This window comes from Budorcas taxicolor, chromosome 8 (genome assembly GCF_023091745.1).
Source record: "Budorcas taxicolor isolate Tak-1 chromosome 8, Takin1.1, whole genome shotgun sequence".
NCBI lineage: Eukaryota > Metazoa > Chordata > Mammalia > Artiodactyla > Bovidae > Budorcas > Budorcas taxicolor.
In genome coordinates, this window is record NC_068917.1 from 51,278,381 (window position 1) to 51,566,738 (window position 288,358).

A 288,358-nucleotide genomic window follows, 5' to 3' on the forward strand; every position below is an offset into this window, starting at 1 on the left:
CATGTTCATAGCAGCGTCATTCACAATAGCCAAAAGGTGGAGACAGCACAAATGTCTATCAATAGATAAATGCATAAATGAAATGCAGATTATACATGCAATAGAATATTATACTTCAAAGCTGATACAAGACTAGATCTAAAGTGTTCTTACGACAAAAAGAAATGACAGTTATGTGAAGTGATGGAGATGTTAGCCAACACTTCAGCAGTAATCATATTGCAAGATATAAATGTAGAAATCAACACATGGTGTGCTTTAAACTTACACAGTGTTATATGTCAATTATATCTTGATATTTTAAAAAAGCAAAAATTATCCAAATTTAAATTAAATAAATGAAATTCTGATCTATGCTATAATATGGATGAACATTGAAAACATGATGCTAATTGAAATAAGCCAGACACAAAAGAAAAATATTAAATGATTCTACTGATACAAGGTACCTAGAATAGACCAATTCACAGACACAGAAAAAACAGAGGTTCCCACAGAGGGAGAGGAGAAAGGAGAGTTACTGGATTTTGAGTAGAGAGTTTATGTTGGAGATGATGAAACAGAAATGAATAATGGTGCTGGTTGCACAACAGTTTGAATGTACTTAATGCCACTGAATTGTGTACTTAATTGTCAAAGTGGTAAATTCATGTTATGCACTGGGTCTTTGTTGCTGCAGTCAGGCTTTCTCTAGTTGCGGTGCACAGGCTTCTCATTGTAGTGGCTTCTCACTGCAGAGCACAGACTCCAGGCTCATGGGCTTTAGTATTTGTGGCACACAAGCTCAGAAGTCGTGGTACACAGGCTTAGTTGCTCCGGGCATATGGAATCTTCCTGGACCAGGGATCATGCATGAACCAGACACCTACCCATGTCTCCTGCATTGGTAGGCAGATTCCCAATCACTGTGCCACCAAGGAAGTCCTGTTCATTAGCTTTTATTCCCTATTGGTTGTTTCTCATGGAGATGCTCACTCACTGGCCTCTTGTTTGCAAGGCTCCGTGGCCTCTCTTGAGAATCCACAAGGCAGAATTTGGAAAGATCACAGGCATTCTCTTTTGGTGGGACATCATCTGCTTGAGTCTGAGCTTGTGTGGAATCATCCTGTGGCTGGTTAGGGGCCTCAAAAAGTCTCTAGCACAAGTATGTGTTCTTTCTCATAATTCTCTCACACAATTAAAAAAATACAAATAAGGCTATATATTTATATCAATACCCACACATTTGTATTCACTGATATTTTCCATTGCAAATATGAAATCATGCTATTCATGTTATTTGGTGACTTACACTTCTCATAGACATACTTCTAACTTAGAAATTGTAGATGCACCTCAAGTCTTTTAAGCTACTACAGAACATCCACTCTAGGAAGGTATTATAGTTTTTTAACCCAGTGCAATTGTACCCAACATTCATCAATAACAAAATGACTCTTGCCAAAGTCACCAATACTCTTCGGGTCTTTAAGTCCAGTGAGTCTGTTTTTAGTTCTTACGTGACCCTCACTTGATGTTACTGTCTTTGATGTGTTTTTCTTTGATGTTTGTGTTATGATGAGTATATTCTTTGCTTCAAGTCACAGCTATTTCAGACAAGATTTAAGAAGAATTAGCAAATATGATGATAGATTCAAAGTAAAATTGTGATGTAAGATAGAACAGGGTTTGTTTCCTTGCCCCTTTTTAAAAGAAAGTATGTTTTTAAAAGCTGAATTTTCTGCAAGCAAGAAAAAAGTTATCAAAAATGTTTGACTTGATGTTTGAAGAAGATATCTGCTAATTATAGTCTGTGGGCATATGCAACAAAATAACACACATGTGGATTACAGCATTCCGTATTCTTTGCTGACACTGAGTGAAATAGGCTATTATTAGTTGAGAATTACGTGGGCAGGATATAGTTGGGGGGATTTTAGCAATTAAGTTAAAAGACATATTTTCCTTCTTTCAGTGTCAGTACTTTTTATTGTATTTCAAGAGCCAGTCTTATTTAATTGAAATCATTTCAGGAGATTTAGGAGTATTAATTTTGAGCTTCAATTAACTTTTAAAATTTGGATTTGGCACCTGGGACTAAGAGTGCAAAGTATATTTTTATATTTGTTGGAATTCAAAGAATGCTCAAACTACCGCACAATTACATTCATCTCACACGCTAGCAAAGTAATGGTCAAAATTCTCTAAGCCAGGCTTCAACAGTACGTGAACCAAAAACTTCCAGATGTCCAAGCTGGGTTTAGAAAAGGCAGAGGAACCAGAGATTAAATTGCCAACATCCACTGGATCATCAAAAAAGTGAGAGAATTACAGAAAAACATCTATTTCTGCTTTATTGACTATGCCAAAGCCTTTGACTATGTGGATCACAAACAAACTGTGGAAACTTCTGAAAGAGAAGGGAATACCAGACCACCTGACCTGCCTCCTGAGAAATCTGTATGCAGGTCAAGAAGCAACAGTTAGAACTGGACATGGAACAATAAACTTGTTCCAAATAGGAAAAGGAGTACATCAAGGCTGTATATTGTCACCCTGCTTATTTAACTATATGCAGAGTACATCATGAGAAACGCTGGGCTGGAGGAAGCACAAGCTGGAATCAAGATTGCTGGGAGAAATATCAATAACCTCAGATATACAAATGACACCACCCTTATGGCAGAAAGTGAAGAAGAACTAAAGAGCCTCTTGATGAAAGAGGAGAGTGAAAAAGTTGGCTTAAAGGTTAACATTCAGAAAATGAAGATCATGGCATCTGGTCCCATCACTTCATGGCAAATAGATGGGGAAACAATGGAAACAGTGAGAAACTTTATTTTTGGGGGGCTTCAAAATCACTGTAGATGGTGACTGCAGCCATGAAATAAAAGATACTCCTTGGAAGAACAGTTATGACCAACCTAGACAGCATATTAAAAAGCAGAGGCATTACTTTGCCAACAAAGTTCCATCTAGTCAAAGCTATGGTTTTTCCAATAGTCATGTATGGATGTGAGAGTTGGACTATAATGAAAACTGAGCACTGAAGAATTGATACTTTTGAATTATGGTATTGGAGACCACTCTTGAGAGTCCCTTGGACTTCAAGGAGATCCACTCAGTCAATCCTAAAGGTAATCAGTCCCTAATATTCATTGGAAGGACTGATGCTGAAGCTGAAACTCCAATACCTTGGCCACCTGATGCGGAGAACTGACTCATTGGAAAAGACCCTGATGCTGGGAACGATTGAAGGCAGGAAGAGAAAGGGATAACAGAGGATGAAATGGTTGGATGACATCACCAACTCAATGGACATGAGTTTGTGTAAGCTCCAGGAGATGGTGATGGACAGGGAGGCCTGGCATGCTGTAGTCATGGGGTCGCAGAGTTGGACACAACTGAGTGACTAAACTGAACTGAAAGAGCATAAGGGCGAAAAACACAAGCTCAGCCATCCTGAGTGTTTTAGTCAGATTGGGTTGCTATAACAAAGTACCATAGACTGGGTGGCTTAAACAACAGACATTTATTTCTCACATTTCTGAAGGCTGTAAAGTCTGAGATCAGCATGGGCTGGTTTTGGTAAGGTCCATTTTCCTGGCTTGTAGTCATCAACTGGAGAAGGCAATAGCAACTCACTCCAGTACATTTGCCTGGAAAATCCCATGGACGGAAGAGCCTGGTGGGCTACAGTCCATGGGATTGCGAAGAGTCGGACATGACTGAGCAACTTCACTTTCACTTTTCACTTTCATGTATTGGAGAAGGAAATGGCAACCCACTCCAGTATTCTTGCCTGGAGAATCCCAGGGACAGAGGAGCCTGGTGGGCTGACGTCTATGGGGTCGCACAGAGTCGGACATGACTGAAACGACTTAGCAGCAGCAGCAGTCATCAGCCTTCTTGTTATGTTCTCACATGACAGAGGGAGGAAGCTTTGGTGTCTCTCCCTCTTCAAATAAGGGCACTAATCACACCGCGGGAGCTCTGCCTGCATGACTTTATCTAAGCTTAATCTCCTCCCTCAGCTTCTACCTCCTAACACCAATACACCGGGAGTTAGGACGTCAGTATACGAATTTGGGGGTAGGGAAGCACAAACAAGCAGTCCATGATAACGGCATATGTATTTTGGACCCTACTACCTGTGTGACCTTGGTCATGTCACCTAACCTTGGTTTTCTCATCTGTAAGTGAAAATCACATTTCATATTTTCATACAGCTCCTGTGAAAACGAAATCTGACATTTCTGAAGTACTTAATGAAGTGCCTTTTCTTTACCTAGCTATTAGGACTCTTCTATGACTACAAAGTGTCCGTTACTCTTCACAGTCCTTCAATATGATGGTGATCAGTTGTATTGAAGGAGGAGGCTCTTAGTTCGACACAGGGAGCCTGAAACTATTAACTGTGCCAGCAAGGACACCTACTTGGAGAGATGACTCATCAGCCTGGAGTCCATCTATACTTGCTGGATTTTAACAAGGTTTTAGGATGCACTGAAGATTCACAGAATGCTAACTGATCAACAGGTAGGCAAATTCATTACACTCTAACCCCTGCAGGGAACTACAGAAGAGCAAGAGGCCAGTGACCTGATGCAAATGCTTTTAACTTAGGATCCCACCAAGATAGGAGGGAATGGGCGAGCTTCAGATATACTCATGCAAATGGGCTCTAACTGCAGAGAAGCCCAGAGTGTCTTTAAATTCTCTAAGAGCACACCAGTTAAACAAACTTCAAGCCTCTGACCATTAATAAACTTCCAGTGTTTTCCAGAGCATCTTCTCTAACTAAATTTCCTATAGCCCATATTTTTGAATGAAAAACTTGTGTTTAATCCCTAAAAAAAAGATTAAATTCTATTGAGATTCTCAAGATCTAGTATTTTATAAATTAATACATTTTTGAGGGGAATTTTAAATTAAGGAACAGAAAAGAGCTATCTGTAAATTATAAAATAATGAAGTAAAGAGAAGCAGTCATTTCCCTTAATTATAATGTTGCAGGGTAAACTCAATGTCCCCCAATCACCAACCAGTGGGTAAAAATGAGATCTATAGAACATTCAGTTCAGTTCAGTCGCTCAGTCATGTCCGACTCTTTGCGACCCCATGCATTGCAGCATGCCAGGCCTCCCTGTCCATCACCAACTCCTGGAGTTCACTCAGACTCACGTCCATCGAGTCAGTGATGCCATCCAGCCATCTCATCCTCGGTCGTCCCCTTCTCCTCCTGCCCCCAATCCCTCCCAACATCAGAGTCTTTTCCAATGAGTCAACTCTTCACATGAGGTGGCCAAAGTACTGGAGTTTCAGCTTCAGCATCATTCCCTCCAAAGAAATCCCAGGGCTGATCTTCAGAATGGACTGGTTGGATCTCCTTGCAGTCCAAGGGACTCTCAAGAGTCTTCTCCAACACCACAGTTCAAAAGCATCAATTCTTCGGTGCTCAACTTTCTTCACAGTCCAACTCTCACATCCATACATGACCACTGGAAAAACAATAGCCTTGACTAGACGGACCTTTGTTGGCAAAGTAATGTCTCTGCTTTTGAGTATGCTATCTAGGTTTGTCATAACTTTTCTTCCAAGAGTAAGTGTCTTTTAATTTCATGGCTGCAATCACCATCTGCTGTGATTTTGAAGCCCAGAAAAATAAAGTCTGCCACTGTTTCCACTGTTTCCCCATCTATTTCCCATGAAGCGATGGGACTAGATGCCATAATCTTCGTTTTCTGAATGTTGAACTTTAAGCCAACTTTTTCACCCTCCTCTTTCATCAAGAGGCTCTTTAGTTCCTCTTCACTTTCTGCCATAAGGGTGGTGTTATCTGCATATCTGAGGTTATTGATATTTCTCCCTGCAATCTTGATTTCAGCTTGTGCTTCTTCCAGCCCAGCATTTCTCATGATGTACTTTGCATATAAGTTAAATAAGCAGGGTGACAATATACATCCTTGACATACTCCTTTATCCTATTTGGAACCAGTCTGTTCCATGTCCAGTTCTAACTGTTGCTTCCTGACCTGCACACAGGTTTCTCAAGAGGCAGGTGAAGTGGTCTGGTATTCCCATGTCTTTCAGAATTTTCCACAGTTTACTGTGATCCACACAGTCAAAGGCTTTGGCTTAGTCAATAAAGCAGAAATAGATGTTTTTCTGGAACTCTGTTGCTTTTTCCGTGATCCAGCAGATGTTGGCAATTTGATCTCTGGTTCCTCTGCCTTTTCTAAAACCAGCTTGAACATCTGGAAGTTCACGGTTCACGTATTGCTGAAGCCTAGCTTGGAGAATTTTGAGCATTACTTTACTAGCGTGTGAGATGAGTACAATTGTGCTGTAGTTTGAGCATTCTTTGGCATTACCTTTCTTTGGGATTGGATTGAAAACTGACCTTTTCCAGTCCTGTGGCCACTGCTGAGTTTTCCAAAGTTGCTGGCACATTGAATGCAGCACTTTCACAGCATCATCTTTCAGCATTTGAAATAGCAGAACTGGAATTCCATCACCTCCACTAGCTTTGTTCATAGTGATGCTTTCTAAGGCCCACTTGACTTCACATTCCGGGATGTCTGGCTCTAGGTGAGTGATCACACCATCGTGATTATCTTGGTCATGAAGATCTTTTTTGTATAGTTCTTCTATGTATTCTTGCCACCTCTTCTTAATATCTTCTGCTTCTGTTAGGTCCATACCATTTCTGTCCTTTATCGAGCCCATCTTTGTATGAAATATTCCCTTGGTATCTCTAATTTTCTTGAAGAGATCTCTAGTCTTTCCCATTCTGTTTTTTCCTCTATTTCTTTGCATTGATCACTGAAGAAGGCTTTCTTATCTCTTCTTGCTATTCTTTGGAACTCTGCATTCAGATGCTTGTATCTTTCCTTTTCTCCTTTGCTTTTCGCTTCTCTTCTTTTCACAGCTGTTTATAAGGCCTCCTCAGACAGCCATTTTGCTTTTTTGCATTAATAAGGCCCAAATTAGCTTCCTCATAGATTATATGAGCCTCTGACCTCAGCCCACCTCCAATTTTCTGGCAATTTCATGTGTATCTCATTTGAGCTCAGAAAAGATCTGCACGTGTTCTAATTTTGTGTTGCTACTTGTATTGTAGTTCTTTAGCACAGCCACTGTGGCCAGGACCCTCAGTGGGAGTACTGCTTCCTGGCAATCCTGTTCCACAGCTGTCTGAACATTCCTGCCAAATGTCACCCTGTGCAGTGCATAGATTGGGAACATGTTCTTCTATCTAAGTAGCAATTTGGTACCTGGTGCTATTGTGTATGCAGTGTGTCTCATAGGCTTCTCATCATAATGCTTTAGCTTTCACTTATCACCCCAGCTTCCCTACAGGTAGTCCCTGTCAGGTAGAGTGGATAGTAGACATTTTGTTATCCTTCTTTTCTACATCACTCCTTTCTCTGTACCAGATGGCCATGAAAAACATTGCTGCTTTCTTTAGTGTGTGTTTGGGGCAGGGTGGGAGGGGATAAGTTCTAAGTGACAGACAAATAAACCTCGGGGTTAAGGATTTGAGCGAGTTACCAATATATGCTTGTGCTCACCTTAGATACGTCATTAACTTTTAGAATGCTTTGAGCTTCAAGTAAGTTTTTCTAATGTCTTAAACAAAAATGACATTAATATCTTCTGTTCTACAGTGTGCTCTGGATGAATGTCTATTGTAAGATTGTCTGTTTTATTTGCTAGTATATCCTTAAAGCCTAGGACACCTGGCAATAGTAAGTGCCCAGTAAATTTTTTTTTAATGAACACATTAACGTCTGTGCAGTTCTTCTGGCTTTCTTTCACAAGCAGAAGATAGCAGCAGCTGTTCTAAGCATTGTGTTTAACCAAAGGAAGAATAAAAAACACTGGAGGATAAAAGACTCTCTCCACATGTACCTTTTCTAGCAGGCCTTTCCAAGAAGACCTTAGCTGACTTCCTATTTTTCATTGCCTAGAAATAGTTTACAAGCCCACCCTAGACCAATGTAAGAGCAATATGAGATTGTCATAAATGACTTATCAGTCTTGATTCATCTGATGAGACTGAGCACTTTGCAACCTAGACAAAATAGTTGGAAAGGAGAGAATGCCTGTTACATAGCTAACCAAGAGAGTCTGCCATTTTCTTTCCAGTAGTTCTAAGCCCAATTTTTGTATTTGTTTCATTTCCTCACTTGCAGCATATGCTGGTGATTGGAATAAAATAATCAACCATGTCCTCATTTTTAAGAGTCTTCTATTAGGTAGAAGTGGCCAGAGTATCTGGTCTGTGTATTTTCTGAATGAAGGAAAAAACCCCAGCACTCTGGATCTTTATCATCCTTGGAAATTAAAATATAGCAAGTTCCTCCAAGTTGGCCTCTCTGACTCTCACCTCTTTCTGCTTTAATCCATCTGCCTCACAGCCAACAGAGTGATTTTTTAAATCCCAAGCATGATAGTTTAATTTTTCTGCTTAAACATTTTTGATAGCTCTCATTGCTTCTCATCTCATTAGTATCACAAACAGTGCCCTTCACAATGAGTCTTGACTCTTTCTCTCTCTCCGTCATCATCTTCAGCTTCCTTTTCTTACTCTCTTCAGCTTCATTTTGCCATGAAAGTTATTCTCACATATCTGCCTATTACAGTGGTTGTCCCTCTTTCTGGAATATCTTTCTCATTTTGTCTGCCTGGTCATCTCCATTTTATGAGCTTTCCTTGATAGCTCTGGGAGTCACAGATGCAAACACCTGTAGTTGTCAGGTAAATGAGTGAGGTGAGGTAGGTGTAAGGAAGAAAGTGCTTCTGCTCATTGAACTTAGTGTCATAGAGATAATAGGGAGTTGTGGAGATTGGCAAACTGAAGAATATGTGGTAAAGACTGGCTTTCATTACTCACCTTCAGAAAATTGTTGTCATGATGGAACATAGGTCTTCATTTCCAAATATTCCAACCACTCCAGAGAAGCCAGAAATGAGTATTTTATTGGAAATCTTCTACTTTTATGTATTTAGAATTTTAATTTCTCAAAATATTGTAGACTAAAACCAAGCCAGCTAGAGTGGGCCATCGGTTTTTCATCTCTGCCTTGGTTATGTCCTTTTTTGAGCATCCATAATATAGAAAGTTGCTGAGTGACAATTACATAAATTTCAATTTGATGCTTTGATCCTGCTATCAGTGTAGCACGTAATATAGTGAAGATGGTTATTTGAGAATGCCTTGAGCAGTTCCATAAACTTTGGGTACAGGATGTCAGACTTCTTAATTCCTTCCCATGACACACAATTACTGATTTTTAGGGCCTTCATCCCCATCTCTTCCTGTGGTGGAGAACACTCCTAACTTGTACAACTTACAGTATGGGACAAAGCTATGTTGGGGGTTTTTGGGATACTCCCAGTCCCATTTAGAGGCAGGGAGCTCCTCTGCTCTAGGCACATACTCTGTCTGTCCCACTCAGCCTTGGGACATCACTGTGGCTTCCAAGAACATGGTGCTCAGTAAGGAGACATCCATCTTTGGGGTACAGTGTGAGAGCAGAAGCAGGTCCTCGCCAGTGGTGGAACCACACCTTTCTCCTGGTAGTCTGGGGGAACCCACTTCTTCCTGGAGTTGGGCCACTCCTCTTCTTCAAACTCTGGAACATTTTCTTTTTCAGACAATCTAGATTTTTGCATCCCTCTGCCTGGATTTTGAAAAACAAAGACATCTTAAGAAGGAAGAGAAAGCTTAGCCCTTAAGAATAGAAACTTGGGTCCAACTTTTGAGACTTCAAATAAACCATTGCACAATTTAAATGTGCTTATCAACTTATAGCAGTAGGATATCAATAAATCATGATGCTACATTTGTTTACACAAAAACCTCCCTTACATTGTGTAGCTCACACACTTAACAAGGTGCCTGGCACTTTGTAGGTTCCATAACAATTGATCAGTGAATTGACCTAAGTATATCAGGTTTATACTGAGAAAGAAAATGTTGGAGAATTAGAGGGAAAGAGAAAGAGAGTGGAGAGGGAGCTAAAGAAGGAAGATAGACAGGAGGGAGAGGAATGAACAATTATTGAGTACTGTTCATATTTTGGTTCTTTGAAACCAAAGAGCCATTACATTTTATTGCATTTAATCCCAAGAAAAATAGTCATATAAACATTTTTATCCATATTTTACAGGGGAGGACTTGAAAGCTGAGTGAAAGGTCAAGTAATATACCAGGGTAACTGGGTTTCTTAGCAGCTGAGTTGGGATTTAGATTGATCTGTCTCTCATTCCAAAGTCCTACTGATTGCTACCCTTGTATCACTCTCTGTCTGTCCAAGTAGTCCCACCTAAGCTGGTGGTACTTGAGACTCTAGTGGAAGCTGCCTGCATTTAATAAATTTAAGGTAATATAAACCTTGCCTATTATTTGGCCTGGGGTTACCCTGGAGTGAAATGAAGCCAGGCTTGAGAGTTGGTTTCCACTGAGGACACCAGCCCTAAGAGTTGGTTTCCACAGAAGATAAATGTGATTGTAGCACAGCATGGTGTGCTACTGTGTGCCTTCCATTAACCAGTTCTGTGCATTTGACAGGGTCTGAACTCAGTTTTCTAAAGGAAGTATTCCCTTACTACAATCTAAGAACTTTTTCTGATAGGAGGCCTTTTACTAATGTCAGTGGGTTTTCACTGTGAGCTCTTAAGAGGACTCAGCATTGGGTCTCTCATGATGTTCACAAGAAATTATACAGGATTATGCCTCTAGTCGAGGAAGAATGTCTTGTATCCCCAGAATGTTCCAGACAGACAAGAACTCCTCGGTCTTCATCACTCTAGGGGACAGCTCATGCCTTCCTTTTGCACCTTCTTTCTTTTCTATGCTTCCTTGATGTCTCAGTGTCTACAGAAACTAAATTATTATTTGTGCCAGCTAAGATAGCTCTGTATATAAAAGTCTGATTAGTTTCACTCCAATGTTGCTAGAATTTCTTTTCTGTGGTGCCCAGTTTACAGTGTGAACCCAGGTTAAGAGGGAATGAGTTGATCCATTACTGGTATATTAATGGCAATTCAGCACAACACATTCAAGCATCCCCCAAAACGAAGGATTTTTTGAATGAAGGCTTCTGAATTTGCATGATTTATAAACTTGGGCTAGTTATGAGGGAAGTCAGCCAGAATTAAGAAAAATTATGGGTTATAGTTTAATATACTAGAAGGAACATTTGTTATCTTTATTATTTTCCTCTAAGAAATGAAATTAATTTGGTCTAAATACTTCCAAATTAAGATTACCCAAGTCTGTTTTTATATGTAGAAGCTTAGCATTTTTGGCTGTTAGGATCATTAACTTATATTTAACACTACAAAATTGTAAAATATGGACAATTCTCTTAAATAAGCCAAGACCTTCAATATGATAGAATTTTTAAAAAATCAGAGATTTATGCAAATATGAATAACAGCCAGCCTGAATTGCTTGAAAATGGGGGAGAATGCACATGAACAGGTCTTCTTCTGATGACAGTAATGGCTACTATTGTGTGCCAGTGCTCTACCACAGGATAATCCTAAGAGGCAATTATTAGTATTCTAACTTTTCAGCTAAGTTACAGCTTTTGAGGAGGTTAAACGACTGGCCCAAAGCCACACAACTAGTAAATATGAGAACCCTGGTTCAAGCTGAGTGGGCTTGTCACAGACCTTTGTTGCTAATGCCCAGTTTACACTGTTTTCATTTTAAAATGAAATGAAAGATTTTAGAGTTGTGCTAAGTGCTAAAGATTTTAGAGTTGATCTAGTCCATTGCTTCACAAACTGAGTGAACATATTCCTTAAAAAAAATAAAAAAGAAAAAACCTCATGTGGATTCACAGTGTTGACATAAATTATTTTTATTACAAGAAGCTTGAATACAACAAATTATTTTTACTATAAGACACTTAAATACATATAAACTATGTACATTTTGTGCCCATATTTCTTATATAAGACTCAAGTCAAGCCACATTACAAATTAAATATTAATACCAAGAAAATTACGGAACCAATAAAATTTAAATTAATAGCATTAACATGACAGAACGTGCTTTTCTACTGAAACTAAATTCCCAGATTAGCTTTAAAAATATCAAAAGGTATCTGCTAATCACTATGGTAGATAATCAGAGTCTATATCAATGGGTTGTTCATATAAATGTAATGTTTAGAATGTTATTAATAATTTCAAGGCAGTGAGAGATGCTCAGATGCCAATTTTAATGGGGCCAGTTACAACTCTGTATAAATTATCTTAGTTACTTGAAGGTAAGTTTAGCATTCTGCCTTCTGGGAAATCTACATTAAAGAATATTTGATTGGATTATCTCTGGAATGTGAAACTAAAATGTAGTCATTATATATTAACTGCCTTGCAAAATGATTCTTAAACTATTGCAAACTGATCTACAGGGTACCAGAAAGCAGATTTTCTTGGGTTCATCAAATCTGGACTACTGCTATGCAACATGATGGTTTAGTGCTCAGTCTACTTTCTTTTTTCAGAGTTTTGTGTACTAACTAAGGATAGTGTTATCAGCTACAACAGGTAACTGAATGTTGAGTTACTGAACTCAGTAAAAGTTCGCTCCTCACTCACAGTCTGGTCAGGCAGCCTTCTGTATTAGCCTGTCAGGGACGGGTCTCCTTCCATTGTGTGGCTCCACCTGTCTTCTGTCCTCAGTGGTCTTCCTGTTCAGCTGGCAGATAGGGAAAGAGAACAAAGGCTATAAGTGCTAAGGGAGGAAAGTGGGTGTTTATGTGGGTCCAAAGTGTAAACAGCACCTATAATTTCTGCGCAGTCATGCAGCCACACCCAAACACAGCAGAGGCTAATAACCTTCACACATAGCTGTGTGCTGAAAAAGGGAAAGGAAACAATAAATATACAGCTGAATATTTCCTCATTATAAAAAAAGCATAATTTTATTTATTGAACCAGAAGTTCTTAGATGAGTGAGATTATAAACACAAATATGAAAGTAGGTCCCATCATGATGTAATGGTGACTAGATTAATGGCTATCCTGATGATCTACATGTACTTAAGCTAATATTTTAGATTATCTCTGAAGTGAAAACATTAAGTGTAAAAATTGTCTTTGAAAACTCGAAGACTTCTAAGAATATATATATGATCCTCAAGGTCCATACATCCTAATTTTAGAACCATCACTCTTAATGAAATCTCCATTCTAGTCTGGCTAGCATGCTTCGTGATGCCTGTTCATTCACCATAATTATTCCTGGTCCTGGACTCATTTATGCAAGGTACCTGCCTAGAATATTCTACCCATTTCTTTTTAGAAATTTATCAAACTCCTACTGAAACTTGACTTATGACCCTACAACTCTAGGAAGGTTACCCAACTTTCCTGTCATCCAGGATCTCTAATTTGGCAGGACTCTCATTCAGAACCAAACATTTATTCATAATCATTATTTAGTTTATGAATATATGACTTATCTCATCAAGTGATTTCCTAACCAGAGCCTGGAGGAGTTTTTTTACTCCACAAAAAAAAAAAAAAGAGAGAAAATAAAGATAGAATACTATTTTTTAAATTAATTTTTACTGGCATATAGTCAATTTACAGTGTTGTATTTGTTTTTGCTGTACATAAAATAGAATCAGTTACACATATACATATATCCACTATCTTTTAGATTCTACTCCAGAATACTGTTTTTTGTTTTAAAGATTTAATTCAATCTCCAAAAATTTTTCTCCAGAGTACATATTTTCTATTTTTTTTAATGATAAAATGACTTTGCATTTATAAAATGAATAATTTTTGTCTTTTTCTTTGTTTCTCTCTCCTAATGAAGAGGCTAAACTCAGGAGAGGTGAAGTAACATTCTTAAGCTTGCATTGCAGGTTCAGTTCAAAATGTTTCAGTTAGGATATCATGGGCAACAAATAACAGGATACTCAAATGAAACTCAAGTGTTTTAAACAATAAGGAAACATGTGAAGAAGTCCCAAGGAAAAGCTTCAATTCAGGGTTAATTTATTCAGTGGCTCAGTGATGTCATCAAGGGTCCAGATTCTTTTCATGCTTCCTGCTTAGCCATCTGCAACACGGTGGCTTTGATTTCAAGATGGTACTCACGGTTCTAGATGCCATAAGCAGATGCGCCAGTGATTGGCAACATGAGAAGAGATGGTCTTTTTCTGTGTTTTTCTTTCTTTTTCTTTTTTTAGGCTGTGCTGTGTAGCATAAAGGATCTTAGTTTCCCAATCAGGGATCAAACCCATGTTCCCTGAATTAGGAGCATGGAGTCTTAACCACTGGACCACCAGGGAAGTCCCTCTGTGTTTTTCTTTTGTAAAAATGAGGAAAACTTTCACAGAGGTTACCAGCAGACTTCTCCCTCAACTCACTGGCTAAAAATGTGTCACGTGCTGAGACCCAAACCAATGACTGTGGAAAAAGGGATGGGGTAAACGTGATCAGTTAGGCTGTTTAAGGTCATCTTCCCTGGGGAGTAAGGCTTCCCTGGTGGCTCAGACATTAAGAATCTACCTGCAATGCAGGAGACCTGAGTTAGATCCCTGGATTGGGAAGATCTACTGGAGAAGGAAAAGGCTACCCACTCCAGTACTCTGGCCTGGAGAATTCCATGGACAGAGGAGCCTGGCAGGCTACAGTCTGTGGGGTTGCAAAGAGTCTGACACGACTGAGCAACTTTCAGTTTCCCTGAGGAGTAGAAAATGAAACAAAATTGGGTTCTGTGAACTTAAAAGAAGGGGGAGAAATGATTGTCAGCAAACAATCTTTAGGGCCTACTATCCCACACTGATGGAGAAGGCACTGGCACCCCACTCCAGTACTCTTGCCTGGAAAATCCCATGGATGGAGGAGCCTGGTGGGTTGCAGTCCATGGGGTCGCTAAGAGTCGGACACGACTGAGCAACTTCACTTTCACTTTTCACTTTCATGCATTGGAGAAGGAAATGGCAACCCACTCCAGTATTCTTGCCTGGAGAATTCCAGGGACGGGGGAGCCTGGTGGGTTGCCGTCTACGGGGTCGCACAGAGTCGGACACGACTGAAGCGACTTAGCAGCAGCAGCAGCATCCCACACTGATAGACTGATTCTAGGGTTCTACCTACTACACAAAATACTGGTTGAATTAATAGAAGTGAAAATACACTTGTAGGAGAAAGATATTTAGAATGTAAATTAAGGCATTGAGAGAAAGAAAACTGATTTCTCTTTTGTTTCTTTAGTGCTGTTAACTACCTCTATAATTGATCACAATGCACATTTATATGAGCCGTATAGAAACTCATCCTTCAGGCTTTCTTATGGTGCTATAAAGACGAATGAGCTTTGTGAAGTGATACACCATAAACATGCTTTTATTAATTATTACAGCTTCATTTCTAAAGAGCTGGGAAATTTCATGAAAAGAAAAATGAAAGGCTAGGAGATGCATAAAAAACCAAACAATTGCACAGATTTTTAAAGCAGCATTTTCCCCAAAATACATCAGTGCAATATAAAAATATGAAAAATGTTCAGCTTCACTACTAATCAAAGGAATGCAAATTAGCATGAGAAACATTTTCACTCATCAAACCAGGCAGTTTTTTTTCCTAAGCTTGATATTAGAGGTTCAGTTAGTTCAGTTGCTCAGTCATGTCCTACTCTTTGCAACCCTGGATTTCAGCACACCAGGCTTCCCGGTCCATCACCAACTCCCGGAGCCTACTCAAACTCATGTACATTGTGTCGGTGATGCTATTCAACCATCTCATCCTGTCATCCCCTTCCCCTCCTGCCTTCAGTCTTTCCCAGCATCAGGGTCTATTCCAATGAGTTAGTTCTTCGCATCAGGTGGCCAAAGTATTGGACTTTCATCTTTAGCATCAGTCCTTCCAGTGAATATTCAGGACTGTTTTCCTTTAGGATGGACTGGTTGGATCTCCTTGCAGTCCAGGGGACTCTCAAGAGTCTTCTCTAACACCACAGTTCAAAAGCATCAATTCTTTGACACTCAGCTTTCTGTATAGTCCAACTCTCACAGCCATGCATGATCACTGGAAAAACCATAGCTTTGACTAGATGGACCTTTGTTGGCAAAGTAGTCTCTGCTTTTTAATATGCCGTCTAGGTTGGTCATAACTTTCCTTCCAAGGAGCAAGCGTCTTTTAATTTCATGGCTGCAGTCACTATCTGCAGTGATTTTGGAGCCCAGAAAAATAAAGTCAGCCACTGTTTCCATTGTTTCCTCATATATTTGCCATGAAGTAATGGGACCAGATGCCATGATCTTAGTTTTCTGAATGTTGAGTTTTAAGCCAACTTTTTCACTCCCCTTTCACTTTCATCAAGAGTTTCTTTAGTTTTCTTCACTTTCTGCTGTAAGGGCAGTGTCATCTGCATATCTGAGGTTATTGATATTTCTCCTGCCAATCTTGATTCCAGCTTGTGCTTCATCCAGCCTGGCATTTTGCGTGATGTACTCTGCATATAAGTTAAATAAGCAGGGTGACAATATAAAGCCTTGATGTACTCCTCTCCCTATTTGGAACCAGTCTGTTGTTCCATGTCCAGGTCTAACTGTTTCTTCTTGACCTGCATGCAGATTTCTCAGGAGGCAGGTCAGGTGGTCTGGTATTCCTATCTCTTTCGGAATTTTCCAGTTTGTTGTGATCCACACAGTCAAAGGCTTTGGTGTAGTCAATGAAGCGAAAGTATGTGTTTTTGAGAGGTTGGTGGGTATATAAGAAAATAGACATTCTTATATACTGATGGTGATATTGTAACTTGCTGCATCCTTGCTGGTTGTCATTTAAGCAGTGTGTGACAAAGGGTTGTTTATTTTCCATCTTCACTAGACCTTAGCACTATTGAGTAAAGGGACTATATTTGTTTCACTGAATATCCCTGTTGTCTAGACCATTGCCTAATAATTGAATAAATATGTATCTAATATTTATTGAATGGTCACTAAATATTTGCTGCCTTAATATACAGATATTTTAAAAAGTAAGCATAGTATTTAACCTGGCATTAACTTGCTAGGAATTTATATGAAAAAAATAAGAATTACAAACCAAGAATCATCTATGAAGATGTTTTTCCCATTGTAATTTGCGGCTTCAATGAGAAAAAAATGTCAGTGGAGGAATAACATTTAGCATTTGTTGTTCATTGGCTCAGTCATGTCTGACTCTTTGTGACCTCTTGGATACCCCATCCTTCACTATCTCTTGGAGTTTGTTCAAACTCATGACTGCTGAGTTAATGATGCCATCCAACCATCTCATCCCTTTCTGCTCCTGCCCTCAGTTTTTGCTAGCATCAGGGTGTTTTCTAATGAGTCAGCTTTTCCCATCAGGTGGCCAAAATATTGGAGCTCTAGCATCAGTCCTTCCCATGAATAATGAGGGTTGATTTCCTTTAGGATTGACTAGTTTGATCTTCCTGTTGTCCTAGGGACTCTCAAGAGTCTTCTCCAGCACCAAAGTTCAAAAGGAACAATTCTTCGGAGTTCAGCCTTCTTTATGGTCCGACCCTCACATCCATACATGACTACTGGAAAAACCATAGCTTTGACTAGACAGACTTTTGTCAGCAAAGTAATGTCTCTGCTTTTTAATATGCTGTCTAGGTTGATCATAGCTTTTCTTCCAAGGAGCAAGCATCTTTTAATTTCATGGCTGCAGTCACCATCCACAGTGATTTTGGAGCCCAGGAAAGCAAAATCTGTCACTGTATACATTGTTTCCCCATCTATTTGCCATGAAGTGATGGGACCAGAAGCGATGATTTTGGTTTTTCTAATGTTGAGTTTTAAGTCAACTTTTTCACACTTCTCTTTTACTTTCATAAAGATGTTTTCTTAGTTCCTCTTTGCTTTCTGCCATAATGGTGGTGTCATCTGCATATCTGAGGTTATTGATATTTCTCCTGGCAATCTTGATTCCATCTGTACCTCATCCAGCCCGGCATTTCACACGATGTACTCTGCATAGAAATTAAGTAAATAGGTTGACAATATACAGTCTTGCCATACTCCTTTCCCAATTTGATCCAGTCTGTTGTTCCATGTCCGGTTCTAACTGTTGCTTTTTGACCTGCTTCCAGGTTTCTCAGGAGGCAGGTGAGGTGATCTGCTATTCCCATCTATTTAAGAATTTCCCACAGTTTGTTTCGATCCACACAGTCAAACGTTTTAGTGTAGTCAATGAAGCAGATGTTTTTTTCTGGAATTCTCTTGCTTTTTCTATGATCCAGCAAGTATTGGCAGTTGATCTCTGGTTCCTCTGCCTTTTCTAAATCCAGTTTGAACACCTGAAAGTTCTCTGTTCAGGTACTGTTAAAGCCTAGCTTGAATTGAGCACTACCTCACTAGCATGTGAAAAGAGTGCAGTTGTACAGTAGTTTGATCATTCTTTGGCATTGCCCTTCTTTGGGATTGGAATGAAAACTGACTTTTTCCAGTCCTGTGGCCACTACTGAGTTTTCCAAATTTGCTGGTATATTGAGTGTAGCACTTTAACAGCATCAACTTTTAGGATTTGAAATTCCATTACCTCCTCTAGTTTTATTCATAGTAATGCTTCCTAAGGCCCACTGACTTCACACTCCAGTATGTTTGGCTCTAGGTGAGTGATCACACCATAGTGGTTTTCCGGGTCATTAAGACCTTATTTGTATTATTCTTCTGTGTATTCTTGCCACTTCTTCTTAAGCTCTTCTGCTTCTGTTAGGTGCTTGCCATTTCTGTCCTTTATTGTGCCCATCTTTGCATGAAGTATTCCCTTGGTATCTCTAATTGTCTTGAAAAGATCTGTAGTGTTTCCCATTCTGTTGTTTTTCTCTATTTCTTTGCATTGTTCACTTAAGAAGGCTTTCTTGTGTCTCCTTGCTATTCTTTGGAACTGTGCATTCAGATGAATATATCGATCCCTTTCTCCTTTGCATTTCACTTCTCTTCTTATGTTTAAGGGATCAGTATTCTAAAGGTTAGCACACCTAGATGATAACAGCTAATAAAAAACATTGCAGAAGGTTATTTAATAACATTGAAGGAGTTGGTAAAAGTATATTATCAGCTCAAGAAAGGTTTTAAAATAGCTTGATCCCTTTTGTTAAAAAAATATGGTAAAAATGCTAAGAGAAAGTGCTAGAAAAGTATATACAAAAAGTGAACACTAATTATTTAATTATGATGGGAATATGCATGATTCTTTTTTATGTTTTTTATACTTAATGTATATTGTTTTGTAATAGGGAAGGAAGGAAGAAGAATCACTCGTTCGAGTGACTTAAATAAAAAGCAACTTTCTCCATTTGATTACTCCTGATGCTGAAGCTGAAACTCCAATACTTTGGCCACCTCATGCGAAGAGTTGACTCATTGGAAAAGACCGTGATGCTGGGAGGGATTGGGGGCAGGAGGAAAAGGGGACGACAGAGGATAAGATGACTGGATGGCATCACCGACTGAAAGGACATGAGTTTGGGTAAACTCCAGGAGTTGGTGATGGACAGGGAGGCCTGGCATGCTGCGATTCATGGGGTCTCAAAGAGTCGGACATGACTGAGTGACTGAACTGAACTGAATCAAATATTATTTTATTTTTCTAATAATGGCTTGGTAAAGATATATACTTTATCAATCAAACTAAACATAAATAACCATTTTGCAGTATTTTTATGGCAGATTGTGAGATGTTTTCCAACTGTGACTTCTGCAGCAGATTTTTAAATGATATTTTAAAAATTACCAAGAAGAGTCACAAATGTCTGTATAAACTGTGAAATCATATCCTTTAGTTATGACCCTCAAAATTTAATCTATTGTATTTGAAGTTAAGCTTAGACTTTGCATAGCTCATACTCAAGAGCAGAAACTTAATGTTTTAAAAAGCTGCTTTTCTGCTTCTCTCTCTTCGCCAGTGCTATTTAAAGAGCAGTTAAGCATACTTATCAATAGGATGTATGAATCATATCAATAATTATGAGCAACAGCAATGCTTTTTTCAAAGATGTACAGCATTTTTTCTTAAGCTTTAAGCAAAACAGCATCTTTATGCATTTGAATAATGTTAAGGGCTGTTAAGAAGCAGTGGAGTCTTTTCTTGTTTGTTTTGTTGTCAGTCATTGTATATGAAAAGCAAATCAAGTCACCATTAACATAAAACATGACATTTAAAAAAATTTATTTGATTGAAGGATCATTTCTTTACAATATTGAGATGGTTTTTGCCACACATCAACATAAATTGGCCACAGGTATCCATGTATCCTCTCCGTCCTGAACTGCCACTCCACCCCCCTAGTCCTCGCTCCACACTCCATCCCTCCAGGTTGTCATAGAGCACCGGCTTTGGGTGGTCTGCATCACACTTCAAACTCACACTGGTTATCTGTTTTACATGTGGTAATGTACATGTAATTCAATGCTCTTCTTTCAAATCATCCCACCCTCTCCTCCCATTGAGTCCAAAAGTCTGTTTTTTACATCTGTGTCTTCTTTGCTGCCCTGCACACAGGATCGTTGGTACCACCTTTCTAAGTTCCATATATATGTGTTAATATATGGTATTTGTCTTTCTCTTTCTGACTTACTTCACTCTGTATAATAGGCTCTAGGTTCATCCACCTCATTAGAATTGACTCAAAAGCGTTCCTTTTTGTAGCCGAGTAATATTCCATTGTGTATGCATACCACAACTTCTTCATTCATTCATCTGCTGATGGACATATAGATTGCTTCCGTGTCCTAGCTATTATAAATAATGCTGTGGTGAACGTTGGGGTACATGTGTCTTTTAAAATTCTGGTTTCTTCAGGGTATATGCCTAGTAGTAGGATTGCTGGGTCATATAATTTTATTCCTAGTTTTTTAAGGTCTCTCCATACTGTTCTCCATAGTGGTTGTATCAGTTTGCATTTGCACCAAAAGTGTAAGAGGATTAGAGGGTTCCCTTTTTTTCACATCCTTTCCATCATTCTGATCAGTGTGAGATGATACCTCATCGTGGTTTTGATTTGCATTTCTCTAATAATGAGTGATGTTGAATATCTTCTCATGTGTTTATTAGCCATTTGTAAAAACATGACATTTTTAACATGACTCAGTTGATGCACAATATTTATGCCCAGTAACAAGCATGCTGCTGCTGCTAAGTCACTTCAGTCATGTCCGACTCTGTGCGACCCCATAGACTGCAGCCCACCAGGCTCCCCCATCCCTGAGATTCTCCAGGCAAGAACACTGTAGTGGGTTGCCATTTCCTTCTCCAATGCATGAAAGTGAAAAGTGAAAGTGAAGTCGCTCAGTCGTGTTTGACCCTCAGTGACCCCATGGACTACAGCCTTCCAGGCTCCTCAGTCCATGTGATTTTCCAGGCAGGAGTACTGGAGTGGCGTGCCATTGCCTTCTCTGAATAACAAGCATAAATAAACTTATTATCACTAAGACATGATTCACATTCCCTAACATGTGCTTTCAGAGAAGGCAATGGCACCCCACTCCAGTACTCTTGCCTGGAAAATCCCATGGACAGAGGAGCCTGGTAGGCTGCAGTCCATAGGGTCGCTAAGAGTCAGACACGACTGAGCGACTTCACTTTCACATTTCACTTTCATGCATTGGAGAAGGAAATGGCACCCCACTCCAGTGTTCTTGCCTGGAAAATCCCATGGACTGAGGAGCCTGGTGGGCTGCCATCTATGGGGTCGCACAGAGTTGGACATGACTGAAGCAACTTAGCAGCACCAGCAGCAACAGCAGCAACATGTTTTTTGTGGCCTAACTTCATCAACAGCCTCCAGGTAACTCACTGATTCTCCATGATAGATATTTACATTTTTTCTTGTTCTCATCAAGCCTGTGCTTTCACAAACCTGTCCCTTAATACATCTACACTTGCATCAGGCAGAAAATGACTATTTTGTTCCACTGAAACTGCAGATTTATCCTTCTTAGCACCCACCATTCCACTTTCCTTCCTACAGTGAATTCCTTTATCTGTTATTGTATCTCATCTTCCCCTGCCTCCTCAGGACTATACTCCACAAATTAGCTTTCTTTCCTACATCTTCAACTCCGACTTCAACCATAGGCATTTCAATTCACAAGTAGCACATGAATAGCATTAATAAAATGGCAATTCCCAATTTACTCAGCAGTCTGTACTGGGCAGAGAGTTGAATCTATTAGCTTGTTACTTTCAACCTCTTTGTTTTTTTTTTTAAAATTTTTATTTTTACTTTATTTTACTTTACAATACTGTATTGGTTTTGCCATACATTGACATGAATCCAACACGGGTGTACATGCGTTCCCAAACTTGAACCCCCCTCCCACCTCCCTCCCCATAACATCTCTCTGGGTCATCACTGTGCACCAGCCCCAAGCATCCTGTATCCTGCGTGGGACATAGACTGGCGATTCGATTCTTACATGATAGTATACATGTTACAATGCCATTCTCCCAAATCATCCCACCCTCTCCCTCTCCCTCTGAGTCCAAAAGTCCGTTATACACATCTGTGTCTTTTTTGCTGTCTTGCATACAGGGTCGTCATTGCCATCTTTCTAAATTCCATATATATGTGTTAGTATACTGTATTGGTGTTTTTCTTTCTGGCTTACTTCACTCTGTATAATCGGCTCCAGTTTCATCCATCTCATCAGAACTGATTCAAATGAATTCTTTTTAACGGCTGAGTAATACTCCATTGTGTATATGTACCACAGCTTTCTTATCCATTCATCTGCTGATGGACATCTAGGTTGTTTCCATGTCCTGGCTATTATAAACTGTGTTGTGGTGAACATTGGGGTACATGTGTCTCTTTCAATTCTGGTTTCCTCAGTGTGTATGCCCAGCAGGGGGATTGCTGGGTCATAAGGCAGTTCTATTTGCAATTTTTTAAGGAATCTCCACACTGTTCTCCATAGTGGCTGTACTAGTTTGCATTCCCACCAACAGTGTAGGAGGGTTCCCTTTTCTCCACACCCTCTCCAGCATTTATTGCTTACAGATTTTTGGATCGCAGCCATTCTGACTGGTGTAAGTGGTACCTCATTGTGGTTTTGATTTGCATTTCTCTAATAATGAGTGATGTTGAGCATCTTTTCATGTGTTTGTTAGCCATCCGTACGTCTTCTTTGGAGAAATGTCTATTTAGTTCTTTGGCCCATTTTTTGATTGGGTCATTTATTTTTCTGGAATTGAGCTGCATAAGTTGTTTGTATATTTTTGAGATTAGTTGTTTGTCAGTTGCTTCATTTACTATTATTTTCTCCCATTCAGAAGGCTGTCTTTTCACCTTGCTTATAGTTTCCTTTGTTGTGCAGAAGCTTTTAATTTTAATTAGATCCCATTTGTTTATTTTTGCTTTTATTTCCAGAATTCTGGGAGGTGGATCATAGAGGATCCTTCTGTGATTTATGTCGGAGAGTGTTTTGCCTACATTCTCCTCTAGGAGTTTAATAGTTTCTGGTCTTACATTTAGATCTTTAATCCATTTTGAGTTTATTTTTGTGTGCGGTGTTAGAAAGTGATCTAGTTTCATTCTTTTACAAGTGGTTGACCAGTTTTCCCAGCACCGCTTGTTAAAGAGATTGTCTTTACTCCATTGTATATTCTTGCCTCCTTTGTCAAAGATAAGGTGTCCATATGTGTGTGGATTTGTCTCTGGGCTTTCTATTTTGTTCCATTGACCTATATGTCTGTCTTTGTTCCAGTACCATACTGTCTTGATGACTATGGCTTTGTAGTAGAGCCTGAAGTCAGGCAAGTTGATTCCTCCAGTTCCATTCTTCTTTCTCAAGATTGCTTTGGCTATTCGAGGTTTTTTGTATTTCCATACAAATCTTGAAATTATTTGTTCTAGTTCTATGAAAAATACCGCTGGTAGCTTAACAGGGATTGTATTGAATCTGTAGATTGCTTTGAGTAGTATACTCATTTTCACTATATTGATTCTTCCGATCCATGAATATGGTATATTTCTCCATCTATTAGTGTCCTCTTTGATTTCTTTCATCAGTGTTTTATAGTTTTCTATATATAGGTCTTTAGTTTCTTTAGGTAGATATATTCCTAAGTATTTTATTCTTTTCGTTGCAATGGTGAATGGAATTGTTTCCTTTATTTCTTTTTCTACTTTCTCATTATTAGTGTATAGGAATGCAAGGGATTTCTGTGTGTTGATTTTATATCCTGCAACTTTACTATATTAATTGATTAGCTCTAGTAGTTTTCTGGTGGAGTCTTTAGGGTTTTCTATGTAGAGGATCATGTCATCTGCAAACAGTGAAAGTTTTACTTCTTCTTTTCCAATTTGGATTCCTTTTATTTCTTTTTCTGCTCTGATTGCTGTGGCCAAAACTTCCAGAACTATGTTGAATAGTAGCGGTAAAAGTGGGCACCCTTGTCTTGTTCCTGACTTTAGGGGAAATGCTTTCAATTTTTCACCATTGAGGATAATGTTTGCTGTGGGTTTGTCATATATAGCTTTTATTATGTTGAGGTATGTTCCTTCTATTCCTGCTTTCTGGAGAGTTTTTATCATAAATGGATGTTGAATTTTGTCAAAGGCCTTCTCTGCATCTATTTAGATAATCATATGGCTTTTATTTTTCAACTTGTTAATGTGGTGAATTACATTGATTGATTTGCGGATATTGAAGAATCCTTGCATCCCTGGGATAAAGCCCACTTGGTCATGGTGTATGATCTTTTTAATGTGTTGTTGGATTCTGATTGCTAGAATTTTGTTGAGGATTTTTGCATCTATGTTCATCAGTGATATTGGCCTGTAGTTTTCTTTTTTTGTGGCATCTTTGTCAGGTTTTGGTATTAGGGTGATGGTGGCCTCATAGAATGAGTTTGGAAGTTTACCTTCCTCTGCAATTTTCTGGAAGAGTTTGAGTAGGATAGGTGTTAGCTCTTCTCGAAATTTTTGGTAGAATTCAGCTGTTAAGCCGTCTTTCAACCTCTTTGTGTGGTAGATATTGTTTTCCATATTATGCAGATGATGTAACTGAAGTTCAGAAAGGTTAAGTACCAGCTAAGATTATGTAACACACATGTGGTAAAGTTTAGATTCAAACCAAACCCTGTCTGATTACAAGATTATATCTTAATTTTCTGTTATTCTGCCCCTTTTTGTCCCTGAAAAACTCTCTTGGACTCAATTTCTATCGCATTGTAGACAGAAAAACTTGTCCTCACACCTCAACCCACTGCAACTTGGCCTGTGCGTCATTGTCAATAGCATTCTCATAAAGCCTGAAGGTCTTCTGAGTCATCTTCACAACCTGACTTGTAGTAGCTTTTGACTCTGTTGCCAGCTCTCTCCTTGAAGCATCTTCTTCCATATAGACTTTTGACAGCCTGGAGAAAATCTATTTTATTTTAAAAAGAATCTAAAAAGATTTTAGATTTTAAAAAGATTCCTATAGTGATATGGAAGTTTTTCAACGATAGTGATATAGATGTTTCTCATCTGGATATAGTGATATGGATTGTGTAGTGATATAGATGTTTTTCAACTCTTTCAACAGCAAGATTTACCAGCAGGTTCATGGCAGAATTATGACCATTAGTGTTGCTTGGGTGAAGGTGGGAGAGAGATTTCAGGGCAGGGTAATATCTTGAATTCAAAGCACTTAGATTTCTCGGTGTTCTAAGAGTAAATGGGCTCAAGTCTCATTTTTTCTAGACCCTAGAAATGTCTTTGTCCCAATCCTACCCAAAGTCCTAATTCTCAACTATAACTTAAAGGAAAATTATAGATACATAATGGACATGGCTTTTCTGTGAATTAGGAAAGTAAAGAGCAAGTTCAGGAATGTTTTTCAATAAGGGAGGGACCTTTAAAGTATCCTGACTCTGATTTACTTGATTTTGTAAACCCAGCTGAAAGAAGTGGTATTTCTTTTTTCTTTTTTTTAATTTTTATTTTTACTTTATTTTACTTTACAATACTGTATTGGTTTTGCCATACATTGACATGAATCCGCCATGGGTGTACATGAGTTTCAAATCCTGAACCACCCTCCCACCTCCCACCCCATATCATCTCTCTGGATCATCCCCGTGCACCAGCCCCAAGCATCCTATATCCTGTATTGAACAAAGACTGGCGATTCGTTTCTTAAGAAGTGGTATTTCCTCTGAAAGAAAAGAAAGTGAAAGTTGCTCAGTCTTGTCCGACTCTTTGCGACTTCATGGACTATACCGTTCATGAAATTCTCCAGGCCAGAATACTGGAGTGGGTAGCCTTTCCCTTCTCCAGGGGATCTTCCCAATCCAGGGGTTGAACCCAGGTCTCCCGCATTGCAGGAGGATTCTACTGGGCCCCTTAGTACCTAGTTCATTTATCCATCCATCCAGCCAGCCAGCCAGCCAGCCATCCATCTGTCCACCTGTCTGTCTGCCTAGCCATCCAGTCATCTAATAAACTTTTTTTTTGTTTTTTTAAGGAAAATAAATCTGCTATAGTCCAGACACTGTGCTGGGTTGTCTAAGAAATGTTAGTGACTTATAAACTTTCCAAATGTTGTGTAGTGATAGGCCAATGGCATCTCAGCCTTAAGTCTGACCACATCTGCTTGTCCAGTTAGAAGATAGTGAGGAACTCATTAGTTCTTTTACTCCCTGTTTTAAGTTTGTTGTATAACTGCCTGATGTTTTCTAAGAGTATTTGGGTCTCTCTTTGAACAAACTGTTGGCCTGTGATAGGCCAGTTCAAGAAGAGCATACAAAGTCATTCCTAGGAAATTTCCAGAATAAAAAATTCTCTGTGATCCTGATGATTCAAACTGGCCATCTGTCTTGTTCAAAGTCACTGGGAACTATGTTGCATCCTAAATTTTCATTCATTTATTGTCTGACTTAGACTGATCTTTTAAAAACTTCATGGCACTTGTTATCACTTTCTTTCATGTTGGAGTAAAGTACAGTTTATGTCCTTTTTTTTTAAAAAAAAAACAAAAACATTGAACCAGGTGGAATGAAGATTGGTTTTTAAATTTAAACTGGTTGATGGGAAAATAAATCTTTATGAAATGAACACCAAAAAAGATATGAAAGTAAATCTTTCCTAGAAGAATTTACAACATGTCTATAGGTTTAATTGTTCTTTCCTTTTTAGGCTCGTGCTTGGACATTCTCTCAGGTTATCTGCCTACATCAGATCAAATGAAACAATGATGTATGAGGCTGGCCTCTTATGCGCCACCATTCTGTGCAAAAAGAAGGCACTGTCACTGTCAACTTATGGCCTAAGTAGTCATTTCCTTCAAAAAACGTTAGATAATTTTCCTTATTATATATCTGTTTATCTTTTACTTTGGCCTGATTGTTCTTTTTCGAATCTACATGTAACTGCAAACCATTTAGTAGAGAGGACTTTTTGAATCCTGTCTCTCAATTCTAACAACTATCTTTCTTGATGGATTCTCTTGAGACAGAGACTTTCAGATCTTCCTGTTTAACAGTTAACTGGATTTTTGTTATTAGTTACCCACATCTCCACAGAGAAAGAACTTTTGATAGATGGAAAATAACTTTATATCAGAAGTTAATAAATGTAACTGGCTTACAAGTGACTAGGTAAGATAAATGAGAGTGGTATGGCAGCCTCTCTACCTGCCTATTACACCCATATCATCCTTGATGTATTTACAAAGCTATCTCTATGACTAAATGAATGGAAAATGACAAATGTGTTTATTTACCATTCCATGTTCTCCTAAATAAGGGGTTCAAATATTGGAATGGTACACTGTGGCAGGGTAGGCGTGTGTTGGATGGCTTTCTTGCCATTCTGAAAGATCTGCTTTACATGGGCAGTCTCTTTGCTAATTGCAATAGTAATAATGATAGCAATTAAAAACTACTACCATTTTTGGAGCACTTACCATGTGCTAGGCATTTTATGTACATTGTCTTCACAACAACAATGGAAAATAGATGTTATTATTTGCCTTCCAACATAGTTTTGTGTGTGTGTGTGTGTATGTATATATATGTATATATATATATATAGCATGTGATAAGCCTATAATGTTGATATAATTCCCTGGTGGCTGAGGCAGTAAAGATTCTACCTGCAATATTGAAGACCTGGATTCAATCCCTGGGTTGGGAAGATCCCCTGGAGAAGGGAATGGCAACCCATTCCAGGATTCTTGCCTGGGAAATTTCATGGACAGAAGAGCCCAGTGGGCTGCAGTCCATGGGGTCACAAAGAGTCAGACATGACTAACATTTCCATTGGTATAATTAGAGGGATTATTTGCATTAGGATTTTGACAGCTCCTTGTAGGAGTTCTTTATCAGTTGTCAAGCCAGCTCTAAACCCTCATAAAAGTCTTGTGAGACAAGTTGGCAGCCAGCATCTTTATATAGGCAGGGCTTGAGCCCGATTCAGTTTTTTGCCTAGCACCTATGGTCAACAAAAGAGTCCGAAAAGCAGTACAAGGATGCAATCTCAAAAATGATCTTGTTCGTTTCCAAGGCAAACCATTCAATATCACAGTAATCCAAGTCTGTGCCCCAACCAGTAACGCTGAAGAAGCTGAAGTTGAATGGTTCTATGAAGACCTACAAGACCTTTTAAAACTAACACCCAAAAAAAGATGTCCTTTTCATTATAGGGGACTGAAATGCAAAAGTAGGAAGTCAAGAAACACCTAGGGTAACAGGAAAACTTGGCCTTAGAATACAGAATGAAGCAGGGCAAAGGCTAATAGAGTTTTGCCAAGAGAATGCACTGGTCATAGCAAACACCCTCTTCCAACAACACAAGAGAAGACTCTACACACGGACATCACCAGATGGTCAAAACCAAAATCAGATTGATTATATTATTTGCAGCCAAAGATGGAGGAGCTCTATCTCCAAAGTCAGCAAAAGATAGCAAAAGTTAGCAAAAACAAGACTGGGAGCTGACTGTGGCTCAGATCATGAACTCCTTATTACCAAATTCTGACTTAAATTGAAGAAAGTAGGGAAAACCACTACACCATTCAGGTATGACCTAAATCAAATCCCTTATGATTATACAGTGGAAGTCAGAAATAGATTTAAGGGACTAGATCTGATAGATGGAGTGCCTGATGAACTATGGACGGAGGTTCGTGACATTGTATAGGAGACAGGGATCAAGACCATCCCCATGGAAAAGAAATGCAAAAAAGCAAAATGGCTGTCTGAGGAGGCCTTACAAATAGCTGTGAAAAGAAGAGAAGCGAAAAGCAGAGGAGAAAAGGAAAGACATAAGCATCTGAATGCAGAGTTCCAAAGAATAGCAAGAAGAGATAAGAAAGCCTTCCTCAGCGATCAATGCAAAGAAATAGAGGAAAACAACAGAATGGGAAAGACTAGAGATCTCTTCAAGAAAATTAGAGATACCAAGGGAACATTTCATGCAAAGATGGGCTTGATAAAGGACAGAAATGTTATGGACCTAACAGAAGCAGAAGATATTAAGAAGAGGTGGCAAGAATACACAGAACTACACAAAAAAGATCTTCATGATCCAGATAATCATGATTGTGTGATCACTCACCTAGAGCCAGACATCCTGGAATGTGAAGTCAAGTGGGCCTTAGAAAGCATCACTACAAACAAAGCTAGTGGAGGTGATGGAATTCCAGTTCAGCTATTTCACATCCTGGAGATGATGCTGTGAAAGTGCTGCACTCAATATGTCAGCAAATTAGGGAAACTCAGCAGTGGCCACAGGACTGGAAAAGGTCAGTTTTCATCTCAATCCCCAAAAAAGGCAATGCCAAAAATGCTCAAACTACTGAACAATTGCACTCATCTCACACGCTAGTAAAGTAATGCTCAAAATCCTCCAAGCCAGGCTTCAGCAGTACATGAACCATGAACTTCCAGATGTTCAAGGTGGTTTTAGAAAAGGCAGAGGGACCAGAGATCAAATTGCCAACATCTGCTGGATAATCGAAAAAGCAAGAGAGTTCCAGAAAGCCATCTATTTCTGCTTCATTGACTATGCCAAAGCCTTTGACTGTATAGAACACAATAAACTGGAAAATTCTGAAAGAGATGGGAATACCAGACCACCTGACTTGCCTCTTGAGAAACCTGTATGCAGGTCAGGAAGCAGCAGTTAGAACTGGACATGGAACAACAGACTGGTTCCAAATAGGAAAAGGAGTACGTCAAGGCTGTATATTGTCACCCTGCTTATTTAACTTCTATGCAGAGTACATCATGAGAAACGCTGGACTGGAAGAAGCACAAGCTGGAATCAAGATTGCTGGGAGAAATATCAATAACTTCAGATATGCAGATGACACCACCCTTATGGCAGAAAGTGAAGAGGAACTAAAAAGCCTCTTGATAAAAGTAAAAGAGCAGAGTGAAAAAGTTGGCTTAAAGGTCAACATTTAGAAAACGAAGATCATGGCATCTAGTCCCATCACTTCATGAAAAATAGATGGGGAAACAGTGGATACAGTGTCAGACTTTATTTTTTGGGCTCCAGAATCACTGCAGATGGTGATTGCAGCCATAAAATTAAAAGATGCTTACTCCTTGGAAGGAAAGTTATGACCAACCTAGATAGCATATTCAAAAGCGGAGACATTACTTTGCCAACAAAGGTCCGTCTAGTCAATGCTATGGTTTTTCCAATGGTCATGTATGGATGTGAAACTTGGACTGTGAAGAAAGCTGAGTGTTGAAGAATTGATGCTTTTGAAGTGTGGTGTTGGAGAAGACTCTTGAGAGTCCTTTGGACTGCAAGGAGTTCCAACCAGTCCATTCTAAACAAGATCAGTCCTGGGTGTTCTTTGGAAGGACTGATGAAGCTGAAACTCTAGTACTTTGGCCACGTCATGTGAAGTGTTGGCTCACTGGAAAAGACTCTGATGCTGGGAGAGATTGGGGGCAGGAGGAGAAGGGGACGACAGAGGATGAGATGCTGGATGGCATCACTGACTGGATGGACATGAGTTTGGGTGAACTACGGGAGTTGGTAATGGACAGGGGGGCCTGGAGTGCTGCGGTTCATGGGGTCACAAAGAGTTGGACATGACTGAGTGACTGAACTGAACTGAACTAACTCATTTGTAGAATGCAGTACATGGTAATAAAAAATAAAACAGTGAAAAACAATACAACCAGGATAATACAAATTCACTTTTCAGATTAGGTGGGGTCTCACTGGAATTCCTTCTAGGATATCTGAAGTACGTCCTTATCAGGCAGTGAGAAATGAAATAAAATTATAACAAATTTTAGCTTTCTTTTGATTAAAAAATTTTCATACTTTCAGTAGAATAGGCCAGCAGCTTCTCCCCAGGAATAAGTCAGAGAATAAGTCAGGCAGAGCTGGAGTCTTCACTGGTTGCTGCACTTCTCCAGGCATGCTGGTCTCAGGACAGTGAGCTTGTTTTCCACATTCTACCTCCACAGCCATGGGCATCCTCCAGCTTTGCCCACAATCCTCAGGTAGCATTAATCAGCACCTCTCTGCTTCCAGAGCAAGTTAGGACTTGTTGGCACATGGGATGAATTCAGGGAGTCACAGAAGACAAATTACTTCTTGGGATCCATGCGGGACTCATGGCATCCATCACAGTATATTTGTCACCTTCCTGTATTCTGGCCTTCACCCCTATGGCTCTACTGATGTGATATCGCTAGGGGCTTGGAATTTCCCAAGTGTAGGGAAACAGATTAATACTTTACCTAGTTCACAGTGATGCCATTTAAAATCCACTACATTAGGGTATTTAACTGTGAGAAATGTGACTACCAAAGTGAATATCTGTTAGTGAAATCTATATGAGATGCTAAATCTTAATCAGAGAGTTGCTTGGTGAGCATTAAAGTAGGGCAGGGGAATTAGCATAATGAGTTGAATACTCAAAGACCCCAGGTCATGTTAGTCTGACACTAGGACTCTTGTGGCCACCAACATGGGAAATTCTTAAGCCACAGCATTTCTGTCCCTGGAAGTTTCCTGACCTAACATGACTATTGCCTGCCGGAAACTGTTGGGTGATGCTTGAAAGTATTTCCCCTGGGCTCTGGCACCTCTCCAGTGCACTGCACTGATCAGGCACTAAGAAAAAGAGAGTTAAACAAGCCACTATAGTGCATAGGTAAAATTACCTTTAATCCTGTATTCACCTTGGGAAGTGAGCGTATTTCTGAAATAAGATGCAAAGTAGGTTTTTTATTCATCTATTTATAGGATAAAGGTAGTAGTTTAAAATAAGCCAGAAAAAGAAAAGAATAGGAGTAGTTGGGTGTGGTGGGGTTCAAGTCTTTATAGATCTTTTTATTTCATTTAATGGCTTATTTATGTAGATGAGAGCTGTTTAAAAAAAACAAACAGATAATTCTAGAAGGTTTATATCTCCCTAATATTTAAAACTTCAGTTCAGTTTAGTCACTCAGCTGTGTCTCTTTTCAACCCCATGGACTGCAGCACACCAGGCCTCTCTGTCCATCACCAACTCCCAGAGCTTGCTCAAGCTCATGTCCATTGCATCAGTGATGCCATCCAACCATCTCATCCTCTGTCATCCCCTTCTCCTCCTGCCTTCAATCTTTCCCAGCATCAGGGTCTTCTCCAGTGAGTCAGTTCAAAGTATTGGAGTTTCAGCTTCAGCACCGGTCCTTCCAATGAATATTCAGGACTGATTTCCTTTAGGATGGACTGGTTGGATCTCCTTGCAGTCCAAGGGACTCTCAAGAGTCGTCTCCAACACCACAGTTTAAAAGCATCAATTCTTTGGTGCTCAGCTTTCTTTATAGTCCAACTCTCACATCCATACATGACTATTGGAAAAAGTTCATGGTTTACATGCTGTTGAAGCCTGGCTTGGAGAATTTGATGATTTCTTTGCAGGCGTGTGAGATGAGTACAATTGTGTAGTAGTTTGAGCATTCTTTGGCATTGCCTTTCTTTGGGATTGGAATGAAGACTGATCTTTTTCAGACCTGTGGCCACTGCTGAGTTTTCCAATTTGCTGCCATATTAAGTGCAGTGCTTTCACAGCATCATCTTTTAGGATTTGAAATAGCTCAACTGGAATTCCATCACCTCCACTAGCTTTGTTTGTAGTGATACTTCCTAAGGCCCTCTTGACTTCACATTCCAGGATGTCTGGCTCTGGGTGAGTGATCACACCATTGTGGTTACCTGGGTCATGGAGATCTTTTTTGTATAGTTCTTCTGTGTATTCTTGCCACCTCTTCTTAATATTTTCTCCTTTTGTTAGGTCCATACCATTTCTGTCTTTTATTTTACCCATCTTTGCATGCAGTGTTCCCTTCCTAGCTCTAATTTTTTTGAAGAGAGCTCTGATCTTCCCATTCTATTGTTTTCCTCTATTTCTTTGCATTGATCACTAAGAAAGGCTTTCTTATCTCTCCTTGCTATTCTTTGGAACTCTGCATTCAAATGGGTATATCTTTCCTTTTTTCCATATCCTTTAGCTTCTCTTCTTTTCACAGTTATTTGTAAGGCCTTCTTAGATAGCCATTTTACCTTTTTGCATTTTTTTCTTGGTCACGGTCTTGATCCCTGCCTCCTGCACAATGTCACGACCCTCTGTCCATAGTTCTTCAAGCACCCAGTCTATTAGATCTAGTCCTTTAAATCTATTTCTCACTCCCACTGTATAATTATAAGGGATTTGATTGAGGTCATATCTGAATGGTCTAGTGGCTTTCCCTACTTTCTTCAATTTAAGTCTGAATTTGGCAATAAGAAGTTCATGATCTGAGCCACAGTCAGCTCCTGGTCTTGTTTTTGCTGAAAGATGAACTCCCCAGGTCAGTGGGCACCTGGGCACCAAGAGGTTTTCCATCTTTGGTTGCAAAGAATATAATCAGTCTGATTTCAGTATTGACCATCTGGTGATGTCCATGTGTAGAGTCTTGTGTTGTTGGAAGAGGGTGTTTGCTCTGACCAGTTCATTGGCAAAACTGTTAGCTTTTGCCGTGCTTCATTCCGTACTCCAAGGCAAAATTTGCCTGTTCTCAGGTATTTCTTACTTCCTACTTTTGCATTCTAGTCCCCTATAATGAAAAGGACATCTTTTTTTGGATGTTAGTTCTAGAAGGTCTTATAGGTCTTCATAGAACCATTCAACCTCATCTTCTTCAACATTACTGGTCGGGACATAGACATGGGTTACTGCGATATTGAATGGTTTGCCTTGGAAATGAACAGAGATCAATCTGTCATTTTTGAGATTGCTTCCAGGTACTGCATTTTGGACTCTTTTGTTGACTATGATGGCTACTCCATTTCTTCTAAGGGATTTTTGCCCCCAGTAGTAGATACAGTGGTCATCTGAGTTAAATTCACCCATTCCAGTCCATTTTAGTTTGCTGATTCCTAAAATGTCGATGCTCACTCTTGCCATCTCCTGTTTGACCACTTCCAATTTGCCTTGATTCATGAACCTAACATTTCAGGTTCCTATGCAATATTGCTCTTTACAGCATAGGACTTTACTTCCATCGCCAGTCACATCCACAACTGGGTGTTGTTTTTTCTTTGGCTGTCTCTTCATTCTTTCTGGAGTTATTTCTCCACTGATCTCCAGTAGCCTATTGGGTGCCCACTGACCTGGGGAGTTCATCTTTCAGTATCCTGTCTTTTTGCCTTTTCATACTGTTCATGGGGTTTGCAAGGCAAGAATACTGAAGTGGTTTGCTATTCCCTTCTCCAGTGGACCACGTTTTGTCAGAACTCTCCACCATGACCCCTCTGTCTTGGGCGGCCCTACACAGAATGGTTCATAGTTTTATTGAGTTAGACAAGGGTGTGGTTCATGAGATCAGATTAATTAGTTTTCTGTGATTGTGGTTTTCATTCTGTCTGCCCTCTGATGGAGAAGGATAAGAGGCTTATGGAAACTTTCTGATAGGAGAGACTGACTGAGGGGCCAATTGGGTCTTGCTCTGATGGGCCATGCTCAGTAAATCTTTAATCCAATTTTCTGTTGAAGGGCGGGGCTGTGTTCCCTCCCTGTTATTTGACCTGAGGCAAACTATGGTAGAGGTAATGAGGATAATGGCAGCCTCCTTCAAAGTTCCCATGCACACACTATTACACTCAGTGCCCCCAACTCTGAAGCAGGCCACCACCGACCCATGCCTCCGCCAGAGACTTCTGGACACTCACGGGCAAATCTGGGTCAGTCTCTTATGGGGTCACTGCTCCTTTCTCCTGGGTTCTGGTGTGCACAGGGTTCTGTTTGTGCCCTCCAAGAGTCTGTTTCTCCAGTGTGTAAGTTCTGGTGGCTCTATGGTGAGGTTAATTGTGACCTCCTCCAAGATGGCTTATGCCATACCGAAGTCTACTGCTCCTAGAGCCCCTGCCCCTGCAGCAGTCGACTGCTGACCCATACCTCCTCAGGAAACTCTCAAACCCAGTTCTCTCTCAGTCTCTGTGGGGTGTCTGGGTCCTGGTACACAAGGTATGTTTGAGCCCTCTGAGCTTCTCTGGTAGGTATGGGGTTTGATTCTAAACGTGATTTTGCCCCTCCTACAGTCTTGCTGTGGTTTCCCCTTTGTCCTTGGACGTGGGGTAGCTCATCAAAGTTGCTCCAGCACCATGCAGCCACTGCTCCAATACTGTGCAGCTACCGCTCCAGCACCTATGGTCTTTCTGGGGCTTCTCTGCTCTTGGACATGGGGTATCTCCTTACAGTCACTCCAGCACTGCTCAGCTGCTGGATACAGAGAGATCCATAATGGACATCTTCATTTCTGCAATTTTTAAAAGAACTATTCAGTAGCTCTCATGCCAGATTTTGGGTAACCTTTTGCACACGACTGAGCGACTTCACTTCTCACTTTCACTTTGTACTATTACTTCAACTGTTCAGTTCAGTTCACTTCAGTCGCTCATTCATGTCTGACTCTTTGCGACTCCATGAATCGCAGCACGCCAGGCCTCCCAGTTCATCACCATCTCCCGAGGTTCACTCAGACTCACGTCCATCGAGTCTGTAATGCCATCCAGCCATCTGATCCTCGGTCGTCCCCTTCTCCTCCTGCCCCCAATCCCTCCCAGCATCAGAGTCTTTTCCCATGAGTCAACTCTTCACATGAGGTGGCCAAAGTACTGGAGCTTCAGCTTTAGCACCATTCCTTCCAAAGAAATCCGAGGGCTGATCTCCTTCAGAATGGACTGGTTGGATCTCCTTGCAGTCCAAGGGACTCTCAAGAGTCTTCCCCAACACCACAGTTCAAAGCATCAATTCTTCAGTGCTCAGCCTTCTTCACAGTCCAACTCTCACATCCATACATGGCCACTGGAAACACCATAGCCTTGACTAGACGGACCTTAGTCGGCAAAGTAATGTCTCTGCTTTTGAATATGCTATCTAGGTTGCTCATAACTTTTCTTCCAAGGAGTAAGTGTCTATTAATTTCATGGCTGCAATCACCATCTGCACTGATTTTGGAGGCCAAAAAAATAAAGTCTGACACTGTTTCCACTGTTTCCCCATCTATTTCCCATCAAGTGATGGGACCAGGTGCCATGATCTTCGTTTTCTGAATGTTGACCTTTCAGCCAACTTTTTCACTCTCCTATTTCACTTTCATCAAGAGGCTTTTTAGTTCCTCTTCACTTTCTGCCATAAAGGTGGTGTTATCTGCATATCTGAGGATATTGATATTTCTCCTGGCAATCTTGATTCCAGCTTGTGTTTCTTCCAGTCCAGCGTTTCTCATGATGTACTCTGCATAGAAGTTAAATAAGCAGGGTGACAATATACAGCCTTGACGTACTCCTTTTCCTATTTGGAACCAGTCTGTTGTTCCATGTCCAGTTCTAACGGTTGCTTCCTGACCTGCATATAGATTTCTCAAGAGGCAGGTTAGGTGGTCTGGTATTCCCATCTCTTTCAGAAGTTTCCACAGTTGATTGTGATCCACACAGTCAACGGCTTTGGTATAGTCAATGAAGCATAAATAGATGTTTTTCTGGAACTCTCTTGCTTTTTCCATGATCCAGCGGATGTTGGCAATTTGATCTCTGGTTCCTCTGCCTTTTCTAAAACCAGCTTGAACATCAGGGAGTTCATGGTTCACGTATTGCTGAAGCCTGGCTTGGAGAATTTTGAGCATTACTTTACTAGCATGTGAGATGAGTGCAATTGTGCAGTAGTTTGAGCATTCTTTTGCATTGCCTTTCTTTGGAATTGGAATGAAAACTGACCTTTTCCAGTCCTGTGGCCACTGCTGAGTTTTCCAAATTTGCTGGCACATTGAGTGCAGCACTTTCACAGCATCATCTTTCAGGATTTGAAACAGCTCAACTGGGATTCCATCACCTCCACTAGCTTCGTTCGTAGTGATGCTTTCTAAGGCCCACTTGACTTCACTTTCCAAGATGTCTGGCTCTAGATTAGTGATCACATCATCATGATTATCTGGGTCGTGAAGATCTTTTTTGTGTAGTTCTTCCGTGTATTCTTGCCACCTCTTCTTAATATCTTCTGCTTCTGTTAGGTCCATACCATTTCTGTCCTTTATCGAGCCCATCTTTGCATGAAATGTTGCTTTGGTATCTCTAATTTTCTTGAAGAGATCTCTAGTCTTTCCCATTCTGTAGTTTTCCTCTATTTCTTTGCATTGATCGCTGAAGAAGGCTTTCTTATCTCTTCTTGCTATTCTTTGGAACTCTGCATTCAGATGCTTATGTCTTTCCTTTTCTCCTTTGCTTTTCGCCTCTCTTCTTTTCACAGCTATTTGTAAGGCCTCCCCAGACAGCCATTTTGCTATTTTGCATTTCTTTTCCATGGGGATGGTCTTGATCCCTGTCTCCTGTACAGTGTCACGAACCTCCATCCATAGTTCATCGGGCACTCTATCTATCAGATCTAGGCCCTTAAATCTATTTCTGACTTCCACTGAATAATCATAAGGGATTTGATTTAGGTCATACCTGAATGGTGTAGCGGTTTTTCCTACTTTCTTCAATTTAAGTCTGAATTTGGTAATAAGGAGTTCATGATCTGAGCCACAAAACACTCATCTTCAAGTACACGAGGGAAGCAGAGCCACCTAATGATGACACTAAGCCCTGGAGATCCTGGTTAATGGATAACTCATGAGAGTACAGTAAACTCATTTTGTTTCATTCTATATTTATTGAGTACCTGTGCCCAGACATGCACTGAGGGTGCAAAGATAAATAACACATGGCTCCTGCCCCTGAGAGGCCATAGTCCAGGCCAGGACTTTCACCTAAGCACTTGCAGTCCTGTATAATATACCTGAAGTTCTAAAGTTGTGTAAGGCATGATGATAATACAGAGATAGGAGAACATAATTCTACTGGGAGTGGTCAAAAAGGCTTTCCAGAAAAGGTGACCTATTAACTGGGTTTAGAGTAATGAATAGCTTTAACCATGGCCTTAAGCTGTTACCTCTTCCCACCACACCCCTGCTTCATGAACCTTGTGCTATCTACTTTGCCACTCTTAACTAAACCATAGAATTTTCCTTAATTGCAATGCCCTCCCTCTGTCAGTTCAGTTTAGTTCAGTCATTCAATCATGTCTGACTCTTTGCAACCCCATGCACTGCAGCACACCAGGCTTCCCTGTCCATCACTAACTTCCAGAGCTTGCTCAAACTCATGTCCATTGAGTCGGTGGTGCCATCCAACCCTCTCATCTCTGTCATCTCCTTCTCCTTCTTCCTTCAATCTTTCCCAGCATCAGAGTCTTTTAGAATGAGTCCATTCTTCATATCAGGTGGTCAAAGTATTGGAGCTTCAGTTTCATCATCAGTCCCTGCAATGAATATTCAGGACTGATTTCCTTTAGGATGGACTGGTTGGATCTTCTTGCAGTCCAGGAGACTCTTAAGAGTCTTCTCCAACACCACAGTTCAAAAGCATCAATACTTTGGCAGTCAGCTTTCTTTATGGTCCAACTCTTATATCCATACATGCCAAGAAAATGCACTGGTTGTAGCAAACACCCTCTTCCAACAACACAAGAGAAGACTCTACACATGGACATCACCAGATGGTCAACACCGAAATCAGACTGATTATATTCTCTGCAGCAAAAGATGGGGAAGCTCTATACAGTCAACAAAAACAAGACCAGGAGCTGACTGTGGCCCAGGTCATGAACTCCTTATTACCAAATTCAGACTTAAATTGAAGAAAGTAGGAAAAACCACTACACCATTCAGGTATGACCTAAATCAAATCCCTTATGATTATACAGTGGAAGTGAGAAATAGATTTAAGGGCCTAGATCTGATAGATAGAGTGCCTTATGAACTATGGACGGAGGTTAGTGACATTGTACAGGAGACAGGGATCAAGACCATCCCCATGGAAAAGAAATGCAAAAAAGCAAAATGGCTGTCTGGGGAGGCCTTACAAATAGCTGTGAAAAGAAGAGAGGCGAAAAGCAAAGGAGAAAAGGAAGGATATAAGCATCTGAATGCAGAGTTCCAAAGAATAGCAAGAAGAGATAAGAAAGCCTTCTTCAGCGATCAATGCAAAGAAATAGAGGAAAACTACAGAATGGGAAAGACTAGAGATCTCTTCAAGAAAAATAGAGATATCAAGGGAACATTTCATGGAAAGATGGGCTCGATAAAGGACAGAAGTGATATGGACGTAACAGAAGCAGAAGATATTAAGAAGAGGTGGCAAGAATACACGGAAGAACTACACAAAAAAGATCTTCACGACCCAGATAATCATGATGATGTGATCACTAATCTAGAGCCAGACATCTTGGAAAGTGAAGTCAAGTGGGCCTTAGAAAGCATCACTACGAACGAAGCTAGTGGAGGTGATGGAATCCCAGTTGAGCTGTTTCAAATCCTGAAAGATGATGCTGTGAAAGTGCTGCACTCAATGTGCCAGCAAATTTGGAAAACTCAGCAGTGGCCACAGGACTGGAAAAGGTCAGTTTTCATTCCAATTCCAAAGAAAGGCAATGCAAAAGAATGCTCAAACTACCACACAATTGCACTCATCTCACATGCTAGTAAAGTAATGCTCAAAATTCTCCAAGCCAGACTTCAGCAATACGTGAACCGTGAACTCCCCGATGTTCAAGCTGGTTTTAGAAAAGGCAGAGGAACCAGAGATCAAATTGCCAACATCCGCTGGATCATGGAAAAAGCAAGAGAGTTCCAGAAAAACATCTATTTATGCTTCCTTGACTATGCCAAAGCCGTTGACTGTGTGGATCACAATCAACTGTGGAAACTTCTGAAAGAGATGGGAATACCAGACCACCTAACCTGCCTCTTGAGAAATCTATATGCAGGTCAGGAAGCAACAGTTAGAACTGGACATGGAACAACAGACTGGTTCCAAATAGGAAGAGGGGTACGTCAAGGCTGTATGTTGTCACCCTGCTTATTTAACTTCTGTGCAGAGTACATCATGAGAAACGCTGGACTGGAAGAAACACAAGCTGGAATCAAGATTGCCAGGAGAAATATCAATAACCTCAGATATGCAGATGACACCACCTTATGGCAGAAAGTGAAGAGGAACTAAAAAGCCTCTTAAAAGGCTCAAGCTCAAGACTCAGACTAACAAATAGCATGGCATCTGGTCCCATCACTTCATGGGAAATAGATGGGGAAACAGTGGAAACAGTGGCAGACTTTATTTTTTTGGGCTCCAAAATCACTGCAGATGGTGATTGCAGCCATGAAATTAAAAGATGCTTACTCCTTGGAAGAAAAGTTATGAGCAACCTAGATAGTATAATCAAAGGCAGAGACATTACTTTGCCGATTAAGGTCCATCTAGTCAAGGCTATGGTGTTTCCTGTGGTCATGTATGGATGTGAGAGTTGGACTGAGAAGAAGGCTGAGCGCGGAAGAATTGATGCTTTTGAATCGTGGTGTTGGAGAAGACTCTTGAGAGTCCCTTGGACTGCAAGGAGATCCAACCAGTCCATTCTGAAGGAGATCAGCCCTGGGATTTCTTTGGAAGTAATGATGCTAAAGCTGTAACTTCAGTACTTTGGCCACCTCATGTGAAGAGTTGACTCATTGGAAAAGACCCTGATGCTGGGAGGGATTGGGGGCAGGAGAAGGGGACGGCCGAGGGTGAGATGGCTGGATGGCATCACGGACTCGACGGACGTGAGTCTGAGTGAACTCCAGGTGATGAACAGGGAGGCCTGGCGTCCTGCGATTCATGGGGTCGCAAAGAGTCAGACACGACTGATCGGCTGAACTGAACTGAACTGAACTGAACTGACCTTTGTCAGCAAAGTAATGTCTCTGTTTTTTAATATGCTGTCTAGGTAGATCATAGTTTTTCTTCCAAGGAGCAAGTGTCTCTTAATTTCGTGGCTGCAGCCACCATCCACAGTGATTTTGGAGCCCAAGAAAATAAAGTCTGTCACTGTTTCTGTTATTTCCTCATCTATTTGCCATGAAATGATTGGACCAGATGCCATGATCTTCATTTTAAGTTTTAAGTCAAGTTTTTCCACTCTCCTCTTTCATTTTCATAAAGAGGCTCTTTTGTCTATAGCTTAAAAAAAAAAGGAAAAAAAACCTTACTTGTCTTTCAAGGCCTATCTCTAGCATACTCTAAACCAGAGGTCAGATAACTATAGCTTGTGAATCAAATTTGCTCCACTATCAGCTTTTATAAATAAACTTTTATTGGAACACAGTTATATTCATTCATCTATCACATTATAGTCACCTTGGGATTGCAATGGCAGGATTAAGCAGTTGTTTCAGAGAGGGCATGGTCTCTAAAACGATGTGTCCTTGAGATAATTGTTTTTCAACTTTCATGTTTCAATTTCCTTATTAGTCACATGGTAGTAACTATAAAAGCTGCAGCATGTTTTTATAATGATTAAATATATTTTAATCATTATAATGATTAAATAATTTTATAATGATTAAAGGTATGTTTGGTGGATCTGTGATGGGGCACCCTGATCCCTCTTCTGAATGAGGATCTATTTCTTCAGTTGTCAAAAGATAGTCCTTACAACCTTCTGCTGTAGTGGAAGAAAACTTTACCTCAGGACATGACACATTTATGGGGCAGCCCCCATCTAATGACTAATTACCCTGAGAAGTATAGACTTACCCCCCCCTACCTCTCAACTCGGATCTGTACTAGCACCAGAGGGCCCCATGATCTTGGAAATTCAGCCTTTTCCTGAGTTCAATCTGGTTCCTTCCCTAGATTCCTTCCATAGGTGTTGATCTCAAGAGCACTTCTTAAACTCCTTCTCAGGGTCTGCATTCAGTGATTCCCAGCTGTGATAGTAGGTACCAGGATTAGTCCCCCAGTTAGACACTAAGATGGCATTTTGGGGCTGATCACTTTCTCCTGGCTGCCACTGCAGGTGCTGTCGCTGGTGCTGAACACATAGCCCAGACAGCTGTGCCGGTGTTTCACCAGTGGTGGCTTACTAGTGGAAGGGGATGTGCTGGCTGATGCTGTGTGTCAGGCATTTGAGAAATATGAGGGAAATAGTGATCTCAGGAACAGTGGACTGTCTAGTCATTGTCAAGTTCCACTACTGTCTTGGAAATGGGTAATGAAAGAGCTGAGATGGATTTATCAACAATTAAATGCTAAGTGTAAAGACCAGAGGGCCTCACTGGAAACATAAAAAAAGCTCTTACATCTTAAATTGAGGGTAAGAGGTCCAAATATAAGGACCAAGGCCAGGATTTAATGGTAAGAGTAGCTGAGGCAGGTTTGTTATGCCAGGGTTGGGAAAAGTGGGCCTCTGGTACAAGGAATGGCTGTATCTCTGTTGATTCCCCCTCACCTCACCCCCAGGAATCTTTAATCTCCAGGTTATCCTGAACTCCCACTCCCCGAAGCCTGCAAAAATGTCCCACTCAACCTCTGTGTTAAGGGTTAGATACACACCCACAAACACACACACACACATTTGATGCTTAAATTTAATCTTCTGTACTCATTCAAGATCTCCTCCATCTCCTCTCCCAATCACCAGGTCAGTAACTAGGATTAAATCACAAAATACTTCTGCCAAGGACCTACTAGAACTGCTAAGGGAGAAAAAGAACTGTACTCCTATAGTCTTTTATTTCAAGACTAATAAACTGGGGAAATAGGCATGGGACTGGATTCTGAGGGTGCTTGACCAAAGTGGGTGGAAGATAAATTTGGATATAAGAGAGTTTACCAATATGAGAACATTTGCCTGCAATACAGGATGTAATCATATCCTGTAGAAGGAATGTGAGCATGTCGTAGGCTAGTTGCTAGAAACAGGGAAAAAGCATTGCCACATACTGAGATAGAAATGATGGAATTGATGTGCCAGACGGCTTTACATAATACAGAAAGGAAGAGTGTGTTCAACAGCTCTTCTCCCTTGACCAATTTGACAGTAAATGACATGCACAGGAATCCAAGCCTAGTTTTATTATTGTTAAATCATTCTGAAGATCTACAAATCAGTCAAGAGGATGCAGATTTGTGTCAAGAATAGGATGCCAAGAATGACCCATAGGGACACAGTAGTCTAGACACACTGAGAGATTCTCAGACCACTGAGAGTTTTGCTGGATCCAAATAGTTGTAGTTCCTGTAATCCTGTTACCTCCTATCACCACATCCCCAACTAGATATCCCTGTACCTGTCCTAGGTATGTAGATTTGTGGCTCTGGCTTATGAGACCCCATTATGCAGGGCAGCCCTGTATGATTATGCCTGGCTATGAGATAGGGCCCATCATTTCCAAGGACAAAGTGTAACAAGGGAAGAAAAAGAGGAAGCTGGGTGCCCCTTGCGTGATCATCAATTTCAGAACTATTCTTCTCTGATAATAGAAGTAATTTTTGCTTAGGAAGTAGTCTCTGAGCTTTCTCTTTTCTGGACTCCATCTATAGTATCTACCTATTTGCAGATTCCAGCATGTCAGCTTTTTTACATGAATTCTTTTCTGTTTTAAAAATCAGCAATGTATATAGCTTGGACATCCCTACTACCACTGCTAAGTCGCTTCAGTCGTGTCCGACTCTGTGTGACCCCATAGACAGCAGCCCACTAGGCTCCTCTGTCCCTGGGATTCTCCAGGCAAGAATACTGGAGTGGGTTTCCATTTCCTTCTCCAATGCAGGAAAGTGAAAAGTGTTATTTGGAATGTCAAGCTGAGAATGCTTCCTTTTAGATTAGCCAAGTGACCTTAGCCCACAAAGAAATTATTTCCTGTCATTTGTTTTTAAATTCCATGGCCTTCATCATCCTGATTTCCCATGGGCAGAATTCATTTTCATACTGGTCACAATTTAAGGGGGGTTATAAAAGCTCTCTTATTTCCTGTTATATTAACTGACTTCATAGAAATATAGTCCTCAAAAGTGTTTAAATTCCACTAAAATCAACAATGTTGTAACTCTATGAATGGGGTTCAGAGTAGCACTGCATGTTGCAGTGCTGCCTAAATGCGAGGTTCAAGACAAGCCCAGGAGCCTGCTGTGAGAACTGAGTAAGTAAGTGTTAGTCTCTCTGCTGCTGCTGCTAAGTCGCTTCAGTCGTGTCCGACTCTGTGCAACCCCATAGGCGGTAGCCCACCAGGCTCCCCCGTCCCTGGGATTCTCCAGGCAAGAACGCTGGAGTGGGTTGCCATTTCCTTCTCTGATGCATGAAAGTGAAAAGTGAAAGTGAAGTCGCTCAGTCATGTCTGACTCTTAGCGACCCCATAGACTGCAGCCTACCAGGCTCCTCCGTCCATGGAATTTTCCAGGCAAGAGTAATGGAGTGGGTTGCCATTGCCTTCTCAGTCGTGCCTAACTCTTTGCGACCCCATGGACTGCAGCCCATCAGGCTCCTCTGTCCATGAGATTTCCCAGGAAAGAATACTAGAGTGGGTTGGCATTTACTTCTCCAGGGGATCTTCTCAACCCAGGGATCAAACCTGGGTCTCCTGCACTGCAGACAGATTCTTTACCAACTGAGCTACAAGGGAAGCCCTAGCCAGTCTTAAATCCCATTACATTGGAATCTGAGCTGTCAAAGGACTGTGTTACCATCATTTCATTCCATGTTTAGGAAACTAGTCTTTGGCTGCACGTGAAACTCTCCCTGTATTTCTCATTTACCATAGAATAACCAATTAGATTCTCTCTTTACTCCTTGTCTAGAGTGGAAATCATTGTTATAATGGGAAGCAGGAAGTCCATGAAAAAGAGTATAAGAGGAGAGCCAAGGGAAGGGGCTCAGCTAATAAGGATAACACCAGTTTGCAGCTAAAACAGTTTGCTCAAATAAAAGGCCAAATAGAGAGATGGAGAGAATTTAAATTAATTGCCAAAGGTCCTAGGATCTTAGAGAACTAGCGTTCCTCTCACCTCCCTCCCCATCCCATCCCTCTTGAACAGAACATCTAATGTTTGTTTATCTTATTCCCTTCATCTGAAAAATGCAAAGTACAATGCTTGCCTTGCCCATCTCCTTGGCTGATTGTAAAACCCAAATTTACATTTCCAAAGACTGCATTATACATACTGTGCTCTAGGAAGGCACTTGGTTTTTATTATGGGTTTCTGAGTGTGTATAAATCCTGCCTCAGAATCTTTTGGGAAAGAAGTTGGGTATAAAAGTATGTAGAATTGAATTAATATTTATGAGACATATCAAGAATAGAAGAGCTCCTGCTTGACGATTTTGCCTGGTTGCAATACTGGTGCTGTTATTATAGAACTGAAGATGTCCCAGTTGACCAGACTCCACTGGAGGAGCTGTGTTTTTGGTGAAGAATGTGGTTGGTCCAGATCACATCCATCCATGATGTCCAGTAGCTTGGGTTTCTTTTTGGTTACCTCTCAGTTGAGTGAGATTTCTCTGGAATCACATGGTTCTATAGTTTAGGAAAAAACAATGTTAACTAAAAAAGAATTCCTACTCCATTTGTTTTGTTTTTCTACATCAGTATCCAGAGTTAGCTGTTCATTGGCAAGACTGGCCCATTTCTTAAAAATTTTATTGATGTATTTATTATTATTATTTTGGTTGTGCTGGATCTTCATTTCTATGCATGGGCTTTCTCTAGTTGCACAAAGTGGGGCTACTCTCTTCTTGTGGTGCTTGAGCTTCTCATTGTGGTGGCTTCTCTTGTTGTGGAGCACGAACTCTAGGGTGCACAGGCTTCAGTAGTTGCAACTCATGGGCTCTAGAGTGTGGTCTCGGTAGCTGTGGCACATGGCCTTAGTTGCCCCTCAGCATGTGAAATTTTCCTGGACCAGGGATTGTACTTGTATCCCTGTCACTGACAGGTGGATTCTTTGTGTGTGTGTGTGTCTTTTCATACAGGATTCTTTCCTTTTTATTCATAGGGGTTCTTTTAAAAAATTTTTATTTATTTTAATTGGAGGCTAATTACAGTATTGTAGTAGTTTTTGCCATACATTGGCATGAATCAGCCATGGGTGTACATGTGTTCCCCATCCTGAACCACCCCCCACCTCCCTCCCCATCCCATCCCTCTGGGTCATCCCAGTGCACCAGCCATGAGCACCCTGTCTCATGCATCAAACCTGGACTGGCAATCTGTTTCACATATGATAATATACATGCTTCAGTGCTATTCTCTTAAATCATCCCACCCTCACCTTCTCCCACAGAGTCCAAAAGACTGATCTATACATCTGTGTCTCTTTTGCTGTCTTGCATACAGGGTTATTATTACCATCTTTCTAAATTACATATATATGCATTAGTATACTGTATTGGTGTCTTTCTTTCTGACTTACTTCACTCTGCATAATAGGCTCAAATTTCATTCACCTCATTAGAACTGATTCAAATGTATTCTTTTTAATAGCTGACTAATATTCCATTATGTATGTTTACTAATATATTATCCATTCATCTGCTGATGGATATCTAGGTTGCTTCCATGTCCTGGCTATCATAAATAGTGCTGCAATGAACATTGGGGTACACGTATCTCTTTCAATTCTGGTTTCCTTGGTGTGTATGCCCAGCAGGGGGATTGCTGGGTCATATGGCAGTTCTATTTCCAGTTTTTTAAGGAATCTCCACACTGTTCTCCATAGTGGCTGTACTAGTTTGCATTCCCACCAACAGTGTAAGAGGGTTCTCTTTTCTTCACACCTTCTCCAGCATTTATTGTTTGTAGATTTTAGGATAGCAGCCATTCTGACCGGCATGAGATGCTACCTCATTGTTGTTTTGATTTGCATTTCTCTGATAATGAGTGATGTTGAGCATCTTTTCATGTGTTTGTTAGCCATCTGTATGTCTTCTTTAGAGAAATGTCTGTTTAGTTCTTTGGCCCATTTTTTGATTGAATCGTTTATTTTTCTGGAATTGAGCTGCAGGAGCTGCTTGTATATTTTTGAGATTAATTCTTTGTCAATTGCTTAATTTGCTATTATTTTCTCCCATTCCGAAGGCTGTCTTTTCACCTTGGTTATAGTTTCCTTCGTTGTGCAAAAGCTTTTAATTTTAATTAGGTCCAATTTGTTTATTTTTGCTTTTATTTCCAGAATTCTGGGAGGGGGGGTCAAAGAGGATCCTGATGTGATTTATGTCGGAGAGTGTTTTTCCTATGTTCTCCTCTAGGAGTTATATAGTTTCTGGTCTTACATTTAGATCTTTAATCCATTTTGAGTTTATTTTTGTGTATGGTGTTAGAAAGTGTTCTAGTTTCATTCTTTTACATGTGGTTGACCAGTTTACCCAGCACCACTTGTTAAAGAGATTGTCTTTTCTCCACTGTATATTCTTGCCTCCTTTGTCAAAGATAAGATGTCCATAGGTGTGTGGATTTTTCTATGGGCTTTCTATTTTGTTCCATTGATCTACACTTCTGTCTTTGTTCCAGTACCATACTGTCTTGATGACTGTGGCTTTGTAGTAGAGCCTGAAGTCAGGCAGGTTGATTCCTCCAGTTCCATGCTTCTTTCTCAAGATTGCTTTGGCTATTTGAGGTTTTTTGTATTTCCATACAGATTGTGAAATTATTTGTTCTAGTTCTGTGAAAAATACCCTTGTAGCTTGATAGGGATTGCATTGAATCTATAGATTGCTTTGGGTAGTGTACTCATTTTCACTATATTGATTCTTCTGATCCATAAACATGGTATATTTCTCCATCTATTTGTGTCCTCTTTGATTTCTTTCACCAGTGTTTTATAGTTTTCTATATATATATAGGTCTTTTGTTTCTTTAGGTAGATATATTCCTAAGTATTTTATTCTTTTCATTGCAATGATGAATGAAATTGTTTCCTTAATTTCTCAGTCTGTTTTCTCATTGTTAGTGTATAGCAACGCAAGGATTTCTGTGTGTTAATTTTATATCCTGCAACTTTACTATATTCATTGATTAGCTCTAGTAATTTTCTGGTGGAGTTTTTGGGGTTTTCTATGTAGAGGACCATGTCATCTGCAAACAGTGAGAGTTTTACTTCTTCCTCAATCTGGATTCCTTTTATTTCTTTTTCTTCTCTGATTGCTATGGCCAAAACTTCCAAAACTATATTGAAGAGTAGTGGTGAGAGTGGGCACCCTTGTCTTTTTCCTGACTTTAGGGGAAATGCTTTCAATTTTTCACCATTGAGGATAATATTTGCTGTGGGTATGTCATATATAGCTTTTATTATGTTGAGGTATGTTCCTTCTATGCCTGCTTTCTGGAGGATTTTTTATCAACAATGGATGTTGAATTTTGTCAAAGGCTTTCTCTGTATCTATTGAGATAATCATGTGGTTTTTATCTTTGAATTTGTTAATGTGGTGTATTACATTGATTGATTTGCGGATATTGAAGAATCCTTGCATCCCTGGGATAAAGCCCACTTGGTCATGATGTATGATCATTTTAATATGTTGTTGGATTCTGTTTGATAGAATTTTGTTAAGGATTTTTGCATCTATGTTCATCAGTGATATTGGCCTGTAGTTTTCTTTTTTTGTGGCATCTTTGTCTGGTTTTGGTATTAGAGTGATGGTGGCCTCATAGAATGAGTTTGGAAGTCTATCTTCCTTTGCAATTTTTTGGAAGAGTTTGAGTAAGATAGATGTTAGCTCTTTAAATTTTTGGTAAAATTCAGCTGTGAAGCCGTCTGGTCTTAGGTTTTTGTTTGCTGGAAGATTTCTGATTATAGTTTTGATTTCCGTGCTTGTGATGGGTCTGTTAAGAGTTTCTATTTTTTCCTGGTTCAGTTTTCAAAAGTTATAGTTTTCTAAGAATTTGTCCATTTCTTCCAAGTTGTCCATTTTATTGGCATTTAGTTGTGATAGTAGTCTCTTGTGATCCTTTGTATTTCTTTGTTGTCTGTTGTGATTTCCATTTTCATTTCTAATTTTGTTGATTTGATTCTTCACCCTTTGTTTCTTGTTGAGTCTGGCTAATAGTTTGTCAATTTTATTTATCTTCTCAGAGAACCAGCTTTTAGCTTTGTTGATTTTTGCTATGGTCTCTTTTGTCTCTTTTGCATTTATTTCTGCCCTAATTTTTAGGATTTCTTTCCTTCTACTAACCCTGGGGTTCTTTATTTCTTCCTTTTTTGGTTGCTTTAAGTGTAGAGTTAGGTTTTTCATTTGAATTTTTTTTTTTTTGGTTCTTGAGGTAATCCTGTATTGCTATGAACCTTCCCCTTAGCACTGCTTTGACAGTGCCTCATAGGTTTTTTGTTGTTCTGTTTTCATTTTCATTTGTTTCTATGCATTTTTTGATTTCTTCTGTGATTTGTTGGTTATTCAGAAGTGTGTTGTACAGCCTCCATATGTTGGAATTTTTAATAGATTTTTTCCTATAAAGTGCCATTCAGTTCAGTCGCTCAGTCATGTCCAACTCTGTGCAAGCCCATGAATTAATTGCAGCGTGCCAGGCCTCCCTGTCCATCACCAGCTCCCGGAGTCCACCCAAACCCATGTCCATCAAGTCGGTGATGCCATCCAGCCATCTCATCCTCTGTCGTCCCCTTCTCCTCCTGTCCCCCAATCCCTCCCAGCATCAGAGTCTTTTCCAATGAGTCAGCTCTTTGCATGAGATGGCCAAAGTATTGGAGTTTCAACTTTAACATCAGTCCTTTCAATGAACACCCAGGGCTGATCTCCTTTAGAATGGACTGGTTGGATCTCCTTGTAGTCCAAGGGACTCTCAAGAGTCTTCTCCAACACCACAGTTCAAAAGCATCAATTCTTCGGTGCTCAGCTTTCTTCACAGTCCAACTCTCACATCCATACATGACTACTGGAAAAACCATAGCCTTGACTAGACGGACCTTTGTTGGCAAAGCAATGTCTCTGCTTTTGAATATGTTATCTAGGTTGGTCATAACTTTCCTTCCAAGGAGTAAACGTCTTTTAATTTCATGGCTGCAGTCACCATCTTCAGTGATTTTGGAGCCCCCCAAAATAAAGTTAGCCACTGTATCCAGTTTCCCCATCTATTTCCCATGAAGTGATGGGACCAGATGCCATGATCTTCGTTTTCTGAATGTTGAGCTTTAAGCCAACTTTTTCCACTCTCCACTTTCACTTTCATCAATGGGGGTCTTAGTTCCTCTTCACTTTCTGCCATAAGGATGGTGTCATCTGCATATCTGAGGTTATTGATATTTCTCCCAGCAGTCTTGATTCCAGCTTGTGCTTCGTCCAGCCTAGTATTTCTCATGATGTACTCTGCATAGAAGTTAAATAAGCAGGGTGACAATATATAGCCTTGACGTACTCCATTTTTTACTTGGAACCAGTCTGTTGTTCCACGTCCAGTTCTAACTGTTGCTTCCTGACCTGCATATGGGCATGTCAGGTGGTCTGTTATTCCCATCTCTTGAAGAATTTTCCACAGTTTATTGTGATCCACACAGTCAAAGGCTTTGGCATAGTCAATAAAGCAGAAATAGATGTTTTTCTGGGACTTTCTTCCTTTTATGATGATCCAGCAGATGTTGGCAATTTGATCTCTGGTTTCTGTGCCTTTTCTAAAACCAGCTTGAACATCTGGAAGTTCACAATTCACATATTGCTGAAGCCTGGCTTGGAGAATTTTGAACATTACGTTACTAGCGTGTGAGATGAGGGCAATTGTGTGGTAGTTTGCACATTCTTTGGGACTGGAATGAAAACTGACCTTTTCCCTCCTGTGGCCACTGCTGAGTTTTCCAAATTTGCTGGCATATTGAGTACAGCACTTTCACAGCATCATCTTTCAGGGTTTGAAATAGCTCAACTGGAATTCCATCACCTCCACTAGCTTTACTCATAGTGATGCTTTCTAAGGCCCACTTGACTTCACATTCCAGGATGTCTGGCTCTAGGTGAGTGATCATACCATTGTGATTATCTTCGTTATGAAGATCTTTTTTGTACAGTTCTTCTGTGTGTTCTTGCCACCTCTCTTAACTGACATCTAATCTTACTGCATTGTGGTCAGAAAAGATGCTTGGAATGATTTCAATTTTTTTGAATTTACCAAGACTAAATTTATAGCCGAGGATGTGATCTATCCTGGAGAAGGTTTTGTGTGCACTTAGAAAAAGGGGAAATTCATTGTTTTGTGGTGAAATGCCCTATAGATATCAATTAGGTCTAACTGGTCCATTGTATCATTTAAAGTTTGTGTTTCCTTGTTAATTTTCTGTTTAGTTTATCAATCCATAGGTGTGAGTGGGGTATTAAAGTCTCCCACTATTATTGTGTTACTGTTAATTTCCCCTTTCATACTTGTTAGCATTTGCCTTACATATTGCAGTGCTCCTATGTTGGGTGCATATATATTTATAATTGCTATATATTCTTCTTGGATTGATCTTTTGATCATTATGTAGTGTCCTTCTTTGTCTCTTTTCACGGCCTTTATTCTAAAGTCTATTTTATCTGATATGAGTATTGCTACTCCTGCTTTCTTTTGGTCTCCATTTTCGTGAAATATCTTTTTCCAGCCTTTCACTTTCAGTCTGTATGTTTCCTTTGTTTTGAGGTAGGTCTCTTGTAGACAGCATATAGAGGGTCTTGGTTTTGCTTCCATTCAGCCAATCTTTGTCTTTTGGTTGGGACATTCAACCCATTTACATTTAAGGTAATTATTGATAAGTATGATCCCATTGCCATTTACTTTGTTGTTTTGGGTTCAAGTTTATAAACCTTTTCTGTATTTCCTGTCTAGAGAAGATCCTTTAGCATTTGTTGAAGAGATGGTTTGGTGGTGCTGAATTCTCTCAGGTTTTGCTTGACTGTAAAGCTTTTGACTTCTTCTTCATATTTGAATGAGATCCTTGCTGGGTACAGTAATCTGGGTTGTAGGTTTTTCTCTTTCATCACTTTGAGTATGTTCTGCCATTCCCTTCTGGCCTGAAGAGTTTCTATTGAAAGATCAGCTGTTATCCTTATGGGAATCCCTCTTCCGACCATGGGGTTCTCCAGGCAAGAGTACTAGAAAGATTTAAAATCATAGTATGTCTAAATAACAAGATATGTGTGATAATGGAGCAGGTGTAAACTTAGACTGAAATAATAGAAGTGTTCTGTTCAGATCAAGGAAGATAAGTTTCAATGTATTTATTGTTGTATTTTTAAAAAAATATTCTGACAGTTACAGGTGTCTTCCTTGAAATGAGGTATTGACCAGAGGCAACAGACACATTTATTGTGGACCTACTATATACCAGGTTATATGCTTGCTGTCATCCAAATCTCACAACATCTCTGTGAAACACTTTCAAAGAAGACTATAGCAACTGAACCTAGGGAGGTTAATAAGCTGTTTGTGGTAAAGCTGATATTTGATCTCAGATTATTGTTAACTCTAAAACTAATAGCCACACCACCACATCAGGCTCCCAAAGGGCTCTAACTTCTGAAGGGAGTTATCTGGGGGTGGGAATGAATGGATTTAGGTAAGAGTAGAGGAGAAAAAAATTTAACATTTATTAAATGTCTACTGTTTGCTGGACATTTTACATGCATAGTCTCAATTAGTACAATAAATCAACAAAATGTGTATTAATATATCTAAATTTTAATATGAGAAAACTGAGGTTCAAATGGCTAAATATAACCTAGGCATTTTGAATGTATAGAGATAGTGAATCACTAACTGGTGGGCTGCTGTCTATGGGGTTGCATAGAGTCGGACACGACTGAAGCGACTTAGCAGCAGCAGCAGCATGTTATATAACAGGAACCAACATAGTGTTACAGGTTAGTTATACTTCAAAAATAAACAAACCCATAGAAAAGGAGATCAGATTTGTGATTAACAGAGGCTGGGAGTAAGGGCAGGAATTAGAGAAGGCAGTCAAAAGGTACAAATTTCCAGTTATAAGATAAATAAATACTAGGGATATGATGGACATGAGTTTGAACAAACTCCAGGAGATAGTGAAGGACAGGGAAGCCTGATGTGCTGCAGTTCACACAATTGCAAAGAGTCAAACACAATTTAGCAACTGAACAACATCAAGGGACATTAATGCACAACATGATAAATATTATTAACACTGCTGAATGTTATCTATGAAAATTATCAAGTAAAGCCTAAGAATTCTCACTGCAAGGGAAAATACTTTTTTTCTATTTCTTTAACTTTGTATATGTAGAAATAATGGATGTTCACTAAACTTATTTTGGTAACCCTTTCATGATATATGGAAGTCAAATCGCCATATTGTACACCTTAAACTCATACAGTGCTGTATGTCAGTTATATCGAAATAAAACTGGAAGCAAAAAAAATAACTTACCCAAAATCACCTAATAAACAAATGGTAGTAGAGTCAAAACCAGGCTACTCATCCATTCGATTCTGTGTCCATGGTTTGCATTATTTCCCCAACTTTCAGATGTAACATATGGTACCCATATTGATTTTGCCCAGTCTGTAAATCAGTATTGTAATTAACTCATGTTTTTAAGAAAAAAAAATCTCACTTTTAAAAATAAGTGCAATTATTTAACTGGGAAAACCCTATCGCTAAGTCACTTCAGTCATGTCCAACTCTGTGTGACCCCATAGACGGCAGCCCACCAGGCTCCCCATCTCTGGGATTCTCCAGGCAAGAACACTGGAGTGGGTTGCCATTTCCTTCTCCAATGCATGAAAGTGAAATGTGAAAGTGAAGTCGCTCAGTCGTGTCCGACTCTTAGTGACCCCATGGACTGCAGCCTACCAGGCTCCTCCGTCCATGGGATTTTCCAGGCAAGGGTACTGGAGTGGGGTGCCATTGCCTTCTCTGGGGAAAACACTATACAGAGCCATAAATGAGAAACCAGTTGTGCCGCATCTACAAAAGAGAAACTAGCACCCCTTGCCATGAGGAAGAAGAAAGAATAAACATAAGTACATTATAAACAAAAGGATATTGGATGCTAGCTGTTGTTGCGCAGAAAGCTGTAACTCTGAGGTCTCCTTTTCTCTGTTAAAAAGTGAAATTGGCAAGGTTGCTAAGCCTTTTAGAACCAAAATGAGAAGGTCTGCTTGACTTGAGAAGAATTGAAGAATTCAAGTAGAAGTAATTTTCTCATTATAATTATATGTAATTCAATGCTGTTTAACACAGTGTCTGTGAGATAGCTAAAATCATCTTCTGAACCATCTAAAGACATCTTAGATTTCACTGGTTGCTCCACATCCAATATTTTTGAATATACTCTTTACCATTCTTTTTAATTGCCTTGAAGAATACTGGGATGATGAATCTGGTGAGGGAGAAAAAGGCTTAGGACAATCACCACCATTTCAAATTCTGGAGGGCTGACATGTGGGAGATAGTACTTATTTCTTATTTTATCCTCATGAAAGTTGAACAAGGACAAATTGTGTGATGCTTTGAAATACAACTTTCAGTTCAATGTAATATATAATATAAACATTAAAACTAACAAAATGAATGGTTGTTGCTCAAACAACTGAGTTCTTTGCTCATGAATATTGATAGTGGACCATCTTCCAAGATTGATATAAAAGAAATGATTTCTGTTATTAGTATTTGGGGATTGGAGTCAAATTGAACTACGGTGTTGGTGAAGACTCTTGAGAGTCCCTTGAACTGGAAAGAGACCCAACCAGTCAATCCTAAAGGAAATAAGTCCTGGATATTCATTGGAAAGACTGATGCTGAAGCTGAAGCTCCAATACTTTGGCCACCTGATGCAAAGAACCGACTCATTAGAAAAGATCCTGATGCTGGGAAAGTTTGAAGGCAGGAGGAGAAGGGGATGACAGAGGATGAGATAGTTGGATGGCATCGCCGACTCGATGGACATGAGTTTGAACAAGCTCTGGGAGTTGGTGATGGACAGGGAAGCCTGGTGTGCTGCAGTCCCTGGGGTCACAAAGAGTCGAACATGACTGAGCAACTGAATTGAACGGAACTGAGAACTTTAAGATCATTTTCAACTCTCTCATTTTCTGTGACTCCATAATTACTGCTAGTAGCTCAAAGATCATTGGATATTTAAGATACTATAGCTGATGATCTTACTTAGACAAAGGTTTTTGAACCTCAGCACTATTGACATTTTTTGACTAGATAATCCTTTGACCTGTGCATCGTAGGATGTTTATCCGCATCTCTGGCCTCTACCCGCTACATACTACATGCACCCCCCAGTTGTGACAACCAAAATTGTCTTCAGGCATTACCAAATGTCCCCTAGGAAGCAGACCTCTCTTGGTTGAGTATCACTGTTCCAGACCCAGTTCTCTCTGTGCCTATTTGCTCTTCTGAGACAGTAATAAGTAGAAGTTTCTTAAATATTTATGTCTTATGTGTTGTCCATTTGCACTTAATGCACTTAACAAACATCTGCAAATCACCTTGCCAGATGCTGTGTTAAGCACTGAGGCTACAGTGGTAAAGGAGGCAGAGCCAGTCCTTGCAGAGCTCTGTGGTAGATGGTTGGGATTTTAGAAGTTGAGGGAAGAAGATCCAGACCTGAATATGGTTTATCACAGTTAAACTGTGTTCCTGCCGGGTTCCACCATTACTTTGTGAGCTTTGTAAAGGTGAGAAGTTGTCTTTTAAACCTGTGGATTCCCAGGGCTTACCTGAGTGCCTAGAATACAGGAGATTTTCAACAAATGTTTGGTGACTGAATGAGAGGGCAGGGGATTAGGTAAGGGCAGGAAGTGGTAACCTACCTAGCACAGTAAACCATCATAACATAATCACCCATGTTCAGTTGATTGGGGAAGAAGGAAAATTTATATAGTTTTTGTTAGGTCTTGTGGAACATTAATATCATTGCATCTTTCCATAGTTTCATCATATGTTATTTTTATGGGCATTGTCCCTTATCCTAATATATCTAGGAATATTAAAAAAGATGAACCAGGCATGATCTACCACCCCTCTCTCTAGCACTTTACCTTAAGGTTGACAAGTAAAAATTTGACCCAGAAAATGATCAAAGCAGTGCGTTTTGTTGTGCCTCATTTGAATCAGGCATTTTGAAAATTAGTTCAAATTTTTAAGCCAAAGGAGAATATACTGTCTCACATAACCAAAAACATAATCTCACTGGCTTCTAGCAGAGTTTGGTTGCAGGTTCAATGTCTACCGCACACAGTTCTTTCTTTCTCTGTCTCCCCTTCTTCCATCCCTCCTTCACACAGACTCAGTTCTGTGAATTAGGATGAGGCATTTTGGTATATTTGGTTATATGCAGAGTACATCATGAGAGATGCTGGGCTGGAAGAAGCACAAGCTGGAATCAAGATTGCCGGGAGAAATATCAATAACCTCGGATATGCAGATGACACCACCCTTATGGCAGAAAGTGAAGAGGAACTAAAAAGCCTCTTGATCAAAGTGAAAGAGGAGCGTGAAAAAGTTGGCTTAAAGCTCCACTTTCAGAAAACGAAGATCATGGCATCTGGTCCCATCACTTCATGGGAAATAGATGGGGAACAGTGGAAACAGTGTCAGACTATTTTTTGGGGCTCCAGAATCACTGCAGATGGTGACTGCAGTCATGAAATTAATAGATGCTTACTCCTTGGAAGGAAAGTTAGGTCTGACCAACCTAGATAGCATATTAAAAAGCAGAGACATTACTTTGCCAACAAAGGTCCATCTAGTCAAGGCTGTGGTGTTTCCAGTAGTCATGTATGAATGTGAGTTGGACTGTGAAGAAAGTTTAGCACCGAAGAATTGATGCTTTTGAACTGTGGTGTTGGAGAGGACTCTTGACAGTCCCTTGGACTGCAAGGAGACCCAACCAGTCCATTCTGAAGGAAATCAGCCCTGGGTGTTCTTTGGAAGGAATGATGCTAAAGCTGAAACTCCAGTACTTTGGCCACCTCATGCGAAGAGTTGACTCATTGGAAAAGACCCCGATGATGGGAGGGATTGGGGGCAGGAGGAGAAGGGGACAACAGAGGATGAGATGGCTGGATGGCAGCACTGACTCGATGAACATGGGTCTGAGTGAACTCTGGGAGTTGGTGATGGACAGGGAGGCCTGGTGTGCTGCAATTCATGGGGTCACAAATAGTTGGACATGAATGAATGAATGAACTGAACTGAACTGAACTGATATCTCCTCTAGTAATTGGACTGCATATCAGACCATCATCCTAGGTAAGTGTTTTTAAAAAACAAATTATTTCCAGTACCTATGAATCATGAATATGACTGTAATACTGTATGCCACAACATAAATGATTCATTCATTAGTATATAGGCTAACCTATATAATTGATATGTGGAGCAATAGTATTGATTACCATAAAGCAATCATATTACTGCTTCTTTATTATCAATGCATGAATTGTTATACCTGTAGATGAATATGAACTTCTTTTTCATGTTATCATTTCATTTTTGATATCTAGTATCAATAATAACATCTAAAGTATTTTGTATCATAAGATAATTTTTATACAGGTACTGATAGATGATTCATCTAATAAACAGATGATTCAAATTTATGGTATTGATATAGTACAGTACTGTAAATATAGTTTCTCTTCCTTATAATTTTATTAATAACATTTTCTTTTCTTTAGCTTACTTTATTGTAAGAATAAAGTATATACTGCATTAACATATGAAATAGGTGTTAACTGAGTGTTTATGTTAGTAATGCTTCTGGCCAACAGTAGTCTATTAGTAGTTAACTTTTGGGAGAGTCAAAAATTATACACAGATTTTTATTTTTTTATTTCATTTTGATTGATTTATTTTAATTGGAGGCTAATTCTTTACAATATTGTGGTGGTTTTTGCCATACCTTCACATGTATCAGCCATGGGTATACATATGTTCCCCATCCTGAAGCCCCCTCCCACCTCCCTCCCCATCCTATCTCTCAGGGTCATCCCAGTGCACCAGTCCCGAGCACCCTGTCTCATGCATCAAACCTGAACTGGTAATCTGTTTCACATATGATAATATACATGTTTCAATGCTGTTCTCTCAAATCATCCCACCCTCACCTTCTCCCACAGAATCAAAAAGTCTGTTCTTTACATCTGTGTCACTTTTGCTGTCTTGCATACAGGGTCATCGTTACCATCTTTCTAAATTCCATATATATGCGTTAGTAAAGCCTTTGACTGTGTGGATCACAATAAACTGTGGAAAATTCTTCAAGAGATGGGAATAACAGACCACCTGACCTGCCTCTTGAGAAACCTATGTGCAGGTCAGGAAGCAACAGTTAGAACTGGACATGGAACAACAGACTGGTTCCAAATAGGAAAAGGAGTACGTCAAGGCTGTATGTTGTCACCCTGCTTATTTAACTTATATGCAGAGTAAATCATGAGAAACACTGGGCTGGAAGAAGCACAAGCTGAAATCAAGATTTCTGGGAGAAATATCAATAACCTCAGATATGCAGATGACACCACCCTTATGACAGAAAGTGAAGAGGAACTAAAAACTTCTTGATGAAAGTGAAAGAGGAGAGTGAAAAAGTTGGCTTAAAGCTCAACATTCAGAAAATGAAGATCATGGCATCTGGTCCCATCACTTCATGGGAAATAGATGGGGAAACAGTGGAAACAGTGTCAGACTTTATTTTTTTGGGCTCCAGAATCACTGCAGATGGTGACTGCAGTCATTAAATTAATAGATGCTTACTCCTTGGAAGGAAAGTTAGGTCTGACCAACCTAGATAGCATATTGAAAAGCAGAGACATTACTTAGCCAACAAAGTTCCATCTAGTCAAGGCTATGGTGTTTCCAATAGTCATGTATGAATGTGAGAGTTGGACTGTGAAGAAAGTTGAGCACCGAAGAATTGATGCTTTTGAACTGTGGTGTTGGAGAGGACTCTTGAGAGTCCCTTGGACTGCAAGGAGATCCAACCAGTCCATTCTAAAGAAGATCAGTCCTGAGTGTTCTTTGGAAGGAATGATGCTAAAGCTGAAATTCCAGTACTTTGTCCACTTCATGCAAAGAGCTGACTCATTGGAAAAGACTCTGATGCTGGGAGGAATTGGGGGCAGGAGGAGAAGGGGACGACAGAGGATGAGATAGCTGGATCGCATCGCCGACTCGATGGACATGAGTTTGAGTGAACTCTGGGAGTTGGTGATGGACAGGGAGGCCTGGCATGCTGCAATTCATGGGGTCGCAAAGAGTCGGACACAACTGAGCGACTGAACTGAACTGAACTGAACTGATACTGTATTGGTGTTTTTCTTTCTGACTTACTTCACTCTGTATAATAAGCTCCAGTTTAATCCACCTCATGAGAACTGATTTCAAGTGTATTCTTTTTAATAGCTGAGTAATATTCCATTGCATGTATGTACCACAGCTTTCTTATCCTTTTGTCTGCCGATGGACATCTATGTTGCCCCATGTCTTATCTAGGTAAACAGTGCTGCGATGAACTTTGGGGCACACGTGTCTTTTTCAATTCTGATTTCCTTGGTTTATACACAGATTTTTAATATTTGTGGGTTTGCCTCCAACCAACTCCTAAGTTGTTCAAGGCATAACATCTCACATTGACTTCTATCGTGATTGCTGTGGGACTGGACATTGGTCCAACGGGGGCAAACATGGTGAAGAGTAGCTGTTTGGAAGGTTGCTTGGGTTCCCCATAACTTGAATTTAAGAGAGTATGAAGTCTAGAGCTGTTGTTGCCATCTTGTAGCCATAAGGAAAGAGATGCCAGAGAACTGAGTCTGTGTGAAGGAGGTATGGAAGGTTGGGGGTGAGGCGGGAGGAAAGGAGGGAGGGAGAGAGAAAGAACTGGGTGCTGTGGACATTAAACCTGCAATCAAGTTCTGCCAGAAGCCAGTGAAATTATGTTTTTGGTTATGTGAGACAATATACTCTCTGGCTTAAAAATTTGAACTAATTTTCTGCCACTTTCAACTCATAGTCTTTACTTCAGTTTAGTTCAGTTCAGTCATTCAGTCGTGTCTGACTCTTTGCGACCCCATGAGCGGCAGCTCGCCAGGCCTCCCTGTCCATCACCAACTCCCAGAGCCTATCCAAACTCATGTCCATTGAGTCGGTGATGCCATCTAACCATATCATCCTCTGTCGTCCCCTTCTCCTCCTGTCCTCAATCTTTCCCAGCATCAGGGTCTTTTCAAATGAGTCAGCTCTTTGCATCAGGTGGCCAAAGTATGGGAGTTTCAGACCGATCTCCTTTAGGATAGACTGGTTGGATCTCCTTGCAGTCCAAGGGACTCTCAAGAGTCTTCTCCAACATCACAGTTCAAAAGCATCAATTCTTCGGCACTCAGCTTTCTTTATAGTCCAACTCTCACATCCATACATGACCTAAACGCAAGTTACATTTTCTTCTTTTCTTGGCATATTATAGTATTATGTACGCTGTGACAATTTTGATGCTTGGGTGGGGGGTAGGGGGAGGGGATGATGAGAAAGCCTGAATTGGGGTTTTAGTATATATAATAAAACATTAGTTAGTATTTACTGAGTCCCTATTATATTCCATTGCACAAACAATTCTGAAAACACAAATCAAACTTATAAAAGGAAGTAGAAGAATTGCTTCTCTTAGATATTTAAAGATTTTTTCTTTCATTAGGACTAGATTTTTGTTATGGATATAATGAAAGGACTTTTGCATTTCATATGGACCATAAATGGTAAGTTCTTTCATTTATATGTAATATTAAAAATTGTCCCTTTACAAATATGCAGAGGAATTTTTGACATTTAAGTTTAACTTTATACACTCAAATACCACTATAAGACTTCTTTAGAACTTTTCTCTCCTTTAAAAAAATCATTATTGTATCATTTAACTTGAGTTTCAGTTAGCACTTGATATCCATATCTAAAGGAGCTCTAAGGATGTTATGGTAATATTTGGCTTTCTCCTAGGGTAGAGTCCAAATGTTATATGGCTTCTAGAATCATGGGCTCTATAGGCATGCACCAGCTGTTATAGTATATTGACTAGCATATCATTACCTGGGACCAGCATTTTCCTAACTTCAGAACCAAGCTCAAGCCACTTGAGCTGTTCATTGATATTCTTGAGGAAAATCAACTTTTTTCTGTGGTCTTCAGAATTAACACCTAAATAATATTCACTTAATCCTCTTTGTCTCAGTCATTGATGTGGCATAATGAATATGTATAAAATAAACTATTTAGTTCAAGGCAGAACAATTAACAAATAATTCCCCAAAATGTTTGCAGTCATGTCAACGATTCCCTATCCTAGTTTTTTATAAAATTTTTATTTATTTGTTGAGGTATGGTTGATTTGCAATGTTGTATTAATTACTGCTGTATAGCAAAGTGATTCAGTTATATATATACTTACACACATTCTTTTTAAAAACTATTCTTTTCCATAATGGTTTATCAGAGGATATTGAATGTATCAATAGTTCTCAGTGCTATATAGTATGATCTTGTCATTTATCCATTCTATTTATAAAAGCTTACATCTGCAACCCCAACCAGTGCTCTTCCCCTTGGCAACCATCAGGCTTTTCTCCATGTCTATGATTCTATTTCTCTTTAATAGGTAGGTTCATTTGTTGTATTTTAGATTCACATAAGTGATATCATACGGTATTTTTCTTTATCTTTTTTACTTACTATGATGATCTCTAGTTACATTCATGTTGCTGCAAATGGCATTATTTTCTTCTTTTTCATGGCTGAGTAGTATTCCATTGTATATATGTACCATGGCCTCTTTATCCATTCATCTATTGATGGACTGTGAACTTCCAGATGTTCAAGCTGGTTTTAGAAGAGGCAGAGGAACCAGAGATCAAATTGCCAACATCCGCTGGATCATGGAAAAAGCAAGAGAGTTCCAGAAAAACATCTATTTCTGCTTTATTGACTATGCCAAAGCCTTTGACTGTGTGGATCACAATAAACTGTGGAAACTTCTGAAAGATCCAGACCACCTCACCTGCCCATATGCAGGTCAGGAAGCAACAGTTAGAACTGGAAATGGAACAACAGACTGGTTCCAAATAGGAAAAGGAGTACGTCAAGGCTGTGTGTTGTCACCCTGCTTATTTAACTTCTATGCAGAGTACATCATGAGAAACGCTGGGCTGGAAGAAGCACAAGCTGGAATCAAGATTTCTGGGAGAAATATCAATAACCTCAGATATGCAGATGACACCACCCTTATGGCAGAAAATGAAGAGGAACTAAAAAACGTCTTGATGAAAGTGAAAGAGGAGAGTGAAAAAGTTGGCTTAAAGCTCAACATTCAGAAAATGAAGATCATGGCATCTGGTCCCATCGCTTCATGGGAAATAGATGGGGAAACCGTGGAAACAGTGTCAGAATCTATTTTGGGGGGCTCCAAAATCACTGCAGATGGTGAATGCAGCCATGAAATTAAAAGATGCTTACTCCTTGGAGGAAAGTTATGATCAACCTAGATAGCATATTCAAAAGCAGAGACATTACTTTGCCAACAAAGGTCCACCTGGTCAAGGCTATGGTTTTTCCAGTAGTCATGTATGGATGTGAGAGTTGGACTGTGAAGAAAGCTGAGCACTGAAGAATTGATGCTTTTGAACTGTGGTGTTGGAGAAGACTCTTGAGAGTCCCTTGGACTGCAGGGAGATCCAACCAGTCCATTCTAGGAGAGATCAGTCCTGGGTGTTCATTGGAAAGACTGATGGTAAAGCTGAAACTCCAGTACTTTGGCCACCTCATGTGAAGAGTTGACTCATTGGAAAAGTCCCTGATGCTGGGAGGTATTGGGGGCAGGAGGAGAAGGGGATGACAGAGGATGAGATGGCTGGATGGCATCACTGACTCGATGCACATGAGTTTGAGTAAACTCTGGGAGTTGGTGATGGACAGGGAGGCCTGACGTGCTGCTATTCATGGGGTCGCAAACGGTCGGACATGACTGAGTGACTGAACTGAACTGAACTGAATATGGTATATATGACAATATGTAATTTGTCAGTCACACTAGGGAAATATTATGGTAACACTATGAACACAATTAATTCCTACTCCTAGAGGTGATGGAGAAAAAGATTAGTGCAAGTTGCATATGGACAAGACAATGTCTGTTTCATGCATTTGCATGTCCACAGAGCCTAGCAGGTTGCCTATCATAATATAAATTTCTGAAGAAACAAGAAATTAGGAACTAGTACCATATTCTCATAAAAATCAGATAAATAAGGACTGAGTCATGTCTCTGCTGCCAGTAAAAACAGAAGTGAAATATTCATAGACATAACTACTGCCACACAGATAAAGTAATTTTGGGGGATCAAGGGTTCTCTTTTGATGTGTACGCAAAACTCTATTCCCACTTAGAAGTGGAAAAATCGAGATCATTATAATTTGCTATCCATCAAGGCTTCCTACTCAGAAGAACACAGTTTTAAAAGGAGTGCATTTATCCCATCTCAGATTTTCGGTGTATGTGTTTTTTTCCTAAAGCATAACGAGTTTGTCAGAGTTTCCATGGTGAACATGGGGCACCATGGAAACTGATAGATTTAGCTACACAAAAAGAATAAATAAAATAGGCAGGCATTTATTTCACTGTGCAATGACAACTTCTCTCCCAGATAGGAGAGGAAAGTGGCTTTTCATTTAACCTGCCTGCCCCTCAGTCCCTGTGCCTCTTCAAAGTGTGAATTATTCTGACTAAACCATTTTACTGACTGATACAGATTGGATTGTTCTTCTCCTAGAGGTCCATGATTTCTCCTTTGGTTTTTCTTCAGAGTAGATCTGTATGTCACTGGCAACTGTTGAAAAGCCATGTACAAAGTGCAAGTTGTAGATGATAGTCCACAGTGCAGGGACCAAGTGAACCATGGCAAAATTGAATGGAAAATCCTTCACAGTTTACCGTAATGAGACAATGAATGAGGATTATGAGCTAAAACCGAGTTCTATTCTATACTAACTGGATAGTCAAGCCAACCACACTGAACCTTGGTTTCCTCATCTCTGAAATTGTTAAAATACATTCTCTTCCTACTTTATAGGGTTGTTGTGAGGTTCAAATGAGATAGTAAAAGAGAAAGCTTTTTAAAACAGTCAAGTTCCATCTAGCAAGAATGACCAGCTACCAGTATAGTTAGACTGAGAAGATGATCAAAATGTCGTAACTGATCATACTATGTTCCTGTTCTTTTCTTCAGACAATTAGAGTTTCAGTTTTACTGGTCCCATCCAGTTGTTAGTGAGTTTGAAAACACTTGGCTGCATCTGAAGTAGGAGAAATGTGATCTTAAGAAATGAAGCTTTTTAACGTCTCTATACATTTGAAAATTTTCACAATAAAATGTTGGAAAACTAAATAAATAAAATAAAGCTCATTCTTAAGTTCCAGTCTATGAATTGCTCACTATTAGCACGTACCCATGGGCTTCCCTGGTGGCTCAAAGGTTAAAGCGTCTGCCTGCAATGCAGGAGACCTGGATTCAATCCCTGGGTTGGGACGATCCCCTGGAGAAGGAAATGGCAACCCACTCCAGTATTCTTGCCTGGATAATCCCATGGACGGAGGAGCCTGGTGGGCTACAGTCCATGGGGTCACAAAGAGTCGGACGCAACTGAGCAACTTCACTCACTCACTCAGCACATACCCACTATACCGTCTTTTTTTTTTTTAGATTTTTTTTGAATGTGGAACATTTTCTAAAGTCTTTATTGAATTTGTTACAATATTGTTTCTGTTTTCTGTTTTGCTTTTTTGGCCAGGAGGCATGTGGGATCTTAGGTCCCTGATAAGGGATCAAACTGGCACTCCTTGCTTTGGGAAGGAAAGTCTTAACTGCTGGACCACCAGGGAAGTCTCTAGCCCTTTATTTTTTAGCACTAAAATTAGGCAATAGAGTCATCATTTGAAATCCAACTTTTATATCTACTGAGCAGCTCCAATTGGTCAGACACTGTGTTAAGGGGATACAGAAAGAGAAGGGAAGGAAGAAAATGTGGTTCATAAGGAAAATAGCAGTCTTCTCAGGGAGACAGACTGATAAAGGAATACTTAGAGCACCCCCACAAACTCAGAGGAGGAGCATTTAACACCTGAGAAAGAGAGGAGGTGTAAAGATTTCCTGGAAGGGGGTGGGAGTGAGCAATTAAGCTGAAGTATTTAGCCAGGGATTTAGCCAGGGAAGAGTGGGCAGTAAAATAAAGTAGGCACAGTGTAGAGTGGTATCAGGGCACTGCAGGCAGAGAGATCGTGAGCACAGCAGATGTATTATATGTGGCAAACTGGAAGGAAAAGAGCCTGAAGAAGCAGCCAGGGCTTCAGGAAGCATCCATGCCATAGAGAGTCTGTTTTCCCTGGAAGGAAGGAAGTGATATGTGTGGGTAGGGCCCTGAAAGTGCATACCACTGTTGGATTTCCTTTTGATGAATTAAGCTGGTGAGGGTTGACTGACAGTGATCCTAGAAAACAGCAGTGAAATGCACAAAGAGTGATAAACTCTAATACTCTTTCAGTTCTAATATTGCATTAATATTGAATACAGGCTACAGAAAGAGCTTAATAATAGAAAGTGCTATTTCCTTGAAACTTCAGAGGCACAATAAGCATTTGTTGCATACTTAGCCCTGGGCAGAATAATTATATTAAGCAAGTGGCTGGCTTGCAGTATACTTGGGCTGTGTTTCAAAGGTGAATATAAAAGCTCTGTACTCCTTGCTTCTTCCAAACCTCAGTAGCCATGAGAACATTTCCCTAGACATAACAGAATGGGCATCAAAATTGCAAGAGGACTAGCAATTTAAAGGAGTCTCCACATCTGAGGGGAGAGAACAGGCGATAGCTGGGAAGCCACGATTTCCTGATGTGTGGCTGTGCTGAAGGTACTAGATCCTAAGTGACGTGCCTATATCATGGCTGCAAGGAGGTGAAATTGTGCCCTGCTTGGAAAAACTAACACTTACCTGAGAAGTGCTAATGCCAGGTCACCTGGAGACCTATGGCCATATCATCTGTTTAAGAAGATTCAGTTCCGTTCAGTTGCACAGTCATGTCTGACTGCGACCCCATGAATCGCAGCATGCCAGGCCTCCCTGTCCATTACCAACTCCTGGAGTTCACCCAAACTCATGTCCATCGAGTCGGTGATGCCATCCAGCCATCTCATCCTCTGTCATCCCCTTCTCCTCCTGCCCCCAATCCCTCCCAGCATCAGGGTCTTTTCCAATGAGTCAACTCTTCTCATGACGTGGCCAAGTACTGAGTTTCAGCTTCAGCGTCAGTCCTTCCAATGAACACCCAGGACTGATCTCTTTTAGAATGGACTGGTAGGATTTTCTTACAGTCCAAGGGACTCTCAAGAGTCTTCTCCAACACCACAGTTCAAAAGCATCAATTCTTCAGCGCTCAGCTTTCTTCACAGTCCACTTCTTGCATCCATACATGACTACTGGAAAAAGCATAGCCTTGACCAGGTAGACCTTTGCTGACAAAGTAATGTCTCTGCTTTTTAATATGCTATCTAGGTTGGTCATAACTTTCCTTCCAAGGAGTAAGCGTCTTTTAATTTCATGGCTGCAAAAACCATTTGCAGTGATTTTGGAGCCCCCCAAAATAAAGTCATCCACTGTTTCCACTGTTTCCCCATCTATTTCCCATGAAGTGATGGGACCAAACACCATGATCTTTGTTTTCTGAATGTTGAGATTTAAGCCAACTTTTTCACTCTCTTCTTTCACTTTCATCAAAAGGCTGTTAGTTCCTCTTAACTTTCTGCCATAAGGGTGGTGTTATTTCCATATCTGAGGTTATTGATATTTCTCCTGGCAATCTTGATTCTAGCTTGTGCTTCTTCCAGCCCAGTGTTTCTCATGATGTACTCTGCATAGAAGTTAAATAAGCAGGGTGACAATATACAGCCTTGATGTACTCCTTTTCCTATTTGGAACAAGTCTGTTGTTCCATATACAGTTCTAACTGTTGCTTCCTGACCTGCATATGGGCAGGTGAGGTGGTCTGGTATTCCCATCTTTTTCAGAAGTTTCCACAGTTTATTGTGATCCACACAGTCAAAGGCTTTGGCATAGTCAATAAAGCAGAAATAGATGTTTTTCTGGAACTCTCTTCCTTTTATGATGATCCAGCAGATGTTGGCAATTTGATCTCTGGTTCCTCTGCCTTTTCCAAAACCAGCTTGATCATCTGGAAGTTCACGGTTCATGTATTGCTGAAGCCTAGCTTGGAGAATATATATATATATTTTTTTGGCTTGGAGAATTTTGAGCATTACTCTACTAGTGTGTGAGATGAGTGAGTGCAATTTTGCGGTAGTTTCCGCATTCTTTGGCATTGCCTTTCTTTGGGATTGGAATGAAAACTGACCTTTTCCAGTCCTGTGGCCACTGCTGAGTTTTCCAAATTTGCTGGCACATTGAGTGCAGCACCTTCACAGCATCATTTTCAGGATTTGAAATGGCTCAACTGGAATTCCATCACCTCCACTAGCTTTGTTCATAGTGATGTTTTCTAAAGGCTACTTGACTTCACGTTCCAGGATATCTGGCCTGGTGTGATGAGTGATCACACCATCATGATTATCTGGGTAGTGAAGATCTTTTTTGTACAGTTCTTCTGTGTATTCTTGCCACCTCTTAATATCTTCTGCTTCTGTTAGGTCCATACCATTTCTGTCCTTTATCGAGCCCATCTTTGTATGAAATATTCCCTTGGTATCTCTAATTTTCTTAAAGTGATCTCTAGTCTTTCCCATTCTGTTGTTGTCCTCAATTTCTTTGCATTGATCACTGAGGAAGGCTTTCTTATCTCCCCATGCTATTCTTTGGAACTCTGCATTCAGATGCTTATATCTTTCCTTTTTTCCTTTGCTTTTCACTTCTCTTCTTTTCACAGCTATTTGTAAGGCCTCCTCAGACAGCCATTTTGCTTTTTTGGATTTCCTTCCCATGGGGCTGGTCTTGATCCCTGTGTCCTGTACAATGTCATGAACCTCTGTCCATAGTTCATCAGGCACTCTGTCTATATGATCTAGTTCCTTAAATCTATTTCTCACTTCCACTGTATAATCATAAGGGATTTGATTTAGGTCATACCTGAATGGTCTAGTGTTTTCCCCTAGTTTCTTCTATTTAAGTCTGAATTTGGCAATAAGGAGATCATGATATGAGCCACAGTCAGCTCCCAGTCTTGTGTTTGCTAACTGTATAGAGCTTCTCCATCTTTGGCTGCAAAGAATATAATCAATCTGATTTCTTAAGGAGATTAACTTTATTCAAAGCTAGACAGTGATTAGTCATTCTGTCAACCACTTGTAACAATGTCAATAACTATCAAAACACTTTTTCCTAATAATTCCATTACCCCAATGGAATGACTGCCATTGTTTGGCACACCTTTTTAATTCTAGCCATTATGCCCTAGGCATTTCCTGATTTTATCCATAGCATGCTGCTGCTGCTGCTAAGTTGCTTCAGTCATGTCCAACTCTTTGTGACCCAATAGACAGCAGCCCACCAGGCTCCCCTGTCCCTGGGATGCTCCAGGCAAGAACACTGGAATGGGTTGCCATTTCCTTCTCCAATGCATGAAAGTGAAAAGTGAAAGTGAAGTCACTCAGCCGTGTCCAACTCTTCAGGACCCCATGGACTGCAGGCTACCAGGCTCCTCCGCCCATGGGATTTTCCAGGCAAGTACTGGAGTGGGTTGCCATTGCCTTCTCTGAACCATAGCATAAATGCCATTAAAAAAACTTGAGGCAAGAATATACAATAGAGAAAAGACAATCTCTTTAACATGTAAACCACATGTAAAAGAATGAAACTAGAACACTTTCTAACACATACACAAAAATAAACTCAAAATGGATTAAAGATTTAAATGTAAGACCAGAAACTATAAAACTCCTAGAGGAAAACATAGGCAAAACACTCTCTGACACAAATCATAGCAGGATCCTCTGTGACCCACCTCCCAGGGTATTGGAAATAAAAGCAAAAATAAACAAATGGGATCTAATTAAACTTAAAAGCTTTTGCACAACGAAGGAAACTATAAGCAAGGTGAAAAGACAGCTTTCATTATGAGAGAAAATAATAGCAAATTAAGCAACTGACAAAGAATTGTTAGGGGAAGCACACTGACTGAAACCACCCACCCTGGCCAGGCACCATACTAACCATTTGCATCAGTTGTTTTATGACAGGAGATCCTGGTAAGGAACAAGGAACTAATAAGCCACCACCAACCAGAAGGGTTCAGGAAAGGTCGAAAGGAGACACCACATGTCTGACTATCTCCCAGAATCCTCTCTGTTGCATCCATCTTGGCTGAAGAAGGTGTGCACCAGAAGGAAGGACTCTGAGTCAAAATGATTCACTAAAGACAACCCGGAAACTAATCCCATCACCATAAAACCCGAGACTGCAAGCCATGTGGCAGAGCTGTTCTCCTGTGTTCCCTTACCCTACTGCTCTCCACCCCGGTGCCCTTTCCCAATAAAATCCCTGGCTTTGTCAGCAGATGTGTCTCCTCAGACAATTCAATTCCGAGTGTTAGACAAGAGCCCAGTTTCAGGCCCTGGAAGGGGTCCCTCTTCCTGCAACAGAATTAATCTCAAAAATATACAAGCAGCTCAGCAGCTCAATTCCAGAAAAATAAACGACCAATCAAAAAATGGGCCAAAGAACTAAACAGACATTTCTCGAAAGAAGACATACAAATGGCTAACAAACACATGCTCAACACCACTCATTATCAGAGAAATGCAAATCAAAACCCCAGTGAGGTACTATCTCACAGCAGTCAGAATGGCTGCTATCAAAAAGTCTATGAAAAATAAATGTTGGAGAGGGTGTGGAGAAAAGGGAACCCTCTTACACTCTTGGTGGGAATGCAAACTAGTACAGCCATTATGGAGAACAGTGTGGAATTCCTTAAAAAACTGGAAATAGAACTGCCATACAACCCAGCAATCCCACTGCTGGGCATACACACCAAGGAAACCAGAACTGAAAAAGACACATGTACCCCAATGTACTGTACAAAAAAGATCTTTACGACCCAGATAATCACGATGGTGTGATCACTCACCTAGAGCCATCATCCTGGAATGTGAAGTCAAGTGGGCCTTAGAAAGCATCACTATGAACAAGGTTAGTGGAGGTGATGGAATTCCAGTTGAGCTATTTCAAATCCTAAAAAATGATGCTGTGAAAGTGCTGCACTCAATATGCCAGCAAATTTGGAAAACTCACTAGTGGCCACAGGACTGAAAAAGGTCAGTTTTCATTCCAATCCCAAAGAAAGGCAATACCAAAGAATATTCAAACTACTGCACAATTGCACTCATCTCACATGCTAGTAAAGTAATGCTCAAAATTCTCCAAGCCAGGCTTCAGCAATACGTGAACTGTGAACTTCTAGATGTTCAAGCTGGTTTTAGAAAAGGCAGAGGAACCAGAGATCAAATGGCCAACATCCGCTGGATCATGGAAAAAGCAAGAGAGTTCCAGAAAATCATCTATTTCTGCTTTATTGACTATGCCAAAGCCTTTGACTGTGTGGATCACAATAAACTGTGGAAACTTCTGAAAGAGATGGGAATACCCAACCACCTGCCTTGCCTCTTGAGAAACCTATATGCAGGTCAGGAAGCAACAGTTAGAACTGGACATGGAACAATGGACTGGTTCCAAATAGGAAAAGGAGTACATCAAGGCTGTATATTGTCACCTTGCTTATTTAACCTATATGCAGAGTACATCATGAGAAACACTGGGCTGGAAGAAGCACAAGCTAGAATCAAGATTGCCGGGAGAAATATCAATAACCTCAGATATGCAGATGACACCACCCTTATGGCAAAAAGTGAAGGGGAACTAAAAAGCCTCTTGATGAAAGTGAAAGAGGAGAGTGAAAAAGTTGGCTTAAATCTCAACATTCAGAAAACAAAGATCATGGCATCTGGTCCCATCACTTCATGGGAAACAGTGGAAACAGTGGCAAACTATTTTTGGGGGCTCCAAAATCACTGCAGATGGTGAATGCAGCCATGAAATTAAAAGACGCTTATACCTTGGAAGGAAAGTTATGACCAACCGAGATAGCATATTCAAAAGCAGAGACATTACTTTGCCAACAAAGGTCCATCTGGTCAAGGGTGTGGTTTTTCCAGTGGTCATGTATGGATGTGAGAGTTGGACTGTGAAGAAAGCTGAATGCCAAAGAATTGATGCTTTTGAACTGTGGTATTGGAGAAGACTCTTGAAAGTCCCTTGGACTGCAAGGAGATCCAACCAGTCCATCCTAAAGGAGATCAGTACTGGGTGTTCATTGGAAGGACTGATGCTAAAGCTGAAACTCCAAAACTTTGGCCACCTCATGAGAAGAGTTGACTGATTGGAAAAGACTCTGATGCTGGGAGGTATTGAGGGCAGGAGGAGAAGGGGATGACAGAGGATGAGATGGCTGGGTGGCTTCACCAACTCAATGCACATCAGTTTGAGTATATTCCGGGAGTTGGTGATGGACAGGGAGGCCTGGTGTGCTGCGATTCATGGGGTCGTGAAGAGTCAGACATGACTGAGCAACTGAACTGAACTGAACTCCAATGTTCATTGCAGAACTTTCATAATCTCCAGGACATGGAAGCAACCTAGATGTCCATCAGCAGACGAATGGATAAGAAAGCTGTGGTATATATACACAATGGAACAGTGGTTCAGGTGGTAAAGCGTCTGCTTGCAATGTGGGAGACTTGGGTTCGATTCCTAGGTCAGGAAGATCCCCTGGAGAAGGAAATGGCGATCCACTCCAGCACTCTTGCCTGAAAAATCCCATGGACAGAGGAGACTGATAGGCTACAGTCCATGGGGTCGCAAAGAGTCGGGGGGTTCAGGATGGGGAACACATATACACCCATGGCTGATTCATGTAAATGTATGGTAAAAACCACTACAATATTGTAAAGCAATTAGCCTCCAATTAAAATAAATTAATTAAAAAAAACGACATTTTATTACATGAATTCCCACAGGGTTGCATATATCCCCTATTTTTTTTTAAACTTCATAATATTCTACTAAGTAAGTGGATTTTAATTCATTAGACTCAATTGTTGGACATTTCGCTGACTTTCATTAAGTAATAAATTAGTTGTATTTACTTTAGGAAACTAATACATCTTTAAGAAATGTTTAATTGATTCCACTTTTACAGTAACAGCGAGACATTTTATTTTCTTTCTGAGGTTTGTGTGTATGTATTGAGATCAAGAAGATGTTTCAGTATTCTATCTGTTGGGACTGCAAGCAGGGAGTGTGGTCTGCATAATCAGAAGAAAGCAACAGGGAGAAAGGGCTGACGCCTTCCAGAAAGTGAAGTCACTCAGTCGTGTCCGACTCATTGTGACCCCATGGACTATAGTCCACCAGGCTCCTCCATCCATGGGATTCTCCAGGCAAGAATACTGGAGTGGGTTGCCATTTCCTTCTCCAGGGGATCTTCCCAACCCAGGGATCGAACCCAGGTCTCCCGCATATGCAGGCAGATGCTTTAACCTCTGAACCACCAGGGAAACCCAATACTTCCCTGAGGCAAGGGCAAAGCTCTCAGTTTCCTAATCTCAGGGCTTCTTAATCTGAGTTCTTGGCAGGATGCTCACTCAGCTTGGTGTGCCTGGGACTGGCAGTTTCCTGCACTGTGAGACTTTCAGTGCTAAAGTGAAGAAAGTCCTCATGAATTGGTCCTCCTCCACCTTGGTAAGGAGGAGGTGAAGGAATTGAGAAGGGGATGAATCATTTATATAAGCTACCCCTTGGTCATAAAAGCAGAGATTCAGAGAAAGCCTGCTCATACATGGCAATGTGAAACCCTGATACTTTATGAAGGAGCCAAAATAGATATTTATCTCAAGTTACTTCTCTGCTCCCCCCAAAAAACATTCATTCATTTAATATGTAAGAAATACCAGGGACTGTTCTAGGCATAAGACTCCTGGTTTTGTGGTACTTTTATTACTCTGTGTGTCTGTGTTTGTACTGGCGGAAGGGAAGCAGATATAAATAAAAAAGCATAAAATAAATGAAATTAGCTATGATAAATGCAAAAGCAGAAACAAGATAGTTTAATGCAATAGAAACTGTGAGGGATAGGGTTGTGCTATTAGCTTGGCATTGGAGGTAGATTACTCGAGAGAGCTGACATTTGAGGCAAAGCAGTGATGAGAAGGGGCTTCCCTGGTGGCTCAGTGGTAAAGAATTTGCCTGCCAATCCAGGAGACTTGGGTTTGATCCCTTGATCAGGAAGATCCCTGGAGAAAGAAATGACAACCCACTCCAGTGTTCTTGCCTGGGAAATCCCCTGGACAGAGGAGGCTGGTGGGTTACAGTCCATGGGGTAGCAAAAGAGTCATACATGACTTGGTGACTACGAGGAGCCAGTCAGTATCTGCAGGAGGCATTAGGGGCAGAAGGATCCACATGAGCAAATGTCCTGAGTCGAAACAAGTTGTTCTTCCTGGAGGAACTTAGGAGAGGACTTTGTGCACATGCTGTAGGGGAGGACTGCTGACCTAATCTCAGTCTCAGTCTTAGCAACCACCCAGTCCAAGTTCCGTTTTCACAAACAAGGATGATAAGGATGCTGAGGCCCACGTGCATGGACCATAAACTCTTGATTTCTAATCCAGCACTGTTTCCACCAAGCCATGCCACGCTGCCATTTCTAGTAACTTGGCTTGAGTACTTAATTTCCTCCCCCTGTACAACTGGAAGTAAATCAAAGAGATTCATTTATTTTAGGTATGAGAAAAATTGGAGTTGTTTGTGGGTGGACACAAGGGCCAAAACGTTAGCCTCAGGTACAGTAAAGAACTTTGGGGTCAAGATTAACTTCCAGTGGTGGGACCCCAGCAGTTCTGTAGGACATGCTTCCAGAACATCAGGTTAAGACAAATTCTGTAGCCCACAGAAATGAAAATGAAACTGGTTGGTAAGGTGAAAGAAAAGTGAAAGTTGGGTCTGACTCGTTGTGACTCCATGGACTGTAGCCCACCAGGTTCCTCTGTCCATGGAATTCTTCAGGCAAGAATACTGAAGGGGGGTAGCCATTTCCTTCTCCAAGGGATCTTTGCAACCCAGGATTGAATCCAGGTCTCCAGCACTGTAGGCAGATTCTTTACCATCTGAGGCACCAGGGAAGCCTAAGAATACTGGAGTGGGTAGCCATTCCCTTCTCCAGGTAGGCAGCCATAACAGACGTGTCACCCTGGCACTGAACTTGTGCCAGGTAAGACCTTGTGGTTGAAAAGGTCCAGAGTTGGGCCATAGATAGCTAAGAGTTTAAAGGGCAAAGAAAACAGGTAAATGTGACTCTGGGTGTGCCAATTAAAGGCGGAGGAGAAAGCAGATGCAGTGACCAATTAAAGTTACAGGGCTGGAATCCTGAATCCTCCAGCTCCTCCCTTCACCTCCGGCCTCCTGCATGGACGACAGCCACCAAGGGTTAAAAGAATCGCTACATGAGCGGTGATTTTGGAAACTCAAAGAGTTAACTGTATCAAAAACTAAAGCAGGGGAGGAGAGAAAGACTGGAACCAACTCACGGGAGACCAATCCTATTGGCATCGAGGAGGCAGGAACCCAGCCCCTGGGCGCGGCCTGCAGGGGGCAGGCGATCGCGCGGGGAAGCGGGGGCAGGCCAAGGCCTGAGCGGGTGCCGGCTCGGCAGCTGCCCGCAGCCACAGGGAGTCCTCGCCGCGCGTTCGGCCGGTGCGCCCTCCTCCGCCCGCGGACTCCGCGCTGCGCTCCACCGCTAACATGTGTGCCGCCCGGAGGCCGCCCCTGGCGCACATCTTCCGAGGGACGTTCGTCCACTCCACCTGGACCTGCCCCATGGAGGTGCTGCGGGAGCACCTCCTTGGTGTGAGCGACAGTGGCAAAGTAAGCGGCTGCGGGGTCTGGCGCACCCCGACGGGCGGGCGGACAGGTGCGAGGAATCTCGCCCGGGGAGCCACGGACCCCGGAGTTAGCTCGGTGCGGAGTTGAACTTAAGGGTTTGGCTCTTTCCGGGGGAGCCCTGGTGCTGGGTTCGTGGGATGGAATGAAAGTAAAGTGTTCCCAGGTGCTGGGAGATGTAGAGTACGATTGGTTCCACAGCCTTGCAGGCTTCGGTGGAAGAGGGAGCGAGGCTGTGTTCTCTCAAATCTTGAAATCATTGATAAACTAGCACCTGGCTTCATTCATTTTTGTATCTCAGGCTCCTGGCAGAGTGCCTAGCATCGCTTAGGCGCTCCGTAAATTTGATTGAATTTATTGTGAACGAAATAATAGAAGGGTCATTTGATCAGTGTTGTTGAGTCCTTTCAGTGAATTCGAATAAGTTAAGAACTGATTTCATTCATCTGATCATTCAGAAAACAACATATTGATACTAATGATCCAGACTAGACAACTTGTAATACTAGAAAGGATAGTTCGAGAGAAATTTACCGCCTCACCGCCCCCCACCCCCATCCCCCACCCCCAGCCATTTGCATCAAAACAAGCAGTTCCATTTTAAAAGGTTCAAAATGTCTTCTATGAGTGTATCTTTTGCACTTCTGTTTCCAAAAATCAGGATTTCTACAAAGACGTAGGTAACTTGAGTGTTCCATACACACCAGTGGTAATTGTATTGGCAGTGGCCTTGCCAGTTTCAGAGGAAGCATTCCGTTTTTAGGAGAAAAATTAAAGATAGAGATGGGATATTTTTGAGCTTTTCCCCAACTACCGGTTTGGTTAGCAAAAGTACACATATTTGTGACTTGTCAGCTTGAAGATGCTATTCCTGACTAAAGATGCTTCCCAGTCAGTGACAGTTTTGAATCATGACTTTTACATTCGGGGATAACTAAACCCTATTTTCTTATGGTGCTTAAAAATCTATACTGTCTGTATATTCAGGGAGCCTGCTGTTGTGTTTCCAAGGTGATGAGACTCTCAGAGCTCCTCCAATTGGGAAGACTCCAGTAAAGCCCGTGGCTAATGAATTGTTGCCTTGGGTACTTGACCCTCAAGTTTCAGGGACCCCTTAGGCTTGCGGCAAGTCCCCAGAAGCAAAGGAAGAGAGACTGCTAAACTAAGGAAAGATTAGAGGTATTTGCTTAATCACAAAGAATCTGTTCAACAATTAGGTTTCTTTTATGATCTACATTTCCATTTCCAAAATTTGAAATGGTAGGATAGCAGGTGAGAGAATTGGCTAGTGGATTGCCTTTAATCAGTGGTAAGGAGGAAGAAAAGGAAATAATTTATCTAAAAAATTTACCTTTCCTGGGTGTTGTACAGAAGAATAAGAGTGTCCTGAACATGCGATTAGTAGTTGAGTCAGGGAGTCTATTTGTAACTAAGGAGCATACTGAAGTTATAAATTTAGAAAAATGCCATTCCCCCACAAGATAGAATTAACTAGGAATTGCATACAAAGGTAAGTTAATCAAGTGGATTAGATTTACAGTATAAAATGCACTAATTGGCGAACTGGTAACTGTTTATCCCTCTTCTCTAGGTACGAGTAGTTGATTCCTGATTGTAAAAGGTGGACATGTCACATATATTTTAAGGCTTGATTTCCCTCATTTTGAAAGTGGGACTGCCTGGTCTTTAGAGTTGCTGGGATAAATATATCATTCATTAAAAAGTTTTCAAGGTTCTTACAGAAAATTATATCCCCACAAAGTAAATAAATAGGCAGAATCATCTTGATCTTTGCATTTTTACTGATCACCCAAAGCTGTTTCCAAATCTTGGGATGAATCAGAAACATCTAGGGTGTTTGTTAAAATGCCATTTCCTGGGCATCATCTTCCAGAGAATCTGAATCTGTAGATCTGGAGTAAGTCCTCAGAAGTGGCATTCACAAAAGTCCCAGGAGATTTGGGCACGGGTAAGGAAATGGCAACCCACTCAAGTATTCTTGCCTGGAGAATCCCAGGGATAGGGGAGCCTGGTGGACTGCCATCTATGGGGTCGCACAGAGTCGGACACGATTGAAGCGACTTAGCAGCAGCAGTGGATGGGTTTGGAGAAGGAAATGGCAACCCACTCCAGTACTCTTGCCTGGAAAATCCCATGGACAGAAGAGCCTGGTAGGCTGTGGTCCATGGGGTCGCTAAGAGTCAGACTCGACTGAGCGACTTCACTTTCACTTTTCACTTTCCTGCTTTGGAGAAGGAAATGGCAACCCACTCCAGTGTTCTTGCCTGGAGAATCCCAGGGACAGCGGAGCCTGGTGGGCTGCCGTCTCTGGGGTCGCACAGAGTCGGACACAACTGAAGCGACTTAGCAGCAGCCAGCAGCAGCAGTGGATGGGTTGCATATTGGGTAACCTCAGTATATAGGTTGCATGATGGAACTAGTTGTGGGGGGTCTTGGGTGCTCAGTTCTTCATTTCAAGCCCTGGGCTGTGTAGCATCTCAGAGAGAAGGGACACGATTTCCCTTGTCTTCCTTCTCCCTTCTCCACCTAATCTTTCATTTTATTAACTTCATTTAGGCCCAGAGAATGATAATGACTAGCTACTTTTAATTCATCAATTCAAACTCATTCAAAATTAGGTTAATTAAAAAAATTCTCTAGTCAACAATTTAGTATTGGGCATTTAGAATTGAGTTAGTTTTTCTACTTAAGTAGCATGTAGCTTTTTGAAAGAGAAGCTCCAGCATGTGTAATTCATTTGCAGATAGGTAATTGTGAGACACTGTGTGCTCACATATTACTGAATTGTTTAATTCTTCCCACTGGGTCAGGTTGACTTTAAAGACAGGTAAAAGATGTCTTGGGTCTTTAAAGCACATTTACCTGAAAGCAAGAGCAAGGAAGAGAATTGTTTTGGAGGTATTACCTTGGGGTAGCAGGAGCAAATCCTATGCAGACCTGAGTTCAAGTCGGGTCTCTACCACCTGCTATGACCTGTCAGAACTTGAGCTAATCTGAAGGTGGGGTAATCTAAGATCATGGCATCTGGTCCCATCACTTCATGGAAAATAGATGGGGAAATAGTGGATGACTTTATTTTGGGGGCTCCAAAATCACTGCAGATTGTGATTGCAGCCATGAAATTAAAAGACACTTACTCCTTGGAAGGAAAGTTATGACCAACTTAGACAGCATATTAAAAAGCAGAGACATTACTTTGTCCACAAAGGTCCATCTACTCAAGGCTATGGTTTTTCCAGTGGTCATGTATGGATGTGAGAGTTGGAGTGTGAAGAAAGCTGAGTGCAGAAGAAATAATGCTTTTGAACTGTGGTGCTGGAGAAGACTCTTGAGAGTCCCTTGGACTGCAAGGAGATCCAACCAGTCCATCCTAAAGGAAATCAGTCCCGGGTGTTCATTGGAAGGACTGATGTTGAAGCTGAAACTCCAATACTTTGGCCACCTGATGTGAAGAGCTGACTCATTTCAAAAGACCCTGATGCTGGGAAAGACTGAGGGCAGGAGGAGAAGGGGATGACAAAGGATGAGATAGTTGGATGGCATCACCAACTCAATGGACATGGGTTTGGGTGGACTCTGGAAGTTGGTAATGGACAGGGAGGCCTGGTGTGCTGCGGTTCATAGGGTCGCATAGAGTTAGACACGACTGAGCAACTGAACTGAAGGTGGGAAGAAGGCTCTCCTGTGTGTGGAGTGACATTTCAGTGATGTTCTGAAGGATAAGTAGATTTGAATAGGTAAGGAAGGCAAAATTGGAGATAAGGAAGAGCCTTTTAGATAGAGGGATAGCCTGTGAAAAGGCTGTGGGGTAGGAAGCAATGAAAGCATAAAGGTGGTTAGAATCAAAAGTTCTAGGAGAAGGATAACCCAAGGTAAGACTGGAGAGATAGACAGGGCAAAATCTTGGACAGCGTAGAAAGTTTTGGGAGGAATTTACCATGACCAAGTTTTGCATTTTTTAAAGATCATTCTAGCTTTAGGATAAAGACTGCATGGAGAGGAGTTAAGTCCAGGCAAGGAAATTGACAGGATCCTGTTGCAGTAGTTTAGGTGAAATGGGATGTGATTTATAAGAGAGGAAGTGTAATGTATCAATTAAGAAATGATTTCTCGGTAATATCTGTATCACTTATTACCTATGTGAATTTGAACAAGTTACTTAACAATGCTATTTCCAAGTCTCCGCATATATAAAATGATTACTATAATTTATCTCATAGAGTTGTTAAAAAGATTAAATGAATTAATAATTGTAAAGTGTGTAGAATAATGCCTTGCAATGAAGCACATGCCCATTAAACATAAACAGTTATCAGCAATGGAGATGAAAAGAGGTGGACAGAATTGGTAACTATTTCAGGTCAAATCAACTGAATTTGATAACAGAATGAGGAAGATGTCTGTGAATGTATTAAATTGTATGGTGAGCTACAAATTGGTTGGTGATAGGAAAAACTTGATGAAGGAAGCCAAAATTGAACTGGACATTAAAGAACACATAGGATTTGAACATGCAGGAAAGAGTTAAATAGCCATGGTTCAGGGAATGAGTCAATGTTCTTTAATTTCCAGAACTACTCAGAGGAGCAAGAGTTGTATTTCACCGGAGACTGCAACATCTTGCTTTGTTAGAAGTTCTCATAGTCTGAATCACAAATCCTAGTAGTTGTGTATCATCTTTTCCTTTTGCTTAGGCTGGTGAAGATCCATCTTCCAAAAAGCTAAAGACTTCAGAATATCTCATGATCTTGAAGAGGGAATTTAGGATAAGGTATTCCTTCTGAGGCTGCCAGATCAGAGCTTTACTTTCATTAGAAACATGTGTCCATGTCCAAATATCACATTTTCTTCTTGTAAGTTCCCATTTTCTGGAAGGCAGATTGCTTTGTTCAAAATGCTTATGGCAGACACTGTTGGTTACCCACTCAGTAGACATAACCCCTCCTTTCTTATTAACACTTTCTGAATTTGATAACCTGTAATATACTTGGCTCATAGATATATCATGGTGTAAGCCATCCACAGTAATCATAATTCAGCTTGTTGGATACTTATTTCTCTAACATCCTGGTAGCTAAGAGTGGTCAGTGATGGCATTCCAGCATGCAGGAAGTCATCTCAAAGGATTCTGGGAAATATTTTTCTCCCTAAAAATAGACACAGATGTGGAAAGAGAAGTCCTTCCTTTATTAGATGTTTTCATGTAAAGAATGGGGCTGCTGCTGCCACTGCTTGGGTCAATGAGGAAAAAATTAAGAGGTTTCCAGAGGCACCAACCTAGTCCCTCTTTGAATATATAGACGTGAATAACATCATTGAACAGTTAGCTGTCCCTGGGGCTTTCCAAGAAGTCCCTTGACTTCTTCCATGAAATAACAAAGTGTCTTCATTGTCTACTTCTCTGTCAGTTGCAGCTCAAAGCACCTCTAACAATTACACTGCTTTGTCAAAGACTCACATTATTTTTCAAAGAACTGCTAGCTGCTTTGTCCTTTTTTTCATTTCTATCTTCTCCTTATTGGCCAAAAATGTCAGTGTCTCCCCAGGCACCCATATCAGTACTCAGGCCCCCTAACTGGCCCCTGGGATATCTTTGTGCACACCCCTTTCCATTGTCATTGGCCCTGTCCAGCCTTCCAGTCTTTCCTGAAGTATTATAGGAACCTCCTAACAGTTTGCTCTCCCCCCATTCTAATACCTCCTCCTCATTATTGACAGTTTCTTTCTTGAAGGATGGGTTGTGTCATGTATCTTCTCTTTGCTGTATCACAGCAACCACCTGTGACTCTCTGGTGCCTCTAAGATCCAAATACCCCTGGAAGACATTTTAGGCATGACATTTGGCCCCAAGCTGCTTTCCTAATACTTCCTCCTGCTCCATCCTTCTTGCTTACAATTAGCAGTAGGGTTACTATGAGCTCAGGGATATCTACTGCTGCTGCTGCTAAGTCGCTTCAGTCATCCGACTCTCTGTGACCCCATAGATGGCAGCCCACCAGGCTCCCCCATCCTTGGGATTCTCCAGGCAAGAACACTGGAGTGGGTTGCCATTTCCTTCTCCAATGCATGAAAGTGAAAAGTGAAAGTGAAGTCTCTCAGTCGTGTCTGACTCTTCGCGACCCCATAGACTGCAGCCTACCAGGCTCCTCCGTCCCTGGGATTTCCAGGCAAGAGTACTGGAGTGGGGTGCCGTTGCCTTCTCTGTCAGGGATATCTATCTCTGACAATTTCTCACTGTGTCCCAGCACATCCTATTGTTTCACACCTCCACGTTTTTGGTGCGAATCCCTCAGCCTGCAATAGTCCTCCTTGATATAAATCCCTTTTCCACTCTACCTCTATCAAAGTGAAATCTTGCTCTTTCTCCAAGGCCCAGTTCTAATATCTCCTTCTTCCCAAAGGCTTCTTTGACCACCATCCCCCAGTTGAAATAAATTACTTTTCGTTTTTCCATAAAATTTTGCATGTATATTCAAACCAGTGTTTTCCTGGTGGTTAAGTGCATGGCTTCTGGAGTTAGACTATGTGGATTCAAATCTCAGCTCTGCTACTTATTTGGAAAAATTTCCCACCATATTAGAGCCTTGGTACCCTCATTTATAAGATATGGACAACAATAGCACACTGAATGAGAGATGAGGCGGATGAGATGGTATGTGTAAAGTAATTGCTCAACAAATATTGGGCACTGTTATTATTTTTTTCTCACAAAGTGATTATTTCACTTTTGCCTTTAATTATACTTAGCTCTATAGAATATTCTCACTCATTGAGTTGATTTAAAATTCTTTGACAAATGGGAGGTGAACTGGAGAGAAGGTAACATTTATTAAGTCATAATTTGTGTCAGACACTCAGTCAGACTCTTTATACAACAGTCCCAAGATGAGACATCATCATCATCTTTGTCATCTCTATCCTACAAATAAGGAAACGGGGGGTTCAGAGGGTCATCTGGTTTGACTTCAGTCATGGCAAGTGAGTGGCAAGGCCAAGATTCACACCCAAGCCTGTCTGATTTCTAACATACTTTCCAGGGGTTCTGGCTGCCTCCTGTCATGAAGAGGGCTGGCACTCCATTGTCTTTAAGGCTCCTTAACATTGTCTTACTGTTTTTAACACAATGTAGGCAATCAGAAAAGTGTTTTGAAGGGGATATGTAGTGACGTGATGCAGTGGATGATTGTGTGTGGTAATTTAGAAAAAGACATTTCTGATTCCAGAGAGATTTTTAAATAAAGCACAACTTGATTTACTCTTCGAGGCCTTAAAGCAGTGCTGCTGAATGTGACTGGAATTTGCTGTCCTTCCACTTGTATAAAGTTGTCTGTTAATTCCTGAAATGTCTTGGCAGTCTGGTTGATTCATTGCTGTGAGGCAGCATAGGTATTGGTGTATCTTACACATGGCTGACTGCTTGTGAGGTTCTGATGGGTACAGAGGTGGTAGGCAGGATGTCCTGCAGGCCTATGGTATGCCTATTCACTTAATGGGCGTTGATCTGACTTTGTTCAGTTGCTCTGGCGCGTCTGACTCTGCAACCCCATGGACTGCAGCACGCGTCTTCCCTGTCTTTCACCATTTCCCAGAGCTTGCTGAAATTCATGCCCATTGAGTCAGTGATGCTATCCAACCATCTCATCCTCTGTTGTCCTCTTTTCCTCTTGTCTTCAGTCTTTCCCAGCATCAGGGTCTTTTCCAGTGAGTCAGTTCTTTGCAACAGGTGGCCAAAGTGTTGGAGCTTCAGCTTCAGCACCAGTCCTTCCAGTGAATATTCAGGGTTGATTTCCTTTAGGATTGACTGGTTTAATCTCCTTGCTGTCCAAGGGACTCTCAGGAGTCTTTTCCAACACCACAGTCCAAAGGCATCAGTTCTTTGGCACTTAGCCTTTTTTATTGTCCAGCTCTCACATCTGTATATGACTACTGGAAAAACCATAGCTTTGACTATACATACCTTTGTTGGCAAAGTAATGTCTCCTCTTTTTAATATGCTGTCTAAGTTTGTCATAGCTTTTCTTCCAAAGAGCAAGTGTCTTTTAATTTCATAGCTGCAGTAACTGTCCACAGTGATTTTGGAGCCCAAGAAAATAAAGTCTGTCACTGTTCTTATTGTTGATCTGACTATTTAGTATGGATAAAGGGTGGACTTCCCTCACTTGCAGGAAGGAAAATCTAACTGATCATGTGTTTACAATCCCCTTTCTGTAGAAAGGAATTAAGGCAGTTTCAGAGGGCATAGGCAAGTGGTGATGCTTTTATATATGTAAGAGAGAAGAAAAAGTTAGTTATTGACATAAAACAAAACTATAAATTAAGGTGCATTGTGAAATGACTTACATTCTTACTGGCTTCTAACTTTCTTAGGTGCCAGGTATTGAAAGGATATGTTACCTAATTCGCAATTGCTGAAAGCAGTTGCACAAGGGAAACACAACTATTCTTTAAAAAAAAAACAACTTTTAATTTTGTATTGGGATATAGCTGATTCACAATGTTATGATAGTTTCAGGTGAACAGAGAAGGGACTCAGCCATACATGTACATGTTTCCATTCTTTCCCAAACTCCTCTACCATCCAGGTTGCCACATAGAAACGCACCAATTCTTAATCACAGTTTCAGTTCTAGTGCTTGTGATTTGTCTGTTCATATTTTCTGTTTCTTCCTGGTTCAGTCTTGGGTGACTGTACCTTACTAAGAATTTGTCCGTTTCTTCTGGGTTGTCCATTTTATTGGCATACAGTTGTTCATGGTAGCCTCTTGTGATCCTTGGTATGTCTATGGAGTCAGTTGTAAATTTCTTTTGTTTCATTTCTAATTTCTCACTGCTGATTCGATTCTTCTCCTTTTCTTTTCTTGCTAAATCTGCTTAAAGGTTTATCAATCTTGTTTATCTTTTCAAAGAACCAGCTTTTAGTTTCATTGGTCTTTGCAATTGTTTTGTCTCTATTTCATTTATTTCTGCTCTGATCTTTATGATTTCCTTCCCTTTACTAACTTTAGCTTTTGTTTGTTGTTCTTTCTCTAGTTGTTTTAGGGGTGAGGTTAGGTTGTTGATTTGAGACTTCTCTTGTTTCATGAGCCAAGATTGTATTGCTATGAACTTCATTCTTAGAACTGCTTTTGCTGCATCCAATAAGTTTTGGACCTTGATGCTTTCATCTTCATTTGTTACTAGGTGTTTCTTTTTTTCTTTTTCCTTCTTCTTTGATTTCTTCAGTGATCCAGTGGTTGTTTACTAGCATATTGTTTAGCCACCACATGTTTGTGAGAAACACACCTATTCTTGATGCTGGTTCAGATGGGAATTTCTCCTAGGTGGACACTGAGACTTATAATTAAAGTCTTAACAACTTTCCTGTGCAAGGTAGCATTTTGTAGAATTGCCTCTCTTGAGCTGCAGATGTGGCAGGAAGAAGAGGGTTCATAAAACCGTTCTGAAGGGCTGAAGCTGTGAGGAAGGGGCTGTGGGAGGTGTTCCAGGTTCCTAGGTCTTGGATGATCTGAAATTGTCCTAGAGATAGGCTTCAGGCTGTCAGAGGGATGGGCAGGACCGCATGTCTCCCAGGCACTCCTCTTAAAAGTGGTCCTTTTGATGGAGTTATGATGAACACCAAGAGGGAAGAACCTAGTATTAATAGTTATTGGCATAAGCCTGGAGTGAAGGTGGTTTTCTGTGGCCAGTAAAATGCAGAACCACCTGCCTTTACTGATAATCCAGTTTTGTGGATGTTGAGGAGGCTAGTAAGAGACTGTTCAATAATTTTAAATTCATTCGTATTAGTGAGAAATGCTATTCCTAGAAGGTATGCCAGTTTTGAGCCTGCTTATCTTCCATTTCACTTGCATGCAAGCTCATTGTCTAAGGCTCACCTCAAGTACCATCTCCAAAATCTTTTCACTACTTCCCTACCCTCAAAGTGTTCTCTCTGTTTTATAACCATCTCTTTTTAAAAAGTTAATTTTTTATTGAGGTATATTTGCTTTAAAATGTTGTGTTGTTTTCTTCTATACAGCAAAGTAAATCAGCTATATATTTACATACATCCCCTCTTTTTTGAATTTCCTTCCCATTTAGGTCACCACAGAGCTTTGAGTAGAGTTCTCTAGGCCATACAGTACGTTCTCATTAGTTATCTATTTTGCAAATAGTATTAATGGTGTATATGTATCATCTCAATCTCCCAGTTAATCCCACCATTTTCCCCCCTAGTTATCCATATGTCTGCTTTCTATGTCTGTGTCTCTATTTCTGCTTTTCAAATAAGGTCATCTATACCATTTTTCTAGGTACCACATGTCTGTATTAATATACAATGTTTGCTTTTCTCTTTCTGACTTAGTTCACTCTTTTTGACAGTCTCTAGGTCCAATCACATCTCTAAATGACAAGTTGCATTCCTTATAATGTCTGAGTAGTATTCCATTGTGTGTACGTGCCACACCTTTATCTACTCCTCTGATGATGGACGTTCAGGTTGTTCCGTGTCCTGGCTATTGTAAATAGTGCTGCAGTGAATGCTGATGTGCATGTACCTTTTCAAGTTATGGTTTTCTCTGGGTATATGCCCATGAGTGGGATTGCTGGGTCATGATAGTTCTTTTTTAGTTTTCTAAGGAACTGCCATACTGTTCTCCATAGTGGCTATATAAATTTACATTCCGAGCAGTAGTATAAGAGGGTTCCCTTTTCTCCACACCTTCTCCAGCATTTATTGTTAGTGGATTTTTTTGCTGATGGCCATTCTGACTGGTGTGAGTGATACCTCACTGGAGTTTTGATTTGTGTTTCTGTTAATAATCAGTGACGTTTGTGCATCTTAAATAGCCATTTGTCCAAAGAAGACATACAGGCTAACAAACACATGAAAAGATGCTCAGCATCACTAATTACTAATCATCTCTTTTATTGTCTTTTCTTCTTACACAGTATGTATCTACACTTGCTGACCATGTACCTTATTTGTGTATATTTTCACTCAAATTGATTTTAAGTCTAGTCACATGGTGAAAGAAAGTAGAAGAAACCTACCACTTATCAAGCACAGGAATTTGCAAATAATTTAGGTGCTTAATCGATGTTTAATAAATCAATGGATTCTCTGAAGCATTATAAAAAACTGTTGTACAAATTGTCTCAATCTTTATTGAGAATATTTCTAAACTATATTTGTGTGTACTTTAGAAAGTACAATATTGCATATAATTTAATCCTGTCTCTAGTGACTTTTGTTACACAAAATATAAATATTTAGAAGTTAATTCTGTTGATTAAATTTATTCTGGTTTGAGAATGATATTACTTTTAAGAGGTTTTTCTTTTTTGTCAAAACACAGGAATTGGAGATTACTTTTTTTTGTGCTCTAGTACTTACAAATATTTTTACACATATAATCATCCGTTCTATAATATCAAATACCTATTATATGCTATGAAAAGAAGGGAAGTGAAAAGCAAAGGGGAAAAGGAAAGATATACCCATTTGAATGCAGAGTTCCACAGAACAGCAAGGAGAGATAAGAAAGCCTTTCTCAGAGATCAATGCAAAGAAATAGAGGAAAACAATAGAATGGGAAAGACTAGAGATCTCTTCAAGAAAATTAGAGATACCAAGGGAACATTTCATGCAAAGATGGGCTCAATAAAGGACAGAAATGGTCTGGACCTAACAGAAGCAGAAGATATTAAGAAGAGATGGCGAGAATACACAGAAGAACTGTACAAAAAAGACCTTCATGACCCAGATAATCATGATGGTGTGATCACTCAGCTAAAGCCAGACATCCTGGAATGTGAAGTCAAGTGGGCCTTAGAAAGCATCGCGATGAACAAAGCTAGCGGAGGTGATGGAATTCCAGTTGAGCTATTTTAAATGCTAAAAGATGATGCTGTGAAAGTGCTGCAGTCAATATGCCAGCAAATTTGGAAAGCTCAGCAGTGGCCACAGGACTGGAAAAAGTCAGTTTTCATTCCAATCCCAAAGAAAGGCAATACCAAAAAGTACTCTAATTACCACACAATTGCACTCATCTCACATGCTAGTAAAGTAATGCTCAAAATCCTCCAAGCCAGTCTTCAGCAATACGTGAACCATGAACTTCCTGATGTTCAAGCTGGATTTAGAAAAGGCAGAGGAACCAGAGATCAAATGGCCAACATCCGCTGGATCATGGAAAAAGCAAGAGAGTTCCAGAGAAACATCTATTTCTGCTTTATTGACTATGCCAAAGCCTTTGACTGTGTGGAGCACAATAAACTGTGGAAAATTCTGAAAGAGATGGGAATACCAGACCATCTGACCTGCCTCTTGAGAAACCTATATGCAGGTCAGGAAGCAACAGTTAGAACTGGACATGGAACAACAGACTGGTTCCAAATAGGAAAAGGAGTACATCAAGGCTGTATATTGTCACCCTGCTTGTTCAACTTCTATGCAGAGTACATCATGAGAAATACTGGGCTGGAAGAAGCCCAAGCTGGAATCAAGATTGCTGGGAGAAATATCAATAACCTCAGATATGCAGATGACACCACCCTTATGGCAGAAAGTGAAGAGGAACTAAAGAGCCTCTTGATGAAAGTGAAAGAGGAGAGTGAAAAAGTTGGCTTAAAGCTCAACATTCAGAAAACGAAGATCATGGCATATGGTCCCATCACTTCATGGGAAATAGATGGGGAAACAGTGGATGATTTTATTTTGGGGGGCTCCAAAATCACTGGAGATGGTGATTGCAGCCATGAAATTAAAAGGCGCTTACTCCTTGGAAGGAAAGTTATGACCAACCTAGGTAGTATATTCAAAAGCAGAGACATTACTTTGCCAACAAATGTCCATCTAGTCAAGGCTATGGTTTTTAGTGATCATGTATGGATGTGAGAGTTGGACTATAAAGAAAGCTGAGTGCCGAAGAATTGATGCTTTAGAACTGTGGTGTTGGAGAGGACTCTTGAGAGTCCCTTGGGCTGCAAGGAAATCCAACCAGTTCATCCTAAAGAAGAGTCCTGGGTGTTCATTGGAAGGACTGATGCTGAAGCTGAAACTCCAATACTTTGGCCACCTGATGTGAAGAGCTGACTCATTGGAAAAGACCCTGATGTTGGGAAACATTGAAGATGGCAGGAGAAGGGGATGACAGAGGATGAGATGGTTGGATAGCATCACCGACTCAATGAACATAGCTTTGGGTGGATTCCGGGAGTTGGTGATGGACAGGGAGGCCTGGTGTGCTGTGATTCATGGGGTCACAAAGAGTCGGACATGACTGAGCAACTGAACTGAACTGAATTATATGCTATGTGTTTAATATACTTAAAAACTGGATCCTATGGCCAGTGATGAAGCCACAAACAACACATTCCAACCACAGTTCACATGTTTTTCAGGATTTACCACTTAAGATCAAGTCCTCCGTGTTGGCAAGGTAAACAGAGAAACTGTTAGTGACTTACTGAGTGGGATACAGCTAGAAATGAATAGAGCTGGGATTTGAATCTAGATCTGTTTCCTTGATGCTACTGCTGCTAAGTCACTTCAGTCGTGTCCGACTCTGTGTGACCCCAGAGACAGCAGCCCGCCAGGCTCCCCTGTTGCTGGGATTCTCCAGGCAAGAACCCTGGAGTGGGTTGCCATTTCCTTCTCCAATGCAGGAAAGTGAAAAGTGAAAGTGAAGTCTTTCAGTTGTGTCCGACTCTTCGTGACCTCATGGACTGCAGCCTACCAGGCTCCTCCGTCCATGGGATTTTCCAGGCGAGGGTACTGGAGTGGGGTGCCATCGCCATCTCCAGTTTCCTCTCTAGTATTTATTATTTCTCTGGATTTTATTTTAAGTACTCTGGTTATCATTTCAGCCATTTGAGTACTTAACTCTCAGCTTGCCTCCTTCTTTTCTGGGCTTTGACTCATTTACTAACCAAGTCCACGATCTCCTGCTGTGCTCCTTTCTCCCCCTGATTTCTTCTCTGTTGAAACCATGCCACCTCTTTCTTGATCTTTTCCTTCATCCTTGTTTGCTCTGTTCTTGTCAGTAAAACATTCTTCAATTTTCAGTACCCATAAAATCAAAATCTGAAAGTACTCCCAATCCACAGCCTTTCCACAACCAAAACTTCCCCAAACAATGCAAAACTGGTGCTTCTTAATCTAAGGAAGGAGATACTTGTGTTTTACAAAACAGTTGATGGGATTTTTTTTTTTTATAGGCCAACAGAGATGGATTCAAATTGAACCTCAGATTCTTTTCATAATACTTTTCTTTAACGAGTTCATCTATTAACCTCTCACCTTTTCCACAATTGTTTCAATGTCCATATATGCATTTTTCATCAGATCTCAAAAGAGTCAGTGGCTTCTGAATGTCAGAACACCCTCTAGATTCTCTAATCTTGTACCTCAAAGAGGATCATTTCACCTTTTCAACATCTCTGTCTAGGCTTTATTTAAATGCTGTCAATGATTAATATACCTACCCATTTGCGTGCAAATAATGTTACTTTCCCCCTCATTTCTCAAATTTTAAGGGAACCTTAAAATGAGCCCTAGCAACACAGTCATTGGAAAGTCCAATATTAGTAACTTGGAGCCTTTTTCTTTCCGTAACTCTGCAAGGATTCTTGGAGACTTTTATGATCCAAGCAGTCATTCCCTCCCAGATATTGATTAGGTGTGTATTATAATTTCCCAGGTGCTGTTCTTGTTCAGGGTCTATAGCTGTAAGACAAAGCTGCTGCTCTTTTGGAACTTGACTACAGTTTTGAAAAGCGATGTTCCAGACATCTCATTTTTAAATGAGGATAGCCCCTTGTCTCTATATCCACAGTGGCCATGGCTTCCCTTTGTGACCACACGATGCTATATTTGGCTTCTGATCCCAGACATCTAACTGTTATTACTGTTCTGTCCAGGCTGGGAAAGGCTTTCCCTAAGGTCAGCTCAGTGGAAACTCCACACCGCTGAGCTCTGTTTGTTCTAGAACAACTCATGCAGATTGCTGTGGTCACACTGGCTTTCATATTTAAGTTCCCCTCTGGCGAGGAGAACAATATCATTCTTTTCTGGTGTATCCCAGGCACTAAGGAGACAAAATACAAGGTAAATTTTCAGCTTTACAATACTAACTTAAAAAAAAATTATTTATTTTAATTGGAGGCTAATTACTTTATAATATTGTGGTGGTTTTTGTGATACTTTTAAAATGAGTTCCATGGTATATTTAAATTATGATTTAAAAAGTTTGGTCCATAAAAGGTAAGTAGCACATTTCTTATATTAAGTAGTTGTGCATTAAAGTATTATGGCCACCCACTGTGAAGAGCCAACTCATTGGAAAAGACCCTGATGCTGGGAAAGATTAAAAGCAAAAGGAGAAAGGGGTGACAGAGGATTAGATGGTTGGATGGCATCACCGACTCAATGGACATGAGTTTGAGCAAACTCTAGGGGACAGTGAAGGACAGGGAAGCTTGGCCTGCTGCAGTTCATGAGGTTACAAGGAGTTGGACATGACTTAGTGACTGAAAAACAACAAGATGAATATAAAGGAAATACATTTTTAAAATCATCTTAAATTGCATTGGGCTTCTAGCTCATGACACTGGATTATAAACTCATAGACGGAGGTACATTGATGGTGTTAATGCTCATATTAGAAAGTAAAAAGTGCAAGTGTTAGTTGCTTAGTCATGTCTGACTCTTTGTGACCCCATGGACTGTAACCTGCCAGGCTCCTCTGCCCATGGAATTCTCCAGGCAAGAATATTGGAGTGAGTAGCCATTCCCTTCTCCAGGGGATATTCCTGGCCCAGGGATAGAACCCAGGTCTCCTGCATTGCAGGTGGATTCTTTATGGTCTGACCCATGGGGGAAGCCCCACTATAATAATATTGGACATTTATTAGACACTTATTGTATTCTAGGTTCTGTGCTCAGTGTTTTACAAAGCATAATTCTCTTGACCACTTTATGAGATGAAACCGTAACTGATTCCTGGTTAGGTTCTTTCCTTACCTGGTTTTTATTCTCATCGATAAAGAGAAATTTCTTTTTTTAGCAGCAAATAGAAACTTTATTCACTGGCCAAAGAATGGAAAAGGAGGAACTCATGCTCTAAAATCACCTCTCCCCATTACAGGCAAGAAGAGCTTTCTAGAGCAAAAGGCCAAAGAGGTTATGGGGTACAGGGACCTTTTATCATCCTACCTGGTGGAAATAGGTGGCAATTTTTCAGAAAGCAGCTCATGCCTCTTTTTAGCCCTCATGGGGCCCTTCAGTGTTTGGTCAGAAGTGGCTCTAACTAGTATGGTGCAGGCAGGCAGAGATCTTATTACTGTGAGGTGGTAATAAGCTGTAGAGACACCTTTGTCCCAATTTTTAAATTCAGCTAGCTTATGCCATTGCTAGCTGATTAATTAATGTCATTAATTGTCATTAAGCCCTCCTGTTCTAATTACATAAAAACTAGAAGATAAGAGTCAGTTTTGGTTTTCTCAAGTTTGCTATGGGGCCTCCCAAGTGGTTCAGTGGTAAAGAATCTGCCTGCAATTCAGGAGATGCAGGTTCGATCCCTGGGTGGGGAAGATTCCCTGGAAAAGGAAATGGCAACCTATCTCCAGTATTCTTGCCTGGAAAATCCCATGGACAGAGGAGCCTGGTGGGCTGCAGTCCATGGGGTTGCAAAGAGTTGGATATGACTTAGCAACTAAAATAACAACAACAAATAGGGGGTTTACCAGCAGTGGTGGGCTTCTTTGCATGTGTGTGTGATCAGTCATGTCCACCTCTTGTGACCCCATGGACTATAGTCCATCAGGCTCTTCTGTCCATGGAATTCTCCAGGCAAGAATACTGGAATGGGTAGCCATTTCCTACTCCAGGGGATCTTTCTTGACTAAGACAGGTACACTTTTGCTTTACAGAGACAGCTCAGATACAAATTAAGGACCCTTGACTTGCTTCCCTGGGTGACAAAACTTCTCCTTATTTTATTGACAAGGAAGCTGAGACTCAGAGTGTTAATACTAACTCTGAAATAAACATCTAATTACTGTACATTGTGGAGGAGGACATGGCAACCCATTCTAGTATTCTTACCTGGAGAATTCCATGGACGGAGAAGTCTGGCAGGCTACAGTCTATAGGGTTGCAGAGAGTCAGACACAACTGAGCTACTAACACAACATACGGTACACTGGATGACTTCGCTGTCCTAAAGCCACTGTGTAGCCATTTGTTTTCAGATAGTCAAATGGCAAAATTATAGGAGCCTGCTGTACTTTAATTGTTAATACAAGTTTAATCTCTGAGATTAAAGGTGAAAACAGATTCTTCTCTTCTGATGCATTTTTAAAGATTGAACAGTAGGGAGTTCCCTAGCAGTTAGGACTTGACACTTGACTGCCGAGGGCTGGAGACCTAGTTGGGGAACTAAGATCTCCTGTCATGTGATGTGGCAAAAAGAAAAAAGATTGAACAATAGCTGTTGATCATCTCCCCCAAAGCCCCTAACACATTGTTTCCTACCTTCTAAAAAGCCTCACCCTTCTCCTTTATGAAAGCATTATTTCATTGTCTTTATTACACTAACTCATTGACTCTAAAGGATAAATTAAATTTAATTATACTCATTGAGATCTGTCTTTCAAAATTTTTTGACTGTTGAAGTTGGTGCCTCTGCTTGTGACATGCTGACTTGTTTTTTATGAATTAATTATTCAATGTTACCTGAGACCATTTCATAATAAGCACGCTTCATGTTTTCTCATCGTGGTTCTGCTCAGGTTGGCACCAGCATGAGACCTGCTTATATAGGCACAATGCTTTTTCTCTTCTCAGGCTGTTATTGGGTTTTAAAAAATTATTTTGACAGAATGAACTTTTCTTAGTAACCTCTACTTGAAAACTCAGCTATATTGATCTCAATTTATCAACCAGCTATTGATAACGTGGGTTAAAAAAAAAAAACTTTGAAGGCTAAACCATTATAAGGTAATTCTAATTTAGAGTGAGTCCTTTTAGACTTACATATACTGATATGTATAGGGATTTTAAGAACCCAAGATTTCCCAGTAGTAAAATTTAAATGGACTGAAGAAGTGTATCATGTAATCATACAGCACTCTCCACTCACCCACACCCTTGTATATATGCACACAAAACACATTTCTGGAAGGCAATATTAAAATTAAAAACCAAAATAACATTTACTTTGGTAGAGTAGGAGTGGAGAGTTGGGGATGTGAAGGAAAATTTTCATGGTCCACTTTATAACTTTCTGTATTATTAGTTTACTGTGTTTTTTGTTTTACTTTTTATAATTTTCCATAAAATTTACCATTTGACGGGTACAGTTTAGTGTCATTTATTACATTCATTCACAATGTTGTACAACCATCACCACTGTCTAGTTCTGAAATATGTTCATCACTCTAAAGGGAAACCCATTAACTGTGAAGCAGTCACTCCATATTCTTCCCACTCTTTGACCTAAGAAAGTGAAGTCGCTTAGTTATGTTTGACTCTTTGTGACCCCATAGACTGTAACGTACCAGGCTCCTCTGTCCATAGAATGTTCCAGGCAAGAGTCCTGGAGTGGATTGCCATTTCCTTCTCCCGGGGATCTTTCCAACCCAGGGATCGAATCCAGGTCTCCCGCACTGTAGGCAGACGCTTTACCATCTGAGCCACGAGGGAAGCCTAGCAATCCCTAGTTTGCTTTCTATTTCTATAAACTTACCTATTTTGGATATTTTATATAGATGGACACATATAATATGTGACCTTGTGCATGGCTATTTTCACTTAGTTTAATGTTTTCAAGGTTCACCCATATTGTGGCATGTGTTAGAACACCATTCCTTTTTATGGCTGATTAACAATCCATTGTATAGATACAGTATATTATGTTTATTGATTCACTAGCTGATGGACATTTGAATTGTTTCCACCTTTTGCCTATTGTTAACAGTGCTACCATGCATTCATGTGGAAGTTTATATATAAATATATAGATAAATATTCAGTTCAGTTCATTTCAGTCACTCAGTCGTGTTCGACTCTTTGCGACCCATGAACTGCAGCATGCCAGGGCTCCCTGTCCATCACGAACTCCCAGAGTCCACCCAAACCTATGTGCATTGAGTCGGTGATGCCATCCAACCATCTCATCCTCTGTCGTCCCCTTCTCCTCCTGTCCTCAGTCTTTCCCAGCCTCAGGGTCTTTTCAAATGAGTCAGCTCTTCGCATCAGGTGGCCAAAGTTTTGGAGTTTCAGCTTCAACATCAGTCCTTCTAATGAATACCCAGGACTGATCTTTAGAATGGACTGGTTGGATCTCCTTGCATTCCAAGGGACTCTCAAGAGTGTCCTCCAACACCAGAGTTCAAAGCATCAATTCTTCGGCACTCAGCTTTCTTTATAGTCCAACTCTCACATCCATACATGACCACTGGAAAAATCATAGCCTTGACTAGACAGACCTTTGTTGACAAAGTATTGTCTCTGCTTTTTAATATGTTGTCTAGGTGGGTTATAACTTTCCTTCCAAGGAGTAAGCGTCTTTTAATTTCATGGCTGCAGTCACCATCTGCAGTGATTTTGGAGCCCAGAAAAATAAAGTAATCCACTGTTTCCACTGTTTCCCCGTCTGTTTGCCATGACGTGATGGGACTGGATGCCATGATCTTCGTTTTCTGAATGTTGAGCTTTAAACCAACTTTTTCACTCTCCTCTTTCACTTTCATCAAGAGGCTCTTTAGTTCTTCTTCACTTTTTGCCATAAGGGTGGTGTCATCTGCATATCTGAGGTTTTTGATATTTCTCCCAGCAATCTTGATTCCAGCTTGGGCTTCTTCCAGCCTAGCATTCTCATGATGTACTCTGCATATAAGTTGAATAAGCAGGGTGACAATATACAGCCTTGATGTACTCCTTTTCCTATTTGGAATCAGTCTGTTGTTCCATGTCCGGTTCTAACTGTTGCTTCCTGACCTGCATATATATGTATAATTTATTTATCTGGCTGTTCCAGGTCTTGGTTGTGGCATGCTGGATCTTCAGTCTTCATTGCAGCTTCAATCTTCGGGATCATTAGTTGTGACATGTGGGATAATTTTCTTTTTAGTTGCAGCATGAGAACTCTTGCTGTGACATGTGGAATCTAATTCCCTAACCAGACATCAAACCCCTGGCCCACTGCATTGGGAGCATGGAGTCTTAGCCACTGGACCACCAGAGAAGTCCTGGCTCATGTGCAAGTTTTTAAAACCCGTTTATTGTTCAAAGTCATTTCATGGTTCCACATTGTTTAACTGTGGGATAAATCTAGGCCTGGCCTTGCTGACTAACTGACCCACCTTTCATATTCGTTATGCCTTTGTGTCTTTGTTTGTATTTCTTCCTCATCTTCTAACTGCTGGTTGAATATACCTTTGGAAACTAATTTAAATGCTGCTTCCTCAATGAGGGTATTGCCAACATTGCTCCCACCCTTCTGTTTGCAGAAGGCTCCTTTGTGCCTCAGTTTCTGCTTGGCACCTCTTTGTGGCTCTTACTTTATTTTGTGAGTCTCAACCTTAAAGGCAGGGGCCATGACTTGATCACCTTTATATTCATGACTCCTCACAGCACATAGTAGGCACTCAGATGAATATTTGTTAGATAAATAGTGCTTGGATTTTTTTTTTTAACTGCAGGATAACCAAGTTGGGAAAGTTCACTTTAAGATCAGCAAAATGTACAGCCAGCTAAAAATATCTTCCAAATAATTGTTTGAATAAGAACTCTGGGTTTTTCTAATTTGGATGCTTAATACAATGTATTTGGCCACTGGGAGCTATAGTTAGTTTCATGTCCTAGTGAGTAATTAAGAACCCCAAAGAGCAGATTCTAATTGGAACTCTGAGACCTCATAAAGTTCTCTAATGCCTTTAACTTGGACTGTGTTAAGGATCTGGAATAATGTAGATTATATAGGTCTGCTTACTCCCTTTGGTTTTATATTATGGTTTGTTAAGTGTTCTCTTCTTCATAAAATGGTAATTTACTTGAAACATGGCTTGTAGATTGCCGCTTATAATGTACATTCCTGGAACATGGTACAGCCTCCATAAACAATAGCTCTTATTATCCATCTCCTACCCCTTATAGTGGAGAAGGCAATGGCAACCCACTCCAGTACTCTTGCCTGGAAAGTCCCATGGATGGAGGAGCCTGGCGGGCTGCAGTCCATGGGGTCACGAAGAGTCGGACACGACTGAGCGACTTCCCTTTCGCTTTTCACTTTCATGCATTGGAGAAGGAAATGGCAACCCACTCCAGTGTTCTTGCCTGGAGAATCCCAGGGACGGGGAGCCTGGTGGGCTGCCGTCTATGGGGTCGCACAGAGTCGGACACGACTGAAGCAACTTAGCAGCAGCAGCAGCAGTCCCTCGTAGTACTTGATGCTTTAGCCCAAAATCAGCATTCAGTAAATGCTTCTGAGTAAAAGAATGCATAGAATGGGCTGCTATACTCTGTACATTATTCCTTCTGATACCCAGATAGTCCTGGCTGTGTCAACAGGAAATAGTTAATCAGTCTTCTCAGCTGTTTGTAGTCAATGTGTGTGAAGGTGCAACAGAAGAAGTAGTATTGTTAATGCCTTCCAATACTGGGGCACATTTATTACTTTGTGCTCTTTGACCTGGAAGTTGTTTCCCTCCTCACCTGTGGAAGATGGTCTTAAATAAGCCCGTTTTTTTTTTTTTGGAAGTGCAAAACACAGGGAGAAGCCTTTCCAGGTCCCTGGGATATGAACCTCCTGTTCCAGCAGGTGGACTCACTAGCCCTGTGGAGCTAAGTGCACTTGGAGCTTATAATAACTGACAATGGCTGATGAAGAGCAAAGACTTAGAGGGGTTTAGGATAAAATGGTGAGCAAAAGAAATGCTGATACAGCCTTAGTTTTACTCAGAGTCAATAATGAAATGAGCATGGATTCTATAAAGGAAAATGCAGAGTGATATGGAGGTGTGAAGCAAGCTGCTGCTGCTGCTAAGTCACTTCAGTCATGTCCAACTCTGTGCGACCCAATGGACTGCAGCCCACCAGGCTCCTCCATTCATGGAATTCTCCAGGCAAGAGCACCAGAGTGGGTTGACATTGCCTTCTCCAATGCATGAAAGTGAAAAGTGAAAGTGAAGTCGCTCAGTTGTGTCCGACTCTTAGCAACCCCATGGAGTGTAGCCCACCAGGCTCCTCCATCCGTGGGATTTTCCAGGCAAGAAGCAAGAGGACCTAGCTTATTTTGAGGAGGTGCTTCAAGATGCATCTCTAAGGAAGTGACATTTGGTTGAATTTGAAGTCTAAATGAAAATTAAGTAGGCAGAGAAAATGAGGGGAAAGGCCATGCAAAGACCCAGTGGGGTAGAGGAACTAGGAACCTGTAATAGACAATAGAGTGGAAATAGATGAAGCCAGAGAGATAAGTAGGAGCCACGTCAGTTTCTTTGTAGGCCTTTCTGTTTATCCACAGGCAATAGGAAGGCAGTGAAGAGTGTTAGACAGAGGAATATAGATCAGATTTGCATTTTAAAAACATATGAACAATCATACCTGTCAGAATGGCTATCATAAAGACCTCTACAAATGACAAATGTTGGCAAGGGTGTGGAGAAAAGGGAACCCTAGTACCCTGTTGGTAGGAATGTAAATTGGTGCAGCCACTGTGGGAAATAGTATGGAAGTTCCTCAAAAATCTAAAAAAGGAACTACCAGCAGTTCTACCCTTGGGTTATAGCTGAAGAAAACAAAAACAGTAATTCAAATAAAGGCTTGCACCCCAGTGTTCATAGCAGCATTATTTATAATAGCCAAGATATGGAAGCAACCTAAGTGTCCATCAACAGATAAATGAATAAAACAGATATATATGTTGGTATATATAAATGAAAACGAACCATATATGTATGCAGAGTGGAGAACAGACTAGAGCAGGCCAAGATTAGTTGCTGTAGGAGACAAGTTAGAGGGTAATTGCAGTGAGATTCATGTCCATCAAGTCAGTGATGCCATCCAACCATATCATCCTCTGTCGTCCCATTTTCCTCCTGTCCCCAATCCCTCGCAGCATCAGAGTCTTTTCCAGTGAGGCAACTCTTCGCATGAGGTGGCCAAAGTACTAGAGTTTCAGCTTTAGCATCATTCCTTCCAAAGAAATCCCAGGGCTGATCTCCTTCAGAATGGACTGGTTGGATCTCCTTGCAGTCCAAGGGACTCTCAAGTGTCTTCTCCAACACCACAGTTCAAAAGCATCAATTCTTCAGCACTCAGCCTTCTTCACAGTCCAACTCTCACAACCATACATGACTACAGGAAAAACCATAGCCTTGACTATATGGACTTTAGTCGGCAAAGTAATGTCTCTGCTTTTGAATATGCTGTCTAGGTTGCTCATAACTTTTCTTCCAAGGAGTAAGCATCTTTTAATTTCATGGCTGCAATCACCATCTCCAGTGATTTTGGAGCCCCCCAAAATAAAGTCTGCCACTGTTTCCACTGTTTCCCCATCTATTTCCCATGAAGTGATAGGACCGGATGCCATGATCTTCGTTTTCTGAATGTTGAGCTTTAAGCCAACTTTTTCACTCTCCTCTTTCACTTTCATCAAGAGGCTTTTTAGTTCCTCTTCACTTTCTGCCATAAGGTGGTGTCATCTGCATATCTGAGGTTATTGATATTTCTCCCGGCAATCTTGATTCCAGCTTGTGTTTCTTCCAGTCCAGCGTTTCTCATGATGTAGTCTGCATAGAAGTTAAATAAGCAAGGTGACAATATACAGCCTTGATGTACTCCTTTTCCTATTTGGAACCAGTCTGTTGTTCCATGTCCAGTTCTAACTGTTGCTTCCTGACCTGCATACAGATTTCTTACGAGGCAGGTCAGGTGGTCTGGTATTCCCATTTCTCTCAGAATATTCCACAGTTTATTGTGATCCACACAGTCAAAAGCTTTGGCATAGTCAATAAAGCAGAAATAGATATTTTTCTGGAACTCTCTTGCTTTTTCCATGATCCAGCGGATGTTAGCAATTTGATCTCTGGTTCCTCTGCCTTTTCTAAAACGAGCTTGAACATCAGGAAGTTCACGGTTCACGTATTGCTGAAGCCTGGCCTCGAGAATTGTGAGCATTATTTTACTAGCATGTGAGATGAGTGCAATTGTGCGGTAGTTTGAGCATTTTTTGGCCTTGCCTTTCTTTGGGATTGGAATGAAAACTGTCCTTTTCCAGTCCTGTGGCCACTGCTGAGTTTTCCAAATTTGCTGGCATAGTGAGTGCAGCACTTTCACAGCATCATCTTTCAGGATTTGAAACAGCTCCACTGGAATTCCATCACCTCCACTAGCTTTGTTCATAGTGATGCTTTCTAAGGCCCACTTGACTTCACATTCCAGGATGTCTGGCTCTAGATGAGTGATCACACCATCGTGATTATCTGGGTCGTGAAGATCTTTTTTGTACAGTTCTTCTGTGTATTCTTGCCACCTTTTCTTAATATCTTCTGCTTCTGTTAGGTCCATACCATTTCTGTCCTTTATTGAGGCCATCTTTGCATGAAATGTTCCCTTGGTGTCTCTAATTTTCTTGAGATCTCTAGTCTTTCCCATTCTGTTCTTTTCCTCTACTTCTTTGCATTGATCGCTGAAGAAGGCTTTCTTATCTCTTCTTGCTATTCTTTGGAGCTCTGCATTCAGATGCTTATATCTTTCCTTTTCTCCTTTGCTTTCTGAGTGAACTCCAGGAGTTGGTGATGGACAGGGAGGCCTGGTGTGCTGCAATTCATGGGGTCCCAAAGAGTCAGACACGACTGAGTGACTGAACTGAACTGATGAAAGAGACAGGTAGGCAGTAGTAGAGTTGGAGAGACGTGGGTGTGTCTGTGAGACAATAAAGATTCAAAAAACTCAATAAGATTGGGTCACAGGTTAGATATGGATTGTGGGGGACAAGCTTCTCCTAGATTTCAGGCTTATATAACTGGATGGATATGGTGGACATCGCTGAGTTAGGGAACAGAGAAAAGTCAGATCCTGAGGTCTCTTCTGCTCATCCTCTGTTGAGGTGCCCTTGTGACATCTACATGGATATGTTAAGTAGGTACTAACTTGCAAGTCTAGTGCTTGGAAGAGATTTTTGAGTAGGAGATGATGGAGTAAAGATTGAGAACAGGAAGTAGATTTACTTCTGGTTGAGCTGGAGTGAAAGAGAGTGAGTCAGAGAAAAGCACAAGAAGGTAATATCATAGAAGGCAAAGGATGGGGGGTATTTCAAGATGGAGGGGAGTAGAACAAATGTGACATGTTTCTGAGAAGTAGAAATGGGATGATACTGGAAAAATAGTATCATCAATGGATTTAGCAGCCTGAAATTATTGTTGAACTTAGGAAGGCTTATTTTGGTGCAGAGAGAGGGTGGCAAACAGCTTGGTTTGGGTTTTGGAGTGGATAAAAGATAAGGAAATACAGATAGTGATCATAGACAACTCTTTTGAGATAAGAAATATGTAATTCTTTATCATAAAGTGCTTCCAATAGTAATAAAATACTGATACGTTAAACGTGTTTTATTCCTCCAGTTATTTGAGAGCTTCTCTACAAATGTTTGTGCTTATAAAAGGTACATAGGCATTCTTATATTGCCCATGTACAAATAGTAAATTTGAGTGGATGCCAAAGCATTGGCAAACGTATATGTGCCAGAGTTTAGAAGTAGTTGTACTTAGTCGCTCAGTTGTATCTGACTCTTTGTGACCCCATGGACTGTGACCCCATAGAACCCCTGCCAAGTTCTCCTTAGAAGTAGTTACAGCTTTCCTAGTAATCACTTTACAATCTTATTTCAGAAAAGTAATTTGATACCTCAGTGTCACTGGGCCTCTTCATATTTAGTCAGTATTTTTGTTTTAAAGTGTGGGATGTCACTGCTGCTGCGCTGCTGCTGCTGCTGCTGTTGCTGCTGCGTTGCGTCAGTCGTGTCCGACTCTGCGACCCCATAGACGGCAGCCCACCAAGCTCTGCTGACCCTGGGATTCTCCAGGCAAGAGTACTGGAGTGGGTTGCCATTTCCTTCTCCAATGTATGAAAGTGAAAAGTGAAAGTGAAGTTGCTCAGTCGTGTCCAACTCATAGCGACCCCATGGACCGCAGCCTACCAGGCTCCTCCGTCCATGGGATTTTCCAGGCAAGAGTACTGGAGTGGAGTGCCATTGCTTTCTTTGGGGATGCCACTAGAAAAGGCATTTTCATTTTCTTAGGATCAAGCAAGAAGGCATAATTTTTCTATAAATTTAAGATTATTTTGAAGTTAAAGCAAACAAAAGCAGGTGAGACAATAGAAATAGATGTTTCCTGTGTGTAAAATGCACTTTGATCCTTGCGAAGCATTTTTGGACTTCTGCGTTCACTAAGGCAGAAGGTAGCCCTGAGGCACCCTTCTCAGGGGTGGCCTTCTCAGAGGTGGTCCTGATTTGATACCGCTCATCCAAGGTAAAGAGCAGCAGCTGCACTTTGCTGGAGCAGCAGTGAAGAGATACCCCATGCCCAAGGTAAGAGAAACCCAAGTAAGACGGTAGGTGTTGCAAGAGGGCATCAGAAGGCAGACACACTAAAACCATAATCACAGAAAACTAGCCAATCTGATCACATGGACCACAGCCTTGTGTAACTCAATGAAACTAAGCCATACTGTGCGGGGCCACACAAGACAGACGAGTCATGGTGGAGAGGTCTGACAGAATGTGGTCCACTGGAGAAGGGAATGGCAAACCACTTCAGTATTCTTGCCTTGAGAACCCCATGAACAGTAGGAAAAGGCAAAATGATAGGATACTGAAAGAGGAACGCCCCAGGTTGGTAAGTGCCCAATATGCTACTGGAGATCAGTGGAGAAATAACTCCAGAAAGAATGAAGGGATGGAGCCAAAGCAAAAACAATGCCCAGCTGTGAATGTGACTGGTGATAGAAGCAAGGTACGATGCTGTAAAGAGCAATATTGCATAGGAACCTGGAATGTCAGGTCCGTGAATCAAGGCAAATTGGAAGTAGTCAAACAGGAGATGGCAAGAGTGAATGTCAACATTCTAGGAATTAGCAAACTAAGATGGACTGAAATGGGTGAATTTAACTCAGATGACCATTATATCTACTACTGTGGGCAAGAATCCCTTAGAAGAAATGGAGTGACCATCATGGTCAACAAAAGAGTCCAAAATGCAGTACTTGGATGCAATCTCAAAAACGATAGAATGACCTCTGTTCGTTTCCAAGGCAAACCATTCAATATCACACTAATGCAAGTCTATGCCCCAACCAGTAACACTGAAGAAACTGAAGTTGAACGGTTCTATGAAGACCTACAAGACCTTTTAGAACTAACACCCCCAAAAGATGTCCTTTTCATTATGGCTGGAATGCCAAAGTAGGAAGTCAAGAAACACCTGGAGTAACAGGCAAATTTTGCTTTGGAGTACAGAATGAAGCAGGGCAAAGGCTAATAGAGTTTTGCCAAAAGAACGCACTGGTCACAGAAAACACCCTCTTCCAACAACACAAGAGTAGATTCTACACATGGACATCACCATATGGTCAACACTGATTTCAGACTGATTATATTCTTTGCAGCCAAAGATGGAGAAGCTCTACACAGTCAGCAAAAAAAAAGACCGGGAGCTGACTACGGCTCAGATCATGAACTCGTATTGCCAAATTTAGACTTAAATTGAAGAAAGTAGGGAAAACCAACAGACCATTCAGGTATGACCTCAATCAAATCCCTTATGATTATACAGTGGAAGTGAGAAATAGGTTTAAGGGACTAGATCTCAGAGACAGAGTGCCTGATGAACTATGGACGGAGGTTCGTGAAATTGTATAGGAGACATGGATCAAGACCTTCCCCAAGAAAAAGAAATGCAAAAAGCAAAATGGCTATCTGAGGAGGCCTTACAAATAGCTGTGAAAAGAAGAGAAGCAAAAAGCAAAGGAGAAAAGGAAGGATATAAGCATCAGAATGCAGAGTTCCAAAGAATAGCACGGAGAGATAAGAAAGCCTTCCTCAGTGATCAATGCAAAGAAATAGAGGAAAAGAACAGAATGGGAAAGACTAGAGATCTCTTCAAGAAAGTTAGAGATACCAAGGGAATATTTCATGCAAAGATGGGCTCCATAAAGGACAGAAATGGTATGGACCTAACAGAAGGAGAAGATATTAAGAAGAGGTGGAAAGAATACACAGAAGAACTGTACAAAAAAGATCTTCATGACCCGGATAACCACGATGGTGTGATCACTCATCAAGAGCCAGACATCCTGGAATGTGAAGTCAAGTGGGCCTTAGAAAGCATCACTACGAACAAAGCTAGTGGAGGTGATGGAATTCCAGTGGAGCTGTTTCAAATCCTGAATGATGATGCTGTGAAAGTGCTGCACTCACTATGCCAGCAAATTTGGAAAACTCAGCAGTGGCCACAGGACTGGAAAAGGACAGTTTTCATTCCAATCCCAAAGAAAGGCAATGCCAGAGAATGTTCAAACTACTGCACAATTGCACTCATCTCACACGCTAGTAAAATAATGCTCACAATTCTCGAGGCCAGGCTTCAGCAATATGTGAACCGTGAACTTCCTGATGTTCAAGCTGGTTTTAGAAAAGGCAAAGGACCAGAGATCAAATTGCCAACATCCCCTGGATCATGGAAAAAGCAAGAGAGTTCCAGAAAAACATCTATTTCTGCTTTATTGACTATGCCAAAGCCTTTGACTGTGTGGAGCACAATAAACTGTGGAAAATTCTGAAAGAGATGGAAATACCAGACCACCTGACCTGCCTTGTGAGAAGTCTGTATGCAGGTCAGGAAGCAACAGTTAGAACTGGACATGGAACAACAGACTGGTTCCAAATAGGAAAAGGAGTACATCAAGGCTGTATATTGTCACCCTGCTTATTTAACTTCTATGCAGACTACATCATGAGAAATGCTGGGCTGGAAGAAGCACAAGTTGGAGTCAAGATTGCCGAAAGAAATACCAATAACCTCAGATATGCAGATGACACCACTCTTATGGCAGAAAGTGAAGAGGAACAAAAGACCCTCTTGATGAAAGTGAAAGAGGAGAGTGAAAAAGTTGGCCTAAACTCAACATTCAGAAAACGAAGATCATGGCATCCAGTCCCATCACTTCATGGGAAATAGATGGGGAAACAGTGGAAACAGTGGCTGAATTTATTTTGGGGGGCTCCAAAATCACTGCAGATGGTGATTGCAGCCATGAAATTGAAAGGCACTTACTCCTTGGAAGGAAAGTTATGACCAACCTAGATAGCATATTCAAAAGGAGAGACATTACTTTGCCAACAAAGGTCCATCTAGTCAAGGCTATGGTTTTTCCATGGTCATGTATGGATGTGAGAGGTGGACTGGGAAGAAGCTGAGCAACAAAAAATTGATGCTTTTGAACTGTCGTGTTGGAGAAGACTCTTGAGAGTCCCTTGGACTGCAAGGAGATCTAACCAGTCCATTGTAAGGGAGATCAGTCTTGGGTTTTCATTGGAAGGAATGATGCTAAAGCTGACACTCCAATACTTTGGACACCTCATGCGAAGAATTTGACTGATTGGAAAAGACCCTGATGCTCGGAGGTTTTGGGGGTAGGAGGAGAAGTGGATGACAGAGGATGAGAGGGCTGGATGGCATCACCAACTCGATGAACATGAGTTTGAGTAAACTCCAGGAGTTGGTGATGGACAGCGAGGCCTGGTATGCTGCGATTCATGGGGTCACAAAGGGTCAGACACGACTGAGTGACTGAACTGAACTGAACTGAACTGAATGCCTTCTCTAAGGGAATTAAGAAAACCTCATCCCCTCCCTGTCTCCCTGGTGATGACTGTGCAAGGAAGATTTAATCCAGATGAGAAAAACAACATATAAATGGCTCAGCATTTAAAAAACTAAGATCATGGCATCTGGTCCCATCACTCCATGGCAAATAGGTGGGGAAATAATGGCAGACTTTATTTTCTTGGACTCCAGAATCACTGCAGATGGTGACTACAGCCATGAAATTAAAGATGCCTGCTCCTGGAAGAAAAGCTATGACCAACGTAGACAGCATGTTAAAGGCAGAGACATTGCTTTGCTGACAATGGTCTGTCTAGTCAAAGCTATGGTTTTTCCAGTAGTCATGTATGGATGTGAGAGTTGGACTATAAAGAAAGCTGAGTGCCAAAGAATTGATGCTTTTGAACTGTGGTGTTGGAGAAGACTCTTGAGAGTCCCTTGGACTACAAGGAGATCAAACCAGTCTATCCTAAAGGAAATCAGTCCTGAATATTCATTGAAAGGGCTGATGCTGAAGCTGAAACTCTAATACTTTGAATACGTGATGTGAAGAACTGACTCTTTGGAAAAACCCTGATGCTGGGAAAGATTGAAGGCAGGAGGAGAAGGGGTTGACAGAGGGTGAGATGGTTGGATGGCATTACCAACTTGATGAAGTTTGAGCAAGCTCCAGAAGTTGGTGATGGACAGGGAAGCCTGGAGTGCTGCAGTCCATGGGTTTGCAAAGAGTAGGACACAACTGAGGACTGAACTGAACTGAAATGACTAACATTAGTAAGAAAAACTTAAGTGTATGAATGGATGCCTGAATAATCATCCTTTTTTTCTTTCTCTGTCCAGACAATCAAGTAGGAAGAAGAAAAACAAGACTTGTGCTAGATTTTTGGCAACTGAAATTAGAATAAGGAAAACTGTCTGTGTAATCTAGATAGGACTGAATTCTTCAAAAAATGTCAAATCACTGTAGATAGAGAAGACAGGGGAAAATATATGGAAAGGAAATGATGTGATAATTAGGACAATAAAAATACATCAATTTACATTTTTCATGTCTTTGGGCTTCCTCATCTTTCTGTCTACACCCTAAATCCCCCAACTCATAACTTACCCATCACCTCCTCCAAAAAACAACCTGCTGTTTCTTGTTCTTAATGATTTTTCCTTTCTCTGAGTTTTCACAGCTCAGTTTATACTGCTAATTTGGTTCTTAGAAACATGCTTCTGTGCATTGTTCTTAGTTTCTATCTGCACATAAATTTTATTTCCTCAGCCAAAAGATAAACTATTGAAAGGTGAGAATTTTTTCATGTACATTTATCTGAATACTTAACAGTTTGATGGGTATATGATGTACATTTAAGCAATGTGTTGCCTTGAGTGGTTACCAGTCAAAATGCGTTACTGGACATGACAAAAGGTAGGCCAAGAAGTATACTTCATACAGCTTCCTGCCAAATCTTGGCATTTTTCTTCCTAACCTTTATACCTAATGATTTGTTTGCCATGCACACTATTACAGGCCCTTAGTGAGCACAGGTATGACTTTCTCAGATGAACTTGGAATATATTTATAATTTTCTGGAGGTGTATGTCTGAATTTTTAAAGCATGATGGTGTGCTGGCCAGTTATCACCTAGTCAACCATTGAGCCCATCTTGTCCTTCAGCATCAACACCTCAATGCAGTTTGTTGCTCTTTTTGTATAGGCAGTACCTCTCAGGAAGAAGTTGGGAAAAGAGCCCACATTTAGCATATTTATAAAGTGTTTCAGTATTCTTGAAAAATTGATGACCCCAATCTTCATAGCAGTATTATTTATGATAGCCATGATATGGAAACAACCTATATGCCCATCCATAGGTGAATGTATAAAGAAGATGTGCTAAATACATATACAGTGGAATATTACTTAGTGGTAAAAGAATGAAATCTTGCCATTTGCAGCAGCATGGATGGACCTGTAGGGTATTATGCTTAGTGAAATAAGTCAAAGAAAGAAAGATGAATACTGTATGCTTTCACTCATATATGAAATCTAAAAAAGCAAAACAAACATAACAAAACAGAAACAGACTTACAGATATGAGAACAAACTAGTGGTTGCCAGAATAAAGGGAGTGGAGAGAAGGGTGAAATAGATAAAGAGGATTAAGAGGTATAAACTACCAGTTATAAGATAAATAAGTCTCAGGGATGTGATGTGTAGCACAGGGAATATAGTCAGTATGTTATAGTAACTTTGTATATGGTGCATATTCTATAAAAATATTGAATCACTATGTTGTACCCTGGAAACTAATATAATATTGCAAGTTATCTATATTTCAAATACAAAAAAATGATAAGAGAAGATGTATTGCTTTCAGATGAGTTTCTTTTTACTAGTATTGCTGCTGCCCCAGACTATTAATTCCTTGAGGGCAAGGATTTATGGCTTGTTCATATGACGTTCCCCAGGCTGGACACATCATCCGGTAGATAGAATGTGCTTAGCAAATATTGAGGAATGCATAAGTAAGAAAATGATTAACTTCCAAAAAAAGGTAAAAGATTGTGCAGCATATATTGTGTGCCAGGCACTAGTCTGAACCTTTACATATACTAACTCATTTGATCATTACAACTTTGTGAATTAAGTACAATTATATCATCATTTTGCAGATGAGGAAACTGAGTCACCAACAGTCTGAGTGCCTTGTTCAAGGTCACACAGCTAGAAACTGATGGAATTAGGGCATATGACATAAATCTATATGGTCTGTTCTAAGATCTCTACTTTCAGCAGTTCCGATTCGGGAGAAATTAAATGCTGAACTGGTACCAGTACCAGGGCTTCCCTGGTGGCTCAGTTGGTAAAGAATCTGCCTGTGATGCCGGAGACCTGGGTTCAATCCTAGGTCAGGAAGATCTCATGGAGAAGGAAATGACTACCCACTTCAGTATTCTTGCCTGGGAAAGCCCATGGACAAAGGAGCCTGGCAGGCTGCAGTTCATGCGGTCACAAGAGTCAGACATGACTTAGCACCTAAACCACCACTGGCACTCAGATGTTTGGGGGTACATGAAAACCTTAGGATATATTCACTAGTCTCTTATAAAATTTTTGTCTGCTTTTGGCTTTTTGTTTACCAAAGAGAACGCCTAAGGCATTTTGGCAGTTTGTCAGTAAACCTTCTAAAGCAATTATCTGTCCTTCCAAGATTAATAATTAGCCAATTCTTACTCAACTCAATTTTTACTCAGGTAAGATTACTAATTTGCCAATTCTTACTCAGCAACACAAGAGAAGATTCTACACATGGTGATCACCAGATGGTCAATACCGAAATCAGATTGATTATATTCTTTGCAGCCAAAGATGGAGCTCTATACAGTCAGCAAAAACAAGACCACCTTACCTACCTTCTGAGAAATGTGTATGCAGGTCAAGAAGAAACAGTTAGAATTGGACATGAAACAACAGACTGGTTACACATTGGGAAAGGAGTACGTCAAGGCTGTATATTGTCATCCTGCTTATTTGAAGCACAAGCTGGAATCAAGATTGCTGGGAGAAATATCAATAACCTCAGATACTCAGATGACACCACCCTTATGACAGAAAGGAAGAACTAAAGAGCCTCTTGATGAAAGTGAAAGAGGAAAGTGAAAAGTTGGCTTAAAAGTCAACATTCAGAAAACTAAGATCATGGCATCTGGTCCAATTACTTCATGGCAAATAGATGGGGAAACAATGCAAATAGTGACAGACTTTATTTTGGGGGGCTCCAAAATCACTGTGGATTTTGAAATTAAAAGATGCTTGTTCCTTGGAAGAAAAGCTATGACCAACCTAAACAGCATGTTAAAAAGCAGAGACATTAATTTGCTGACAAAGGTCCCTCTAGTCAAAGCTATGGTTTTTCCAGTAGTCATGTATGGATGTGAGAGTTACACTATAAAGAAAGTGGAGCGCTGAAGAACTGATTGTTTTGAACTGTGGTGTTGGAGAAGATACTTGAGAATCCCTTGTACTGCAAGGAGAGCAAACCAGTCCCTCCTTAAGGAAATCAGTCCTGAATATTCACTGGAAGGACTGATGCTGAAGTTGAAACTCCAGTACTTTGGCCCTCTGATGTGAAGAACTTACTCATTAGAAAAAAACCTAATGCTGGGAACGACTGAAGGCAGGAGGAGAAGAGAACGACAGCGGATGAGATGGTTAGATGGTATCACTTGATGGACATGAGTTTGAGCAGGCTCTGGGAGATGATGATGGACAGGGAAGCCTGGCGTGCTGCAGCCCATGGGCTTGCAAAGAGTCAGACGTGACTGAGCGACTGAACTGAACTGACTCAGGTTTTCAGAGACGCTGTTCTGTTGTTCCGTGTCACAGCTTTGGAACCAGGAGAGTAGGCATTGGCTTTGGGAGTGGTAAAAACTAAGCTAGTGTCAGTGCATGGCTGCCATTCTCATGCAGGAGAGGGATTTGCAAGACCAGTAGTTGGGCTTGTTCTGAATTTCTTTTATTAGCTTCAAGAGTTGGGTTTGTTGAGCTAATAAGCAGGCAGTTTAATGAAGTTCACAATATGCTAACCATGTGAAACCTAATATCAGGTATATTTAGAGCTATTGCAGAGAACAGAGACAAATGCGGGAATATCACTCACATGGAACATTTCTGACTGGATGCAGATTTTATTTTTTACATCTACTCTTTTGGACCTAGAGCTGCAATTTGACTTACTTTGGCTGCTCTGAATGTATATTCTCTAGATGGCCACCGTGATGTCTTTACATGTTCTTACTGACTTTTAAATAAGGCTTTGTAAATCAAATTGTCCTGGTGGACTAATTGTCCTGATGTAACTAATTTAAAGATCTCCTCCTAGTCACAGATACAAAGTCTTGGGAGTTCTGTTTGGCAGAAACATATGGAACCAAAATTTTGCTTTTCTTCTTTCATCCAACTCTATATGTAGTCAATCTGATTAAAACAAAGACCCAGAAAAACATGTCAGGCTAGTGACCTCACACTGGAATTAGAAACTGTGAAACACTTGATTTTCCAGGGGCACTAGGAAGGTCTTTGTTATTAATGTGATAGAAGAGAAACTGAAACAAAGAGGTTTTAAATTTTACCACATATGATAGAAAAAAGTAGTCATATAAAAAGTGTATCTTCTAGCTATGAGAACAGGTGAAGGTCCCCGATCTTCCAGTAGAAGCTGCTCTTGGTACTTCATACAGCTGTATCTCAGTGACCAAATCGGATGAAGAGAAATGAATTGTGATTTAAACAAGCAGAATGAAGCATAAAGATTTTTTCCTCCTTTAAAATTAAGACATCAAATAGCATTCTCTGGTTTCCATAAAAATACAATGGTAAAGTTGTATTAGAGCCACAGATTTTACTAATGAATGCTATGCTCATGAAAACATGTAATTATCCCTGTGCTCTTGTTATGAACCAATTGCAGTAGCTTGGGGGGATGAGGGGGCATTAATAGAATCCTGTTTAGCAAAAATGACTCTCCTAGTACTACATAATCCTGTTCAGCAAAAATGACTCCCTAGTACTATATAGGCTTCCCTGGTGGCTCAGACTATAAAGAATCTGCCTGCAATGCAGGAGACCCAGGTTCAATTCCTAGGTTGGGAAGATCCTCTGGAGGAGGGAATGGCAACCCACTCCAGTGTTCTTGCCTGGGAATCCCACAGACAGAAGAGCCTGGTGGGCTACAGTCCATGGGATCACAAAGAGTCAGGCACGACTCAGCAACTAACACATGAGTACTATATAAAGGATATAGAAGGAAGCAAGGACCATACGTAAAGACTGAAAGAAAAATAAAACTCATCCTTCTTTCACTGAGTACAGATTTCTTACAACTTAATAACTGGATTTTTGTGGAGCTTAGTATTCAAAGGAAATTTTATGAATTAAATATTGAAACAAATGTATTAGGCCAGAAGTCAGAACTGCTGAACTAGAGAAAGGGTTCTACTGCCCATAGGATAGTGTGATCATGGGCTCATCAGGATCCATTGTGTGTCTTTCCTCCTTGTCTGTGAAGTGGGCTCGGAGATATGGTCCTCCAGAAAGGATTTTTATTTTCTTCTGTTGGGAGCTTGGGACTGTTGGGATCACCATGCATTTTGTCTGAGATTACTAAATAATTTTTACTCATTGTTCCTCTTTTAGCCTAAAGTCTCTTTTTAGTCTCTTTTTTTAAACCCTTGATACATACATCCCCAGTGTCCTGCAAGAATGCTACCTAAAAAGTCTTATGTAGCATCAAGTTATTTGTACCTTTAGAGTATCTCACCCCCCTTATTTATGGAAGCAGAAGTCACTGGCATTGTGGAATGCTTAGTCTATGTCAGGCATTCATTTGAGCATTTTACGCGTGTTGTCTCAATGACAGTAACAACGTTATGTGTATATGTGCTCAGTTGTGTCCAACTCTTTGTGACCCCTTAGATCATAGCCTGCCAGGCTCCTCTGTCCATGGAATTTTCCAGGCAAGAATGCTGGAGTGGGTTGCCATTTCCTTCTCCAACTTTATGGGGAAGTTTATGAGGAACAACTTTATGAGGAAGGGAATATTTTTATTCTTGTTTTATGAGTGAGGATACAGGGGTCTAATGAGATTAAGTAATGATTTGCCAATGTTACACATGTGATAAATGCTTGAACTGGGATTTTGAATGATATACCAAAAAAAAAAAACCTCCATGCACATGATAAATTCCAAATTTACAAAAGGATATATGTAGTGGCTAGCAAGTCTTGTTTCTGTTCCTTTCTTCCTATCTCCTAGACATGACAGTGTCCCTCCCAAAAGACAAGCACTATTACTAAACTATACTAGTTTCTTATGTATTTTTCTAGAGATTGTGTAGGACATACAGAATCTAATATATATATTTTATGTATTCAGATACTTAAATATTTTTATATAATCACTTCCCCCACAAATGGTGGTACACTAAATGCACTGTTTAATGCTTTGCTGTATAATGTCAGCCCTTCATATGTTCAGGTTCTCATCGAAAGATACATGGGACTTGAGCACCTCTAGAGTTTGGTACCTTTGAGAGTCCTGGAACCAATACCTGTGGATACTGAAGGATGACTCTTGGACATCCTTCCATACCAATACATAAAGATTTGCCTCATTTTCTCACTTTCCCACGATTTTCCATTGCAGAGATGGGCCAAACTTTATTTACCCATTCCCTATGAATGAGCACGTAAATTATTTCATCTGTTTTGCTATTACAAACAGCATGGTGCTGGGGATGTGAACTCAGATAAGCTGACTCCTGATCCTTACTTCTTTGCCAGCCTTTTCATTTGCTTTCTAGTAATGAGTTTCCTCTATTCTGCAAATGATGATGAAAGACATTTTAAAGGAGGGGAGTGATATGTTACCAGTGCTCTGTTGTTGAAAAAGCACTCTGGTAGCTGCAGGGAGTCTAGATGGAGAGGAATTTGGAAGCAAGAGGATTCTTTTTTCAATAGTTAACACTACTTTCCCCTTCCCTGTTTATCATGTGGACAATGTGATCTCAGAATTCTTCCATCTCCAGGCATCTCCATCCTCCTTCCACTCCAGCCACCAGCATGGCCTCACCTGGAATCTTCGCAGCTCTGACCACAAGCTCCCCCTTGCCTCGTTCCCAGACATCAATTTTCATGGGACTAGGCCTTACTCTGTTCTCCTTTGTCTGGACTTAACAGAAAAAAATACAACTAGCAAAACCAGAAAGTAACATTTCTTGAATTCTTACTCCATGCCTGGCACTTATCATTTATTACATCATTCAGTCTTATGAAGAATTATTAGTTTAATTGTAAAAGTGAGAAATTGAACCTTAGAAAAGTTAAGTAACTTGTCCAAGGGTTTTTAGATAGTAAGAAGCAGAGTTCAGATGCAAACCCAGGTCTTCATGGTTCCTGAACCTGCACTCTCAGCCCTCAGAAGATGCTCCCTATGGTTTTTCAGAGGAATGGATGCCCTTCAAGCCCCTGTACTGGGTTAGGGTGAGGGTTAGAGTTAAGGCTGGAGTTAGGGATCGTCTTAGAATCATCCCTCTGTCTCTGATGCCCAGGCTGGATGTGGCCTGCCCCAGGCTGTTTTGGGATTGCTGGTGCCTGGGTAGGGGTGAGGGAAGTAGGGGAGTGGGGACTGGCACAAAGCTCAGCCCTATCCAATTACTTTGTATTCATATTGTCAGTTTCATGTTTAAGGATAGGCCTTTATCAGCCACTCTCTGTTTTGAAACTCCCTCCCTCTTTTTTCTTCTGATTCGTTTCTTCCAACCTTTCTGCAGACATTTATTTGAGCTTTTTTTGTGTCTAGCACTTTGGTGTCAGAAATACCAAGGACAAAGAGCATTACTGCTAAGCACTTATATTAGCTTTCTATGGTGTTACCACGGTCTTGGTGGCTTAAAACAAGACATGTTGATTCTCTTACATTTCTGGAAGTCAGAAGTCTGAAATCAGTTCCCGTGGGCCAAAATTAAGGTGTCAACAAGGCCCTGCTTCCTCTGGAAGTTCTAAGGGATAATCTGTTTCCTTGTATTTTTCAGTTTCTAGAGCTACATTTCTTGTATCCTTGATTCCTGGGCCTTTCCTCCATCTTCAAAGCCAGCATCTTGCTCCAGGGATCACATTGCCTTCTGCTTCTTTGTCAAATCTCCCCCTCCCTCTGTCCACTAAGGATACTTGTAATTGCGTTTAGGACCCACCCTGGTCATCCAGAATAACCTTCCCATACCAAGATCCATAATATAGCCACATCTGCAAAATACTATATAAGATAGCATCCACAGGTTCTAGAGAATAGAAACTAGATATTTTTGGTGGCCATTATTCAGCCTACCACACTGTGATTGGCAAATGCTTGCAAACAATGCTAAAGAGCAATTTATTTAGCTCGAGGGATCAGGTCAGAAAAGTCACCTGAGGAAGTGGCTAACCCTTTAGCTGAATTCTTAAATTGTAGATAGGAGTGAGCATCCATTCATTACTCTCCAGGCCTGTCTCCCTGCTTTTGTTTTCCAATTCCTTTCCTGACACCTCTCACCTTTCTAGACTTAAAAAAAATTTTTTTTTAATATTTATATTTATTTATTTGGCTATACTGGGTCTTAGTTGTGGCTTGCAAACTCTTAGTCTGTGAGATCTAATTCCCTGATTAGGAATCAAACATGGGCCCCCTGCATTGAGAGTATGGAGTCTTAGTCACTGGATCTCTAGGGAAGTCCCTAGACTTTTAAAATCAGCCACAAATCCCCAGGCTTCCCCTGTCTGCCCTTCACATTCCATCTTCTCTTCTCCAGATATATCAGTCTCTTGAATGGGGTTGACATTCATCTCTGCACAGATGACTCTAATGTCCATCTGCAGACCTGCCTGCCCCACCCCCCCTCCCCCCGAGTTTCAGTCCTCTGCTGATATCTGCTGTTGGAGAGTTCTGTCTGCAAATCCTTCTCCCCAGCATCCAAACCAACTTCTCCTCTACACCTCCAAACCAACATCTCCCTGGGCTCTAATGGTTCTCTCCTTTTGTCCTCATTCTCTCATTCAGAGACTTAGTACTTATTATGTATCCTCACCATTCCCTCTAGATTCAGTGCACTCCCAATTTGTGCAGGTCCTTAACATTTTGCTCCCTTGGTTCTTCTTTTCTCTCTCTACTCCTCTCTGTACAGGCCATTGCCTCAACCCAGATGAACCATTCAAATGGTTGGCTAAGGAAGGATTTTTCTATCTCTAATTTATCCTCCTAACTTACCTTACAACCACTGCTCCGTTAAGTTTTATGTGTGACTCTTGTTTAGAAACTTCTAGAAAAAAAATTGTAATCTCCTTCATGTGACACTTCAAAGTTCTCCAGAATCCAGGCCCTACATCACATTCATTTATTCTTCTGTCAAATCTTTCATACCATTTTTCACATGCTGAGACTATGCCAGGAAGTGGAGGTATGATAATAAGTAAAAATAGACATTTCTACCTTTGTGGAATTTGTCACCTAATGGTAAAGACATATATGAATAAAATAATAATTATGAATATGTGTGAAATTGCAACTGTTGTAAAACAATAGCTCAGACTTATATAATGTCTGTGATGTGTCTATCATCAATCTAAGTATTTTACCTATGTTGTTTCATTGAATTTTCACATATTCAGAACTATTATCCCCACATTTTAGATGGGAACACAAGCAAAGAGAATTTAAGTAACTTGTCCAAATTTACACAACCAGAAAAGATGGAAGGCAGGCAGCCTGGTTCTGGATTTATGCCTTTAATTACCACGATGTTGTATTTTCCTAAACAGTAGATGCCTAGTGCTTTGAGAATCATTCACTGGGGGTGGGGATATGTATGAGGGGGAGTTGTAAGAAGAATTCGAGCTCACTGGGAAAGGAAGAACAGCTAAACTGAAATAGAAGAAATCAGTTGGGATTAATTCGGCAAGAGGAAAGGAAAGGTATTCCATGCAGAGCAGGGGGAAAGGCCCAATGGTAGGGTGAGCAGGGTGCTTACAGAGTCTGAAATGGGACTAGTGTGGCTAACCAGTGTGGTGGAGCAGAGAGAGATGGGGAAGGAGGAACAGAGTGTGGAATCTTGCTGAGGTGGGATTAGGCTGGGAGGCAAGTAGATGCCAGCCCCACTGTAGACCATGTTTTGAATGGCTTTCTTGACTCTAAAAGCTGTGGGAAAACCATTGAAGTCTTAATGGTTTCCTAGGATGTAAGTGCGGTGTGACAAAGTTTTCTGGATAGCACCCTAAATTGATGTGGTCTCATTCTCTAGAAGAACAACTCTGGAAAGGAACTTGATTCAGGAATAAGATCATGGACTTTGTTTTGGATATGTTGACTTTGAAGTGCTTTGTGAGAAATACTAATGAGATATCAAGGACAATATCAGATGTTGGAACCTGGAGTCCATTTAGAAGATGTCTGGGCTGGACCTTTAAGTTTGGGTGAGCAGATGGTACCACTTTGAAGGAAATAGAAGGGCTCAACCTTATTTCATTGATTGTTTTTGACAGAGAGATAAATTTGTTGAAGAAATTCTCTCCTGCTAAAGCGCACTTTAAGACCTATTTGTGAAGTCTGTGTTAGTCTTTTGCAGCAGATTTGAATGTGGGTTGACAATCAGACAGAGTGGGAGGAATTATTTTTAGATTCCTTTTCTACTTTCTACTTTTTACAACAGAATACTATTGGTAATCATTTTTTTGAAATTGTCATTTGAGTGTATTAAAAAGAGATAGGGAGGGGAAAAAAACAGAAAAGAAACAAAACTCTGTGAACAGGCTTCTTTAGACTACAATACACCCTCATTGTTTAGATCAAAATAGATTGTATTTGTTAGCTATTGCTGCATAACAAATTACTCCCCAAATTTAGGGGCTTAAAACACCAACTTACCATCTTACAGTTTTGGGGGGTCAGGGATGCAGGAGCAGTTTAAGCTCCGGATCTCTCATGAAGTCTCAGTCAAGGTGCTGGCCAGGGCTGCTGGCTTGACTGGAGCTGAGGGATCCACTTCCAGGTTTAAGTTCATTCACATGACAGTGAGCTGGTGCTTACAGTTGTGGAAGGAAATCTGTGGTTCCTCCCATGAGAGCTTCTCCCAGGGTTTCTTAATATCCTCAGGGCTTCCCCCATTGTCACAATCCAAGAGTGCAAGAGCCCGTGGAAGCTGTCCTTTTTATCAGTTTGAGAAGTCACATAGCATCATGAATTCTTCATTCCAAGCACATTACTACGTTTGGTGAACCTCGAGGCACCTCTTGAAGAGAGGAATGTGTAAGAATTTGTGGACGTATTTAAAGTCACCACATGGCTGTTTAGAATCTGAGCTCTGGATGGAACCTCCCCTCTCACCCTGTGTAGGAACTAAATTCTGCTACAGCATCTCTGACAGATGGTCAGTCAGCCTCTGCTTAACACTTCCAACTAGGAGGAGTTCACTACGTTGTGAGTCAGTGAGTTCCATTTATATCCGGTTCTGATTGTTAGAAGCTTCTTCTCCAAGAGCTTGAAAACACTACTGCTGACTACTTCATTATTGAAGCTAGTTATAGTGCTCTAGAATGGCAGTTTTATGTGTTGACTTTTCATTATTTTCAATTTTCTTGACTTCTCCTTCAGACAAAATAGTCAATTGCATTCAGAATTGACTCTCATGTTTTGATTCCAAGGCCTTTCTACATTTCGGTCATTTTCATGTAAAAACATTTCAATTCAATTCATCCCTCCACAACTGAAGATCAACTAGTACCCCAAGCTAAGTGTAAAAGAAGGTAGTCTTCACTTTGTACAATAAAGCAGGATGGAAAGAAGGACCCTGAAAGCTGAAATCATGCAAGTAATCTTAAAAATTAATGTGAAAAATTGTGATTATTCTGAGACCTTTTAAAACTTCGGTTGGGGGGTGTGAGTTTGATCCCTGGTCAGGGAACTAAGACACAATGCTGTGTGGAGCAGCCAGAAAAATAAATAAAATTCGTCGTATCTAAAAACAAAAAAACAAAAAAACCTTCCATTAAAACATTAAAACTTTTTTTTTCAGATCTAAATGCATGGGGAGATGAAAGAAACAGTGAAACCAGTGTTCATTTAGTATACTGTAATTTAAAACATTAGAAACATAGATAATTAAAGTGTTTTATTTCTTTGTTTAAAAAAAAACCTAGCAAGAGTAGTTTGAACAATGCTTATCTTTTTCATGTCATAGAACTGATAATACAGAGTGAGCATCTTTTGTTTGTCTTGCAAATTGTCATCTTGCTTTTTAAATTTGGACCAGCTTCCTCCATTTTATCTTTTGAGCTCTGAATGTTATTAATATCTCCGAGATACATTTCTGAGAGTTTCTTTAATATAAGCTTTTTGCTGGTGTTTCTTCTGAGGCATCTTCAATCACTATCCTCATTTTTGTCATTAAATTTACCTCTGCTAAGCTTCTGGGGCCATAGATCTAGAATATCCTGAATGGTGGCAGTGCCAGCATTCCTGCTGGTAAGCTGTTTCTTCCATAACTCCATTTATGTTAGATTCAAATTTTACTGTTTGTGCTGCCACTTTTCATTTCTTTGTTTTGCACCTTCATCATTGTTAAGCAATTCACTCTATCAATTATTCATTTTGTAAAATGCCATGTAAGTTTATGGCTGGAAGACAAAGAGGCAATACAACTACATGCATTGTTGTCTATGTATGAACTGATGCACAGGGACCAATCACCACACACTTTGGAAGAAGTGATGTGATTGCCTGTTGATCATGATTCGCATCTGTTATGTTAGATAATGATTTCTGGAATGAAGAGTGAGAAGCCAAGTTTGTACTTTATTCAGTCACTCACAGTTAATATACCAGGGTAACTGGTATTTGAACCATGTTGTTGGGGGACTCATTTAAACCTCAGTACCTGAAATTTCTGTATATGAGAATTATGCAAAGCAAGGATTGCTTGTATTTATACAAATTTGACCTTAGAATCTGTTTTTATGGGCAGCTATTCCACACTGCTCATATTAACTCATGATTCTTGCTCTTATCAAGTCTCATAATCTTTATCTTGTGTATTTGATTTTCCTTAAACATTAACATTGGATTTTACTTACATTCCCATTAAGCTTCATCTTATTAGTCTTAGCCTGTGGCTATCTTTTTAAAACTTGATTGTTTGATCTAGCGAACAAACCATCCCTTCCAAATTGTTATCCTTTTCACATATAAGCCATTAATAAGTACATGGCTGGGGCAGAGCTTGGTGATATGTCTCTAGACTCTCCAGCCATGCTTCCCTCATCCTATTAATCAGCCCTTTGAGTAGAAGTTGACATCCAGATATGAATTTCTCCAAATCTACCTATTTTGAGCTTGTTCAACAAAGTTAACTTTCTGGTGTCATCAGAATCCTTTCTGAAATCAAAGTACACCGAGTCAGCACTTGTCTCCTGAAATACCACTCTGGTTACTATATCAAAAGTTAGCACTAGTCATAATACTTCATGGAGAACTTTTACAGTTCATGGAGTGTTTTACATATCTCCATTAAAAATATTTTGTCTTTATAGCATTAAGAGGAGATGTGGCAGATATTACTATATTTTCAAAAATGGTAAGTCAGAGGCTATGGGATTTGCTTTGGTCACAGAGATAGTAAATGGTAGAGTCTTGATTTTTTGGTTACATCTAGTGTACTTTTTTTTAATCACCTCTCAGATGAGGTGCTTACAGGGAACACAGAAACAGAGTTTCTGCAATGTTTTTCCTTTGTTAATTTATTAGACCAGTCTAATAATCCCTTCTCCCATAGGGTCTTGAATTAGTTTGCTAGGGTCACAAGCTGGGTGGCTTAAACAACAGAAATGTATCGTCTTTCGGTTCTGAAGGCTAGAAGTCCAAGATCAAAGAGGTGGCAGGCCTGGCTCCCTAGCCCTGAGGGAAGGATCTTTTACATCAGGCCTTTTCCCTTGTCTTGTTGATGGCCATATTCTCCTGGTGTCTCTTCATATCATCTTCTCTCTACTCATGTCTCTCTGTCCGCATTTTCCCTTTTTGTATGGGCTCCAGTCATATTGAATTACGGCCTACCATAATGACCTCACTTTAACTTAATTACTTTTATAAAAACCTCATCTCTAATTATAGCTATATTCTGAGGTACTAGGCATTTAGAACTTTAACATATGAATTTGGGGGAGATGATTCAACCTATAACAGGTCTCTAAGGCAGATGTTCAAGCTGGTTTTAGAAAAGGCAGAGGACCCAGAGATCAAGTTGCCAACATCTGCTGGATCATGGAAAAAGCAAGAGTTCCAGAAAAACATCTCTTGCTGCTTTATTGACTATGCCAAAACCTTTGACTGTGTGGATCACAATAAACTGTGGAAACTTCTGAAAGAGATGGGAATACCAGATCACCTGACCTGCTTCTTGAGAAACCTGTATGCAGGTCAGGAAGCAACAGTTAGAACTGCACATGGAACAACAGACTGGTTCCAAATAGGAAAAGGAGTACATCAAGGCTGTATATTGTCACCCTGCTTATTTAACTTCTATGCAGAATACATCATGAGAAATGCTAGGCTGGAAGAAGCACAAGCTGGAATCAAGATTGCTGGGAGAAATATCAATAACCTCAGATATGCAGATGACACCACCTTATGGCAGAAAGTGAAGAGGAACTAAAAAGCCTCTTGATGAAAGTGAAAGAGGAGAGTGAAAAAGTTGGCTTAAAGCTCTACATTCAGAAAACGAAGATCATGGCATCTGGTCCCATCACTTCATGGGAAATAGATGGGGAAACAGTGGAAACAGTGTCAGACTTCATTTTTTGGGGCTCCAAAATCACTGCAGATGGTGATTGCAGCCATGAAATTAAAAGACGTTTACTCCTTGGAAGGAAAGTTATGACCAACCTAGATAGTATATTCAAAAGCAGAGACGTTACTTTGCCGACTAAGGTCCGTCTAGTCAAGGGTATGGTTTTTCCAATGGTCATGTATGGATGTGAGAGTTGGACTGTGAAGAAGGCTGAGCGCCAAAGAATTGATGCTTTTGAAGTGTGGTGTTGGAGAAGACTCTTGAGAGTCCCTTGGACTGCAAGGAGATCCGACCAGTCCATTCTGAAGGAAATCAGCCTTGGGATTTCTTTGGAGGGAATGATGCTGAAGCTGAAACTCCAGTAATTTGGCTACCTCATGTGAAGAGTTGCCTCATTGGAAAAGACTCTGATGCTGGGAGGGATTGAGGGCAGGAGGAGAAGGGGACGACAGAGGATGAGATGGCTGGAAGGCATCACTGACTCGATGGATGCAAGTCTGAGTGAACTCCAGGAGTTGGTGATGGACAGGGAGGCCTGGTGTGCTGCGATTCATGGGGTCACAAAGAGTCGGACACGACTGAGCAACTGAACTGAACTGAAGGCAGATTTTATATTTAAAATAATGATCAAAGGAGCAGGCTTGTGAGGTCAGTGTAGGTAATATGTGCCTGCATTTTCTTATCCATATCTATGTATGTGATGAAATCTGTTGAGATAAACTTAAAGATCAGTTGGTATCACTTTTCAGTTTTCAAAAGAAAGAGTAGGTGCTTTTCCTGAAGTCATTCTCAGTTGTCCACTTGCTGACCTTAGTCTCTGAAGATGTCTTTCGTGAGGCAGCTGCTGTAATTATTAGGTTGTTTAATGATTTTACTATTCAAATGTATTATAACCTTGGCTGTGAGATTTGTGGTGAATTTGACTCTATGCTTAGTAATTATTAAACACCCATCTAAGTGGATTCCTTATTCCACAAATTAGTTAAGGCATCAAGGGATTCTGAATTCAGGGTACAAATAAATTAGGGAGTAAGAGTTTGTACCCCCAAAGTCTTCACAAACTATCAGGGGCATGTAACAGTTGTTTCACATATTGCTGTTTGTAAAAACAAGGGACAAATATAGTCATTTTAGATTACAAGCATCTGAATACTATAAATGTTGCATCTGTGTCATTCTGTTTTCTCATTGCTTGTAATTTTACTTTTTGGTCATTTTGGGTTTTCCAGAGATTACCAATGTGAGCATTTCATATGATACAGATTTTGCTGTTCAAAAAAATAACATTTAATATGAGTGGTTAATTTGGTTTTGCTCATATATTTGTTCATATAAGAAAAGAACAGTTATAATGTTTCTGTGAAATGTAATGAATGAAGACTTGGTGAACCCTTCTGTTATTTTTGAAGTCTATAATCCTCCCTATCCCATTTTCTTTCCTTCCACTCTGGTGAAATCACTCTTCTAAATTTTATGTTATCATGTCCTTACTTTCCCTTATAGTTTTTAAGTATTTGTGTTTCTAAACTAATATACTGTTTAAGTTTTTTAGTTAAAATTTTTAAACTTAAGTCATTGCAAAATTATTTTAAAAGTTACAGGAATAGTATAAATATCTCACATATAACCTTCCGCATTTCCTAATGTTAACATTTTACCATATTTGCTTCATAGTTCTTCCCCACTCTCTCTAGATATATATAGCTATACATATACGCATACATATTTTTTTCTGAGTAAGTTACATATATCCTGTTCGAGTCTAAATACGTCAGTGTATATTTCCTTAAAAAAAAAAATAATAAGGATGTTGTCCTACATAGTCACGTGCAACCATCTAGATGAAGAAGTTAACATAGATATAGCTACTACGTAATCCACAGATCCATTCAAACTCTGCCCATTGGCCCTGTAATATTCTTGATACTTTTTTTCTTCCTTCTGGTTCAGGAACCACTCCAGAGTCACAGTTGCCTTTAATTGTCATGTTTCTTAAGTTGCTTTCCATCTGGAACAAGTCTTAAGTCTTTCTTTGTCCTTCATGTCCCAGATAATCATCAAGAATACAGAACAGTTTTGTTTATTTTTTTAGGAGTATCTTTCAATTTGGGTTTTCCTGATGTTTCCTCATGCTATGCATTTTTTGGTAGGAATGATGCAGTGTTCTGATCAGTGCATTATATGAAGAGGCATATGACATTGATTTTGTTCCATTATTCTTGATGTAACTTTGTTCACTTCATTAAGGTGGTATATACCAGATTTATCCACCACAAAGTTACTATTTTTCTCTGTAAACTGAATTTTGTGGGAGATACTTTGAAATTATGTAAATATCCTATGCTTCAACAAATTTTCACCCACTAGCTTTAACATTCATCTGTGATTTTCACATGAATCATTTGTTATAGTGATGGCTGCCTAACATTCATTTTCTAGTTCTTTCATTCCTTCCATATGTATTTTGCTGTAGGGAAGAGCAGTCCATTCTTCATTCATTTATTTAGATTCATAGATTCTATTTTATTCATTGGGTTTTAGTTTAATATTTTGTTGCTCAAATTGGCCTATATTTGGCAGGAGCTTCTTCAAGAGGCTCCTGTTGTATCTTGAGCACTTCCTCACTTTTGGACAGTTTTATTCCAGATTTATCTTGCCCTTTCTTTGCTCCACTTCTAGAGACATTCTGATTTTTCTAATGGAGAATGATGTATTGAAACCAAGATCTGAGCATTAGGGGTGCTGATTAATACAGGATGTCATTGTTTAAAGGCTCCTTTAGCAAATAAACCTGGGAAATACATACATCGACAGACACACATACATACATATTTTTCTTCTTGGTCATTTTGGTGTTCCACAGATTACCAGTGTGAGCATTTGGTATGATATGGATTTTGATGTTTTTGAAAAGTAACATATCATCAGCAGAGCCTGTGTGTGTGTATATGCGTAGATACACCTGTGCACGTGTATGTACACCTGTGTGTATATATATCCTTCTTAGATCTATCTGCATATGTGTGTGCATACATGTACTTATTTATTAATCTACTTATATTAAAAATCACTAGTCGATACAAATACCTCCAATTCAAATCCAGTATGACACAGGTTGTTTTGTTTTTCAGCCACTAAGTTGTTTCTGACTCTTTGCCATCCCATGGACTGCAGCACGCCAGTTTTCCCTGTCCTTCACTATCTCCCAGAATTTGCTGAAACTTATGTCCACTGCAGAGAAGGCAATGGCACCCCACTCCAGTACTCTTGCCTGGAAAATCCCATGGACGGAGGAGCCTGGTGGGCTGCAGTCCATGGGGTCGCTGAGGGTCGGACACGACTGAGAGACTTCACTTTCACTTTTCACTTTCATGCATTGCAGAAGGAAATGGCAACCCACTCCAGTGTTCTTGCCTGGAGAATCCGAGGGGCGGGGGAGCCTGGTGGGCTGCCGTCTATGGGGTCGCACAGAGTCACAACTGAAGCGACTTAGCAGCAGCAGCATGTCCACTGAGTCAGTGATACCATCCAAGCATCTCATCCTCTGTCACCCCTTATTTTGCCCTCAGTCTTTCCCAGCATCAGTGTCTTTTCCAATGAGTCCGCTCTTCGCATCAGGTGGCTAAAGTATTAGAGCTTCAGCTTCAGCACCAGTCCTTCCAATGAATATTCAGGACTGATTTCCTTTAGGATTGACTGGTTTGATATCCTTGCTGTCCAAGGGACTCTCAAGTGTCTTCTCCAGAACCACAATTTGAGAGCATCAATTCTTCGGCACTCAGCCTTCTTTATAGTCCAACTCTCACATCCATACGTAGCTACTGGAAAAACCATAGGTTTGACTGTATGAACTTTTGCTGGCAAAGCGATATCTCTGCTTTTTAATATGCTGTCTATGTTTGTCATAGCTTTTCTTTAAGTAGCAAGAGTCTTTTAATTTCATGGCTGCAGTCACAGTGACTGCAGTGATTTTGGAGAAGAAAAGAAAATAAAGAACCAAGAAAATTAAGTCTGTCACTGTTTCCACATTTTCCCCATCTATTTGCCATGAAGTGCTAAGACTGAATGCCATGATCTTTGTTTTTGAATGCTGAATTTTAAGCCAGCCTTTTCACTCTCCTCTTTCACCTTCATCGAGTCTCTTTAGTTCCTCTTCACTTTCTGCCATTAAAGTGGTATCATCTCCATATCTGTGGTTATTGATATTTCTCCTGCAATCTTAATTCCAGCTTGTGATTCATCCAACCCAGCATTTCACATGATATACTCTGCAAAGACTTTGTGTGGATCACAATAAACTGTGGAAAATTCTGAAAGAGATGAGAATACCAGACCACCTAACCTGCCTCTTGAGAAATCTGTATGCATGCCAGGAAGCAACAGTTAGAACTGCACATGGAACAACAGACTGGTTCCAAATAGGAAAAGGAGTACATCAAGGCTGTATATTGTCACCCTGCTTATTTAACTTCTATGCAGAGTACATCATGAGAAACACTGGACTGGAAGAAACACAAGCTGGAATCAAGATTGCTGAGAGAAATATCAATAACCTCAGATATGGAGATGACAACACCCTTATGGCAGAAAGTGAAGAGGAACTAAAAAGCCTCTTGATGAAAGTGAAAGTGGAGAGTGAAAAAGTTGACTTAAAACTCAACATTCAGAAAACGAAAATCATGGCATCTGGTCCCATCACTTCATGGGAAATAGATGGGGAAACAGTGGAAACAGTGTCAGACTTTTTTTGGGAGGGGGCTCCAAAATCACTGCAGATGGTGATTGCAGCCATGAAATTAAAAGATGCTTACTCCTTGGAAGAAAAGTTATGACCAACCTAGATAGCATATTCAGAAGCAGAGACATTACTTTGCTGACTAAGGTCCGTCTAGTCAAGACTATGGTTTTTCCAGTGGTCATGTATGGATGTGAGAGTTGGACTGTGAAGAAAGCTGAGCACCGAAGAATTGATGCTTTTGAACTGTGGTGTTGAAGAAAACTCTTGAGAGTCCCTTGGACTGCAAGGAGATCCAACCAGTCCATTCTGAAGGAGATCAACCTTGGGATTTCTTTAGAAGGAATGATGCTAAAGCTGGAACTCCAGTACTCTGGCCACCTCATGCGAAGAGTTGACTCATTGGAAAAGACTTTGATGCTGGGAGGGATTGGGGGCAGGAGGAGAAGGGGACGACCGAGGATGAGATGGCTGGGTGGCATCACTGACTCAATGAACGCGAGTCTGAGTGAACTCTGGGAGTTGGTGATGGACACGGAGGCCTGGCGTGCTGCGATTCATGGGGTCGCAAAGAGTCGGACATGACTGAGCGACTGAACTGAACTGAACTGAACTCTGCAAATAAGTTAAATAAGTGGAGTGACAATATACAGCCTTGACATGCTCCTTTCCCAATTTTGAACCAGTCTGTTTTCCATGTCCAGTTCTAACTGTTGCTTTTTGTCCTGTTTACGTGATTCTCAGGAGGCAGGTAATGTGAGATGGGAACACTGGACCACATTACACATATTCCACAGTTTATTGTGATCAACACAGTCAAAGTCTTTAGCATAGTCAATGAAGCAGATATTTTTTTTTTAATTCCCTTGCTTTTTATATGACCCAGCATATATTGGCAATTTGATCTCTTGTTCTTTTACCTTTTCTAAATCCAGCTTGTACATCTGGAATTTCTTGATTCACATAGTGCTGAAGCCTAGCTTGAAGGATTTTGTGCATAATCTTGCTGGCATGTGAAATGAGTGCAATTGTACGGCAATATGAACATTCTTTGTTATTGCCTTTCTTTGAGATTGGAATGAAACTGACCTTTTCCAGTCCTGTGGCCACTGCTGAGTTTTCCAAATGTGCTGGCATAATGTGTGCAGTGCTTTACCAGCATCACCTTTTAGGATTTGAAATAGCTCAGCTGGAATTCCATCACCTCCACTAGCTTTGTTCATAGTAATGCTTCATAAAGGCCACTTGACTTCACACTCCAGAATGTCTGGTTCTATGTGAATGACCACACCATTATGGTTACCTGGGTCATTAAGAGCTTTTTAGTACAGTTATTCTGTGTATTCTTGTCACGTTTTCTTAATCTGTTCTGCTTCTATTAGGTCCTTGCCATTCTTGTCCTTTATTGTGCCTAGCTTTACATGAAAGTTTCCCTTGGCATCTCCAATTTTCTTAAAGAGATCTGTGTGTGTGTGTTTGTGTGTGTGTGTGTGCACGTGTGCACTCAGTCATGTCTGACTCCTAGTGACCCCATGGACTGTAGCCTGCCAGGCCCCTTTTTCCTGGAATTTCCCAGGCAAGAATACTAGAGTAGGTTGCCATTTCCTACTCCAGGGGATCTTCCTGACCCAGGGATTGAACCCACATCTCCTGCATTGGCAGGTGGATTCTTTACCACTGCACCACCTTGGAAGCCCAAAGAGATCTCTAGTCTTTCCCATTTTATTGTATTCCTCTGTTGATTTGCATTGTTCCCTTAAGAAGAGTTTGTTTTAGCCTCTTCCTTTTCCATTTTTGAAACTCTTTTCTGAGAAGCCTGCCTCTCATTATCCACAATGTATTTACATACCTACTTACTACCCTCATGTGTAATTACCATGATTGCTATCTCTTTAGCCACAGCTCTGTCCACCTAACCTGACTTTTTGACTCTGTGCTTCTCCAGTTCGAGTTGCCTTGACCCTATTAGCCTTCTCAGTCCTGATTATCCCCTGAGCCCCAACTGCCTCCATATTCCTGGCCCTAGCAGGCCCCCAGCCTGGGCTACAATAAGGGAAGGAAAGAAAGAGGAAAGACTACAAAATATTTTATAAAGAAAAAGGAAATGGGAGCATTGTTTTATTTATGTGTGAAAGTTCTAAATATGTATATAGCATAGCATTTAATTGCTCTTACCTTGAGGCTGACTGTGGTTCACAGTCAATTTCTGGCTGTGATTCACATTTACCACCTACCAGCTATGTAATCTTGGGCAAGGAACTTACTATCTCTGTGCCTCAATTTTCTCACCTGTAAAATGGGGCTAGTAACAATACCTGCCTCACAGGGTTCTGGTGAGGTTTAAGGGAGTTGATATGTTTAAAGTATATAGAATAGTGTCTTGCACACTGTAAGTATATTTAAGTATTTTTATTATTGGGTTGGCCAGAAAGTTTGCATTTTTCCATAAGATATTATGGAAAACCCAAACTTTTTGGTCAATCCAGGATGTTGCTTTTTTTCCCCAATTAAAAAATACTAAGTACCAATGAATCATTAGTGCTGTCTTAAGTAGAGTTTCGGAGAAGGCAATGGCACCCCACTCCAGTACTCTTGCCTGGAAAATCCCATGGATGGAGAAGCCTGGTAGGCTGCAGTCCATGGGGTTGCGAAGAGTCGGACATGACTGAGCGACTTCACTTTCACTTTTCACCTTCGTGCATTGGAGAAGGCAATGGCAACCCTCTCCAGTATTCATGCCTGGAGAATCTTTCCCAGAGACAGAGGAGCCTAGTGGGCTGCTGTCTATGGGGTCGCACAGAGTTGGACACGACTGAAGCGACTTAGCAGCAGCAGAAGCAAGTAGAGTTTAGAAAAATTACTAAAGTTACTTTTTTATCTGTCAAAAAGTGCATGTTTTCTATGTACATGGGGCTTATAGGGCAGCCAAAATTGGCACTTTTCCAAGAGTTTTTCCACTGGAGTAGGAAATGGTAACCTACTCCAGTATTCTTGCTGGGAAAATCTCATGGACACAGGAACCTCTTGGGCTACGGTCCATGGGGTCACAAAGAGTCAGACATGACTGTGCAACTTAGCACACACACAAAATAATCAGGCTCTGAAATTAAAGGAAAAATCATAAAAAGTTATTGCCAATTGAAGATAAAGCTTCTTAGAAATACTAGTATAAAACCACTGGGACAGTTTTCAAATTAAACAATTTTAATTTGCATGAATCTTTTTTTAAAAATTTTTAAATTCAATTAATTAATTAATTGTTTTTGGCTACACTTGGTCTTCATTGCTGTGCACAGGCTTTCTCTAGTTATGGCTCACAGGCTCTGGAGTGCCAGCTCAGTATTTACAGTGCACCAGCTCAGTTGCTCTATGGCATGTGGGATCTTCCCGGACCAGGGATTGAACTGGAGTCCCCTGCATTGGCAGGCAGATTCTTAACCACTGGACTACCAGGGAAGTCCTGCATGAATCTTTTTAGAAGTCTACATCAGAAGTTGGCAATCTGTGTCCCACAGGGCAAATCCTGCTCACTATCTGATTTCATATAGCCAATGAATTGAGTATGGGTTTTACATTAAAAAAAATTTATTTACTTTTATTGAAGTATCATTGATTTACAATGTATTAGTTTATGGTGTATAGCAAAGTGATATAGTGTATATATATGAAACTGAATATATAATGTATATGAAACTGAATACATATGTAAAAACATTTTTTTCATATGGTTTATTTTCATCTTTTTCATTATGGTTTATTACAGAATATTGAACATAGTTCCCTATACAGTAGGACCTTGTTTTTTATTTTCTATATAGTAGTTTGTATCTTTTAATCCCAAGTCCCTAATTTATCCCTATCCCACCCCCTTTCCCCTTTAGTAACCATAAGTTTATTTTCTATGTCTGTGAGTCTGTTTCTGTTTCAAAAACAAGCTCATTTGCGTTGTATTTTAGATTCCACATATAAGTGATATCATATAGTATTTGTCTTTCTCTTTCTGACTTGCTTCATTTGATATGATAATCTCTAGGTCCATTCATGATGCTGCAGTTGTGTTATTTCAGTCTTTTAATGACTGAGTAGTATTCCATAGTATATACGTACCACAGCTTCATCTATTCATGTGTAAATGGACATCTAGGTTGCTTCCATGTCCTGGCTATTGTAAATAGTGCTGCTATGTACATGGAGGTGCATGTATCTTTTCAAATTATAGTTTTGTTTGGATATATGCCTAAGAGTGGAACTTCTAGGTCATATAGTAGCTCTATTTTTAGCTTTTTAAGGTGCCTCCCCCACTGTTTTCCATAGTGGCTATATCAGTTTACATCCCCACCAACAGTGTTCTCTTTTCTCCACACACTCTTCAGCATTAGTTCTTTGTAGCCATTTTGATGATAGCCATTCTCACTGGTGTGAGGTGTTACCTCATTGTAGTTACCTCATTATTAGCATTTCTCTAATAATTAGTGATGTTGAGCATCTTTTCATGTGACTATTGTCCATTTATATGTCTTTGGAGAAATTTCTATTTAGATTGTCTGCCCATTTTTACATTTTTCAGTTCAGTTCAGTTCAGTCGCTCAGTCGTGTCCAACTCTTTGCGACCCCATGAATCACAGCATGCCAGGCCTTCCTGTCTATCACCAACTCCCGGAGTTCACACAGACTCACGTCCATCGAGTCAGTGATGCCATCCAGCCATCTCATCCTCGGTCGTCCCCTTCTCCTCCTGCCCCCAATCCCTCCCAGCATCAGAGTCTTTTCCAATGAGTCAACTCTTCACATGAGGTGGCCAAAGTACTGGAGTTTCAGCTTTAGCATCATTCCTTCCAAAGAAATCCCAGGGCTGATCTTCAGAATGGACTGGTTGGATCTCCTTGCAGTCCAAGGGACTCTCAAGAGTCTTCTCCAACACCACAGTTCAAAAGCATCAATTCTTTGGCGCTCAGCTTTCTTCACAGTCCAACTCTTCACAGTCATATGGGACCACTGGAAAAACCATAGCCTTGACTAGATGGACCTTTGTTGGCAAAGTAATGTCTCTGCTTTTCAACATGCTATCTAGGTTGGTCATAACTTTTCTTCCAAGGAGTAAGCATCTTTTAATTTCATGGCTGCAATCACCATCTGCAGTGATTTTGGAGCCCCCCAAAATAAAGTCTGACACTGTTTCCACTGTTTCCCCATCTATTTCCCATGAAGTGATGGGACCAGATGCCATGATCTTCATTTTCTGAATGTTGAGTTTTAAGCCAACTTTTTCACTCTCCTCTTTCACTTTCATCAAGAGGCTTTTTAGTTCCTCTTCACTTTCTGCCATAAGGGTGGTGTCATCTGCATATCTGAGGTTATTGTTATTTCTCCTGGCAATCTTGATTCCAGCTTGTGCTTCTTCCAGCCCAGCGTTTCTCATGATGAACTCTGCATATAAGTTAAATAAGCAGGGTGACAGTAAGAATAGTTTATAACAAGTGAAAATTATGTAAAATATAAATTTCATTTTATGTAAGTGAAGTTTTATTGGAACAAAGCCATACCTGTTTGTGTACATGTTGTCTATGGCTGATTTAGCTCTACAGTGATGGGGTTAACTAGTTAAAACCGAAACAATACAGTCCACAAAATCTAAAATATTTACTGTTTGACCTATTATAAAAAGTGTGCTGACTCCTGGTTTATACTATATTAGAGAAGCAGTGAAGGAAAGTTACCCCTCCAGGCCCTCCCCATCATTCCTATGCAAAACAAAAAACTCTCTGACTGGAAGAAAAAATAAATGGGTGTTAGGTTGATTATGCCCAGCTCCCAGCTGGTCCAGCCTTTGGCCTGTCTCCAAAATTCCTTGCCCCAGCCGTTTAAGAGACAACTACTCCGCACAACCTTGGAGGAGAACAGACCCCCTTAAGACAGTAGCTTTCCACATACATGCCTATATATACTTACTCTTTTCTTAGATAAGTGCTGCAGCTCACTAATCTGACTGCTACCCCTTCTCACGTCATTAAAGGTGATCTATTCCTGTAAAGTGCCAGTCTCATTCTTATTCTGAACCTCGCCTTCTCTAACTCCATACCCTATAAGCAGTCGTAGAGATCTGGAAGAATCTCAGGAAAGATGGGTCAAGTCCAGGAGATACTCCTGCCTTATCTGGTGACTCTGAACAGGTCACATATCCTGGTCTGTTTACTCATCTGTAAAATGAGAATATTGTACCTGAAGATCTAAGTCCTTCATGCTATCCTTTGGTAATTCATAACACAAATTCCCTTGTTTCTACCTTTATAGGCTGACATTTTTTCTTAAAGGCAGTGCCACTTCATCTTTCTTTTCCATTAATCATTTTGACGTGAATCGAGCTAATATGGCAATTTTCATCTCTGTCCAAAAGTGTCAAAAATCTTTGAGATCTCACATTGTTATCTGCTTTTTGTCTCCCATTAACATGCCTAAGAGTGGGTTTTATGATGCAATATATATTACCTTATTTTGTTAGATGGCCAAGCTATTTCACAATGGCCCAAAGAGGAGTTTACTCTGTTCCATAGCAACAAGCCTCTTGCCCACATTTGCCATCTGCTGTTTGAAGCCTCTATCTTGCACAGATTCTTTTCATTAGCTGACAGTCATTACTCATCTGCTTTTGGCTTTAGTATTTCTGACATTCTCATTATTATTCATCCTAAATAGTCCCTGTTTCCAGTAAGAGTGCACTTGGAGTTGTTTGCTTAACAAAAGGGATTCAGTATTCTCATTTGGAAAACAAGGGGTTGGATGAGAAGTTTCCTGCCCAATTGGTACCAGCTATGATTTTATGAAACTTGGGTTTTAATGACTTATGTTTCTGCTTGACAGCCCACCTAGACTGAGGCCTATGAAGAGGAAGGCCATGGGCCTTAATGGGCACTCTTGGAGTCAATGATGTGAATGGCCACATAAGCCAAGGTAACATCAGGACGAGAGGGCCATTGCCCCATATAGGCAATATCAATGATATTTTATAAGTGTTCCACATTCATTTTCCAAAATATTTTTAGAGGTTTCCTAAAAGCAAATCTCAAGGCCATGACCTACAAAGCCCCTTGCTATCTCCTCGATCTGATTTTTTTACCACTCTTTCTTCTAGTCTTTGTACTGTGTTCTTACTTGTCTTCCTGATGTTTCCAAACAGGGCAAGCATCTAATTTAAATTTAACTCGAATATACATATTCAGGGTTAGATGGCATCACCGACTCGATGGACGTGAGTTTGAGTGAACTCCAGGAGTTGGTGATGGACAGGGATGACTGGCGTGCTGCAATTCATGGGGTCACAAAGAGTCAGACATGACTGAGCGACTGAACTGAACTGAACTGAACATATCAGGGTCCTTGTACTGGCTGTTCCCTCTGCTTGGAATGTTCTTCTAAGAATATGAAGTGGTTTATTCCTTTCATGCAAATCTGTGCTCAAACATCATATTTCAGAGAACATCTCGTCACACATCATACTTTATTCTCTTACTTTGCTTTATTTTTCATCTTAGCACTCAGTTACACACACACATTCTTATCAAAAAAATTGTTATCATATGTTACCTGGTAGCTTGCATTTTAAAAAAAATCATAAGATTGTATTGAGAATAACTCAATAAGTATATCTTCACTGATAATTTTAATTGCTGCAGTTTAGTCATATTTAACCAATCCCTTATTTGACTGACTTTGAAATTATTTGCATTTTTTAATTATTGCAAATGTTTGATAAATATATTTTGGGGTAAGGCGAGTAAGAGTTTTGAAGAGAGGGAGATTTTAAATTATCATGGTGGAGAGCTCGAACATGAGTTGACTTGAGAAATACTCTTCATTTTTTTTACTAATATGCCCCCAAACAAATTTTGAAAAAAACCTATATGCTTTTGCATTTTTAAAAGTTGATAAATATAGTTTTTATTAAATTTTGAAACATATAAAGCTTAAAATTTTTAGCAAGTTATAGATATATACATGTTAAAATTAAGCTATGCTATTACTTTTAAAAATATGTCTGATGGAATTAAAACATAGTGATTTGATATCTACCTTAATCTCTCTCTAAAAATCATGAATTAGCTCCTTATTAATAATCTGAAATGCTATATAGACCCTTTTTCTTCTAGAATTACTAATTCTATTCTCCTTTCCTTACAGTTTGTGCTAATACAGTATAGTTTTACACGTTTAAGTCTTTTATTGATCAGCCATTGCAATAAAATTTCTGTGCATAAATTTAAATATTTTAAATTGCTTGGGACTATAAGGAAAATTTTAAAAGTATATCACACATTTTGAAAAGTAATTTGTTAAATGTAAAAGTACAAAAAGGCTGTTTTTTTCTTCCAACTACATAATGTATCTATGGATGAGTGTTACTTGTTGGTAGAATTAAACAGAAGCAGCATCAATGTTTTTCTTATTTTTTTCACTTTTATAGATGTAAGTGCTAAGAAACATTTTCACATAAATCAAGAAGATGGGAATGGGATGGGTTTTGCTGTACCAATAGCCCTCAATTCTTTGAACTCCTTTTGAGTTATTCTATTCAAAAACTGTGTATTAATCTATTACCAAAAAATACTTCTAATAATCTATCAGTGGATAAGCATTTAGGCCTTCAGTCAGTTTTATTGACAGTAAAGACAGGGCTAGAGAAATGTCATAGGGAGCAAGGTGCAGACATTGGTTGGAGCACCTTCAAGCTTGATAACTATGGATATTCCATCTACTGCGTGGTGTGCTTGCCCCAGTGCTGCTTGACTCCTCAGGTGCAGCCCAGAGAAGTAGGGCTGGTTGTAGTCAGGGTTAAAAATTTACTATATGTGTGTCAACTAAAAGATATAAGAAATATAAAATAATAGCTGATAGAATCCAAGTTGGACAAGGAAAATGGCAAAAGAAGACAGTTGATGGACTGGGGGAAAGTAGAGAGGAGAAAGGAAAGGCAAGGCTTTTTAAGGTGGATGATTGTTTGGAATAGCTGAAATGGCAGACAGAAAAAAGAGGAAATGGTGGTCAGTTGTGTGATTCTGTGGTTTTAGAGGTAGGGCATTTATAGGTTATGAAAATGCCCAAGCTATTGCCATGATGTGAAGGTCATAAACTTCATGTGTTCATAAACAGATCACTGAAAATGGGTTCATGGAAATAAATCCTATGATCTTGAAAGGATTGTCCATGTTGATATGATAAGGAGTGAAGGCAGGGCTTGCAGTGGACAGAAAGAGTGTGGGGCAGGCATTGACAGATGGGAACAATGAGAGAAGGGCAGGTAAAGCAGAAGAACAAGGAGAGGAAGAATGCTTTGAAAGCCAAAAGGAGCAGGTCTTAAAGGAGCTTTGTAGGTTTGCAAAAAGGTGCAGGAAGCATGGTTTAGAAATGGCCATCGTGGGTATGGAAACTCATTGCCTGACCCTGATATATGAATACTTGCCATTTGAGAAGTGTAGGGGAGGCCATGTCCTCAGAGAAGAGCCCCAGTTATCAGGAGGCAGAAACTAAGAGGAGATATTGAATACAGGGGAATTTGCTATTTATGGATGGACAGTAACAAGAGGATTAGAGAAGGAAGTGGCAACCCACTCCAGTGTTCTTGCCTGGATAATCCCAGGGACAGGGGAGCCTCGTGGGCTGCCATCTATGGGGTTGCACAGAGTCGGACACGACTGAAGTGACTTAGCAGCAGCAGCAGCAGCAGTAACAAGAGGTCATAGTGGAGTGGAGAGTGGTGGGAGCAGGTCAGGAACAAGGTACTAGAACAGAGCTTTATGAAGATAATGGTATAGATCGGGATCCCTGCTGTGTATTTGAGAAGTAGGTGAATTCAAGTTTTCATGTTGACTGAAGGAAACAGAAAAGAAGGCAGGTGGATTTATTCCGATGGTGTCTGAGGAGTAGGGCCCTTGCATAACTATTTAACATCAGCTATACGTTCATTGAAGGTGTGTCTTGCTTAGTTGAAGTAATTGAGGCTTATATACTGCACACATGCTGAATTATTATTTTAACATATGTTTGCTTTTTATTGTCAGTATATCATTGGGATTATTTTTGCATCTGTTGTTGTTAGGTTACTAAGTCATGTCTGATTCTTTGCGACCCCGTGGACTGCAGCATGCCAAGCTTCCCTGTCTTTCACTGTCTCCTGGAGTCTGCTCAGATTCATGTTCACTGAATTGATGATGCTATCTAGCCATCTCATCCTCTGTCACCCTCTTCTCCTTCTGCCTTCACTCTTTCTTAGCATCAGGGTCTTTTCCAATGAGTCAGCACTTTGCATCAGGTGGCCAAAGTATAGAAGCTTCAACTTTAGTCCTTCCAATGAATAATCAGGATTGATTTCCTTTAGGATTGACTGGTTTGATCTCTTTGCTGTCCAAGGGACTCTCAAGAGTCTTTTCTAGCACCACAATTTGAAAGCATCAATTCTTTGGCACTAGGCCATCTTAATGGTCCAACTCTCACATCCTTACATGACCACTGGAAAAACCATAGCTTTAACTACATGGACCTTTGTTGGCAAAGTGGTGTCTCTGCTTTTTAATATGCTGTCTAGGTTTGCCATAGCTTTTCTTCCAAGGAGCAAGCATCTTTTAATTTCATGGCTGCAGTAACTATCTGCAGTGATTTTGGAGCCCAAGAAAATAAAATCTGTCACTGTTTCCACATTTTCCCCTATTTCCCCTTTCTTTTTGCCATGAAGTGATGGGACCGGATACTGCAATTATACTGCAATCTTAGTTTTTTGAATGTTCAGTTTTAAGCCAGCTCTTTTATTACTCTACTCTTTCACCTTCATTAAGAGGCTCTTCAGTTCCTCTTTGCTTTCTAACATTAGAGTGGTATCATCTGCATATTTGAGGTTGTTGATATTTCTTTCTGCAATCTTGATTTCAGTTTGTAATTCATTCAGCTGAGCACTTTGCCTGATGTACTCTACACAGAAGTTAAATAAGCAGGGTGACAATATACAGCCTTGATGTACTCCTTTCCCAATTTGGAACTAGTCCATTGTTCCATATCCAGTTCTGTTACTTCTTGAACTGCATACAGGTTTCTCAGGAGACAGGTAAAGTGGTCTGGTATTCTGAACTCTTTAAGACATTTCCAGTTTGTTGTGATGCACACAGTCAAAGGCCTTTGCATAGTCAATGAAGCAGAAGTAGATGCTTTTCTAGAATTCTCTTGCTTTCTCTATATCTAATGACTTTTGGCAATTTGATCTCTGGTTCCTTTGCCTTTTCTAAATCCAGCTTATACATCTGGAAGTTCTTGATTCAAGTACTGCTGAAGCCTAGCTTGAAATATTTTGAACATTACCTTGCTAGCATATGAAATGAACACAATTATGCAGTAGTTTGAACATTCTTTGGCATTGCCCTTCTTTGAATTGGAATGAAAACTGACCTTTTCCAGTCCTGTGGCCACTGCTGAGTTTTCTGAATTTGCTGACATACTGAGTGTAGCACTATAATAATGTCCATTTAAGACTGTAAATAGCCCAGCTGGAATGCTATTACCTCCACTAGCTTTGTCTATAGTAATGGTTCCTATAGCTTACTTGACTTCACACTCCAGGATATCTGGCTCTAGCTGAGTGACCACACCATCGTGGTCATCTGGGTCATTAAGACCTTTTTTGTATAGTTCTTCTGTTGTGTATTCTCCACCAGGGAAGCCCCTTGCACCTGTATTATTATTATTTATTTAATAATTATATTACAGAGGCATTGGGTTATAATAATTTTCATTCTCTGTGTATCTGTTTTTATGTATATGTATGTGTATTGTCAGGTTTTAGTATGAGGATTGTGGTAGCTTTGTAGAAATAAAGAGGTGTCCATTGTTTTCCATGCTCTGGAACTCTTAGCACAGATATTATATGGTCTTTGTAAGCTGGAAAGAACTTTGTCGTAAAATTCTCTGAATGTGTGCTATCTGATATGATATAATAAGCACCTGGAATGTGGTTAATATGACTGAGGAACTGAACTTTAAAATTTTATCTTTATCTTAAATTTAATTTCTCATTAAAAATTGATACTTATCTTCAGTGTTGCAGTCTTTTAAGGACAACCTGGTTATGTGAGTCTATGTTTTGTAGATTATGTAAAGTCAAAATATATAGATGAGGTATTTCTAATGAAAATTTATCAACCAGATTGAAATATATTTTAAATATAAAACATACCTTGGATTTTAAAGACCAAATATGAAAAAAAGTAAAATTAAAAAATTTTATGTTGATTTTGTATTGACATGATAATCTTTTACCATGGCCACCTATGCTGATAAATAAAACATGTCATTAAAATTAATTTTACTGTTTTATGCTTTTATGCTTTTAGTGTGGTATTGAATTGAATTGAATTGAATTGAATTCGTCGCTCAGTCGTGTCCGACCCTTTGCGACCCCATGGACTGCAGCCCACCAGGCTCCTCTGTCCATGGGATTTTCCAGGCAAGAGTACTGCAGTGGGGTGCCATTTCCTTCTCCAGGGGATCTTCCCAACCCAGGGATCGAACCCCGGTCTCCCGCATTGTAGGCAGACGCTTTTACCGTCTGAGCCACCAGGGAAGTCAAAATTATAAATGTGGCTTGCATTTGTGATAGGCATTTTATTTCTATTAGACAGCATGATTCTGAACCATGAGCTTTCCTAAACAGTTAGTAAATCTTCCTTAGTTCCTCACAGAATTACTGGTTCATTCAGTTTTCCTATATCTCCAGAATAAATTTTGATCATTTATATTTTCCTGAAAAGTATTTGTTTCAAATGTATGAATATAGTACTTTACGAATATTTTCTTCCTCTCTCCCTCCCTTTTTTTTGGTAATGGTAAATGGTAGATCAGCTCTGTTCTGTTTTTGTAATTTTTAATTAACTTTATATCTGCTTTGATTTATTGATTCAAAAATATTTTTGAATCATCAATTTACTTTTTCTTATTTGTAGGAATTACATTTTTCATTTTCTCTTCTGATAAAAATCCCTATTTTTTTATAAAAAGATATCATCAAAGAATAGAGAAGTCAGTATTTATTTTATTTTTTTATTCCACAAACTTTCCTGCACAATATTGTCTTGCTTCTAACTGTTTAGATACATTTTCTATAAGTATTTTCAATATTTCATGTTCCATGAAATATTTATTTTCATAATGTGAAAATATTTGAAAATAATGTTTATTGCATAAAGCAGGTTATTTTGTTCACATATATTTCATTTTTCCTTGTCTTTTCTTGCTTTACAATCCACTTTTGTAGAGAAAGCAATCACACTCTACTTAAAAAGAATAAATAGTAGAAAATAATGTATCTAGCATTTAACATGTTCCAGGGATATGCTAACTTCTTAATTAAAATTAAGAATATTTGATCTTCACAGTCACTTTGTGAAGTATGTACTGATGTTAGCCTCAGTTTGCAGATGGGAAAACCAGACCAAGAGGGATTGAGACCTATCCAAGAGTTAGTAAATCTTACCTATTTCTCAACTATTGCGCATGGACTCACAAGCCCCATGTGAGAGATCATTCTGTTAGTGTTTCATGCACAATACTAGAAAATATGGCAGACCTCTTTACAATGGATGTCTAGCATCAGAACATCAACATAGTTCATGCTAAGACTCCATTGTCAGGCAGTTATCACATGCAGTTATATTCAGTGTTAATAAACTGCCCTACGATGTACTCCTGTTGTGCTTCGGGCTTGGGTTCCCTATAATAGCCTAACAAAAATTCATCAGCACTGAGGTGCTTTCTGTAAACAATTGTTTCCCTTAATCATTTGGGGGGGGGGGGAGGTGGCAGGGGTAGAAATAGACATCAATTATCCATTTTTAATACCTTGTATTTTCAAATTAGAATTTTTGAAGTCTTACATCTATAGAATGGCAGAAAAAGAGAAATTTCATGCAGTTTATTTCTCTGGACAAGCAAAGACAAATCTCTGTCTTTATCCCTAATCTATCTCATTTGGTGTCAAATACCCTTTAAAATTAGCTCAGCTATGGTATAGTCCCTTGAAAAATTTAGATATTTAATAACAACAAATGGTCATGGTTCATTAATTTATGATTCTTTTCTTTCTTTCTTTCTTTTTTTTAAAGATAGTGTTTTTGGAAGAAGCATCCCAACAAGAAAAGCTGGCCAAAGAATGGTGCTTCAAGTCATGTGAAATAAGAGAACTGAGCCACCAGTAAGTCAGAGTCAACTTCTTCCCTTTTACTTGATGCTATTAACTAGTCTCAAATGCTAAGAACCTGTCTTGAGAGACAGAGAGGTCTTTCTCTTTTTTTGAGGATGGAGATGGGCAAGAGAAGGTAAATAGAGAACATGGAGTTGAAAGATGGAAACTTTGAGAATGAGTGGCTGCCATCATTCACTTTCTTCTTCAGCAAATATTTATTGCATTTATTACGTGCAAGAATAGGATCTGGAGGTGAAAATGATATACAGAGTATTGGTGCTTACTTGGTTTATGGCCCATGGCGAAGAGAGAGCATAAACAAGTGCACAGATAGGTAAGCATGACAGTGATGCCTTCTGTAAAGGAAGTAATTAGGGAGCATGATAGAGATAAACTAGTGGGAGGTGAGAGGAGGTTTAGGGAGGAAAAACTCTGACAGCGTGCATAAGGAAGTTATTATTCAATCTGTCAGTCATGTCTAACTCTTTGTGATCCCATGGACTGTAGCACACCAGGCCTCCCGGTTCCTCATCATCTCTCAGAGTTTGCTCTAACTCATGTCCATTGAGTTGGTGATGGCACCCAACCATCTCATCCTCTGTCATCCCCTTCTCCTCCTGTCTTCAATCTTTCTGAGCATCAGCATCTTTTCCAATGAGTCAGGTAGCCAAAGTATTGGAGCTTCAGCTTCAGCATCAGTCCTACCAATGTATATTCAGGGTTGATTTCCTTTAGGAATGACTGGTTTGACCTCCTTGCAGTCCAAGGGACTCTCAAGAGTCTTCTCCAGCAGAACAGTTTAAAAGCATCAATTCTTTGGCACTCAGCCTTCTTTATAGTTCAATTCTCACATCCGTACATGACTACTGGAAAAACCATAGCTTTGACTATATAGACCTATCTCCAAAAGAGCACTTAAACTACGATTTTATCTTCCAACTACTTTAGTGGTACAGGGCTTCCCAGGTGGCTCAGTGGTAAAGGATCCACCTGCCAATGCAGGAGGTGTGGATTTGATCCCTGATCTGGGAAGATCCTCTGGAGAAGGAAATGGTAACCACTCCAGTATTCTTGCCTGAGAATATCTGCAAATCAATCAATGTAATGCCCTACATTAACAAATTGAAAGATTAAAAACCATATGATTATCTCAATAGATGCAGAGAAAGCCTTTGACAAAATTCAACATCCATTTATGATAAAAAGCCCTCCAGAAAGCAGGCATAGAAGGAACATACCTCAACATAATAAAAGCCATATATGATAAACCCACGCAAACATTATCCTCAATGGTGCAAAATTGAAAGCATCCCCTAAAGTCAGGAAGAAGACAAGGGTGCCCACTCTCACCACTACTATTCAACATAGTTTTGGAAGTCTTAGCCACAGCAATCAGAGAAGAAAAAGAAATAAAAGGAATCCAGATTGGAAAAGAAAAAGTAAAACTATCACTATTTGCAGATGACATGATCATCTACATAGAAAACCCTAAAGAAAGGACAGAAATGATATGGACCTAACAGAAGCAGAAAGATATTAAGAAGAGGTGGAAAGAATACACAGAAGAACTGTACAAAAAAGATCTTCATGACCCAGATAATCATGATGATGTGATCACTAATCTAGAGCCAAACATCCTGGAATGTGAAGTCAAGTGGGCCTTAGAAAGCATCACTACGAACAAAGCTAGTGGAGGTGTGGAATTCCAGTCGAGCTGTTTCAAATCCTGAAAGATGATGCTGTGAAAGTGCTGCACTCAATATGCCAGCAAATTTGGAAAACTCAGCAGTGGCCACAGAACAGGAAAAGGTCAGTTTTCATTCCAATTCCAAAGAAGGGCAATGCCAAAGAATGCTCAAACTACCGCACAGTTGCACTCATCTCACATGCTAGTAAAATAATGCTCAGAATTCTCCAAGCCAGGCTTCAGCAATACGTGAACCATGAACTCCCTGATGTTCAAGCTGGTTTTAGAAAAGGCAGAGGAACCAGAGATCAAACTGCCAACATCTGCTGGATAATCGAAAAAGCAAGAGAGTTCCAGAAAAACATCTATTTCTGCTTTATTGACTATGCCAAAGCTTTTGACTGTGTGGATCACAATAAACTGTGGAAAATTCTGAAAGAGATGGGAATACCAGACCACCTAACCTGCCTCCTGAGAAATCTGTATGCAGGTCAGGAAGCAACAGTTAGAATTGGACATGGAACAACAGACTGGTTGCAGATAGGAAAAGAAGTCCGTCAAGGCTGTATATTGTCACCCTGCTTATTTAACTTATATGCAGAGCACATCATGAGAAACGCTGGACTGGAAGAAACACAAGCTGGACTCAAGATTGCCGGGAGAAATATCAATAACCTCGGATATGCAGATGATACCACCCTTATGGCAGAAAGTGAAGAGGAGCTAAAAAGCCTCTTGATGAAAGTGAAAGAGGAGAGTGAAAAAGTTGGCTTAAAGCTCAACATTCAGAAAACGAAGATCACGGCATCTGGTCCCATCACTTCATGGGAAATAGATGGGGAAACAGTGGAAACAATGTCAGACTTTATTTTGGGGGGCTCCAAAATCACTGGAGATGGTGATTGCAGCCATGAAATTAAAAGACGCTTACTCCTTGGAAGAAAAGTTATGACCAACCTAGATAGTATATTCAAAAGCAGAGACATTACTTTGCCAACTAAGGTCCATCTAGTCAGGGCTATGGTTTTTCCTGTTGTCATGTATGGATGTGAGAGTTGGACTGAGAAGAAGGCTGAGTGCCGAAGAATTGATGCGTTCGAACTGTGGTGGTGGAGAAGACTCTTGAGAGTCCCTTGGACTGCAAGGAGATCCAACCAGTCCATTCTGAAGGAGATCAACCTTGGGATTTCCTTGGAAGGAATGATGCTAAAGCTGTAACTCCAGTACTTTGGCCACCTCATGTGAAGAGTTGAGTCATTGGAAAAGACTCTGATGCTGGGAGGTATTGGGGGCAGGAGGAGAGGGGGATGACAGAGGATGAGATGGCTGGATGGCATCATGGACTCGATGGACATGAGTCTGAGTGAACTCTGGGAGATGGTGATGGACAGGGAGGCCTGGCGTGCTGTGTTTCATGGGGTCGCAAAGAGTCGGACACGACTGAGCGACTGAACTGAACTGAACTGAACTGAAAGACTCCACCAGAAAATTACTAGAGCTAATTAATGAATATAGTAAAGTTGCAGGATATAAAATTAACACACAGAAATCCTTGAATTCCTATACAGTAAGAATGAGAAAACAGAAGTATTAAGGAAACAATTCCATTCACCATTGCAACAAAAAGAATAAAATACTTAGGAATAAATATACCTAAGGAAAAAAAAACACTATATATAGAAAACTCTAAAACATTGATGAAAGAAATCAAAGAGGACACAAATAGATGGAGAAATATACCATGTTCATGGATTGAAGGAATCAATTTAGTGAAAATGAGTATACTACCCAAAGCAATCTATAGATTCAATGCAATCCCTGTCAAGCTACCAATGGTATTTTTCACAGAGCTAGGACAAATAATTTCACAATTTGTATGGAAATACAAAAAAACCCTTGAATAGCCAAAGCAATCTGGAGAAAGAAGAATGGAACTGGAGGAATCAACCCGCCTGACTTCAGACTATACTACAAAGCTACAGTCATCAAGACAGTATGGTACTGGCACAAAGACAGAAATATAGATCAATGGAACAAAATAGAAAGCCTGGAGATAAATCCACACACCTATGGACACTTTATCTTTGATAAAGGAGGCCAGAATATACAATGGAGAAAAGACAACCTCTTTAACAAGTGGTGCCGGGAAAACTGGTCAACCACTTGTAAAAGAATGAAACTCAAACACTTTTTTATGCCATACACAAAAATAAACTCAAAATGGATTAAAGATCTAAATGGAAGACCAGAAACTATAAAACTCCTAGAGGAAAACATAGGCAAAACACTCTCTGATATAAATCACAGCAGGATCCTCTATGACCCACCTCCCAGAATATTGGAAATAAAAACAAAAAATAAACAAATGGGACCTAGTTAAACTTAAACGCTTTTGCACAACAAAGGAAACTATAACCAAAGTGAAAAGACAGCCTTCAGAGTGGGAGAAAATAATAGCAAATGAAGCAACTTACAAAGAATTAATCTCAGAAATATATAAGCAACTCCTGCAGCTCAATTCCAGGAAAATAAATGAACCAATCAAAAAATAGGCCAAAGAACTAAACAGACATTTCTCCAAAGAAGACATACAGATGGCTAACAAACACATGAAAAGATACTCAACATCACTCATTATCACAGAAATGCAAATCAAAACCACAGTGAGGTACCATATCACACCAGTCAGAATGGCTGCTATCAAAAAGTCTACAAACAATAAATGCTGGACAGGGAGTGGAGAAAAGGGAACCCTCTTACATTGTTGGTGGGAATGCAAACTAGTACAGCCACTATGGAGAACAGTGTGGAGATTCCTTAAAAAACTGGAAATAGAACTGCCATACGACCTGGCAATCCCACTGCTGGGCATACACACTGAGGAAAGCAGAATTGAAAAAGACACATGTACCCTTATGTTCATCACAGCACTATTTATAATAGCCAGGACATGGAAGCAACCTAGATGTCCATTGGCAGACGAATGGACAGGAAAGCTGGTGTACATATACACAATGAAATATTACTCGGCCATTAAAAAGAATGCATTTGAATCAGTTCTAATGAGGTGGATGAAACTGGAGCCTATTATACAGAGTGAAGTAAGTCAGAAAGAAAGACACCAATACAGCATATTAATGTATATATATGGAATTTAGACAGTAACAATGACCCTGTATGCAAGACAGCAAAAGAGACACAGATGTAAAGAACAGATTTTTGGACTCTGTGGAAGAAGGCAAGGGTGGGATGATTGGAGAGAATACCATTGAAATATGTATATTACCATGTGTGAAACAGATCGCCAGTCCAGGTTCGATGCATGATACAGGGTGCTCAGGGCTGGTGCACTGGGATAACCCTGAGGGATGGGATTGGGGAGGGAGGTGGGAGGGGGGGTTCAGGATGAGGAACACATGTACACCCATGGCTGATTCATATCAATGTATGGCAAAAATCACTACAATATTGTAAAGTAATTTGCCTCCAATTAAAATAAATACATATTAAAAAAAGAAATGGGAATACTTTTTTTAAATTCAAAGATTTTGTCTGGGTTTAGGCCAAGTATGTTTTCAAAGTCAATAAAACTTCCAAAGTCAACCAAATAGTTTTCATTCTACGAACACTTTAAGGGTTTAGAATAATGTACTGAGAACACTCAATTAGGAATCAGAACACCTGGCATGAATCCTCACCCTACAGCTTTGTAGCTGTTAGGTGGAAAGCAGGCTCTTCCCCTCTTTGAGCTTGTCTCCTGGGCTGTTAGCAAAGGATTGTCCTAGATGGTGTAGATACCTTCATCCACTGCAGCACATCTGTGAACTGTGTTTCCCCTAAGGCTTTGAGGCAGAAAAGCTGGTGACAGTCCAGAGAGATGGGGGACTGGCCCTAAAGTTCTATTACACTTTACATTTGTACTCACATCTCTTACCTCCTTCTCTCTCCTTGCTGTCTCTCATGGGCTTAGAAGTATGCAGCCAACAGGCATGCGGATGAATCAGTGGTCATGGAGCTCACTCCACCTCTGCTGTTACCATCTGCTTGCTCTTGGAGCATTTTCACCAGGATATATGTTGAAGAACAAATGACATTTATAAGTCACCTTCTTGCATGCTTTTATCGTGAAGGATCCCAAGAAGCTTTGGGAGTGAACGAGATGAATTTGGGAAAGTGAGAGGATGGTGGAGTGTCCAGAGAGTATGGATCGAGGTGAATGCATCTGTGGATTTTATATTCTCTTGTTCCCTCTTTACGAGGCTGCTCTTGGAGTTAAATCCATCTAACAAATGTACATTCCAGGAGACCTATATGTACTACACATAGAAAAGTGACAAGGGAAGAAAAAAATTAAATCAGCATGGTGTGGATTTTTTTTTAATGAAAATTATAACTGGAGCACTCAGCAGTGCTTTGATGGGAGTGGATCACACTGTGACCATGGACCACACAGACATGGCAGAGCCAGGATTAGAGTGAGGCATTCACCTTGAACACGGGAATTTAAGGGTGGGGAGGGCAAAAAACTTAGTAATCAAGATAAATAATAGTGTACTGCAGTATTTTTAAAAATCAAATTTAATGCAAAAACTCCACAATGAACAAATACCAAAATTTTTAATAAGTACAACATGTTGTTGTTATATCATACCCTTGCATTTTTTTGTACATCAAAAGAGTGGTTTTCAAACAGCCTGGGGTTCCCAGGCCCTTGAAACCATCACATCCCCTGCAGGACATGTTGATGAGGGTAGTAAATTGTATGAGTGCAGACAGATTGGGTAACTCAGACTTTTAAATAGAGAGTCATGTGTCTTGATTGTAGGGTAGGGCTTTTACTAGCATTTTCCAGTTGATTAAAAGACCGGTGGATGTTCTGATAAATGTACATAGAAGCACATATTGTTCTTTTCCCTCAGGTTCTGATCAGGCCTAGCCAGCACTCCAGATTTAAAATGTGAAGTTGATGGTTTTTATCAGGGGAAAGTTGAGATTTTTATAAGGAAATTAGGATAGTGATTAAGTAAAGTGAAAAGAGGAAAGTGGAAGAGTATAATAGGATGAGAAAGGAGAGCTTTTTCATCTTATCCTGCTTCAGCCTCCAAACCCCTCTGCTTTGCCTCCAGTTTGACTTTTGATGTTGATGGTTTAGCTTCAAGTGATGTCTTGTGTGGAGAACTGAGTTGTAAGCCTGGCTGGGCCACTAATGAGATTGCCACCCTCAAACTTCCTTTTATTCTTTCTGTAAGGTGAGTAGCTGGGCTCAGTGACTGCTTATCTCAATACAGCCCTGACAGTCCACATTCCTGCATACACTGCTTTCTGTTTTAATCTTGGACTCTACCTTTGATAAGTGAATGTTTCTATTAATAAGCATTTCATAATACTTTGTTTCCTAAAAAAGGACTGCTAGGTTTCTGGACGAAAGTTAAACTTTTGACATGATAAATCCTCACTCCCTGTTGCCTCAGAAGACATTGTCCCCTGCCTTATGTCCTTCTTCCATCTCTGCTATCTTCATAACATGCTCAGGTTTCTCCTACATGGGAAACAAAAGTGACTTTCACTCTTCCCCTATATTACCATTCTAACCTTCACTACCAAAGAGTTTTTGTCCAGTCATTTCTGTCTCCACTTGTCTTTCCTATTCATGGTGTTCTCGTCAGCACCTAGGACAGTAACTAAGACATACTTGGACTGGGTAAGCACTTAGGTAATGAAGTGCTTGCCCATGTGAAATCAGGTGTCTTCGCAGTCACTGTATGGAAATGAGTGCTCTCTCAGGGTCCTGACTCTTGCAGTTTTTGACACTGGTCACTGTCCTTCCCTTCATTGCTGTCCTTGACAGCTCTCTATCATGAGTCTCTATCTTCCTGACAGTGATTGTGCCTGGATTGAGCATGGCCTTCTCGTCCTCAATCTTACTCTTTTAAGTGGAGGGTACTGCTCAAGGCTTAGTTTTAGCTTTGTTCTTTCTTCTACAGAAATCTCTTATACCACCAACTCTTAGGGTTACCTAATCAGGGGAGACTGTCAGATCTGAATCCCATTTATAACTCTGTGACCTCTTATCCCATGTGTTCAATTGTTTTTTGGAGACTTGGAGGTCATACTTTGTAGGCTTAGTATGACATTGCCCCTCCCTCATAATAGACTTTCCTGATAAGTTCTCTGTACTTTATGTCATATGTTCAGCCTCACATGCTCAAAAACTTACTCTGTTTGACTCCAGAGCTGAAGTTGAATGATTACTGTTATCCAGCTATTTAAATTTCTCTACCTTTAGGTTTTGGAGAAGGCAATGGCACCCCACTCAGGTACTCTTGCCTGGAAAATCCCATGGGCAGAGGAGCCTTGTAGGCTGCAGCTCATGGGGTCACTAAGAGTCTGACATGACTGAGCAACTTCACTTTCACTTTTCACTTTTTACTTTTCATGCATTGGAGAAGGAAATGGCAACCCACTCCAGTGTTCTTGCCTGGAGAGTCCCATTGACAGCGGAGCCTGGTGGGCTGCCGTCTGTGGGGTTGCACAGAGTCGGACACAACTGAAGCGACTTAGCAGCAGGAGCAGCAGCAGATTTAGGTTTACTCTTTTGTGGCTGGGGATCACAGTACAATTTCATGTGTTTATTGTGAGTATTATATCATCTTCACAACTATTTTTTTTCTTGGTGCTTTCCATTACCAAGGCACTGTATTTACAAATGCTAACTCAATCCTCACAACAGCCCTATTGTGAAACTACTGTCTCCATTTTATATGGGGAAACTGAGTCACAGAAAGGTTAAATAATATGTTGAATATACCACTGCCATTTTATCAGTTCAGTTCAGTTCAGTCGCTCACTTGTGTCTGACTCTTTGTGACCCCATGAATTGCCCCATGCCAGGCCTCCCTCTGCATCACCAACTCCCGGAGTCACCCAAACTCATGTCCATTGAGTCAGTGATGCCATCCAGCCATCTCATCCTCTGTCGTCCCCTTCTCCTGCCTCCAATCCCTCCCAGCATCAGAGTCTTTTGCAATGAGTCAACTCTTCGCATGAGGTGGCCAAAGTTTGGAGTTTCAGCTTTAGCATCATTCCCTCCAAAGAACACCCAGGACTGATCTCGTTTAGGATGGACTTGTTGGATCTCCTTGCCGTCCAGGGGACTCTCAGAGTCTTCTCCAACACCACAGTTCCAAAGCATCCATTCTTTGGTGCTCAGCTTTCTTCATAATCCAACTCTCACATCCATACGTGACCACTGGCAAAACAATAGCCTTGACTAGACAGACCTTTGTTGGCAAAGTAATGTCTCTGCTTTTTAATATGTTGTCTAGGTTGGTCATAACTTTCCTTCCAAGGAGTAAGCATCTTTTAATTTCATGGCTGCAATCACCATCTCTAGTGATCTTGGAATCCAAAAAAATAAAGTCTGCCACTGTTTCCACTGTTTCCCCATCTATATCCCATGAAGTGATGGGACCAGATGCCATGATCTTCGTTTTCTGAATGTTGAGCTTTAAGCCAACTTTTTCACTCTATTCTTTCACTTTCATCAAAAGGCTTTTTAGTTCCTCTTCACGTTCTGCCATAAGGGTGGTGTCATCTGCATGTCCGAGGTTATTGATATTTCTCCCAGCAATCTTGATTCCAGCTTGTGTTTCTTCCAGCCCAGCGTTTCTCATGATGTACTCTGCATATAAGTTAAATAAGCAGGGTGACAATATACAGCCTTGACGTACTCCTTTTCCTATTTGGAACCAGTCTGTTGTTCCATGTCCAGTTCTAACTGTTGCTTCCTGACCTGCACATAGGTTTCTCAAGAGGCAGGCCAGGTGGTCTGGTATTCCCCTCTCTTTCAGAATTTTTGACAGTTCATTGTGATCCACACAGTCAAAGGCTTTGACATAGTAAATAAAGCAGATTTAGATGTTTTTCTGGAACTCTCTTGCTTTTTCAATAATCCAGCGGATGTTGGCAATTTGATCTCTGGTTCCTCTGCCTTTTCTAAAACCAGCTTAAACATCTGGAAGTTCACGGTGTACATATTGCTGAAGCCTGGCTTGGAGAATTTTGAGCATTACTTTACTAGTGTGTGCTGCTGGTGCTGCTAAGTCACTTCAGTCGTATCCAACTCTGTGTGACCCCAGAGATGGCAGCCCACCAGGCTCCCCCGTCCCTGGGGTTCTCCAGGCAAGAACACTGGAGTGGGTTGCCATTTCCTTCTCCAATGCAGGAAAGTGAAAAGTGAAAGTGAAGTCGCTCAGTCGTGTCTGACTCTTAGCAACCCCATGGACTGCAATTGTGCAGTAATTAGAGCATTCTTTGGCATTGCCTTTCTTTGGGATTAGAATGAAAACTGACCTTTTCCAGTCCTGTGGCCACTGCTGAGTTTTCCAAATTTCCTGGCATATTGAGTGCAGCACTTTCATAGCATCATCTTTCAGGATTTGAAAGAGCTCAACTGGAATTCCATCACCTCCACTAGCTTTGTTCGTAGTGATGCTTTCTAAGGCCCACTTGACTTCACATTCCAGGATGTCTGGCTCTAGATGAGTGATCACACCATCGTGGTTATCCGGGTCATGAAGATCTTTTTTGTACAGTGCTTCTGTGTATTCTTGCCACCTCTTCTTAATATCTTCTCCTTCTGTTAGGTCCATACCATTTCTGTCCTTTATGGAGCCCATCTTTGCATGAAATGTTCCCTTGGTGTCTCTAATTTTCTTGAAGAGATCTCTAGTCTTTCCCATTCTGTTGTTCGCATTGATCACTGAGGAAGGCTTTCTTATCTTTCCTTGCTATTCTTTGGAACTCTGCATTCAGATGCTTATATCTTTCCTTCTCTCCTTTGCTTTTCGCCTCTTTTCTTTTCACAGTTATTTGTAAGGCCTCCCCAGACAGCCATTTTGCTTTTTTGCATTTCTTTTCCATGGGGATGGTCTTGATCCATGTCTCCTGTACAATGTCACAAACCTCCGTCCATAGTTCATCAGGCACTCTATCTATCAGATCTAGGCCCTTACATCTATTTCTCACTTCCACTGTATAATCATAAGGGATTTGATTTAGGTCATACCTGAATGGTGTAGTGGTTTTCCCTACTTTCTTCAATTTAAGTCTGAATTTGGCAATAAGGAGTTCATGATCTGAGCCACAGTCAGCTCCTGGTCTAGTTTTTGCTGACTGTATAGAGCTTCTCCATCTTTGGCTGCAAAGAATATAATCATTCTGATTTTGGTGTTGACCATCTGGTGATGTCCATGTGTAGAGTCTTCTCTTGTGTTGTTGGAAGAGGGTGTTTGCTGTGACCAGTGCGTTCTCTTGGCAAAACTCTATTAGCCTTTGCCCTGCTTCATTCCATATTCCATGGCCAAACTTGCCTGTTACCCCAGGTGTTTCTTGACTTCCTACTTTTGCATTCCAGTCCCCTATAATGAAAAAGACATCTTTTTGGGGTGTTAGAAACCCAAGTAAGACAGTAGGTCTTGCGAGAGGCATCAGAGGGCAGACACACAAACCAAAATCACAGAAATCTAGTTAATCTAATCACAAAGACCACAGCCTTGTCTAACTCAGTGAAACTAAGCCATGCCATGTGGGGCAACCCAAGACGGGCGGGTCATGGTGCAGAGGTCTGACAGAATGTGGTCCACTGGAGAAGGGAATGGCAAACCACTTCAGTATTCTTGCCTTGAGAACCCCATGAACAGTATGAAAAGGCAAAATGATAGGATACTGAAAGAGGAACTCCCCAGGTTGGTAGGTGCCCAATATGCTACTGGAGATCAGTGGAGAAATAACTCCAGAAAGAATGAAGGGATGGAGCCAAAGCAAAAACAATGTCCAGTTGTGGATGTGACTGGTGATAGAAGCAAGGTCCAATACTGTAAAGAGCAATATTGCATAGGGACATGGAATGTTAGGTCCATGAATCAAGGCAAATTGGAAGTGGTCAAACAGGAGATGGCAAGAGTGAACGTCGACATTCTAGGAATCAGCAAACTAAAATGGACTGGAATGGGTGAATTTAACTCTACTACTGTGGGCAGGAATCCCTTAGAAGAAATGGAGTAGCCATCATGGTCAACAAAAGAGTCCAAAATGCAGTACTTGGATGCAATCTCAAAAGCGATGGAATGATCTCTGTTCATTTCCAAGGCAAACCATTCAATATCACAGTAATCCAAGTCTATGCCCCAACCAGTAATGCTGAAGAAGCTGAAGTGGAACGGTTCTGTGAAGACCTACAAGACCTTTTAGAACTAACACGCAAAAAGATGTCCTTTTCATTATAGGGGACTGACATTTTATGGTGGGGCCTAAAGTCAAAATCAGGCAGTCTTAGTCAAGAATGTATGTATGTAACCCCTATAATAAACTGCATTCCACAAATGATATACTTAGAATGCTTTGACTTTTCCTCTCCTCTACTAAGGGGCTTCCCTGGTGGCTCAGAGGGTAAAGCATCTGCCTGCAATGCAGGAGACCTGGGTTTGACCCCTGGGTCAGGAAGATCCCCTGGAGAAGGAAGTGGCAACCCACTCCAGTACTCTTGCCTGGAAAAATCCCATGGACAGAGAAGCCTGGTAGACTACAGTCCATGGGATCGCAAAGAGTCAGACATGACTGAGCGACCTCCTCTCCTCTACTACCTAGAGGTAATAAAAGATCAGGTTCTTTCCCTCATACTTATACTTGTCCTTTATTCAGAAATGCTCTCATGCTTGACAGATTGAAAGAGTGTCCCCATGCATGCCTGTCACCACCAAATTTATCTTCCTGAACCCAGGGTTCAATATGTCATAGTTCTGCCAAAGAAAATAAAAAACAGAGGATCAAGTATTCTCATGATTCCCTCCCTCCTAGAAACAGAGTAACAAATATATATTAATTCACTAAATTGAGTATTCAAACCCTTTTCTTTGGTTAACTTCACACCAAGCCATTCAAATTTAGGGCTGTGTCTCCCCTAGCAGAGTTTCATTTTTATTTTCTGACTTCTTCATCTCATTGCATCTACTCTGGGTAGAATAAACAATTAAATCACAGTCTAGAGAAAACATGATTTAAAGATACGGAAAATGACTAAAGACGTTATTAAATTCTTTTCTCTTATCTTAATTTCCAGTGAGTTCTTCATGCCTGGACTGGTCGACACACACATCCATGCCCCTCAGTACTCCTTTGCCGGGAGTAATGTGGACCTCCCACTTTTGGAATGGTTGACCAAGTACACATTTCCTACAGAACACAAATTCCAGAGCATTGACTTTGCTGAAGAAGTATATACCAGAGTTGTTGTAAGTATCCTGCATATGAGTATTGGTGTATTATATTCAGTCATCTATAGAAACATCCATTTCCTGGGGGCAGATTTAAGTTATTAAAAACAGGCAGTTAAGATTATCATGGACTATAGAGATGTTTTTAGTTCTTTCACAGCTCAGTGAGTTTGTGACCACTTCACCAACACAGCTAGTCACTAGCCAAGAAACACTTGAATCTAAATCCTCAAACCCCCTGGGTTCTCATTACTTTTTTTTTTTTTTTTTACTAAATTTGGGTTTAATGCATATGTGTATTCCTTTACTCCTGCCAACCCACAGTGCTATTCTGGGTACCATATGGAATAGCTGTGTAACCTTTGGAAAGTTCTGTGACTCACTTTCCCCATCTGTAAAAAAAAATAATAATGACAGCACCTACTTCTTAGGATTGTTATGATAATTAAGCAAGTCTATATTTGTTAAGCTCTTAAAATAGTGCCTAACATATGTATTTACTTTAAGAAATATCCAAGGAAATCTAAAATTAAAATTAGTTAGAAGGATATCACATTATTTTGGTAGCTTTGAAAGGAAGGAAACTGGGATGGTCCCCTGTTGCAGGGCCTGTGGGAATGTGGTGAATATTAGCCCACTAGAGAGAACGACGGAGCTAGTTTGGTCTGAGGAGAGTGGCCGTAGTGTGTGCCGACTATGGGGTGGCCAAAAAGCTTGTTTGGGTTTTTCCATAACAACTTACAGAAAAACATGAACAACCTTTTTGGTCAACCCAGAATATACTGCTGCTGCTGCTAAGTCGTTTCAGTTGTGTCCGACCCTGTGCGACCCCATAGCTGGCAGCCCACCAGGCTCCCCCATCCCTGGGATTCTCCAGGCCCTGAAATACCCTTCCTTTCACTCTCTGAGGAAAACCAGCTCCCTTTATCTACTCCAACCCCATCCCCAATTGATTCAGCAGCCAGAGATAACTTCTGCATTAGAGAATTAAAGCTGCAAATATCTTATCTAACCACAACCTCTTGTCATGTAGAACACTTAGTCTGAGCATTCCTGCATTTTTGTTAGACCCATTGAAGGGTTTTCTCTTAAACTAATGTTGTGATGGTGATAATATAATAAGCCTTATACAGTGACCTAGCCTTCCTGCCAGTTTCCCACATCTTGCAGTATCCAAGCCTTGAACAGTAAAACCAAGTGTTGTCATTTATATATTTGCCTTGCTTAGTTATAAATTCAGTGTAATTGTGGATTTTACATATTTAGCATGGATCCACATGACACCAGGAAAACTGAGAAGGACTAAAGCTGTGTAGGAAGTTGCTAGTGCATTGTGTTAATGAATCGTTTTAACCACACCAAATCTTTTTATCCTCAAAATTTATTTTTATCTTGCATTGTTCTAAAAAGAGTTGGAGATATCTTAAAATTGCATTGTGTACAAGAGAAGAAAATGAGTCATGAAATCACAGCAAAGGAAAAAATAAACCAAGAAAAATGTATACTATGGGGGTCCATGCATTTGTTAGAATCTGTCACAAATTTGGCTTCAACTGAACCAGAGAAGGCAATCAAATATTTGCTGTCAGTGAGTACAAAATCGGAGAAATAGGTGTTACTCTCAACAAGTATTTTCAGTGTACATATCCTCTGTTTCTGATTGTGAGCCAGGCCCATAGACTTTAAGAGTTGGATGAGCTGAGAGTATAATGGACATCCATTAAGAAAGTTGACATCTTAAGAAAGTTGAGATTTGCTAATTAGAATCTGTCCCTTAGGCTGAAGATTGCCTGTGGCAATGCAAACTAGGGTGCTGAGGCAGTACCTGTAAACCAAGACATTTTCTGTTTTGTTTTTTTATTGTCTCCCTCAGAAAACAGTCCTGGATCTATAAATAGGCAATCAAGACCCCAGAGTTTTGTACAGTAATAATTTAATCTGAAAATAATTTAAAGTATATGTTAGCAAACATCTCTTGAGATTGTTAAGAAAAAAAATTCCAATAAGTCAGTCCTAGAATATCTCCCTTTAAACACTGCAAACAGGGTGAGAGGTTGAAATTTCAAATTGGACTCTGGACTGGAATGAACTAGAAAGCCTGGAAAGTTCAGGAATCGGTATATTATATGTATTAATATGAGTCAAAGGACAGGAGAATGAGATTCTTTGTAAATATACTAAGACAAACTGGTTGCAAATATTCTCCTGGATAATGGAATGAATATGTTTACTCTATGGGGTTATTGAAAATTCAGCACATGAATTCAGTTAATCCCAAAGAGGTATCAAATCATTAACGTACAAGGTAAAAAGACAAGAGGTCAAGGCCACTCTATTCCCCTATTTTAGCTTATGGAAATTATATGATCTGATAAGGGGCTTGTTGATAGTGGCTTTGAAGCTCATGGTCATATTAACTTTTTTTTTTTAATTAGGGATTTCCCTCATGGCCCAGTGGCTGAGACTCCAAGACACCAATGCAGGGGGCCCAGGTTTGATTCCTGGTCAGGGAACTAGATCCCACATACCTCAACTAAGAGTTTGAATGACATAAGTAAAACCCAGCACAGCCAATTAAATAAATAAATACATAAATATTTTTTAAAATAAATGTATTTTTAAATGTTTTTTAAATACTAAAAACATTGTATTGAGGTATAGCTGATAAACAATGTTGTGGTAGTTTCAGGTGAACAGAGAAGGAAATCAGTCATACATATACATGTATCAATTCTCCACCAAACACCACTCCCATCCAGCCTGGCATATAACACTGAGCAGAGTTCCACATCCTATACAATAGGTCTTTGTTGGTTATCCATTTTAAATATAGCAGTGTGTACATGACCAAATTCTTTAACTATCCCCTCCCTCCCTGGCAACCATAAGTTCGTTTTCTAAGTTGGTTGAGTCTCTTTCTATCTTGCATGAAAGATTATTTGTATCATTTCTTTTTTGATTCCACATAGAAGGGATGTCATATGCTATTTCTCCTTCTCTGTCTGACTTACTTCACTCAGTATGACACTCTCTCGGTCATCCATGTTGCTGCAAATGACATTATTTCTTTTTTGATGGCTGAGTAATATTCCCTTGCATATATGTGCCACGTCTTCTTTATCTGTTTCTCTGCTGATAGACATCTAGGTTGCTTCCATGTCTTGCTATTGTAGACAGTGCTGCAATGAACATTGCAGTGCATGTATCTTTTCAGGCCCTGTTTTTCTCTAGATATATGCCCAGGAGTGGGATTGCAGGGTTATATGGTAGCTCTATTTTTCGTTTTTTAAGGAACCTCCATACTGTTCTCCATAGTAGCTTAACCAAATTACATTCCCACCAACAGCGCAGAAGCGTTCCCTTCTCTCCGCATTGTCTCCAGCATTTGGTCATATTAAGTTTGCAATCTATTTTGAGCTGAAAAGGCTTGGTTTCAAAAACTGACCATTCTTATCAGGAATTAAAAGCTGGGGAAAGGCTGGGCAACACAGCCCCAATTTTGATGTTATTCCTGCTAGGTTTCTTTATAAATGGGAAAAATACAAAATCAATCATTAACGGAAAGTGAAAGTGAAGTCGCCCAGTCATGTCCGACTCTTTGCGACCCCATAGACTGTAGCCTATCAAGCTCCTCCGTCCATGGGATTTTCCAGGCAAGAGTGCTGGAGTGGGTTGCCATTTCCTTCTCCAGGGGGTCTTCCCGACCCAGGGATCGAACCCAGGCCTCCCGCATTGCAGGCAGACGCTTTACCGTCTGAGCCACCAGAGAAGCCGCATTAATGGAAGAGCCCTCTCAGAAGCTTATGAGAAACCAGGGAGGAACAGGGACCTGGGACACCCAAACACAGAACATGTGAAGAAGAACAGCAGCTGCATTTTAAATGGCGTATCCAGCAAGATTTTAAAACCGGATTTGTTCCTTACTTTTTAAATTACATACAGAAGGCACCCACAATTGGCTGAACTCGGTACCAATATGAGTAGCTTTGTGGATTCCTCCTTCTATTCTTCCTTGCCTCTTTTCCTCCCCCACCTGTCCCCGCCTCCTCTGTGAGCTCTTTTTGTCCTGTCCCTTAAATATAATTTGAGCCGATTCTTGAACTTTCTAGTCTCTCTAGTTTGTTCCAGTCCAGTTTGAAACGGCAGCTTCTCATCTAGAAGCCTTTCTATTTGAGAACCTTTATCCCCCCGACTCAGAGAAAGGACCTGCTCTTGGTGTCTGGTATATTACTTCCACCTTCATCATAGCTCATTAACTGAAATTTTCCATTTGATCTCTTCTTCAAGCCCGTTTTAGAAAGGTGTTTAAAGTGGTGAGAATTTAGAAAATGTCAGATTACACTTCTGTTTTGAGTTTCATTTTATTCTGGTTAGTAAATGTAACTTGTGTAGTTATTTTTCTTGGTAATTGGATGGATGGATGGTTTAGGCGCTAAGTTGTGTCCGACTCTTGCGACCCTGTGGACTGAAGCCTGCCAGGCTCCTCTGTCCATGGGATTATCCAGGCAAGAATACTGGAGTGGGTTGCCATTTCCTTCTCCATTCTTAGTTCACTGTTATTTTATGACCTAACAAAAGGTCAACTTTTATGATTATTCTGTACACATTTTTTTGTTTTGTTTTTAGTTTTTTAAAAATAAATTTATTTATTTTAATTGGAGGTTAATTACTTTACAATATTGTATTGGTTTTGCCATACATCAACATGTATCCGCCACAGGTATACATGTGTTCCCCATCCTGACCCCCCTCCCTCCTCCCTCCCCATACCATCCCTCTGGGTCATCCCAGTGCACCAGCCCCAAGCATCCTGTATCATGCACTGAACCTGGGCTGGCAACTCGTTTCATATATGAGATTATACATGTTTCAATGCCATTCTCCCAAATCATCCCACCCTCTCCCTCTCCCACAGAGTCCAAAAGACTGTTCTATACATTTGTGTCTCTTTTGCTGCCTCGCATACAGGGTTATCGTTACCATCTCTCTAAATTCTGTACACTTTTAAAAAGACTGTTTTTTGTCTGTCAAAATGACTTTTGAAAAAATATCTATTAGATTAGATTGTTATAAGTGTTACAAGTCTTCTATCATTTTCCTCTATAGTCTCCCATTTAATAGGATAAGAAACCTAGTCTTCTCTTCTTCAAGACAAAACCTCCCTCACCATGTCCTGTGTTATATCATGTGAGATTTTAGTTCCAATTTTTTTTTTCACCACCTAAATTTAAAATGTTTTAAATTTGGCTCCCAAGTCTTTCTTTTGGATTCATTTTCTTAGAATATAGACAATGATAATCTTTTCCAATAAAGTGGGGGATAATCCAAACCCTTAAATTACCAAAAACTTGTTCTGACTCTTGAATGATGCACTTTAGCTCTACAGAGAATTCTTGATTTGCTCATTAGCATCCAATGTACCAATGTAAACCTGATTTTCTTTCCTCTCTAGTTAATTTGTTGTCCTACAGGATATTCTTCATCCTTGATGTTCTGCAATTTCACTTATAGATCTGTTCTTTCTTTTTTCAGCTCATTTCTTTAATATAGTATCATTTCCATTTTGGGAAATAAATCTTTCTCATGCACACATGCTCATTCAATTTCTCTGCCTCTTACCCGCCCCCTGTTCTAAATGTTGGATTTCCTAGACTGAGCATATTTTTCTTATCTTTTCATCTTTGACTTTCATCTTTCTTTCCCGAGAAATTCTCTTCTAATATAACCTTCTGTTATATTTCCATATTTTATTTTTTAGTATTTTTACTTTTGGAGAGCTCTGTTCTCTGATTTCCACAGCATTTTGTCTTTTTTTTTCTTTTTGTGGATATGATATCTTCTTTTATTTCTCTGAGATTGTTAATCAAATTTTTTTTTTTTTAAATCAAGCTTCCTCCTGACGCTACAGATTGGCTGTTTCCTCCAACATTTCTTTCCAGATTCTTTCTTCCTTCCCCTCTCCCCTTTTTTTTTGTGGTAGCTTTCCACCAGTGTCCACTGAACCTTAAATGTACAGTAGTATTTGAGTGTGATGCTCTAAGATGTTGACTGAAAAAGATGAGGTCACACTAGTTGCCTGGTAAGCTTCATTACAGGATGAACAGTGAAGAAGGTGAATAGCCATTTTAATTGTGGATCCTAAATGTCATTGTGAGGACATCTTTCTTCTAGAGCCATTTATCTTCTCTAGAAAGAAGTCCTCAGTCCTGCCAGAACTGGTGGAAATAGTACATGTGACATTTTGGGGAAGGTGACATGGGTCCCAGAGTCAGCCACCTATCTACTTAAGCCTCTTCCTTTCAGCTTGTGCCTCACCTTGTCCTTTGGGGCCTGTATTCTCTAAATACTATCCAAATTCTGCAAAGAGCAAGTCTCTTTTGCAAGGAACTGCTGATTTCAACAGGAAAGAGTCCTGCCAAGGTTTAATCATCTGTATACACACTTTCAGCCAATTCCCTGTTAACAACCACATGCTTCTCTCTTTTTCCAAGTTGCCTCCAGGTTTTTATTCATGTTTTTTTCTTCTGTGAAAATGTTAAAATATTTCCTCTACTCATGTCTCCTCTCTTCTCATGGGTTAATAAATGTTACACTCCATTACATCATTTTAGTGGAGATTTCCTGAGGAAGAGAGATAGATACATGTGATCAATCTGCCAGTTTGAACTACATAGCTGGCTGAATAATTTTATCCTGTAATTTCTAGAAAAAAAATCATATTTATTCCTTCCCAATAAAGTTTGCATATCCATAAACAACCCTAAAAAGTCAGGAATTAGTATCACATTTTATAAATTCTGCAACATAGAACCTTGTGAATCTAGAAAATCAAAAGTTCTAATATTTTTTAAATATAAATACTTTTGCAATTTACCTTAATTACGTTTCATGTTGAGATGGCATTCCTTTAAGTAAAAACAGCTTAAAATTGAAAACCAAAATTCCATCTTCGTGTGTATATGCCATGTGACTTTTCTTGGCACAGGCAATTCATAGTTTTTGTGATTTATTTTTAGAGGAGAACACTAAAGAATGGAACAACCACAGCTTGTTACTTTGGAACAATTCACACTGACTCATCACTGCTTCTTGCGGAAATTACAGGTGAGGAGATAAAAGGATGATTTACAGGCACATGAAGCAGACAGGTGGACCATGATGGCAGGGACTTATACTTGTGAGCAGCCTTGCTTTTTAATTGCTAGAATTTGAGCACTGCACGTCTTGCAAGTGATTAGGTATTTGTGTATTACAGTGGCCCTTGAACTTTTTCTGTTGTTTAAGTAATTTGATTATTTACTTTTTTTTGGTTGTAGGATGATGTAAATAGGTCTGTATTAATTTAGGGCTTTTTGGAGCAGATTTACTAATTCTAGCAATGAACACAGTTTATTATAATCAACAGATAGTTCTTGGCTGTTGGCTAGACTCAGGGCACTGTGCTAGATACTGGGAACACAGTAAAATGGAAAATAGTCTCTGCCCTTGAGGAATCAGATAGGATTAACTGATTAGTAGGTACACACATTGATTAATGGTCTTCCTTCATGGCTTAGTAGTAAAGAATTGGCCTGCCAATGCAAGAGACGTGGATTCGATCCCTGGGTCGGGAAGATGCCCTGGAGAAGGAAATGGCAACCACTCCAGTTATCTTGCCTGGGAAATCCCATAGACAGAAGTCTGGTGGGCTACAGGCCATGGGATCGCAAAAAAGTCAGACACATCTTAGTGACTAAACAACAGTATAGATTAATAACTTCAGTAACAGCTGTAGTGTTCTTGCTAGATGTCTGGTATTGTGCAAAGCACTCTACATGGATTAGTTCAGTTTAGCTGTAAATAGCCTTCTGGGACAGTTATTCATGTTGTGTGTTACAGATGGATAAACTGTCGCTCAGAGAGGTTATGAAACATGCCCAAGTCACACAGCTAGTCAGCAGAGCTGAGACTGGATTTAGATTGATGATTCCCAAACTTGTACGCAGCACATTGCCTACCACGTAGCAGGTGCTCAGTAAATACTACTGACTGATGTGCTGACACTATTGTTTGCAGGCCAAGGTAGTGTATGCCAAAGACCTCAAGTGTGACACTGAAAGTAAATCTTGTGAATTTTGGAGGAGACAGAATGAAGCCAAAATTAGATCATCTGGAAAGATTTCATTGAAGGGACCTTTAAACTGGACTTTCAAGGGAGATAAGGAGAGAGAAAAATGCCTTTAAGGCAGGAGAAGTGACATGAGGGTATGGATATTGGGTCAGGAATGTCCATAGAGGATACAGGAAGCCGGGGACAAAGGAGTTGAACTAAAGGGAAGGATTCATTGCATGGTGGGATGGAAGAAGTTGGGCAGAGGGGATGATTCAGACTGTGGAGTGATTCAGATATGCATCAAAGACTCAAAAAAGGTTTTAAGCCAGATAAGGTATGTGATGAAGATGGTGATTTAAGGAAGAGTAATCTAATGGCTAGGTATTACAATGAATTACAGGGGAATGAGAGATGTAGAAAGATTTCTGAAAGACTCTGATGACAGAGGTAGAGATGTTAAAATAATGAACACTGCCTCATATAGCATCAACTTTCTACGTGAAATAGAATTCCTCTAGCACCTCTGATAAGCATTAGGTTCTTCAGTGCTGAGAACTAGCAGGATTAAGCAAAATTACCCACAGGTAACAATATCGGCAGTGGAAACAGTGACAGACTATTTTCTTGGGCTCCAAAATCACTGCAGATGGTGACTGCAGCCATAAAAGTAAAAGACACTTGCTCCTTGGAAGAAAAGCTATGACAAACCTAGACAGCATATTAAAAATCAGAGACATTACTTTGCCAACAAAGGTCTGTCTAGTCAAAGCTATGGTTTTTCCAGTAGTCATGAACAGATGTGAGAGTTGGACCATAAAGAAAACTGAGTGCCAGAGAATTGATACTTTTGAACTGTGGTGTTGGAGAAGACTCTTGAGAGTCCCTCGGACTGCAAGGAGATCAAACCAGTCCATCCTAAAGGAAATCAGTCCTGAATATTCATTGAAAGGACTGAAGCTGAAGCTGAAGCTCTAATACTTTGGCCACACGATGCGAAGAACTGACTCATTAGAAAAGACCCTGATGCTGGGAAAGATTGAGGGCAGTAGGAGAAGGGGATGACAGAGGACGACATAGCTGGATGGCATTGCTGACTCGATGGACATGAGTTTGAGCAAGTTCTGGGAGTGGTGATGGACAGGGAGGCCTGGCGTGCTGCAGTCCATGGGGTCGCAAAGAGTCGGGCACAACAGAGTGACTGAACTGAACAATACTAGCATTGCTACAGTTAAGAATAGTGACAGTATCTTTTTTAAGCCCTATGTGCCAGACACTTTATATACATTATTGGGTATATTCCTCATAACCTTGCACATAGTAGAGGACATTGCACACATCTGAGTTTAGACCTTAAGCAAATAATATCCTTCGTCCTGGGTGTAAAGAGAGGAGTCAGGTGCCAATGGGAGAATCTTTACTACTTACAGAATTAACTGGCTTTTTAAAAAAATTGTTCTTAAATGATATAATGATCTTTTATACTCTTACTTATGTTTTCATAATGATTTTAAGATGTTTTAAAAGGGGTCAGGAAAGTACATTTTAGGAAAGAAACATGACTTGAAATTGATTCTGTGTTTCTCACAGATAAATTTGGGCAGCGGGCATTTGTGGGCAAAGTTTGCATGGATTTGAATGACGCTGTTCCAGAATACAAAGAAACCACTGAGGAATCAATCAAGGAAACAGAGAGGTATGTTTGTCTTGATTTATCTTATGGATGGAGTTACAGATGGAGAGAAGAAACCCCTTTAACCCAGGCAGAATGTGCACTTATGTCACTGACTAGGTTTGTCTAACTGTTATGAAATTGACCTGATCCTTAGGAAAATGTTGCATGTCAATACTATTTTTGTATATCAAGTTATATTTGAAAGCCTCTGGGTACTTACTATACTTTAGGAAAAGCAAATCTCTTTTTAAAAAGAAGGATTTTTAAAAAAGTGAATGCTTTACCTACTTCATTATAGATCTGGGCTTCTCCTGTAGGTTAAACTTGTGTTGAGTGTCTGTGGCCTGCTCATTAAATTACTTTTGGTTATAGGTCATCCTATTGCTTGAGATCATGAGCTTTTGTTATATTCTTTTAATTTTACATGGGGATATGCTACTGATGCCATAGGTACTTTTTCTACATATATATATATGTATAACTTTATTTATTGGCTGTGATAGGTCTTCATGGCTGCACTTGGGCCCTCTGTAGTTGTGGCGAGTGAGAGCTACTCTTCTTTGTAGTGTGCAGGCTTTTTATTCTGGTGGCCTCTCTAGTTTTAGAGCGTGGGTTCTAGGGCATGCAGGCTTCAGGAGTCGTGGCTCCCATGCTCTAGAGCACAGGCTCAATAGCCGTGGTGCACGGGCTTAGTTGCTTTGCAGCATGTGGGATCCTGCTCCCCAGATCAGGAATTGAACCTGTGCCTCCTGCATTGACAGACAGACTCACCACCACTGAGCCACCAGGGAAGCGCTTTTCCTACATTTCTTTAATGGCTTTCTCATGGCACCTTGAGGCTTTCACAAGGAACTGTGTTGTATGACACTCAACATCCAAGAAATATAGAAGAAAATTCTTTAGCTTTATACCTTCCCGAAGACCAAATGTATCCTGATGCAAAGTTTGAGAAGTCCAACTTTTCTCCATTCCCCAGGCCTCTACCTTAAGCGTGTCCTCTGAAAACAGTGGTTTAGAGGTTCCTGTGTGCCCACAGAGAGAAGAAAGCATACATTTTCCCCTTAGCATTTGGCCATATGCTCAACTTTTCTAGGAATCTGTGTTTGTGGGAATGTGCTGTGTACTAAGCTGCTTCCGTCGTGTCCGACTCTTTGCGACCCTATGGACTATAGCCCTCTAGGCTCCTCTGTCCATGCGATTCTCCAGGCAAGAATACTGGAGTGGATTGCCATTCCCTTCTCCAGGGGATCCTCCCAACCTAGGGATAGAACCCAGGTCTCCTATATCTCCTGTGCTGGCAGGTAGGTTCTTTAATCACTAGCGCCACCTGGGAGGCCCTGTTTGTGGGAATAGTGAACCCTAATTCACATTTTATTCCTAAACAAAGTAACACCAGAAGGCAGGAAGCTATAGTTCATAAATATTTCCAGCCAAGGCAGAAATAGTCGTTTCATAGACCATATAGATACCATCATCCCCGCTGATATAATTGGTAAGATCACCCCCCCGTCACTACCTGTTTCACGACCATGTCTGGCCTAGTCCTTCTGCTTTACTCCAATATCCATGCCCAGTAGGACCTGGCCTTTGAAAATAAATGATGCTATTGTGATTGTGTGGGCAAGCAGCTTCTACTTTAGGGAAACTGAAAGTGCAGAGCCCATGGCTTCTAAACACCTCCAGGTACATAGGACCCTACAACTCTAATGTCCATGGAACATAAAACATACGGCGATATTCCCTGAAACAGAGCTTAATGTATCTGAACGCCTTGAGTGCTGTGGGAATACTTGTGAACAGCCCAGCTGATGGTAGACGATAAAACTGTATTTCCCTGTGATTTTGCACTCCATCTCCTGGACTACAAATGAGAGAACAAAGTAATTACTACTTGTTAATCCTTAATTAGTGGTGGTGAAACATATCCACCATTAGAAATGTTTATATTAAAATTAGCACAAATATAAGGATCATGTTTTTATCCTTTTAAAAGATTTGAAAAATGCCTAAATTTTCTAACATTACATTTGTTGTTTTCTTTCAGATTTGTATCAGAAATGCTCCAGAGGAATGTAAGTAAACTTGTTCCTAGCTCACTTTTGGATTGCCTTTGTGTTGACTGTAGGATTTGTTGGTTTTGGTAGAGATTAGTCTGTATGGTTAGCTTATTTCATGCATACAAAAGTATCTTCCTAAAACCTTAAATGGTTTTCATGGGGAACTCATCAACTCAGTTTAGTAAGGTCAGGCATTTTTTTTTACTTTCTCAGTGGTCTTCCCTCCCTCTCCTGAGACCTTCTAATTTCATAGGATGGGTCTGTGGGAAGTGGGAGAGGGCTTCACTGATATAGACAGGTTGTGGCCACTAGATGTTGTGGTGTGGATTGTTAGCTATATCACCATTGGCTCTGGCCTCTTGTACCCCTGATCAGGTCTGAAACACAGGTGGTGTCCAGCCGAGATGCCCCCGCCAGACTGCCTTGGGCCATAGATGTGTGGCATGTCATGCGGCCTGAAGGCCTCAGCCAGGCACCCCCTTCACAGCGCCCTGGTGTTGTGAGCCTGTGGAGGCAGTGCTGTCTTCTGTCCCACCTCCCCAGCAGGCTGGGCTCTGGCTCTGCTGGGCAGTCTCTTAGATGGCAAACCAGACTCTTCCCTCACTATTTTTTAAGGTCTGATTGGAAACCACAGGGCGCTTCAGTATTTCTTTCAGTCTAATCTTGGGAGACCTAGATGCAACTTAGTGGATCCTTAGCCTCACCACTGCCCTAAGATGTAGAAAGGGGAACAGACCACCACCCTATTTTCAGTTTCCCCAGCACTCTCCTTTGAAACGTCTCCTCTGCCTCCTGATTCTCTTCATAAAAGCCACTCAGTCTGAGCTTTCATGTATCTTGCATTTGAGATGGGATCTTCTTCCACTGAACTTGGTGGTACAGAAATACCCTTCCTTGTCCTCAACCATGAGCCATTTCCATGAAACTCATCCACTACTCTTGGAATGAAGGACTATTCCCAGAGATGAAGATATAAAATCATGTTGTGGTATGAAATGCATTTTGGGGTATGCTACACATTCAGATATCCATAGTTTCTTTACCAAGTGTTTTTGATGATTTCCAGTATCCGCGAGTGCAGCCCATAGTGACACCGCGTTTCCCCCTTTCCTGCTCTGAGACTTTGTTGGGTGAACTTGGAAACCTCGCGAAGGCCCGTGATTTGCACATTCAGGTGGGCGTTTTTCTCCTGTTTGTGCCTATGTCTAGACCTGCAAGACTTCTCTGTACTCTAAATTCTGGCAGTAATTTCATAATCTCCAAGTCTTCTACTGTGGAAGAGGTAGGTTTCCCCTCTTTCCTCTTTTAGTTCTTTTGACTGTCAATTAGCATGACATAAGACAGATTAACAAGAGAAAACAAAATTTATTACGTGTGCACAGGAAATCCACATAAGCATGAGGATTCCAAAGACAGCAAGGCAAGATGAGATATATATATATTCTAGACTAAGAAGAAAGTAGGGGTCTCAGGCTTCAAGTAGAAATAAGGCACTGAAAATAAAAAGTTGCTATTTGGTATGCAAATATGTGCTGAACCATTTTGAGCAAGTGGGCTTTGCTAGGTTCCCCCTGTCTACATACCTAGTACCTTACTATAGGTATCTCTGATAATACCTCTTTCCTGGGACAGGCTTCCAATCTTAAGTAGGTGGTAAGGAGGAAGTTCAAAGCTTCTTCTGAGTCTTTTGGGCCTTGATTAGTTTTTAGCTCAAATTAATCTACATCCAGAGTGGCATACTTTGGGGGCAGCCTGCCCTTAGCCTCATACGATCTCCTCAAGATATAACAACATAGGACATAAGGTTCCTTAGAGACATCACCTAAATCTAGCTTGTTATTTTAGCTAAGAAACCTGAAGGTTCCTTTTGCCCTCAGTCATCTCCAATCTGGCTCCCAGAGATGAGGACACCTTAAGTAACCAGGCAGGATTAATGACAAATTGGTTACCTGCTCTCCATAGGATATGTCTAATGCATTTCTTTCCTGTTTCTCTTTTGATACTTTCTCAGTGTTCTAGTCCTTCATTTTTGGAGGAACCATCTATTATTTGAAAAGCAGAAAGAACCTAATTTCCACCTTACAAAAATGGATTTAAAAGTCCTTTTGTTCCAAGCTTCTTAATTTAAAGTCAGGAACAAAAAAAGTATATCTTACTTTGTCATTAAGTGGTTGCAATTTAGGAATAAAACACTTTCTAAAGCTTCCAGCTGGGTTAAAATTGGGAGTTGGGAGCTTCCCTCCTCCATTCGAGCTACATTACATCCTGCACTAAAATTTTCCCTTAAGAGTTGACCATCTAAAAACAAAGGGCATGTCAGGGGAAGGCAACACATTGATCCTTTATCATTTTGTAGGATGGAGGATTATTAAGATTTATCTTGTTAGGGTTCATTAACTATTTTTGTCTTTCCCCATTATTTTTTGGTGGTCTGTGATATTTGAAATTTTTTATTCAATCCCACACAATTGTAGGGAAGGAAAAAATTATCCTTTACATTTTTAGGGCCCCTGGCTGGGCCTGAAAACTAAACTGACATAGATGGATTAACAGGAGAAAAGCACACAAGTTTATATAAGTTTTATATGATACAAGAGCCTCATTAGGAAACAGAGACACAATGAAACATACCTGAGTATTTTTATGTTAGCTATGGTGACAAGCGTACAGTCCTGGAGGAGCAGGATGGGTTAAGGAGTATGAAGTAAGCATAGTAAACTGGGGAAAACTTAGCAAGGCCTGGTTCTTCTTGGTTTCCTTTGTCTTCAGAGATAAGGGTACTCCTTTCCTCTAGGTGTAGGGTGGGAACCTCTCACACAAGAGTTTTATGACCTGTTTCAGGAAAAAGGGGGTGAAAGCAAGATCAGAGTGAACCATCCTACTTTTACCATTTTCTCAAATTTCTTCAGCTTAAAATGTTCAGTATTCCAAGGTGCCATATTTTGGGTAGTGTGTCCTGAACCCTATCGACACACAGAAGAATCAAGTATTTACTTGCTGGAGGTATATGTACATGTATATGTGCATATTTACTCAAATTTATCAAAATGACACAAGCCATCTGGTTTTCCTTTCCTCTCTTCCAACGTCCATGCCCATTTCTCAGTGGTCTGGATTTCCTCAAGGCAGGGAGAGAGCTCATTCTTCAGATGGAACATTCTGTTTTTAGTCCATTGTTATTTTTTATTTATTTGGTTATTTATGCTCTACCTCCTGGAAGGAAGGGAAATGGCATTGCCATTTCTGGAAGTAGTAACTTGCTTATGAGTTATTTCTTATATCATATACTATACTCATCACTGGTTGGTCAGAAGTGATTTTTGTTTTAGGTGAGGGGTTGGTATGGTGACACAACGTGTTTCAAAAACACTTTATACCATCTCAGGTTTTGTGGTTCCCTGGAGAAAGGACAGTGTTGGGGGCAGGACTCGCTTGGTTTGCTTATATGTACATTCTTATACTCTCTTTTTTGATGATGTCAGGACTGTCTCTTATTTTCAAGCTATTTCTTGAAGAAGAACTCATTCTGGAAGCTGACAAAGGGGACAGAATGGGAGCAGGGTCCCAGAGCCCAAACCCTGCTTCATTCTGTATGGCAACTCATTTATACCTTTTAAATATTGAATATCTATGAATTTTTCTAAGAATAACACATTAAAAGCTAAAAGAATTTAGAAAATCACTTATCTTGCCCAACACTTTTATTTGCAAGATGAGAAAATGGAGGTGCAAAGAAAACAACTGACTTACCCTAAGACACATATGTAGGGTCAGAACCTGGGCTAAAATTCAACTTTTTAATTCATATTTCAGCTTTTTTATGAGTAAACCATGCTCTATCATTTTGATGGCCAATGAACCCTTTTTTAAAATGGCCAATACCAGAAAAGGCAGGTGACTTATGAATAGCTAGGCTCCTGACTCTCTTCAATTAGTATTTTTTATTTTTACTTAATCTTGCTATAGTTTGAAATTTGAAAAGACTGTTAGAAAGCATTATATGGGTTAGGGTTAGAATAGTACATGTTCATGTAATTATATATTCATAGTTTCATTGCCATATATATATATAATAAGAATTGTTTTAAATAAAGTACACGAACCACCCATGATTTTATATAGGAAGGTAAACACCATCCACATCATTTGGGGGTAGGAAGTATAATTTCTAATGGTATCTTACATTAAAAAACTGAAAATGTTATTTCTTTTCTTGTAGAGCCATATAAGTGAAAATCGTGATGAAGTTAAAGCTGTGGAAAACTTATACCCTGGTTATAAAAACTACACAGATGTGTATGATAGAAACAATCTTCTGACAAATAAGGTAAATTGCATATCATGACACAATCTATATGAAGTAGGGCATATTTATCTAAATTTAAAAATCTCAGTAGGAATCTTCAGAATTCTGTAACACACGCATTTCCCAAATAAAGTACACAGTGTGTACATGCATGTGTGCATACAATTAAAAATGGGCCTGAAGTTTCATCCTTAATGAATAAATCATTAAATGTATTGGTAAATAAATCTAAAAACTCCTTTGAGGGTGAGAATGTCATTTGGTCCAAGGACATTTTGTCAGTATCCATTAGAATGTAAATGTGTATCTCTTTGAGTTAGCAAGTGTATTTCTGAAGATCCATTCTGTAAGGAATATGAATAGGGATGTTAATTACATATGAAAGTTATAAAATGGCTATCAGTGGGGAATTGTTTAGATTATAGAACATAGGTAATTAGAATTTTATCCAACATTCACAAAGAATGAGGTATACAAACTTACAAGGAAGGGTGTTTGTAGAAATATTGTTTGATGTGTGTTTGTGTATGTGTGGGTACATGCTCACTTAGCAAACACTCCCTGGAAGACACACACTGAATGTTATAAAGTGATCCTTCCTGAGGAAGAAAGCAGAGGACTTTTGACATTTTTAAACACTCTTAAGACTGCTTTTTAAAAAAAATGAGTATGTATTATATTTATAATTAAATAATTTTAAGTTAATTAAAATTAATATGAGTGAGGAGAGATCTCATTACAGCAATATATCCCCTGGCCTTGGCCTTTAACGAAATGTATGAACTGCTTGGAAAGTTTAATTATTATGGCAAATGAATTCTTAGGGACTATGTGAACAGACAGGTTTCAAAGGTTAATATTCTGCATAGATCTTGTTTATGCTACATCGTAATTTTCACCCTACTCTACATCTATTTCCATATGATTAATAAATTAGCCTTCAATTTGCATGTTAATTTTATTTGCACAAAGGTTGGAAAGATTTTATTTTAATGATAATTCTGTGGTCATTGAACCATGCTCCCCAAAGAAGAAAGCTGTTTAAATACAGGTTTTATACTGACAGAAAAAGAATTTTGCAAGAGTAAAATCTTATTCAGGAAAACCCATAAATATTATCAGGATTAAACATTAAGAGAAGTCTCATATGTGTGCAGTGCCTGCCTTCTTGAATCAATTTTACCAGCTAAATACCTGGTTGTGAGTGAGGACTAATTTTAGCACTTTGAAGTGGTAGACTCCACCTGGAATGCTCTTCTCTCCAGACAGTGATGGCACATGGCTGCTACCTTTCTGAAGAAGAACTGGATGTATTCAGGGAACGAGGAGTGTCCATCTCGCATTGTCCCAATTCTAACTTATCGTAAGTAGGCAATTATGGACTGGTAGATTACGAATGTTTGGATTGCAACGCAGCAGCCAGATACCTTTTGTTTTCTGTGACTTCTGCAGTATCTCTCTTCTGCAGTTATGTTCTACTGGGATGTGAACTAGATAGAATGATGCCTGTCTGTACTACACTGAGGAGACTGAGAGCACTTAAAAAGAGGCGATTTTTTACAGAGTATACATTTGAGGAGCACCACATCTCTTAAAATTTCTGAGTTTGCACAAAAGAGAACAATAGGAAACAGAGTTCAAAACCAGTAGCACTGAGAATTTAGAGCTAAGGACCGAAAGAGTGCATATGCCAACCAGGTGTTCTAGAGAGAGGGTACCGACCTCCCGTTACTTTATGTGGTACAAACTACCAGAAATGGTGCAGTGCCACCAGAAGCCATCACCCTTCGGTAGATGCCATGCTGTCGTACCTGACGAGATGCACTTAGGAGGGACCCTGTCCTACTGTTAATTCCCCAGGATGGAGAACACTTTATTTACAACTTTTTTTAACCTTTGGAAAGTTATAGATGCATAAGGGAATCAGATGAAAGTTGCCTGTATCTTCACGGAAAAAACCCCACAGACATGAAAATGCTGCGTCTAATTTTGGGGAATTCATGGATCCCATAATACCAACCCATGAATGCTAGTCTAAGAGGTCCTGTTCCAGGATTTCATACAGAAAGGATCTCTCATTTCTGGTGTTAGCTGACCCACAACAGAGCGAGAGGCAGGTTGTGGTGGATCATTAATATATTCATTCAATAAATTTCTTAGTTTCTGTTAGATTTTCATTTTCTTGAGGATTACTTTATATCCTTCCTCGTTTTGAGTTCTTGCAAAAGCAGAACATGGCATAAGGATTTATGTGCAAGTAATTTATTTGGGAGGTGATCTCAGAAAGCACCTTTAGTGGGGAGAGACAGAGAAGGGAAGGAAGTCAGTAAAGAGCACATTACCAAGCAGGTTATCACCATAGGCTCCTGGAATTTAATCCTCCCGGAATACTCAGGGAGCCAGTGTAGACCTCAAGGACACCCTGCCCAAGAGCTTGGGGAGCTGAAATAGTTATACCCAAACTTACCAGTTATTGGTGGAGGGCTTGTGGGTCACCGCGAAGGGGCATGGAGTCTCTGCAATTTCAGACCTTCCCCAAAAGAGGGCAGAGCAGGCTGCAGCTTTGTGAGAGAGCCTCCAGGCAGAGAGGAGATGGTTCTGGCTGTCAGAAGTCGGGGGACTCCGTGAATGAAAAAGTTCTAGTCAGTGGCAGTATAGGAAATGCACATCAGCCATGGCAATATATTTCCGGAGTGTTTTGAGAGGTTCCAGAGGCTTTTCGTTTTCAGACAAAAAGTGATCAAACCTAATAGAGAATCTTGCCTATGTACATCTTCAGTTCAGTTCAGTTCACTCAGTCGTGTCCGACTCTTTGCGACCCCATGAATCGCAGCACGCCAGGCCTCCGTGTCCATCACCAACTCCCAGAGTTCACTCAGACTCACATCCATCGAGTCAGTGATGCCATCCAGCCATCTCATCCTCTGTCGTCCCCTTCTCCTCCTGCCCCCAATCCCTCCCAGCATCAGAGTCTTTTCCAATGAGTCAACTCTTTGCATGAGGTGGCCAAAGTACTGGAGTTTCAGCTCTAGCATCATTCCTTCCAAAGAAATCCCAGGGTTGATCTCCTTCAGAATGGACTGGTTGGATCTCCTTGCAGTCCAAGGGACTCTCAAGAGTCTTCTCCAACACCACAGTTCAAAAGCATCAATTCTTCGGCGCTCAGCCTTCTTCACAGTCCAACTCTCATATCCATACATGACCACTGGAAAAACCATACCCTTGACTAGACAGACCTTAGTCGGCAAAGTAATGTCTCTGCTTTTGAATATACTATCTAGGTTGGTCATAACTTTCCTTCCAAGGAGTAAGCGTCTTTTAATTTCATGGCTGCAATCACCATCTGCAGTGATTTTGGAGCCCCCAAAAAATAAAGTCTGACACTGTTTCTACTGTTTCCCCATCTATTTCCCATGAAGTGATGGGACCAGATGCCATGATCTTCGTTTTCTGAATGTTGAGCTTTAGGCCAACTTTTTCACTCTCCTCTTTCACTTTCATCAAGAGGCTTTTTAGTTCCTCTTCATGTTCTGCCATAAGGGTGGTGTCATCTGCATATCTGAGGTTATTGATATTTCTCCCAGCAATCTTGATTCCAGCTGGTGCTTCTTCCAGTCCAGCATTTCTCATGATGTACTCTGCATATAAGTTAAATTAGCAGGGTGACAATATACAGCCTTGACGTACTCCTTTTCCTATTTGGAACCAGTCTGTTGTTCCATGTCCAGTTCTAACTGTTGCTTCCTGACCTGCATACAGATTTCTCAAGAGGCAGGTTAGTTACCATAATTATGGTCTGGTGACCAGGTAGAGGAAGGATTTAACATCCTATGAGTTTAGTTACACAACACTTAAATGAAAACATGACTCAGCTTTGCAAACTGAGGTTTGAAGTTAAATTTTTCTTTATGGCTAATGTTTTGGTTTGAATGGTCACTGCTATTCCTTCTTCAACAACTTTGAGAGATTTCTCGCACGTGTACTGAGCTTTGAAAATGATCGTTACGAGCATTTTCAAGCAAACCACTTTGACCTTTGCATCTTTACAGACTTCTGAGGATTGCTTTAGTTTTTGTCTCTTTAGAAAGGCAGCACATCTATTGAGCTCAGGGTCATGACGTTTGAAATCTGTCCTAGTTGCTGCTGTCCTCAGAAGCAGCATTGCCTGCATCCCCTCTTCCAATTTTACCCCTCTTTCTTTGCCTTTGCAAATCACTAGTCATTCAAGGCAACAAATGATTCCAGGAGGAGAGGAAAGGCAATGCTTTATAATTTCTACTTCCTAGCATAGAAGGATGGGCTGCTTGAAAAAAAATTTTTTTTACAAGTTGCTAACACCATATTGTATAATTGAAATTTGTTAAGAAAGTAGAACTTGTAGGTTCTCAACAATAACAAAAGGTAAATATATGTGAGGTGATAGGTGTTTCAATGTGGAGAAATCCTCTCCCATTGTATACATATATCAAATCATCATGTTGTATACTTTAAATATCCTATAATTTTGTCATTTATATCTTAACACATTATTGACCACGGGATTTTTGCAGAAGCTAATGCTTGTGGCTGGTGATTTGTTATATAAGTGAATATTGAAATATCTCTAATCAATAACATTCAGGTAACAAAAGATGTATTAATACGTCTCTGGTCAATAAGTTGTTTATAAAGCTGAAAAATAAATATAAACTCGGTAAAACCATTGAACTAATTGCAAGATTTAAGTTCTTTTTATTTTTCCTTACACATAATCCCCTGCTCTCCTTTCTAATTCTTGCTGTTTTGTGCTCCCCTAATAGGAAGCTCTGCTCAAGGTTTTTGATCCTTTTTCACTCCAGGACTCAGATGGTCAGAGGTGACTAATGTGTTTGTGTCAGCATTAGAGCTGAGACAATGGGAATCACAATTTTCAGTGACATCACCATTGTTACTGTTAGCGTCCTTCTCTTGCTGGACCCATGTGGGGGTCTCCTTGTTCTGACCGTCTCCTCTCTCTGCAGGCTCAGCAGTGGCCTGCTCAATGTGCCAGAGGTCCTGAAACATGGAGTGAAGACAGGGCTGGGAACAGGTTAGTAGCTTCCCATTAAGAGCCATGGCAAAGTGGTTAATAAAGTGCATAACTTTCTACTGTGAATAATTTTTCAAGTAACAGTTGTATGATTTTAAAAACTTAGTTTTATTTTCTGGCAGTCACATCTTGTGCTAATAGTGAAGCTGGAAGCAGTAAGAAAATATATGCAAAGGGAGAAGTTTTGGTGGCATTAACCTCTTGAAAGCCATTATCCATGTTTATATTCAGACACAGGGCTATAAAGGATAAGCCCTTCTCAAGTGTTTCAGAGATTCTTTTTAAAGAGTCCTTGTTCTTTTTTTTCCTTTTGTTTTATCCTTCTTGGTAAATTTCAATGGCTTGGATTTTTATGTTTTTAGTCTTCAGTAACTGTGTCATCACAAATACTGTCTCAAAAGAAAATTATTCGACCTTGTGAATAGTGAACACAAATTCAGTCTATGCCATAATGGAGAACTCTGAGATATATTAAAAAACGTGCTTTGCTTTTAAGAAGTTTTTAACAAAATGAGATTCTGATTCCCACAGGCAGTCTGATGTTTACTCGGCTGAAGGGCAATCCAGGTGGCTGATGAATTAGTGATGTCTCCTTTTTCTCATAGTACATTTGAATTGCTTTTCCTGAGTATGTGTAGTGCTGCTCACTTTGGAAGGGAGTCAGGCCCCAAAGTCTAGGCATCCACTATGACCTTTCTTTATCATTGGGTATGAATAACTAAAAAAAATTTTTTAATGGCTTTGGGGCACAAGGGCTTATTTTTCATTCTTGATTCATTTGTCTTACTGATTTATAAGAGCACCAGGATGTTTGCATATTGAAAATAATGGTTTTCATCATTTTTTACAACAACTCAAGTCTCAGTTAATTTTTATACCAAACAATATTGGTAAGACTACAATAATAAAATGATTCATTCCTCAGTTTTACATGAATCAAATCAATTGAGGTTTTTTTTTAATTTGAATTTAAGCCTTGAATCACTAAGATTGTGTAATACTTGGATATAGTTTCAGGTATTAAGGTAGGAAACCAGTTGTTTTCACTCTGACAGAAAACCTTTAATGGATAAGAAAAAAAGTGGTCAAGAGTTTTTGTCAGTGGAAAATTTAGTAGAAATTCAAAACTCAGACGTTGCTTTCAGATTTTCAAGTAGTTTGGTCTCCACAACTTTAGTTCCTCACATGACTTCCAGTTCTTGAATTTGGGTTGCATCAGTTCAGTTCAGTTCATTCACGCAGTCGTGTCCACCTCTTTGTGACCTCATGAATTGCAGCATGCCAGGCCTCCCTGTCCATCACTAACTCCCGGAGTTCACTCAAACTCATGTCCATCGAGTTGGTGATGCCATCCAGTCATCTCATCCTCTGTCGTCCCCTTTTCCTCCTGCCTTCAATCCCTCCCAGCATCAGAGTCTTTTTTGGGTTGCATAGTGATGATCTAAAATGATTCTGTAGAGCTCTGTCATTTATTAGCCATAAGACCTTGACCAAAATACCTTAATTTTCTAAAGATTCATTTCCTAATTTCCATAACAAGAACAACAATAATTATAACAATATCTATGCTACATGCTTGTTTTGAGACTTAAATGAAAAAAAATGCATGTGATGTGGCTTGCAGATACCTGGCAAGTTGCACTAGTCAATAAAGATTGGCTTAAAAGGGAACGAATAATGGTGGTTTCCTGATTAAAGGTTTAATATGATATATTCTCATGTGTTAACTTGGAGGATGCTGATGCATTTTACATAGCTATCCTATATACAACTATTTCCTAAACACGACCTTTATGCATAAACTTGTTCTTTTCCTTTGAACTTTAAGAGACTGTTTAACTTATATTGTGCTGAGTGTAGGTCTAAGACTGGATCATTCACTCTATAACAAGTAGAGGCAGATCTGAACTTTCTCATTTCTTAATTGTTAAATATGAGAAACATGCATGATGCTTCACAAAACCATTGCAAAACAAGAGAAAGTGGTATCAAAAATAATAAGAGAATGAACATATCTCCCATGTACTTTAGGATCTAGAATAAGAGTTCAGAATATTGCTATCATCCCTAGAGGACAAGAAGACATGGCCCTATGAAAAGACCTTGAGTTTTGATGGAAAAGGAAAATTTGAAAATGGAAGAAGAAAATTGAAAAAGAGAAAATAATAAGCTGGAGGGAGACTAAATGGTACAACCACTTTATAAGAAACTGCCGAATAGTTCCCTAAAGTTGAAACACATCTACATATGACTAAGTAATTCCATTTTGGGTATTTACCCTAGAGAAATAAACACATATATTTATATAAGAATATTTATAATAGCTTTATTAATAATAGCCCCAAACTGGAAATAAAGTTTAAAAACCTTCTAACAGGAGGACAGATAAGCAGATGCAGCTCATTCATACAAAGAAACACCACTCAGCATTTTTTTTTTAAAAAAGAACAAATCATTGATATATACAGAACAAAAATATTTTGTTAAAAATACTGGAGAGAGTGTGGTGAGAAGGGAACCCTCATACACTTGGTGGGAAGGTAACTTGGTGCGGTTACAGGGAAAAGAGTATAGAGGTTCCTCAGAAAACTAAAAAGAGTTGCCATATGATCCAGCAATCCCACTCCAGGGCATATATCCACACAAAACTATAATACAAAAAGACACAGGCACCTCTATGTTCATGGCAGCACTATTTACCATAGTCAAGACTGGAAGCAACCTAAATGTCCATCGACAGATGAATGGGTAAAGAACAACGTGGTACTTACATACGATGGCATACTACTCAGCCATTAAAGAAGACTGAAGTAATGCCCCTGAAGCTCTATGGATGGACCTAGGAATGAAAGAAGTCAGGAAGAGGACAAGTACCACATGGTACCACTTATATGGAGAATCTAAAATACGACAGAAATGAACCTATCTACAAAACAGAAACAGACTCAGAGACAGAGAAAGTAGACTTGTAGTTGCTGAGGGAGAGGAATGGACTGGGAGTTTGGGGTTAGCAGATGCAAACTATTACATTTAGAATGGATTAACAGCAAGGTCCTACTGCATAGCACAGGGAACTATATTCAATATCTGGTGATAAACCATACTAGAAAAGAATATGAAAAAAGAATGTATTACATTCCCATACAGCAGAAATTAACACAATACTATACATCAACTCTACTTCAAGAAGATAAAACATTCTCACTTAAAAATCATTTTGTTAAGTGAAAAAAGCCAAGCACAAAAGAGCACTCACTGTATGGTTCCATATGTATGAAGTCCAGGGACAACAGATTGTCCAGGTTAGCAGCAACAGAGCTAACCTACATTGGCAGAAATCAGAAAATGGTTGCCAAGCAAAAGCAGGTAGAAGTCCATATTTGCCATGTGCACTTGATTCTGTCCAAAGTGCCTGATATGTTTTTCTAACTAGTTTTCTTGTTAGGAGGTGTTGCCCTTCCTATCTAACTTCACTCTGTAGGACGGGCTCTAGGTCCAACCGCATCTTTACAAATGGTGCAGTTTCATTCCTTTTTTGTGGCTGGGTGGTGCTCTTTTGTAAATATGCACCACATCTTCCTTGCCCATGCTTCTGTTGATGAATGTTTAGGTTGCTTCCATATCCTGGCTATTGTAAACAGCAATGCAGTGAACACTGGGGTGTGCTCTGTGGTGGTGAAATGGGAAGGAAATCCAAAAAAGAGAGGGATATATGTATACATAAAGCTGATTCACTTTACCATACAGTAAAAACTAACACAGCATTGTAAAGTAGTTATACTCCAATAAAAAGTGATTAAAAATAAAATATCAATTAAAAAAAGTGGTTGCCAAGATTTGGGGTGGGGGTGGGGAGGGGAACTACTGAAAAGGGCCATGAGGGACCTTGCTGGGATGAGGGAAATGTTTAATATCTTGTTTTTTGAAAGGTACTTAAGTGGCTATATATAGTTATTAACATTCATCAAACTGAACACAAGTTCTGAGCATTTTATGATACCTTAATTATCCCTCCGTTAAAACAAACAAACAAACAAACCACGTAGCTAGCCACGAGAAGCAGAATTATTGTTGTGGAAAATTAAATCAGTGATGTGGAGAATGAAGTTGACCAAAGATAAAAGTGGGTGTTTGAGAACAATCTACATGGAAGATAGGAGAGCATGGCACCAGCAAATGGGATTTTCCTGACTAAGGATCCAGAACTAATGGAACAGAAGCAACCATCAGAGCTCTGAAGAACAAATCTTTTCTGAGCTTACTGAGTATCGTAATGAAAGAACTTACCCTCTTTAGGTCTAAACCATAATTGAACCAATTGTGGCAAAATATTTAATTATAAAGGAAAAGAAAAAGCTCTAAAATGCTGAGGCAGGGGGAAAAGTCATTTATCAATAAAACAGTTAAAAACCAATTTTTGTTGGCCTGCAAAATATCAAGAACAAGAGTTTGGAGAGAAAGTGGTTGTTATTAAAGAAGATTATATTGGGCCATTTTCTCCCTTATGTGTGAAGGCAACAAAATTCTCAAATGTACAAAGGTTTGGAAAATATTCTCCCCATGAATCCTTTGAAAAAATTACCTGAAAATCTATATGATTCAATGAGTGATGAGCCAAAGTGAAGGGTCATGGTATAGGGAAGTATGGTACAACAGGACGTCAGGGAAGGCTAAAATCGTTTAAAACAGAAATAAGAAAAAAATTGTAAAGGAGTTTAAAAAATGGCAGAATGTGTACAATGTTAAAAGTAATACCTTTTAAAAAACTATCAGACTATGAGTCTTAAACTGGTCCAGCAGCTTTAATAAACAACAATATAAACATTAAAAAAAATCAAAATGGCAACATAAGTCAAGGTATTTCCCTCTGGGAAGAGGTTCCTGGGACCTGAATCTATAATACTGTCTTTGAAACTGTTAGATCCTTGAGTTTTGGTATATTTTCCCTGTATCATTTGAATGTCTTTAATATTTTATCATAAAATCTTAAAATAATGTACAGGCTGTAAGAAAGAACTTCCCAAGTACTAAAAATTGTTTTACTTTCTGATTTTATTAACAGAAACCAAGAAGTTGTGGTTTATGTGTAAGGTTGAAAGGATGAAGATGTATTTGGCAAGTGGGAGCAAAATTATGAGTGTATAAAGTTTCCTTATCTCAAAAGAAAAGCACATAGCAAATTATCAAAAACAAACAAATAAACCAATAACCTGAAAAAATATAGAACAAGTTTATGTCAACAAGACCTACAAACTCATCAAAACAATGTACATGGAGCCAGGATGCCACTCTCTAGGGACAAATTCCTACCCTTCCAATTTACTTCAATGAATTCAAAAGCAATATTCTTTGATCAACTTGTAGACTCCAATCCAGTGATTAATGAATTTTGAAAAAGCATGTATTCTTTTCCTAATCTACACATCTTAGATGCCAGAGTGTTCACTATATCATTCCTTGGAACTTCCTTGTTTCTCATGTCCCTCTCTTTTTCCTTCCTTTCTTTCCTTCCACCCTCCCTCCCTCATTTTTTAATTTTTAATTAACTTTTGAAAAGCCCACCCCTCTTGGCTGTCTCAGCTCTTCCCCTTCTCAGTGTTTACAGTTGAGCAGCTGGATGTTGCCGGAAAAAATTTTTCTAGTGGTTTCTTTTTAAATGTTGCTTTCAAATCCTAAGTGGCCCTTAGTTCAGTTCAGTTCAGTCGCTCAGTCAGTTGTGTCCAACTCTTTGTGACCCCATGAATTGCAGCACGCCAGGCCTCCCTGTCCATCACCAACTCCTGGAGTTCACTCAAACTCATGTCCATCAAGTGGGTGATGCCATCCAGCCATCTCATCCTCTGTCGTGCCCTTCTTCTCCTGCCCCCAATCCCTCCCAGCATCAGAGTCTTTTCCAATGAGTCAACTCTTCACATGAGGTGGCCAAAGTACTGGAGTTTCAGCTTTAGCATTATCCTTCCAAAGAAATCCCAGGGTTGATCTCCTTCAGAATGGACTGGTTGGATCTCCTTGCAGTCCAAGGGACTCTCAAGAGTCTTCTTCAACACCACAGTTCAAAAGCATCAATTCTTCAGGGCCCAAATAGACAATTATGTTTCTCTAATATGTTCCCATATTCCAAGACAGACTTACCTATTTCTTCCTGTGTATTTTATCCCAAATCATACCCTCTTTGCTTCCAGCTAATGGCCTTATCTCATCAGTCATTGAGAAAACAGACACAATCAGAAGCCTTTCCTTTATATTCCCACCACTAAATTTACATACCTTCCTCCATCTGCTTGCATTTTCTCTTCTTTTTCTTGCTGTAGCTGAAAAAATTTCTCTTCCAATCTAAGTCAAAAACAAACATACCCTGAAGTGTGTTCTGTACTCTCTCTTCTCCCTTGATCTCAATAAATCAATTCCATTGGCCAGTAACTCTCCTGTTATCATTGTTACCTCCTCCCTCCTGGCTCATTCCTTCAGCATACAAACATTCTGTAGACCTCCTGATCTTTTAAGCAAAGGTGTGAAGAAAACCTCTCTGTTAATTAGACACCCTCTCCTGGCTCCTGCCCCACTTCTCTATCCCCTTTTCCAGCAAAACTTCAATGAGTAGGTACTCACACTACCACTGCACCCCAGGCACTCTTCTACTCCTCCACCCACTTCAGCCTGGCTTCTTACCACCACCCATAGTTACTATCCTTGTCCTTTCTACCCTGGATTGTTAACACACTACCATCTTTTCTGGAGGAGGAAATGGCAACTAAACTGAACACCTCATACAAGCATACAAGAAGCCATTGCTTCTTGCTTAAACTCCTGCACTAGCTTCCTAATCGGAGTAGGCGATGGCACCCCACTCTAGTACTCTTGCCTAGAAAATCCCATGGACGGAGGAGCCTGGTAGGCTGCAGTCCATGGGGTTGCGAAGAGTCGGACATGACTGAGCGACTTCACTTTCGCTTTTCACTTTCATGCATTGGAGAAGGAAGTGGCAACCCACTCCAGTGTTCTTGTCTAGAGAATCCCAGGGATGGGGAATCCTGGTGGGCTGCCATCTACGGGGTTGCACAGAGTTGGACACGACTGAAGGGACTTAGCAGCTTAGCAGCAGCTTCCTAATGGTCTCATATTCCTGGGCCCTTCTAATCCAGTATTCTCTTTTCAAAAGAATCACAATGAAAATATGACTGTTTTCTAAAACAAAAAAATCATACAAGTTTATCTAAAGACATGTAAGACAGCTGAACATAAAATTAAACTGCAATCTAAGATTACTTAGTGGGCTATTATTTTTGATCTTTGCAATATACATAGGCACTAACAATTATATGTGTCTACCAAGACGTGACAAAAGGAACTCTTGAAATATTAAGTGTATTTTATTAGCTATAGATGTACTTTTCCTCTAATAAAACATGTTAGCTTACGTGACATTTATACAAATTCATTTAACTTCTATATTCATTCTTGTCAAAGGCAGTATTTCAATTTAATTATGATTAGGGACTTATTTAAAACACTATAAAAATTCTCATTCCTCATCTAATGATGCCAGTGACGAATGTAAAGTTGTCAATATCAGCACTGATCACTTATTACACTAATTTTTCCAGAATATTTAAGTCCACTCTAAAAGCTCTTCCTGAAAAAATTATCATAAAGAAGTAGCCATTTAATTCCCAAAGTCCTCATCAGAATTAAAATAGAGTTGGGACAAGTTTTTAGAGCATAGAACTATGAGTTTATTTTAGATCTCATGTTATCTATAATGTAATCATATTTGACCAATTTCTCTGAGAGTTTAGGGGATAGTCAAAGATGTTTCTTCTCTTAACTTTATTGAACATTTGGATATTGTGCTGTGTTGAATTGTGCTCCCTGAACCACCTCCCCCAAAGGAGATACCTACCAGGAACATGTAAATATGGCCTTATTTGAAATAAAGATCTTTGCAAATGTAATTAAGGTAAAGCTCTTAAGATGAAGTCATTGCGAATCAAGGTGAATCCAATGATGAATGTCCTTATAAGACCAAGCAATGAAAGGCACATAAAGACACAGAAGGAAGAAGCCCGTTTGAATATAGAGGCAGACACTAGAGCTACACTGCCGCAAACCAAGGAACACCAGGGGCCCCCTTAAACTGGGAGAAATCAGGGAAGCTTCTTCCCTAGACACTGTAGGGATGGTGGCCCTGCCACACTTCTGCCCTCCAAAACTGTGAGAGAATAAATTTGGTTTTTTGTTTTTTTGTTTTGCCACACATGTGAGATCTTAGTTCCCCAACCGGGGACTGATCCCATGCCTCTGCAGTGGGAGCACTGAGTCTTAACCACCAGACTACCAGAGAAGTCTAAATGTCTGCTGTTTGGAACCATCACATTTGTGGTAATCTGTTTCAGCAGCCCGAGAAAACTAGTAGAAATGCAATTTGATACTAATTGCAAGTTTTGAATTCCTTTAAATATTAGTCTGTGTCTATTCTGTGTTTGAAGATAACGTCTTTTCTCTGAAGTATATTAGAGTGAATATCTGTCGTTAAAAACAGAAAAAAACCCAATATACCTAATAATCCAGCTCATAAGGTTACTGTTTATTTTATCTACCATAGATGTGGCTGGTGGTTATTCATCATCCATGCTTGATGCAATCAGAAGAGCAGTGATGGTTTCCAATATCCTTTTAATTAATAAGATAAATGCAAAAAGCCTCACCCTCAAGGAAGTCTTCAGACTAGCTACTCTTGGAGGCAGCCAAGGTAATGAGCATTTTCTTTCTTTCTCACACGATGCACAACCATGCCAATCTATGTCCGTGGCTGAAGTATGAAGGTTCATGATGCTGACATTAGCAGGCATCCACGTATTCATGATTTGCATCTCACAAAATATACCCAAAGTTTAGCAAGTAAAGTACACATTTAAGCATGTGGTGAATCATTATTTGAATGATTTGAATCATTAATTTAGCAAGATCTTTGTTTTTGGCAGAAGAGACGTTCAGTATGCAGTTATCATATTCTTGTAATGGATACTTGTATTGGTCACATGCATATGAATTCTTTAATCAGTTTTTTCCCATCAAGTCGTCAAGTGCTCTCTATTGGCCTGAGTAGTGATAATAATAATAGCCAAGACTTACTGGTTTCTTACCATGTGGTAGGCACTATGCAACATGCCTTATGGATGCTGTTATTTAGTCCTCAGAACTACTGCTATTTATTCTATTTTACCAACCAGGTACCTGAGTGAGGCTTACACACCTCACTGCGGTATATTATTTGAATCTAGAAAATATGATGCCAGAGTGCAGGTCAGTGCTTTCCACTGCAATATCTTCCTGTATAAATCTTTTTTTTTCCTTCCTGTATAAATCTTAGCCTAGACTATATATTTTGTTTATATACTTAAGTACACTAATTACAAGCCTCCTTCAAAAGAGAAAGTTGTAAAAATACAGCTGGTTGATATGCAAATATTGTTCATCAGCTTTTCCCTGTTCTCACATGTAATTGTATTTTTACTGAAAAAATAGAACTTGGTAACTGTATTGCTTTCACTTTAGTATTGTAATATAATCTGGATGGATGATAATGAGCATAGCATGAAACCTTAGGTAGCTACTGAGAAAGAAAAACAGGTATTGAGGCAGGTGTATATTTTTAAATAGATCTTGATATTTATGATAAATACCCTAGATCTTAGAAATGAAGTATGGTGAAGGCCAGGGTATCCTGGGAATAGAAACTTCCTGGCTCTTCTCTGAATGTTCTGCTATCATGAATGCCACAAAGAACATTTCAAGAAAAAGGTCATATGCTTTGCATTTTCCCATGTCTTATGACTTCATTTTCTAAAGTTCTAAGTTTTAAAATTTCTATACTTTTAACAAGTGTGACACTCCCCACTTTCACATCTGAGTTCACATAGTTGTCCTACCACCTTAACTTCATGGTGTAAATGACTTATATTTAAATAATGCTTTTTTATTCTAGGCCGACTGTGAGTTGTTTCATCAGGATCCTGTTATCTGAGCAGGCCGGCATGGGGTGCTTACAAATCATTTCTACCTTGCTGTACAGCTTTCAGATCTATTTTCTGGGCCTCTGAGGTTACTGTTACAGAATTTCTTTTCCTTAGCTTGTGTCTCCATAAGAGTCTGTGTGAATGAGATGAATGCTTCGCTGTTAAAAGCTGGACTCTTACTAGCTTTACATTCACTCTCAAGATTAAGATATGCATAAATTGCCTTCACAGAGCCAACATCTGCTCCAGAGACAGTAAAACTGCATTTCTTAAAATGCATTTGAGTTGCTTACCAGCACGGTTAGGCCTCTCTGCAATAATGTGAATTTAGATCAATTTACAATTTACTAAAAGTAGTTGTGTCCTTTTTTGGTTAGTTCATACCTGAACTCTCCAGATTCTAACAAATAATCCAGTTAGTTTATATATATATATATCCAACTCTTTGCAACCCCATGGACTGTGGCCCACCAGGCTCTTCTGTCAATGGAATTTTCCAGGCAAGGATACTAGAATGGGTTGCTATTCCCTCTCCAGGGGATCTTCTTGGCCCAGGGATCAAACCCGAGTCTCCTGCATTGAAGGCAGATTATTTACCATCTGAGCTGCCAGGGAAGCCCTGACATAGTGGCGTAGTGGGGCTGTAACACACACACACATACATAACACACACACACACAACACATGCACACACATAACACACACACACACAACACACACACCCTTGTCAAATCCTGGCAAATGAACCTGGTTATCTGGCCTATTAAACATACAATAATTTTAAGTTGAATAGTCATCAAAAGCTCATGTTTGTCATGCTATTTGTCAAGTGAAAAATGACAAGTGTTAAGTGTAATAACAAGTGTCAAATGAAAAATGTCAAGTGTAATCAGTGAAGGGGGAGAAGATTTCTAGTGACTTTCTATTTCATTCAGTTCTTCTCCCCACAATCAGAAGTCACCCAGCTGCTTTTTAACTTTTCTAATTATGTTTACACCTCTGTCTTCCTATAAGAATTCTTTGGCTAAAAAGTCTTTCTTTCCTGAGAATAGATGAGTTATCCTTTAAATAACCATTTAAAAACAAGCAGGATTTCTAAATGTGTGCTTAGAGCATTGCCAAAAGACTTTTGGATATCCATACATAGAAATATAATGCAGCGGTTACTGTCTAATATTTTCACACAGGACTGTATTCTAACAGTGACAGAATAAAAAAATTCACGTAAAAATTCAGCTACAAAATGCTGCACTCCAGTTGACCTTTCTTTCATGCATGCTTCCATTTGGAATACTCTATCCACATTATTGGCTTTAAGGAGCATAAATTCAATACCCTCACTGGCCAGGAAAACCAGCTACCCTCATCTTTTGAAAGTAAACCATAAAAATGAGAGATGTTCTTCCTTGACATCCACTATTCATGGAATAAGAATTCTAGCTGTGAGATGGATCAAGTCAATAGACATTATTGACCTATGCCCTATGTAAAGAACCATTCTTCTCTGGCAACCTGAAAATCTTTAAGGTTACAGAGAAATTAGTCTGCTTCCTAAAGCACTGGGACTCTTTTTTGAGTTATGAGGATCCATTTACTTTCAGAAGTGAATATTTTTCTATTCAAATCATTTAAGGAACTTAGGATGGATATGCCTGCATTGACAAACATGCAAAATAAAAAGATAATTAGTTTTTACTTATTTGAAGTTCATTTCAGTGCCACAAAAGTAGATCTTATCAGCTATTTTGTAGAACAAAAGAATAAAACGGGGAAGGAAAGGAGTTGAAATGTTGGAAGGTGAATAGGAGAGGAAAAGAAAGATATTAGGTCAATCGTCATGTTTCTTAGAGGGATGAATGGAAATCATAGACCAGCTGGACTGTGAAGGACACTGGTAGAGTCAAAACAAACATACCATAAGAATTATTAATATGATCAGGGTGTTGAAGAGACCTCTGTTCTCAGATTTTGCTTTCCCTCTCCTGCTCTGCTTTCTGTAAATCGAAGTCTTGCGGTCTATTGGAATGCTTCACTATTAAGATACTGATTTTTTTTTTCCTAGTGATATGTTGGCAGATTCTGTCCTTGTAAATTGGGATATTTACAAGGTCCAAAGCTTGGAGATACTGACTGTTTGTTAATTTATTCCACCCTGTAGTCCTGGGGCTGGATAGAGAGATTGGAAACTTTGAAGTGGGTAAGGAATTTGATGCCCTCCTGATCAACCCCAAAGCATCTGACTCTCCCATTGACCTGTTTTATGGAGATTTTGTTGGTGAGATTTCTGAGGTATGTAAAAGCATTTCTTTCTTGAACTAGTCATAACAACTTCCCTATAGGAAAAAAAAAAAAAAAAGAAACTGAAACAGTTTAATGGAATGGAGGAGACTCTTATAAGGGAAGCTAGATCCTTTTATTATAATTTCATGACAATAATGGTATAAATAAACACTTCTATTTTGAATGTATTTGTATATTTGAAGGTACTTGACTCTAAGAAAACATAATATAGTTACCACTTATTGAACACACTTTCTATGTACTAAATGGAATGGGATTATGCACTTTCATACAGCATTTTTGTTTAACTATCAGAAGTATTATGAGAGGAACGTGCTAATAATATTACCGTGTGGTTTATGGGGCAGTGAGACTTAAGGAAGGTTAAATGATTTCCTAAGAACTCATGGCTAGTAATTAATTGACAGAGTTTGGATTCCATTCCAGGACTTTCTGATTTTGGGGTTCTGGGTTCTTGATCACAATGCTACATTGACTCTCTTAATTATAAGAAAGTGAGTTTCATTACTTTGTCCCTCTTATCATGTTTTGTATATATAAAAAATAAACTGGTTCTTACTTTAATAATAAATCTTTATGAAATAGTTTTTCTTAAAATTTAACTATTGCCATTTAAAAATTGATCCACTTATGTGATATTAAATGTAACATACTGAAGTTTTTGGAAGTGCTGGATTATTTGAAGTTAATAGCATTAGTTATTTTTTTATTACTTAATCTTTTACTTTTTATTGATTGAGTGAATTTCCTGGAATATTAGAGTGAGTTTCTGGGAATAGGGTTCAGTCCCATTCATCCAGGCATTTTTCTTGTCTTATACACCTCTTAAAATATTTAAATTATTATATTAAATTATTTAATTTATGTGAACACTTTCCCTCTGAAGATTTCAAGGTTATATATAGAACTTTCAGGCATTGGAAAACATTTGTTAATAATCAGTACTTTTATTTTTTTAGGCAAAAGACCATTTCTTTTTCATTAATAAAAGTAGATTTTGGGGTGTTCATTGGGTACCAGCTTAAGTGAGACAGTGACTATTAGCCATAGAAGCTAGTTCCAGTGAGTAGAGTTATGTACTTTTGGCCATAGTTTAGCATTTTGACTTGGAATACTGGATTGTTGGTGACAAATAATTTCTTCCCCTTTACCCAGCTCTGTTATTGGAATAGACAGACACCAGTGTGTCTATTTCTGGACTAAGTTCCAGCCAGGCTAATGTACACAAAAGAGGGAATTACAGTACCTGTCAAATGGATGGATTATGTACCTTATCTCAAGACCTTTTTAGGGCTTAAATTAAAAATATTTTCACTATAACTCCTTGATATGGAATGCAAGACTAAAGAAATTCACATGTGGAACTGCAAACAGATAGTGATAATCAAGATAGCATCTTTTATGTAAATATATAAATAAGTCTGGGCATTGAAATGTACAACATTTTTCTCCTCTGTGGGCTATATATATATATATTTATAAAAGAAAAAGAGTCTGTGTTTAGAAAAAAATAAAAATAGGTTTTTGCCATCGAGAAATAAGTCTATATTTCTGGGTTTTGTCAACCACAATTTATTGTCAATTTGCTTTTCTAAGTGCAGAAAATACTCTTTTTTATTATCTTTATTTTTCATTTTAGGCTGTTATTCAGAAGTTCCTATATCTAGGTAGGTATATATGTCTCTATGCTAAAGAAAATCTTTTGTCTCTCGGTATGCTCTCTGCATATATTATACCATATGTTAAGCATTATGTGTGATCATTTGCTTAGACTTATTGTTTTTAGCATTCCTTAGCACTGAGCCCATTTATGGTACAATATTTAAAGGTAGTATTTGAAATGAACATGCTCTTTGAGAACATAGTATTAAACCCTAAACTTGAGGAATGGCAGGCAGGACGAGATCATCCTATACTTCCTCCTACACTTGTTCTGACCCTTCCGTCTGTCCCACCACATTGTGTTTGTGATAAGTATGTGGTGGAGTCTTTCCATGCATGCTTTTTTAACATGTTGTTGTTTAGTTGCTAAGTCGTGTCCAACTTTTTTGTGACCCCATGGAATGTAAGCCACCAGGCTCCTCTGTCCATGGGATTTCCCAGACAAGAATACTGCAGTGGGTTGCCACTTCCTTCTCCAGGGGATCTTCCCGACCCAGGATCAAAGCCATTGCATTGGCAGATGGATTCTTTGCCACTGAGCCACCGGGGAAGCCAGTTTTGTTTTTTTTTAACACACTCACATTCAGTTCTATTCACTGAGAGGGAGAGAAGTAAAGAGTACAGAAGATTCTATTCTTCCTCTCACGCCACTGAGTGACCTCTGAGTTCTGAGTGAATTTGGAGTGGGAGAGACACATGTGGTACTTCTTGTGAAGCTCAGTTGTTGCAAGCCCTTCATCTCACCATGCTGGGTATTCTTCTGGGGCGTAAAGATAAGTATTTCTTTTACAACTGGGGCTGGAATTGGAAACCACTCATTCTAGCTAAAAGGACAGTGATGGAGGGTCGATTCAACTTTACGTGAATTCTGTTTTAGGCATGTATTTCAGGCTCTAATCCTCAGATTAGATGCTGCATTTTCTGTTGATCATATCTCCCCGTTCAGGTTATAAACAATGATTCCTGATGTTTCTTTCAGGAGATGACCGAAATATTGAGGAGGTGTATGTGGGCGGAAAGCAGGTGGTTCCCTTTTCGAGCTCAGTGTAAGGCCCTCAGCGTCTACAAGTTTTCCTGGGGTAACGCAGTTCTGTACCTTCTCATGCCCAGGTGGAGTTAGGAAGTCAAAAAACAGTACCTTGTTCTTGGGGTGACTATCTCCCTCTGTGTCCAGTTACAGTATTTGCTTGACAAATCTTTTGAAGGAAGTTGTGCTAATTCTCAGCTCTGGTTGGGAGGATTAAAAATTTCTCCTTTTAGAACTGTTTAAGGTTTACTTTATAGCTCAAACATAAGGGAATGTTATTACTGGTAGTGTTCTTATTATGGGATTTAAATAAAATCTATTTCACATTTGGAAATATGGAGAAAAAAGGATATTCCTATAAGGTTAGATAGTTTCAGCTAGTAAATGTGAAAACTGGAAAACAGAAAATGAACCAGTGAGTATATTTTTACAAGGGAGAAAAAGTTAAGACTATGGAAAACATTGGAAAATCACTTTGGATTGTGTTTGAAAATTATATACTGAGCATACTAATTTTAAAAAGTGAATCTGTTGAATTTTAAAATGTGTTTCTAGATTGACCTTGTGTTCTGGAAATTTGCACTTAATGGCATTTGCATTTCAGAGACGTGTTATTGTTGTGCTTTGCCTTCTTAGGGCATGAAATGTCAGAAATCAAATGCCACATGCTGTCTTAATATAGTTCTGTGCTTAAATGTTTGACAGAAGTTGGTTATTAAAGATTTAACGTCTCTTGGGAATATTATTCACATAACTACATAGCATAAATAGCTGTACTTTTGTGTACTTTAAAATACCTTAGAGTATAACTGTGTGATGCTATTATTGCTTCAGTTTTATCAGAAGAGAAACAAATTCCATACTGCACTGTTGTGTAGATTGGTGTCTTCATAAATTGGGGCAAGTTTTGGGCATCCAGGAGGTGTCAGTACTAAAAGGAAGGGTTTCATTGTGATGACCTGTCCTCCCAAAGAACTATTCCATAGTTGTTGGGAATTTCATACTCATGTCAATCTGCTAGAACTTTAAAATGAAGGACAAATCCTATTAGATAAATATTTTTAAAAATCTTTAAACCCTGCATATTGAAATTACTCTATTTTCAATTTTATCTTGCCTTTTTAATTCCTAATAATTTTCAAGACATTAGAATTCTAGGATGATGAAAAATATTTAGATGTCCCACTAATGTTTATATTAATTAGTACTTAATCTGTACTAGACATCTAGAAACAGCAAACAAATAGTGTTTTTATGCTTCCTAATATAGTGTGCTTTCCTATAACCTAGAATTAAAAACAAATTATGACTTTATGATGAAATCCCTAAGAAATATTGATATTTAAATGCTATATTTAATGTTATTTAAATGCTATATTTTTCTCATTTAGCTCCAAACCCTACAAACCAACAAGAAAAAAGGAGCTTTTCTTACTATATGATAACACTCATACCTAGGGCTTAGAGCTGACTCCTATTATCACCTCATAGTAGAGAACTATATGTAATATCGCTAACTCCATATCTACAGAATGAAGAAGGTTTCTTCTCTGGTACTATAAATTTTATTCTTATACAGTTATGCTAATTCAGTAGTCATCTGCCCAGTCTCCGGCCCCTCATCCCTGGGGAAACACTTCCAGACTTGTGTATACACTACACGTAAAGACAGAACAAATTTTGGTTTTATAGAGTTCGTGTTGTGAGGTATTAACTCAGTAAAAACCCAGTTTCCAGTCTCAGTCTTTCCAGAATTCCTAGCTACAAAGCCATGTCAAAGATGCCCCACCAAACCTCATTCCATTCCTCTCTAGTGCTGGCAGGTGTTTTCTGCTCTATCTCCCCAGTCCCTGCCAAAGGAACTTGGTTACCCTAGTGTCTAACCCACATGCGTGGACAAAGGAATTTGGATGATGTGCAAGATCCGCTAATCAGCAGAAGCTGTTCTTAGCCTTGGAAAGATCCTACCCTTTACCTTCCCGAAGGATGTACATTTTGATGCTGAACATCAGTTTTCATTTAGATTTAGCTCTCATGTGCAGTAAATGTAAGTGTAGCATCAGAAGCAGGAAGAATGGCCATATACAACCAGCCTGTCAAATGCTAAATTTAGCCCTGATAATATATTAGGACCCTCATTTCTTTTCTAGTAAAAATAGAATGTGTTAAAATTTGAGCTCCCTGCACCACTTATGTGTTTTACTTCCCCAAGTACAGTATTCACGAATGTTGCATATGCTTTTTGTGGTAATGCAGGCATTAGACATACACATGCCCAGATGTTTTGCACTTTGAAATGTTGCCTTTGCTCAATGTGGGTTGACTTTCGAATTGCAGAGAGGCAGTATTCCAAGTCAATTCTGTTTGTCGCTTTATTTTGAATATTTTGCTCTCAGACAGCAAAGGAAGGATTAAAACATCTTCACAGCCCCCTCACCCTACTCTGCACTATTTGCCTCAGGTTTGATGAGATTTTTAATACAATATACTTTAACAGGTAAAAATGTATTCGATAATAGAGACTATCATACATTTAAAAATATTTTTGCAACCAGAACACAAAAGCAGGCTCATTAGCCAATGTAAATTTAATTTTCAAAAGAGAGTAAAATGTAGGATTAGAACAGAAAAGGTTGTCCTTGTAATTATAAACTGAGACCAAGAAAACTCTGTCTCCTTATTTATTAGCCCAGGTTCTTCTGATTTAATTGCTGAAGGTTTTAGAATCCAAGAGAATATCTTGGAATAAGCTTCCTTCATGCTAGAAGGAGGTCTTTCTAAATTAATATTATGATCATTGAACCCCATTGGATCTCTTTTTATTTCTGTGAGGATTCTGCATGGTCAAGGAAGGAAGTTGATGGGAAACACCCCTGTTATACTTAGTTGATCTGAGGTGTGGTCTTGAATATCCCTGTCTGCAGCTACCACTGAGATCTCAGCAGGGAAACAATGGCTGTAAGATCCAGCAAAGAATTTTAAATCTTTACTCCCTTCCAGACTCCTCCTGTTTTTCATTTTTTCACCTCACAGCCAGGCATATGGAAAGCTTTAAAAGCTAGCTAGAAGGCCCGTTGTATCAGTTCTACCCTGTGCTTGCTATTCACGGAAGATATTCAGAGCTGGATGCTCCTGTAGCCAACTGGACAGAGGTGATGATGCAAGCAATCACATGTTTGCTTGTTTGTTTGTTTTTTAAAAGTGTTCTGAGTTAGTAAAAGGTAGACTAAAAAATGTGTCATGGGCAGTGTCTTGAAGTAATTTTCAAATTGGTGGACTGTAAATTTTTAAGGTTTTTTTTCTTTGCAATTTCAGATCTATTTAGCCACTGTAGGTATGACTTTGGACCCTGACACTTTAATGTCTCTCAAGCATGGGGAGAAGTGCAGAAATGAACTGACAAATGTTAGAAGCCCTGGCATTTGTCTCCTGCATGTTTTCACTCTCAGGACTGTAGGAGGGGAAGGAAGGAGGGGCTGAGTGTGAGAGATCAGAGGTGAGGGGTTAATTTGTAAATCTGCTCCAAACTGAATGAAATGTAACAGTGAAATTGGCCTGTTCAAAAGCTGAACAGGCCAACCATGACACTAAATGTAAATCCCAAGATGGTTCCCACAGTCCACAGGATTCAAGTGACTTGAACCATAGATGATAGATGGTATTGATTTACCTGTTCACTTCCTACTCAAAAGTCTGGCAGAAAGCATTTTCTTAAAATTGAAAACTACTTTACATTGTATTAAACTTCTGATCGCTGCTCTTAAGAATATATACATGTATGTATTCATGGGAACATTTTCCCTCAATATTTATATGATTTGTTCATTGTTCCTGTGCTAAGTGATCTCTTTCTGCTTCAAACAAAAATAAATGAGGTTCTGTGTTTATATGTTTCTGTTGTTGTGAGTTCTGTCAGTCTGATAGAAGTGAGATTCATTTTACAACGTTTTTCTCCTTTTAACATGAATTTTAAGAGATTGAAAGGTGTCAACTGTATGGTGATGGATGGAAACTAAAATTTTGTGGTAAGCATGTTATATACAGAGGTAGAAATATAATGCTGTAAACGTAAAACATATAATACTATAAACCAATACTATCGCAATAAAAAAAGAAATATCATAAACTGTAGAAAAAATAGAATATTTAGCTGTGGGCCAACATGTGTCTTCTATCCTATAATAGTCACCATACATAGGTTTTTAAAAATTAAGCTGATGGACATCTAGGTTGTTTCCATAGCCAGGACATGGAAACAACCTAGATGTCCATCAGCAGATGAATGGATAAGAAAGCTGTGGTACATGTACACAATGGAGTATTACTCAGCTGTAAAAAAGAATTCATTTGAATCAGTTCTGATGAGATGGATGAAACTGGAGCCGATTATACAGAGTGAAGTAAGCCAGAAAGAAAAACACCAATACAGTATACTAACACATATATATGGAATTTAGAAAGATGGCAATGTATGCAAGACAGGAAAAAAGACACAGCTGTGTATAACGGACTTTTGGACTCAGAGGGAGAGGGAGAGGGTGGGATGATTTTGGAGAATGGCATTCTATCATGTATACTATCATGTAAGAATTGAATCGCCAGTCTATGTCTGACGCAGGATACAGCATGCTTGGGGCTGGTGCATGGGGATGACCCACAGAGATGTTATGGGAAGGGAGGTGGGAGGGGGATTCATGTTTGGGAACACATGTAAGAATTAAAGATTTTAAAATTTAAAAAAAAAAAATTAAGCTGAGCTATAATGTTCATCCCTTTAGATTCAGATTAGTATTGCCTTTGATTTAAGCATAGTTGATATTTCATATGACTGGAATCTACCACAAAAAATACTCTGCATCCGAAGACATAAAGATGAAACCACATGAGACAATGGGAGGGGTGTACTTTGCAATGTAATTAAATCTCATACTACCTGGGTGGGTGACTCACAAACTAGAGACTAATTACATCACATTCTCCCATAGAGCTGAGAGCTCTGAGTTCCACATCAGGCTCCCCAGTCTAGGGGTCTGGCATTGGATGGAGGAGCCCTCAGTGGATCTGGCTTTGAAGGTGAGTGGGGCTTGATTGTAGGAGCTCCACAGGACAGGGGTGGGGGATGGTGGGAAACAGGGCCTCCACTTCTACAGGGTGCACACAAGCTCTCGTGCACACCAGCATGCAGAGCAAAAGCAGTTGACTTCTTAGGAGCCTGGGCCAGACTTATCTGCTGGTCTTGGAGGGTCTCTTGTGGAATTGGGAGGAGAGTGACTGTGGATCTGTCTGGGGTCATAAAACCTGGTGGCGGAAATATTGTTGGATGTACACCTACTTGAAGAGAGTACACCTACTCTTCCAGGAGGCAGACATATTGCTTGCATCATTAGCACGAAAACCTGCCCTCACCCAATGACCTGTAGGCTCCAGGGCTGGGGCACCTCAGGCCAAAGAGCCATCAGGGCAGAAACAGACCCATGAGCAGACAGGCTGCCTAAAGACTTCTTGAGCCCACAGTCACCTCTAGACATGCCCCTTGACATGGCCCTGCCCATCAAAGGGCCAGATTGAGCCCCTCCCACCAGGAAGCCTGCACAAGCCTCTAGACCAGCCTCACCCACTAAGGGGCAGATACCAGAAGCAAGAAAACTATGATCCTGCAGCCTGCAGAACTGAGTACACAAACACATCAGAACCTACCCTGAGACCCTGATCCCTGGCCTTTGGGTAATGAGAGGAGGTGTACTTCTGGGAGGGACACATAAGACATCCCTTACAGAAAGCCACTTCTCCAAGGTCAGGACACATAACTAAGCTACTATACACATAAAGCACAAATAAAAATTTAAACAAAAGAGATGGCAAAGGAATATGTTTCAGATGAAGGAACAAGATAAAACCCTAAAACAATAACTAAGTAAACTGCAAATAGGCAATCTACTTGAGAAAGAGTTCACAGTAGAGAACTCTTTACTTTTGATTGTAAAGACAATCAAAAACTCAGGAAAAGAATTGAAGCACATAGCAAGAGGTTACAGGAAGTTTTTTTTAACAAGGAGAAAATATAAAGAACAACCAGAGTTGAAGAATACAGTAACTGAAATGACACATACACTTGAAGCAATCAATAGCAGAATAAATGAGGCAGAAGAAAGGACCAGAAAGCTGGAAGACAGTAATGGAAATCACTGCTGTGGAACAGAATAAAGAAAAAAGGACTGAGAAGGAATGAAACCGTTTAAGGGACCTCCGAGACAACATCAAATACACCAACATTTTCATTATAGGAGTCCCAGGAGCAGAAGAGGTAGAGAAAGGACCTGAGGAAATATGTGAAGAGAAAATAGCTGAAAAATTCCCTAACATGGAAAAGGAAACAGTCACCTAAGTCCAGGAGCACAGAGTCCCATACAGGATTAACCCAAGGAGGAACACGCCAAGACACACAGTAATCAAATGGACAAGAAGATAAAGAGCAAATATTAAAAGCAAAAAAGGAAAAGCAACAAATAACATACAAAGGAAACCCCATACGGTTATCAGCTGATTTTTCAGCAGAAACTCTGCAGGCCAGAAGGTAGTGGCATGATATTTTTTAAAATGATGAAAGGGGGAAACCTACACACAAGGATACTCTACCCAGCAAGGCTCTTGTTCAGATTTGACAGGGAAATCAAAAGCTTTACAGACAAGCAAAAGCTAAAAGAATTCAGCACCACCAAATCAGCTTCACAGCAAACGGTAAAGGCAGGAAAGAAAAGTCCACAACTAGAAACAAGAAAATTATGAAACTACTAGAGCTCGAGAAGGGAATGGCTATCCACTCTAGTATTCTTGGGACTTCCCTAATGGCTCAGATGGTAAAGAATCTACCTACAATGGAAGGAAGACCTGGGTTCAATCCCTAGGTCAGGAAGATCCCCTAGAGAAGGGAATGGCTACCCACTCCAGTATTCTTGCCTGGAGAATCCCATGGACAGAGGAGCATGGCAGGGCTACAGTCCATGGGCTTGCAGAGAGTCAGACACAACTGAGCAACTTTCACTTTTCAGAAACAAGAAACTTACAAAACTACTAGAGCTCATCAATGAATTCAGTTATAGGATAAATAAGGTTACAGGACACAAAATTAATACACAGAAATCTGTTGCATTTCTCTACACTAACAACAAAAGATCAGAAAGAGAAATGAAGGAAATAAATCTCATTTACCAATGCATCAAAAAGAGTATTTAGGAATACATCTCCCTAAGGAATCAAAAGACCTGTCCTCTGAATACTGTAAGATGCTGATGAAAGAAATCAAAGAAAAACAGAGCTGAAGGAATTGGGCTCCCTGACTTCAAACTATGCTACAAAGCTACAGTAATAAAAACAGTTTGGTAGGACTTCCCTGGTGGTCCAGTGGCTAAGACTCCATTCCAATGCAGGGGACTCAAATTCACTTCTTATTCAGGGAACTAGATCCCACATGCTGCAACTTAGAGTTCAAATGCCCCAACCAAAGATCCCACACGTTGCAACTAAAGAACCTATATGCCACAGTGAAGACTGAAGCTTCCGCATGCCACAACTAAGACCCAGTACAGCCAAATAGATAAATTAATTTAAAAAAAACACAGCATGGTACTGGCACAAAAACAGAAATCAATGAACAGGATGGAAAGCCCAGAAATAAACCCAGGCACCCTATGGTAAATTAATCAATGACAAAGGAGGCAAAAATACAGAATGAAGAAAAGACAGTCTCTTCAGTAAATGTTGCTGGGAAACTGAATATCTGCAAGTAAAAGATTGAAGGTAGAACCTTCTGTAACATCAGACACAAAAATAAGCTCAAAATGGATTAAAGACCTAAATGTAAGACTGGATACTATAGAACTATTAGAGAAAAACATAGGCAAAACACTCTTTAACATAAATTTTGCAACAATATCTTTTTTGAATCTACCTCCTAGAGTAATGAAAATAATTAAAAAATATAAACTAATTAAACTGTAAAGCTTTTGCACAGCAAAGGAAACCATAAACAAAATGAAAAGACAACCCACCGGATGGGAGAAAATATTTGCAAATGATATGACTGACAGGAATTAATTTCCAAAATATACAAACAGCTCATGTATCTCAATTTAAAAAAACAAACAATCCAGTCAAAAAATGGGCTGCTGCTGCTAAGTCACTTCAGTCGTGTCCGACTCTGTGCGACCCCATAGACGGCAGCCCACCAGGCTCCCCCGTCCCTGGGATTCTCCAGGCAAGAACACTGGAGTGGGTTGCCATTTCCTTCTCCAATGCATGAAAGTGAAAAATGAAAGTGAAGTCGCTCAGTCATGTCCGACCCTCAGCGACCCTATGGACCGCAGCCTTCCAGGCTACTCTGTTCATGGGATTTTCCAGGCAAGAGTACTGGAGTGGGGTGCCATTGCCTTCTCCTCAGAAAATGGGCACAAGATCTAAACAGATATTTCTCTAAAGAAGATATATACATCACCAAAAGCACATGCAAAGATGCTCAACATCACTAATTATTAGAGAAATGCAAATAAAAACTACAATGACGTATCACCTCATACCAGTCAGAATGGCCATCATCAAAAAATTATTTATTTATATCATCTAGAATCAGAAGGTATAAGTATTTTATTTTGATTGAAATAAAAAGTCCACTATACTAAACCATAATTGAGAGAGGTTTGACATGACTGGATGAAGACATTTGAAATAATAAAGATCATTTCTATCTGCTATGAGATTTATTAGAAATCTATAAAAGTTACTTAATATTTATATCAAGTTTTCATTGGTTTCAAAAACAGTGCAACCCCCCCCCCCAACAAAAGACCTAAATAACAACACCCCCAGCTAAATTTAGTAATATTTTTATTAATTTAATCCTGAATTTTCTGGTTATTTTAGGGGAGTTGACATTTTACAACTGTTTGTTTCTTTTGTAACTTTTCTTAGCCCTTATTTTGCTTAAGATATTCTTTGCTATTTAAATATTTCTAAATTTTATGCAGTCAAGTCTTCACTTATGAAAAAAAAAAATTGGACATGTTCTCCTGCCAGTAGGCAGCCATTGCTGTACTGTCCCACACAAAAGGTGACAGTCGTCTCCTCCACACAGGATGCTCTCCTGTGACTCCGCCTCGCCACCATCACAGACAGTTGGCCAAGTATTTGTATTTGATTCAAGCTAGATCCAAAGATCTCTTCCTAGAACTGCAGGTCTCGAACCCAGGTCTCCCGCGTTGCACGTGGATTCTTTATCAGCTGAACCACAAGGGAAGCTCCTAGAATTATAATTCAAGACTTAAATAAACCAAGTGGGTTTATACTAGATTATTTTCAGAGGCTGAGTATATATTTCCACTTGGGAGTGGCTGTGTAAAGCCATCAGTGAGCCAGATGAGTAGGCAGATTCAGTCTATAAAGAGATACTATAGAACAGGGCAGACCTGTGCAGAGAAGCCAAGAGACTATGTGGCCCCATAGGAGAGCAGCTATGTTGGCCTCTTGATAACTTGTTTTCACCCTCAGCTGAGGCTCCCAAAGGGCCTGTGTGTACCTGTTATGGGTCCCATAAAATTCCTTAAATTTATTCTATTAAATCCTATTTGGCTTTATTTACTTATTTCTGGTAATCACACAACTCTTGAATAAAGACTTGTCCGCCATATTAAAATGGAATTTTAAAATTCCTTCTCAGGCAGCTGTCATCCTAGCAAACATTACCTAAGGCTACTATGGGAGTTGAGGGGTGAGAGGTATCAGGGGCTCCTTACACCTTTCTGACAACAAGTTAAGAGGTAAAAGTCTTCACACGTGAGGTGAAGCAAGCTTCTGTTACAATTAGTTGATCTGATTACCCTTTTAATATTCTTTATGTTTTCACTAAATACCTATGAATAATCCTCTGCACTTAAATAGCTGCCACCTCCTGCCTGCTTCTCAGTTACATGCCAATAGGAGCTGAATGTGTCTAATGGTTTACAAGAGGAGGGAACAAACAAGTGACTTATGGAGTGGACTCTGCAGTCTTTGATACGACAGCACCAGTTTTCCAGAGGTGGGACACCCCAACTAGATTACTTCCCACTCTGAGGAGGAACAGGTTTTCCTGACTTCCTCTCCTACTGCTGCTGCTGCTGCTAAGTCGCTTCAGTCGTGTCTGACTCTGTGCGACCCCATAGATGGCAGCCCACCAGGCTCCCCCGTCCCTGGGATTCTCCAGGCAAGAACACTGGAGTGGGTTGCCATTTCCTTCTCCTACTTTTCTTTTAAAAGTGACAAGTAAAACTAAGATTGAGATAATAACAATAGCAAACAGTGTGCTCTTTGTCAGGAACTTTCCTCTAGTCTCCGAGGTTCTTCTGGCTGACCTAACAATTAAATTGACATGAAGAGACAGGTGGCACCGTGCTAAAGAACTCGTCTGCCAATGCAGGAGACGCATGAGACGTGGGTTCCATCCCTTGGTCAGGAAGATCCTCTGGAGTAGGAAATGCTACTCTGCTCCAGTATTGCCTGAAAAATCCCAGGGACAGAGAAGCCTGGAGGGCTACAGTCCACAGGGTTCATAAAGAGTCAGACAAGACTGAGAGACTGACCATATTGCAAGACAGGTTAACAGGAGAAAATGAAACAAAATGTTCAATAACATGTAAACATGGGAGAGAGCCCAAAAAAACTGAGTAACTTGCCAAAATGCAAGAATATATACGATTAGTTCAAAGTGAATGAAACTGGCCTCTTGGTACAAGGTACAAATTGGTCTTTTTCAAGTTGAGACTGCAAGCGAGCCAAGAAGATGGAGAAAAATGTTTAACCAGTGCACCACCTAGTGGCCAAAACTTGAACAGTTTGCTCTGTGAAACAAGGTCTCCCTCCAAAAGGGTCAAGTTGTAGACGAAAAAAGAGGCTAAATTAATTTTATCTTGATATCCAGAAAAATATAAATTCATAACTTTAATAAAATAATAAAACAAGACAAGAAAATTTAGAGTATTATTTTTCTAGCAGGAAGTTGGGATTTTTTACTGTACAAGGAAATTAACAAATAATCTCTTAGGTTGAACCCAGACTCTATAATAGACCCCACATAAAATTATATTCTTGATAGATATCAATGTAATTTAGTTACTGTCCTTAATAAAGGCAATTTCATAAGGAAAAAAATATGATATCCAAAATGGCTTGTTGAATGAATTTGGTACTTAGAAGATAAAGGCAAAGATGTGTCCATCGGAAAGGAATCTTACTTGTGGAAATACTGCAAAATGATGAATTTCCATGGGGATACTAAAGCTGGCTCAGAAGTAGGAATGCAGTACAAATTGTTTTACACATTCACCATAATAAAATTCACCAGCACTGCTTAGAGTCTGGTCAATTATTTTAGATGCATGATTCAAACCATAAAATTTGTTCTGGCTTATGCAAACCAATTACCAGTTAAAGATATCAACCCGTCTACTAGGGTTAGATAGTCAAATGAAATCATCATCTGAGAAACGGGGAATGGTGCTTGTGATGGTCCCAAGAAGGATATTAAGAGTCAAGTCTTAGAATCTCAGATTTGGAGGGAAACTTTAAAGATCATCTTGTTTGGCCAGCTAGCTGGAGCCTGAATCCCTTCTTTAACATCTCCAACCATGGAGATCCAACTTTGTGTAAGCCCTGAGAATGATGGGGAGCTCAAGACTACATCTCAAAGCTCTTTCTATTCTTGGACCTCCAAGTTGGAAAATCCTTTCTTGAACAGAGAAAACCTTGCAACCGCTTGGCCTGCCCCATCCCATTGTGAGAAGGTTAATAGGTAGGAAGGCCAGAGGTCCCCAAGTGGTACGAGGAAATAAACTATGCAGACATTTTTTTTCTCTACACAAAATTTCAAGGAAAAAAAAAGTCTACCTCTTGCAGTTTTTATTTCCTCCTGCTGCTTGGGGACCTCTGGCCTTCCTACCCATTAACCCTTTCAATTGTTAACCCTTATAAAAACAAGTCTACTCAATCTGCATGTGACAATCTTCACATATTTGAGGATATCTACTATGTCCCCCTGAAGCACTTTTTTTGTCCAGATGAAGCAGCCTCCGTATTTTATATTTCACTGTTCTTCATCTTTTCATCATCAAGACCACCTCTCTCTGGGGGAGAATGGATACATGTATATATATGGCTGAGTCCCTCCACTGTTCACCTGAAACTATCACATCATTGTTAATCAGCTATGTGCTGTGCTTAGTTGCTCAGTCGTGTCTGACTCTTTACGACCCCATGGACTGTAGCCTGCCAGGCTCCTCTATCCATGGGGATTCTCCAGGCAAGAAGAATGGAGTGGGTTGCCAAGTCCTCCTCCAGGGGATCTTCCCAACCCTGGGATCGAACCCAGGTTTCCTGCATTTCAGGCAGATTCTTTACCATCTGAGACACCAGGAAAGCCCAATAATTCTGGAGTGGGTAGCCTATCCTTTCTCCAGGGAAATTTCCCAACCCAGGAACCAGGTCTCCTGCAATGTAGGTAGATTCTTTACCAGCTGAGCTACCAGGGAAGCCCATTAATCAGCTATACCCCAATACAAAATAACAAGTTTAAAAAAAAAAGATCTTCTCCTCTCCCTGAACAATATCCAGATAGTCCATTACCCCCTTTAAATACGTTGCCATAAATTAAAGGTAGGTTTTTAAACTTGAGTGGTCCAGCAAAGAAAGATACAAATATCAAATCTTTCATTCTGGACCAATATCCCTCAAAGTATGTTTCCTTAGAATACAGGCCCTGGGAGATGCCTCAGGAAAAAAAAAAACATTTCTGTGGCCGAATAAACTTGGGAAATACCACAACCTTTATCCATGTCCTCCTTCCCCTAAAGATTTACTATTTATAATAGCACGTTACTGATTTTGAGGAGTTCTTCAGCATGGTTGGAAGGTGATTCTGTGACCTAATTTCGTTTACCTTTGTATTACACATTATTTATGAAACTTTTAGGCCACAGAACCATCTTCCAGACATTTTTCTGCATAAGATGCCTACTAATATTCCACTAATATTTAAGGACTTTTTGAAAAAAAAATTTAGATACAAGACTTTAATCTATTTTTGGTATTAAACCGCATGACACTATAGGTACAAACTGAGCTTTATTATCTACCTAAACTTTTAATTCTCTTTCACACTGCTCTGTTAGGTCCTATGTCCTCTTATCATCCTCTTATCACTGGAGTTTCAGATCCAACTACTGAACTTTTCCTTAACCCCTACTGAACTGCATGGTGTTAGAGTCAGTTCATATTTTCAACTTGGTCTTTAGAACCAGAATTTACATGCATACCAGCTTTGTGCCATCTTCAAATTGATGAGCCTGCTTCCTTTCATCCACAGCAGGCAGTCACCATGCCTTATTTCATCTTTGCAACATTATTAGGTGATGATACCTCAAAAGTGATGGTAATTGAGAGTCAGGCAGTATTAAGCCTATTTATAGAAAAAAAAATCAGGTGGCCAAGCTAGTGTCCAAAGCTAGATGTTAATGAACCATGCCCCCCGGTATTCACGTCTCTTATATACTGAGTCTGGGCTAGACCTTTGTCTTACTTTGATCAACAGAATGCAGTAGAAGTGATGCTGTGCTGGTTCTGGGCCTAAGCCTTAAGGAAACCTGGAAACTTTTGCTTTTGTGCTTTGGGAGAGCTCTAAGCCACAATTTAAGATGTATGGCTGAAGAAATTTATTAAGGAAACAATTTGGAATGACCACATACAGATGCAGTCCTGAGATTACATGAAGACAGGAGAGAGGGAGACAGTTTTTCCAGCATCCCAGTTAATGCCATACGTGTGAGCAAACCACCTTGGTTATTCTAGCCCAAGAGAGCCTCCAGATGGCCACAGTCAGTCCCAGATGCCATCACACAGAACAGGGGAACTCCCCAGCTAAGCTTTATTAACCCACAGACTCAAGAGAGAAAATAAAACAGTGGTTGTTTTAAGCCATTCTATTTGAGGATTTTTTCTTACAGTCTAATCGACAACTCAAACAGGCAGAGTAGTATGTACAGTTATGGCAGTTATCAATTTATTGCCTGTCAACCTCAAATTCATCCTTTGTTGCCTAATCTTTGAAAATGCAACTGACCCTTTAAATGTTCTTCCTTTGGCAGTTGACACAATATTAAGTTTCACCGGTAGAGAGTGCTGGAGGACATTCTAAGAGGAACTCCAAGGAACACAGCTTTCCCCACAACTGGGCGTCAGTTATTTTCTCTAGCTCTTGACTCAGGCTGAGGTGACATGGCTAGGAGCCCCTGACAGTGCGGACCCACATCCCAGCCTGGGCTGCTTCCCACAGGCTTTCCTCAGCCCCACAGCTTATGTAGTTGTTTAGTTGCCACGTCATGTCTGACTCTTGCATGGACTGTAGCCCTCCAGGCTCTTCTGTCCATGGAATTCTCCAGGCAAGAATACTGGAGTGGGTTGCCATTTCCTGTATATATACACACACATGCACACATATATATGTATATACATACATACACATACATGCTGTGAATATTTGCTTACTTCAAGGAAGGAAGATTAGAGGGCAGACAGGTTCAGTTCAGTTCAGTTGCTCAGTCATGTCCGACTCTTTGTGACCCCGTGAATTGCAGCACACCAGGCCTCCCTGTCCATCACCAACTCCCGGAGTTCATTCAGACTCTCATCCATTGAGTCAGTGATGCATCCAGCCATCTCATCCTCTGTCATCCCCTTCTCCTCCTGCCCCTAATCCCTCCCAGCATCAGAGTCTTTTCCAATGAGTCAACTCATTGAGGTGGCCAAAGTACTGGAGTTTCAGCTTTAGCATCATTCCTTCCAAAGAAATCCCAGGGTTGATCTCCTTCAGAATGGACTGGTTGGATCTCCTTGCAGTCCAAGGGACTCTCAAGTGTCTTCTCCAACACCACAGTTCAAAAGCATCAATTCTTCGGCACTCAGCCTTCTTCATAGTCCAACTCTCACATCCATACATGACTACTGGAAAAACCATATAGCCTTGACTAGATGGACCTTAGTCGGCAAAGTAATGTCTCTGCTTTTGAATATGCTATCTAGGTTGCTCATAACTTTCCTTCCAAGGAGTAAGTGTCTTTTAATTTCATGGCTGTAGTCACCATCTGCAGTGATTTTGGAGCCCCCCAAAATAAAGTCTGACACTGTTTCCACTGTTTCCCCATCTATTTCCCATGAAGTGATGGGACCAGATGCCATGATCTTTGTTTTCTGAATGTTGAGTTTTAAGCCAAATTTTTCACTCTCCTCTTTCACTTTCATCAAGAGGCTTTTTAGTTCCTCTTCACTTTCTGCCATAAGGGTGGTATCATCTGCATATCTGAGGTTATTGATATTTCTCCCAGCAATCTTGATTCCAGCTTGTGTTTCTTCCAGTCCAGTGTTTCTCATGATGTACTCTGCATATAAGTTAAATAAGCAGGGTGACAATATACAGCCTTGATGTACTCCTTTTCCTATTTGGAGCCAGTCTGTTGTTCCATGTCCAGTTCTAACTGTTGCTTCCTGACCTGCATACAGATTTCTCAAGAGGCAGGTCAGGTGGTCTGGTATTCCCATCTCTCTCAGAATTTTCCACAGATTATTGTGATCCACACAGTCAAAGGCTTTGGCATAGTCAAGAAAGCAGAAATAGCAGACAGGTTAGTTACTGAATTATACTTTATATACTTCTATACTGTTTGAATTGCTGGCAGGTAACAGCAAACACTCTTGATTTGGGCTTCAAACCGATCCAAAATTCCACACTCTCTCTTTGGCTCATTACTGACACACACTTCTGTAGGTTTCGTTTTGATGATCACATATGAGCTGTTCGTTAGAGACCATTCACAAGTCCACATGCTATTACTAAATCAAACATACATAATCGCCCACACATACTAATTTAACAAAGACAGTGCAGAGTGATACTTCCTAACGTGTCTGATATTATGTTCCCTGGGAGGGAGGAACAGTTGGGATGGCTAGAACCAAAGGTCTTTTGCCCAAGCTGTACTCTTGCCTGGAAAACCCCACGGATGGAGGAGCCTGGTAGGCTGCAGTCCATGGTGTCGCTAAGAGTTGGACACGACTGAGCAACTTCGCTTTCACTTAAGCAAGTCATAGTTAAAAATCCTGACATTTCAATTGTCTAAGTTGGGCATGATTTACTATTGTCATTTGGGTCAAACTGTTTAGCTGATAGTGAATGTGACTGATGTCCTCCTGTGTAAGAAACTGGCACAATCACAGTGATGCGAATGAGGTGGAATCGGAAAGTATGCTGTGTGCAAACATGCAAATCGGAGTACATCAGATGCTTTATTCAATGGGGATATAACCCAGTGTTCAACTGGGAAAATGAATAAAGCATATTAAACTGATCTGCCTTTGTGAATTTTAAAGTGTATGACAAGCTCTGCATATTTCTCAAGTGTCATTAATGGGCCACTCAGTCCAATTAAAAGAGTTTCACAGGCATCTTGCTGTGACAATAACTGAAAACAATGTCAACTATCTGCTTTCCTAAAATGACTATATCTTAAGGTCAATAAAAATGTTTTCACATTTGCTAATTCACTTTTTTTTTTTTCTGTCCATGAAGATAATAGGTTGATACATATAGTCAGGCCTTTGTATCAAGGATATGGAAACCCAGAGATAGAGGGGGCCACCTGCACTGGCCATTTTATATAAGGAACTTGAGCATCCACAGTTTTGGTATCTGTGGGGATCTTAGAACCAATACCTTTAGATACAAGAGATGACTGTATATTATTTACTTATTGCAATGAAAACTGCTCATTATTATTTAGAGACTTGATTATCTTAGAGAGGATTTGTCTTTAAGGGAAAAAAAATGAAATGCACCTGATCTGTGTTTTAAGGCTTTGAGGACAGATGTGGGTTTGCCTAGAGATGTAGACATTTACAACTTCTTGATCAAAAAGAGGCTATGTCATTGGTATTGATCAGGATTCCCTGTTATAAACAACAGAAACTGACCTGAGCTAATTTAAGGGTAGCTGTTTAAAAATTCATCATGAAGAACCAGGCTGAGAAATCAGGCCTTATCCAATGTCTCACTGGCTGGAACCACAACCAAATGGGAACGGTCTGTTCAGGGCCCTGATGACAGCACTTTCAGTGGACACTGCCAATGCTGAACACCACTGGGTGCTGTTGCCATTGTGGAACGCCAGCAAGCTGAATGGTTCTACCTGCCCTTCTGCCAGGTTCCTGGGCATCTGATGGGCCAGGTCATGTCACGTGCTCCTTCCTCTCTAAGGGGCATACGTCAGAAGACTTCATCCTGAATTTCCTCAGTGAAGCTGGGGTACCCCACGCTGAATGGGGGATTCCTGCAAATAACAAAGGGGGTTGGCTGTGATGACAGTCTGGATAAAGTCAAAACTGCCTACAATAGTTCTCTCTACAGTGTAGGCAAGTACAGACTACAGGTCCCACTATAGTTCTTCTTATCTCCCAGAGCAATGTTTTTTTTCCTCACATCAAATGCACTGTCTCAGCTCCTTCTTCCTTCCCAAGCCCCAGAACTCCTGATCTGCCGGTAATTTTACTCTCCACCCTGAAACTACCATTTCCTTCCATTTTATGTTAGATCTTTCTTCCAAGGTCGTGAGAGACAATACTTACTGGTGTTTAAAAAGAGATGAACAGAAGTGCAAGGAGGTGGAGGCAGAAGGTCATCTGCCCAGGACTGTCCTTGTTCTCACTGTCAGAGCTGCAGCAGGAATGATGTATGTTCTGATATCCATGGTCAGAAATTGAATGCATGCGTAATACAGATGGACCAAAGGTGAGCTCTGCATACTGTCTCTGAGTTTACTTCTTCACAGCAGCTTAAGTCTATTAGCCCAAAGTCCACCATGACCAAATTCAAATATTTATACATCCAATTGCTTTAAATATAGGCCAACTAAGGATGGAGACAAGATGCTGGAGCAGAAGGATGTGAGCTCACCTCTTCTTACAAAAACACCAAATCACAACTAACTGCTGAAAACCACTGATAAAAAGAAAGAAACACTGGAACCTACCAAAACAGATATTCAACATCCAAAGGCAAAGAAGCCACAATGAGATGGCAGGAGGGGTGCAATCGCATTACAGTCAAATTCCCAAACCTGCTGGGTGGACAGCCTACAAACTGGAAAAGAATTGTACCACAGAAATTCTCCCATGGGAGTAAAAATTCTGAACCCTAGGTCAGGTTCTCCAACCTGATGGTCTGGCAATGGGAGGAGGAGACGCAAGAGAATCTGGCTTTGAAAGCCAGGAGGGTTTGACTGCAGGACTTCCACAGGATTAGGCGAAACAGAAACTCCACTCCTGGATGGCACACAGGTCTCATGCACACCAGGATCCAAGGGGAAAAAGCAGTGACCTCATAAAAGCCTGGGCCAGGTATACCTGCTAGTTTTGGAGGGTCTCCTGCAGAGGTGGGGAGTGGCTGCGGCTCACTGTGGGTACAAAGACACTAGTGGGGGCAGTTCTGAGAAGTATTTCACTGGATTAAGCCCTCCTGAAAGCCACCATTTTCTCATCCAGACCTCCCCACCCAACAGCTTGTAGGCTCCAGTGCTGGGACACCTCAGGCCAAACAACCAACAGGATGAGAACACAGCTTACCCAACTGCAGGCAGGCTGCTTAAAGTCTTTCTGAGCACACAGCTGCCTGGTAAACACAACCTTTGTCATGGCCCTGCCCACCAGAGGGAAAAGATTCAGCTCCACCTACTAGAGGGAAGGAAACAGAACCTCCCACTAGAGAGCCCACACAAGCCTCTTAGACAGCTTCATCCACCAGGAGGCAGATAGCAGAAGCAAGAACCTAAATGGGAAAAGAACTTGGATACATATACTTCTTGGGTTCCAAAATCACTGCAGACAGTGACTGGAGCTATCAAATTAAAAGATGCTTGCTCCTTGGAAGGAAAGCCTTGACCAACCTAGACAGCATATTAAAAAGCATAGCTATCACTTTGCCAACAAAGGTCCATATAGTCAAATCTATGGTTTTCCCAGTAATCATGTATGGATATGAGAGTTGGACCATAAAGAAGGTTGCACGCTGAAGAACTGATGCCTTTAAATTGAGGTGCTGGAGAAGACTCTTGAGAGTCCCTTGGACTGCAAGGAGGTCAAACCAGTCAATCTTAAAGAAAATCAATGCTGAATATTCATTGGAATGAAATACAGTATTTGAGTACAATCTCAAAAATGACAGAATGATCTTGGTTCATTTCCAAGGCAAATTATTTAACATTATAGTAATCAAAATCTATGCCCCAACCACTAATGCTGAAGTTGAACATTTCTATGATACAAGACCTCCTAGAACTAACAACAACAAAAAAGACGTCCTTTCCATCATAGGGGGCTGGAATGCAAAAGTAGGAAGTCAAGAGATACCTGGAGTTATAGGAAAGTTTGGCATTGGAGTGCAAAAGGAAGCAGGGCAAAGGCTAACAGAGTTTTAACAAGAGAAGGTACTAGTTATCATAAATACCCTCTTCCAACAACACAAGAGATGACTCTAAACATGGACATCACCAGATGGTCAATACTGAAATCTGATGAATATATTCTTTGCAACCAGGGATGGAGAAGTTCTATAAAGTCAGCAAAAACAAGACCTGGAGCTGACTGTGGCTCAGCTCCTGAGCTCCTTATTGCAAAATTCAGACTTAAGTTGAAGAAAGTAGGGAAAACAACTAGGCCATTCAGCTACGACCTAAATCAAATCCCTTATGATTATATGGTAGAAGTGACAAATAGATTCAAGGGATTAGATCTCAAAGACAGAGTAGCTGAGAACTATGGACAGAAGTTCATAAAATTGTATAGGAGGTGGTGACCAAAACCATCCTAAAGAAAAAGAAATGCAAGAAGGCAAAATGGCTGTCTGAGGAAGCCTTACAAATAGCTGAGAAAAGAAGAGAAGCAAAAGGCAAAGGAGAAAGGGAAAGATATATCCAATGGAATGCAGAGTTTCAAAGAATAGCAAGAAGAGATAAAAAGCCTTCCTAAGTGATCAGTGCAAAGAAATAGAGGAAAACAACAGACTGAGAAAGACTAGAGATCTCTTCAAGAAAATTAGATATCAAGGGAACATTTCATGCAAAGATGGGCACAATAAAGGGCAAGAAATGGTAAAGACTTCACAGAAGCAGAAGATATTAAGAAGAGGTGGCAAGAATACATAAAAGAACTGTACAAAAAAAGATCTTAGTGACCTGGATAACCATGATGGTGTGATCGCTCACATAGAGCCAGACATCCTGCAGTATGAAGTCAAGTGGGCCTTAGAGCATTACTACCAACAAAGCTAGTGGAGGTGATGGAATTCCAGCTGAGCTATTTAAAACCCTAAAAGACAATGCTGTTAAAGTGCTGCACTCAATATGTCAGCAAATTTGGAAAACTCAGCAGTGGCCATGGAACTGGAAAAGGTCAGTTTTCATTCCAATCTCAAAGAAGGGAAATGCCAAAGAATATTCAAACTACTTCACAATTGCACTCATTTCATGTGCTTGCAAGGTAATGCTCAAAATCCTTCAAGCTAGGTTTCAACAGTATGTGAACCAAGAACCTCCAGATGTACAAGCCAGATTTAGAAAAGACAGAGGAACCAGAGATCAAATTGCCAACATCTGTTGGGTCACAGAAGAAGCAAAAGAATTTCAGAAAAACATCTACTTCTGCTTCATTGACTAGGCTAAAGCCTTTGACTATGTGGATCATAAGAAACTGTGGAAAATTCTTAAAGTGATGGGAATACCAGACCACCTTACTTGCCTCCTGAGAAACCTGTATGCAGATCAAGAAGCAATAGTTTAAATCGGACATGGAACAACAGACTGATTCAAAATTGGGAAAGAAGTACATCAAGGATGCATATTCTCATTCTGCTTATTTATATGGAGAGTACATCATGCAAAATACCAGGCTGGATGAATCACAAACTGGAATCAAGACTGCTTGTAGAAATATCAACTACCTTAGCTATGCAGATGATACCACCATATCTAATGGCAGAAAGCGAAGTTGAACCAAGGATCTTCTTGATGAAGTGAAAGAGAATGAAAAGGCTGGCTTAAAACTCAACATTTAAAAAATTAAGATCATGGCATCTGGTCCCATCACTTCATGGCAAATAGATGGGGATAAAATGGAAACAGTAACAGACTTTATCTTCTTGGGCTCCAAAATCACTGCAGATGGTGACTGCAGCCATCATTTAAAAGATGCTTGGCTTTGGAAGAAAAGCTGTGACAAACCTACACAGAGAATTAAAGAGAGATATATCACTTTGCCAGCAAGTATAGTCAAAGCTATGGTTTTTCCAGTAGTTATATATGGATGTAAGATTTGGACCATAAAGAAGGCTGAGCACTGAAGAATTGATGCTTTTGAAATGTGGTGCCAGAGAATACTCTTGAGAGTCCCTTGGACAGCAAGGAGATCAAATGAGTCAATCCTAAAGGAAATCAACCCTTAATATTCATTGGAAGGACTGATGCTGAAGCTCCAATAGTTTGGCCACCTGATGTGAAGAGCTGACTCAATGAAAAAGACCCTGATGCTGGGAAAGATTGAAGGCAGGAGAAGGGGATGACAGAGGATGAGATGGTTGGATGGCATCATCAACTCAACAGAGTTTAAACAGACTCCAGGAGATGGTGAAGGACAGGGAAGCCTGGCATGCTCCACTCCATGAAGTTGCAAAGAATTGGACATGACTTAGTGACTGAACAACAACAATATATATCCCAACTAAGCCTATTCTTCCAATCTAGAAGCTGCTTTTCATCTCTCATGAAACTGCAACAAACAGTTGCTGGCTATATAGACGATCAAACCCACAGCTATAAAAGACTCCAAAAGGTCTTAGTCTCTGCTGCCTTTCAGAGCTCTCTGACTCAGAGATGCCTGCCTTACTTCTGAGTGACACTGTCTTGACCCAGAGTCCCTTCTCCAACTCCCCTCTCCCCTGATAGTTTTCTGGCCCTCTTCCCCTCTGGGTGGTGGCCCTGCACTAGCATCTCTGGACCTCCTGCTGTGAGGGACATCTTTTCTCACATAGCCCTGTCCTAGAGGTGCCCAAGAAGCATACTGTCCAACACTATCCTGGTACTGGCTTTTCCTTGATCAGCTCTGAAATTCTCAGACACACCATAGCACATTACCTTATCTTATCCATTATTCAGAACTCCTCCAGGATCAGGACTAAATTTCAACTGAACCAAGGGTTAAACAGGCTTCTATGTGCTAATCTGGAAACATAACCATCAGAAATAAGTAGAATAACCAGCTGTCTTGGTTTTCCAGGACTGAGGGTGTTTTCAGGATGTAGAACTAACAGTGCTAAAATTTGAAAAGCCCCAGCTAACCTGATGCTGAGAAAGATTGAAGGCAGGAGAAGGGGACAACAGAGGATGAGATGGTTGGATGGCATCACCGACTTGATGGACATGAGTTTGAGCAAGCTCCAGGAGTTGGTGATGGACAGGGAAGCCTGGCATGCTGCAGTCCATGGAGTCTCAAAGAGTCGGACACAACTGAGCAACTGAACTGAACTGAACATCAATGAGTGCATCACCTTAGGAATAACTGCAGTTTTTATGAGAAAATACTTTCTGTACTCCAAACAACTGATTTCAAGTCAACTTAGTGAATACAGTCTTTGGCAACAGCCTGTCAGAAACTATTCAGTTCATCTATTCAATGTATTCAGGCTTATCAATAGGGCAGACATGGATATCTTAATATGATTTTTTGACAGCTGTCACTGGAAGTCTTAAAATTCAGTAATATTTTATAGAGGCCAAATTGTGTACAGATGTGAAAGTTGGTCCATAAAGAAGGCTGGGTGTCAAAGAATTGATGCTTTAGAATTGTGGTGCTAGAGAAGACTCTCGAGAGTCTCTTGGACAGCAAGGAGATCAAACCAGTCAATCCTAAAGGAAATCAACCCTGAGTATTCATAGGAAGGACTGCTGCTGAAGCTCCAATGCTTTGGCCACCTGATACAAGGAGCCAGCTCATTAGAAAGATTCTCATGCTGGGAAAGATTGAGGGCAGGAGGAGAAGGTGGCAGAGGATGAGATGGCTGAATAGCATCACTGACTCAAAGGACATGAATTTGAGCAAACTCTGGGAGACAGTGGAGGACAGAGTATTCTGGCATGCTGCAGTCCATGGGCTGCAAAAAGCATGGGAGATGACTTAGTGACTGAATACAATAACAACAAAAACCTACAGTACCAAGGATACAAGATCATATCCATGACTTGACTGAATCAAAGGAATATTTTATAGTGGCTTAAGGAAAGAGCCAAGAAATGGCTAGTGTCTTTCTTTAGAAACTTTAATTAAGAGTTTGATTGTTTCTGATTTCTGGTCGAAATTCATTGCAAGCAGGCAGGTGAGACAACGCTGGCCAAGGGCCCACTTGACAGGGCAGATGCCCTTAGAGTCTTGTGGTAAATTTTGTCACCAACAACATTTCAAGGTCAGTTCTGCAGGTGGGAAAAGACTCGTGGCTGAAACCTGTTAACATCCATGAAACCAAACTCAGAGTCTTCTGAGTCATGCACATCAATTTGGGGGAAGCATCATACTTTTAGGAATTCCTAAAACTATTTTTTTGTGACCAGAAAAAATAAAAACAAAAACTAAAAAAGCCTAGCTCTATGAGAAAATTTCCCTAGATTCCTACTCCTTGCATAATACACTTGTAATAGAACATCATCTGAATCTGTAAAAGCCAAGCTCATCATGATGTCTGTTTAGTCAGGGTTTTCCCTAGAAACAGCCTAAGAAAAGCACATGAGTGTAAGCAGTTTACTGAAAGGTGATCCCAGGAAGCAGGAGTGAAGGAAGTGGGACTGTGAAAGTAAGACAGGGAAGGGGGACAAGCCCGTATAGGGATGCATTATCAAGGTTACCATCATAAGCAGTGTGCATTCAGTCCTATCGGGAACACTGAAGAGCATACAGTTTCTATGAATGGGGAATCTGGGAGCAGCCCGTCTGGGCTGTTCCGGCTGGCAGTCTTTCATTAGGTTGCCCTTAGATGTCAGTTGAGGCTCTCCACAGGGCTGCCTGAACATCCTCACAGCATGGGAGCTGGCTTGCCCAAAGCAAGTGATCCAAGAGACCAAAATGACATGTGTGGTGCATTTCATGATGTAGCTTTCAGAGTCACACCTGGTCTCTTCCTCTCTATGTTATTGGTCACACAGGCCAGCTCTCATTCACTATGGAAGAGACTACATAAGGGCATGAATTCCAGGAAGAGAGGATTATCTTGGAGGCTGCCTTCCACTTAGCTTCAGTTTCCTTATTACTGGGAATCATAGGACTATCTCATAGGGTTGTTGAGAACACTGAATGAGATAATGCATATGAAATGCTTAAACCATTGCTTGATATAATAGATGCTTAATAAATATTAGTTGTTACTAACAGGAGACGACAAGAATACACAGAGGAACTGTACAAATAACCACAATGGTGTGGTCACTCACCTAGAGTCAGACATCCTGGAGTAAAGTCAAGTGGGTCTTAGGAAACATTACTACCAACAAAGCTAGTGGGGGTGATAAAATTCCAGTTGAGCTATGCAAAATCCTAAAACATGATGCTGTTAAAATACTGCAGTCAATATGCCAGCAAATTTGGAAAACTCAGCAGTGATCACAGGACTAGAAAAGATCAGTTTTCATCCCAATCCCAAAAGAAGGGCAGTGCTAAAGAATATTCAAACTACCAGACAACTGTCCTTATTTCACATATAGTAAGGTTATACTCAAAATCCTTCAAGCTTGGATTCAACAGTGCATGACCCAAGAACTTCCAGAGGTACAAGGTGGATTCAGCAAAGGCAGAGGAACCAGAGATCAAATTGCCAACATTTGTTGGCTCATAGAGAAAACAAGAGAATTCCAGAAAAACAACTATTTCTGCTTCATTGACTTTGCTAAAGCCTTTGACTGTGTGGATCACAAGAAACTGTGGAAAACTCTTCAAGAGTTAGGAATACCAGATCACCTTACCTGCCTCCTGAGAAACCTGTATGCAGGTCAAGAAGCAACAGTTACAACTAGACATGGAACAATGGAATGGTTCAAAATTGGGAAAGAAGTACGTCAAGGGTGTATACTGTCACCCTGCTTATTTAACTTATATAAAGAGTACATCATGAGAAATGCCGGACTTGATGAAGCATAAGCTGGAATCATGATTGCAGGGAAAAATATCAATAACCTCAGATATGAAGATAACACCACTCTAATGACAGAATGTAAAGAGGAACTAAAGAGCCTCTTGATGAGGGTGAAAGGGGAGAGTGAAAAAGCTGGCTTGAAACTCAACATTCAAAAAACTAAGGTCATGGCATCTGGTACTATCACTTCATGGCAAAGGGGAAAAAGTGGAAGCAATGACAGATTTTCTCTTCTTGGGTTCCAAAATCACTGTGGATGGTGACTGCAGCCATGAATTAGAAGACACCTGCTTCTTGGAAGGAAAGCTATGACAAACCTAGATAGCATATAAAAACACAAAGACATCACTTTGCCAACAAAGGTCCAAATAAAGCTATGATTTTTCCAGAAGTTATATATGGATGTGAGAGTTGGACCATAAAGAAGGCTGAAACTGTGAAAGTTGCTCAGTCATGTGTGACTCTTTGCAATCCCCATGGACTGACTCTTTGCAATCCGCATGGACTCCAGGCCAGAATACTGGAGTGGGTAGCCATTCTCTTCTCCAGGGGATCTTCCCAATCCAGAGATCAAAGTCAGCTCTCCCGCATTGCAGGCAGATTCTTTACCAGTTGAGCCACCAGGGAAGCCTGGCTGAGCACTGAAAAATTGATGCTTTTGAATTGTGGTGCTGGAGAAGACTCTTGAGAGTTCCTTGGACAGAGAGAAGATCAAACAAATCTATACTGAAGGAAATCAACCCTGAATATTCATTGGAAGGACAGATGTTGAAGCTCTAGTACTTTGGCCACCGGATATGAAGAGCTAGCTCACTGGAAAAAACCCTGATTCTAGGAAAGATTGAGGGCAAAAGGAGAAGAGGGCAGCAGAGGATGAAATGGTTGGAGAGCATCACTGACTCAAAGGACACAAACTTGGGCAAACTCTGGGAGATAGTCAGGGACAGGGAGGCCTGGTATGCTGCAGTTCATGGGGTCACAAAGAGCTGGACATGACTTAGCAACTGAGCAACAACAACTATTGTTACAAGTCTCTTCCTTCTACTCAGTGGCAAACCATCTTCACAGAAGCCATACACGAATTTATAGTCATTAGTGACCACATTACCAAAAGAGCTGGAGACTGCTCTGAATTAAATAATCTAATGTAAAATGTAAGCTTTGAAGAGCAGCTGGTTACCTGGAAGCTTGAGAGCTCTCTCGGCTCGAGAGCTGTGGTATGATTATCACTGCATTCATAGATCTGTATCGAGTTCAAACTCCCCTGGCACCACCCTGGTCAACTAAGCTAAGTAATGATCACCTGAGAACTGCTGGAGCTTATTCATCACATGGTGAGAGGGATGGGAGCAAAGGAGAGGACTTCTAGCCCACAAGGAAGCCCTTGATCTCCACTCCTGCGGCTGTTACCTGGCTTCTTCGGAATCAGAATAGTTATCCTGATGACTTCTTTGGTTTGCTCCCTATTCTTCGGGGATGCTCTGTGGATAGATTTTATTACTTTATGTCTCCCAAAGCTGCTCAGAGCCTCACCTGGTCACATGTTAATGTATTCTCCTTTGTCCTTTTCTTGGCAAGAAAAAAGCTCTTTGTCTGATTGCTAGAGGTACCAAATATCTCCCTTGTTCTACAATAATGTGATAGAGGAATTTGTTTCTTTTCTCCCCCTACTCTCTATTAAGAATTGTATTTGCTTTCCTGTTATTTGCCCATGGCCAGGTGTTTGTTTTGACATCCAATAAAAAGCCTTTTGCCCAGAGCAGTGGTTCTCAACCTTGGCTGCTCATTAAAATGGTCTGAAAGCTTTTAGAAATCTCATGGCCTGGCTGCACACCAGACCAATTACATAAGGATCTCTGGGCATGGAACCCAGGCATCAGTATTTTCTCCAGGTTCCTAGGTTGACTTCAATATGCAGCCAAGGCTGAAAGCATTGATTCTTAAACTTTTAAACCTTAGAACCCTATCATTCTTCAAAATTATTGGGCCCCCTGAAGTGTTCTTGTTTATGTGGATTATATCTGTAGAAGTTTGTTGTGTTAGAAACCAGAATATAAAAATTTTATGTGTTAAGTTACTTAAAAATAACAGCAGCAATAAGCCCATTATGTGCACTAAGTCACTTCATTCATATCTGACTCTTTGAGACCCTATGGACTGTAGCCTGCCAAGCTCCTCTGTCCATGGGATTCTCCAGGTAAGAATACTGGAGTTGGTTGCCATTTCCTGATCCAGTGGATCTTCCTGACCCAGGGATCAAACCCGTGTCTCCTGCATTGGCAGGTGGGTTCTTTACCACTAGCACCACCTGGGAAGCCCAAGCCTATTATATATTAACATAAATAACACTTTTATGAAAAATAGCTGTACTTTTAAAAATAAAAAATTTAGAAGAGAAGCGCTGTCTTACACACTTGCAGGTCTTTTTAATGCTTAGCTTAATAGAATACAGTAAGATTCTCAAATCTGCTTCTGTATTCATTCTGTTGAGATTTAATCATGTGGCCCCTGGAAGTCTCTCTATAGAAAGAGTAAAAAAGAAAATCTGTATAAAAATAGTTTTAATTTTGTGGACCCCTTTGGGGTCGCCAGGTTGCACTTTGAGAACTGCTGATCTAAAAGGCTATAGAGTATATCGACACCCGCCCCTCTCGCTGTAGGTTAAACAAGCCCTCTCTGCTTCAGGCTTCGCTTTCAATTACCATCTGTTCTCTTTGCCCCTATTACTATAGGCCTCTAGAGGGCGCCCAAGGGCCTTTACTCCTACAGGATCCGGTGTAGCAGCGTACTGCTACCACGTCAGGTTTAAGAAAGTGTGTGCCCCTGTAAGATAAGGCCAGGGAGATCTTAGTGGGCTATAAGAAGAAAAGGAGTTAAAATTTTGACTTCTGCCATCACAGTCTCGCTCTCATGTTTCATTCACGGTGATTATGACAGAATTGGATGTAAGTTGAGCCAGAGCAGTACACATGGTTTGCTTTGCAGGCAGTGAGCGCCCCTCTGCCATGAGAGTTCATGCATTTGCTGGGCATGCTGCTGCACTGTCTGCCATCCCTATACTTGCAGAGTTTTTCAAGCCTTGTGCTCAGAGTGTGGTCCCAGGATCAGTAGCCTGACATACAAGCTCCCTGGAAATGCAGAATCTCAGGCTCCATCCCAGACGTGCTGAATCAGACTCTGCAATTTAACCTCCGCTTTGACATTAGAGGGCTTCCCTGGGGGCTCAGATGGTTAAAAAAAAAAAAAAAAAAATCTGCTTGCAATGCAGAAAACCCGGGTTTGATCCCTGGGTCAGGAAGATCTCCTGGAGAAGGGAATGGCAACCCACTCCAGTATTCTTACCTGGAGAATTCCTTAGACAGAGGAGCCTGATAGGCTACAGTCCATGGGATTGCAAAGAGTCGGACCCAACCGAGAGACTAACACCGATGTTAGAAGCAAATGAATATGTTTCCAACATAAGTCTATAAAAGGAAGTTTCTGTTAGCAGAAGGATAGTAGTTGGTTCATATTTAAGGTCCTTGCACATAATGAACTCTCAATATATGTTGACTTGGTGTAATTTATAAAACTAGATAAAGAAAGAAGAAGCAGTGATGGAACAGGAGACAGTAAGCTGAAGGTCAAGATGGGGATCTTGGAGGAGTTATAAAGCAGTAGGAAAACTCTAAAAAGAGTTTTGGAGATAAACTTGATCTACTTCTCTATTCTGTCTTGAACTCACCAGGGTCTCCATTCAATATTACTGCATATGGCTGGCCCCACAGGTCCCACCAGGTAAGGTCAAATTTCCAGTATGTCAAGATGTGGACTGATGAATAGCCACCATGTGGCAGGGTCAGGACTGGTGCTTCTGCTCTCAGATATCTCTCTGGTATCCAGAATTGCCCTTCCTTATCCTGTTTTAGTTAACTACTGATGTGTAACAAATTAGCTAAAAGTTTAAAACGATAATGAACATGTATTAGACCACATACTTTCTATGGATTAGGAATCCAAAAGCAGCTTAGCTGACTGATTTTAGTTCCAAGCCTCTTCAAAATGCCTCCATGGGCTTTCATCATCTTGACTGGTTAGAGAATCTGCTTTCGAGATTTTCACTCACATAGGTGTTGGCAGGAGGCCTCAGTTCCTCACCATGTGGACAGCTCCATAAGCTGCCTGAGTGTCTTCATGGTACAGCAGTGGACCTCCCTCAGAGCCAGGGACCCAAGAGAGAGAAAGGCAGAGGAGGCAATGTCTTTTATGACCTAGTTTTGGAAGTCACATTCCATAATTTGCACAATATCCTATTAGTTATACAAGTCAGCCCTATTCAATGTGTGGGAAGACTATACAAGGGCAAGTATACAGAGAGGTGGACACACTGAGGGTCATCTTTGGGGCTGGTGACCATATGCCCTCACACGCTGATGTTTCACCTTCATCATTAAGACAGACTTCTTCAATACATGCCTATATATGTAAACAGTATGCTGAGCAAGACTGGGTCATGGCACAATCAAAACACAACTTTATTTAATTTGCTTGCATTCCTGCAAGATTATTCCATGGGGGTGAGCTTCCCTAGTTACTAGCAGTGCCATGCCTTCACAAGCTGACTCTAAGCAGCACTCTTAAACCCACTATCATCCTGGGAGCCAAACTTACTCTTGATTCAGAAGTTTGAACATCTAGTCCAAAGTATGAACTCAAACATTGAACTTGATTTAACTTCCAGACATTATGTAACTTGAGTTGGTAAAATCTTCATCAGCTCTCAGGGAATTTGCACACCCATGAAAGTCGAAAACCATATGCAAAAGAATGAAGTTGAACTCCTTGACTTACTCCACATACAAAAATTAACTCAAATTGGATCCTAGACTGAAATCAAAGTGCTAAAATGATATATTGTCCTTTTGCAAGATTGTTTTGCCTATGCTGGGTCCCTTCAATTTCCATATGAATTTTAGGATAAAATTTCCTCAAAAAAAGAAAAAAGGCACCTAGGATTTTGATGGAGATTGCACTGATTCTGTAGATAAATTTAGAAAGTATTGCATCTTAACGGTAACTCTTCTAGTCTAAGAACATGGATATGTTTACGTTTATTTCCATTTAATGAGATCTACTTTAATTCCTTTCAATAATGTTTTGAAGTTTTCAGTGTACAAGTCCTGCACTTTTTTGGTTAGATTTATCCCTATGTATTTTATTGTTTGGGGTGCTATTGTAAATGAAATATTTTAACTTTTCATATTGTTCATTGCTAATATATAGAAATATAACTGTCTTTTGCATAATGATCTTGTATCCTGCAACCATGCTGAACTTATTAATTTGTTGTAATAGTTTGTGTGTGTGTCTGTTCCTCAGGATGTTTTAATATAACAGATCATGTCTTTTGCAAATTGAGATAGTTTTACTTTTTCCTTTCCAAACTGCATGCCTTTAATTTCTTTTTCTTGCATAATTGCCCTGGCTAGAACTGCAAGTACAATATTAAAAAAGCAGTGAGAGAGGATAGCATTGTCATGTTCTTCATCTTAAGAGGAAAATATCCAGTCTTTTCCCATTGAGTGTGATGTTAGCTATAAGCTTTTCACAGATGCCTTTTAACAGGTTTGGGAAGTTCCCTTCTATTTCTAGTTTATAGTGTTCTTATAATGAAACGGTGTTGAATTTTGTCAAACACGTTTTCTGTATCTATTGAGATGATCATGTGATTTTTCCCCTTACTATATCAATATTGTATATCTCAAGATTGATTTCCAGATGTTAAATCAATCTTACATTCCTGGGGCGGGGGGGAATCACACTTTGTCATGATGTATAATCCTTTTTATATGCTGCTGGTTTCAGTTTGTTTGCATCTTGTTGAGGATTGCACATAGCGTTTTTGATAAATATGTGTTGAATAAATGCATGCATGCATAAGTGAGTGAACATTTAGAGAGAGAAGACATCCCTCACATAGGCAGGCCCTAAAACACATGCATACAAATTTTGCATATGATAAAATGCATATAAAATATGATTTCAGGAAGTTCAAGGATACAAAATTAGTACCCCTGAAGAGTTTGGCAGGATGTATTATTGCAGAATCACTGTGTAGAAAGGAGGTGGTTATACTGGAATCAAAAGACAGGGATGATAAAGGAGGCAAGAATATAAAATGGAAAAAATACAGTCTCTTCAAGTGGTGCTGGGAAAGTTAGATTGCTGCATGTAAATCAAGGAAGTTAGAACATATCCTCTCACCATACACAAAAATAAACTCAAAATGGTTTAAAGATTTAAACATAGACATGACACCATAAAACTCCTAGAAGAAAATATAGGCAAAACATTCTCTGACATAAATTGTACATAAATTGTTTTCTTAGGTCAGTCTCCCAAGGCAATAAAAATATAATAAACAAATGGGACCTAAACAAACTTACAAGCTTTTGCACTGCAAAGGAAACTATTTTTAAAAATGAAAAAGACAACCTATGGAATGGGAGAAAATGTTAGCGAATGATGCATCAGACAAGGGCTTAATCTCCAAAATATATAAACAGCTCATACAACTCAACAATAAAAAACAACAACTCAATAAAAAAACAGGCAGAAGATCTTAATAGATATTTCTCCAAAGAAGACACACAGGTAGCCAGCAGGCACATGCAAAAATGCTCAACATCACTAATTCTTAAAGAAATGCAAATTAAAACTACAAAGAGGTACCACCTCACACCAGTCAGAATAGTCATCATGAAAAAGTCTATAAATAACAAATGCTGGAGAGGGTGTAGAGAAAAGGGAACCCTCCTACACTGTTGGTGGGAACGTAAGTTGGTGCAGCCACTGTGGAAGACAATTTGGAAGCTCCTCAGAAAACTAAAATAGAACTATTATATGATCCAGTAATCCAACTCCTGGGCATAAACCTGGACTGAACTATAATTCAAAAAGATACATGCACCCCCTATGTTCAGAGCAGCACTATTCACAATAGCAAAGACATGGAAACAACCTAAATGTCCATCAACAGGCCAAGGGATAAAGAAGATGTGATGCATACACACCATGGAGTATCACTCGGTCATAAATACAGCGGAATATCACTTAGTCATAAAAAAGAAAAAATGCCATTTCAGTCACATGGATGCAACTAGAGATTCTCACACGAAGTGAAGTCAGAAAGAACAACAAATACCGTATGATATCATTTATATGTGGAACCCAAAATACAGCACAAATGAACCTATCTGCAAAACAGACTTAGAGACAGAGACAGCAGAGCTGTGGTTATCAAAGGGGAGGAGACGAGGGGGCGGATAGACTGAGAACCTGGGGTTCGTAGATGCAAAACTATTACATTTAGCATGGATAAACAACAAGGTCCTTCTGTATAACACAGGGAACTATAGTCTCCTGGAATAAACTATAATGGAAAAGAAAGTGTGTGTGTATGTGTGTGCATGCTAAGTTACCTCAGTTGTGTCTGACTCTTTGTGACCCCATGGACTGTAGCCTGCCAGGCTCCTCTATCCAAGAGATTCTTCAGGCAAGAATATCGAAGTGGGTTGCAGTGCCCTCCTCTTATATGTGTGTGTGTATATATATAAATAAAACTGAGTATGTGTGAGTGTGAGAATGTGTGTGTGTGTGTGTGTCTCATAAAACTGAGTCACTTAGGGCTTTCCTGGTGGCTCTGCTGTAAAGAATCTGCCTTCAGTGCAAGAGACCACCTGCAGGAGACGTGGGTTTGATCCCTGGATCAGGAAGATCCTCTGGAGAAGGAAATGGCAACTCATTTCAGTATTCTTGCCTGGGAAATCCCATGGACAGAGGAGCCTGAAGGGCTACAGTCCATGCGGTTGCAAGAGTTGAATACAACTTAGCAACTAAACCACCACCACCAACTGAGTTACTGAGCTGCACAGCATAAATGAGCACAACAGCATAAATGAGCACAACATTGTAAATCAATTATACATCAATAAAAAATTATTTTAGCAAAAAGTTTTTAAAAAAGGGATGACAGCTTTGCTAATTCCTAGGAGAGAGAACTTGTATATAGTTACCTTATTTAGATAGGCTTTGCTTCATTGTCTATATATAATAATGGAGGTTGGAGGTAGGGACAAAGCTTGAGGAAGGGATGTATTTAAATTAATAATCTCTCAGATACATTTTAGTTCTAATAATCTATGATTCTCTAAAATATCATGTGAAATTCACTTTTAAGAAGAACATGTTGAGAATTCCCTAGTGGTCCAGTGGTTAATACTTGGTGTTTCTACTGCCAGGGCCTGAGTTCAATCCCCTGTCAGGGAACTAAGATCCCACAAGCCAAGCAGGATGCCTCTCTCCCTCAAAAAAAAAAAATCAGAACATTTTACAAATCTTTAAAATTCTCATTTGACGTCTCTGAAGCTTTGGAGGAGAAAAATATATCAATGATTTCAATACAGTATGATAAATGCAAAATTTATTTACAGTAGTACAGAAAAGAAAACGGCTAATCCTGCTTAAGAGTATGATTATGCTTAAAAGGAAAGAAGACATTTGAGCTGGATCCTGTGAGAGGAATAGGAGTTTGTCAGCTACAGAAGGCAAGTTAAGATAAGATATTTTTCTCTATTTCTGCTACTATGTTTGTCTCTGAGTTTTTATTTTAAAATTTTCAAGAGGTAATTTAAAAAGTTTGCTTCTAAAGTGTTCTCATAAATAATTTATGAAAGAAAATCCCTAGGTCTAAGATAGAATTTTATATTAAGAGATCTCAGTAGTGTGGTCTTATCTTATTCCTAAACACTGAATTTTCTGGACTGAGTACGTGATTGAAGCTAATCTGAACAGGCAGCAAGATCTATCATTTTAAGGGTCTTGAAATGATAATAAAGCCTTACGGGTGTAAGATTGGGCCTTCAACAAGACTGCACAATTCCTCCCTATTTTATTTCTACATGTCATGTCACCACTACTCCAGCAGGGGGCAGGCTTTTAAAATTAAACACAAGATTTCACATTCTTTCTACTTTTGGTTCATGGATTTAAATTTTTATGCATTTATCTCTACCATAATTTGCGTAAGGTGCAGGAAGTAGAAATTATTTAAAGTAAGATTAAGCTTTAAGTCACAAAACAACAAGCAGTCCACTTTAGAACAGAATGAAACTAGGTGGTAATGAGCACTTAGCGTTAAGGATCAGCAACAAAGACTGTTCAAGCATACAGGATGAAATGAAGTCAAGGCGATTGCCCAGAAAGTTGAGACAAAAAGAATGCCTTTGGGGAACAATTTATGTTCAGCTGAAGGCGCTTTAATGTAGTCCAAACAATTGTTTACATTTGTTGGCCTTAAACATCTTTGCGTTGATAAACAATGAATGAGCAGTGTATTAATTATGACTGCATGCATACATCATGCTGGGGTAAATAGGTCATTAGACAAGAACTCAAGGGACCCAACTTCTATTTTTATCCCCTCCCCCCTTGCCTGTCTAATCACTTCCCTTCTTTCGGTCTCATTTTGCACAAAACGGAGTCTGTGTCATTTGCCTGCCCCCGTGCCTTGCTGAGCTAGTCAAGGATAACACATACAAAAGAGCCTTTTAAAACAACTAAGCTGCACAAGCCTAAGTTAATTTTTAAAACAAGAAACACTTGGTCTTACAATTTTCCTCCTGCCTGTAGAAGACAATTTATTCAGAGGCAAAAAGTGTGTGCGAGTTCCACAGTCTTACCTTCTATGGAGGGAGACTGGTTTCACTCACAATCTTCACGTAAAAATCTTAAGCCCATCCCCCCACCAGCTACAGGACACCTGGATGCTCAGAACCTAAGGCTGATTCCACCAGGACTGTGGGGGAGAAGGGTTCTGCTCTCATCTTTTTTATATTATTGTTTAAAAAATTTTTATTATTGGAGTATAATCGCTTTACGATGTTGTGTTAGTTTCTGCTGTACAACCCAGTGAATCAGCTATATGTATACATATATCCCCTGACCTCTTGAGCCTCCCTCCCAATCACCCCCTGCTCTCATCTTGCAATGAAGCTGTCCATCTAATTTTTTTTAAAAAAAGGAAAAACTTAATCATTGAGGCATAGGGTTTGATGCTAACAAAAGACTTTTTTCATTGGAATGGTAAACATGGGCTTTTAAGTAAATTCTGTGAAAACTAGCACCCACATTGCAGCACTGATCTAGATAAATGTAGTAATTCATTTTATTTAACAAATACATATTGAACACTTGCTCTGTGCCAGACACTGGGTTAGGCCTAAGGGATTCTTCAGTGAAAAAAACAGACAAAAATCTCTGCTGTGTTTGAGCTTCCATTTCTGTGTGAGATAATAGTCACTAGGGTTTCTGTCTGCTCATTTAATAGGATGAGAAATATTTTAAATAAATTTGGCATTTTCATTTATCCAGAAATGATGAGCAAATTTCTGGGTCCTTAAAAATAATGATTTTATTTTTTATTTCATCTTACTCTTGGGGGAAATTTCATTAAGAAATCACCTTTATCCAGCAATCCTGCTCCTGGGCATATATCCAGAAAAGAAAAATTCTAATGTGAGAAAATATATGCACCCTAATGTTCACAGCAGCGCTATTTGCAATAACTAAGACACAGAAGCATCCTAAATCTCCATTGAAAGATGAATGGATAAAGAACACATCATGTACACACACATACACAATATGTATACAATTCAGCCATAAAAAGAATGAAAGAATGCCATTTGTAGCAACATGGATGGGCCTAGAGATTATCATACTAAGTGAAATCAGACAGAGAAAGACAAAAACCATATGATATCACTTTTATATGGAATCAGTCCAAGTTCGAGGCATGAAGCGGGGCACTGGGACAACGTAGAAGGATGAGGTGGGGAGGGAGGCAGGAGGGGGGTTCGGGACAGGCGACACTTGTATAACCGTGGCTGATTCATGTCAATGTATGGAAAAACCACCACAATATTGTAAACTAATTAGCCTACAAGTATAATAAATATATTAATTTTTTAAAAGGAACAAAAAGAAAAATATGATACAAATGAATTTACTTACAAAACAGAAAGACTCACAGACATAGGAAAGAAACTTGTGATTACCAACGGAAACTGGGAATGGAGAAGGGATATGTTAGGCGTTTAGGATTAGCACATACAAACTAACATATGTAAAACAGATAAATAACAAGGTCCTACCATATAGCACAGGGAACTATATTCAATGTCTTATAATAAACCATAATTGAAAAGAATATGAAAAAAGTATATATATGAATCACTGCTATACACTGGAAATTAATACAACGTTGTAAATCAACTATACTTCAATTAAAAATTAAAAATAAGGAATTCAGTTTTGTTGATGGTCAATACTATTTATTCAGCATCCAATGCAGATGGAGTCTAACAGGTGGAAATTAAATATTTAAAGTGGTTTCTGGTTTAGTCTGCATCATTTTTCCCATTTACTTTTCTTTTTCTGAAAGTTCTTCCTTATCCTGTTCTTACAGAAATTTGAAAGCAAACAGCCTTTTAATGGGCATTTAATAATAACTAATATTTTTGCAGTGATTTTTAGTTTCCAAAATATTTTATCATACATAATCTCTTTTGAGATAACCAGCAATCCTACTCATAGGAGCTATTTCTACTTTGCTGTTGAGGAAACTAAGATTCAGAGATGGTAGGTAACCTACCCAAAGTTGTGCAGCTGTGAGAGGCACTGCTGGGATTCAGTCTTTTTTTTTTTTCTTTTTTAGCAAGTAGTTTATTTGGGCAATGCTGGGACACAGGTGGGGAAGAGAAGACAGCCAATACAATGTATGTGATAAAGCCAGCTACCTCGGTGGATAACTGGAAGTTAATCTCACTGGGAAACCCTGGAAGCAGTGCCCAACATACACCCCAGAATTATCTCACTTGAGGGGCAAAGGACTGAAGTTCTGATACACCCACTCCTGAGAGTTGTGGACTGTTCCCAGGGACTTGTTAATATCCTGGCATATTAAGGCAACAGCAGTTTGTGGAAAGGGAAGAAAAGGCCCTCAGACATGGAGATGACAGTGCACTGAGAATCCACCTTGAGCGACTGGAGAGAGCAGGGTGCGATCCTGTCCTGTGATGCAATGCCCAATAATTGGATGTCCTACGAAAAGAGCTGCCTGAGCCCATTCCTCTCTCTTTAAGAAGGCCCCTTGGAACCCATGCTCCATCCTTCTCGACAGTGATAATTTCTGGCCTTATATTTTTTCCCTAGTATGTATGTTTTATTGAAGTATAATTGACTTACAATGTTTCAGGTGCACAGCAAGTTTATTCAGGCATACATATACATGTATATTATTTTTCAGACTGTTTTCCATTATAGGTTATTACAAAATATTGACTATAGGTCCCTGTACTATACAGTAAAACTTCGTTGCTTGTTTTTTTAATTAGAAATCTAGCATCCTATTCATGCTGAGTCAAACAAGTGGAATCAAAATGTCATAAATTTTTTAAAGATTCATAATATTTCTAAAATATATTACACAAATTATTTATATATATGTATACAAAAAAAGCTTTTCTGTTACGCTTGATAAAGAACATAAAAAAAGAAGAGATGGAGAAATTGGAAAACAAACTAAATGAAATGGAAGCACTGAATATGAAATAAAAAAAGTGAAACAAACTAGATAAAAGATCATCAAACATGGATGCTCGTTAGAAATGTATCTGGAGCTTTGGAGAAAAGAAAAGCAATACCTGGGCATTTGTATTAAAAAAAGAATCCAGGATAACTCAAAGTTACATTTTCTGTGCCACATCTCAAGACCTTTCCTCACTGCCACCTTCTTCCTTTCTCTTTAGAAAATGACAATATCACATGACTCTGGTGTTCTATCTTCTTGTCAAGCATGCCCAAAGTCAGCCTGTCAAGAAAGTGTTTATAGTTATTAGGCAGATGTAGGCAAACTAGAATATTCTCTCCTTTAAGCTTGTGTAAAATCTTGAGTCCTAGAGTCTAAAGGTTGATGAAATCAATAATTAACATCACTGGTACAAACTACACTCAAAGGCTACTTCCTGATTTATCTTCATTCCTAACCTAAACTACAAAAATGCATCAATATAAGGATAGGAATGGGAATTTCATTCAAACACTTTACAATGAAAGCTATGTTAAGGTAAAGAACTTTTAACACTGATTCTGGCTTAAGCACTGATCATCCATTAAAATAAAATATTAAACAAACTTTACTCCAAAAGGCTAGAAATGGCCAGTTTTAGGAAAAGAGAACTATTTCAATGCATGGTTTGGTTTTGAATGTGAGGCAGAGCTAGGCATTTATGCTGATGAGGGGATGTGCTATCAGATAAGTATTCATAATTCACATTTTGTAATTCAGAGTGACTGTGTTTTCTCATTACACACCTGCTGGTGATCACCTATGCAGTACCCAAGGTGGACCCTGGCTGGTCCACCACAAACATTTGTGACCCAGAGTGAAAACACAAAGGAGATCCACATACTTTATGTCTAAGTATTTAAATGTTATAAATGGACAACTGGATAAATGGTGTACCTTGACAGATGTGCCTCTATAATGACCTAGAGGGCCAGGCTGGAATCTGGAATTGTTAGACTCCCCAAACCTCCTCGTTGAAACACAGAGGCATAGGGAGACGTAGGCCCTGACACTCGCCCAACCCTCCCACCCATCCTGGCCCTATCCTCAACTCTGAACAGCTTTATGCCAACAGTGTGGACACCCCAGACCACCCACTGAGCTCTGTCCTCACTACACAGGCAGCTGGTCCCTGGCTGGATTCCTCCTTCCATAAGCAGAGCTGTCTCACGTGAGGAGCCAGAGCAGAACCCTCTAAATTATGTATCCCAGGACAGGGCCCCTCCTGCCTGGGTCTAAGCATACTTCTGTGTGCTGATGTCCACTCCAATTTACTAATCATGCAAAATGCACAGAATGTTCTCTTTCAACTAGCCTTGGAGGGAGGAACTGACAGGCCACCACCCAAAATGTGCAGCCATGCATGTGCTATCCTGCTGTTACGGGTGGACTAGATAAGTAAAATACAGTTCCCAGCATTCTGTGTGGTCAGACATCACCTAATAAAACTGTGCTTTTTAATTGTCCTTTTTCCTGTTTGACTGTTTTTCTGTTTTGTTGGTGGAGTATTTAAACTCAGAAACCACTAGATCTTAATTTGTTTTCATCCATCATGGCTGGCTTCTTTTCTCCCACCTCATACTGAAATTTTGAACTAGCTTCACCATTGGGTTCATGTAAAATTAATTGTACAGTTTCTCTGCTTGCTTGGATAACACAGAGCTTATACTTTTAGACACTTTCAGGTTGTAATTATATAAAAACACACCAAGAAATACTGGTAATTTCTACTCTCCCTATTTTTAAAGCTGTTTAGAACAGGGCCTAGAACCAAGATATTGACTCCCTTCAGCCCTCAGGCAGTTGGTGAGGCCTGGCAGCTGGAGCTCGGTGACTACTATTCCATTTTCTAGAAGCCTCCTTCATTTACTCCAATGTGTTATCAATATCTTATCATTTTCTAAATATGTGCTGAAGTTAAAGAGGTTTGGTAGCTTTGCAAAAGTATTTTCATTTGACTTTATCTAGGGATACATGGTGGCCTCAAGATTCCCTAGAGAAGGAATAGGCTACCCAGCGCCAGTATTCTTGGGCTTCCCTGGTTGCTCAGATAGTAAAGCTGAGCCTACAATGCGGGAGATCTGGATTTGATCCTTGGGTTGGGAGGATTCCCTAGAGAAGGGAATGCTACCCACTCCAGTATTCTTGCCTGGAGAATTCCATGGGCAGAGGAGCCTGGTGGGCTACAGTCCACAGGGTCACAAAGAGTCGGATATGACCGAGCAACTTTCACTCACAAGGTCACATGTATTCAGGGTCACTCTAAGTTCCTAACCTAAACAATATTGGTATTTCTTCCAATTTAGTTTACTCACTTTACTCTTCTGAAATGCTTTTCCTCCCTCCTATTTTCTCCCAGTCCCACTTCTTCATCAGTGTCTGCCTATGTTGTTCAGTCATTAATTACCAAGCTTGTAAGTTTAAGCTTGGTCATGAAGCCTTCCTTGACCACACTGGCCACAGTCTCTCTTTCTCCCTCTTTGAGACTTGTAATACATTTTATTCCCACTATTTATTTTCACATAGCACCTTGTTATTTCAGTTCTGTCTTTACATACATATGTCCAATCTTCCCAATGAAATTATAGATCCTTGAAAGAAAACACTACTTATAAAGTTCTATATTTTTCACTCCACCTCCTTAGGTACATTTAGCATCTAAATAAAATCTGTTGGCTAACTGATCATGACTACAGCAATAATATAAATCACTTACTGAGCACAGTGTTTAGAGCAGTCTGTGCAGAGTCAGACCGAACTGGACTGAATCTCAGGCTACTGACAACTATTATCCTATCTGTAAATCAATATCAAAAGGGCACTTCCCTCAAAGGATTGAGAATGAAATGACATAATACCTAAAAATTCCTAGAAGGGTTAGTATGTAGAGAATATTAGATGACAATGATAAGAATCATAGGGTTTGAGGCATGGGGAGGAATTCTTTACATCTCTTACCCATTACTTATTATAATCCTATGAAATAAGAATTGTTATTATACCTATTTTACAGATAGAAAAATCGAGGCTTAAGGAAGAAAAGTTTCCAGCCCAAGGTCACAGAAAAGGGTTTGAAGTCCAGGCAATCTGACTGCAGAGCCATGTTCTTAATCACTACAAGATGCCAAGTGGCAAAGACAGCAGAATCGGAAACTAATGGCATTGCCCTCCTTAAGTCACTGGTTGAAGAAACATGTTGGGAAAGTCCAAGAGTTGACTTGTAAAGGACTCCAGTGCCCTGAACTGGAATTGGGATTCAGATTTGTCTGAGCCTGCAAGCAACCTGGTAGGAAGGGTTGCCAGAAGTCAATGTCAATGAGGTTTTTGGCAACCCTTCCTACCAGGTTGCCCACAGGCTCAGCTGCGTGGGGTGATGGGGGATGTTCTGGTGCCTGACCAGAAAGACCAGGGAAGGGAACAGAGTGTGGCATTTGGTTCCAGATCATCTCAACCTCTACGGCAAGGGGATGCAGACAGATGAAGAAGCAGCTGTCTTCACAAGGGAAGCAGAGACACAGAAGTATACGCTGCGTGGCTGCAGACTCGGCCACAGGCTGTGATGCAGAGCAGGGCGAATGTCATGCTTCCCACTGTGAGGACCTGGCTGTTCTGCAGCAGAGTCTGCAAAGGCGGGTGTGCTGCCCGGGCATACTCAGCACCAGGCAGGGCATCTTGGGCACAGACATCTTGTGCTCAGAGGGCTCAGGTGGGAGAGGTGGTAGAGAGGTTCCCCGAGCAGTTTCCTGGGCTGGAAAAGAGTGGAAGAACTGGAAAACCAGGAACAACTATATGGTACCTTCTGGGATTTATACTGAGCTACATCCCAGCATTATGCAGACCAATGTATGACAGTAAAGTTACTATCCCTTATGGGTTGAATTGAATCGCTGTAAATTTGTATGTTGAAGTCCAACTTGTAAAACCTCAAAATGTGAAGTTAAGGCCTTTAAAAGAAGCAATTAAGTTAAAATGAAGCTGTCAGGGTGGACCCTAATCCAACATACTGGTAACCTTACAAAAAGAGGAAGAAATACCAGGGGTACATATATGTAAACAGGCAACCATGTGAAGAAGCAGCAAAAAGACAGCCAAAGAGAGAAGCCCTGAGGAACCAAACTGGCCGGCACCTTGATCTTGGACTTCTAGCTTCCAGAACTTTGAGAAAATAAGTTCTACAGTAAGTCCCCCACATATGAATGTGTTCCTTTCCAAGAGTATGTTTGTAAGTCCAAGAAAGTTAGCCTAGGTACCCAACTAACACAATCAGCTATATAGTACTGTATTATAATAGCTCTGTAATACTTTTCACACAATACATAAAAAACAAACACAAAAAATAAACATTTTAAATCTCACAGTGCAGTACCTTGAAGAGTACAGCAGTACAGTACAACAGCCGGCATACAGGGGCTGGCATCAAGTGAACAGGCAAGAAGAGTTACTGACTGGAGGAGGGGGAGGAGGTGGGAGATGGTGGAGCTGAAGGGATCGTCAGCAACGGGAGACCGAGGGCAAGCTGCGATTTCACTCATGCCTGACGTTGATGGAACACACGTTCCCATCTTTGAAAGTTGGCAACTTGAAGGTCTGTACGTAGGAGACTTACTGTATTGTTCAAGCTACACAGTCTGTGGTGGGATTTTGTTATGGCAGCACTAGCAGACTCATACACTACCCCTAAGATCAGGTTCATGCCCTCCGGCTGGCAAGACCTGAAGCAGCTTGACTGCTGTGCTTACTCACTCAGCCGTGTCCGACTCTTCGCGACCCCGTGGACTGCAGCCCGCCAGGCTCCTCTGTCCATGGGGATTCTCCAGGCAAGTATACTGGAGTGAGTTGCCATGCCCTTCTCCAGGGGATCTTCCCAACCCAGGGATAGAACCCAAGTCTCCCACATCACAGGCGGATACTTTACCACCAGAGCCTCCAGGGAAGCCCAGAGCAACTTGAGTAGACCCACATTTAACTCTCAAAATATGAGAGGCAGGTAAAATCATTCATTTTTACAAAGCAGGAAACCAAGGTTCAGAAACGGTCAACAGCCTGCCCAGAATCACTTAGCTACTAAGTGACGGAGCCTGGATTCAAGTCCATGTCTTTGTGACTCCACAGTATATACTCTATATGACATTGCCTATTTTCTCCCATGCTCTCAACCATGACATATTTTACTCACGTACTAATCAGTAAGGGATTAACAAGACTGGCACATCTCCCACCTACTTGATGATACAAAGAAAACTGGTGCTTCATTTATAAATTCACTGCAATTGACTCTGTGGTAACATAAAACCCAGAAACATATGGTAGCAAAGGAGTATTTGATTTTTCAAAAAGACTAAAAAAAAAACGCCTAAATAGTTGCTGCTCCCTGACATAAAATAATTCTATTAAAATGATGTATAGTGGAGCCCAAAGAGGTAACTAGATCCACAGGCCTATTTCAGAGTGTGTGTGTACTAAGCAAACAGGAGAAACAAAGGGAATGGGAGGAGGGAAGATAGGGCTTTCCATCTCTCAAAACTGTCCCCACTGTTGTAGCCCAAGGGTCTTATAGGGTTTGGCATACAGGGGCTTTCGATTTACACTTCTTGACTTACTGAACAAATGAACAAACAAATGAGTGAACTTGATCCTCTAATGAGAGGAAAAAAAATCCTTAGGTCTTTTCAATGACCTAAATTCATCAAAGTATTTTGGGCTTTTCCTAATTTAGTTTCTGTCTCATTTAATCAAATGAGATGGAATTTAAGAGGAAAGTAAAGACTAGAAGAATTAAGCTATAGACCAAAGCAGGGCAAAAATGTTCCTGCCTGCGTATTTGAACAGTGTAAGTGAAAATGTGTCTCCTTGTCACGCTGTACAGTCATCTCAAAAATCAGTTTCACGCCACTGCCTTAGTGGGTGAGTTCGAATATATTTGTTTCAGGCAGATGTTCCTGGCCTGTGTAAGGTGAGCTACAATCAGATGCTGATAGTTCAGAGATCAGAATACAATGGTAAAGGCAGGCCCCAGTCATCTAAGTATTGTGAGCCAGATAGGATTTCTTCAGGCTGATGACTTTTTTTTTTAAATGTTTTTACTTATTTATTTTAATTTATTTATTTTAATTGGAGGCTAATTACTTTACAATATTGTAGTGGTTTTTGCCATACTTTCACATGAATCAGCCATAGGTGTACATGTGTTCCCAACCCTGAACTCCCCTCCTACCTCCCTCCCCATCCCATCCCTCAGGGTCATCCCAGTGGAGCAGCCCTGAGCACCCTGTCTCATGCATGGACTCTGGACTGGCAATCTGTTTCACATATGACAATATACATGTTTCTTTTTTCTTTTTTAAACAATATGCATGTTTCAATGCTAATCTCTCAAATCATCCCACCCTCACCTTCTCCCACCAAGTCCAAAAGTCTATTCTTTACATCTGTGTCTCTTTTGCTGTCTTGCATATAGCGTCATTGTTACCATCTTTCAGGCTGATAACTTTTAAGAGCTGCCTTCAGAGTTTGCCTGTTATGTTAATTATGTTATTTAAAATAACTAATAGAGCACAGAGGATTTCAAGAGCAGTGAAATTATTCTGTATGATACTATGGTGGTGGATACATGTTATACATTTGTTCAAATTCATAGAATGTACAAAACCAAGAGTGAACCCTAATGTAAACTATGTACTTTAGGTGATGATGATATGTTGATGTGGATTCATCAGTTGTTACAAGTGTCCCATTCTGTTGGGTGACACTGACAATGAGGGGGGTTATGTATGTGTGGGGGATAGAGGATACATGGAGAATCTCTGTACCTTCCTTCCAATTTTTCTATGAACCTAAAACTGCTCAAAAAATTGTCTGTTAAAAATTATCTGCTAAAAAAATAAATAATGCAAAAGACACCCCTCTTCCCCACCCTAACTGGAAAAAAAAAAGTGACTACGAAAGTTATTAACAGGGGAAAACCAAGTGAGATATCCTTAAACTTTTAAGGTACTATTCTAAAACCAATACTTTAGTACCCTTTACTATAATAAAATTCCCGTGCACTCTACTCAAATTTTGGTATATTGCAGGACAAGGGAAGTGTTTTTTCCCCCTACACTGGGATATTACAATTATTAATATGGCAGCTAAAATATCTTGTTTTCTTTAGATATTACCTATTAGTATGAAAAATATAATAACTATGCTTTGTTACTTTGTGTTGTCCCAATGTTCACTGAGGACAGATAGAGATGCTTCAAGCAACTGAAAAAATTTTAACAAATAATTCTTCCTCTTTTTTTCAGTAAACTCATCAAGTTGTTATTAATTTTTAGCTCTATGTGGGAAAATTTAATGAGCTTTCAATTACAATATTTCTATTTAACTTGCAATGGAAGATACTACCTCCATCCTACTATCTGCTATTATTATAAACACAGCTTTGAGTTTGAACAATCCAATGCTGATTAGAGGTTTTCAGCATTAAGCATTGGTCTCATTTCTAAAGTTTAACAAATAACACAATACATAATTCTCTGGCACGTCCAGTCCTTTTATGTCAGGCAGCTGAAGCTCTCTCTACTCACATGACAAGCAAACAGAAAGCATACTATAATCAACTGAGCAGGCTATGATTAACTCTGCTCAGAGCTGTCTCCAAACTCCGTATACACTCCATAGTGGTTCTTAGACAAAAATATGGCAAGGCATATTTCTCTAAGGAAGAGATCACCAATTAAGAGCACCTGATGTTTCTTATTAAGAGTAAGCTATGGCAGTTGGTGATGGACAGGAAAGCCTGGTGTGCTGCAGTCTACAGGGGTCACAAAAAGTTGGACACTTTACAGACTGAGCGACTGAACTGAACTGATGTTTCTTATTTTTTAAGTTATTATGAGTTGAATTAGCACAGGGTCTAGCCACAACCGTCTCTCGTGTATTATTTTCAGTTGCTTCTGCCACACAAAGCCAATCGTTTGTGAGGTGCTGGCCTTTATAATGTGGTTGGGACCATTATGGTAATTAATTAATTGAGCAATAATGCACACAGCCCATTCCCATTATCCTGAAGTGGGACACATTCCAATCACATCTGCGAAATCTGTAGATGCAGCAATTATTTCCATGTTTCTTGAGTGTCTTCAGATAGTCAACCAACATTAATAATGTGCTTGAAAATATGAAGTCACAGCTGGTAGCTCTGAACTCAGGGCATCTTCACAAGCTTGGCTACTTGCTCTCTTCATTGACAGCACATGTTTAAGTTGCAAATGGTAGGAATTGAGCAGCATTTTAGCTGTGTTCCCATGACCGACATTATCAACCATTTGGTGCCCACTTAAGCCCAAAGTTCTAAGTGAATTAACACTATGCAAAGCCTTTAGACCACTCTAGTGACAAGATTAGAATTCTGTCTGACTTCAGAATCAACTCCAAACTACTTTGCTCTAATATCAGTAATGTCTTTCTTATCCCAAGCAAGATTGTCTTGTGGCTAATATGTTCCCCCTCTGGGAAAACTATATCAGATGGATTATTAAAGTGGCTAAGAATGAAGAGGCTTAATTCTCAAAGAAATCTGTCCAGGAGAGTTACTCTAACCACCTACCCCCCCACCTTGCAAAAGACCTAGGAAGTTAATATGTCTAGAGCATAACTAGATTAATTGAATTTCAAAACTTTAAATAATTTCTGGTGGTGCAGATGCTGTGTGCCTTGCCACAGATGCCCCTTCCAGGACTGAAGGGGCCATTTCTGGGAAGGATGTCAACTGACAGTCCACAGGGCTGTTTTGCCCAATGTCACATCCCTCCCTTGGGCAGCCAGGGTCCAATGATTGGTTCATGCTTCCTCTTCCCAAATAAGAAAATTCTAAACCATTCCAGCTTCAGTGCTCCTTGTGGGACCCACTAGACTTAATTGTAGCACTAATACTTTCCCTTTCTAATCCTACTCCTTCCTGTTTCTTTCCTTCCACACGTTTTGATCCTTAGAGTACTCCCTAATTAACAATTTACATACTAATTTCTACCTTACAGTCCACTTCCTGAAGAATCAACATGCAATATCTGACTTTCCCTTTTCCTTACCTTATAGATACCATTGCTTTCTTGCAACTGGAATTAGCCAGTGGAGAATGTGTTAATCATATATATGTATGATTTGCACACGGAATTTCTGAGGATGTAGATCTTGCCTACTTTACAGGCTATATTCACTGAAAATCAAATATAGTTACAATTTAGTAAATGTTAACTGAATAGCTAACGGTAAGAATGAAGTGGCTGGGCCAAAGAGGGAAAAACATTCAGCTGTGGATGTGTTTGGTGGTGAAAGTAAAGTCCGATGCTGTAAAGAACAATGTCGCACAGGAACCTGGAATCTTAGGTCCATGAATCAAGGTAAATTGGACATGATCAAGCAGAAGATGGTAAAAGTGAACATCGACACCTTAGGAATCAGTGAACTAAAAAGGACAGGAATGGGTGAATTTAGTTCAGATGACCATTATATCTACTACTGTGGGCAAGAATCTTTTAGAAGAAATGGAGTAGTCCTCATAGTCAACAAGACAGTCCAAAATTCAGTACTTGGGTTCAATCTCAACAATTACAGAATGATCTCGATTCATTTACAAGGTAAACCATTCAACATTCCCCAACCACTAATGCTGAAGAGCAGAAATTGACAGGTTCTATGAAGACCTCAAGATCTTCTAGAACTAACACCAAAAAAAGAAAGATGACCTTTTCATCACAAGGAATTGGAATGCAAAAGTAGGAAGTCAAGAGATACCCAGAATAACAGGCAGATTTGGTCTTGAAGTACAAAATGAAGCAGGGCAAAGGCCAACACAGTTTTGTCAAGAGAAAACGGTGGTCACCGCAAACACTCTTTTCCAGCAAACCAAGAGATGACTCTACACGTGGGCAACACCAGATGGTCAATATCGAAATCAGACTGATTATGTTCTTTGCGGCCAAAGATGAAGAAGCTCTATGCAGTCAGCAAAAACAAGACCTGGAGCTGACTGTGGCCCAGACCATGAACTCCTTATTGCAAAATTCAGGCTTAAGCTGAAGAAGGTAGGGAAAACCACTAGGGCATTCAGGTATAACCTATATCAAATCCCTTATGGTTATACAGTGGAGGTAATAAACAGATTCAAGGGATTAGATATGGTAGACAGAGTGCCGAAAGAACTATCGACAGAGGATAATACCATTGTATAGGAGGCAGTGACCAAAACCATACCAAAGAAAAAGAAATGCAAAAAGGCAAAGTGGTTGTCTCACGAGATTTTACAAATAGCTGAAGAAAGAAGAGAAGTGAAAGGCCAGGAAGAAAGGGAAAGATATACCCAACTGAATGCAGTGTTCCATAGAATAGCAAGGAGAGATAAGGTCTTCTTAAATGAACAATGCAAAGAAATAGAGGAAAACAATAGAATGGGAAAGACTAGAGGTCTCTTCAAGAAAACTGTACATACCAAGGGACATTTCACGCAAGTATGGGCATGATAAAGAATGGAAATGGTAAGGACCTATCAGAAGCAGAAGAGTTTAAGAAGAGGTAGCAAGAATACATAGAACTATACAAAAGAGGTCTTGGTCTTTAAGGCAATGCAGGGCTAGGTTCAAGATAGTGTAATAGAAGGATGTGTGCTCATCTCCTGTGAGAGTATGAAAATCGCAACTAGCTGTTGAACAAGCATCGACAGGAAGATGCTGGAACCCAACCAAAAAAGATACCCATGTCCAAAGACAAAGAGAAAGCTGCAGCAAGATGGTAGGAGAGGCACAAACAGGATAAAATCAAGTCCCACACCCACCAGGTAGGTCACCCACGAACCGGAGAACAATACCACCAAAGAAGTCCTCCCACTGTTGTGAAGGTTCTGAGCTTCACGTCAGGCTTCCCAGCCTGGATATCTGGCAAAGGGACTGGGAACATCCAGGGAAACTGCCTTTGAAGGTGAGCAGGATTTGATTACAAGACTTCTACAGGACTGGGGGAACAAGAGGCTCCATTCTTGGAGGGCACAAACAAAAGCTTGTGTGCACCAAGATCCAAGGGAAAAGAGCAGTGACCCCATAGGGGACTGAACCAGACCTGCTCTTATTGGAGGGTCTTCTGTGGAGGTGTGGTTCAGCAGTGGCTTGTCGTGGGCCCCTGGAAATAGCAGTCCTGGAAGGTGCCCCTTGGCATAAGTCCTCTTGGGGTTACCATTAACCCTGCCATAGAGTTTGTAGACCCCAGGGTTGGGTCACCTCAGGCAAAACAACAGGGAGGGAGTGCAAGCCCACCCATCAGCAGATAATTGTATTCAAGTTTTATAGAGTTTGGCCCTGCCCACTAGAGCGAGAACTAGTTTTTCCCACCACCAGCCCTTCCCATCAGGAAGCTCTAAGAGCTGACAGAAGAAGCAAGAAGAACCACAATCACACTAACTAGAACAAAAACCATGTTACAGAAAGTTTATCAGAATGAAAAAGCAGAAAGTTTTGTCCTAGTTGAAGGGACAAGCTAAAATCCAAGAAAAGCAACTAAATGAAGTGGAGATAGGCAAACTTCCAGAGAAAGAATTCATAATAATGACAGTGAAGATGATTCAGGATCTTGGAAACAGAATGAAGAAGATGCAAGAAATGTTTACCAAAGACCTAGAAGAACTAAAGAACAAACAGAGATGAACAATACACTAGAAGGAATCAATAACAGAATAACTGAGGCAGAACTGAAAAGTGACCTGGAGAACAGAATGGTGGGAATCACTGCCACAGACCAGAATGCAGAAAAAAGAATGAAAAAATGAAGACAGCCTAAGAGATCTCTGGGACAACATTAAATGCACTAACATTTGCATTATAGGGATCCCAGAAGGAGAAAATGGAGAGTAGGACTGGAGAAAATATTTGAACAGAAATATTTCCTAACATGGGAAAGGAACTAGCCAACCAAGTCGAGGAAGCACAGAGAGTCCTAGGCAGGATAAACCCAAGGAGGAACATACTGAGACATATAGTAATCAAAAAGATGAAAATTAAAGACAAAGATAAAATATTAAAAGCAACAAGGGAAAAAACCACAAATGACCTACAAGGGAACTCCTGTAAGGTTATCAGCTGATTTCTCAATAGAAACTCTACAAGTAAGAAGGGAATGGCACAATATATTTAAAGTGATGAAAAGGAAGAAACCACAACCAAGAATAATCGACCCACAAAGACTCATCATTCAAATTTGATGGAGAAATCAAAAGCTTTCCAGCCAAGCAAAAGTAAGAGACTTCAACATCAACAAACCAGCTTTACAATAAATGCAAAAGGAACTTCTCTAGGCAGGAAACACAAGAGAAGGAAAAGACCTACAGAAAATAAATCCAAAACAATTAAGAAAATGGTAATAGAGTCATGAAGGTGAAAGTCACTCAGTCGTGTCTGACACTTTGCATTCCCATGGACTATACAGTCCACGGAATTCTCCAGGCCAGAATACTGGAGTGGGCAGCCTTTCCCTTCTCCAGGGGATCTTCCCAACCCAGGGATCAAACCCAGGTCTCCCACATTATACGCAGACTCTTTACCAGCTGACCCACAAGGGAAGCCCAAGAATACTGCATATCAATAATCACTTTGAATGTAAATGGATTAAATGCACCAACCAAAAGATAGACTGGTGAGGCAGATGAAAACATATGTATGTATGCCCTTCCACTTACCACATCACTTTACTTAATGCCTCAAACTGTATATATTTTATATTGTTAGGGTAATCTCTTTTCATTATTCTATTACAAGTATTTTCTAATTTTCCTTGTTATGGCTTCTTAGATACACCCATTATTTCATAGTGGACATTTGATTATGAAATACAGGTGATTTTGAAAAGTATCTTTGATATTAATTTCTCATTGAGATATTAATTTCTCACTTAAATGTTTTCTCTCTCAAATAACCTTTTTTTTTCATTCTTCTAACTTTATTGAGGCTTTCAATAGCTAAGTCAAAGATCTCTCTTGGTAAATGTCATATTGCACTTGAAAATATATCGGTTATTTTCAAGTATCTTCTGATACTGATTCCTAACATAATTCCACAGTGACAAGGAAACAGATTATATACAACTTCAATACCTTAACTTTTCCACCTTATTTTATGTCCCTGGATAGGTTCCAGGGTCTCCTAGTTTACAGTCTATGGAAATTGAATAGAACTTGTGTGAAAATTGTATAAATCTTAATTATGTTAATTATGTTGAATTGGTTCATAGTGCTCTTCAGGTCTACTATATCTTAAATCCTACTTCTCTGTGTATTCATTCTGTTAATTTTTGAGGGTTTAACATTGAAACTCCAACTAAATATCTTAATTTATCTACTTAAAAAGTATCATAATATATACTAGAACTGTATGTAATCTTGTTCTGTATTTTCCAAGTCTCCTGTAAATGTGTTACCATACTTTCATAATTAAAAAAAAAAGTCTTAACAGCCCAGATAACCATGATGGACTGATCACTTACATAGAGCTGGACATGCTGGAGTGTGAAGTCAAGTGGGCCTTAGGAAGCATTACTACGAACAAAGCTAGTGGAGGTGGTGGAATTCCAGCTCGGCTATCTAAAATTCTAAAAACGATGTCAATGTGCTGCACTCAATATGCCAGCAAATTTGGAAAATACAGCAGTGGCCACAGGACTGGAAAAGATTAGCTTTCATTCCAAACCAGAAGAAGGGCAATACCAAAGAATGTTCAAACTACCATAAAATTGGGCTCATTTCACATGCTAGCAAGTTTATGCTTAAAATCCTTCAAGCTAGGCTTCAACACTACATGAACCAAGAACTTCCAGATGTACAAGCTGGGTTTAGAAAAGGCAGAGAAACTAGAGATCAAATTACCAACATTTGTTGGATCATGGAAAAAGCAACTAGAAAAAGTTCTAGAAAAACTTCTGCTTCATTGACTACACAAAAGCCTTTGATTGTGTGGATCACAACAAACTGGAAACTTCTTAAAGAGACAGGAATACCAGACCACCTTACCTGCCTCCTGAGAAACCTGTATGTAGGTCAAGAAGCAACAGTTAGAATTGGACATGGAACAACTGACTGGTTCAAAACTGGGAATGGAGTATGTCAAGGCTGTATATTGTCACCCTGCTTTATTTAACTTATACACAGAGTACATCATGCAAAATGCTGGGCTAGATGAATCACAAGCTGGAATCAAGATTGACAGGAGAAATATTAACAACACTAGATATGCAGATGATACCACCCTAATAACAGAAAGTGAAGAGGAACTAAAGAGCCTCTTGATGAAGGTGAAAGGAGAGAGTAAAAAGCCAGCTTGAAACTCAACATTAAAAACTAAGATCAGGGCATCTGGGCCCATCACTTTACAACAAATAGGAGGAGAAAATGTGGAAGGAGTGACAGATAATTTTCTTGGGCTCCAAAACCACAGATTGTGACTACAGCCATGAAATTAAAAGACACTTGCTTCTTGGAAAAAAGGCTGACAAACCTAGGCAGTGTAATAAAAAGCAGAGACATCACTTTGCTGATAAAAGTCTATATAGTCAAAGCTATGGTTTTTCCAGTAGTCATGTACGGATGTGAGAGTTGGGCCATAAAGAAGGCTGAGCACCAAAGAATCGATGCTTTTGGATTGTGGTGCTGGAGAAGATTCTTCAGAGTCCCTTGGACTGCAAGGAGATCAATTCAATCAATCTGAAAGGAAATCAACCCCAAATATTCGTTGAAGGACTGATGCTGAAGCTGAAGCTCCAATACTTTGGCCACCTGAGGCAAGGAGCCAATGGGAATCTTTCCAGTGAGAAAGACTGAGGGCAGAAGAAGAAGGGGGTGATAGAGGATAAGATAGTTGGGTAGCATCACTGACTCAATGGACATGTATTTGAGCAAACTCCTGGAGACAATGGAGGACAGAGGAGCCTGGAGTGCTAGTCCATAGGGTTGCAAAGAATAGGACACGACTTAGCAACAACAACTGAACAGAAGAAGCTTCAGGGTAGCCTGGGGTAGTAAATATTATTACTCACATTAAGTGGTAAATATCTGATTTGGGGCTAACTAGTATTTTCAGGGGATTCTGAGTTAAATTCACCTGGAGTAGCATTATGCACAGGCCGCTACATTATAAACACTGGGAAGTGCTGCATCTTGATTCCCTTTAGGAATTGGGGTTTGGGGTTGGGGAGGGGCTTTCCTGGTGGCTCAGTTGGGGTTGGGGAAACTAACTTTGCAAAGTGAATAGTTTAAAGTTCTTTATTTTGAGAAATATTTGGAAAATGTCTTCCCATTATCTTTTAATTGTACACATAGAATTGTATTTGTTGGCCTTCTGGGTTCCTGTTTGATGCATCCAAAGTTAGAATTAGTTGAGAAAATTCTTACTAGCAAGTAATGTTATTGTCAGTCTTAGGAATAATATAAGTCATAGATAGCTGGGATCCTCTTGCCCCTTCAGATCTAAGGGAGATAGGCTCAACCCTCTACCCCACATGGAAAGTCCAAGGCACTCCTCAACAATTCTATGCATTTCTGGAGGGCTTATATTCTCACTGTCAGCTCTGACTCCAAGTTACTTTCTGTTGAATTTGTTGAGTGTAAAGTTGATCTTTTCATCACCGCTTGTTTTCCTTATTTGTACCATGTCAGTACAACACAGAACCCAGGCCTCCTTTCTCCCTCCCTCCCTCTTGAGCGTGCATGCTCAGTCTCTAAGTCGTGTCCAGTCATGTCTGACTCTTTGTGATCCCATGGACTGTACCCCACCAGGCTCCTCTTCATGGAATTTTCCAGGCAAGAATTCTGGAGTTGCCATTTCCTTCTTCAGGGGATCTTCCCAACCCAGGGATCAAACCTGCTACTCCTGCATTGGCAAGTCTATTCTTTACCACCGAATCGCCTGGGAAGTCTCCTGCCTCCCCACCACACACACATACATAATATTACAACCCACACAAGGCATTCTTGTATGTAGTCAACTTTATTAGAGTTCTGAAAAGATGAAAGTCACACTACAAAAACATGCGTATGATATCATCCTTGTTTTTTAAAAATAAGTCCTTCATCCTTTTCAGCAACAGTTGTCACTCTAGCCACCTTCCTTTCATTCCCCCCTCCCTGTATGCCCACGCTCTTTAAGAGAAGGAAAAAAAAAATCCCCTCATTCACCTATAGAGAATAATTTAGCCCTAACAGACAAATTTTAGGTCATTTCGACTGCAAGGGGCAAAAAACCCAGTTCAAACCAGTTTACGCAAGAGAATCTGTTGAGTCTTTTTAACGAAAGTCCAGAACTAGATCTTATTTCAGGCACCTCTGGATGCAGGAGCTCTGCCCTGCCTGTAGACCAGCTTTCCTTCTTTCAGTCTGTTGACTCCATTCTCCCTGATACTGATTCCCTCTCAAATATCTTTTGCTCACTGTGGCGAGATCATTGTACTAACTTTTCACATCTTGTAGCATTCAACATCAACTGAAACGTTGAGCCTGCCTCAATTCCAAAAGCCTCAGCAGTCTCACTGCATTGAATTGGCAGGAGTGAGTCACATGTCCATCCCTCTGCTTATCACTGTGGGTATGGGAATGCAGCATGCAATTCAGTCCAGTCACTCAGTTGTGTCCAACTCTTTGCAACCCCATGGACTGCAGCATGCCAGGCTTCCCTGTCCATCACCAACTCTTGGAGCTTACTCAAACACATGTCCATTGAGTTGGTGATGCCACCCAATCATCTCATCCTCTGTCGCCCCCTTCTCCTCCTACCTTCTATCTTTCCCAGCATCAGGGTCTTTTCCAGTGATTCAGTTCTTCTCATCAGGTGGCCAAAGTGTTGGAGTTTCAGCTTCAGCATCAGTCCTTTCAGTGAATTTTCAGGACTCATTTCCTTCAGGACGTACTGGCTGGATTTCTTTGCAGTCCAAGGGACTTTCAAGAGTCTTCTCCAACACCACAGTTTAAAAGCATCAATTCTTCAGCTCTCAGCTTTCTTTATAGTTCAACTCTCACATCCTTACATGACTATGGGAAAAACTGTAGCTTTGACTAGACGGACCTTTGTTGGCAAAGTAATGTCTCTGCTTTTTAATATGCTGTCTAGGTTGGTCATAACTTTTCTTCCAAGGAGCAAGCACCTTTTAATTTCATGGCTGCAGACACCATCTGCAGTGATTTTGGAGCCCCCCAAAATAAAGTCTGACACTGTTTCCATTGTTTCCCCATCTATTTGCCATGAAGTGATGGGACGAGATGCCATGATCTTAGTTTTCTGAATGTTGAGTTTTAAGTCAACTTTTTCACTCTCCTCTTTCATTTTCATCAAGAGACTATAGTTCTTCACTTTCTGCCATAAGGGTGGTGTCATCTGCATATCTGAGGTCACTGATATTTCTCCTGGCAATCTGCAGCATACTTATTGGCCTAAGCCTAGTTCCCATTATCCAACCCAGGAACTCCAGGGGTGGGATTACTCTGATGAACCACATAGAAGGAATGACTGGTTCCTTAAAAGGAAACTAGCTATGAGAACCATGGAATGGTGAAATGTCACAGAACAACAGCCAAAAACATCAAGATCCAGTAAATGCTTGACCCACCCCCATAGTCAGCTCAGGGCATCCCTTTGAATATCTAAGGCCTCTCTGAAGTTTTAAAATAATTGCCTTTCCAATTAAGTCTGTAGACAAAGGCCATCTTCCTACCCACTGATGGCTTAGAGTGGGAAAGTTCAGTTTTACAGATACTGTAAAACAGGTGCTAGAAATGTTCTATATCTTGATGGTAATTAATTTACATGGGTGTGTACAAATGTAAAAATCAAGATGTACACTTAAGATCTGTGTATTTTACCATATACTTGTTATTACACTTGAGTTAATACTATTTTTTAACTTTTTCAAGATGACCAACAAATGTCCAATGTGATTTGCAGTACAATAATCAAGCCACTTATCTCTGGTCTGCCTTTACACTGAGCCTTATTCACCCAGAGGTGAAGACATAGCTTAGCTGAGGTTACCAGAATAGAAAACCTAAATATGGATTTGGGCTCAGGTCTTAGTTGGAATTAATACAGTTGTGTCTGTCTGAAGTCTCTTTGGGGACTTCTATATCCCTCAGAAATTCAGTATATTTACATAAACATGTAGAGGCTGAAGATAACCCAAAAGATAATGTCTTAAGACTTCTAAATATTTTCCTAAATTAGTCAGGTGAACATATTCAAGGCAGAGAAACAGTTTGCCTTCTATAAAAATCAGCGTTAACCAAAATCATTAGGTTTCTGTGAAACGACCACATCAGATTTTCCCTAAGAGCAGGTTATAATGGACTTTGAATCCTGTACTAGCTATATGACCTCAAGCAAGTCACTTGATTGTGCCAGAGCTTCAGTTTCACATCTATAAAACAATAAGTAAGGTCCCTCTCTTCCAAGGCTGCACTGAGAAACAGAGATGGCATGCATAAAAGGTTGTCATTAAATGATCAAGTCTCATTATTATTCTGATCCCCTCTGCCTATTGCTTTTAATAGGATTAGTTCAGTTCAGCCATGTCCGATTCTTTGCGACCCCATGGACTGCAGCACGCCAGGCTTCCCAGTCCATCACCAACTCTTGGAGCTTGCTCAAACTCATGTCCATCGAGTCGGTGATGCCATCCAACCATCTCATCCTCTGTTGCCCCCTTCTTCTCCTGCCTTCAATCTTTCCCAGCATCAGGCTCTTTTCCAACGAGTCAGTTCTTCACATCAGGTGGCCGAAGTATTGGAGTTTCAGCTTCAGCATCAGTCCTTCCAATGAATATTTGATAGGATTAAATGCATTTTTTTCAGTGACTCTTTTGAACTTACCTTCTTAGAATGGATTTTTCCTTCATAATTACTTCTAAGGTTAAGTGATTCCAAGGTTTAACAAACCCTTCCATTTTGCCAATATATTGGAACACCTTGCTTGAATTTCATCTAAACATTTTTCTGATGCTGTATCTATGTGGCTTATCTTTCCAGATTTTCTGAAGTTCAATTCTAATTCATTCTGCCTATAATATTATTCCTTTTGGGATAATAATTCCTTTTGGTGGTCCAGTGGCTAAGAATCTGTGCTCCCAATACAGGGGATGTGGGTTTGATCCCTGGTCAGGGGAACTAGATACCACATGCCACAGCTAAGAGTTTGCATGCCACAGCTAAAGATCCTGTGTGCCACAACTAAGATCCAGCACAGCCAAATAAATAAATTACATAATAAATATCTTAACAATAAAAAAAAATTATTCCTTTTGAAACGTCATTATCAACTGTGGCAACCTGAATAAGGGCACAGTGTCTCGACTCTTCTTCATCTGTTTCAATTACTGTATAATTCTTTAACTGTACAAAAAAGATGAATAAGAAATAATTGTCGGTAAGGAGAAAGTGGCAATTTTCTTTTTGAAAGGTGAGATTATTCTTAAAGAAAAGCTAACTGTTTTTCATAAGCTTCTAGAGAGAATTATGAGAGAGAAGATTTAATGAGCGTTGTAAGAATATTTTGCAGATTAGTTCATTACCTTAGGTCTAGCAAGAAGAAAGTGTAATTTTAGGTACTTATATTTTTATCTAGTCGTTTTACAAGTTTGCTATCATATTCTTCCTTTTACATGTGTTGAAACTAAGGTTAAACTTGTCTGAGGTCACATGGTAAGTTACATGGAAGAGACATATTTAGTTAGCTGCTGTTGAGTTGCCAAGTCATGTCTGATTCTTTGCAACCCCATGGAGCCCACCAGGCTCCTCTGTGCATGGGATTCTCCAGGCAAAAATACTTGAGTGGGTTGCCATTTCCTTCTGCAGGGGATGTTCCCAACCCAGGTTTCCTGCATTAGCAGGCAGATTCTTTACCACTGCACCACCTGGAAATCCCGTATTTGGGTAGAGATGCATCTAAAGTTAATGCTTGTGCTTTTGCCAAAAGATATCCTTCAGAGGCCCTTATCTGGTAGAGTTTGGTGGATCTCTTATCTCAGCTAAAGTTGAGATAAACTTTGGAAACAGAATACTGATTTGCTTCTGTACATGCTTCTGTACACTTACATGGCTTCGGTACAGATTTCATATATTTGCTTTAACTATACTGTAAATCAGGAAGGAAGAAACAAAGGAAGGAAACAAAGGAAGAAAAATGATCACTGTTCTCTGCTTCTACTGAGGACTGCTTAAGAGGAATAATAATTTATAAAAGGCCAGTTTTAGATTGCTTCAAAAGGAACTTCTATTACTTATAAAGACGGTATCCTAGAAAGGGGGTTACTCAGTGTAAGCATGGACTACCAAGCAATTAATAGAATTGCCTTAGTGAGAATTATGGTGTCTAAGATCTAAAATCAATAATTGCCACCTTCTAGGACAGTAAGAACCTGGATTCAAAAGCCTTTTGGAAAAGTATGATTTTTATAATGTAATTACTTCTGTTAACATTAATTTAAGTGTAAAATTGAAAATTTAAGATCATCTCAGTATGTCCTCATGGGGACACATCTGTGTTATAGTTAGTACAAACACAAATGGCCAGAATGACACAGTTATCAACATTTAAACATGCTAACATGAACGTGACTAACATCATTGACATGCTGTGATATATTCAGATATTTGTTTATTAAATTAGCATATTGCTAGGAAAAATGCATAACTAAAAGTAGGTAACAGTGCCTTCCCCTTCCATCCTTCTCCATTCTTTGGGAAAAGCAGACATTGTTATTCACTATAAAGTCAAAGATGATCCTTTTTCTAGATTCAGAGGCACTGAAGGGTGTTACTGGGTCAGGGAGTGACTCAGATTTACAGTCCAAACAAGTTCCTACTATGAGTGGCTGTGTACGTTGTGGCTTTACCATCCCTGCTGCTGAATCACAGCTGCTACTATCGCATTTCGGGGATTTTTTTTTTTCCTGCTTCTCATCTATGGTTCCCCAGATTCATTGCTCAAGATTAACAAAATATAACACACAAAGATCAAAGTTCAACTTTGAAATATAAAAGCATTACATCCAAATATTTACAAACAAGGTCAGCAACAAATCATGTTGGAAAGAGGCAGAAAGTCATGAACATAAGACAAAAGATTATGAACCATATTTCACGGCTTGGAGCCCCACCATCCTACCAGAAGTAACTAAAAAGCAACAATAAGAGTAAAGGCAATGACAAGTAACACAGGTCAGGGATCTGAGGTTTATAAGTAAAATGGCAAAATGTCCAGAGGAAAAGGCAAAGGGGGAAAGGTCACAAGCCCAGACAGACTAACTAGGTATCATTGTAATGTTGGCTTGCTCATTTGTTTTTCATCTTGGTAAATGCAATGCTTATAATTCTAGACTTTGGTTGGTTGGTTCTCAAAGGTCACTCTAGGAAGTGTGATATCAGTTCTTTAGAGGACCCTAAGAATAAAATCTCATGTGTTCAGTTAAAGCTTCTCCTAACATCTTAAAGGAGAGACAGTGGAAATCTTAAAGCAGGAAGAGTAAACTTACATTGAGCTCTTATGGTATCACGCGGCAGTGTGGCATCATCCAGTCTTCTCTCAATACATGGTAGCAAATCACTGGCACAAAAAGAAGAATGACTTACTGAAGGTTAGAGAGAAGCCACAAGTACAAATCTAAATGTCAGATTTCTAGGTCAGCTCAGTTCAGTTCAGTTGCATCTGACTCTTTGCGACCCCATGAATCGCAGCACGCCAGGCCTCCCTGTCCATCATCAACTCCCGGAGTTCACTCAGACTCACGTCCATCAAGTCAGTGATGCCATCCAGCCATCTCATCCTCTGTCGTCCCCTTCTCCTGCCCCCAATCCCTCCCAGCATCAGAGTCTTTTCCAATGAGTCAAGTATAAAGCTAATAATGGTTTCAAACTACTAACAGTATATCATATTTTTCTTGTGATGAAACATAATTACAATGTATTAATATTTACAAATCACACTGAGGCTCTCAGATGAAGTGAAGTGATAAGTAAATAAATACTACATGAATAATTACACAATTAATGCCTCTGAAATTATGGATTGTAAATTGGAAAACCCTAACTGCTTTATAGGACTCAGGCCTATAGACCATATTGGAAGTGATGCTGAAATCAACTCCTCTCTTACCAAAGAAGAAAATAAATTTCCAGTCTACCTAACTTGTCATGTACCACAGGAGACATTCTTAACACAGTATCAGTTCAGGATAGCTGATATAAGGACATGGATAAGTAAATAGCCTGATCTTTTTCTATTACGTGTTCATATGCAGTCAGTGCATAAAAATAACTTTTAAATATTTTAAAATATTTGACGGCCACTATAGTGAGAAATACATGTGGGATAACTCATTCTTTGAGTCATATTCAGATGAGAGGTAAATATTAAGTATTGCAAATATTCAAATGTGATTATGGAAAACTTGATTTTTGTAAATTTTCTTTTTAACAGTACTTTAATCTATAGATAGGAAGGAAAATGGGGAGCAGGAAATCACACTTTTAGTTAAATCTTTTTAACTCACAGCTTTGGAACTCAAGATTCCAGATCATTTTGGAAGTTTAAAAAACCAAGAATCTAGTTTGCCAAATAATACAAAGCATTTGGGGATATGAAAAGCTAACCTCTCCCCCCAACCCCATTCAAAAACTCTCTAGAGACTCATCTGTAACAATGAGGAACAGGAAAAATTTTATTTTTTCTCATTTGATTGCTTTAAAATGACTTATGGTAAAATACCCTAAAATTGCACTAGAATCAAAGGGTTTCTCTTTGTAGTTCATCACAAAAATTACTGAATAGGTATTTTCTAAACCCAAAATATCTTTGATTCCAGGCCCAGATCACATACTAAGAAATTTAGCTCTATTTTATTGGCTTCTTTATATTCTTCCATATTTTCTGAATTTCCTTCCATGGACATATATCACTTTTACAATCAGGAAAAAAAATCACACAAAGAAGTTTAGTTCATATCCAAAACTTGCTCATGATCAATAAAAATGAGAGGATAGCTGGAGAGCATGGTGTAAGTTCTGGAGTTGGCCTAAAAGTTCATTTAGGTTTTTCTGTAAGCTCTTATGCAAAAATCTGAACAAACTTTTGGCCAACCCAATATAAGCTCCACCATGTGAGTCTATGTTTGGCTTTAACGATTTCTTATGTTTAGTAGCAAACATTCTGGATGATGTAAAGACACTATTACTTCTTCCTCCCTTACTGATGAGCACTGAAGCGTGTGAGCACTTACATAATTTTCTTCAGCATGGAGGTTAAAAAATAAATTATCCAGCAGCTTTACAAACAATGTGAAGGCTGCATTAAATAAATCTGAAGCTCTGGACAGCGTTAAGCTATCTGAGATTCTTGCTAGGAGGAGATTTTCAGGCCTATCAAAGCAAGCACGAATGAACTTCTCAACTAAAAATTATTATTTTAGGGAGTGTAAAGAGAAGCAACACATTCTCATAAAAATTTGGAGATATCAAAGCAGAAGGAAGCTGAAGATTTACCACCAGCTCTGATACGTACAAGCTCTGTGACCCTGGACCACTTACTTAACCTCTCTGAGTCTCTGTTTCCATTTATAAAATGATAATAATAGGACCTCTTTGGAGTGCTACTGAAAGGATTAAAGTAGGTAAAATGCTTAAGACTTCTACCAGGACATGGAAAGTGTGCAAATGAATGTTAATTCTTGTAGAAACCAGTTTGGTCTTCTCCACCATATAGAATGGTGTGTGTATATATATATATATAATTATATATATATTTTAATTATTATACCACCATATATATGGTGGTATAACAATTAAAAGCAGATTTAAAATATGCTTATTACACAGTAGACTAGATTGGACCACCAAGTTCCCTTACCTTCATGCTAAGAGTACTATTGGGTTCAGGGTTTCCTGCATTGCAGGCAGATTCTTTACCAACTGAGCTATCAGGGAAGCCCTAGAATTTTCAACATTCCCTAAAATTGACACCACCTGAGTAGCTGCTCACCCTAGAGGTGGCAAATAGAAATTCCCCATGCCAAGTTGGAGAAAGCTTTTTGCTTCTATTTAAGGTTCTAGAGAAGTTTCTAGAGAGAAAATGATGTTCCGTTGGAGAATAAGAGTGTGCTTATAATATTAATGGTAAACCATTCCCCAATATACACTTAGAGTGAGAGAACTGCTAACAACTTGCCGCATGTTGATTTTTCCTGATCACCCCATACTGCAGATACTGTTTTAATCTCAGGAGAAAACTAGAGCTCAGAGAGGTTGAGACTTGCTCACTGTTACACAACAAGTAAACAGCAGCCTAGGCACTCCAGTGTTTAATTTTAAGTGGGAACATCCATCTGTTTGAGAAAAAACACGTTAGGCTCACCCTTTAAATAAACGATGGTGGTAGGGAGGACACCACAGAGAAGGAGAACAGGGAGGAAAAATGCAGTCATCAGTTTCTTTCCCTGCAGGGCAGAGCCAGCCACAGTTGCCCCAGCAGCAAAGCCGGAGCTGGCAGACACTGAGGTGGAAGGACAATCTTCCAGGGAATCCAAGGAGAAGGTGTGCTTTCCAAAGGTGTTTGCCGCGGTACTGTTCCCCTCCTCCACTACCCACTAACCTCTTTGTCTGGGGGTAATGAAACAGCTTTGGTTTGCAAGCCGTCGCCAGGGAGTGGAGCAAGACTTTGTGCTATAAACAAGAGCAAGTGCCAGAGCCCCCGGCCAGCCTCCAAGGCCAGCCTGCCAAAGGAACCTGGCTTTGAGACAGCAAGGGCCAGGCAGCACGGCCAGTAGTCACCCAGGAGCCACTCTAGGGAGAACAACCACCCCACCCTCCTCTAGCTCACCTCTGGGAAGGGTGAAGTCCCTCTGAAAAGTGAGTTGTGTGGGCTCTTGAAATTCTTCTGGTTTGTGAATTTCAGGAACGCCTGCGAGTAAGTCAAATCAGGTGTATGCGCACGCTCAAGCCGGTGTGGGCGTGCCCTTGTGTACCTGCCCGTGCGTGCTTGTGCACAGATGCCCCCAGTTTTCTAGAGAAAAGGTTTAGCGCTTTCAGCAGATTCCCAGGAACTCATGAGTCTCATGGGAAAAACCATGTTCAGGAGAACATACCCTGATGGTCCAGAAAAGAACACTGAGCTCACCACTTCTATCTCTGGAGCAACTGAGTCCAGGCTGTCAGCCCACTTTCCTCTTACAAAACCCTAAGGCACTTAAGACAACCCACAGGGGGAAAAAAAATAACTCAACCCCTTTTCTAATCTAAACCTAATCCTCCTTAAACCTCTCCTGACCCGGACTACCAGGAATCGTGCCAGTGCCAAATGATACGATGTTTATTCAGCTTAGGTTTTAGCTTGCCGCTCGTGAGCCACAAAATCAAAGGGGAATGTTCCAGCCACCACCTGCTGATGAATGGGTAAACAAGGGCCAGTGAAGAAAGAGGAGACCCAGTGTTTGAGGACAATGCCTTTGTGTAGTTCTGGCTCAAATAAAGGCACTGCTCCTAAGGAACAGGCTAGAGACATGCACAAATGCCCTGCCAAGTAGTTCAGGAGCCTGGGGACAGCTGTTGCTCATGATCCCTCTGCCCCTTGCTGCCCCGCAAACCACAATAGAGAGCCAAGGACACCGTGCCCCCTCTCCCAGAAGAAGCTGGCCAAGTTACAGTTTGTGAACCAGTTACATTTATGTTGGAAGAGCATTTTCCACATTATTCTCTGAGAGGACTCAGCTCTGTAAGAGCAATGTGGAGCTCAGATGAGTGACCTGACCTCTGTTTTACCAGAGCAGCGGTTTTGATCTGTTTTAAATCTAGAGGAATCTGCATGAGATTTGGGGAAGAGGGTAGGGAGTTCTGTTGCTAAAAACAGAATACTTGAAAAACATTCTTGTAGAATCAGATTTGGCGCATCTTTATATGCGAGGGGTTTAAATAAGTCTTATAGATCCTGAGATTCATCAAGCTGGTTTTATTCTCTATTTTCTCTTCTTTCCTTCTCTGAACAAATGTCTCCTTAAAACTTAAAGTGTCTGATCAGATCAGCATCATTCTCTCAGGAATAAGAACCCCGAGAAGGGGAGCTGACATTTATTCTGGGCCTGTTGTGTGTCATATGACATGCTAGGAGTTTACATTCATCATCGCACTGGAACCACTACAGCCCTCTGGGTGGAGGATCATTCACCTTGGCTCTCAGGTGAGGACATTGAAGTAGAAACACAATTACAATGATAACATTGGCAATGGCAGCTTGCTTCCCTGCACTCAGAGCTCCTAAATGATGGACCAGAACTGTCACTAACCTAGGTAATATTAATAACTCAAAACCTGAGTTCTGGCTCTATATAACATCACCTCTAATGTTTAACAAGCAAGAGGTGTGTGTGTATAAATCGGATATAAATTATTTGTACACCTCAAATCTCAGTAGAGAAAGTCTGAAAGTAAAAATAGGAATAAAAAAATTACCCATCATTCCATCGTTCCTAGACCACCAACTGTTAACGTGTAGGCATACTTCCAGTCTATTTTTATGCATAATTTTTAGTTCTGCACATTTAAAACAGCTGTGATTGTCTATGCATATTTTATTTTGCTTTTGTCACTTAATAGGACAACAGATTGGAGAAGGCAATGGCACCACACTCCAGTACTCTTGCCTGGAAAATTCCATGGACAGAGGAGCCTGTAGTCCATGGGGTCACTAAGAGCCGGACATGACTGAGCGACTTCACTTTCACTTTTCACTCTCATGCATTGGAGAAGGAAATGGCAACCCACTCCAGTATTCTTGCCTGGAGAATCCCAGGGACGGGGGAGCCTGGTGAGCTGCCATCTATGGGGTCGCACAGAGTCGGACACGACTGAAGCGACTTAGCAGCAGCAGCAGGACAACAAGATATGATATTTTTCATAACATTTCAAATTTTCTACTATTTTATTGGCTAAGTAATAGTCTTTTAGGTGGAGCAATTCAGGTTAAGAAACATTTATTGAGCACATAATATGCAACACTGTTCTTTCCTTCAAGGAACTAGCAGTCTAGTAACTCGGCAAATAAGACACATAGATAACTATATGCTTATGACAGCTAATGATACTGAGCACATACTTCGTTCCAGGCACTATTCACATGAATGAACTCACTGAATTTTCTTAGCAACCTCATGAGTAGGGACAGTCTCTCTACTATTTCAATAGTTGTCAGAGACTGAGGCCCATCTTGCAACAAGGTGGTATTTCTAGGTATTGATAGAATAATAGCTCATTAAAGATGTCCACTTGTTAATCCCCAGAGTGAGTTTGTAATAACTTATTATAGCAACCATACGAAATGAAAACACTAGGTTCAAACCCAGGCAGCTTGACTCTAGAGCCATTATTCTTAACTATGGTTTAGAGCCTAGAGAAAGGACACTTAACACTAGGGAAGAAGACGAAGATGACAATCAGACTCTTTAAAGTTGGGCAGGAGTTATGAAAGCAGTGACGGAAGGAACAATGAGGAATTGAATTACTGTAGGAAGATCTCCATGGTATCATAAGGGAAAAAATTCTAATATTATGTACAAGTTTCCCCATTTTTGTTTAAAAATATGTATGTATGAGTATATTGTTTATAATCATTTGTGAAGTTTATAGTTATCTCTGGAGAGTGCAAGAGGAAATTTTTACTTATAAATTTTCATGTCTTTGAAAACTTCACCAAACATGCACTTGGGGTTAGTTTTTGTTTGTAAAATAAATAAAGTAATATATATATAGACCATTTTTCTAAGTTGAAGAAAATAAAATGCAGCACTGGGGTGCAAATCTTTGTGCATAAAGCGTTGTGCTACTGTAGAGTGATTTCCTTAAAATGGAAAATTCCTGGAGGTAGGACTGTTGAACCAATGGATAGAAACATTTGGAGAACATATATATTTAAAAGATAATATATACCGGAGATGATACCCAGTCAGTAAACTAAACTATGTAAGAGAAGAAATATTTAACAGATGAACAGAAGAGATTGATAGTTGTCTACTCATATATGAAGGCTGATACACGGCATATTCGTGTGCTAGTACCACAGACTAGGTGGCTTAAATGATATAGATTTAATTTCTCACAGTTTCCAAGGCTGAAAGTTCAAGATCAGGGTGTTAGCAGGGCTAACTGAAGGTTCTCTCCTTGACTTATGGTCTTGTGTGTTCATATGGCCTTTCCTCTGTGTATGTCTGTGTTCTAGTTTCCTCTTCTTATAAGGACATCAGACAGATTGGATTAGGATCACTCTAATAACCTCATTTTAATTTAATTACCTCTTTAAAGACCCTGTTTTCAAAGAAGATACCATGTTCTGAGGTACTGAAGATTAAGACTTCAACATGTGAATTTGGGGGAGGTGGGGTGACAGTTCAGCCCACAACACAAAGAAAGTTTTAGAAGAATGGATCAATACCAGTGAAGAGAATTTCTGTTCACTGTGGGAAGGAAGTTTTGTAGTATTTTAACATTTCCCATAATGGAACAGAGCTAAAGAAGGACAGGATGGTTTCGCTGATTTTAGGCTCACTGTTTATTCCCAGCCCTGCTGCAATGCCTGTCTGGGTCAGCTTCATACACTCTGCTTTGACTTTTCTCTCTGGAAATGTAAACCTAAATCTGCTCTCAACAACTGCAGGATGCTTTCCCAGTACCCACCGCGGTTCCACTTTGTTTCTGCAATCTATCTCCAAAGACAGTATGAGACAGGACAGCATAAATCATGAATAGGAAAAGAGTCTGGCTCCTTTCACCTCCCGACAAAAGCCCCACTATAATCTCTGAGTGCCCTCCACCTGTCTTTGATTCAGTTCACAATCCTCTCCTCTCGGAGAAAAGAGGGTAAAGGGTAGGCTCTTGAGCTTTTTTGTTAAGGTTAGTGTACATTGCCAATAAAGAGACTTGTAGAGTCCAAATCAGGAGTCAGCAAACATTTCTGTAAAAAGCTACATAGTAAACATTTTAGTGTTGCCGGCCACAGGACTGCTGTTTGTAAGTACTCAGCTCTGCCATTGTAGCACCAAAGCAGCTATGACAAAGCAGTAAGGAGAAGAGCATCGTTGTGTTCCAATGAAACGTTATTTGCAATACGAGCAGTGGGCCAGCTTCAATCTGTCGGCTGTAATTCAAGAAAACTGAGAGTATTTACTAGGTTGAATAAAAGTATATTAGTGAGCCCAAACTGATAAACTATGAATTTTATTCATTTCTTTGTTGATTTACTTAATGCAGTATGTATATCTGGGTTTAAATTATAGTCTGGTTCCTTCTGAACACTCCCAGTTCATTTTTTACTATAAAGAGGAAAACTCTGAAAATTAGTTTAATAATAGCATATTTCTGAACCTGAACTTTAACTTTTTAAAAAAGGCTTTTCCACATAATTCTTAGGTTAAACCTACCACAGAAACAACACAACCACATGCTATAATTACAAAATAAGAGACAAAGGTCAAGATAAGCCCTGAAGAGGTGGTGTTTCATTCTGTTATTCATTCAGCCAATATTTGTACATGGGCTATATGCAAGGCACTAGAGCAAGTGCTTCAGAAAATTCAAGAACAAAATAGACACGAATCCTATCTTCAAAGTCTGTTCGCAAACAGAATAGAACACCCTTGGCCATGGTTGGTTAGCCTAGGGAGAGCTTATGATCAAGTTAAACAGACTACCCCGTGCAATTTGAATCTAAAGTAGAATACTATGATTGGGAGAGCAAGCCCCTCTTTTACTGAGGAGAGAGTTCACTGCTTTCTTCTGTGACTGGCTTATTTCACTTAGCAGAATGTTCTCAAGGTTTATCTTTGCTGTCACGGATGGCAGAATTTCCCTTTTTTAAGGCTGAGTAATATTCCATCATATATATAAAACTGCCTTCAAAGACCAGCCCTTCTCTGGGTCAAGTTATTTTTTAATTAGATTAGGAACCAATTTATATTTAAACAAATAAATTAGCTAAGCAAGGTGAGAAAGTAGGAAAATTTTTCAAAATGATGCCCCTTCCTATTTTATTCTTGCTATATATAAGAACATACATGTAAGCATAACAAATTAGGGAATTGTAGGAAAGTGAAGAACAAAATATAAAAATTCCTTTGTGGGATGCAGTTTGGCCCCTTCTTTTTTTCCTTTAAATCTTTACTACAGAGTCCTGAGTTCCACTGAAGATCCACAGATTATCTGGGAGAGAGATTAGAGAATCTGAATATTAACAGACTTCCCTTGAAAGTCTTCCCTGTGATAAAGTTTGAGAATATTTCTTACAGCATTTCTAATCTCAGCTCCAATTCAGCAGGGGGTTGTTTTTTCCATTAAGATGGAAAATTCTCCATCTTAATGATTGTTACCCAGGGCACAGAAACTCAACACTCAATGACTGGCAATTATTGCATGGTAATTCTTGCCATTTTTCCCTCCCCCAAGGTGCAATTTAGCAGCATGTGTTTCAGTATTACCTTAACCAACTGGAAATAAAACTAACAACCAAATAAATCTGGCTTCAATTGGTAGAAGAATTGGCTGCCTATCTGGTGCATCAAGAGGGTTGGAGAAAGGCTCACCTCTGCAAGTATCTCTGTCCCACCAGTCTGCCAAGGGGGCAATTCTGTGACTTGGGTTCTCCTAAATTCCAAGTATGTTACCTACCAGGTACAATATAATAAATTATACATTAAACTGTTATTTATTTTGACCACAGTTTAAAGAGGATTGCAAACTTACCTCTCAGGCAATTTTGCAAATAACTACACAAAGCCTTGAGAGAATAAGATTTAGAACAGTATATTTAAATGGGTAGAAAAAGACTATGCAAAGTGAAAAACATGGGCTATTTCAAAGGACTGAGCAAGCATAAGCAAACCAGCAGGTCTTCTTCTTTCACTATTAGGCCCTTGACACTTCTGCTAAAGCACGCGTCTACAAGCTTTTTCTGCAAAGAGTCAGATAGTAAATATTTCAGCTCTTTAGCTGTTAAGGTCTCTGTCACAACTACTCAGCTCTGTCATTGTAGTACAAAAGAAGCCATAGGCAATACATAAATGAATTAGTGTAGCTGTATTTCAATAAAAGTTTAGTTATGGACCCTGAAGTTGGAAATTTATACAATTTTTACATGCTGCAAATTCTTCTTCAACCTTTGGGGTTTTTTCCCCAATGATTTAAAAATATAACCTGCCCCCCACCCTGATTGGAGGCCATACAAAAACAGATGGTAGGATGGTTGGGTTTGTAGACTTTTATTCTAAGCAAAAGCCATTTGCTATTGTAAATATGTACACTATGCTATTCCGCTGTTCCTGCTGCTTCTTCTACTTGGAATGTTGTTTTCTCATCCTTACACTTCCATACTGCACTCATAACCTGGTTTGATTACTCTCTCCCTTACAAAACAACTGCTCATACTCTTAAATGCCTTCATCTATACCCCTCTGATAGCAATCAGGAGATCCCTAGGGGTATAGTGGTTAGGACTCTGCACTTCCACTGCAGGGGGAACAGGTTTGATCCTTGATTGGGGCACTAAGATGTCGCACGTTGCATGGCATGGCTGGTTGGGGAAAGGTGGTGTGAGGTGTGGGGATGGGGAATGTGGAGGCCAGGATTATTAGCATTTAGGAAACAGTTAAGAGTGGAATACAAATATAGTTGAAAAGAGAAGTGAAAAAACATGCTTAACACCTATGGAAGGTTGAATGGTGGCCCTTAAAAAATTGTACTCACCTTCTAATACCTGGATACTGTGAATGTGACTTTATATGGAAAAAGATATTTGCACATGCAATTAAATTAAGGATTTTGAGATGAGATTATCCTGAATTACCCAAATGGATCTGAAATCCAATGACAAGTATCTTTACAAGAGACAAAGAGAAGACATGCAGAAGAGAGGGTCACTGAGAATGAAGCAGAGACGGGAGTGATGGAGACACAGAGTTTGCCCATAACCACTGGAAGCCTGAAGAGGCGAGAAAGCCATCTCCCTTTGAGCTCCCCCAAGGGAGTGCAGCCCTACCTGACACCTTGATTTTGGTCTTCTGGCTCCGGAAATGTGAGAAACTACAATTCTGTTGTTTTAAGCCACCCAGTTTGTTTAATTCAGAGAAGGCAATGGCAACCCAGACCAGTACTCTTGCCTGGAGAATCCCAGGGACAGAGGAGCCTGGTAGGCTACCGTCTATGGGGTCGCACACAGTCAGACACGACAAGTGACTTAGAAGCAGCAGCAGCAGCAGTTTGTTTAATTGCTATGAGAAAGCTCAGAAGCTAGTACAAGCTCCTTCTCCAAGTTAAGTGTTAATATAGTAATAGCTAATATTTGTTTAGCATTTCTTATGTGTGGCTTTACATGGGTTATTATATTAAATATTCACAGCTATCTTATGAATTTGGCATTATTCTTGTCCCTTGTACAGGCTTCCCTGGTGGCTCAGACAGTAAAGTGTCTGCCTGCAATGTGGGAGACCTGGGTTCGATCCCTGGGTCAGGAAGATCCCCTGGAGAAGGAAGTGGCAACCCACTCCAGTACTCTTGCCTGGAAAATTCTATGGATGGAGGAGCCTGGTAGGCTATAGTCCATGGGATCGCAAAGAGTCAGACATGACTGAGCAACTTCACTTATCCCTTTTACAAATTGAAAACTGACATTCAGAGAAGTCGAGTAACATATATAAACATAACATACATACATAACATAACATACATACATAAAGATCCACTCACCTGATAAATGATGGAACCAAATTAAACTCAGCTGACCTGACTTCAGAGTCCCTCTTAATCACTGTCATCTGGAGAGTCTTCTGAATTCTTCTGTTTTTTCCCATATCCTAGAAAAGATGGGGGAAATGTTGGTTAATGGTCTCCTTTGTGGAATGAAATTCCTGAAACTGGATTTCTACTGTTCAAGAAACACATTTTTTTTTCATTATATAATTCTCTATTATCTCACCAGTGAAAAGAAACATGAGATAATTCCAATAACATAAATATATTTTAATTTTTACATAGACTTTTTTTCTTGATAAAGATTATATAAAATAACTGCCTAATTATCCGCCAAATTTCAAGAAAAACTTTTAGAGTTTACATAAAGCCCAGAAGCTCGTTCTTGATAAGCAATGTTAGGATAGTCTGCTGCTTGGTCAAGACAATAGATCTCTCTGTGTCTCTGTCTTTCCTTCCCTCCTCTCTGATTTTCAGGGTGAAAAACTGGTTCCTAGGATCTGATCGCTTTTTTAAATGTATGGCCTTCACAGAGTCTGTTTCCCTAAGCAGCTCTATTTGAATGCATTTCAGAATCTTAGCTTCTAGTTTCCATTAAGGAAAATAAGTACGAGGAAACACAACTCCAGGTAGCACTGGGAAGATGCCAACAATGGAAACATCAGGTTGTTGCTGGGTGAGTCAAGGAGAGCAAAATGCCCAACTGAGGTTGAGACCTGCTGTAGGACAAGTTTCTGTGCTCCAACTCCAGTGATACAGTGATCCACAGGTAGGATTCACTAGAAAGCCAGACAGCACAACGTTTAAAGGCACTAGTATAGCTGAGTCTACATTTGAGTACTATGCTGGTATCATCACACACCAGCTGTGTGATCTGGGCCAAATGACCTCAAGTTTAATTTTTTTCATCTGAGAAGTGGGGGACAATGATAGTACCTATTTCATAGGTAAGAGTCATGTAAAATGCTGGCATGTGAAAGCACTCAGTATTATCAGTGTTGGTGATTAAACTGTTTATATTGGAGCCCTGGAAAGAGTGAAAGTGAAAAGTGTAAAGTGAAAGTGTCAGTCCCTCAGTCGTGTCTGACTCTTTGTGACCCCATGGCCTGCAGCCCGCCAGGCTCCTCGGTCATGGAATTCTCCAGGCAAAAATATTGGAGTGGGTGAGCCATTCCCTTCTCCAGGGAATCTTCCCAACCCAGGGATTGAATCTGGGTCTCCTGCATTGCAGGCAGAATCTTTACTGTCTGAGCCACCAGGGGAGGAGAAGGGTATCTTAACTCACTGCCTTTCCTTTCACCATCCCCTACCACTGGTTCTCAATTTCTCTTTTACTAGGTATAACTCTGCTACTTCATTAGATTTTGAGTAGCTACCTGAAGGTTAAAAATAAGCTGGAAAGAATAAAAATGAGAATGCTCAGAGCTTACACGAAACTCTTTTAAAAAATAATTACAAAATAAAAGATGCTTTCAGAGAGATTTTACGTGAACCAAATTAGGATCTTTCCGTTGTATCCTAACCCAACTAATATAGATTATGTCACATTTTCATCAATTCCTCTCATCCCTCACTCCTGCTGCCTCCTAGAAGCATTCATCATCTCAAGGTAATTTCACTAATTACTGAGGCATTACAGGTATTATTTTGATACTTCTGTGAATGTTTTATTCCTAAAATTACTCCTTTGCTTCAAAGATGACGCGTTGGTAAGAATACCAATGTTTTCCTAGACCTGCATAAACCAGGTCCCATCGCCCTAGCATCTGAAATTTGAACATATAATATCATCACTAGAGAGTAGCACATAGTAGCAGCCATTGCAACACTCATTTTGCTAATAACACTTAGCACTTCTTTACCACCGTCTTCTACTACTCTCACTTTCAAAGCATTTTCTGCCTTCTTCTTATAAAATATGTATATATACTATACACATATTTTAATCATTATGGACTACAATATTATACACTTTGTAATATTTGTTGATGGACTGAGACCCAGGGAAAGTGAATTAATTGTCTAGGCTGTCAAGGGAATTAATTGCACAACCATAAATGCAGACTATAGATTTTGATTTCTTGGAAGTCCTGAGTTTATGTATTCTTAAAACTATATGCATTAGCCCATTCAATCAACATCAACATTTAATACCATTATTTGTTTATATAGTTACCATAATAACTGTTTCCTTAGTCTGCTTAATTCTTTGCCATCCTAAATAAATTTACCTTGATCTGCCCTGATTTGCCTTCTTATAAAAATTCCCCTCATTCCTTCATCCTTTTCCTTAGTGCACTGGAATCTGATTCCAAACTCAACAACTCCTTGTTATCTTCAAGGTCACCAAGCAACTAACTCCTTGCCAGTTACAGAGGCCCTTTCTCAATCTTCATCTTAATTGATTCTGTATCATCTGAGATGACTGAGCATTGTCACCTCCTCAGAATTCTTTATTCCTTTTTGAGGGCCATCCTCAACTTTCCTGATACTCCCTGGGATGGCACAAAGTGTGACTCCTTTTTGTTGATCAAGATTGGTTGGGCGTTCACTATGGGACAGACGTCAGGGTAAACACTGTACATGAGTAACTCAAGGGTCAGCCTTTTTGCCTTTCAAGAATCGTCTCCCTCTAAGTTATTTTGGGGAAATGTATATGTATCGTGTTCTGTCTGTGCTGCTATCTGCTTCATTTATGTCACCGGCACCTAAAATGCTGTTAAATATGAACACAGATAGTTCCCCCTTCGTGGGCTCCAAAATTTGTAAATCAGTTTTTCCTAGATTTTAAAGAAAAATTTTTGTGGAGGGAAGCATGGAGAATGATAACTAGGTTCTTCTGATAGCACTCAAAAGATAATTTCACCCATGGTAAAATTGATCCATGAGAGTATAGATGTCAATCACTATTTAAAACAATTTCTCTATGAAAACTCATTTACAAAGATTTGAAGGATGCGTGGATGAGTATGTAGAGTTTATTTTTACATAGTAAGAAGTTGTCCTTCATTTCATTTCTGTCTAGAAGCAAAAAAAAGATAAAGAGTTGTTGCGTTCCAAAGACAAGCTTCCCTCGTGGCTCAGACAGTAAAGAATTTGCCTGTGATGTGGGAGACCTAGGTTCGATCCATGGGTTGGGAAGATCCCCTGGAGGAGGGCATGGCAACCCACTCCAGTATTCTTGCCTGGAGAATCCCATGGACAGAGGAACCTGGCAGAACGCTGCCCATGGGGCTGACACAGCTGAGCAATTAAGCACAGCACAAGGACAAGCTCCTTTCTTAAAGGGGAACTATGCAATGAAACTTAGATGGGAGGTTGAGTGTCCGCAGTCTTGGGACACTACTTAGAGGAAGAAAGCATGCAAGAAAGCCTTTGGGGATATGATAGTCTGTTAGAGAAATACCCATGCTGCAGGTTTTAAAGCCCCTATCTCCTCTGCCTCCAAATCCTTTCTTGTTATTCTTTGCTACCTTGATTGCCTGTCCTTTTTAACAATAATTCCAATTTTCCTCCTGATATTGGGAGAGATTGAGGGTAGGAGGAGAAGGGGGCAACATAGGTTGGGATCATTGGATGGCATCACTGACTCAGTGGACATGAGTTTGAGTCTGAGCAAACTCTGGGAGATAGAGAAGGACAGGGAAGCCTTGAGTGCTGCAGTCCATGGGGTCACAGGGAGTCATACATGACTTAGTAACTGAACAACAACCAATATTCTCCAAGCCTGGGATAAGTGTCTGTTCTTTAGAGCAGGAGAAGCAATTACTTGGTCATAGAACAGGCTTGGGATGTGACAGAACCAGGATTCAACATTGACCTTCTCTCAATCCAGTTTCTCCACTCCCTCATTCTTTACAAAGTGAGGTGGACAAAAAATGGTATTCACTAAACAAGGGATGTTATGGCAATAAGGCAATCAGCCATCGCAGCCACAACTGATGATGTACCCTGAGGGGAATTCAGGATGGAGAAAAACAAGATACTGACCCCAGATAGTTAAGATGCATTTCAAAAGAGTAATTTCAATAGCCCAGATTCTTGCATCTTTCCATACATAGAAAAATACTGAAATCACTCACCTGAGATGTCTGTTTCTGTAATTATCAATTATTGCTGTTGTTTAGTCGATAATCACGATGGTGTGATCACTCACTTAGAGCCAGACATCCTGGAATGTGAAGTCAAGTGGTCCTTAGGAAGCATCACTATGAACAAAGCTAGTGGAGGTGATGGAATTCACCTCCACTTGAATAGTTGAACTATTTCAAATCCTGAAAGATGATGCTGTGAAAGTGCTGCATTCAATATGCCAGCAAATTTGGAAAACTCAGCAGTGGCCACAGGATGGGAAAATGTCAGTTTTCATTCCAATCCCAAAGAAAGATAATGACAAAGAATGCTCAAACTACTGCACAATTGCACTCATCTCACATGCTAGTACAGTAATGCTCAAAATTATCCAAGCCAGGCTTTAGTAATACAGGAACCATGAACTTCCAGATGTTCAAGTTGGTTTTAGAAAAGGCAGAGGAATCAGAGATCAAATTGCCAACATCCTCTGGATCATGGAAAAAGCAAGAGAGTTCCAGAAAAATATCTATTTTTGCTATATTGACTATACCAAAGCCTTTGACTGTGTGGATCACAATAAACTGTGGAAAATTCTTCAAGAGATTGGGAATACCAGACCACCTGACGTGCCTCTTGAGAAATCTGTATGCAGGCCAGGAAGCAACAGTTAGAACTGGACATGGAACAACAGACTGGTTCCAAATTGGGAAAGGAGTACATCAAGGCTTTATATTGTTACCCTACTTATTTAACTTATATGCAGAATACATCATGAGAAACACTGGGCTGGAAGAAGCACAAGCTGGAATCAAGACTGCTAGGAGAAATATCAATAATCTCAGATATGCAGAGGACACCACCTTTATGGCAGAAAGTGAAGAAGAACTAAAGGGCCTCTTGATGAAAGTGAAAGAGGAGAGTGAAAAAGTTGGCTTAAAGCTCAATATTCAGAAAACGAAGATCATGGCATCTGGTCCCATCACTTCATGGCCAATAGATGGAGAAACAGTGGAAACAGTGGCTGACTTTATTTTTCTGGGCTCCAAAATCACTGCAGATGGTGATTGCAGCCATGAAATTAAAAGATGCTTACTCCTTGGGAAGAAAATTACGACCAACCTAGACAGCATATTAAAAAGCAGAGACATTATTTTGCCAACAAAGGTCCATCTAGTCCAGGTTATGGTTTTTCCAGTGCTCATGTATGGATGTGAGAGGTGGACTATAAAGGAAGCTGGGCACAGAAGAATTGATGCTTTTGAATTGTGGTGTTGGAGAAGACTCGTGAGAGTCCCTTGGACTGCAAGGAGATTCAACCAGTCCATCCTAAAGGAAATCAGTCCTGGGTGTTCATTGGAAGGACTGATGCTGAAGCTGAAACTCCAATACTTTGGCCACCTGATGCGAAGAGCTGACTGATTGGAAAAGACCCTGATGCTGGGAAAGATTGAGGGCAGGAGGAGAAGGGGACGACAGAGGATGAGATGGTTGGATGGCATCACTGAGTCAGTGAACATGAGTTTGGGTGGACTCCAGGAGTTGGTGATGGACAGGGAGCCCTGGCGTGCTGCGGTTCATGGGGTCGCAAAGAGTCAGACACGACTGAGCGACTGAACTGAACTGAGTTGCTAAGAAATATACTACTCTTAGCAACCCCATAGACTGTAGCCCGCCAGGCCCCTCTCTCCATGGGATTTTTCAGATAAGAATACTGGAGTGGGTAGCCATTTCCTTCTCCAGGGGGTCTTCCTGACCCAGGATCAAACCCACATCTCCAGCATTGGCAGGCAGATTCTTTACCACTGAGCCATCTGGGAAGCCCATAATTATTGATAGCAGGGATCTTTTGTTATTTGACTACAGATTTTTTCCCATCTAAAACTCCCATGTATCCTGGCTCTTCCCTTACTTTTTTAGAACAGTCCCTTAGAGCTATGGAAGGCTGATTCTCTGGGCTATAGTCCCAAAGCCCATAATCTTCCTTTATTTGGGAACCTTGGGGCTAAGGTTCCCAAATAAAACATAATTCTCAACTTTTAGCTTATGTATTCTTTTTCAGTTGACAGAGGTTATTCTTGCTCGTCAGCTTCTCTGGAGTCAGTCTTTCAATGTAGGAGGGCAGTTTAGGAGAGATTGCTAACGTATGCAAAAATAGTTTGTCCCTGATCTCGAGTCTAATGAAATCCAGGTTTCCCTTCATATATCATATATGCATTCTCCAATCATTACCATCATGTGAAGCTACCTGAAGGAGAATGGGCATCGCTATTATTTAAAGCCACATAAAGGCCCATTCTTCTTCATATGATCTTGTGCCCTTTTACAACTTTTCCCTGAAGCCCAAATGTGAGGAGTTTTATCTGAACATGTTGTGACTTGGATGTCCAGTCATCAGCCCAGGTTAAGATTTTTATTCTTCAACATTCCCTTCAATCTGAACTAACCATCTGCCTCCTTTCATATTTGGAACCATCTTAACTCTCATTTTTATTAGGTAATCATAAAATACCCAGGATCTTGTCCAGTATATAATGTGTTTGGGGGCTTCTTTGTCTTCTACTAATTAAAGTCAGAAGCTACTGGTCTCAGTGATATTCTCTTAGCCTTGTTCTAACGCCTAGTACACATATTCTTTGTTCATTAAATCACAACCTTCTTTGGCTGAACTTGCTCAAAGAATAAAACAAATGCTTCATCTGATTATAGCCCATTGATTTCTTAGTCAGTATAAGATTTAAAAGACATTTTAAAAATCACATGTTTTGTCTTTATCAACCTTGAAAATTAATTTCGGCATTGCATTTCATTTAATCTTCTGTCCCCTGTAAAAATATCAACAAATAACTGTGGAAGACAGCTTTTCTTGGGTTTGTTTATTGGATTATCTTTAATAGCCCAATTTTGTTATTTATTTTTAGGGCTCTAGTGCAGTCAAATCATCATTAATTAAAATGTGCAAGGCACTCACAGAAAGCATAAATAAAACAGAGTGGAGAAGGCAGCCTCAACTTAGTATTTTGCAGGGTGGGTTAGCTTAAAAGGAAAGGCATGTTCTCTATCTTGAAAGTCAGAAAAGAGATGCTTTTTCTACTTCATCCGAAGCCACCACTTTTCCAAGAGAAAGGTCTTTTTTTTCAAGCCCCTCTCCTGGTGAACTTTATGACAAAATGAAAGATTATCCTCTGCCATCTGTCACTGAAACCCAGTCTACATTCTAAATCTAAGCCTCAGAGCAGAGAGAAAGTAAAAGAAATTGAGAGACATAAATGTTCTAGGAGCTATTTCACAACAAGTTTATTTCTCATTTGTCTTCATCAGAAGGATTTCAAGATTGGAACATTTAATAGACCTCTCACTGACAGCTAATGGGAAGATTAGTAATCAAAGGTTGGAGATATTTGGAAAAGGAATATGTTCTGCTGTGAGACTGATGGGAAAATGAGGAAGAGAGAGAACTCAGGTCTCAAAATGGAGACTGATTAAGTTAAAAGCCCAAGAAGAGCTGCTGTGGGGGAAGGACAACAATGGATTCCACCTCCTCTTGGAGGCAGCATCCTGCATCCATTCAGGGAAAGGCAGGCGGCCCTTCAGAGAAATGTGTAGTAGCCAAGTGGCTCTCCTGAGAAAGCCAATTGCAAATGGCTTCTCACACATGAGGGATTCAGCTCTGTCTGAGGAGAGAAACTATTTGTCAGTGAAACAAACCATGTGAGGAAGTCATGGCCTTTGTGAAGAACAAGGCGTTTAAAACATAATTCCTCTGGTTCTGTCAGAATCAGTTATCAGAAATTCATTTCATGGGTATATTTTTCTAGCCTCAGTGAATCCAGGCCCTTCCACAGAATTTCAATCGAGAAATGAAACTGTGGAGAATTTTGTCTTTTCAGTTCATAGACTCGTTATGAGGTCAGTGAAACTATTGATTCCACTTACATGCATTTACCTCCCGCTGTGCTTCTCACTTTCCTCTCCCGAAGCTTACTGATTCATTCCAGAAAGATGTAGGCATTGCCAGATTACGTACTTAAATTTGAACTGACCTATAGTTAAGCTTAAAGCAAAATGACAGACTCATCTTGCTGGTGGATAGTGCAGGAAAGTCTAGACAGAGATGTCTGTGACCAGGAAGAATGCCACCGATGATCCTTAAGACTAGCAAGTATTCCAAAGGCAAGCTTCACTGAAGAGGGTTAATGGCTGAACCTCTAACTTTCTGCAAGTTCTAACTCTGTCCTTCTATTTATGAGGAAATGAGGCCCAAATAAGAGTCCTTCTCCTCTTTTGGATTAAAAGACGCTCGCTCCTTGGGAAAAAACCTATGATAAACCTAGACAGCATATTAAAAAGCAAAGACATCACTTTGCCAGCAAAGGTCCTTCTAGTCAAAGCTATGGTTTTTCCAGTAGTCATGTACGGATGAGAGTTGGACCATAAAGAAAGATGAGCGCTGAAGAATTGATGCTTTCCAGTTGCGCTAGAGAAAAGACTTTTGAGTCTCTTGGACAGCAAGGAGATCAAACCAGTCAATCCTAAAGGAAATCAGTTCTGAATATTCAATGGAAGGACTGATGCTGAAGCTGAAGCTACAATACTTTGGCCACCTGACGTAAAGAGCTGACTCATTGGTAAAGATCCTGATGCTGGGAAAGATTGAAGGCAGGAGAGAAGGAGATGACAGAGGATGAGATGGTTGGAGGCCACGATTGACTCAATCGACATGAGTTTGAGCAAACTCCGGGAGACAGTGAAGGACAGGGAAGCCTGGGGTGCTGCAGTCCACGGGGTTGCAAAGAATGAGACACGACTGAGAGACTGAACAACAACCTCTTCCAGAGTCTCCAGATGTTAAAGCTGGAAAGAAGGTGAATACTATCTAAAGTAGACCTTCCATTTTACAGGTGTCCAGAGATAAAATAATCTGTCTGTGGTCACAGAGCTGCTTCACAGACCCAGAAGCACCCTGTGATTTTCTCGAGACCCAGTTCATTTCTGTCCACTGATGAAGATTCTCTCCTTAACCAAACTCTAATCAGGCTTCTGTGCACTCTCTTCTGAAATAGGCCTTGACTTTTAGGCTTCTGCTATTGTCTATGCATTGTCCAGTTTTAATAAGAAATCCTAAATCATTTTAACCAGAATCTCACACTCTGATTGCCCTAGCCTGCCTTTCAGCAAGAATCCGGTTGGGCTGGTTTAACCAGAATCTTCCCTTACTCCTTCCTCTTACTCATTTCTATTCACTGACCTCCCCCACCCCCAATTTACTGTTGCTAGATTACAAATTTCCACTTTTCCTGTTTGTACTTCGAGTTGGATCCATTGCAGTGGTCCCTACCTATCATAATGGCCCTGAGTTAAGTTGGCCTTACCATTCTTTGACAAGTGTCATGAATAATTTTTTCTCCAACACTGTTCTGGGGAACCATTTATTTTCCAATCATCATAAAGGGAAGTGGGGGATATAGATTCTCACCATTCTCTATTCTTACCATTACAAAGGATGGAGGAAGAGGGCTAAAACATTTAACTAAAAATTAAGTAAGAATTTTAGATTTCTATCAAAAGTATATCTTGATTATTGACTAAAAGTTTTCTTTCTTTTTAATAAAATTCTTTCTTGGGACTTCCCTGGTGGTACAGTGGCTAAGACTCCTCCTTGCTCCTAATACAAGGCTCCAGGGTTCAATCTGTGGTTGGGGAATTAGATCCCACATGCTGAAACTAAGAGTTCAAATGACACAACTAAAGATCCTGCATGCTGCAACTAAACAAAACAAAAATTTTTTTAATTAAAAAAAAAAAATCCTTTCTTATTTCTAGAGGATGGCTAAATGACACAGAAACTTTCAGAGGGTCTGCTCCTGATCCCACTCCAGTGATTCACATTATTCTTACTCCCATCTTTCACTGCCCTCTGAAATTTCTCAATTCTAGCAATGTTACTTTGAAGGCTAAGGACATGCTAATTAATTTTTAAATTCTTGTACACAATAGCAAAGTATTATTAAATCTATAATTTAAAAACCTCACCAATCTGTCTAAAGAGAAAAAAGGTAAGACTGGATTATATACTATTTTGAAAGAAATTAACAAAGCAGCAACAAACACATTTATGGATTTAAAAAAATTAGTTGGGGGGGCCTGGACGAGAAAGAGCTGTAATCAGCATAGGAGTTATTTTTTTATTTTTCCAAAGGAATTTGCAAAATTTGTTTGCAAATGGAGCACAGTCTTTGAAACCTTTACCATACTATTGTCATACCTAGTAGACACAAAACATTCTCACCTCCACCAACTTTGGACTCACGCTTCGAATCATTTACCGAGCTCTAAAGAAGTGTCTTCCATTACAAGAATATGAAAATGAGGTTATATTTTTATCAGCAAGCAACTTATTGAAGCATTGAAAATGAAAATGTACATAAAACATTTGTTAAACGCATCAACCCCTTGGGGGCTCTAATTAACAGTTATGTTGATCTAGATGCAAAAAGCTTCCATTTGTTGTCACTTCCAAAAGTCTTGTCAAAGTTGTCATCAGACTGAAGGTCTGACTCATTTTTAGATTATCTGAGCCGGCTGTTCAGATCTGTCAGTTATAATTGTTCTTTTTACTTCTCTAGTCATTTGGTTAAAATTCCCCTGTCTGCACAGCCCACTAAACCTCCTCCCCCAATTGTCCCAATAGTCACACATGGATTTGGTACTTACCAAGACATCCAGTTGTAAACTCTCCTACTATATTCTGGGTCTGGTTAGTCATAAAACAGCTGCTGCTCTGGATCAGTCTAGAACGGGGTTATTTTCCATCCTTTTAAGACTATTTTATAAATTTGTGAGTTTTCTTCTAGATAATTTATTTTCTGTGTATAGATAGAGAGTTCTGTGTATAGATAGAGAGTTCTTCAAGAAAATTAGAGATATCAAGGGAATATTTCATGCAAAAGTGGGCACAATAAAGGACAGAAATGGTATGGACCTAACAGAAGCAGAAGATATTAAGAAGAGCTGTCAAGAATACACAGAAGAATTATACAAAAAAAATCTTCATGACCCAGATAACCATGATGGTGTGATCATTCACCTAAAGCCAGACATCCTGGAATACAAAGTCAAGTGGGCCTTAGGAAGCATCATGACAAACAAAGCTAGTAGAGGTGATGGAATTCCAGTTGAGTTATTTCAAATCCTAAAAGATGATGCTGTGAAAGTGCTGCACTCAATATGTCAGCAAATTTGGAAAACTGAGCAGTGGCCACAGGACTGGAAAAGGTCAGTTTTCATTCCAGTCTCAAAGAAAGGCAATATCAAACAATATAAAAATTACTGCACAATTGCACTCATCTCACACACTAGCAAAGTAATGTTCAAAATTCTTCAAGCCAGGCTTCAACCATATGTGAACTATGAACTTCCAGATATTCAAGCTGGATTTAGAAAAGGCAGAGACACCCATGGCGGATTCATGTTGATGTATGGCAAAACCAATACAATCCTGTAAAGTAATTAGCCTCCAATTAAAATAAATAAATTTAAATTAAAAAAAAAGAAAAGGCAGAGAAACCAGATAAAATTGCCAACATCCACTGGATCATTGAAAAAGCAAGAGAGTTTCAGAAAAACATCTACTTCAGGTATATTGACTATGCCAAAGCCTTTGACTGTGTGGATCACAACAAACTGTGGAAAATTCTTCAAGAGATGGGAATACCAGACCACCTGACCTGCCTTCTGAGAAATCTGTATTTGGATCAAGAAGCCACACTTAGAATTGAACATGGAACAACAGACTGGTTCCAAATCGGCGATAGAGTACGTCAAGGCTGCATATTGTCACCTTGCTTATTTAACTTCTATGCGGAGTACATCATGCAAAATGCCGGGCTGGATGAAGCACAAGCTGGAATCAAGATTGCCAGGAGAAACATCAATAACCTCAAATACAAAGATGACACCACCCTTATGGCAGAAAGCGAAGAAGAACTAAAGAGCCTCTTGATGAAAGTGAAAGAGGAGAGTGAAAAAGTTGGCTTAAAACTCAACATACAGAAAAATAAGATCATGGCATCCAGTTCCATCACTTCATGGCAAATAGATTGGGAAACAATGGAAACAGTGACAGACATTATTTTGGGGGGCTCCAAAATCACTGCAGATGGTGGCTACAGCCATGAAATTAAAAGATGCTTGCTCCTTGGAAGGAAGGCTATGACCAACCTAGACAGCTTATTAAAAAGCAGAGACATTACTTTGCCAACAAAGTTCTGCCTAGTCAAAGCTATGGTTTTTCTAGTAGTCATGTATGGATGTGAGAGTTGGACTATAAAGAAAGCTGAGTGCTAAAGAATTGATGCTTTTGAACTGTGGTGTTGGAGAAGACTCTTGAGAGTCCCTTGGACTGCAAGGAGATTCAATCAGTCTATCCTAAAGGAAATCAGTCCTGAATATTCATTGGAAGGACTAATGCTGAAGCTGAAACTCCAATACTTTGGCCCCCTGATGAGAAGAACTGACTCACTAGAAAAGACCTTCATGCTGGTAAAGATTCAATTTGGGAAGAGAGAATGATATGGTTAGGTGGCATCATCAACGCGATGGACATGAGTCTGAGTAGGCTCTGGGAGTTGATGATGGACAGGGAAAGCCTGGCGTGCTGTAGTCTATGGGGTTGCAGAGTTGGACATGACTGAGCGACTGAATTGAATTGAACTGAACCTTTTCATAAAAAAATAACCAATTACTCCCTGGTGGAATTGCAGGGTGTTTGGGGAACTTTATAAGTTAGTTTCCAAAACCTAGAGAGCACTATCACTATCTTGTCCTCTAAAGTAATTATGTTCCATGACTTCCCTGGTGCTAATGCAGGGGCCATAGGTTTGATTTCTGGTCTGGGAATATTCCAGATGCCTCAGAGCAACTAAATCCTGTGTGCTACAACTACTGAGCCTGCATGCTGCAACTGTTTAAGTCCATGCACCTAGGGCCTGTGTTCCACAACAAGAGAAGCTACTATAATGAGAAGCCTGTGCATTGCAAGGAAGAATAGCCCTCCCTCACTGCAACGAGAAAGTCTGCACACAGGAACAAAGACCCAGCACATCCAAAAATAAAGTAAATATTTCTATTACCTATTTAATGAGAGAGAGCATGACATGGGAGGCACTCACTCTTTTTTGCATTTGTTGTTGCTGCTTATTTTTCTGTTCCTTTTAAGTAGTTAAAAATTATAAGATGCCAAACAATGAATTTTCATTACAAAGCATGATAGCTGGAAAAAATTATACATACTAGCTCTTGAAGATTGATTTCTGCTATAAAGAAAAACAAACATCACAATGAACAATGCTAGAAATATAAATTTATCTCAGTCAGTCCTTGTATTCAAAGAGCTTTAAATGCATCACTCTGTTTTCTTTGAGTTAGATCGTGTTATATACTTGCATGAGCCAGAGTTGCCTTAGCGAGCTGGGCCATGAGGCACTAGTACAACTTCATTCATTACTCTTGTCCCACTGGGATAAGTCCAGGTAGCCCTCCTTCATCTGGTAACTGTGCTACTGGAAAATGTGGCCCAGAGTCATCCTAACAGGGAAAGGGGAGGAAGGAGGCTTAAGCAGAATGTTTCAAGGGCTAAATTTAGAAGTGGCTTGCTGCAGTTCTGCCTAGTTTGTTAGTCAGATAGTGACGCATGTCTGCAAGGAACCTTGAGAAGAACTGTCTTCCCGTGTGCTGGGGAAGAGGAACTGGGATGGTGAGCAGGCAGCACTTTTGCTGCCATGTAGCCAGAGATCATTTTCTTCTGAATCCTTCAAAATATGTGTCAACATTGAAAATAAATGCCAATGTTTTCCACAACCAGAAGGAAATGAACATTTTTAGAATCATCATGATAATCTCAAAGAGAGATACTGGTTTCTTTATGAATCTATCATGTCAAGGAAACTGTATTAATATAATTTTTATCTGTGGGAAGATTGTTAATAAAGTCTTGATAACTAATATTCATGTAAAAATCATATCTGGATCACAGTCAACATAATTGTTTTTTCTGCATCATAATAAAGCAAGACTCCTTGGAAAGTTATTCTAATCCTTGAAAATTTATTCTAATCCTTAGTCATGTCTTTTATGGAGTGGGTTGAATTGCGTCTCCCCAAAAGACACATTTATGTCCTAATCCCTGGAACCTATTGTGATCTTATTCGGAAGATCAAGTTAAAAAAAGGTCATACTGGGTTAGGATGGTCTCTACATCCAATGACTGTCATCTTTGTAAGAGAAAGGAAAGAGAAATTTGGACACATAGCAAGAAAGAAGGCCACATGAAGTCAAGAGGCAGAGACTGGAGTGATTCAAGTCAGGGAACGTCAAGGACTGCCAACACCTATCAGAAGCCAGGAGTGAGGCATAGGTTGGATTCTCCCTCAGAGCCTCCATAAGGAACCAATCTTGCTGACAAATCAGTTTCAGACTTGTAGCCTCAAGAACTGTGACAGAATAAACTTCTATTGTTTGAAGGCACCAAATTTGTAGTAATTTGTTATGGAAGCCCTAGGAAACTTTGTACACTTGATTTGCAAAGAAATTGATCTTTAGGAGAGATGTACCATCTTTGGGCTCCTGCTGTGTACAGGCACTTAGACATTGGTGATACAAAGTTGGGTATAAGGAACTTGCAAATTAGTGGAGGTGAAAAACATGTAAATAGACATTTGAATTCAACTGTGGGAAAACATTTTTATGATTCAGAATCTTCAGCTAAAGAAAAGAAAAATATCAAAAATTATGTTTTACACTGTCACCTCTTATTCTTCCTTCATATAGATACTGGTGCTGATAATTATTTGACTGCTTTTGGAATTATCCTTCATATTATATCTGCTAAAATCTGAGACCAAATCATTGTCAGTTCATTACTGAAGAACCACTGTGATACTATAATGGGGTCCTGACTCCATGAATGTGTTACTCTTGGCTTTTTACTGTTTTATTATTGACCTAACTTTGCTACAGAAGTGATTAACTACTGTTTTCAAATCCTAGGATTCTCTAATAGACCAAATGAAATGAACTCAACAAATCTCATTGGCTCAATTTTGACAGTACAGGTAGAAAATGTCACATTAAATTTGTCGTGTTCAAATATTTATGCACTGTCATACAATTCTCAAAGCAAGAAAAGATAAAGAGGAATTTTTAAACAAGTCAGCTCTGGTTTGGCACATAAAGTCAAATCTAGTTCAACTCAATTCATGGGACTATAGTATATACTGGTATATATACTAGTCAGCTACAGATAATTTACAACAGGTTACAATGAAGTTCATTTGCAGTCCATGTATCAGGTCACCAAGGAAGTGCTGTAAACCTAAATTACAAGATGGCCTAGCACATAGCAGATACTTAGGTCAAAAAATACCAAGAAAACAATACTGCCTAATAGCTCATCTCGACCTTCTCTCAGGAGGTCCCCAAAGTCATTATGCTTCTCATCTCAACCTTCTCTCGGGAGGTCCCCAAAGTCATTACACTTCTCACCTCAAGGAGAACTCTATTGGCTCCTACGTGGTCATTCCACCTACTCTGTCTGCACTTGCCACTACGGAAACCACTTCTTAAGTCTCCTGCTCCTTGCAGGAGGGGCCTCAGAATCCTTCCAAATACCTTGCAGAAGATACCTTATATCTTCCCCAGACCCCCACAAATCCATCCATCTTGGGCTACAGCTGATGACATATTCTTGCAACACAGGTAACCTGACTTAGACAAGTATCAATCTGAGGGATTTCACTACCAGAATTCATCTCAACTGTTGTATTAATAGCACTTTCTCTTCCACAGGAGGGAGATAAACCATTCTGCTTTTATAATAATCATTGAGAGCTTAACATTGATATCTCCTCCACTCCTTTCCAGCTCTGATCTTAACTTGGTTGAGATAATTCAGGTTGATGAGGGAAGGAAGAGTGAAGGTGCAATGGCAAAGAAAGGGTGCAAATATTTTTAAGCATCAGCATCAGTTCTGTGCTAAATGTTGTGCTCACCTCTTTAGATTTTGTTTCATTTAATTGGGATAACAACCATAAAGTTGTCTTGTTAGGCCCATTTTCCCATTGAAAGAAAGATAGGGGTTAAGTAATATGCTCCAAACCACACTGCTGTTAAGAACTGAAGCAATGAGTTGAGTATAATTTCAAGGTTCTTGATATTTTCTCACTATGTTCCTCTTTAAGACACATTATCTAAGGATGCCCAGACTCTTCAGTTAAAGTCACCTCTACCTCACTCCAGCCCAGGGGCCCTTCCTCTGTTTCTGAGAAGATCATGAGGCACGCTTCTTTGAATGACTCTGCCCCATCTCTCTCGGGACCAAAAACTCAATCTAGTAACTCTTCTGTATTCCCTTAGTATATGCTCATGTGACCCTGGATTGCATTTAGAGAGATGAAGTCAAGACCTTAGTAATGACTGCATATTCATATCTACCCTTTGATTATGTATACTTACATAAATGGGTATCTACTGTTCTGAATATGCTTTTGATAAGATTCTGAAGTTGTACCAGGGAGCACTGACAGTAGGTATGCTGGGAGCTGTCTGATTTCCTTGTCTTGGATCTTGCTAAACCTTTCTCAAGAATTCACACAATGAAGAGGAAAAATATTAATGAAACTTTTATTCCCACTGCCATTCCTTAACTCTTCTCCAGACCTGGGGAAGTGCAACTACATCTTATTTTTTTTCAACTACAGCTTTAAATACCTTCCTTCAAGGCTGGTTGGCAAATAGTGTTATCGGTGCACAAGTAAGTAAGGTAAAATATCAGGTAAAAAGGAAGGTGTACTCAGGCAGAGAAGTTGTAGAAAAGCCAACTTCTCTGGTGGGTACAGACAGTGCAATGGTAAAGAACCCACCTGCCAATGGAGGAGACACTGGTTTGATTCCTGGATCAGGAAGATCCCCTGGAGTAGGAAATGGCAACCCACTCCATTCTTGCCTGGAAAATCCCATGGACAGAGAAGCCTGGCAGGCTACAGTCCATGGAGTCACAAAGAGTCAGACACGACTGAGCACACACATACCCAAGCAGAGAAGTTGTAGAAGAGCCAGCAAGTGCCACCAATGAATTTTAAAGTGAGATTGGTAGACAGGCATCAAAGCCTTTAAAGCATAGGCATTTATTGAGTTTTATTGTTGAGTTTCACAGAACTCCAAAGACAATGTGATTAAGTTGTTACTCTCGGGAAGGATTTTCCAGGTGAAATGTCTGAGCCACATATTAAGGAACCATGGGATTACAACTAAAATGGATCTGCTTTTACCTTAGTATTTTGCAAATACTCTTTAACATGGTATTAGGAATCATGGGTAGAAAATACAAGAGTTCTAAAAGAAGCCACATGTACCAGTGCTTTAAAGTGGAGATGATAATAGAAACAGAAAGCTCCATTTGTAATAGTTCAGTGAAGGAGACACTGAACTGTTCAAACTCACCCCTATTTATACATCATGGGTTATTTTGTGTGAGAGGAGACATATATTCTAAACAGTGTTTTCCAAATCTGATTTAATAAAATCATGTAAGGGAGAACTGTCAAAAATACAGATTCTCCCAGATATTCTGATTTACCAAAAATTGAGACCCAAGTATGTGTTTTTGCTGTTGCTGTTTTGATTTTGGTGATCCACAGGTTTGGGAATAACTGTGGTAAAAGATTTAGGCCATCTTGCTACTCTTAGGCATGATTTAGGCAAATCTCATCCATCTTCTGTGTCTAAATCAATTGACTGGGAAAGAAGCATTAGAAGAGTTTCAAAGACTGATTCTAAGACATTCTTCCAGCAATAACAGGCTGGGATATCAGTTCAGGGAGATAATATGCACAAGAAGAGGAATCACTCAGTAATAAAGTGCTATTATCCTGAGTAACTTTCAACTTCATAAAGATGCTTTAGTTTCTCTCCAGCACATATTACAATTTCAGCCAATGCTGTGAGAGGACAGTAGGACATATAAGATTAAGACAATCACTATGTTAAGATAACGTGCTTGAAACTCTCATTTCTTGGCTTGCAAGAATGTGTATCATGCAAAGCATGATGTCATAAGGCCCTAGACTGGTTTTGGGATGAGCAGGACAGGGGTATCAGGGAAAAGCAAATTTAAAATGGCAAAGAAAGATTATTTTTTAGAAGACTGGAGAACTGTTTGTGACCCACCAATTCATGTATGGATGTTGAGAGTTGGACTATAAAGAAAGCTGAGTGCCAAAGAATTGATGCTTTTGAACTGTGGTGTTGGAGGACTCTTCAGAGTCCCTTGGACTGCAAGGAGATCCAACCAGTCCATCCTAAAGGAAACCAGTCCTGAATATTCACTGGAAAGACTGATGCTGAAGCTCCAATACTTTGGCCATCTGATGCGAAGAACTGACTCATTGGAAAAGACCTTGATGCTGGGAAAGATAGAAGGTAGGAGGACAAGGGGGCGACAGAGGATGAGATGGTTTGATGGCATCACTGACTCAATGCACATGAGTTTGAATAAACTCCGGGAGTCGGCAATGGACAGGGAGGTCTGGTGTGCTGCAGTCCATGGGGTCGCAGAGTCAGATACTGAATGAGCGACTGAACTGAATTCATTTCCTCCTTTTGCCCATGGAGCCCATGGAGCCCATGGAGCCCATGGAGCCATTGCTACTGCAAGAGAAAAGGTTCTGCTTTTCTTTTAATATTGTCTGAACGATTTGTTATTTCTGGCTTGTATAACAGCTAGCTCCCTCTTAAAATACTCAAGGTTCTTCCTAGGAAAGCTGTTTAGATCCTGAGTCATCTTTGAGTCATGGATCAATTTGAAAATTCTGCCAAGAAACACAGACTCCAGACTTTGCATGCAGTTCCAGGGACATGTGTATCCCAGCTTAAGAACTGTCAGCCTTACAGAGAGAAACTAGCAGTGGGGTTTTCTTTCCATTCCACCAAATGAATTTTAGTTGATTGCAAAATGACTGTTACACTGCAAAGATTAGAATCTGGCCTCAAATATAGCTATGTAAGTATAGCTATGAAACACTGACTCTGTATTAAGCACTTAAAATGTGCTTAACATTACTTGACATTACTGTTATAGTCAATCTCACTTTAATCTTTAAAGATAGCACAGGTGAAGGTACTCAGTTACTCAAGATTAAGTAACTTTTCCAGAGTGGCACTTTTTCAGTCACAAACCTGAACTAACTTTAAAGCTATTATCTAACCACCACCTACTCCAGTTTTCCCACCTTGGAATGAAAAATTTACTTTCCACTTACAACAGTGACAAATTTTCAAGTAATGACATATATCAGATGATATCCAACATTAATTCTAACCACTCATCCTTCTAAAACTCAAATATACATTCTCAGTTATAGAATCAACATGGCCAATGTAGTAATTGAGATCATTCTTACCTAATATAGTACATCATAAGTTTCTTGAAAGCAGAAATGATGCATGCTTCACTATTCCTGCTCACACAGCATGTCTCAGACATAAGGAGAAGCTCAATGTCAAACATAATTTATTGGCTCCTCTCAGTTCTCAGTAAAGGATGACACAGCTTCCCAGATAAAACCTATGAGAACCCTTTTGTAACAATTTTAATAGGTCTGTTTTATTTGGTTTCTACTACATGTCATACATCCAGCTCATTAAAAAAGCAGCCATTCGTCCTTAAGCTTTACAATACATGACACTGAACAAGGTAACTTTCCTGCAAAGTTTGAAATGCTTGATTCAGTACTAAATATTACTTTCAATACAGTATGGGGTCTTTCCAAGGGTTGTACATCACTGGGCAGATTTGATCATTGGTTAGCTGTAATACTAGGATCCTTAAAAACATCTTTCTCAGAGTCTAGAAAATTCTTGGTTCCAATTAACCAACTAAAAAGTGCTACTCTTTCATCAACTTTAAAAGCCTCACCTTCTTTTAATCAAAAATCCAAATTAACATGCCCATCTCTTGACTGCTAAAGGGCCATGCATGAATATGAATGCGTATCTTGATGCCTGTTGACTGCATTTTAACAGGTGTTATCACTTTGATAAATTTCAGAAGTCTCATGTTTGTCACCTGATACATACTCTAGCCACCAAAAAAACTGGTTATCTTGAATATTCAATCTCATTTTCATGCCAACCAAATAAACCACAGAATAGCTAGTAATGAAAAGTATTCAAACATGGATAATTTTAGCAGCCACTTAAATGACATAGATGCTAGAGGCTAATGGGTAGGGGAGCATACTAACTTCCTATTTTAAAATTTTTTACAGAATTATATTGACAGTATTGTTTAGTACAAGATATTAGAAGCCAATTATTTTTAGTACATGTGACTATTTCTAAGCACATGAGCTATGTCTAGGGGAGGAATACCTTAAGAAACATCACTCTAGTAAGGAAGTACTTTTCTCATAGGTTTGGACATGGAACCAGCACATCAGGGTAGGTAAGTTTTGTTTTTCTTTTTTTAAGAAATGCTTAAAGAAACTCTAAGTCATATTTGATTGGTATTCTAATTTGCATGTTTGAATGCATTTTTTTTTAGTAATGAGGAGGGGACAAGAGAACAGAAGATTTTAACATAGTAAGAATTAGCTATTATTTTTTAATTTGCTGTGGGTTATACACACAAATTAGGGCTTCCTTCATAGCTCAGTCAGTAAAGAATCTGCCTGCAGTTCAGGAGACCTGGGTTCGATTCCTGGGTCAGAAAGATCCCCTAGAGAAGGAAATGGCAACCCACTCCATTATTCTTGCCTGGAGAATACCACGGACAGAGGAGCCTGCCAGGCTACATCCATGGAGTCACAAGAGTCGGACACAACTTAGTGACTAAACCACCATATACACAAATTCCTCAAGATGCTGAGGTTCAAGTTGAGTTCATCTAGGCTAGTTTTTATTTTTTCTGGCTGACTCCTAACTCCAAAAGAAAAAGTGCTCAAGTAATTGCTGTTTCGTAAACAGTTTTTGCATTCAACTAAAATTTAAGAAATGTTAGAAAGATTTCTTATTCATTTCTGAGTAGACTTTTACCCTAATTCCTGAATACCCTCTTCCAATAACACAAGAGAAGACTACACATGGACATTACCAGGTGATCAATACCGAAATCAGATTGATTATATTCTTTGCAGACAAATGTGGAGCTCTATACAGTCAGCAAAAACAAGATCGTGAGCTGACTGTGGCTCAGATCATGAACTCCTTATTGCCAAATTCAGACTGAAATTGAAGAAAGTAGGGAAAACCATTACATCATTCAGTTATGACCTACATGAAATGGCCGATGATTATACCGTGGAAGTGATAAATAGATTTAAGGGACTAGATCTGATAGAGTGTCTGATGAACTATGGACGGAGGTTCATGACATTGTACAGGAGACAAAGATAAAAGACTATCCCCAAGAAAAAGAAATGTAAAAAAGCAAAATGGCTGTCTGGGAAGGCCTTACAAATAGCTGTGAAACGAAGAGAAGCGAAAAGCAAAGGAGAAAAGGAAAGATATAACCATCTGAATACAGAGTTCCAAAGAATAGCAAGGAGAGATAAGAAAACCTTCCTAATGATCAATGCAAAGAAATAGAGGAAAACAACAGAATGGGAAAGACTAGAGATCTCTTCAAGAAAGTTAGAGATACCAAGGGAACATTTCATGCAAAGATGGGCTCCATAAAGGACAGAAATGGTATGGACCTAACTGAAGCAGAAGATATTAAGAGCTGGCAAGAATACACAGAACTATACAAAAAAGATCTTCACGACCCAGATAATCATGATGGTGTGATCACTCACCTAGAGCCAGACATCCTGGAATGTTAAGTCAAGTGGGTCTTAGGAAGCATCACTACGAACAAAGCTAGTAGATGGAGGTGATGGAATTCCAGTTGAGCTATTTCAAATCCTAAAAGATGATGCTGTGAAAGTGCTGCACTTAGTATGCCAGCAAATTTGGAAAACTCAGCAGTGGCCACAGGACTGGAAAAGGTCAGTTTTCATTCCAATCCGAAAGAAAGGCAATGCCAAAGGAGGCTCAAACTACCGCACAATTGCACTCATTTCACACGCTAGTAAAGTAATGCTCAGAATTCTCCAAGCCAGGCTTCAGCAATACGTGAACCGTGAACTTCCTGATGTTCAAGCTGGTTTTAGAAAAGGCAGAAGAACCAGAGATCAAATTGCCAACATCCGCTGAATCATCCAAAAAGCAAGAGAGTTCCAGAAAAACATCTATTTCTGCTTTATTGACTATGCCAAAGCCGTTGACTGTGTGGGTCACAATCAACTGTGGAAACTTCTGAAAGAGATGGGAATACCAGACCACCTGACCTGCCTCTTGAGAAACCTATATGCAGGTCAGGAAGCAACAGTTAGAACTGGACATGGAACAACAGACTGGTTTCAAATAGGAAAAGGAGTACGTCATGGCTGTATATTGTCACCCTGCTTATTTAACTTATATGCAGCTTATTAAACTACATCATGAGAAACTCTGGGTTGGAGGAAGTACAAACTGGAATCAAGATTGCTGGGAGAAATATCAATAACCTCAGATATGCAGATGACCCTACCCTCGTGGCAGAAAGTGAAGAACTGAAGAACCTCTTGATGAAAGTGAAAGAGGAGAGTGAAAAAGTTGGCTTAAAGCTCAGTATTCAGAAAACTAAGATCATGGCATCTGGTCCCATCACTTCACGGCAAATGATGGGGAAACAGTGGCTGAGTTTATTTTTCTGGGCTCCAAAATTGCTGCAGATGGTGATTTCAGTCATGAAATTAAAAGACGCTTACTCCTTGGAAGGAAAGTTATGACCAACCTAGACAGCATATTAAGTAGAGCCGTTACTTTGCCAACAAAGGTCCGTCTAGTCAAGGCTTTGGCTTTCCCAGTCGTCATGCATGGATGTGAGTTGGACTATAAAGAAAGCTGAGTGCCAAAGAATTGATGCTTTTGAACTGTGGTTTTGGGGAAGACTCTTGAGAGTTCCTTGGACTGCAAGGACATCCAACCAGTCCATCCTAAAGGAGATCAGTCCTGGTGTTCATTGGTAAGACTACTGTTGAAGCTGAAAGTCCAATACTTTGGCCACTTGATGCGAAGAACTGACTCATTGGAGAAGATTGAAGGCAGAAGGGGACAACAGAGAATGAGATGGTTGGATGGCATCACCGACTCAACAGACATGGGTTTGGGTGGACTCTGGGAGTTCGTGATGAACAGGGAGGCCTGGCGTGCTGAGATTCATGGAGTTGCAAAGAGTCGGGCACGACTGAGTGACTGAAGTGAACTGATGTTGAAGCTCCAGTACTTTGGACACCTGACGCGAAGAACAGGCTCATCGGAAAAGACCCTGATGTTGGGAAAGTTTGAGGGCAGAAGGGGATGACAGAGGATGAGATGGTTGGATGGCATCACCCACTCAATGGAGATGAATTTGAGTCAACTCTGGGAGCTGGAATGGACAGGGAGGCCTGGCGTGCTGTGGTCTAGTGTCACGAAGAGTCGGACATGACTGAGCGACTCAACTGAATTCATGAACAGCCTTGGTGTGTTATTGACGGTTTCATATATGTAATTTGAGGTTATGTGGTGACTATTTCAATCAAAACTGTCAGTAAAAAATATACTCAAAACAGACTGTTAACCAACTAGAAAGTAACATATACCTTCTGTCATCTTGCTGCTTACTTAAGTATCACGTGTGAAGTCCAATCACAAGTCAGTACCTATCCCAGAAAGGAAAGAGTCCTTAGTTGTAAACAAAATGGAGTCTTACATTAATGCCACAAACTGGTTTTACTTCTAGAACAGAAATGCACCCTAGGGAAAAACACAAAATAATGCTCTTTGCTTTCATATGAATTAAAAACCAGAGTTTGTGTGTGAAAATAGTAATAAGCATTAAACAGCACTTCTGTACTGTTGTATATGCACATTTGCTTTAAAGCAGACTGGACAAACATAAGAAACTGTTTTATCAAATTTCAAATTACTTGTTAACAACACACTGCTTTGCCCATGGAAACCTATCTAATTTAAGGCTATATAATCTTACTGCTGATCAATCAGAAACCACACCCATCATTCCCTCCAATATTATAAGCTAAATTTATGAACAAAATTCACTGTAACTTTGCATTCAAATGTTTAAGCAAATGAGTCAAATTAAGTCTCTGTACACAAACATTTACATGACACAGAGGAGATAAACTTTCCAAGTTATGACAGTGACCTAAAACTTATCTTTGCAACGGGGCATATGCAACAAGATGAAAGCTGCTTTGCTTCTCAATGTGTATCAGTGAATTCAAACCCTGTGAATATATTACCAATTCAAAAAATACAATCATAACTAATACGCTTAATATGCTGTTATATTACTTAGTAGACTTTTGCCCACTCTTAGCAAACAATTTGATTTAATGCAACTGAAAAGAATGATTCTAATCACTTAAAACTGAAAGTTACAGATCTTTACCTTTTCATTATACAACTTAATGTAACTAATCCTGTTATCAAAAAATTTTCTAGGGCTTCCCTGGTGGTCCAGTGGTTAACAGCCCGCCTGCCAATGCAAAGGACGTAGGTTCAATCCCCGGTCTGGGAAGACCCCACATGCCAAAGGGCAACTAAACCTGTGCACCACAACTGCTGACGCCAGGGCACCACGCACTGAGAGCCTGTGCTCTGCAAGGAGAAAAGCCACCACAGTGAGAAGCTGGGCACCACAAGAGAGTAGCCCCCAGCCCAGCGCAACTAGACAAAGCCTTGAGGCAAGGAACACCTAGTGCAGCCCCCAAATAACCAAATAATAAAGAAAATTTAAAAAAAAATTTCTATGTTCTAGAAATCATTACACTAGGATATTAAAATTAGTAATAGCCCGAGAACAAACTACAGATTGCAAGACACATCTGATAAAGAATTGTTATCCAAGATACAGAAAGAACTCTTAAAAAACTCAGTAGGAAAACAAACTACTGGGCCAAAGAGCTTATTAGACACCACATCAAAGATACACAAACAGATTGCAAATTAATACTAAAGATTCATCAAGTTACCATGATGAGATTTAACTGCACGCCTATTTGAATAGCCAAAACCCAGAACACTGATATCAAATACTGGTGAAGATGTGGAATAGAAACTCTTTCAATGCTGTAAAAATGCAAAATTGTACCACCATTTTGGACAAATTTGATGATTTCTTACAAAACCAAATATATATTTTTACATATTACCTACCCAAGAGTTGAAAACTTAATTCCACACAAATCTGCTAATGTTTCTAACAGCTTTATTCATAACCACCCAAACTTGCAAGCAACCAAGATATCCTTCAGTAGGTGTATGGAATAAACTGTGGCACATCCAGAAAATGGATTATTCAAGAGTAAAAAAAATGAACTGTCAAGCCATGAAAAGGCATGAGGAAAACTTGATTACTAACTGTTAAGAAGCCAATCTGAGAAGGTTGCATATGTACTGCACAATTCCACATGTAACATTTTGGAAAAGGAAAAATTATAGCAGCAGTAAAAAGGTCAGTAGTTGGCAGTTGTATATTGATGGATTTGTCACTATAGATTTGTGCAAACTCACAGAAAACACCAATGGTTGACTATAATTTATGGACTTTGTTAATACAGGCTCATCAACTTTAACAAAATGTTATCACTCTAGTGGTCGATGTTGGTAATACAGCAACATATGTGGTGTGGATGAAGAGGGTGCATGGGAAATCTCTGCACTTCTCAACGTTGCTGTGAACCTAAAATTAAGTCCTTAAAAAATTTAATACAGAACATCAAGTGCCAGGTTATTTTTTATCATTACTTACAGATGAAGAAGCCTGGTTTTAGGGTCCATTATCTTAACTAGGAAGTCACTTCACCTATATTGCAGTTTTTTCCTTTGCAATTTCATGCTGTGGAAAAACCACTTCTGCTCAAACCATAGGCCTTAGTTTTGCAGATAAAGCCCACTGAAAAAGAGCTATGATAAAGAGACTATCCCTAGGCCATATAGGTAACTCATATCATCACTGTCAAAACATGTCTGGGGTGGGGACGTACAAAGTCCAAGGAGAAATGTGGTATTAGCCTTGAAATGCTTTATGTCAGTGTGCATTTCAAAGTTAAAGCCCATTTATATATAATCTTGCCTGAGAAACTTTCAGGTTTGAATACAGGAGTCCTGGTACATTTGAATCTTCCTAGTTGCCTTACACACTTTGATCCCTTCTCCCCAACTGATGCTCCTGACAAATCAAGTCCTTAAGTCAGGTTATGTCCTAAATTAATATTTTGCATAAGACATGATTATGGAAACATTACCATAACCTCATGCTACTTACTTCAAAGACCATTACAGACAAGTGAAGCCCAAGAATCCATCATCTTCCCATCTGTCTTCTTTGCCCCCAATATACCCCTCTTGGATTTCAAAACCTGAAGATTTAAAAACTTATCAAGCAAATGTTTACATAGGTAACACTGAAGGAAAACAAAGTCTTAAACTTTGAATAAAAATTGTTTGCCTTCTAACACAACTTTTAGCTCAACTGTGATTCAGTATCCTTCATAATTTGAGACACTATGCGTATCTCATACTTCAATAGTATACATATCCCCTCACCTGAAGCAAAAGTAGCAGCAAAGAACTGTGACAGGTGGTAGCGAATCATCATGGTAAGTACTGAATATTTCCATTTTCAACTCCATCGAGATGTAATGGTTCTGCTTTTTGGCTTCAGCTATTGCATTGGCCAAGTCAACATGGCACTGTTAGCTCTTGTTATTATCTCACATGACACCTGCAAAGACCAAGCCCACGGGACCATCTTAACATTAGAATCAAACCCCAAATAAAACTATGCCAGTTGCTGTAAACCAGTTGTAATGCCTAAACTGCCATTTATAAAGCGAAAAAGAGAAAAGGGAGATAGGATGGAATAACTGACCTAAATTCTAACAGTTTTGATCCTAAGTGCCGATTCATAATAGTTTTTAACACTCATCTCATGGTTCTCATGTGAATGTTTAGGAATGGAAATGAAAAAAATAATATAGCCATGCAAAGTCTATAAACACGACTAAAGTTCAATATCAAACATTTCCTAATTATCCCCGTTTAGAATATCTAACTATGGCTTAAAAACCCAATAAACAAGTGGAAAGTCTCCCTCTGTACATGGCTTTTATTATTTACATAATACAATATAGCATCAATGCTGAATAGCATGATTATGTGCAATACATAAATATGTACTATCTGTACACATCTGCAAATCTAACTTTAGAACTAAGGTACATAAAATTGAAAGCAAAACTGAATGCTGTAAGAATAAAAGTAAAAACTAAGACTGAACACTGCAATAAATCAGAAGTAGTGCTCGTGTACATACTTAAACTATTTACAGATGAAAACAGGCATTACCACGACACTAATCTAACTATACTCATTTATATATAAAAAACACAAGTTTCATACATCACAAAAAACCTTCCATTATAACACAGAAGTGATATTACCAGACAAGCATCAGTGAAGTATACTGCCTCTTCTAGTTGTTATTGTACAATGCTGTAGATAATGCAGCCCATGCAATACACCCAAGAACACTAGAGTCCTACACCCAAGTACAATTAATATAAAGCAGCCCTCTGCAAGTGGTGCTGGATACCACTAAGAAGTCTACTGCAGCCATGTTGGTTATGATTTTCCATGCAGAAGGGTACAGTTACATTAAGAACTGAAGTCTTTAAAAAAGCTTTAAACATTCTTTCTCGAACCAAAACATTCAACAAAATATGCACATGAAAAATTAACTATTCAGATACCTTTGCAAACTTAAAATTCAGATGCATGTTACTCCATAGAGCTGCTGTATGTGAAAACCAAATGTAGTTTTAATTTCTTCTTGTAAATAAATCAATCCTAGTGCAGTTTTGTTCTACACATTTTTAGCAATGAGAGTAATGCAGACACTGTCTGGTGCAAGCCAGCATAATAAGCTTCAAAGATAGCTCAAGACCCTGTTGGCTTGATGCATTTTACTCTTTAACCAGTTAAACAATGTGTACCTTTCACAGAATGTCTTGACAGTTTTTAGAACACCAATTAACCAGGCTTACATATGGCACCAAACACTGGTTTCATGGAAAGGTCTGATTCTTTTTATAGCTTTCCTCCTGCTTCCAAGGAACATGTGGAAATTAACAGGGTGAAGTTTAACTATGGTAGAAGTAGACTGCCAGTCCTTTTCTGGTGTACCATTTCTTTAAAAAAATACAGGCACATAACACTAGCCAAAGATTATACCTTGATTACATTTCCAAAGGCAGATATGCTGCAAACATGCAGAAAGGTATTTCACTTATTTTGTTTGGCACGAAGGAACTAAATTTTGTTCTTATTATCTGTGTATTTCAATTTGCTGTGCAGATTTTCATCCAATTTTATTCAGGGGAGGGCATATACATTTTGTAGGGCTGTATCTATCCAATTCTGCCTGTAACAAACACCCAAACATCCTAAAATATCAATTATAAGACAGACAAGTGTAAAGTAAAACTCTGGAGAACATCAAAGGAAAATGGCCATGCATCTGCTCTTTAATGTTTTCCTACGGTATATTAAAATAAAAACAAATTATCAGTCTCTTCACAAGTAGTAATTTATATTCTCTGAATTTTTTCAGCCACAACAACTGGATTCTCTTTTCTGATTTTTGCTGCAGCTTCTGCTTTGTAATCATATGGACAGTTGTGCTTGTCAGAGTAACGGTGAAGTCCACAA

The 288,358-nt window shown here is 39.9% G+C and overlaps 2 protein-coding genes across 2 annotated transcripts in view; one reads left to right on the forward strand and one right to left on the reverse strand.

The window, feature by feature from the left end:
* Positions 1–75,206: 75,206 nt before the first annotated feature.
* On the forward strand, positions 75,207–188,724 carry GDA (guanine deaminase). The gene is made up of 14 exons (XM_052645149.1): positions 75,207–75,329; positions 139,461–139,549; positions 152,347–152,518; positions 159,517–159,604; positions 162,180–162,285; positions 164,309–164,336; positions 165,388–165,495; positions 168,541–168,648; positions 169,893–169,990; positions 173,628–173,695; positions 182,298–182,444; positions 185,870–186,000; positions 187,652–187,679; positions 188,654–188,724. The coding sequence occupies exons 1-14, from the start codon at positions 75,207–75,209 to the stop codon at positions 188,722–188,724; spliced, it is 1,365 nt and encodes a 454-aa protein (XP_052501109.1).
* A 98,015-nt stretch (positions 188,725–286,739) lies between these two features.
* Positions 286,740–288,358, reverse strand: part of ZFAND5 (zinc finger AN1-type containing 5) — an 11,009-nt gene continuing 9,390 nt past the window's right edge. The window contains exon 6 of the mRNA XM_052645151.1: positions 286,740–288,358. This exon is cut by the window's right edge and continues 28 nt beyond it. Coding sequence (XP_052501111.1) covers positions 288,238–288,358 — 121 coding nt within the window. The 3' untranslated portion in view covers positions 286,740–288,237.

What these genes read in the sequence shown, in the direction of transcription:
- GDA (XM_052645149.1), top strand. Translation starts at nt 75,207, where the DNA reads ATGTGTGCCGCCCGGAGGCCGCCCCTGGCGCACATCTTCCGAGGGACG. An exon ending in ATAAGAGAACTGAGCCACCA is followed by an intron (nt 139,550 to 152,346) that starts GTAAGTCAGAGT and finishes CTTAATTTCCAG; the next exon opens with TGAGTTCTTCATGCCTGGAC. An exon ending in TCAGAAGTTCCTATATCTAG is followed by an intron (nt 187,680 to 188,653) that starts GTAGGTATATAT and finishes TGTTTCTTTCAG; the next exon opens with GAGATGACCGAAATATTGAG.